General features: G+C 42.2%; 11 protein-coding genes and 1 long non-coding RNA gene across 28 annotated transcripts; 5 read left to right on the top strand and 7 right to left on the bottom strand.

Moving 5' to 3' along the window:
• Positions 1 to 6797: 6797 nt before the first annotated feature.
• Positions 6798 to 10275, bottom strand: LOC143412605 (uncharacterized). Its single transcript, XR_013093119.1, has 2 exons — positions 9961 to 10275; positions 6798 to 8524 (listed from the first exon to the last, which is right to left on the bottom strand). It is a non-coding gene; the product is annotated as an uncharacterized LOC143412605 (long non-coding RNA).
• Positions 10276 to 12527: 2252 nt separating this feature from the next.
• cmtr1 (cap methyltransferase 1) lies at positions 12528 to 27396 on the top strand. 2 transcript variants are annotated; one of them, XM_004541779.3, is made up of 24 exons: positions 12528 to 12609; positions 14741 to 14845; positions 17597 to 17763; positions 17945 to 18103; positions 18227 to 18319; positions 18411 to 18482; positions 18641 to 18735; positions 18941 to 19013; positions 19116 to 19314; positions 19419 to 19537; positions 19651 to 19747; positions 22418 to 22550; positions 22855 to 23034; positions 23122 to 23178; positions 23278 to 23335; positions 23446 to 23514; positions 23712 to 23843; positions 24047 to 24172; positions 24387 to 24478; positions 24646 to 24714; positions 24910 to 24957; positions 25094 to 25206; positions 25325 to 25433; positions 26305 to 27396. In XM_004541779.3, exons 2-24 carry the CDS (start codon positions 14746 to 14748, stop codon positions 26438 to 26440), a joined length of 2496 nt encoding a protein of 831 aa, XP_004541836.1. In that variant the 5' UTR covers positions 12528 to 12609; positions 14741 to 14745; the 3' UTR covers positions 26441 to 27396. The 2 variants fall into 2 exon arrangements, with proteins under 2 accessions (XP_004541836.1, XP_004541835.1); XM_004541778.3 differs by having other exon boundaries at positions 12590 to 13063.
• A 1560-nt stretch (positions 27397 to 28956) lies between these two features.
• On the top strand, positions 28957 to 33797 carry hebp2 (heme binding protein 2). The gene is made up of 5 exons (XM_004541780.3): positions 28957 to 29073; positions 29252 to 29388; positions 30783 to 30918; positions 31550 to 31730; positions 31885 to 33797. The coding sequence occupies exons 1-5, from the start codon at positions 28971 to 28973 to the stop codon at positions 32069 to 32071; spliced, it is 744 nt and encodes a 247-aa protein (XP_004541837.2). The 5' UTR covers positions 28957 to 28970; the 3' UTR covers positions 32072 to 33797.
• Positions 33798 to 35965: 2168 nt separating this feature from the next.
• On the bottom strand, positions 35966 to 144741 carry nhsl1b (NHS-like 1b). 9 transcript variants are annotated; one of them, XM_004541781.5, is made up of 9 exons: positions 144083 to 144740; positions 57211 to 57363; positions 53336 to 53463; positions 50862 to 51066; positions 48217 to 48348; positions 42137 to 45439; positions 40986 to 41118; positions 39278 to 39307; positions 35966 to 38448 (listed from the first exon to the last, which is right to left on the bottom strand). In XM_004541781.5, the coding sequence occupies exons 1-9, from the start codon at positions 144402 to 144404 to the stop codon at positions 37773 to 37775; spliced, it is 5082 nt and encodes a 1693-aa protein (XP_004541838.2). In that variant the 5' UTR covers positions 144405 to 144740; the 3' UTR covers positions 35966 to 37772. The 9 variants fall into 9 exon arrangements, with proteins under 9 accessions (XP_004541838.2, XP_076729975.1, XP_004541844.2 ...); XM_076873860.1 differs by lacking the exon at positions 144083 to 144740 and adding an exon at positions 100165 to 101013; XM_004541787.6 differs by lacking the exon at positions 144083 to 144740 and adding an exon at positions 91958 to 92223.
• Positions 144742 to 146351: 1610 nt separating this feature from the next.
• On the bottom strand, positions 146352 to 155804 carry acbd3 (acyl-Coenzyme A binding domain containing 3). Of its 2 annotated transcripts, none has more exons than XM_004541790.6 (8): positions 155441 to 155804; positions 153915 to 154056; positions 153551 to 153691; positions 153132 to 153290; positions 152712 to 152886; positions 151729 to 151972; positions 150870 to 151154; positions 146352 to 148823 (listed from the first exon to the last, which is right to left on the bottom strand). In XM_004541790.6, exons 1-8 carry the CDS (start codon positions 155706 to 155708, stop codon positions 148609 to 148611), a joined length of 1629 nt encoding a protein of 542 aa, XP_004541847.2. In that variant the 5' UTR covers positions 155709 to 155804; the 3' UTR covers positions 146352 to 148608. The 2 variants fall into 2 exon arrangements, with proteins under 2 accessions (XP_004541847.2, XP_004541846.2); XM_004541789.6 differs by having other exon boundaries at positions 150870 to 151157; positions 155441 to 155803.
• A 3337-nt stretch (positions 155805 to 159141) lies between these two features.
• mixl1 (Mix paired-like homeobox) lies at positions 159142 to 160857 on the top strand. The gene is made up of 4 exons (XM_004542351.2): positions 159142 to 159363; positions 159485 to 159705; positions 159878 to 160004; positions 160174 to 160857. Exons 1-4 carry the CDS (start codon positions 159267 to 159269, stop codon positions 160752 to 160754), a joined length of 1026 nt encoding a protein of 341 aa, XP_004542408.2. The 5' UTR covers positions 159142 to 159266; the 3' UTR covers positions 160755 to 160857.
• A 27-nt stretch (positions 160858 to 160884) lies between these two features.
• On the bottom strand, positions 160885 to 171134 carry lin9 (lin-9 DREAM MuvB core complex component). 2 transcript variants are annotated; one of them, XM_004541792.6, is made up of 15 exons: positions 170856 to 171134; positions 169684 to 169716; positions 169313 to 169404; positions 168214 to 168327; positions 167066 to 167196; positions 166282 to 166407; positions 166016 to 166173; positions 164684 to 164817; positions 164409 to 164537; positions 163937 to 164038; positions 163766 to 163846; positions 163543 to 163668; positions 163200 to 163385; positions 162839 to 162936; positions 160885 to 161865 (listed from the first exon to the last, which is right to left on the bottom strand). In XM_004541792.6, the coding sequence occupies exons 1-15, from the start codon at positions 170884 to 170886 to the stop codon at positions 161760 to 161762; spliced, it is 1647 nt and encodes a 548-aa protein (XP_004541849.2). In that variant the 5' UTR covers positions 170887 to 171134; the 3' UTR covers positions 160885 to 161759. The 2 variants fall into 2 exon arrangements, with proteins under 2 accessions (XP_004541849.2, XP_004541851.1); XM_004541794.5 differs by lacking the exon at positions 170856 to 171134 and adding an exon at positions 170101 to 170820.
• A 667-nt stretch (positions 171135 to 171801) lies between these two features.
• parp1 (poly (ADP-ribose) polymerase 1) lies at positions 171802 to 184541 on the bottom strand. Its single transcript, XM_004541791.5, has 23 exons — positions 184276 to 184541; positions 183018 to 183180; positions 182351 to 182466; positions 182023 to 182237; positions 180129 to 180219; positions 179915 to 180031; positions 179587 to 179763; positions 178959 to 179121; positions 178678 to 178818; positions 178346 to 178585; positions 178175 to 178240; positions 177955 to 178087; positions 177630 to 177825; positions 177415 to 177543; positions 176666 to 176749; positions 174669 to 174791; positions 174429 to 174557; positions 174187 to 174285; positions 173890 to 174042; positions 173622 to 173749; positions 173462 to 173523; positions 173077 to 173191; positions 171802 to 172509 (listed from the first exon to the last, which is right to left on the bottom strand). The coding sequence occupies exons 1-23, from the start codon at positions 184396 to 184398 to the stop codon at positions 172428 to 172430; spliced, it is 3045 nt and encodes a 1014-aa protein (XP_004541848.1). The 5' UTR covers positions 184399 to 184541; the 3' UTR covers positions 171802 to 172427.
• Positions 180605 to 182297, top strand: adorb1a (adenosine receptor B1a). The gene is made up of 2 exons (XM_076873858.1): positions 180605 to 180783; positions 180857 to 182297. Exons 1-2 carry the CDS (start codon positions 180764 to 180766, stop codon positions 181965 to 181967), a joined length of 1131 nt encoding a protein of 376 aa, XP_076729973.1. The 5' UTR covers positions 180605 to 180763; the 3' UTR covers positions 181968 to 182297.
• A 1257-nt stretch (positions 184542 to 185798) lies between the features above and the next one.
• si:dkey-206f10.1 (adenylate cyclase type 8) lies at positions 185799 to 217692 on the bottom strand. Of its 2 annotated transcripts, none has more exons than XM_014411999.3 (23): positions 217284 to 217692; positions 199690 to 199983; positions 199297 to 199418; positions 198476 to 198687; positions 196646 to 197374; positions 196149 to 196298; positions 195898 to 196028; positions 195607 to 195718; positions 195396 to 195523; positions 194786 to 194944; positions 194293 to 194527; positions 193969 to 194139; positions 193777 to 193877; positions 193211 to 193412; positions 192627 to 192719; positions 192291 to 192451; positions 191925 to 192006; positions 191606 to 191764; positions 190654 to 190800; positions 190346 to 190438; positions 190107 to 190221; positions 189803 to 190005; positions 185799 to 189343 (listed from the first exon to the last, which is right to left on the bottom strand). In XM_014411999.3, exons 4-23 carry the CDS (start codon positions 198629 to 198631, stop codon positions 189128 to 189130), a joined length of 3543 nt encoding a protein of 1180 aa, XP_014267485.2. In that variant the 5' UTR covers positions 198632 to 198687; positions 199297 to 199418; positions 199690 to 199983; positions 217284 to 217692; the 3' UTR covers positions 185799 to 189127. The 2 variants fall into 2 exon arrangements, with proteins under 2 accessions (XP_014267485.2, XP_014267484.2); XM_014411998.3 differs by lacking the exon at positions 199297 to 199418 and having other exon boundaries at positions 199690 to 199812; positions 199890 to 199983.
• LOC101474540 (protein EFR3 homolog B) lies at positions 204137 to 235728 on the top strand. 5 transcript variants are annotated; one of them, XM_004541801.6, is made up of 24 exons: positions 204137 to 204306; positions 204710 to 204851; positions 215657 to 215733; positions 218642 to 218769; positions 219429 to 219579; positions 222759 to 222880; positions 223240 to 223389; positions 226160 to 226294; positions 227320 to 227398; positions 227868 to 228003; positions 228093 to 228254; positions 229371 to 229482; positions 229562 to 229613; positions 229946 to 230118; positions 230230 to 230305; positions 230492 to 230653; positions 230936 to 231067; positions 231150 to 231217; positions 231319 to 231446; positions 232065 to 232156; positions 232249 to 232297; positions 232501 to 232607; positions 232747 to 232796; positions 232928 to 235728. In XM_004541801.6, the coding sequence occupies exons 2-24, from the start codon at positions 204845 to 204847 to the stop codon at positions 233031 to 233033; spliced, it is 2454 nt and encodes an 817-aa protein (XP_004541858.1). In that variant the 5' UTR covers positions 204137 to 204306; positions 204710 to 204844; the 3' UTR covers positions 233034 to 235728. The 5 variants fall into 5 exon arrangements, with proteins under 5 accessions (XP_004541858.1, XP_004541857.1, XP_004541856.1 ...); XM_004541800.6 differs by having other exon boundaries at positions 204578 to 204851; XM_004541799.6 differs by lacking the exons at positions 204137 to 204306; positions 204710 to 204851 and adding an exon at positions 205343 to 205772 and having other exon boundaries at positions 230233 to 230305.
• An 894-nt stretch (positions 235729 to 236622) lies between these two features.
• LOC101475601 (pro-opiomelanocortin) lies at positions 236623 to 241653 on the bottom strand. The gene is made up of 3 exons (XM_004541803.4): positions 241333 to 241653; positions 238530 to 238691; positions 236623 to 237844 (listed from the first exon to the last, which is right to left on the bottom strand). The coding sequence occupies exons 2-3, from the start codon at positions 238647 to 238649 to the stop codon at positions 237170 to 237172; spliced, it is 795 nt and encodes a 264-aa protein (XP_004541860.3). The 5' UTR covers positions 238650 to 238691; positions 241333 to 241653; the 3' UTR covers positions 236623 to 237169.
• Positions 241654 to 263081: the final 21428 nt, after the last annotated feature.

Here is a 263081-nt window from a genome sequence, read left to right as displayed (position 1 = left end):
AAGCTTTAAAAGTGAATTACATGCTCTCTTTCCAGCAGAGGATGACACATAGACAAAGTCAGCAACTATTAAGTGAGTGTAATGCAGAATTTTGCAGTTAAAGAGCTGAACTTTTCTCTCAGGAACTGGCAGAGAATAGAAACATGAAATGAACAACAATGTTGCCTCATAATGCTTAATCATTAAATAAGCAACACTTAAACTTTGTTGACTTAAATAAATATGCCAGTGTCATCTTTGCAACTTATTTCTGCTACCATCATGTGGTCAAAATTCAACATTCTGGGTTTACTTTAAACAAAGAAAAGGAAAATACTGATAATCTGAAGTTTCTTGATTTTTAATAGCATTTAAGTAACAAACCAAAACTGTTACTGTAGTCATTCATACTCATTGAGAGATCTTCACGATGGATCAGCCAGGAGGAGGGGAGGATGACCGCAGATGGATGTGGTGAAGGAGGACATACAGAGGGTTGATGGGACAGAAGAGGACACAAGGGATAGGGTGCAATGGATGATCCACTGCTGCAAAACCCTAAAAGGGAGCAGCTGAAAGAAGGAGAAAAATATTAAATAGCAAAAAAAAAGGCTGTGGATTATGCAATGTTAAAGGAAAAAAAACAACCCACAACGTATCAGAGAAGAAATGTGTGATAGTTTGAAAATTATTTGATAGGGGTGTGCCACAGGGATCAGTCCTTGGACCTCTCCTACTGGAATGTCAAGAATGCAATGTTCCTTTTTTTATGTATCACTGTGCACCAGGCTCCAAGACTGAGTTAGTTTCCCACAACAAATAGTGTGGAGTTATAATTGGTAAGTGTCAATTTTATGACTCACAGACGGCAACTGGTTTTAAAAAAAGTAAAGTTGGAGTCTGGGATTTCTGTTTTAAAACTTTGTAATTAAATCAAATACTTCCTTTAATTTGAGGCAGGTAGGAGATTTTTTGCTACCACTTTTGAATTAGTGCAGGGTTATGCTGCTACGCTATCTACTGAGCACTGAGATTCATCACAAATCTTAAAGCATTTAACGGTTACTGCCTATTTTACGCTTGAGTTATGCTAGTCCTTCTTTTAGACTCAGTCTATCAAGGGCTGAGTCTGCGACCCAGCGTTTTGAGTTTATTTTACATTTTACATTCTTATATTGGAAATACGTTAAGTTCTTGTGTGGTTATTACCAGCTTGGATTTAGTTGAGTTTTACTCTAGTTTATGTTTCACCTATGTCTCCTTTTTTCTGAGTCTTTTTCTGTTTGTCATGTGTTGTCTCCTCTTCTATGTAGGTTCCCCTTGTGTCTCTCTCCTCTGTGTCCCTCTCCCTCTTGTATCAAGCTTGCGTGTCCCAGTTCATGTCGCTCCATTTTTAATCTGTTTTATTTTGAAAGTTCTGGTGTTTCCATGTTCAGTGTGTTTAGTTTTACTTTTCCCTGTGACATCATGATCATTTGTGTCAGCTGTGTCCCCCAGGGGTTTCCACTTCCCTCAGTATCCTTCTGTGCATTTAGGTCTTCTGTCTTCCTCTGTCCTTTGTCGGGTTGTCTGTTGTCTTTGCGGCGAGTCATATCTGGTCACAGAGTTTTTTGGCTGTTTTTTTCTTACTACTGCTCAGGTTCATGTTCATGTTTTTGATTCTTCATGTTCATGTTTTGCATGTTCCTGTTCAGTTCCATGTTCCTGTCTCTCACGTCTTAGTTTTCATAGTTAGCTTAGCTGCTCCCAGCTTAGTTTCTAGTTTTTATTTGTCCCAGTACACCTTGTCTTGTTTTCTGTTTTTTAACATCAACCTGAAATAAACGGCTTGCTTTTTTAGTAAGGATTCAGTTCTGCCTCTCCCTTGTCTGCTTTTGGGTCCACACCATAAACACACCAGCGATCCCCGCCGTGACACAGTCACCTGTATATTCATTTCCACAAAGCAATTTTAGCAATTCTGCTCCAATCTTCCTTAATGTCCTACATACGTCAACAAAATAGTTTGGGTCTTAGAGTTATTCCCTCTGTCAACATCCGTAAATCTACTACTTTCAGATACTCCCTTAAAGAGAGAGACACCACAACATGTTTGCAAAGTTGCATCTGCTCCTGGGATCAAACCATAGGTCTTTTGCTTGTAAGGTGTGTAACCCACTACACTACGAAGCACTATTTGTGTCTACAACACATTCACATTTGCTGCTCCATTCACTTACAGACTGCTGCTTATCCTAAAGTTTTAAGTTACCTTAGCTTTGTGGTTGATATTTGGGAATCTTTTTACTTTTCACTCTTTATCTTGGTTTATTTATTTTGTTTATTTTGCTGTGTGTACATTACAAATCTTTGTAACCACTGCTGATTGCTTATAGCCTGTCTTGAGCAGTGTGTTGTTGCAAAGAGAACTTTTAAAATCATCTTTCAGATTTTCCCGGTCTGATAAATGTTGGAAAACAAGTTATTTTTAACACCTTATCGTCTTTACACTGTATTTATGCTCACTGTGGTTGCTCAGCAAACAGAAGGAGACGGGCTGAGATTAACTGTGACTCAGCAACTATCTGATGAGATCCACAGGTCACTGCAGCAGAACATGTTAGCCAAGAATAGAGATTAAAGCTTTAATTACTGTATGTCCACAGGCCAACTCACCAAGATGTTCCTAAGAGAATATCTGCTGAGCTGAGCTGTGCTTCTGTCACATAAAGAGTGACTTAAACTCAAATGTTTGCTCTCTGAACACTGCAGGACATTATGTATATGTTTGATTTAAACATTAGGTAAGAGTAAAACCACCAAACACTCATGAAAATCAGGCAATATGTGCCTAAAAGTATCAATGGGCGAGAAATTAAAGGAAACCCTGATGGGTGTGTTGCTGCCTGTATTTATGGGGCACTGAATGATCTCATGAAAATGAATATTATATGAATTTATGCCATGGCCTTAACAATCATCAGATCTCAGCCCAGCAGCCCTCTCCATCACCGTCATCAAAATACCAAATGAGGTTGTACATTCACGCATCAAGTAAAGTTTCAGAATTCAAACCTAGACCATTCTCACTCAAATGCAGCCATTCCTTCTGTATATTCCAATAAACATTAAAGTCATTATAGTTTTCCTCCTCTCTTTCCTTACAAAAGCCCTGCCTGTATGTTCAAGGACTGTCAATGAAGGGCATGTAAAACACTGAAAGGTGAAGACAGAAAACAAAAGGAAAGGTCAGAAACCATAACCGTGAGGGTAAGTCAGTGAAACAGCATGATTTAAAGCTGTTTAGCAGGTTTTGGGGGTTTTGGACACCATCAGGGCCAGAGCTTGGAAAATGCATGCTTTTTCAATCCTGCATTTGGGATTTTAAACGTAAATATAAATCATGTTTCCACTGGTCTCAGAGGCAATTGCACAAATTGTGCTGTATGTCTGAGGGCATTTCCCCTAAGATAGATGACTTGGCAGTAGCAATGTTGCTCAGCTGCACTGTTATATATGCCAGAGGATTTTCTACATAAGTGTTATCAAACACTTGTAACTCACTGCTTCAGCACAAAGAGAGGAGACATTTACGTGATCACACCTCGTTAATTTTGAAGTGTAGGCCTAACACCGGTTAGATGTGTCTTTGCATATACAGCTCGCCCTTAGTGTTTGGGAACAATCACGCACCCACAAAGCTGCTGTTTCCTCTTTAAGTCTATAAATAAGCCCAGGAAGGACAAAACATGACAAAAAAAAATACATTTCTACAGAATTAAAGATCATTGATTGAATTTCTTTTTCTTTTGACTAATGAATCTGGGAACACGTGACTGTATTTGCATAGAAAAGATAATGAGCTGCTGCATTTTAATAAGGTTCATATTTTATTGTTCTATTTATTCTTTTACTTAGTAAATGTGCAAACTTTCCTTTTAGTATTTTTCTAGCAATTTATTCCTTTTAATAGTTCCAGTCATTTACTGTTTAAGCAAACAAATGAAATGAATGAATGAATGAAAAAACTCTGAAAGCATTATATTTTGTTCTTTTTTTAATTTTAAATGCCAAAAATATAACTTAAAAAAATAAAGCTCTTTTGTTGTTAATGAGGTATTTAAAAGAAGAAAGAATGTGTGAGTACAACATACAAATTCATAGGGTTAAAAAAGGAAAAGTGCTTTCTCACATCAATCTGTTTATGCTTCTGTGTGTACATGGGAATCTAATAGAAATATGTCTTTATTTCCCTCTTTATGCTTCACAGATATATGAAACTATTTGCTGAAAAGTTACATTTCAGCCTATAAATCATCTATGAAAATCCAATCATAATTGAATGACATTCTAAAGTCAGAATAGAAACAGGAAAGTATGTAATAAAGAATATTTTGAAAAGCTACATTTTTGATTCTAGTTATCTTGGTGTATTTGAGGGGAAAAGACAGATTAGATATCTATGCGTAGCAAAAGTTAAAGCGTAGGAGTCTCTCCCTGCTGATGCTGCTGGTGCTGGTGTTTGGTTATGTCTTGTGAAACCCCTTGCATAACTGCTGACATTAGTGGGTCTCGTTTTGGCACCACAAATTTGCAAAACCACCTTTTTTTCTTTAATAATGTGTGGAACTGATTCAAGAAGAGGATATAAGCTATAAGAAAGGGACATACAGTACGAGAGGAATGCTTGCTTTTCTTGTGGCCTGCTGTTGGTCAGAGGCGCTTTAATTTTTTGTTGTCTACATTGACAGATTGTTTCTTGTTACAAAACCCACTGGAGGTGCCGCTGTACAATGCACATTATTAAGTCAGGCCATCTTGTTACAATTTCCCTCTTTTCATTAACATGTGCTTGTATTAGGTGATTATAAGGGAGAAATAACTCTGAAAATACCTACAAACACATACAGTCTCACCAACGGTATCAGGCTTATCAGGTTTTGTGGATATGCCCCTGATCCCCTCTCATCCATCGCTCTGGTAGAAAAGACATTCAGCTCTTTGTTGTTGGCTTTAAGGGACGTAACAAGAGCCTGCTGAGGTGACGGCTCTGAAACACAAAGGACCTCTGTGTGTGTGTGTATGTGTGAGTGTGTGTGAGTGTGTTTTTGTGAACTTGAATGAGGCAGACTAAGAAAATGTCTCTCTGTCCTGATTCCAGATGTTCTTCTCTTCTTCTTTTTTTGACTGCTCCCTTTAGGGGTCATCGCAGTGGTTCATCTGCTGCAGTCTCACCTCATCATGTATGTGACACCAACCCTCTGCTTGTCCTTCACGGCATTCATGCATCCTCTCTTTGGTCTTCTGTGGTCTTTTCCTCATTTCTGGCAGCTTCATCTTCAACATCCTTCGTCCATTATATCCACTATGCCTCCTGTGCACATGTCTAAACTGTCTCCACATTGCCTCTCTAATGTTTGCTCATTAGTAAGATTTCCTGATGTTCCACCCCGAGGAAACAGGTTTTTCTTAAAACCCAGAAGAATAGGCATGTTTAGCTGTGCCCACTGTGGCCACCACACTGGTGTGACTGTTACCAACAAGTGGTTAAACCCCATTTTAATCACTGCAAGTATCACAAGTTCCCAGTATATTTCCACTCATTTTCCCTGTAAGTAGCACAACTGCAACCATGACTGGCTCCTACCGACATAGAGCAGGGCTTGTTCCCAAAGCAGCTCACATGTACATCTATAAGTGGGTCAGCCTTCACTTGTTAGCAGTTCAATGGAAATGTGACTTTCTGAAGTGTTTGTCAATTTGGCTGATTTGAAACAGCATGAATCTCCAGCTGTTAGAGAACAATATGTTATTTCCCTGCAGAAAGTAACCAACCAAAAACCTTAAAAAGGCAGAAAGCAAAACAAATATCTGTTTAAATCACGAGATATGATTTAAGCACATGCTCTGGGGATTTTCTCTACTTTGTGAACTGAAGTGATTGACAAACCAGGTGGGACTGCAGTGGAAATTTATGAAATACCAGTATTCCTTCAAATATTTGCTTTGCTGATAATGTTCCCTCAGCTTGTGTAAATGATGGGTCATTTCCTTTCCTCCCATATTGTCCAGGTTGTGCACTTGTTGCGTCCTGAGAAAATGGCTAAAAACAAGTACGCTGACATCTAGTGAGCACATAAAGCATTACCTTCTTTTCATTTACATAGCAGAAAGTTGTTTTTCTTCAGATCAGGACTCTGAAATTTGCAGGATACACAAAAAAGACCTTGTGTTGAGTTCTACTGATTTATTAGCACACACGAATACACTGAACAGTACAAAATAATGCATTTTCAGAGGTGCTGAGTTGTGTATTTAGAATGCTTCAGGTAAACCTTAACGATCCATGACACCACAGCTCAGTTTTACTACTTATAAATTAAAAAATAAAAATAATAATAACACAGAAGCACTCTGGTGGCATGCAAATAATCTCCTCTGGCCTTTTGTAACATCAAAAGGACCTAGCTAAATAAATAAAGGATATGATGATGGGCTTAAACATACACAGTTCTAATTACAAACTCAGATAATCAGCAGTATTTGAGACATTTTATGCCATTAGTCCACAAACACTAACAAGAAAGCTAAACGAGTAAAGCTTCAGCAATAATAAAGCATAACAACAACATATTATTTAAAATCACCCTACGGAGATTTGAATCTTTGCCATGCAGTTAACAGACATAAAAAAGCACACTTCTTGAACTGCTATATCTATATCTGTATTTCAGAAGCCTCTCACCTTTACGTATAAGCTTATCTAAAAAAAGACAGAAGATCTTTGAGGGATTGCAGCATAACTGCACCTCCTCTGTGACCTGTTCACGCTAAACTGCTTTAGCCAGGTGATTATGACACAGTCATCTTCACAATTACAGTTTAACTGATCAGTTTTATTCCCTGTAGGCAATACATTCATATGCTGTCAAAGTGTTTTTTCCATTGAAATTTACTGTGCACAGAAGATACCCGCCCCCACTCCCAGAAAAGGAGTCTACCTATGTTAAGAGACCGTAGTGGTCATTCATCTACATTCACTTTGATTTACAGTGGGGTGCAAATGGGAGAGATCCGGGTGGATTCACATGGCTGTCCAGGTGGTACCCAGGGTGGCTGTCCTGGTTCCTATGCCTGACACCAACACAGCAGTGCTGTGTGTCAATCCAGCCAGACGTCCCCCAGTCCAGCTCACATCACAGGCTGGTAGCACACCACGTCATTGGCTACTAATCTCATTCAGCATGCAATATGTACACGATTATATACAAAATATGTACACACAACAAAAAAGTGCAAAACAGCATTGCTCGCATCTCAAAGGCTTCACATTTCTTATGTTTCTGTTAAAGCATTTTTCTTTGTGCTCTTCTGAGCAGCCGACTGTGAGCAGGCAGATTTTCTTCACTTCTCTGGCATTTTGATAGAGCGGAAAAAGATATCAGAAACCCACGCTGTCAACTCTCGACAAGAATTGAGAGTGAAAGCAGACTTCAGTTACCCTGATTTAAATATGCTTCTAATTTGATCTCTCTGTTACACAAGAAATCCAAGAAGCACAAACAGGCCAAGACATCACAACGCTGGCTTTCCTCCTCCAGAAAGAAGAGGGAGCTGGGATCTCTGTGTTACATCACAGAGTTTGCCAAAATCTCACAGATAAAGAAAGGAATGATTAAAAGATTGAGGATTTTGGAAGAGATTTCTTTAGGCTTGGCTAAGCTGTATTTAGTGTCTTTGAAGACCGCTGATGCATTTTGCTAAGTGCTTTAGCCTGTGAATCTGTTTCAAAGGCCAGCTCTGACTGAATACTCCCACAGTAAGGCACCAAACATGGGCTGGGACTGTGGCTCGAGTGCAGCATCAACAACGTTCAGCAGAAACATCAAAAGCTGCCTCTGTGTTACTGCATATAGGTTGAAAAAAAAAATGCACGGTACTTGAAGTAAGAGGGATTTTTTAAAATATGTTTTTCTGCTTTTTAACTGCACTATCTGAGCCTTAAGGCAACAATCTTGTCAACTCAAATACCACAACATTATAACAAATTAAATATTGAACTTTAACCACATGAAGGGAATAATTAGTAGGGATGCACATAAGAAAAAATACAGAACAGAAACATACAATGTGGTAACATCACTTCAATCGACAGTTTGAGTTTTTGGGAAATAGCCTTATTTATTATTTATCCCATCATTTTCACTTGTTTCTGCTTATTGTGAATTTTGAGCCAGGAAACAAAATTCATCAACATCCCTAAACCTCACAAAACTGGAAAGTGTATAAATCACTGTGAGGTTTAGAGGTGTTAGACCGTTTCTTAACTACAAAAACAAACTTGCTGGAGTCCACATTTAATAAGCGTATTTCCCAAAAGAAAAAAGAAAAGTCTGTGTGTTCTCCATCCATTTCATCTAAAGAGGTGATTTGAGGGCTTGTAGTGCAGCGTGAGCTGGCGTGAGCTGTAGCCGGACATGCCGATACCCACGAGACCCAGCAGGAAAGCCATGCGCGGCGTAGCAGGGCCCTCCCGGCTCTGCACCACAGTCTGGGCTGCCTGGGTCTGAAAGAGAGAGCAGGGGTCACCACCACCACTCAGCAGCTGCGACAACCTCCACCACCGGGCACCACCATCATCGCCAGGGATGATCCTCCTGGTGATCCTCCTGGCTCTGGCTGCGGTTGAATCAGTGAACAGGTGGCCCTGGTCGCACACCTGCTTCAGCCCAGCAATCGTCTTACCATAAGGGAACAGCCGTGCTAGAATCTCCACTTTTGTGAATATTAAGTATTTGTTCAAGTATTTGTATATACTACATATATATATATATTTAAATATAATGTTTTTCCTCTACACCCCCCCCCCCCCCAATTTTTTTGCACATGTCGAGGAGCGTGTCAGGCTACATTTCACTGTGTGTTATACTTGTATAACTATGCATGTGACAAATAAAGAACCTTGAACCTTGAACCTTGAAGCACCCCATACAGCTGATGCCGGTGTTTCAGTCCTCTGTGGGGGGTTTTGGAGGGGTCTCAAAATTTAGTGCCAATCCAACACATGCCCTAAAGTCAGACACAGATTCAGTTACTTTCTGAGCTCAACACTGGTGTGCCAGGCACTATCCAGTGAAAACTAGGAGTCTCCAAATGTATTTATTTTATTTTATAAATGGAGAGATTGAGCGTTATATTATGAACAGTTTTTTATTTAAATCTATTTTTAGATGTCTGAAAAATTGACTTACACAGAGCTAAAAACATGAATATTCTCCATATTTAGGAGATAAAGTTATAAATAGTTAGCAAAGGAGTACAGCCTTTTGTTATATTGCTCATAAAAATGAAGTTCTGTTTACACAAATCACAATCCTGTTTTACCGGAGTACGAGTTAAGCTCCTGAACATAAGCTGGGATGAACTGAGCCACAGTAATAATCATTTTTAAAACAGACACAAACCATACTGGAGGTTTCTAAAACCAATACAGTCCCATATACCCTCCAGGGTCGCATGCCATGCTTCTAGAGATCTAATTAGAGGGCATTAACCTGACCCCAGGAAGCGAAGGAATCTCTGACTCAAATCCATTTAAGACAGGCTGCTCTAATCCTCTATCCTCAATCCGACCATGACACACACTAAACCTGGCATTTTGAGCACAGCGATGACTTAGTGGAATCATTTTCAAAAAGGATTTGTGGTGGTGGCCAGTGTAATGCAATAACAGAAACCTAATTTTTACCTATGTTATGGAAAATTCTTTGCTCAAATGGCTGCAAAAAGAAATATTACTGAGGTGAAATTTGTCATGGTTTCGTTTAAAATCTACAGCCTTTTGTTTTTCTTTTACTGAAGCACAGTTAAATTTGTAGGGCCTCGGCTCCAGAGCTCAACAGTTGTTTGTTGTTGGAGACGCTGCCTCCACTGTTTGTGCCACTGCAGATGTCCCCTAATGTCTACCCAAAGAAGAAAATTACCTCAAAGCATCTTACGTACCTGGAGGTATCTAATATATCCAGGGGTCAGCCGAGGGATGCGGAAAAACATTGTTGTTGTTGTTGTTCTCGCTGATGCTTCACAGGTGAGACCACAAAACCCCTCTGCGAGTTTCCCTCAGGACGTTCAGCCAGGCAACTGTTTCACTGGTTATCCCTCTGCTTCTTAGTGTTATGTGACTCTTTGCCCTCGGTTCTCTTCCCCAGCCTGAGTGTGGAGGCAACAGCAACTCTCCCCCGTGTCCAAAAACACACACGCAAACACACCTCACCCACTCACTCAGACACACACCTGCACAGTGATGATCTCCCCTGAAGGAGTCCAGCCTCTGTAGGTAGTATATAAACCCTTGACCTGATTGCGTAAGCTGGTCACATGGTTTTGGACGGTGCTTGTGTCTTCATGCGGTTGTGCATTTGTGTCACTGATGGATTAGCAGAGCTATTGGAGGTGCAGTGAATTATTATCATACTTGTGAGCGGTGTTCCAAGTCCAGTGGCCACCGAAACGTTCAATCAACCGACGACAAAGCAGCATGGGATGTCTGCAGTCTAGATCTGCTACCCATTGAAAGCATTTTGTTTATCAATGGAAATCTGCTCTGTCAAGGATGCGGAAACATTTTGCACACAGAAACATCAGTTTCTGAATGAGAACATATTATTCAAAATATTTCTAAATAACAATATATTATATTTTTAAAAACATGTCTGTTTCCACCCTTTGGTAGAATACAGTACTTAACAAATTTATATACGACCAGCCATAAAAATAAGACAGCAAATCATTTTTAAGTCTCTCTAAAAGCCTCCTTAAACTATGTTTAAATTTTGTCAAAAAACAAACTGAATTCATGTTTTTATTCCCCAAAATTTGAGCTGGGACACTGGACACTTTCACAACTAAAACTAAAGTTTCTGTTTAGGTAAGTAACTATAAATAGGCATGTAAAGAATAATAATGTGCGCTACTGTTTTATTTTTCTTCACCCTTCCAAACTAACCATACTTGTTCAGTCTTTTTCTAACTGAACTTTAACATTTAACATGCAAACTGAGGCCTGTAGAGTTTGAGATGTAGCTCTTGGGGTTTTTGCAGGTTCTCTGAGCATTGCATGGTCTAACCTTGGGGTGAATTTGGTGGGACACGTGCCTGAATGGTCCAGACCAGCAAACATCTGCTTTTATAGAGGTGTTGACACTTGCTGATGATCAATTAATTAAGTGCATTTAATTAGCAATGCCTGGCTGCTACTTTCCAGCTGATGGGGTGAGGCAGAATCAATAGATTTGTGTTCTAGCAATAAACATGCCTTACTATGGAAAAAGCCATCTTCACTGCTCAGTAGGAGTCAGGCCTGCTATGTAATAATGGTGACAGTGTTATTGTCCTGCAGTTCAAAAATTGGAAAATAAAAACTGTAAGGAAGCAGGACTCTGGTTATGTGTTTGATGTCACGAAAGTGAGGATTTGACACTTGCTTCCAAGAAGGATTTCACAGACTCGGTGGTAGCATGTGACTGACAAGCTGCATCACAGAATGAAGAATGTGGAAACTTAATAACTCTCCACTATCCACAGTGCTTTGCTCGGTGCTCGGATTTTAAAAGTACACCAAAGGGAATATAAATTTAGCCTGTGGAAGAAAAATTATTTTCACTCCGTGTGCAGACTGTCTGGAGCCACAAAGGTTATGTTCACTTGTTCCTGAGTGCCTTTCTTTCTCACAGGAAAGTATACAAGATACTAATATTTGTCTTGAAGGGAGAACAGCTCAGGATGTCTTGAGTCACATGCCAGGAACAGATTAGCTCAATCTTATAGACATGCAAGTGTGATTAAAGGAACCTCTAATCACTTAATCACTCAAAAACAGTGCATTTTAAGTTTTCTGTAAATTTGCCTTCGCTATTATTAGGCACGGATAAATACAGATTCCTTGAATGCGACTTCAAGCTGCCTAAAGCCAGGATGTTGACCTTAGTATAAGCAGACACAAGCGAGTCATGTGATTCTGCAGCAGACTGAACCACTGTAAGAGAAATCCATATAAAGTCTATCAATAATCTGTTATTCAGGAAAATTGTGAGGCTAGTTTTAGGTGGGTACCTGAGAACCCGAGAAGTACATAAAGATTATTGGACATTATGGGCTTAGGAGTGGGTTGAACTGGGTAAACAAGTCCCTAGCAAGCGTGAGAGTGACTCCTGAGAAACAGTGATATATGGCCAATAAATGAGATCAGACGAGGAAGCGTCAAAATGTGTGTGTGCTTTTTTTTTATTTTTTAATTTAACAAACACAAATACAATATGCAAAAAACAGGCCTTTTTCAGTTACAAAAGAGCATATGTAAGTTCATTAAGAAAATAATTCAGGGCATTTTTTGTCCATCATATAGCACTAAGATCTAAAAAAAATAAATAATAGTAGCATTTTTTTTCTTTTTTTTTTTTTTTGCTAACATACTCAGATTATTTGTCAGAAAGTCTTTAAAATATGTTTAATTGTTAAGAGAAATAAAATTTCAAACAAAAAACAAACAGGAGAGGGCAGCAACACTCCAGTCTAGTCTGTCTGCCTCAGAAGAAGAAGAAGAAGAAGAAGAAGAAGACGACGTCTTTACGCATCATTATTGCGCGTCCTCAGGTAAAGAAGGACCCACGAAGGCTCCAAAAACAACGCGGGCTAATGTAAACTTCGAAACCGTATAGTCACTACAAATTCTCCATATAAATAAACTGTAACTGGGAAAGCCCGAAGCATATACGGATGTTACGTTCTGTCGATGCTGTGTTACAACAGAGGAGTGAAGTTTTCCCTCCGAGCTGGTAAAAACGAGCCGGCTAACGGAGCTAGCTACCGACCAAAGCTGCTGTGGCTGCGCAGTTTCGTTTCAGCTGAACTCACCGAAAACACCCAGTAGACCTGCCAAGTCTGTTCACGTTAGCTGACCAAATATACTTTTTAAATCGACATGGGTCAGTCTGCAAGACACCTGCAGCGAAAGCAGTAGATAACGGGTCATATTTGAAGTTTTTTTTCTCTCTCACCTTTGAAGATTTAACGTTTTATGTCCAGTCCTGGTAACGCAGGCTAACAGGTACTCCTCGGGTTTCCTGTAACGTTAACTCTGTTCTGTTTATGCTCATTTTCAATGTAACTAAATAATTTGACCTGCTTATTATATTCTTAATTGATGTTTAGCCGTGCCTTATAGCAGCTATCATAACAGGAAATACACAACACTAACTTTGCGCGTTTTTATTTTTGTTGTCTTCATATTGAGCATTCATATTTTATAAAACATTTAAGGGTTACAGCAAAAGTTTGTTTCTATCCTCAGCTTTTTTAAAAATTGTTTTGACAGCCTAAAGCGACATCTTAACCATAATACAAAAATTGTCGAGGATGAATATTTTTTAATTAAAGTGATAATGAAATCATCAACTTATTCTATATCAAAGTGATAAACTTGGATATAGATATAGATTCTTAATTTTTTAGTGAAATCACTGAGAATCACTAAGCCACTAGTCTTGAGCCGTCTCTCATTTCTTTATATTTTGCTAGAAAAATGGGATAAAACATCTGCGAACATAAATGGAAATACAGTTTAAAAGGCACAGCGATAGTTTGTAAAATTCAAGAAAATGAATAATTAATATGATCACCTTTACTCTCAACATTGCCTTGAACTCTCCATGGCAAGCTTTCTTGTAGTTTCTTTAAATAGCCTTCAGGAATAGTTCTCCAGGGCTTTTTTGAAGGACATCCAAGGCTCTTCTTTGGTTGTTGGCTGCCTTTTGTTCTGTTTTTTATCAAGATGATCCCACACTGCTTGAGCAATGTTGAGGTCTGGGCCTTTGGGAGTCCAATCCATGACTGATAGTGCTTTAGTGTGCGCTTTTACTGAATTAGCATTGCGTTTGGGATCATTGTCATGCTAAAAAATAAATGAAGCTGTTGCCAGTCAGATGTGTTTGAGATGGTATTGCGTGGTGGATCAGACTCTGGCAGGACATTAATTTTGATTAGATCTCCAACACCACTTGTTGAAATGCAGCCCAGAACATGAAAAGCCTCCATCATGTCTTACAGATGGCTGTAGACACTCACTGTTGTACCTCTCTCCTGACCGCACTTCATACTGTCAACAGTTTGAAACAAAAGTTTTCATCTTTAAGTATGGCTTCTTGACAGCCAACCTTCCACTGAGACCATTTCTGATGAGACTTAAGTGAACAGTAGATAAGATAAGATAACCTTTATTAGTCCCACATGTGGGAAATTTGTCAACTGAAGGACTTTATGCATCTCTCAGGGCATGTCATGTGCTGTAGATAGTTTTTTAGGTCTGCTATTTCTTTTTTTTTTTTTTGTCCTCCTTGTGTCCAGTTTCCACAATTAAAAATAAAGGAAAGAAAGTCTGGCTGTTCGTAAGCAAAATATGAAGAAATGGATGTGTCTTAAAACTTTTTGCAAAGTCCTGTATAAATATTAATTTTGTCCTGTAAGAGCTTGTTTGACCAAATGTTTGTTTTTTAATCCATTCATCAGTCACTAAATTACATCATTAGTAAAGAGTTCATAAAATATGAGTCCATCTCATACATGTTTGCATCATGTGCCTTTGCATTTTAGTTGATATGAACTTGTGCTTTAGTCATCGTAGTTGTAGCAGTTGCTTTATTCCCATCACATATCTTTGTTTTCTGTGTTATAATCTGTATGTTGTTATTCTTATTTTTTTACTGTTATCTTCTTGGCTCTTTTTCAGCCGTAATGAAGAGACGAGCCGATGTGTCTTTTGCATCACTTCATGGGACAAAGAGGCATCGTGATGACAGCAGTTCAGATGACGAGTCAAGACTATCCCGTCAAGGTAGATAATTAAAACAAACAAAGACAACAAAAGAAAATAGTCTTATATATAGGTACAAACCCGATCTTTTCTTACTATAGTTAAAACTGAAGCACCTACTAGAGATTTTTGGTTATACATGGGCCAACAGCACACTAGTATCTCAGTTTCTATTGTTAACTAAATCATTAAACCAGGCGAAGATCATTCCTGCCTTCAACTGCCCAACCAGTTTTATTTTATATGTGCTCTGAAATTCTAAACTAAGGATGCCTCTCAAAAAGCCCCTGCCACAGCAGCAGCAGCATACAGATGATTATGTGGAGGAAGGTGCCACTGCAGACTCTGGGGAAGCTGACTTTCAGTTTGAAGTTAGCTCCAGTATGTCTGCTGAGCCTAATCTGGCCTCTTTGGCCAAGGCGAATAAGACATTCATACAAATTCAAATGGAGAGAGATAAAAGACAGGAAAAGAAGGCCGCCAAGCAGGAGGAGAAACTGGGCGTACTGTCACGTCACCTTGAAGACGTCAGAGCCGGTCAGCCAACACGAGTTCCAGCCGGAGAACCTACGTTACAAAGGTTAGAAGAGTCGGACAACATTGAACATTACCTTTCCACCTTTGAAAGACTGGCAGAGGTCTATAACTGGCCACGGCAACAGTGGGCTGTCCGACTAATTCCACTGCTGACAGGGAAGGCGTTAACTGGTATTCTGGCCATGGACCCAGCATACACCAAAGACTATTACCTGCTGAAGACTGTTATCCTGAAAACGTATGAGATTAACAGAAATGCTTACCGCCAGAGGTTCCGATCTTACAAGACACCTGCTAAAGAATCCCCCCAAGAATTATATGCACGTCTGAAGCATTTGTTTTGCAAGTGGGTGGCTTATGACACCTGCACAAAAGAAGACATTATGGAGAAGATGGTCCTTGAGCAGTATCTTAAAGTGCTGTTCCCAAAGGTGAAGGCTTGGGTCAAAACACACAACCCAAAGACTGCTCAGGAGGCTGCTGACCTGGTTGATGCCTACTTGATTGGTCACAAGGGACCAAGGGTTAACTGCTATGCTGGCCTTCTCAGACCAACACGGGGTAAGTTTGGGGTAGGTGGTGGTTCAGCAAACTGTAGTAGACTATATTAAACCCTTCTGCTTGGTAAAAAACAAACACACAAAAAAGTGTGCTCTGTTTAAAATCCTGTAATATTTACTTCCCAAGATACACTCTCTGTCACTTTTAGTAAACATACTGATAAACGGGACATTGTATCCCAAATACGTTCCTAAAGAACTGTGGGATGTAGAAGACAGTACCTGTGTGTACATAGATGTACGTAGTTTGAATTTGCCCACTGTATAACTCTGCAAGAACATGAAGTACATACTTTACCATGACTTTCGAAAGTAGCAGCAATTCCTGAGTTGCCATATCCTGTTCTTATTCTGTTAAATCTAATACAAGAGAGTAGCACCACATTGTGTGGGAACATCACCAGGGCTAGAAGAACGTAATCAGAGGCTCCAGAAATGTTAGAAAAACCAGCGTTAGTTCAGCTAGACCCTGTATGCTCAAATTTGGCCACAGGTGGTCTTGCTCGGATCGTATTCAGTCTCAGTCCACTTCTGGAGAAGCTACACCAGTAACACACGCAAGCTAACAACGTGGATCTCAAGGGCAGCATATGAAGAAAGGCTGGAGAGGTGCAGAGGGCAGTTTGGAGGAAATGCTGGTTCTGTCCTCAGTAAAGGAGTTACCTTTTCTCAAGTGGAAAAAGTTGATCCCATCATGTCTAAAGTCAAGTGATACTTGGACCTGTGGGTTGGTATACAAAGTTCATTCCTAGATTCTCTACACTCTATAACTTGACAAAGAAGAACCAGGCCAGTAGGGTTCAGTGGATTGTGTGGAGTGGAGTGTGAAGAGCCCTTTCAGACCCCTACTGAAGAGTTACAGCAGATATTCATTGCTCAGGCTGATGCCTGTGACCTGGGCTCTGGAGAAGCCCTGCTGCAGGTTGAACCAGGAAGCATGCATGCAAGTATTTGAGGATGCAGAATGAACGCCTTGGCATAGAGTGGGAATTGGACTTAAGTGTGACTTGTTGGGAAAAAAGTTCATCCTCTAGAATGGCAACCAAGCACTATAATCACTGAAGAACATGAGAGATACCCCCTCCAAGATAACAAGGTGCTTCCTGGCTGTGCAACCCCTTTGACAATCTCTACAAGAGTGTAAAACAGAACTGCATAGCTGACTGCCTCTCCAGGATCCCGCAGGTGTTGTCTTCAGCAGGAGGAGGGGGAAATTGCAAGTCTAGAAAATTTAAATTTTCAACACACTAGCAACTCAATTATATTATTCTGTTTCAACAAGCCAGCAAAATCTCATAAAAATATCAACTACATGGGAAAAATGAGTGCATGATTTGTTCCTGTAAGAGGAGCTAATCATAAGTGTGCTTCCACCCCATTGAGCCTGTTCTCATTTACAAGTATATTAATGAAGATATGGTCAGCCATTGCAAAGAAGAATTTTGACCTAGTGAGAGTCCTTTCCAGGTGCAGTGGTATACCAGGAATGGACATGAGGCTGTAGCTTTTAAATGTATTTTATAGATGCGTAAGATGGTCTAAGATTGTTACATTTGATGGATAATTCGTGTGTGTGTGTGTGTGTGTATGTGTGTGTGTGTGTGTGTGTGTGTGTGTGTGTGTGTGTGTGCGTGCGTGCGTGCGTGTGCGTGTGTGTGCGCGTGTGTGTGTGTAGACTCTAGTCAAAATGACTCCCTTAGTGACCAGGAGGATCAAAGACCCGGGTTCTCGATGCCCTCCATATCATCATCATCATCATCCTTTGATACCCAGGACAATGACGCCCCCTCGCAGGCCTCCGCCAAGTTCGCTATGTACAACAGTGTGTCACAGAAGCTCATGGTAATGTATCAAAACCCTCTCTAAGCTGAGGTGTTTGACAGTTTCTATGTATTTTAAATTTTTTTTGGGGGGGGGGGGGGGGGGGGGGTTTCAACTTTTCAGAATATTTCCAAACAACAAAGAATTTGACCTTTGAGTTTTATTAACTTACTTGATTTTTTGCTATTTCTTACACTTTCAGGCCAAAATGGGCTTCAGAGAGGGCGAGGGTTTGGGTAAGTTTAATCAAGGACGCAAGGAGATCGTGGAGGCTTCTACTCAGCGAGGGAGAAGAGGTCTGGGTCTCACGCTGCAGGGTTTCCAGGGAGAACTTAATGTTGACTGGCGCGATGAACCCGAGGTAGGCAGTAGTCCTTTTTGGCATTTGTGTTTTTTAATCTTTAGGTTTGAAATAATATATGTGAATGATCAATTAACTGTCACCTGATCTCTGTTTTGTCTCTTTTCCTGTTTGTCTGCACAGCCCAGTGCTGTTGAGAAGGTTGATTGGTTCCCAGAATGCACCACAGAGATCCCAGACGCTGATGAGCTTAGAGACTGGATGATCCAGGGACCGGTAAAACCAGAAACTCAGATTCTCACTTACAGATATGCATGCATTGCTTTTGCAGTCTATTTATATAATTCCTGATTTTCACTCTGGACAGAGAAAACTTAAAATTGAGGATGAGACTGAGTTTTGCACAGAAGATCTTTTGCACACTCTTCTACGATGCAAAGTGAGTTACATCAAGTATTTGCTTCTGTTAAATTTATTCCCACAAGGTATTTAAATTGTGGCAAGTGTACACCGGGAAAAAAATGATGGAAGGGTCATAGATAACACAAGTTTACATATTTCTCAGCTGTGTAATCACTGCGCCTCTGTGATGTTTAGTCAATTTTTGATGACCTGGAGGGCGAGGAGATGAGGAGAGCGCGGACACGCTCCAACCCTTATGAGACTATTAGAGGCGGTATCTTTCTCAACAGGTCAGTCTTTCGGTAGTAAAACACAGGCAGGATGAGTAGCCAGTGTCAATAATATATAAGTAGTTTCCTTTTTTAATAGTAGTTTGCTGCTATGAGTATTAATTTAGGTTGCTTCTTACATTTTTTAAAATTTTGCACAGCATTCTATGGCCTGACAGTCGTTTAAAGACAATGATGAGCTGTATTATGTGCGTTGTGTATTTAGAGCAGCTATGAAAATGGCCAACTTGGACTACTGTTTCGACCATATGTTCACCAACCCAAAGGATTCCCAAGGGGTGAGTGGGTCAGCTGATTAATACTGAACTTTTTTAGTTGTATCACAGCACAAAGTTCCATATAAACAGATGGTGACATAAATCTTCTGTCTCATTATGCAGAGACCTCTGACGAAGGACCGCGAGGGCGAGCTTCTTTACTTTGGTGATGTGTGCGCAGGACCTGGAGGCTTTTCAGAATATGTGCTGTGGAGAAGACGCTGGCATGCCAAGGGCTTTGGCATGACGCTGAAAGGACCCTGCGACTTCAAGCTGGAAGATTTTTATGCAGCACCGAGCGAGCTGTTCGAGCCTTATTACGGTACGTTTACAAAACCCGCACGTCACACCCAGGGGACAAGAGACACGGCTTTGTGTTTCCAGTGATGAATGATTCAGTGAAATCGTCACCTCTCTGCATCCCAGGTGAGGGAGGCGTGGAGGGTGACGGTGACATCACTCGGCCTGAAAATGTGACTGCCTTCCGAAACTTTGTCATGGAGAGCACGGAGAGGAGAGGGCTTCATTTCCTCATGGCAGATGGGGTAAGACTAATATTTGTAGGATATGAGGATAAAATAAAGGTGGACAAACTTCACAAAGGTTATTATGGCTTAATGTTTGGATCAGTTTCAGTATGGTCTCTGTTTTTTCCCAGGGCTTCTCCGTGGAAGGCCAAGAGAACCTCCAGGAGATCCTGAGCAAACAGCTGCTGCTTTGTCAATTCCTCACTGCAATTTCCACACTCAGGACGGGTATGCATGTCTCTTTAAAAGCTTGTAAATTGACACACTCACTAGTGTTCTTAAACTTTCTCTTTAACCACCTGTCACAGTACAGTGCACATGTGCAGTATGTTTATAACCCACATTATAGCTGTGTCCCAAAACATAGGCTGCATCCTCCCGAGGCCGCATTTGTAGACCAGTTACGTCACAGCGACGCGAAGAAGGCTGTCTTCGCGTCCGGCCAACAAATGCGTCCTCCTTTTCCCCAGATTTGAAGGATGGGTCGGGTGTATCCTTCGTGGCCCACCATATCCCAGAATTCATAGCACAGCCCAGCCAATTCCAGTTTCCAACAATGGCTGCCGCTACTAAGTTTTAATCTTAATCTTATTCATCTTTATGGGTCACAAAATATACTTTTAAGATATTTTCAGGCGAGAAAGTAGCTGTGTAAACTTCAAATATCTGCTTGGTTTATCAAGACATCACATACAGTGGGGCAAAAAAGTATTTAGTCAGCCACCGATTGTGCAAGTTCCCCCACCTAAAATGATGACAGAGGTCAGTAATTTGCACCAGAGGTACACTTCAACTGTGAGAGACAGAATGTGAAAAAACAATCCATGAATCCACATGGTAGGATTTGTAAAGAATTTATTCGTAAATCAGGGTGGAAAATAAGTATTTGGTCAATAACAAAAATACAACTCAATACTTTGTAACATAACCTTTGTTGGCAATAACAGAGGTCAAACGTTTACTATAGGTCTTTACCAGGTTTGCACACACAGTAGCTGGTATTTTGGCCCATTCCTCCATGCAGATCTTCTCGAGAGCAGTGATGTTTTGGGGCTGTCGCCGAGCAACACGGACTTTCAACTCCCGCCACAGATTTTCTATGGGGTTGAGGTCTGGAGACTGGCTAGGCCACTCCAGGACTTTCAAATGCTTCTTACGGAGCCACTCCTTTGTTGCCCGGGCGGTGTGTTTTGGATCATTGTCATGTTGGAAGACCCAGCCTCGTTTCATCTTCAAAGTTCTCACTGATGGAAGGAGGTTTTGGCTCAAAATCTCACGATACATGGCCCCATTCATTCTGTCCTTAACACGGATCAGTCGTCCTGTCCCCTTGGCAGAAAAACAGCCCCATAGCATGATGTTTCCACCCCCATGCTTCACAGTAGGTATGGTGTTCTTGGGATGCAACTCAGTATTCTTCTTCCTCCAAACACGACGAGTTGAGTTTATACCAAAAAGTTCTACTTTGGTTTCATCTGACCACATGACATTCTCCCAATCCTCTGCTGTATCATCCATGTGCTCTCTGGCAAACTTCAGACGGGCCTGGACATGCACTGGCTTCAGCAGCGGAACACGTCTGGCACTGCGGGATTTGATTCCCTGCCGTTGTAGTGTGTTACTGATGGTGACCTTTGTTACTTTGGTCCCAGCTCTCTGCAGGTCATTCACCAGGTCCCCCCGTGTGGTTCTGGGATCTTTGCTCACCGTTCTCATGATCATTTTGACCCCACGGGATGAGATCTTGCGTGGAGCCCCAGATCGAGGGAGATTATCAGTGGTCTTGTATGTCTTCCATTTTCTGATGATTGCTCCCACAGTTGATTTTTTCACACCAAGCTGCTTGCCTATTGTAGATTCACTCTTCCCAGTCTGGTGCAGGTCTACAATACTTTTCCTGGTGTCCTTCGAAAGCTCTTTGGTCTTGGCCATGGCGGAGTTTGGAGTCTGACTGTTTGAGGCTGTGGACAGGTGTCTTTTAAACAGATGATGAGATCAAACAGGTGCCATTCATACAGGTAACGAGTGGGGGACAGAAAAGCTTCTTACAGAAGACGTTACAGGTCTGTGAGAGCCAGAGATTTTCCTTGTTTGAGGTGACCAAATACTTATTTTCCACCCTAATTTACGAATAAATTCTTTACAAATCCTACCATGTGGATTCATGGATTTTTTTTTCACATTCTGTCTCTCACAGTTGAAGTGTACCTCTGGTGCAAATTACTGACCTCTGTCATCATTTTAAGTGGAGGAACTTGCACAATCGGTGGCTGACTAAATACTTTTTTGCCCCACTGTATTTGCAAAAGTGCTGGAACGTTTTCGGAGACGTCTGTTACCCAAACCGCTCGATAGCAAGCCGGGGGGTTCAATGGTCACTCGAGTTTGCGAGAACAGCAGACTCCCGGCTTCATTGTTTTCAGGCCCCCGCGGTCTTTCGCTACTCAGGCTAAACATGATATATAAGTCGCTCGGATAACTTAAAAATGTTATTGTTGGGCTTTTTTCAGTGTTTTATTTGTTCCTGAGTAAATCGGTTTATCTGAGATCAAAGTTATTAGATTAGATTAGATTAAATAACTTTATTAATCCCTCAGGTGGGTTCCTCTGAATAAACGTCAGACAAAAAACTGATTAAACAGAAGTGTGAGATGGTCGAGAATTTACGCCAGCTGTTATATTTTAGATAGCAAGGAGCAGACGGCTGAGTTTATTAAACTCCACCGAAACAGCAGTGACGCAAATCTGAAGGCTAGACTGTCCCATTTCACAGCCTCGCACTTCTGGCCTTCTCAGTCTTCGAAGGACCCGGCTCATGTAGATCGCGAAGGACAGGTCCTCAGGAGGATGCAGCCCATGACTTTGGACACAGCTTAAGTCTCACTTTCTCTCCCCTAGGTGGGCATTTTGTCTGTAAGACTTTTGACCTCTTCACTCCCTTCAGCGTGGGTTTGGTGTACCTGCTCTACCTCTGCTTCGAGAGGATCTCACTCTTCAAACCTGTCACCAGCAGGCCTGCAAACTCTGAGAGGTGAGCCCACGTTATAATGTGTCTTTGTACATGTGAGAATACGATGAGAGTGTGTTTGTAAAATAGCTACATTTTCTGCCACCTACACGCTACACTTCAGAAGCTTTTGTGGCATCCCATTCACCAAGATGGGCTCATAGGGATAGCTCGCCAGGGTAAATTGTGCTGCAAGTCTAAACTGCTGCAGATTAAATCTCTCAGCTCACTGCAGGGAAAGTAGAATGATCTATAGATCCGATGTAGGATTTATGAGGGGGTTTATGTAAGTGAGGTTACAGATCTCTTCTCACATTGTCATCCACAGGTACATTGTGTGCCGTGGCCTGAAACCCGGCTCAGACGCAGTCAGGGAATACATGTTCAGAGTCAACCTGAAGCTGAACCAGCTGAGGAACACGGACAGAGACGTTACAGAGGTGGTTCCGCTGAATATCATCAAGGATGACACTGACTTCTACCAGTTTATGGTCAACTCCAATGAGAGGTAGAAACACTCAGAATCCACAAAGCCTTCAATCACTGCTCATGAAACACAGTGACTGACAAAGATGGTGTTTAATTGTCTCTTCAGCCTTTGTGCAGTCCAGATCAAGGCCTTGGCTAAGATCCACGCTTTTGTTGTAGACTCGTGAGTAAACACTGTTGAACATTTATCTTTGCTGCACTATAACCACGTGTTTGACATGGTGTTTTTGTCTGGAAACTGACTGGGTTACACTGTCTCTAGGAATCTCTCAGAGACAAGGCAAGCTGACATCAGGAAGGAGTGTTTGAAGCTCTGGGGAGTGAGTACAGAAGCCGATATACATACCAAACTGAAAGAGAATTTTGAAAGAATGACTTAAAAAAGACAAGTTTTTATGTGCACTTTATGTTTATTTATGTCAATTTTTAGGTCCCAGACAAGGCCAGAGTCGCTCCTACTTCGTCAGACCCAAAGTCAAAATTCTATGAGCTGATTAAGGTCAGTTAATAAATTTGGGTTTAAATCAAATCCTACTGGGTACTGTACAGCGCTGATAAATGAGCTCTGCCATACAGACCGTAGAAACGAATGAATAATTAAAAGACATGATTTTTTCATGTGAAACAGTGTTATAAATAGGCTCATTAAACTTCTGAATGTGTCTCACTTTCTGCTCTTTTTCTGCTTCATATCAGAGCTCAGACGTGGAGTCGTTCCAGTGTAAGCCGACTCCTCTCAACTCCACCACACTCGAAAAGTTGCGCCATGTCCTGGACTACAGGTGCATTGTGGGAGGTGGAGAGCAGATCTTTCTTCTAGCACTGGGGGTGAGTTGGATGAAAAAATGTGGTTTGTGTGACACGGAAAACAAAGCATAACAAGAAGCACTCCAAGACCTCAAACCTCCACCAAGGCAGTGTCATAAATTCTGTTGTGTTTGCTCTTTGTTTTGATTGAACACTGTAACTACCCCAGAGACTTTACCGTCTGCGCGACTTTGATCAAACCTGGTTTTCGATGACTTTTGCAGAAGTCTCAGATTTACACCTGGGATGGGAAAATGCCTGTGCGCTGGAAGAAAATGGAGAATTTCAAGCTGGAGCTGCCAAGAGATACACTTCTAAGTGTAGAGATTGTCCAAGAACTAAAGGGCGAGGTGAGAGAATGGACTAAAACTCTGTGACAGACTCAGGTTTTCTTATCACTTATTATTCTGATCCTCTTGGACTCAAATTTTCTGTTTAAACATTTTTTAAGGTATCGACCTTTTACAGCTAGCCTCAATCAGAATGCGTGACTTGCATTGCGGTTTATGTGCAGCTGAGTAGGATGCTTTCTGAGCTGTGTTACGCTCTCCCTTTGGTCCTCAGGGCAAAGCTCAGCGCAGAATCAGCGCAGTTCATGTAATGGATGTGCTAATACTGAATGGCACTGATGTAAGAGATCAGCACTTCAATCAGCGGTGAGACATTTTTATCCACTAGCTTAAAAATGGGTCTTTGTATGAGAAAAAAAGTAGAAAATCATTAAAAAGACTAGTAATGTATTCCCTGTATATTCAGTTTTATATTGTAATAGTTTCAGATAATCTTCGTTGTGTCTGCTAAATGATGTTTGTTATGTTTCCAGGATCCAGATGGCTGACAAGTTTGTGAAGGCGGTGGCTAAACCCAGCAGACCAGACATGAACCCCATCAGGTACTCCCATCTGCCTTCTTTTAATTTTATTTTCTTACTAACTAAATATTCGTTTATGCAATCTCACATGGTTTATAATACTTAAAAATACTGCTTCCAAGTACTGCTGTGGTAGTTGTGATCGAACGCTGAGCAGAAATCTTACTTGCAGTTTGGTAAATTACAAAGATTACAAAGCATCTTTTTTCCCCCCAGAGTGAAGGAGGTTTACAGGCTGGAAGAAATGGAGAAAATCTTTGTCAGGTATGGGAAGAGAACCCTTTGAGTAGCTGCCGTGTATATTTACTACTGCAGCTTCTTAGATTTGTCCTGTTTTTCAAGATCAAGGCTCCTTTTATGGCGCTTGTCAGAAAAACTTGTCATTTCCTTCCCCACCCAGACTAGAGATGAAAGTGACAAAGAGCTCAGGAGGTGTCCCACGTCTGTCCTACACAGGCAGAGATGACAGACACTTCCTTCCCACGGGCCTCTACATCATCAAGACTGTCAATGGTCTGTATGTTGTGATTTGTTTTAACTGCGAGCACAAACAATGCTGCGAGCAAAATGTCTTTATTTATTTATTAGTAAGTAAATAAATGCGGGATTTCTTTTCTCCTCCACCATTCAGAGCCGTGGACGATGGCGTGCAGCAAAAACTCCAAGATGAAGTTCTTTTATAATAAAACAACCAAGGAGTCGACCTATGCAATGCCACCGAACTCTGCTGCTCCTTTCCAGTATGTAGCGTCCTCTTAATTTCTCTCTTTATTCCAGAGATTCACATTTGAAAAAGTTCATATGCTTTTTAAAATAAAAATAATAAGTGAATGTAAATATTTTAAGATCTCATAAGTAGGGCTGTTCGATATAACGATATATATCAGATAACGATAAAAAAACGTCTATCGTTTCATTTTACGCTATCGTTTGTTTTGTGGTGTCGCAAAATAAACTGTTTATGGCAATATTTTTTTTATTGTTTTGATGGTCACTGTAGAATTTCTTAAAGTTCTCTCTTTCTCTTATATTTAGTAACCACATTTAGTAATAACCACACTACGGATGGACAAGCGACTGTTTTTATGCGTTGTCATTAGCAACAATGATCATGTGGCTCCGCCGTCCGCTTGTTTACTTTCCACATAAATCTTTCACAGTAAAGCTGAAATTCCTGTTGAGATTTTTCAAAATAAACTGAATCACGTGACAGATGAGCAGCCAAAAAGAGCCGTCAGGTGCTAAAAAATAAACCTTAGAACAGGCTTTTCCCCGAAGCACGCCGTGTAATAAATACTCACGAAGAAAATTGCGGCCGTTTCAACTTATGTAACACTCGACTCCAGGTACACGGCGCCCAGCTGAAAACACTTCACGCAAGTCGAGTTGCCCAAGATTCACAGAATTAGCTGAAAATGTAAACTTTTTGTGATATATATCGTTGTCGGGACGATAAATGTCTTCTATCGGGAAATTAGATTTTGGTCATATCGCACAGCCCTACTCATTAGCTCATGTTTTATTCACAATAGAACACAGGAAACGTGTTAAACAGCATTTAAGCTGTTTCACTATTTCATGGAAAATATTGACAAATTCTTTTCCTTGCAGCGTGTGCCACTCCGAGCGGCTCTTCTGGGCCTGGGTGGATGGCGTTATAGTTCATGATTCTCAAACCAGAGTGGACCCTGAGAAACTGTCCAAAGATGACGTGCTGGACTTCATACACCAGCATTACCAGCCCTGAAAGACTCCCAGTCACAGGGCTTTGTCAGCTGCAGACTGTACACAAAGTGCGCTGGATTGTGAAGCCTTGGCAAAGAGTACAATCCAGTTCACTAATCGTCATTTCATTTAACAATCAAAGGACGGTTATTAAAATGACTTTACAGCTGATTGTTTTTATGAATCCGTTGCTTACTGTCTTGTTAAATATCAATAAACTGCTTTATGACCCTTTGGAAGGTACCTCCATGTTATCTTGTTATCAGGTTGGAGTTGTTTGCTGCTGTTTTTAGCAGTGGCATGTCCTCGTAAAACTGACGTTTGACAGACCGGTCTATTTTTCAGTCTTTTCCACTTCCTTTGACTCGACCTTTGATTTTGAATTGTAATGAGTAGCATTGCCTTATAGGACAACATGGAGGTGTTTGCTGTGCCCTATAGATTCAGTTTCTCCAGTTCCTCCTCAATGCCACTCTTGTTTTTGTGCACACTGCATTAGCAGTGATAGATAGGGTCACAAGGTCAAACTGTGAATCCACATCTGTAATTATTCTTTCTTCTCACCATGACTGGTCTTCTAAAGAAAACACACGGGTCTGTTTGCCTCATCTTTACACTAACAGTGTCGCGGTGCTTTCCTTTGCAAAACTGTGTAGCATGTAAATCATCCTTTAAGTCGTTCTCACAGTCATTTCAACGTGCATTCAGAGATGGAGCAGCTCTCTCCTTTCCACGCTTCTCTGTCATCTAGACTGTGGGAGTGAAGTTTGGAAGGTGTCCCCTTTAGTTTTGAGGTTGTTTGTACCCCACCTGCTCTTTAAAATTGTGCCTCCATATCTTCTAGTTGTGTGTCTGGTTTTTGTTTTGTTTTTTTTAATGCTGCAAATGAGTTATTTTTCTGGTGTAAATTTAGCTTTCAATCTCTTTGATGTAAATATTAATAAGTAAATAAATGGGAGATGCTGTTCCCACAATATATGTTCAACTGCCTGGTGATATTGGGTGGAGACAGTAGTTGGAGTAAAGGCTGGATTAAGCTGTTAGAAGGCAACGGGTGTGCTCATATACCAACCAAATTACACAAGTGCACACAACATTTTGTAGCTTAGTTGTTTTGCTCACAGCTTTAGAAATGTGGTCAGACTGTGGGAATTTGTTATTGTAGATTCAGTAAAACCCAATTTGAGCCCAGTATAAGAGAAATAAAGCTTTGGGAATACTAATCTGTTCACTCTGGAAGCATGAACCATTATGAATCTATTTCACCTGCTGTGTAAGTACAGGCATTAACAAGTGCAGGTCAACCCTCAAGGAAAAGCAGTGGTTTTGCAGGTGGTTGCCACAGAACTTGCCTTCTCCTGTTTTTCAGCAGAGTCTCAAGAGCTGCACGGTGCTGGTCTGTGAGCACTGGCCCCACTAAAGGATGGCAGAAGCTCATGCTGGTCCTTGTTGAGTCTGTTTCTGATAGTTTGGTCAGTAACACACAGGTGAGTAGCCTGCTGGACGTCATTGTGCAGGCCTCCAGCAGTGCTCCTCCTGTTCCTCCTTGCACAATGGACCTGCTGGGTTGATGTTCAGCATATCAGGTCTATCCATAGATTCCTCCACTATGGTCCACTGGTATCTCTGGATGTGCCTTCATAATAATAAAAGATCTGATCCTCTGGGTCATTTATTCCACATTAACTTTCTGAATCCTTTCAGTTTCACTGGCAACTCATAAGATTGAGAGTCACTTCTATTAACAGCAAATTGTCCTCACAGTTCTGCTGCTTTTTACACATTACACAAGAGAAACATTGTCTTTTACTCTTTTACCTTCAACTCTGAACACAATAAAATCTTATTTCACTGGAATTTTCCAGGCACGTTATCATTTCATTATCTTACATCAAAATAATACATCCCAACCAATTAGAGTAGAAGGTTATTATAGATTACTAAAAGTAGATGTGAAAATTGTTGCTGTTAAACTGAAATTAAAATAAAATTGGATGTAAAACCTGTACTGAAATAAATGTATACAGGAAAACTTATGAGTTATGAAAGAAATAATCAAACAGATGCAAAGTTTCAGTAACTGGTTTAAAAATCTATATATTTCTAGTAGAAGAATTGTTGTAAATGACTTCATATATAATTGATTTGTCATGATAAAAAGTCTACATGATGTTAAGCAGAAATTGCAACAAATAAAACATAGTTCTATAAAAACTTTGTAAGTGGCTAGAAAGGACTGAGCTGATTACAATGTAGAGCACAGTATGTATAATAATAAGGACAAGGATACTTTCAAAACAGGTCATTTCTTTATTTTACATATAAACCATTTTATAAAGCCTGTTGACCACAGCCTGTATACTAATATAAGCAAAGACATTAGACATTAAATAACACACAAACACACACGGAAATCACTTTTTGGTACGAAAGGGTGTACACATTCATGCCAAACCGGTTTAAATTCAGGCTGAAGTTGAACTTTCCAAGAGAAGGCTTGTATTTACTCGGGGCGTGTCCTATTGTGACAAGCAATCGGTCCGCCAATCAAAATGCGCATTTATGTAACAGGAAGAGATGTTACGAAAACAAGCGCTCCTAACAGCACACACCTTGTTCGCCCAGACATCGGTTACCAAACACTCGAGTTGACTGGTAATTATGTCTTTTTCTATCTTTATATGTTATTATTTTACTGTAAAAAAAATAATTTTGCTGTGTTTTGATAAAAAGCTACACGTCCACCGAAATAAGAAAAAAAACCGATTGCATTTGTAGGAAGTTGTTGAATAACCTAAGATGCGCGGTTTTACATTATTGTTTAACTTTGCAGCGGCTGGAAAGCTGAGTTTGCTTCTGTCTTATCCTTGGAAAAGGAGGTTTGGATCATCAGTCATGCTGAAAGCTGTGGGACAAGTGTTGTTCTCAACTGGTCTGCAGAATCCGAAATTCACTGCAGAGGAGAAAAAGGTAAGTGCTCTGCAGTTTAGCTCATAAAACAGAATATTGGACCTTGTCCCCACTGTCACGGGACAACAGGGTGGTGTGCATCAAATGAGTGCTTGATGTTCAGTTGACAGCAGAAGAAACCACAGTAAACTTGGTTAAACTATTAACCCCTGTGTCGTGTGTGCACTGCGTTATGCATATTTCCACTTTTTGATTTTTTAGTTCTTGTGATGCTGAATTTATCCAGTAGATCATCCAGATGTTTGTGCTAAATATAAACAAGAATAAAGACCAATTCGAGAAAGTCTTGTCTGATATAAGATTTGTAACTGATTAACGGCCCTTTTTTTTGTTGCATTATTAATTTCATAACGAGCTAAATATTTTCAAGTGGTGAAATGTGTGAACTGCAGGCAGGTCAGTTCACACCCAGACTCTTCTGTAATGAAGCTGTGCTATTGTAATAGCACAGCTTCATAATAGCACGTATACAGCTGGCATCATCTGGATGCCAGCTGTATACGCTGGATAAGCTGTATGTGTTATTCTAAAACCTGTATATACAGCGGGGGTGGAACTACAGGAGGGGCAGACAAAAGAAATGTCTGACAACAGAAATTTTCCATTTTGCTTTAGTGCATTTTAAATGAACGTTGGCCCAGAGAAGAAGGTAGTGTTTCTGGATCATGTTTCATATATATATTCATGGATAGTGAACCGTGTTCATAGACAGTGATTTATGGAAGGGCTCCTGAGTCCATGCAGTGATTTCCATGACAGACTCGTGCCTGTTTTTAAAGCAATGCTGCCCGAGAGCACAAACCTCACAAGAATCCAGAATTGATTTTGGGGCCTTTTCTCGTGCGCATGGAGATTTCTCCAGATTCTGAGATTTTTTTGATATTATGTATTGTAGATGATGAGATATTTAAAGTCTTAGATGTCCTTTTTATTCTGTTTCATGTTACTGATGTGCTGACAGTTAACCTAATTAGTGCAAAATTTTCCTCTAGATGTTACTTTTTAACACCACCAACACCACCTTGAAACATGTTGCAGCCATCAAATTCAAAATGAGCCAATAATTTTCTTAAAAGTTTTATATTTTCTCAGTTTCAGCATTTGATATATTTTTTCTGTTCTATTGTAATGAAAATATGCTTTTATGAGTTTTGCAAATCATTGTGTTATGTTTGCTGTGTGAAATTTTCACACAGCAATTTTTTTCACACAACTCCAGTTTTCTAGATTTGTGGCTAAATGAGTCATATTTTTGTTGTAACACACATTTGAAGAAAAAATGGGATTGTCTTTTTCACAGTTTTGAGGTATTTTGTATACATAATCTTGGATATTTTTTAAAATTGCTCATTAATAATCAATTGTCATCCTCATTGTGCGCCTGTGTGTGGCAGGGACAGGACTATGAAATCCGCACCTACCAGCCCACTAAGTGGGTGAGCACCTCTGTGAGCGGGATGCAGCTGGAAGCAGCCTTGTCTACTGGCTTCCGTAGACTCTTCAACTACATCCAAGGCAACAATAAAAACAGTGAGTTTCATGTTACTGCTATCACCTTCACGCAAGGTAAGCTGAGCCTGTGTTGCTGAGGCTGTGCGAGTTTTATTTTGTGGCGCTGTGGCAAATCTGTTACAAAACCTACACTTCACAATGGCAGTATTTTAATGTTGCACAATAAATTTACAGAGAACTGGGGTTCCAAGGCATCAATGGATGGAAAAGTCGGAGAAAGTGCACTTTCGTTCCTGCTCAGCACTTTGCAACAGTTCCTCCTGTCTTACTTTTGCCTTGCTCAGCAGTTTGCAGCAATATTTATGAGAATATATATTGTTTGTGTTGCTGGCTCCTGAGGTCAGCAGCATAAGGAGATTGTGATCTGTAAACATGGCGTTTAATCCCATTCATCTGGCGCACATCGTGGTTACAGCCCAACCATCTGTACAGCTGTCACCATTCACCAAAGTTTCGATTCACCAGCTGGTGACTGATAGTTCGTTTAGGAAATTTAACATCTGTAAATCTTACACAAGCTGGTTATATTTCAGCCCTATTATCATCATCATCATCATGTTTGGCATGTGCGGCTACTCTTTCTTTTTTTTTTTTTTTTTTTTTTTTTTTCTTTTCAACAAAAGAACCTCCTTTCTTGCTGGTTCTATAGAGGCCAAAGTGGAGATGACGGCCCCCGTGACGTGCTACGTGAAACCCGGGGCCGGCCCTGCATGTGAATCTCAGTTCACCGTATCCTTCTACATCCCAGAGGAGCATCAGGCCACTCCACCCGAGCCCAACGAGCCCGAGGTGTTTATAGAGCACAGGAAGGAGTTGACGGTGTATGTCAGGTAGGGTACAAACAGAGCCGCCAGGTTAGACTTTGGATTGTTTATTTTGTGAAAGTCCAAAACAAATACAGTGATCAGCCATGAGTGGTTTAGTTTTTTTTTTCTTTAAAAAAAAAGAAGAAGAAAGAAATCAATCTTTTGTCTATTCCTCCAGGACATACGGTGGTTTCTCCAATGATAACATGAAGCGTGAAGAGCTGCTGAAGCTTATGGAAAGTCTGAAGAGGGATGGAGTCCAATACATCGAGAAACCGTACTACGTAGCCGGGTACGACAGCCCTTTCAAACTGACCAACCGCAGGAATGAGGTTTGGATCCTCAAGAACGAAGAGGAGCAGTAGAGCGTTCCTGGGTCACTCTATCCTATCAAAATGTTAGTGAAGGGAATTTAAATGTGATGATTTGATACATTTCTGTTTGACCAGAAACAAAAGTTAGATTTGTTACTTACACTAAAAGTTACTGATTACTCACTGAAAAACTTGATAAGGAGACTAATTACACGACAACTAGAGGTCCTGTCGGCCATGTGAAGCAATATAACCAGCAGGTGGAGCCAAGTAGTCAAGAAAATGTTTCTTATGTTAACAGAAAACCCCACAAGTACGTCTTAATTTAAAAAAAAATATATTTTTTTTTAATGAATATTTTCAAAATACACTAATTTTAGGCTTTTGATTGTGCATGTTGCTAACCTCCTTTTTCACAGCAGATGTTTGCGCCTGACAGGGCAGGGACAGCACCCATGTGACTGATAACATTCACAGTGTGAGCCGGGTCCAGGGGGGGCAGTGTAGGCTGGCTCACTGTGGGAGCACACTGTGTACCTTTCCTGTGTGCGACGGACACGAAGCTTCTTGCTTTTCATTTACACTCCCACACTAGCAGGTGAGAGCAGCCACGTGTCACTCAGGCGACGCTGCTTAGATTTGCCGTGTCATCAGATGTTTCCATCAACAAAGATCTGTTTAAGTCATGCTGACACCATAAATATATCTATTTTAGGATCACTGGCTGCACTCAGAATATGTGAGACTTTCAAAAGTAAACCAGAATATATATATATATATATAGTCTTTCCTGCAGGTCTTGTTGGAAGACTTAGTGAAAACAGTTAACCCATAATCATGAAACACAATTTCAAACAAACAGTTTCAGCTGCTTTTTCCTGCAACGTCAAGTCGAAGCCTTTGCTGTGAAAAATGTTCAAATAACATGGCAACTAACTGCTACTTGTTTACACTCGCATATTGATGTGACAGGACTGTGTGTAGGAAACAAAGAAAGCAAAGGAAATGTTCGTAGTTGGGTTTTTAAGTTAGTCCTAAAATAATACTAGTGCCTTTATGGACATTAAAACACAGATAAATCCAGTCATCGCTGTGTGTAAAAGTGCAGTCTGACGGCTATTAGATGCAACTATGAGGCTTTGTCAGTTAGAGTTACGTGAATCAGCAGTCAAAATGGGGGGAAAAATAGTTTTTTGCAGTTTAGTGAGGACTCGCAGTCCATAAAAAAAAAAAAAATAAATAAATCTACACAAAAATTATCAGTGCATCTAAAAGTGCAGAAGCCTCATATTTGTTTTCACTGAACTTTGGAGTATAATATTTGCACACGCCACGAGTTCAGCCTGTGAAAATGTGTCTCCTGGTACTTGGATTTGAGTCGCATTAAGAAAGGGATCGCATCAAATCCATTATGACCAGAGGGATCAAGTGCAAGGGATTAAGCATTAAACATATTTTGACTTTGTAGATCAGCTGCACAGTTTAGCAGAAGGTTTGTGTTGTCAGTCAGCTCTGGGAAGGTGACTCTGCCTGGCAAGCGGCCGAGCGTCGGTAAATCTCAGTTTATCTGCTCTCAGGCCTCACTTACTGCCACTGCGACCGCATATGCATCCATTGTGATGAATGGCTGGGCCCGTCGCAACACGTCTCATAAGCTGTCATTTTTGTCAATGAATATAAATGTGTGTTTAACCAGCTTTGTGCTCAATTGCTCAGACTGACCATTTTTGGTTTAATATTGACAGAGAGCTAATAAAAATGTGCCTTTTTTCTTTTATATCTTCATATAATCATTAAGTGTGTGTGTGTGTGTGTGTGTTTATTACTCATAGTAGTACTCGGATGAAGAATGATGGCACGAGCAATGCACTGATAAGAATATTGGGAAATTTGAAAGTTTACATAATGTAAATTGTCTTATCTAATCAATAACTCATGATTAAACCATTATTCGGATCATAAATGTGCGTTTAAGTATTTGTCATTTGTATTTCCTGCTGGGCTTTTTCAGTCACAGATTCCAGTTTCACGTGTTCAGTAACAGATAAAATCTGGATCGTCCTCGGCGCTCGTATCGATCGTTTGTCAGCCGCGGCTCACTTCGCCCTTCCTCACCTCACCTCACGTCTCCTCTCGCGCCCTCGTCGCTCTCAGCCCGATGTCTGCTGAGTCACTCATTTTATTTGTGGCAGAATTGTTCCCAATATCATGTTCACACACTCAGCAGAAATTATGTATTTTTTTTATCCTCTGTTCATGCATACACACACACGCATATTGATCTCGTTGGCCGTGCTCAGCAAAGCGAAACATGCTGTGGAGGGGATCGGTATAATGAGGCTCACTGTTTTAATCTAAACACCACAGTTTTGTATTTTAATTTTATCTCCTCCCCTCCAGCCTGGCGGAGACTAGAGCTGATGATGTGAAAGTACTTTCATTTTCTGGTGAGATTAACTGGAGAAATTTACTGTTCAGTATGGACGCAACAGAAACTGTGTGGATGTAGTATTCATATCTCATAATGCACATGTAAGAACTCTTTGTCTTTGAGATTAATATAACTCCTGCCATTCATTAACTATAGTACTTTGGCTCAGCTGACTGGTGAATGAATGCTAGAGTTTAACACAGTTCAGACAGAAACACCTAAACACCAGTATTGGAAAGGTTTGGGTGAAGGGAGTTTACATAGCTGCTGTAAGTGGGTCCCCAAAAACTGTTTTCTTCTGTGGTTTAAGCCCTTATGAGTTAAAGTGGATAAACTAAGTATTTAGCTTGATTAAAACACTTTCTTCTACTATTATGCTTTTTTTTAATAGCATTCTTGTTGGAATCTTTAAATACTTTCACATTGTAAAATTTTATGCCCTCCAAATCAGTCCATCCACCTTTCTTTCACTTATCCAGATTTGAGAAGGTGCTGGAGTCTATCCCAGCTGTCATATGACGAAAGGTGGGGGTACACACATAGGTCACACCTATGGTCAGTTTAGACTAACCAAATTACCCAACATGCACGTCTTTGGATTGTGATGAAGCCAGAGTAACCGGAGAGAACACGCTCCAACAACTCCACACAGAAAGGTCCCAACCTGGATTTGAATCCATGTGAAAATTATTAGCATGAAAACGGTGGTTAGCACTATTGCCTCACAGCAAGAAGGTCCTGGTTTGATTCCCCCATCTGACCGGAGTCTTTCTGTGTGGAATCAAGTGCAAAAAAGCTAGATGTTTAATAAGTGAAGCAGCACTCTGTTCTCCAGCCTAAACACATGTGGTTACTATTCCTGGCCTCCCTGCGATCAGCCCTGCTTTATTTGCCATGACTTATAAACACTCTCCATTGAGTGGTCTTGAATGTAAAAAGACGAGGGGAAGCGGTGAAGTGTCAATAGTGTGATTATAGCTGCGGGGAGTTCATATTGATTCCTGTCTCGCAGCCAGATGGACGCTGCGTCAGAGGGCAGGTGGCTGCTGAATCAGAGGTGACGGGGCTTCATTTAAAATACTAAGACACTGTCTGCGTTTCTGTTCCCCTGAGAAGACTGACGGGCCAGTGGCGCAATGGTATTTATAGGTGTCTCTCTGCAGGACGTTGATGCAGGAATATTGAGAAGTTGCAGCGTCCTGTCTGGATGGCTCAGCGCTAACTGGGAGTCACGCGAGAGGCTCTAACCTAGTGTGTCCTAATAGGATGTCCAGAAGGAATATAAGTGATGACCCCTGCAGAAGGAGCAGGGTGAATAATGGGAGTTTTCCAGATGACGGACAAGTGTGGGTGCCATGGCGACGGCGCTAATGAGGCTGTGATTTGGGGTGTTGAGCAGGCAGATGGCCGTGAATCTCTCACACGCACACACACACACACACACACACACACACACACACACACACACACACACACACACACACAGAGAGAGAGAGAAATGACACAGAGATGCGTTCTTTAAATATCACCTTGTTTTTATTACACAGACATACACGAGAGCGTTAGCAGCCTGCCTTCAGCTCCACTCCCACTACTTCTTCTGTCCTCTCTGTCTTTTCACAAGCACAGATGCTTTCAGGAGCGCTCAATCACAGCCTGGTGGGCTCTGGGAGACACATTATTTGGTCACAGGTGATTAACACACAGGCTGTTATGGCTGTTAGGAGGTTATGAAGTCTCACGACTGTCACCACGTTTATTCAGCCGTGAGCACCAGTGTGGCATGACTTCAGATTAAAGGCTGGTTAAAATTGATATAATCTTTTTGATGCGTCTTTAACAGAATAACGGCTCGCTGGGGTCAGCCAGCTAAATGTGGCTTTTTGATTTCTCTGGTTAACCCCTAACCTCTCTTTCCTGTGCCTCAACCACCCGTCAGCTGACTCTGACCAGTTAAACCATACCGACGCCCTCCTATGTGAAAATAAATAATCTACGAAAAAGGAAACCACTCCCTTTCAGCAAACAGAGGGTTCTAAAAAAAATGTACAAAGTCTTTGAAAATAGGTCAAGTGTGACTTAAAACTCAATTCTCTATTTATTTACATATAGAACCATATAAAACTGCAAAAGGATAAACAGAAAGGTCAACAGCATTATAGAAATTATTTAGAAATCTGCCCCCACAGGGTCTGGTGGATCTTCTCGGAGCGTATGCACGGGGGTGTCAGACTATCGGATTGCTGTCACGTCCAACTCCGTTTCATTTTTCAAGCTCTTTGGTAACCCACACGATCACTAAAAGATAATAAAATATTCTTTTACTCTAATGTTATCATTTCTTACTTAACTTCCAAACACGTGACATGACATGATGTAATTGGTTTATTAAAACATTTTTTTTTAATTCACCAAGAAAAAAAAACTGTGCACAGTGCAAATTCTACAAACTAACTTTTATGAGCCTTTTCAGAGAGTAATTTTGATGTTTTGGTTGAACCTTCGTATCCCCCAACAATTTTTCCACACTGTTCCCTGTCACTAGGTGGCAGCACTGAGCCCTCTGCACTTCCTATGGACCCCTGAACACACCAGCTCTGCAAACTAAAACCACCGATCAAAGAGTGGTAACCGTACGTGAAGTTGTACCGCGGAGCCACCTGCTGTACCACGTCCTCGCGCCCGTTCCACATATTGATTGGCTGTTTGAAGCCGACACTTGCAAGCCACGGTGCTCTCAAACACTTCCCACAGCCAGCAGAGGAAAAGCAGAAACTGAAAACAGGCGAGCCTCCCGCACACTTTTACATTCCACTCTCTCCTAGCTACGTAGCACCACAGCAGCAAAGTTAAGCGAACAGTCAGTGACTTCTCCATTCCTTCAATTCACTTAAGTTTGCCATCTTAACTTTTAGTCCTTTGGTGAAACTAAAAGGACTCCTGCGGGATGAAGTTAGAAAGAAAAAAAAAAAAAAAAAAAAAAAGGCAAACAAAACTAGGAACACCAGGTCTAAAAGAAACACTATTCTTTGAACAAAAAAAGGTGAATCACCAAACGAAGGAAAGAATGAGAATCATGGCAGTCTTAAAAAGCTGGAGCAGGTCCACTTCTCTGCTTCAGACTGCGCTCTGTCCGGTCCGTGATGGAGCTGCATCCAGGTCCCGCATCAGGACCAGACATGTCCACTCCCTCAGAGGGGCGGGGGTGGAGCTCAGGAAGGTGTCTCTAGAGGGCCTTGTGTTGGGCTCCTCTTCCAGCTCCCTGCCTGGTTACAACGAATAAGTTCAGCTCCCCAAAGCTAAGGGGCGGCTCCTGCTCTTTTAACTTCTGCTTTCTTCGGATAAAGTGCCATTGGAGTCTTTGAGCACAGGGACAGCCTGAGCTGCTGGCTGAGACAGACTTTCTGCCGTGTCTCCGTACTCGCTCTCAGCCAGTTCCCCGTCCCGCTCGCAGATTACTGTCATCGGGCTGCTGAGGATTCGGCTGCGGGCGTTGTACTTGCTGCTGGCAGCTGAGGGCGGCGTCCGAGAGCGCCCGTACTTAAATCCGCCCATTGAAAAGGGCGACGAAGTCGGCGAGGACAGGGTAAAGACATCATAACGGCCCCGCTCGTCAGCTGCCCTCTTACCCCGGCCCGGGGATCCGGCCGGGCTGTGGAGGGCCATCGGTGAGGAGGGAGAAGCAGTGGGGAAGTCCAGGGCCGATTCGGAGCGCGTTCGCTGGGAGCGTGGGTCAGTGGAACGAAGCATTTCGGCAGCAGACATCCTGAAACTGGTCTCAGAGCGGCTTCCCTTTTTCAGGAGAAGTGCCTTGAAGGTGTCGCTGCTGGTTGAGGACTTGCGGAGATTGCGCTGGATGGATCCCGACTGACGGGGCAACGACGACGTCATCCCTGGAGACAGGCTCGTCGGGGTGGTGGGTGGAGATTGCGAGTGGCTCCCAGGCCGGGTCTTGTCTTCCTCGGACTCCTTGCGACCCAGGACCTTGCGCTTTGACCTGTGGAAGAAAAGATGATTTTAAAATAGTCTTGAGGAATTCTGCTGAGTGAGCGAGCGGAAGCACGGCTGATCAAATTATTTTAGGGCAAATAAATGCTGACTCGACAGAGCAAAATACAGGACTAAGTTACTGGGGCAGTGTTGTCAGGGAGCAATGAGCTCAGATTTAACTATTCATCCACGGGATTTCACACATGTAAGCCCACTCTTTTTGATGTTTGTGCTGCAGCTTAAAAAAAAAGATTACATTTAAAACTCTGCTGCCCACGTTCCACAAATCTTTGTCCCAAATTTGCCATATGTCAGCACTGCCCCCAGCAAACAAACATGGCGGCGTATCTCGGAAACAAACCAGGGCTAAGGAGCAGAAGAAGAAGAGTTACACATTTCAGGTTAAAAGAAATTCGGTGAGGTTTTACAGCAGAAGCTGCAGAAGCTGCAACGCTGCATGAAAGCTCAGACGCGGCACAAAACAAACTGAGGAAAGCGCCCAGAGCTGTTTTAATCACATGAGGACGAGGCGGCCTCCTCTCAGCAGGAGGCGGTTGGTGGTTGTTGTGGTCGGTATCAGCATAGTCTGCTGCACCACTCATCCTTGAGTGTTGATAACTCCTGCACCAAAGCATGGCAATAAAAGCTGCAACTGGCAGAATTAGGAGGCGTTAGGGCTTGAGGCGAAAACAGCCTTATTAATCCGTGTCTGTGATACCGGGGGTGGCGGGTTGCACCGAGGGATTACTGCTGCTAATCCCAAGGCAGCATCAGCGTGGCGGTGGTGAAAACAAGGCTCGCTAATTAAAGGAAAGGGGCTACTTGCCACTACGCACCTCTCTAGAAACACTGCACCCATTCCCTCTCTGCACAGTGGAAGAAGAGAGGAGAAACATGATTAACGGAATTACAACTACACATTCTGTGATAAGGGAGACAAAATTCTTTAATCCTCAGATTAGATCGTTGGAGGGAAATCTTCCCTAAAGGGCAAATAACCTGTGGGGATGTACAGCGCTGTGTGAAGGTCAAAAAAGTGCGAGGGAGGACTGAAGGGATGGAAATGGTTTGTGTGAGAATCTAACGCTGCAAAATATGTCTGTGCCCTAAATTCAACCTCCATCTAGCGTCATCCGCTGTGAGCTCCCTTTCCACATTAGCCCATCAGCATTACATAAGACTTTTCTCACGCACAATCCCACGTGCGTGCACATCCAAACAGAGAGCGCAGGTGCCAATCCCAGTTATAGAGGTAAACAAGGAGGCAATATAAGCATGGCTGCAATGGATCGATTTCTTTCTGCTGGCTGGATTACATTCGGTTTGGAGGATTTCTCTCACAACGAACTTGTGTTTTCGGCCGCTGCTGTGAAGGAATTTCAACTCGAGGCTTTTATTACTCTGATTTCACAGACAGTGAGAGAGAAAGGACGGGGGAACGTGAAGGTGAACGAAAATAAAAACAAAAAGAACTGGGCAGGTGGTATTACAGGGGTGTTACAGTTAATACCCGGTGCTTCCACCCTTGAACAGTTCTCGATTGAATTTACAGTTTAGGGCACTTTTTGCAGATTGAATTTGTGCTAGTTCATTCTTTTGTTTGAGGGATCTTCTTTAGTTTTAACAGCACCGCTGGGAAACGGTCATCACTTCCCAAATCTGCAAAATTATTCTATATCTCCCACGCTGTGAGGGTGCGATAGATGGAGGAGGAGGAGAGTGGTAAACAAATGCTGCCTTGACTACAAACGCACACACGCTTACACAATATTCACGTTTAATTAGGCAGCGCAATAAATGATACATGCACACGTGACGTGGGGACCATAAATACAGCAAAATGAAATCCTGGGACGCTTAAGAGAACTCCCCAATGCTGCTGCTGCTGCACGTGACCGCGAAACCCAAACTGGCGGGCTGCATGAGAAATTTATGCCTGTGCCGCCTTCAGTCACAAGAGCACGTATGCAGTATATGTCAGAGACGGCGGAGCGGCGTGTAGACGGAGAAACGGAGAATGAGAAATGTCTCCAGTGGCCTCTAACCCAGATTAGGACCAAGGGGTGTCGAGTAGTAAATTATGGATGAAGCAACAGCCTTTTTTCCCCTTCTTTCTTTTTTCTTGCTAAAAATGAGCAATTGTAATCTAACTACACTCACAAACGCTTAGTATACAAATTAACCATTGCCTTCATGCTTCACAGCCCTTCACTGGCCAGAGATCGGCTTTCTGACAGATGTGTACTCTTCTGTATGGGATAATGCTGGATAAAGTTATGACTGAGAGGTGGAGGGCAGAGAGTGGGGGATGACTGAAAAACACAAATCAAGGGTGACACTGTGGTTTATGAGGATGTTGGAAAAGCAGGAATGACAGAGAGGGCAGGTGGAGAGGAAAGAAAAGTAGGAATAATAGGAAGCAGGACTAGATCGGGGAAATAAATTATGTATCCAGAGCCGAGGTGGGTGAGGAGAAAATAAGTTGCTGTGGTGCTCTAAAAATGAGCAGGGCGAAAAGGACATTAGACGAGTGCATCGTCGTACCTGTGAATGGCGGCGAAGAGGTCCTCTGTGGTTCGGGGTCGCGTGGGAGTCGGGGTTACCATGCTCTTCTCGGACGCCCCGTTTGCTGACGGGGCTGGAGACGACTCGGCCGTACTGGATTCAAAGACGTCACCTGAGGTCAGGGGGGATATACAATTTACATCCAACACAGTCAGGAGAGAGCAGACTTTTAGGGAGCACACACTCCTACATCCATCCTGTCGCATTAACCTGGCCGCCTATGAAATCTGAAGTCGTACGGAGGAGATGTCCAACTGTCTCCTTACATTTTCTTCCCTCTCTAGATATTCCTCTTCTTTCATTTCCTCTAGTTTAGCTTTTTCCCCCATCCTCCTCCTCCTCTTCCTCTTAACCTCCGCGCTCACGTCTGAGCTTCGACTGCCTGAGCCGCTGCAGGCAGTCTCACTTTACGCTCTCCCCATCCTCCCCTTCATCCCCTTACCAGATCCGTTCCCCTCCCCTCCGATACGACCGGGCCCCTCCCCCCTGTCCCTCCAACCACATAAAGCATCTCCTTTGGGATACTTACCCCCCTTCCCTTAACTCAGAGAGGGAGTGGGACAGAAGGACAGCTGAGTAGGAAAAACACGGGCTGAGCGATTAACACAAAAAGAGAGAGAGAGAGCAAGAGAAAAGGCAGAGGGGCAAAAATGAATATTTGGACAGAAGAGAAGGATGGATGGTGGAGAGGACTCGAGTAGACAGCGGAGGCTGAGGTGTGTGTACGTGTGCAGCAATGCGGGAGGGGGGACAAAAAAAAGAAGGGGGACAGCAGCCAAAAGAGATCTCCGCATACAAAATATAGAAGGAGGAGTAGAATAAAGAGTAAGCGGGATGATTGCACGAGGCTGCAGAGCTGCTGTCCCAGTGATAAGCCGTCGCTCCCGCTTCGTTTTCACACTTTTCAAACCTTTAAAAGCTTCTGCCTTCAAGTTTAGCTCGCTTGCTTAGGGGCAAAATAAATTTTACAGCAGCTCAAAGGAACCCATTGCACAACCCTCAGTCTGCTGGATCACTTCTAACCTCTTAGGATTTTGGCAAATAAGTACATTAAGGCTTTCTGCTTCCGTTTCTGCATTTCTGCGTTTGTTTTGTGGAAACATATTCAGTAAACTACGAGTCAGACTCACCTGCCTCGTCGTCCTTGGAGCTGATGGACCCTGTGGTGCTGCTCGTCCCATCACAGTCCTCTTCCTCTTCTTCATCAGCCTCTCCGTTGGTATAAAGCCCAGAGGCATTACTTGTCTCCTTGCTAACAGATGTAGTGATACAAGACTCGTATCGGGTTTCAGTGAATGCTCCTTTGCGCTCTGCTAAATGCTCTAAAGTGTCTTCTCTCTCCTCCTGATGCTCACCGTCCCCCTCTTTCACCTCTTCTTTTGTTTGTCTTCGCGGAGAATCTACTTGGTCTTCTGTTTGGGGGATGTTAGTCTCTTCCTGCTGAGATGGAAACAGTTTATTTATTGTTTGGGGGCTTACTGGTGGGACAAGGGAAAATTTGGGCTTCTTGGAGACTGCTGGGGGTGGGGCCTTCTGCTTGATGGGAGAGCTTTCGTGGCTCTGTGCGGGACTGGGCAATGCTAGTGCCTCCTCTTTTTCATTCCCATTCACAAGTGTGTAACTCTCATCATCAGCTTTTCCATTTACGATGGCAATGTCCGGTGAGTCCTCTGTGATGCTGTCATCCAGTGACAACTCTTCCAGGAGCTTTGACACAGGCGATGGTGAGGAATAATGGGAATCCGCTTCCAGAGAGCTGTTCAAAAGGGGTAAGACAGTGGGATGCTCCTGAGAGTAACAGCTATCCAGGCTCAGAGGCTTTAGCCCCTGAAGGAGGTCCATCCCTGTTTTCTCAGCTTTGTTGTCATCTGTGATCTCCTTCTCTGGTCGCTTGACTGAACGAAGCTGAACGCTCTGAAGTGCAAATGGTGTGATGAGGGGCTTAGGTGAGTTTGTGGGACTGTTAGAAGGAGCTTCTTTAGGAGCATCATTTAGTGCCTTCTTAAAAGATGGGGAGGAGGAAGCTGTAACAGTAGCCAGCAGAGGAGGAGGAGGAGGTGGGGGTGGTGGAGGAGGAGGGGGACTGAAGCTCCCATTGGGAGATGAACTCGGGTGAATCAGCATCTCGGGGGATGGAGGTGGAGGGAATTCCGGGGAGGTGGAGCAAGTAGAGTTCAGGCTTAGAGAACCTCCCTGGGGAGTGGTTGGCAATGGGGGAGCTGGTGGAGGAGTCAGGGAAGCTGTGCTAGAGCTTGGCGGTAGAGGGGGAGGGAAGGGTGGAGGTGGGCTGAGAGGGGTGTTGGGAGTTGAGGAGGAGGAGAAGAGGAGAGGTGGTGGTGGAGGAGGAGGACCGTTGCTCTTAAGTGAGTCTGAAGTGTTGGAGGAAAGGGAGGTAGAAGAGGAGGACATGGAAACTGATGAGAGGAGAGAGGACTTCCTCTCGGGGACTTTGGGTTTTGGCCGGCCGCCCGAGGGAGACATGGACCTGGCGAAGGCGGGCACTGGGGTTCCAGCTGTGGGAGTGTTGGACTGGCTGGAGTAGCCACTAGATGGCGAGGTGAGTCTATGCACCCGGTCTGGGGAGGAGGTGGAAGCTTTGGGCTTCGCCGACACCTCTCGCTCCTGACCTGGAGCTCCAGGGATCTGACTTTTGTGAATCCCTCCTCCATTCTGTAAGACTCCTGGGTGAACGCCGGCTGACATGTTATCTGCGGCATGGGCTGGGGGTGTCTGCTCCCCCTGGTCCGAGTTGTTACGAGGGTAGTCCATGTAGTAGCCCCAAGAGTCGGCGTAGTCAGAGCGCAGGCTGCTGGTGTCACTGTGGGCAGGTGTCACATGGCATAGAGAGTACACACTAGACACGCCGCCGCAGTTTGCGTTAGCTGCTAGTGATGCTGCGGAGCTGCCTGCACTGATGCTGCTGTGACTGCGCGGCCTGAGGACCCAAGGGTCATCATAATCGCTGCTTGGGCTGTGAGAGGTTGATGATGGCGACGCACCCTTTCCCTTCCCTCCTCTCAACCCCATCTGCAGGCTCTGCTGCAAGCTTGCAATTAGAGTTTCATTAAGTGTCGTACCCCTTTCCCCATTAGCACCGTTGATGGCGCTAACGCCTCCGGGGGGCATTTTTGCAGCTGGCTTGCGTCTGAGAGAATCCGTGCGAGCTGGTGGCAGGGGAGGCTTCTTGGATTTGCGTAGGGAGATGCTGCGTGACAGCGAGCGGTCACTGTACAGGCTTCCAGAGTCCTCCTGATTGGCCATCTCGCGGCACTCGTACATGCTGTGTCTGGTGGCCCGGCCAGCTGCCACCCCGTGCCCGCTACCGTGACTGCGCGAGCGCAGGCCTGAGTCCAGGTGCATAGAGGTGTAGTATCCATCATTGTCCTGGGAGTAAAGAGAGCTGGAATCAGTAGTGGTCCTAGAGGACTGATCCAGGCTGCCATAGAGCTGGTTGATTGGAGTGGAGCAACTGGAGGTCAGAGTGCGGTGTGGAGCCACCACGTTTTCTGGTGTGTCGTAGATCCAGTTCTCCTCCGGCAGACAAGATGGTGGAGTGGGGGCCAAGGTGCTGTGGCTGTGGGTGCTACTGTCAGAGTGACCTGACTCACTGGCAGGTGCTCTGACTTTCAGGCCACTATCCTGTGCTGTGTGAGTAGGAGTAGACGTGGCCAAGGCAGGGCAGGTGGAGCTGTGGGTGAAGGCTGCTGGACTAGAGATCAGCGGGTCAGCATTAGTTGGGGAAGCCAGACTGAGCGCTCGAGCTGCGGGGTAAGCTGAGACCGGGGACTGGGTGAGCTGGCTCGAGGTGTTAAGGGTAATAACCTCAGCAGAACTGGACATGGTGGCATTGGGGATGAACGAGGTGGAATAAGCAGCATGAGGGGAAACCACACATGCCGGACCCCCGCCCCACTCACTGGACAGTGTCCCCTTCAACTCCTGGGACTTGGGCCTGGGCAAAGTTCCTGTCCTCGGGGCGTTTCTCATGTGTACCACAGTATCGTCGACCTGAAGCTTTCCAATTTGCCTCTGCAGATGTTCCTCTGACTTGATGGGCGTGCTGCTATAGATGGGATCGGCACTGAGGGACACTCTTGCGCCCTGTCGGGGCAGACTGTGAAAACGCGACGGGTCTCCATTAAAATGCTGCGGCAGCATCAGTATTCCAGAGCTGTTGCTGCTGGAGATGGATATACTTCCTGTTGAAGAGGAAGCGGATATGCCAGCCATCTGAGCAGCGATTCCCTGTCCTCTCTGTGCTCGAATTCTTCTCATGGACGGGGGCACGATCTTTACTTCTTCTGTCTGACAGCTCGAGTCTCTGGTCACCGAACGTCGGAGAGTTGAGTTGACACTCCCAGTACGGCCAAGTGTGGAGTACTGTCCAGGGAGGAACATAGAATGTGGCCGGAGATCTCCGCCGTGTCCTTTTGCTGTTGTCAAAAAAAAAAGAAAAAGAAAAAAGAAACATATCAACATGTGATTCCTCTTCCTGCTACCCCACCTTTTACCCCCCCCTTGCTATAACTTCTTCAGCCACAAACCTTTCTGCTCTTCTGGCTGGAATGTCAGATAAACTGTGGTCACATGGAAGCTAATTAATTTGATTTGGCGTAACCTGATTTACGTTAATAACTTCTGGTCTTCTTCATTATGGAGAAAAGGATATGAGGAGAGACAGAGAGAAGGAATAGAGGCTCTGCTACTACGCTTCTCCTACGCTGGCTACATCAGATAGAAAAATGAAGTAGTCTCCTTGGGTGCCAGGATAGGCAGCTGGTTAAGCATTAGGCAGAGAAACCCCCCCCAAAAAAACACAAATAGGAACACAGACATACAAGAAGACACGTGTGCATGCCAAGCCAGCCCTGTCATGCACAAGGACAAACATAAAATGCACATAACAGAAAGATGCACACTGAACATACCAGCTAATAAACAAACAGTTTGAAGATTGAGTCGTAAAACGAGAGAGGATGTCTACTGTGTCTCCCATCTGTGGTGGCTTCTACTGTTGATGCTCGTCTTCCAAAACATACACACTCTTGCGTCCTTTCTTCTCTCTCTCTCTCTCTCCATTCGCTCTGAACCACACATACACTCTCCTCCTCCTTTGCTAAAAGCTGGACTGACAGCTCGGCTGTTGCTGCTGCGATAGATTAAGCTGCAGGTCTACTTTGCAGGCAGCTCTGGTGCAAGGAGAGGGGAGGGATGGAGCACTGGGACAATTATCCCGGCCCAGTAATCATGACATTCAGAGGGTGTTGTCAGCTGGGCACTAACCAGACTTTAAAGCTCTTTTCCTATCAGCCTGGGCGATGTTATCGCACAGAGCAATGACATTTCCCTTAAATGGTGCTGTCATCCCGAAGCTCAATGACGTGTAAATAAACATTAGCCATGCGGTGCTGTCAGCAGAACACTGTGTCAGATTAGTGAGCTTAGTACTCGCTTAACACTGGGCTCAGCTGAGTAACTCTGAGGGGACCTCAGCATCTTTACATTTCTAATGTAGGACAGGATGATAATGCTCAGAAAGAGCATGTGAAGGTGGCTTATCGACCTGAGATCAGGGCTTGTTGTCTCATAGATAGTTTATTAATAATCTTATGCTACCAGCATACACTATACAGATATACACAGAGATATACACACATCACAGACAAAAGGACTTCAGAAAGTTGATCCAAATGATCAACCAATCAGAAGCAAAGTCTGACGTTACCTTCTACCATATGACAGAACTGGCAAACTCTGCTGTTATGTTAGAAGTTTTTTAAGCAGTATAACAAAAAGACAAGAAAAACAACAGAACTACAAAAAATGATTTCATAACTTGTTCTTGGCTGCAGATCCTCGGGTGGAGGAGGAGAGTGAATGAGGACAAATGATAATGTAGACATCAGCTGTAGCAGCTGTACATCCTTTATCCAACACTGTGAGCTCACTTGAGTCAGTCTGACCCTCCTGGGCTCGCCAAGTTTCTAACTGTACACAGTTATGTGTGATAAAAGCATAAACCTATAGAGAACAAGTAGGGCTGCCACGATTTGTCGACTAGTCACGATTACGTCGACTATCAAAATCGTCGACGACTGATTTAATAGTCGACGTGTCGTTTGAAGCTTTGTAAGATCGCAAAAGACGCAGGAATAATAGCAGAATTTAAGAGTGTAATAACGGACTGAAACAGAAGATGGCAGCACAGCATGTACAAGGATGCCAGCTGCCGTTAAACCCCGAAGAAGAAGAAGCAACTGTGTCCCAGAATTCATAGCGCGGCCCAGCTTAGTTTCCAACAATGGCGGTAGCTAGTTAGTTTTAATATTACTCTTATTATTCTTTCTGGGTCACAAAATAAACGTTTAACATATTTTCAGGCGAGAATGTAGCTGTGTAAACCTCAAATATCGGCTCAGTTTATCAGGACACCACATATTTTCAAAAGCGCTCCGACGTTTTCGGAGACGTCTGTTACCCACTAGCTCGATAGCTAGCCGGGGGCTAGGTCACTAGCGCCGTGAGAACACCGGACTCCCGGCAAATTGTTTTCAAACCCACCGCCGTCTTTCGCGACTCAGGTTAAATATATATGAGTCACTTAGATAAATTAAAAATGTTGTTGTTTGGCTTTTTTTTTTTTTGTATTTTATTTGTTCCTGAGTAAATCGGTTTGGCTGAGATTAAAGTTATAGTTTTTACACAGCTGAATAAACGTCAAGCAGACAGCTGATTATCAGAAGTGTGAGATGCTGGAGAATATACTCCGGTGTCCTGTTATATTTTAGATAGCAAGGAGTTTATTAAACTTTACCGAAACAATCTGCAAATTTCATTAAAATTGAATAAACTATCATCTTGTCTTTATTTTTAGTTAGCACCTTAAAAGCTTAAAGCTGTAAGCTAATGATAGTTATATAAGAGCAGATGCTGCTGGTGCAATAAGCTGTAGTTTTACGTCCAGTGATGGTTGCTGCATTTTATTTTTGAAGGACTTTTTGTTTATTTTGGATGATGATGATGATGATCTGATTAGTCGACTAATCGCATAAATAATCGGTGACTAGTCGACTATCAAAATAATCGTTTGTGGCAGCCCTAAGAACAAGGTTGCTGGCAGTAAAGAAAGGAAGAAGAGATGCTTGTCTAGCGTGTTGGGACAGGTCTGTGGACAGCAGAGGGCAACATGTAGCTCCACAGTGATCCATACCTAGCTCCAGGTTGATGTTGTCAGGCAGCCCTGATATAGTCTTTCTGCGTTTGACCTTCTTGGGCCGGCGGGACACGGTGTCAGTGTTAATGAGGGAGCGCCGGATGCTCGCCTGTCGGTCAAACACTGCCCCTGGTAGCCGGGAGGGCGAGAGCAAGGCAGGCGGACAAACAGGCAAACAGCAGTCGGTTAGTCAGAAGGAACAAACTCAACAGACATGCGGAGGGTTTTTGTTTTTTCCAAGTTGGACATGCAACGTCAACAGGGCAGGAAATATTAAGGTCAGTTCAACCAAATTACAAATCAGCATTTTCTTTCCTTGCTTTTATTTTAAGTCTCAAACTGATTTGTGCTTCTAAAAACTTAAGATTTTAGTTTTTATTTATTTTTAAGGATGAATGCATTGCTTTTTTTTTTTTTTTTAAAAAAGGATGATATTACTCAAGAGTGTCTTTGAGGATTTCTGTTATATTTATATTAAGGTGCAAAATCACATACTGGAAACCCCTCGTGTGGAACCGGAGACTGTTCTAAACAAATAATAAATGAGAATATAGCAAAATATGACAGGAGACGTAGTCTGTACTTACACTTGTGACAACACCTATTCCCCTTATCAAGTTAATATGATAAGAGAGGCACCTGAATTTTAACTTTATTTATTTTCATATTTATTTATTAGAGACATTATGTTATATTTTGTATTAATATTATATCATTTAATTTGTACTTTAATTGGTTAGTTACTGTCTTGTAGCAAATGTGAACAAAATTTCCTCTGGGATTAACAAGTTATTTGATTCTGATTCTTCTGATTCAATTCCTGAGAAATGCTAAATATTAAATACCTAAAATCGTTCTTATGTCTGGATATCCAACATATCCAAACTACTAACTGGACTTGAAAAAAAGTCTGCATTTTTCTGAACTAAAGCTGGATTCAAATAGAAAGGTTTAACACTTTCTAGTTAAGTATGATTATGCTCAGTGGTGGGATAAGAGTGATCCACAAAAACATGTTGTGCAGCAAGCATGTGAATCTTCCTCTTCAACACGAGAAAGTTTAGCCTAATTGAGAAAATGCATTGTGTTATTTGGGTGAACTGAACTTTTTCACCAACCAGCCAAAGTGTCTTTTACAACCCACGGAGAGAAAATGGTTGTGATGCCAATCAAAAACAAAAGGAAGGGGTCTGACAAAGAAAACCTTGGCTGGCCTTTATGCAAACTTCCATTACGGGGTATAAACATACATTGATGTAAGATGTGTGAGATGAGAAGTACATGCTCTTACCACAAAGCTCAACATGCGAAAGGACAGATATGGGATGAAAGGTGCTTTCAAACTCACACACGTACTCATGCAAACATGAACTGCTTCTCAATAATCTCCTCGCTCTGAGTCCGGTTTCCCTGAAGGAAGAGTGATATGTCGCTATGAACTGCTGCTCTTTCTGCTATCTCACTAGCTGGTGACAGCCTGCAGGCGTCAGGGAAATAGAAACCGATATAAGGGCGGATAGCTGCGATCACAAATTCCTCCCAAAGTGGCAAAGCCCCTGATCTCTCGGTGGGTGTTTTACTCCTTTTTTCCCACTAATTTGAAGTGACAACACTGATTTGTGTGGCGAGGGACCACGTTAAATGCTAATTAGTGTCAAAAGGCTGTAGATTGCAGATATATTAACTGTAACAATAAAATATAGATGTTGATGCTGAACTGAGAGTTATATATAATATTCTGTAACTCTGTAACTTCTGTCGGTGCTGTGCTTTTTTGGAAATCGAATTTCCCAGAGGAACCCACCCGAGGGATTAATAAAGTTCTATCTTATCTTATCTTATCTTATCTTATCTTATCTTATCTGCGAGTCCATCCCACCGCTGGACTCCTTCCAAAAGAATCTCATGAACAAATCTTAAGATAAGTGTACCTATGAGTGGCGGAAAACCTTGAAAGATGTGGCGCGCTAACAGGGGAACTGAGTTGACACAAATTTGCTGTGTACGAGTGTTTATCTGTCAAACAGCCAGTGATCTGACACAAAGACGATGAAAAGCCTTGACCCTGGCATAAGCTGTCAAAGGACTTTCAGGCATAAACACACGCTCACGCATGCATAAAGGAAGGCAAAGGTCAGTCTGCAAGAGGCATGATGAGAGGAGTGAAGGTAACATAGAGGAGGAAGACATGGTTGAGTGCCACGTGCAAGTTTGACCCCATCTGTGGATGACTGGATACAGTTCTCTATTATTCTGCAATCACTCATTCACAGAAGGTTGATTAAAGGAAATATGTGACTTTTTTTTTCTTTTTTGTAAACAGAAACAGTGAAAACTAATTAAACTAATAAACTGAAATGCAAATTTCTCATGACATGTCAGCATGCTGACACTCTCTTTATCATCGGATACCTCAATCAAACTGCTAAAAAAGTCAGAAATTTCCCTTAATAGCAAAAGGCCTGTCAGTGAGATGGTAATGCAAAATAAGAGACACCAGGGACGAATGAGGCCGATTAAACTGTACAAAAATGGAGCTACGGATGGATCGGGACATTGGTTCTCAACCTGGCGATGAAGAATGGTTGCTACTTGCTAGCAGTTGAGAGACGGACTGAATGAAGTCATGAGGTGTGACATACCTGTGACATTGATGGCAACTATGTCTGTGGGTACGGCCTGAGCTGCCCGCCTCATCTTCTCCTCTGGGGTGGGGAGGAGGGCAGCCTTGTTCCATACCACCTGTCCGTCAGGGTCGGACCCCTCCCCTCCTTCGCCCATGCCCTGTGGCGTCTGAGACCTCATGGAGAGCTGAGATTTGTCATCCTCCAGCGATGAAGCGGTGGACTGATTGAGAGAAAGATAACATGTTAATGAGGGGTAAAGCTGAAGAAAGAAATACTAGAAAGAGAGGAAAGGAAAGAAACAAGGAAAGAGGTAACATGATGCGACACAATGAAAGGCAATACATAAAAATAGCATCAGATCGAAGCATAAAAGTTATTACTAAGAATAAATGTCTATATAACGGTATAAAAGGTGAGTGGAAATAAATATCATAGGATTTACTAGTCAGAACCATAAATGACAGATTGTGCCAATATGAGCTGAACAAACTTTAATATATTACACTGCTGTGACCTTTAGAAGCTTGCGGCCCCGTAAACATCCTATCCAATGGAAACGGTCAACCATGCACACACAATCACACAAATAAACACCCGCCACAGAGAACTGACAGAGCAGTCGGAGATTGGAGGATAAAAGCTACAGAGCAACAGTGGGGAGAGACACAGAGAGAGAATCACTCATGCAGTAAACTGTGCTGACACGTTAAGGGCCCTGGATTGTGAATTTACGGCAGAAAGCAACAGACAGCGGTGCTTTACCCCAGTGTCCAGGCTTGAAGTTGAGCAGTTAGTCCAGAGCATGGCAGCAATGTTGTTTAGGTTGATGTGAGTGCCATTTGTGTCACTTTTTCCAAATGATTCTAAATTGTAGTAATTATAGGTAGTTACAAAATCCAGATGATTGCCACCAATTACTACTGCATCACTCAAACTTTTCCTATCCCCTGACTGAGAGTGCATTCATACAAACAATGCACGGATGGATGGGTAAATATGGGGGGCAGCAAAAAGGGGAGGTGAAGAGAGGGGATGTATATTAAAAACATCTCAGCAATAGTTTGGTTCCAAGCATGGCTTATTACTTTGCATAGCTGTGGCTCAAGCGGGAGCCCTGTTTCTTCTTTAGAAGCTGCTGTCAGGCAAAGTTAGGCTCAGCGGTCTCAGTACAACAGGAAGTGATGGGGAAGAGAGCAGGAGGGGGACAAACAGCAGAACAGTGGAAGAAGGGGCAAGGAAGGCAGGGCAGAGGGGGATTGGCTTGAGCTGAAGAGATGGGGTGAGTGTGCAGAAAACAGGAGGACAAACAAGAGATGGGAGGCGACAGTTTAGAAAGACAACATGGAAGTCAGGGGTCAAAGCGAGGATGAAACCGAGGGGCTCCAAGGGACAACACAGTGAAAGACCCACTAACCCTTTTGAGTGCCCTTCACATCACACTGTGTGTGTGTTCGAAATAAAAACGAGAAGATGAGAAATATGCAGCTTTCTGACCATTTACGCTTCACTTCACACAAATTGTCTGTCAGATGAAAAGAGCAAGAAATAATAGTTTTTGTCTCGGATTCATTTTCTTGTCAATTTTTTTCTACCCGTCTTTATTTCTGCCTCAAATTTCTGTTTCTCTTCTTTAGTTTCTTTCTTGAAGTGTTTATAGACATCAGAAAAATCACAGGCCCCACAACTGTGGTCAACAAGTGTGCATTTCTTCTACAATGCTCTGCAAATGTTTAGAGGAACCCCTTGCTTAGTTATATTTTTTCTGGGAAAAATATCAAGATGATCCCACACTGTTCCAATAATACTGAGGTCTGGGCTCATGACATGACTTTCAGATTTTGTTCATCTGCTGTAAATTCTCTTTTTCTGCCACTTCTACTTCTCCAGTATCCTCACACCATGGTGAAATATGCCAAGTACTTTATCTCTGTGTTATCTTTCATATTTTTCATAGATTCAACAAACGACTTGGAAATAATTATGTATTTATGTATTAGCAAAGTTCTCTGTTATGTGAACACAGGCTTGGTGTCTTTTTAAATGCGTGAATGATTCACAGGTCAGAGTGACTGGGCTGGAATGAAAACAAGTAAAAAAGCAGCCAATTTCCTGAGAAAACCTTTGAAAAACCTTCAGAAACTATTGCTCAAGACCACTTCAAAAAAATTACAAGAAAGTCTGGCGCCTTAGGAAAAAAAAATAAAGAAATGATGGATGGCTCAAGACTTTTGCCCAGTACTGATCACGCTCACCTTATTTGAGAAATTAGACAGAAAAATGGAAAGACCGAAAGCTACACAATGTGACAAGACTGAAACTTGGTAGCACTTCTTTTTCCAGCCACTAGAGGGGAGCCTAACACCATTTAAATTATTGTGCACGTGTTCTGCACCTGTATGCAAATAGAATGCAGAGCCTGTTGTACCTGCTACATTTGAAAGCATACATTAAATTAGGTGGGTATACATGCATACTGTGATTATGTATACCTTCTTATCATTTTCATCATCCCCGTCATCCTGCAGGCTGCTGGTGGACTGAATGGGGTCAGAGAAGGTGGGACCCTGAGAGTAGTACTGGGAGCTCCGGAAACCATCTTTCCTCAACTTGTCACATTCTGAAGAACAAAGAAAGAGACAGAGAAACAGGTCTTAAACTTATTTGCTTTGGTGGCCTTTGATGAGAACTTTCTGATCCTGCTGAAAGGAGCAATTTTCACATAATGAAAGCGACATTTTATTTCGCACTATTTAAATACACTCAATACAAAGCTTTGCTTCACTCATTTCCATGAATATACTACCAAATAATCCAAACAGATGCTATTAAATATTCAAACTTTCATCCCATAACACAACGATAAGAAGAATGTGTGAAATATTTATGGGACATAAACATAGTGTTGTATTATCAAATGTGTACTGTAGAATAAACCATTTGCTGTCTGTGTGTGTGTGTGTTTTCGCTAAGTTCCCTGCTGGACTCTGCCAAGCGTGCCTCACACCTCTTCTTGTCACCACCTGCCGTGATGAGGTTGTGATGTATGTACGTCAAAGTGAGATAAGACGGCAAGTGTGTGCGTGTGTGTAACCAGAGGAGGGGGGTATCAGCTTCAGTCTGTCACACACAGATGGCAGAAGCGTCCCTCTCTCTCGCTCTCTCATCCTCCCCCTTTTCCTCTCAGGGGGGAATCTAGCACATCATCTCCCTCTTCCTCTCCCTCTGCAAATATCTACTAATGCATCCTTTGTTTGGTCTTTAGGAGGCAATTAAATTCACATACTTCTTAAACATCCTCAGAAAAAAGCCTCAAGAGTTGTTCATGCTTTTACTGATGAAGGATGAAATGATCAAACACACTATGAGGTTGCGACCTTATTTAAAATAACCACAAAATCCAACTTCTACGCTTCTCCCTAAAATTAACGGCACTTTAAAATAAGCGTGTTTCTTTTTTGACATCTCATCTTTCTCTGTGATGTAATCCTGATCGATTCAAATGTAAAAACCCTTCTATAAATGACTGATTTTTTTAATCTTTCATCTTGGATATTTATTCAGTGTGTTTCGCAGGATCAAACTCCCTTTTGGTGAATTAAACATGCGTGCGTGCTCACATCACTGTTAGCCCGCCACCTAAAACATGCTGCTCCTGATCCCTTTTACATCCTGTTTATTTCCACTGCTAATTACAGCCCATCTCCACACAGAGGCACACTGATGCATGTATAATGCTGTCAGTAAATGGATCCTGATGGGGCTTGCGTGCGTGGATACTGTAACAACAAGTTGATGCGGTGAAACGGTGGAAGATGGGACTCAGAAAGCAATGATAATGAGGACGATGACGGGAAGTGGAACTGCTCAGATGATTGGTGTTGCATGATTGGGGACGGTAAATGAAATAAATAAGCTCTGATGAGCTAAGTGTGGCTTGTTGCTAGGCAGAACTGATAGGGGTGGGATAAGTAAGTGATATGAAAAGAAAAGCAGAAACTAGATGAGTCTCTCAGATACTTTTAACAGTGAAGGAAATCGTCTATTAAAAATGTGTTTTTCATTAGGTCTTAGTGACCCTCACCTTTGACCTGCGGACTTTAATTTGTGCCAGGTAAAGGTGTTATATTGTTTTCATGTGAATGGGCTAGATGCAGGTACAGATGTACAAAGAAAAAACCTAAAGACTGCATTCGTCCCACTGGTTTCACCACTAATGTGTCCCAATCTGAAGCTGATATAAATTGAAATAGAGGATAAAAAACACAAAGGTGCAACTGTCAGGGCTACATGTAAAGCTGTGACAGCTGCAGGGAACTGATGACGTTGATTCTGGAGTAGGTACTGATGATGGTGCATGACTATGATATGACTGACTTTTTTGGATGCAGGGGGAAAGTATTTAAACATTATTTTTCTTTCATTTCATCGTAAACACTGGCAAACAAAATGGATCCTGCAGTTATCACTCAATACCGTGTTATGCAACTTTAAAAATGTATTTCAGCCTGCTGGCACATTTTCAATAATCCACTAAACACACGCTGAAGCCCATGTGAGAGTTTTAGAAGGACAAAGAGGGGACGCACATTTCTATCCGACTGGATATCGATTATTAGGCTTTGCAAAGAATAAATCAGCCTCGTGGCATTGTGTAGTATATATGATTACAATACCCAGGGACTGATCCTCGTTTCACCTCCACATAAAACTTCTAAACTGTTAGTGTTGTGAGCGTAACGTTTACTTTTGTGATTTATTTGCTATTGAGTTTTACACTACCTTACCTTCCTTACGAAAAAATAATATATAATTCCTTATGAAACCCCAACAACTTTTATAAAGTGAATGCCATATACACTACACCAGGAGTGTCAAATATAAGGTCAGGGGGCCTGAATCGGCCTGGCAAAGACTCCGTCTGGCCCACTGGATGGCTTTGGAAAATAATGTAAATAAATGTTGGACTTTTAGCTGTTTTACAGCTTGTCCTCATGATGAAGACGTCCCCCATGGCCATATGGACTGAAAGTTCCTATCGGCAAGTTTTTGTCACTATGGACTTTAGAAATGTTTCTGAATATGGGTTTACAGTAAAATATAAATAAATAGTTTCAGGTTAGAAACATGGCTGCACTAACATACGTTTCCTCTGTTGGCTTAGATGTACAGCGCGAAGATCAGCCCGTAAAGACTTATCAATATACATTTGCATTCCCCTAATTAGACGTCTATAATCTATATCACAGACTGATTGATTATTGCCCTGTGAGATAATGGCACAAGCCTCATTAAATAAAAAAAGATCACATATAAAGTACAGTACTAAAAGAAAAAAGAAAAAAAAAGTCAAAGCTCACTGAAAGTCGGGTAAGCTCCGCTCTCCAACAAGGATAAAATCTAAAACCGTAAACGTTCTCTGCTTGTAAAGCGCACTGAGGCTTAAACAGACACCACAGGTGCTCGCTCACTGGACACCTGTTGTCTTGTCGTTAGGACCCCCGGGGATACGTGGTGTTGTCAGGTTGATAGGTTGGTGACAGGATGAGAGGGAGGGGGGCTGAATTAATCCCACCTACCAGGTGGTGTTTTAAGAACAGCAACAGTTCAGGGGTTTGAAAATTGGAAAAGACAGAAGACAAAACAGGGTGTGTGCATTAGAACCGGTGATTAACCCACTAACAGTAAGCATCAGCTTTCAAACACTTTCCAGTTTATCTCTCTTTCTGCCTTTTATCTCTGTGTCTAATCAGCTGACACACAAGGCCGGCCCTGGTGAGCATGCAAACAAATGTAGTACAGTCATACACTCAGTCCTACACAGAAACTCGGAAATATGTGATTTTTTTCCCCTAAACTGTTATCTGTGAAATGGTTGAGGGGCAGCTTTCCCAGGAACAGGTGCTGGTATTCCCACTTCCTGTTCCTGGGAAAGTTGTGACCAGTTGAACAAGTTGTCACTCTGCTGTGAGTTTCTGTTTGTCAGCAAAGCCTGAGCCTCTTCCCCCACTGAGCGGGACAAACAAGTCTGCGATGTCAGTTGAACACAACTCACAAGTCGGGACATCTTTTTTTGAGTTACAGGCAAATGTACCAGTGTCACGAGCTTACTCCGATAAAAGTGACGCCACCTACCAACAGTCCCATGAGTGAGATTCAACAGTTTGTAACTGGTTTGGCTCACATTCAGCATTTTCCCTTCGCTATTTGTGTAAATATATGCCATGTACATTTCTTCTTACTAAGATATTTTATTTACATATCTAACATTTTGGCAATTTTATCTATCATCCCATCTAAAACTAATTCCTTCATATGTCGCTCCAGTGTGTGGTGTATAACGTGCTCTATTTTGATTTGTCTTTACCTCGCAGGGCAGTTTTGAGGTTGACTTTGGCCTGGCGGTGGAGGTCTTCTACGCAGGGCGGCCTGCTTCCCGGTAGGAAGACGTTCTCCTGCTGGTGCCACGGAGCTGTGTAGTGAACCGTCCACTTGCTCTCCTCATCCAGGTTAGACACCGCTGCAGAGGTAAACAAAGCAGATTAAGGATCGATATAGTTCCCTCTGCATGATATAACAAAAAACCTCTCCATGAAATCTGACATAAAAATGAAGGCCAGCGAAAATAATAATGAACTAAGAACCGAAACATGTGTGGCCCTGCAAGTCTTCCAAAGAGCAGCATTGTTGGCCAACTTTAAAAAAAAAGTAAATAAAGAATAAAGTAATAAAGAAGTGGTGGAAAAATGTCCCCAAGTACTGACTATTCAAAGTGTTTCATTGTATTTGCAGATGAAAAGGAAGGGGAAGGAGGCTTAAGTGTTTTGCATGAAGGTGGCAGACTTAACAGCCTTCAATCAACATGACACTTATCTGTGACATCACACACATACAGTAGGCCTCACGAGTCAAGAGGGGGAGGGAGAAGCTTACTGGGACAAGTTGGAGGGAATCGCTGATCAGTCGATACCAACTCAAAAAACTCGTAACTACTGGCAACTGATTCCATTAAACCGCTTACCTAACTGTAAAAATCCTTCCTCGAAAAAAATAAAATATGACAAAGACACCGATACCAAACAGGCCACATTGCTGGGCACTTTGGAAGCTTACTATTAACAAAGAGGCTTTGAGGCTACACAAAATACACCACTGTTTAGATTGAAAGGACATTAATTAACAAGGTCAGGGAGAGGCACTTTTCATTATCCAAAACCCTTCTCTCAGTCATATCTGCTGATAAAGCGATCACATCTTTTCTGTCCCACTAGGCCAGTCCCAGAAACAGAAGCTCGATGAGGCCATCACAAGTCACTGTGTGAATAAAAATGCTGTCGAAATGTAACAAACACACACTCTTCCTAATTCTTAAGCTTACCAAGTGAGCGTATCCAAGCCAAAGTGGGTGATCGCGGATGTAAAACTATCTCCATCGACGGAGACAAAATGTAAGCAAAGACCTCTGAGTTTGTCCCTTTCTTTGCAAACACAACATGTCCAGCTGCCTGAGAGAACGGCTAAGTTTGTGAGAACCAGGAGGAAGGGGACGGATCATGGCAACGCCTGGGAGTGTTTTGCTTTAGGGTTTCTTTCACAGGTGCAAATGAGCTGAAGTGTGTTGGGGGGGCAACACACTTCAGCAAATGGGCCCTTAATGACAGTGTGACACGCTGCAACTGCTTTTATATATACATAACTGCTAATACATGCCAATAATGACCACGTCAAAAGCACTGTTCTGTTAATCACCTAAAAAGTACAGAGTGGGTGTAAGTGGATTATTTCCACTGTTGAAATAAGCCAAGTGCATACAACTTCAGGTTGTGACCAATTCCACCTTAATATCTCTACTGAATGCTTCTGATGCTCTGGTTCACACAAAGGCTGTCATTTTAACTCAAGTGCAAAAGGCCCAACTAACAAATCTCTAAATCATGTTTTTTGCTTTTATTTAAGCAGGAAGTTCCACTTTGATTTTATTTTGAAAGTTACGATCAGGTTTAGGCTGAATTGACACTTGATATCAATGCCAGATGTAGTTCTTCTCAGCTGTTTTTCATCCACTATGCTGTCATCTGTTTACAAAATAAGTTGCACTTTCCATGACGGTCATCCTTCTGCCTTTGCTGAATAGGCTTCATGTGGGGTGGGAAAGTTTTAATGACGTAATCTTTGCAATTCATCTGAAAAGTAGTCCACCATACAGGATTGTCAGAATACCCGCCCGTGCATAAAAGTGTTTTATCTCAGTCAGATTGATCAATTTTAATGGAAGTTAATGAGAGGGGGGGGGAAAGGATGTGGTGTATACATGTGTTGGTAATCACTGCATATCTGCCTATCTGTAGTCATGCTGTTTTGCAGCGTGCTTGCACTGGTCAGACAGTCAAATGCATCACGAGGCAAAGCTGCTGACCACAAGACGGTCCCATGCTGCTCCAAGGCCCAGACGCACAAAAACGCGCAGATACCACATGCAGATACTTACACACCAGGGAGTGGCAGTGCAGATTGAAAAGTCAAGGTCACACCAACAGTTCAAAGTTATAACATGCCTTCGAGCAAGTCACTGACGCCCCAGGCTGCACGTGAACGGGAGCTGTTCTCACATCAGCTTGCTTTATCAAGCTTGCTTTTTTTTTTTTTTTCTAAATACAATTTGAAATTTCCTTGATCTCTCACACACACTAAGCACAGGTAGCCCCTCCCCCACCCTCCTTTTAGACCATGGGGTTTGAATAGACCTCAGTGAGGCTATAGGCAAACCAAGGCGATGGGGACTAAGGACACAAAGCATTTATTGTCCCTCTGCATCAGTCTCCACATCAGGCCTTTCAATACCACAATGACCCCAAGCTCCTCAACACACACACTCACACACGCACACACACACACACACAGTCTCATACATAGTGGACTGTGGCGCGAAAGTCTTTCAGAAGTCCCCTAATCCCTCTGTCCATCGACATCCCAGCCCTGCCTATGCTCTTTAACAAACACAGAAAGCAAAACGATGCAAATACTAAAAATGCAAAGGCTGCATAAAGCAATCCTTTTGAGATACATTAGCAGTCGCGAGCACGCACATACATGCACGCTGTGGAATTAACTGTGTGATCAATAACAGCAATAAAATTCCATTGGAGAGATCTATGTTAATCCTAAACTAAGTCCTTGATCACCTCCAAACACATGGATCGACTTTCAAACATGACTTTTAATTTGTAAACACTTTTATTTTTAATTTGTCAGAAAAAAGGAAACAGAGGTGACTGTTGATATCTAGAATAATAAATAATAAAATTAAAATTAAAAAAGGCAACTAGCATCTTTTGTTTGTGTGTCTACAGCAAACAAGTTTTTGTGGACAACATTTAATCCAAAGTTTACACTGATAACTGCAACCATCTGAGGAGGTCTACACTGATCTGCATATAAAAGCATTGGGATTGTCATGATGCGCAGTTAAGGTGCAAAGTGCAAGCATGTGCAAGACAGTAGCACAGGACTTGTTGACTACAGAAATGCTGAGCTAATGATTAAGCGCATCACTCCAGCTTTAACTCAGCACACACACACACAGGCTATAAATAAACCACAAATCGCAGTCTTCACAAGCAGCTTGCTTTGCATCAATCATGTCTTTGTTACAGCCTCATCTGCTTAATACCAAACCATTGATAAAATAATAGCTAATCGCCTTAAACAAAATCTAGTGTACACAAGAGGCACTTTAAAAAGTACTTCTCATGAGGTTGCTGTGGGTTTAACTTCCTGCAGGTGTCACTAGGGTTGCAGCAGGCTTTTCAAAGTACAATAATAAGAAACTACAACAGTTTCCAGGTAATACACAATTACTGCTAGTTCCACTGACCCTAAGTATCAACAAAACCTCATGTGATACAAGTCTGACAGACAATCGAGGTGGAAAAAAAAATGACAATGCACACGTGCAGGGGAGATTCTACCATCATCCACTAACGGCAACTCTCACTGTCACCTTTAAACAAGCTGTTGGGTCATTTGGTGCTACAGTTGTGAAGTCCTGGCCCAGCGGTTACCTGGTAACGGGGTGCAACAGAGGGTTTTGTTTGTGCTTAGCTGAGGCAGCAGGGAAGCAGTTTGACCACAGGACACCATTAGTTCCGATCAAATCAGAAAGATCATTACGGTTTTGACACAGAGAATCCTTAATGAAGCTGTTAAATCTAAATCCGCTTCAATAAATGGAACGCCGTGGGAATTTTCAGACACAAATGCATATCCTGTCAAAAATGATTAAAACAGTCAAAATCTCTAACCAACCACATGCAGTATTGATAGGGAGATTATTCAAATGCACATTAATGATCAGTATGGAACAAAAAATGTCTTACCCTTCCTTTTGAAGTACTTAATTACAGATTTTAACGAGGTCCCGATAAACACCATTTTTCTAGATCAGCGTATATGTCTCCCTCTTAGAAAAAAAATAATAATAATAATAAGTGCCTTTGTTGAGGCTTAAAAAACAACTAAAAAAATCCAAGGAATAACAGAGAAGACGGGATGAAGGCGTGCTGGTGCCCCTCCGCTCACATTCTCACGGCTTGGCTGCGAGTGTACGTGAGCGTCTACTAGGCTGACAATAAGTCTCTACCCCTATCTGTCTCTCTGAACACACACACACACACACACACAAATCGTCCGCCACTCCCCCCCTCAGGCAGTTCAGTCCTCGGAGACAAACACACACACACACAGCAGGAGGGGTGTAGGACCGGCCCCTCTGTTCCTCTGTGCTTTGGTTACCAAGGAGTTCTGGCTGCCTTTCCCTTTATTTTTCATTATCAGTCATTCTCCAGTGCTCTCTTTATTATCGCTCTACACTTTCATTCTACTTTGCTCAAAATATAGAAGTTTTTATTAGCGTGTACAGTCACTGTGTTGCTTTTTCGGTTTGTGCATCAATACTCATATCGTTCTTCGCGCAGCTCTTTTTTCACACTTTCCACGGGTGCGCAGCCTCTCAGTGAGGGACTCATCTGCAGAAGAATATTTATGCATGTAATTAAACTTCGAGTTACCCCACAGAACAACCTTGCACATCATCAGGAGGGGGAAAAAAACATGTTGAGCTTTTCACGAGGTACTCTCAGGTGGATGGTGCTTCAAGCAAAGTGCAATGCAAACAGAAAATATAATTGCCTACGGTAAATTACACTCATGCACTGACATTTAGCTCATCTGGTCTCATTTTGCATCTCTTTGTAAAACAATAATCCAAAAATGTGATCATCTACTAATAAGTCAATTTTGCCTTTCTTTAAATCAACATTTCCTCCTCTGATCATTCCCAACCTGCTGTGTATGGCAGTGAATCAGTGCTACATGAATACAGACTTCATACAATCCCCCCATTGTCCAATCTGCTCGCAATCTATCATGCACACACTCCAGCACCCAGCCATTCAAACACACACCCATGCACACACCCATATGGGAAGGACAGCCCCGCCTTTCACGACCGTATTTAATTTCAGCCCAAATGGCTGAAGAGCAGAGCGAGGGAGGGTGCGTGTAGGGGGCTCCAACAAGAGCTTGAATGGCACTGCAAATGATCCTTGAATTTATAGATAAAAAGGTTTTTCCCTCCTCGCTGTCGCATCCCTCTTTAATCCAAACCTCCATATTTGTTCATGCTTGTTAACATCCACTGTTGCTGCACTCCTCTGCATGCATGAAGCATATATGCACACAATTTCTTCTGAACTGAAAGCATGCAATAGGTCTCTAAATATCATATAACGAGTTTAACATGTGTTTGACCTGCTCATGAAAATCACCTTCTTTAAAGACATTATTATTGACCTACTTTAAAAACTGGAAAAATCCTGGCACAGTAAAGGTGTCAGGACAGGTGACCGTGTCATCTTAAAAGTTCTTCTCCATGTGTCAAACATACAGCTTGCCACGTGTACAGTATTAGGATAATTTATGCACAAGACTACACAGCATCTCTCATTAAAAAGCCTATTGTTGTCACTCACACAAACGCCCACATGCGCGCGCACAGTATAACGGATAGGTCACCATCTCTATATCCGCCGAAGGAGGTCTTCAAATCTAGGCCACCTCCAGGATTAGGGATATCAATTCAGCCATACGTCTGTCCACTCCTTCCCACTGAAGCCCCTGCAACACCCCAGCCCAAACAATATTAATCTTTCATCCATTCATACTCTAAGCAGCACATAAAGGAAGCACACAGAGTCGGTGGATAAAATGTGAGGCCAAAGTAAAAGTATATTTCAAATCAAAACCTAATTAGCTAATAAAGTAGCTTTGCAATTGCAATCCTCACATTATTTAACTGTTGGTATTTCTTGCTTTGAGAACCAGCCAAAACCCCAATTTACAAATGTGAGATTATTAACCTACTTATTCCAATTTATGCAAAAACTGACGACAACATCCAACAATTACTTGCACTGAATACAAAATCAAAACCCGTGTTTCATTAGTATTATTCCCGGCGGACAGACAACAATTACTTCCTCTTGTAATACAACCAGATGACTCATGTCAAAAGCTAATGATAGGAAGTAAAAGGATAAATTGGAAAGGGGAAGATGAGAGCTAGATGTTCTAATTAACACACACAGTGATGAATGTGGCAGGTTGAACAGAGAGATTGATGAGGGACTCCTGCTCTTCCTCTTGTCACCGCACTCCTGTTTTCTTTGTCCTGTTTTCACACCCCATTTGGAGCTCCCCGTCAACCTGGCAGAGGCAGCTGCACATTCCCTCTCACGATCATTATACTTTTTTTTTTTTATTCCAGACTTCTGAGCTTAGCCCCATTTCCCTCCAGATCCAATTCAATCATTTGATCAATCCCCAAAAGACAAACCCACCTTCACCTTCTTTTTTTAATATAAAAGATCAAATAACCCCAAAATCAAACAGCATCTACGTACACACAGCTTCATCTGAGAGTACCCAGCTTTTATTTTTCTAATTGGCCCTATGAAGACAGAGCTAAGCAAACCACCTAAAACCCCTCCACTCTGCTTGATCTGCTGATGTCACATTTCTCTCGCCCCCAGTTTCCCCAATTTTCTTTTCCCTTCTTTCCTCCTTTTTAATTTAGGCAACAGCGCTTTTACAGTGGCTAATATAATCAAGTCTGTATTGATTTTACACCACCCTCTTCCTCCCCTCTTTCATATCTTGTGCTACTGTGTTCGAGCTGTAGCCTTGAGCACCTTTTGCTTAATAATGAGAAGAACTGTAAGGTGGAAATAAACAGGAAATATGAATTTTTAACATACGAAAACAACACATTTAGCACATTTTGCATTGATGAAGTGCACAACGTATCGTTTTGACAGGCAGCAGGATTTCCCAGAGACGACCGAAGTGCTCATATCGCCTTAAACAATGAAGTGTAGCACTAAATCCCGACTCCTTCACTGGATCAGTGCCATCCTAACTAAACTCTCCTTATTTCTTTCCAGATTTGTGCTAAAGTTAGACAGGAAGTATTTTAAAATGTTAAATAAAATGTTACATTTTTGCTTATAATAATCTGAAAATGCACAATTTGCAAACCTGCTAGCAGCAGTGGAAAATTTAAATCACTCAAACAAGAAAATATACCAAAACCCCTAAAAGACGAATGCTCCTCTTTCACACCCATTTACTTTTTTGTGAATGAAAATCTATAATTTATATCATGTAGAGGAACACATTGCTTGCTCTCATCCTCCCCCATTACTTTTATCTTTACACCTCTCTGAATGAAAGCATAAAATCGGGGGTCAAAGGGAATCTGATTACTTTGGTCTTCCCAACACGGAAGAAGACATGAATAATCTTGCAGCAACAAAGACTTAGATTGAGCAAGTGGGAAGGCCGGGGGGGGGGGGGGGGGGGGGGTTTGATACCTGTTATCGCTGCACTGGAGATATTTGTGTACAAAGTGTGCCGCTTTAGCTGATTTATCACCCTCATAAATCTTTACTTCACGAGTTTCCTAAACAAGGAATACACTGAGTTGATGCTTAGCTGTAGATCTGCTTCTACAGCACTCGTAAAAAGGCAGTTAAATGATGTTAAACTTCAAACTTTCTCCTGAACAAACACCAGCTCTCAGCTCAAGCATCACACACATACAGACACCGAAAGTGACGGACAGACTAGGCTGTGTAAACAAGTTAGTAACAGTTTTTTCTTCCACTAATGATTCTGGCACGGGGTAAAGTTCGCATGCACGCTCACCCACACAAACACAGTTCAATAAATTCTCGCGTAGCAGTTTTATGACACTGGGGGTACACACGAAAACTCCCGCGGTCTTCCTCTCCTTCATGCTTTCCCTATACAGTCCTTTCCCCCAGCCATCCCTCTTCTAGTCTTCCCATCTGACCAACTCCTCTGACAGAAGGTTTTCCATCTCTCTCTTTAACATTTAAACTCTCTTCAGCCCACAACTGTTGTCAAAATAAGTAAAACGACTGAAGATCACCATCAAAATGTTCAAATCACTGCCACTCAGCCTGGCCCATCAGGAGAAAGTCAGTGCCTGCAAGGCTTTTCTTTCTGGAGGTTTTCAATTGGCCCATTAGCGGTCTTTGTTCAGGATGGCTGGGTATAAACCCACTTAAGAGGCATCCTGCAAATATTTGGGACAAATGTACTTGAAAGAATTGGAGTAGCTCAAAAAAATGTTAGTGCATTTGTTAAGTGGGGATTTAGACAGGTGCAATTAAAGCATGCAAATAGGAGAGCGTGCAGTTTGAATTTAAAGTTCACTGAGCGCATCTGGGATGACATTTTACTCTAAATCAAGGTTCTTGCAACATAAATTATGTGGGGGGTTTTCTCTTCGTTGTGAGCACAAGTTAGCAGTGTGTATCTGTGCGAGTGTTTGATTATTCTCCTGAATGAAAAGCAGAGGGGGCCTCCTTCTATAGGCTTCTCCTTCTTTGTGATTCATGACACCCTGCAAAACAACGCCCTGAGCTCGCACACATCATCCCAAAACACATGCAAAACCTTGTCCTTTGTGTCTAAGGGCGTTTTCTGTTTCACGTGTGCGTATGCCAGCGTTGATGTGGTGACACACGCATGTTTCTGTTTTATGTTCAAACATCATGAAGCTGTTCTCACACAGAGTCGTGTGGGAACGTGCATCAATCAGAAATATGCCTTTGTAATACTGATGGAGATGGCATAAAAGGCATGTAGACTTTGAGAAGAAAGAGAATGAGGTGGAAAGCAAAGTTGAATCTGCAAAAAGCTGAAGCGTGCTTTGATGTGGCAGAAGCGGAGCTATTTGATGGGAAACGATGCAAGGGGAGAGAGAAAAGGAAGCAGTTACAGGGGGAAAAAGAACAAAAAAATAAGAGCCGAGGGAAAAGCTACAGGTGGAATCCAGGAGAACAGATGAAGACCGGTAAGGAAAAGAAACAGACAAACATACACCAGAGCCCAGCAGTTTTTGGCAGTCAAGTCTAATTTTCTCTCCCTTGGCGTCTGACCCGGCGCTCTCTACTGACCCCCCCACTTTGAAATTCAAGCCAGGATAAAAGAGAAAGACAGAGAAAACAAATAGAGGATACACAAATATACCTCTGCTTGAGCTTGTGGACAGGCAAAGTGCATTTGTATCTAGTCTCTGAAACCTTTGACATAGCAGCAAAATGAGAAATCCAAAATGAAGGAAGTGTGCAGCCATTAAAAAAAATCTTATACCGGTACATTCCTTTAACAGGGAAACTTTTACACAAGCTTGGACACAAAAAAGCAGCTCACTCTTAAATAGAGTTAAAACATTGTTGTATTACACGCAGGCTGATTTGTACCCCTACGCCTTTGGGGTCTTTTGAGAAGGTGGCAGTTTTGTTGATTTGAGACTTTTATGTCCACCGTCAGAGCGAATTTGTAGCTAACCGTGTGTTTCCTCCCTGGCAACAGAGTTTTAAATCTAATGAAATCCCCCCCCCCATCTTAAGTTAGCGGGACAATAAACTAAAGCTAAAACAGGCCCGTGACATGATGGAAATCGTGCATGTTGATGTGTTTCCTGGTGGTTAGTTTGACTCAAGAAGGTCATTTTAGTCAAACATATATATATATTTATTTATTTATTTGGGTTATTTAAAGTCTTACTTGTTAGATGAATACATTAGGAAGTCGCAACATAGAAAACTGCAAATAAAAAACTCATCGCACCACTGTGAAGGCCTAAGCTTTGGACTTGGTGTTTAGAGCTCCGCAGCTGAGAAGTGGAAAGGAGTGATAATTGTAGAAATACCCAAACAAATAAAAAACGGATTGTCTCCAAAAACCTGTTGTGTGAACTAGGGCTGCCACAAACGATTATTTTGATAGTCGACTAGTCACCGATTATTTTTGTGATTAGTCGACTAATCAGATCATCATCCACTGGACGTAAAACTACAGCTTATATAACTATCACTAGCTTACAGCTTTAAGCTTTTAAGGTGCTAACTAAAAATAAAGACAAGATGATAGTTTATTCAATTTTAATGAAATTTGCAGATTGTTTCGGTAAAGTTTAATAAACTCCTTGCTATCTAAAATATAACAGGACACCGGGGTATATTCTCCAGCATCTCACACTTCTGATAATCAGCTGTCTGCTTGACGTTTATTCAGCTGTGTAAAAACTATAACTTTAATCTCAGCCAAACCGATTTACTCAGGAACAAATAAAATACAAAAAGCCAAACAACAACATTTTTAATTTATCTAAGTGACTCATATATATTTAACCTGAGTCGCGAAAGACGGCGGTGGGTTTGAAAACAATTTGCCGGGAGTCCGGTGTTCTCACGGCGCTAGTGACCTAGCCCCCGGCTAGCTATCGAGCTAGTGGGTAACAGACGTCTCCGAAAACGTCAGAGCGCTTTTGAAAATATGTGGTGGTGTCCTGATAAACTGAGCCGATATTTGAGGTTTACACAGCTACATTCTCGCCTGAAAATATGTTAAACGTTTATTTTGTGACCCAGAAAGAATAATAAGAGTAATATTAAAACTAACTAGCTACCGCCATTGTTGGAAACTAAGCTGGGCCGCGCTATGAATTCTGGGACACAGCTACTTCTTCTTCTTCGGGGTTTAACGGCAGCTGGAATCCTTGTACATGCAGTGCTGCCATCTTCTGTTTCAGTCCGTTATTACACTCTTAAATCGAATAGTTATGTCTATAACTTCTGTTCCCTGAAGGAGAGGAACGAGGTACAACACATAAGTATGGGATATCACACCCTCGCGTGTCCTGGCTGAAGAAACCTTTATTCACGCCTTTACGGCAGATGACGTGTGATGACACGCGCAAGGCCCCGCCCGCACATATAGCCGCTGCCATCACCGTCATCCCTCAGTTCGATAGCCGCTCTTCACCGAGCCAACTGCTCAGTGGGGCCACCCTGTGTTGTACCTCGTTCCTCTCCTTCAGGGAACAGAAGTTATAGACATAACTATTCGTTCCCTTTCAGTCGATTCACTCGGTACAACACATAAGTATGGGACCTATATACACGCCCCGCAGAGCAGCCACCGAACCGGAACGGGACCACCACATCCTCAGTGAGTGGTAGACCCAGCAGAAAGGACAGCATGAGCCACCGAAGGGGCTGTAACGTCCAACCGATAAAACCGCACAAAAGTGTGCGGCGATGCCCAATTAGCCGCTGCACAAATATCAGCCACAGGCACCCCTCTAAAAAGAGCCCATGAGGTCGCCATCCCCCTGGTGGAATGAGCTCCCACCCCGTGGGGCAACGCAAAACCTCCGGCGCTGTATGCCAGCGAGATAGCTTCTACAATCCAGTGGGACAGCCTCTGTCTGGACAGAGCTCTACCTCTATTCGGACTAGCGAAGCAGACAAACAACTGGTCACACAAACGCACATCCCGAGTGCGCTCAATGTAGGTGCGTAGCGCACGCACCGGACAAAGAGAATGCACCCTCCTCTGCTCCTCAGATTCAAAAGGAGGGGAGCAAAAGCTCAGCAACTCAAACTCCATCGAACTATAAGATGCAGGCATGACCTTGGGAAGATAGGCGGCATTCGGACGCAATACGACCTTGCGGCCATCAGGAGAAAACTGTGTGCAGGCAGGATGCACAGACAGCGCATGAAGGTCCCCCACTCGCTTCGCCGAGGCCAAAGCGAGAAGTAATGCGGTCTTATACGAAAGAAGTTTCATATCTACCGACTCAACGGGTTCAAACGGAGGGCCACAAAGGGCCTCCAGCACCAAAGACAAGTCCCAAGCAGGGACACTGGACTTAAGCACGGGCCTCAGCCGGCGAACCCCTTTCAGAAAACGCACGGCGAGGGGATGCGCACCTGGTGTCACCCCGTCAAAACCGATATGACAAGCAGATATAGCCGCTAAATAAACCTTGATCGTCGAAAACGAAAGGCCTTTATCCAACAGCTCCTGCAGGAATGTCAAAACATCCACAATAGAGCACTGAAATGGGAGAGTGTGGCGGCCCTGGCACCATCGCTCGAAGGCTCGCCATTTGTAAGCGTACAAGCCTCTAGTAGACGAGGCCCTGGCGCTCTGAATCGTCGCTACCACACTAGGTGGCAGACCCTTAGCAACCAAGTTTAACCTCTCAGCAGGTAAGCATGAAGGTGCCACAGATCCGGGCGCGGATGAAACACTTCCCCCCCCGCCTGAGAGAGGAGATCCCTGCGGAGAGGAAGCTGCCAAGGACTTGCTGCAAGCAGGCTGATTATTTCTGCATACCACGACTTCGCGGGCCACCAAGGGGCCACCAGGATCAGAGAGAGGGAATGCCGACGCACCCTCTCCAGAATTGGAGATATCATTTCCACTGGGGGAAATGCATACAGGAGCACGTCTGGCCATTGGTGCGCTAGCGCGTCCAAGCCCAAGGGTGCATCGTGGTCGATTATGGAGAAGTACAGGGGGCAGTGAGCATTCACCCTGGAAGCAAAAAGATCTATTTGCGCCTCGCCAAATAGATCCCAAATCTGAGCCACTATTGAAGGGTGTAACCTCCATTCTCTCACCAGAGGACCCCCCCTGGAGAGAAGGTCCGGCCCCAGGTTCAGGTGGCCCGGGACATGGGTGGCTCTTAGAGTCAGAAAATGAACACTGCACCATAACAGCAGAGAGCGAGACAGCTGCAACAGGGGAAGAGAGCGTGTTCCTCCCTGCCTGTTTATATAAGACACCACTGTTGAATTGTCTGTCCTGACTAAGACATGCTGGCCCTGCAGGACTGGACGGAAACGCTTTAGAGCTAAGAACACTGCTAACAGCTCTAAGTGGTTGATGTGCAGCTGGCGCTGAGCCGCGGACCAGATCCCTCTCACTGACGCACCCTCGCACAGCGCTCCCCACCCACTTAGGGAAGCATCTGTGGACACCACCTTGCGAAACAACACCCTCCCAATCCGAGAGCCCTGGTGCAGTAGCCCGGGCTCCCTCCAAGGACGGAGAGCTAGCATGCAAGACGCAGTTACCGGCAGCCTCCTCCGGAGGTGACGCGAAGCACACAAACGGTGAGAGAGAGTCCAGCGTTGAAACGCTCTCATTTTCAACAGCCCAAGCGGCACTACGGCGATCATAGATGCCATCATGCCCAACAAGCGCAATATCGTCTGGAAACGCAGTCTGCGTCCCAGCTGAAATTGAGCGAGGCAGCGATGAAACGCGGCCACTCTGTGCTCTGACAACCGTGCGCGGCTGGAAAGAGAGCATATTTCCAGACCGAGAAAAGCGATCTGTTGACCTGGGATTAGCGAGCTCTTCTGAAAGTTCACAGAGAACCCCAGTGTCTGAATGTGTGACAGAACCCGCGACAGCTGCGTCTCCGCCTGTTCTCTGGAGCAAGCCACGAGAGCCCAGTCGTCCAGGTAGGCCAAGATGCGGATGCCCCTCTTCCTGAGGGGCGCTAGCGCTGCCTCGGCACATTTCGTAAAGGTGCGGGGAGCGAGCGACAGCCCGAACGGCAGCACTAGGTATTCGTAGGCTACGCCCTCGAATGCAAACCTCAGAAACTGCCTGTGTTTCGGGTGTATAGCGACATGAAAATAAGCATCTGTTAGATCGATTGTCGCAAACCAATCTCCCGGGCCGACTGCACTCAGGAGCTGTCTGAGTGTTAGCATCTTGAACCTGTACGTTCGCAGGTACGTGTTCAAGACTCGCAGGTCGAGGATGGGACGAAGCCCTCCCCCTTTCTTCGGAATGACAAAATAACGGCTGTACCAACCTTTGTCCGTCTCCGAAGCGGGGACCACCCGTATTGCTCTCTTCTGTAATAGCGCCTGTATTTCCTCTCTGAGTACCAAGGCTGCCTCGGGGTTGACAATCGTGTTCACGACTCTTTGGAAACGAGGCGGCTTGACCCGGAACTGCAACCGGTAACCCATGGCAACGGTTTGCAGCACCCACGGAGAGGGGGCGCAAGCGCGCCACTGAGGGAAGTGAGCAGCCAGCCGGCTGGCCTGCAGCACTGACGGCGGGGCGCCGTCGCCCCCCAGTGTGTCTGCAGGGGACTGCATCCCCTGCCTGACCTGGCTCATTTCGCCTGCAGGTTGAGCATTTGAGATTGTTTGAGAGTAAACCACACTCTTTATTGATTGCAACATGGGAACATGTACATTTATACATTTTGTTGGGTGCACCTTTTCCGGGGCATAACAATGAAAAACAGCGGGAACACTCGATGTGGTCGCTTGAACATTCAACACATCTGAACCGTGTGCAGGGGTTATGTGCTTGGGAGACCGCGATAGGGAAGTGCAGCGCCTTCTGGGGCTGACAACCTGAACAGAACTTAAGCGGCACCTCTTGTGCGGCAACAGAGGGGTAAGAGCAGCGTCTCCCTGCTGCCGGATCCCTTCCCCACTCGCAATCACAGCTAGGAGGGCTGAGGCTTCTTCCTCCTGGGCGTCGGGTCCCGTCGGGGGCCCGGGGGAGGGCCTTTGCCCCAGGCCGACTGGCGTGGAGCTCGGGCCGGAGTACGTGCTCTCGCCGGCGGCCCTCCCACTCCAGCAGTGGGCGCCGGTCTCTTGCCAGCTGTCAGAGGAGCGGCGGGCCTGTGAGAGCTAGCAGTGGGCTTGGGCTGGGGCTGGCGTCTGGGGATGATGTCGCGCAGAGCTTCCGTCTGCTTCTTCCTCAGATCGAATCTAGCCTGAATGGCTTCAAGTGAATGTCCGAATAACCCAGCCGCAGACACTGGTGCGTCCAGATACACAGCTCTGTCTCTATCAGGGACGTCGGAGAGGGTCAGCCACAGGTGCCTCTGCGCCACCACTGTCGAAGCCATCCCTCTGCCCAGGGAGAGCGCTGCACAGCGAGACGCACGGAGGATGTAATCCGTGGTGACTCTAACCTCGTTAAGAAGAGGTGACAGCGGGCTGTCCTCCGGAACCAGCGATCCAAGCTCCGCCAGGCACATTGCTTGGTACGTCTGGAGCATGGTGACGGAGCTCATGGCTCGAGCGGTGCCGGCCTGAGCCCGATAAATCTTCTCCAGCTGCGAGGCCGAGAATCTGCAGTGCTTGGACGGCAGAGTTGCGGGGCCACCGACACCATGGTTATGGGACGGGGCCAGATAAGCAGCCAGAGACGGCTCCATAGGGGGTGGGTTAGCTAAACCAGCTCCCTCGGCGCCGTCCAATTCCATGTACTGTCCATAGCCGGGCACAGTGACGCGGGTAGACAGAGGTTTGTCCCATGACGCTGTTAGCTCGCAGAGAAAGTCTGGGAACATGGGGAGGCAGTTTTTGGCCGTTGCGGGCTCCGGTGGAAGGAAAAAACCCGCAAACCGCGACGGCTTCCGAGCTGGTGGAGGAGAGGGCCAGTCCACCTGCAGCTTCTCAGCGGCACGGCGAAACAGGGAGAAAAGAGAGGTGTCATCGTGGCCGACCGGCGCAGCAGCGGCGGCATATTGGGTCGACAATGAGCTCTCCTGCTCATCCTCCGACAAACCATGGATGTCCAGGCCGATGTCCAGCACGTCATCGTCTTCCTGGGGAGCGCTGGCGGGCTTCAACCCAGGCTGAAGCCCGTCAGCGCTCCTGCATGGTTCCGGTCCGTCATCGGCTAACCCGTCAACGTATTCCATGTGGTCAGCCCAGCTAATCGCGGGGACATCGACCTGAAAATTTTCGTCTTCGGACTCGGACGAAGCCGGGGCTCCAGACTCGGAAAGAAGAGGGTCATGCCGTGCGACAGCCGAGGGTCCCAGCACTCTTTCCACAAACGTCACCCGTCTTTCCAGGGTCGAGCGTCGGAGCTGGCGACAAAACGCACAAGCTTCGGGCTCCGTCAACGCTCTCCTAGCGTGGACGATCCCCAGGCAGACAGGGCAGGCATCGTGCTGGTCGCTGTCGTGCAAAGAGAAACCACATCCCTGAGGACAGGGGCGAACAGAAGATTTCTGCTTTGCTCGCTTCGGTTTGGAGTCCATTCCCAAAACGCAAAGCGAAACGCTGCACAAGAAAAACTTGAAAATAGCGCTCCGCGGGCAGCCTACGCACCAGCTGGGCGGTGGAGGCTAACACCAACAGGGGCAGTTAAGCTAGGTTCAAGTTGGCAGACAACGGAGCTAACTAGCAGTAGCTAGCTAGCCCAACTCAGCAGAGGTGTTCTCAGCGAGGTGAAGAGCGTAAGAACTGAGGGATGACGGTGATGGCAGCGGCTATATGTGCGGGCGGGGCCTTGCGCGTGTCATCACACGTCATCTGCCGTAAAGGCGTGAATAAAGGTTTCTTCAGCCAGGACACGCGAGGGCGTGATATCCCATACTTATGTGTTGTACCGAGTGAATCGACTGAAAGGGAACCTGCTATTATTCCTGCGTCTTTTGCGATCTTACAAAGCTTCAAACGACACGTCGACTATTAAATCAGTCGTCGACGATTTTGATAGTCGACGTAATCGTGACTAGTCGACAAATCGTGGCAGCCCTAGTGTGAACAGGACCAGGCTTTAACTACAGCCATGAAAAGGATAGACTCCTTTAACCAGGTAAAGGTCACCCAGATCCAGAAGATGACTATTGAACCTCTAAAAAAGCGCCTTTAGGTGACTTATGTTGTGATTTGGACCTACATATATAAAATTAAATTGAAGTGAACTAAATGAATTGCAGACATGTCCACAAAGATGTGGCTATATTTCTCACAACTATCTAGCTTTACATGTGATACGCTGTGATTGTTCGTGCTTTGGAGCTGGAATAAAAGTTGGTAGATGACCAGTAATAACCTTGACTTAAAGGACCAGTGCTTAGGATTTAGAGGGATCCATGAGCAGAGATTTAATATAGAATTGGACAGTTTATGTTAACACAAGGATCAGTTCTTTTCCGTGGAGCAAGCCATGGTGGACGGCAGATGTTCAGTAGGTTGATGCCACGAAATTATACATACTGTTCCTTCAAGAATTCAACTTAATGTGTGTTACTTCTCAGAATCGTGACCATGGGTGTGTATTACACGCCTGACATGCTATTGAAGAATAATTTCCCAGTGGAATTCCCTTTCTAGTCATTGGTAGTGTAACATAAAGACAGCCCACCGATTACATTAGGACCCATTACCATCCAGCCATGCTGTCGCCACTCATATTGACTCCCGGCCCTTTTCACTGCCCTCTGAGGATCTGCCATATCAATAACCGCAAAACCTAGGTGTGTCTTTGAGGAGCGTGGGTAAGGTTTTTGTCTGTTTGAGGTATTAGATGTCTGTCTAACTGCTTTTATTATAATGGTTTAAAGTATGCTGGATGGTATGTGTACCCACAGCAGGTCCACACCACTGAACTGAGACAGCTAACATTCTGGACATCACTCTTACTGCACTGAATCACTATATAACCTTCAACCGTTTGGTTTTCTTCTGTTTTTAATCAAGCATCTGCTCTTACAGATACAAGCCATAAGACAATACATGTGCCTGAATGCTATATGCACTCAAGCATGTCAGCATACACACATGCATGCATGTAAAGATGCCTGCACAGAAAGAAGAGAATATGTTGGCTGCTGCACTGGTTTCCTGACCTACATTTCAACACCAGAGCTGTCTGCTCGTCTCTCTTAATGGTCTGTGTGTGTGTCAGTGTGTGTTGTTCCACCTTCATAGCAGCACACAATCATTAATCCAATTTCATAATTAACTTGACGCAGAAAATGCCATAAATCTGGCATTAAATACAGATATAGTGCACTGTGGGGAGCAGCAGCTGTAGGGGTCCACTGTGTCCTATATATCTATATAAATCTGTGTGTGTGTATGTGGGAGTGTGTGCGGCTGTCTTTACAATAGCAGACTTTCTACTTCATGACTCACTCAATAAAAAGTCTGGAGTGAATGATGGCCAGGCTGGGATAACTGCTAACAATCAATAGGTCACAGCTGGAATATGACATCATTTGCATTAACAGTATGATTCATTAGCATCAGTATTTCACTGGTTTAAGATATTAAGCCAACACTCTTAAAATATATTCATCCAAAGACAACACAATAGCAAAAATACGGCTCAGAGCTTTGGTCACACATCTTTTTTTTGGCTGTTATCATGACCTCCACACTCAGCTCATGCTGCTGAGGCGAGGGTCTTGTCTGATTTAGGCGCAGAGGCACAGAGACAGACTGAGCTAATTTAGGTTAAGTGCCTCCAGTAGCTCAAGGGCACAAAACAACAAGCCACCTGGGGCTAGCTTGTTTTGCAGGGAGGAAAAAAAAAAAAAATCAAGAGTGTGCATGTGTTATATCAGCAAAAACACAGGGAGACCAGTGGGAAGTGGGCTAAAGCCATATCAGCCACAATGTTTGCATGTGTTCATCTGCAGCACCTCCACAACTGGAGCAGTAATTGACGCTGTGGTGTTTGACCCATTTCCCACATTGCACCTCTGGGTAAGTAGTGGGAATGGGGGGGGGGGTGCGACACAAAAGCATCCAATCAACTATTAGAAACACAGCCAATTGACTAACAAATTAAGGAAGTGAGCAAGACAATCATCCTCGAGGATTTAGCACAAGTGGGGGGTTAGTTATAAAGTCGGATGCAAGTTCTGGTGGCCGACATTGATTACTGTTAATAACAGATACATTTAAAACGCATGACTGCTTTTGGCTCTGCTCATCCGGCCTATAACATCGATCCAATTAACATCTGCCTTTGCAGGATTGTTCCAGGATGTTTTACAGACTCCAGATTGCTTTTAGTTGAGTAAAATCTGTCTACAGACTAAAGTTAGTTCCCTCAGAGAGAAAGTCAAATCAAGTGTATTTAAATTCTGGAGAATGAGATGATTTCAAATTTAGAAATAAAATTCTGTTTCCTACATGAGTGGAATTATAATGGCATGGATAAGCAGAATAAGGATGGACTGGATGGATGGTAGCGGTGTGACAGGTAGATATAGTATAGTATTGTGATATTTTGTGTGGTGATACTGCATCATTCCAGGGACACCAAATATCTATGTTTTAAATAAATAAAGAGAGAGCTCATTGCATGCACCTTCATCCTGAGGTAACTTTAACTTTTGCAAGTGGTTTCTGAAAAACCACTTGCAAATCTACTGGACACACTTAGCTTGACAAAGCTACCACCTGATTCAGAGCAAGCTAATGGCTCAGTCACACAAATAAAAATAGTACAAGAACATTTAGGCTGATTGCAATCACTCTTCAAACAAACAGTTCCTGTCTAATTCATAAATGCAGTGAGATTACCAACATGTTGCCATCAGTCTGAATGAGTCTTGAATGAACAGGCTGCATGCTGGTTGTAATTTGGTTACATATGTACATATATACTATGAATTTCTGTCTATGTAGACAGCAACATATGTGATTTTCAATAACTTACCACAGTTAACTGCTGTGCTATCAGAAAAAGATTGCACGTCATTGCCAGCATGACACCATTCAGTCCCAAACCGATCACAGACTGACTCTGTCTCATGGCAACATTTTGAAAGGTTTTAGTGATAGAGTTGACATGTTTGAAAATCTAATTTTGCAACAAAATTAAAAAATAAAGTGACATAATTTTATCTTATTTGACAAAACAGATATTGGGGACATGTTAGGGACATAATTGACTTTACCTGTAACCGTTTCTCTTCTTCACCTCTCAATCAGCATTAATTCCTCTGCCAGCACTTAAGTCAGGTTACACCATGCGCAATACCAGGACCCTGAAACTGAAGCAGCTGACTAGATCCCAGCCAACATTAATTGCATTTTTCGCACCTCTGTCCCACCTACTTGACATGTCCAAATGTCTTCTGTAAAACTCAGTATTGTGGTATGACATCAGCAACTGTCTGCAAGCTAATCATTAAAAGCGCACTACAAACACAAAATGTTCTTAGCTGACTAGAAGGTCTGAAGTCACACAACGCTTAGGCCAAAACCATAATTTTTGTGTTGTACATATGCATGTAATTTTTGTAACACAGTGGTGTAAGACTGCACTAACCCAGGGAGGGTTATACGTGCATTAGGATAAGCTCAGAGTTCACTGACTGACGTGTGTCAGTATCTATAAAACACTTGTACACACTGAGAAGCTGCGATTGGTGCTTTCATGTGACTTATCGATCATATATGGGCATGAATTATGTAGGAGTTTATATGTGAGCGCACATGCGTGCATTAAGCCTGTGTTCCTCCACTGATAATCCTATGCTGAGACCTAGTCTGGGAAAAAGCACAACCCCAAATCCATTTAACCCCTCCTTTCCTCCATCTCTCCCCGTCCCTCCCCCTTCTGTCCCATCTGAGCAATAATGGAAAGAGGGATGGGGCCTTTAATAGAAAGAGCAGACCTCTCTTGCAGGGAGTGCGCCCTCCTAATGGCCCACAAGGGAAACTAGTGTAGCTCCCTGATCAAATAATCCCAAAATTTAAAACCGCTATTATTCCAAATTAGATTCCTTGTGACACCTCATGTGTCTCTTTTTGTTGTAGATAAACACATGCACAGTGGCTAATAGGCAGATAATTGAATCCAAAGTCTTTCAGGCAATTGCAATAAAACCTTCAAATATTTTAATTTAGTCTCATAAATTAACAATTATATTGGGTATAAGTGACGCTGTGCAGATGAGCAACTAGGAAAACGAGGAAATCGCTGTAAATGCTGCCTGTTTTATCTTTAGTGCAGCTGTGTTATCATGCCACCTTGTGGTGAATGAAAGCAGCAACTGCACGCTTCTCTGGAAAAGTAACCACAATAGAGGAATTTAACTTCTGCTACAAACAAACAACATTAACGCCAAAAGCTCCCCTGTATTTTCACAAACAAGGAAAATAGCTGTAGCTTCCCGTTCCCTACATTCTTCTCTCTTTTTTGTCTCAACTCTAATCCTTCTATGCATGAGGCATGGAGGGGAAAAAACCCTGAAAAGGAGACGTTGCCATGGTGAGGACAACTCATTAACAAGACAGATTTAAAGAGGCTCTTAAAAATCACTTTCTCTCTTCCCTCTCCTTTTATAATCAGTCTCTTTGGGGGGACATGAGCTTTTCAGAGGCTCGGCTTTGCTCTCAGAGGCTTAATTGAACCTCCAGCTGACTGGGACACAAATAAGTTCTGGTGCTGTGGAGAAGGTAGGAAGAAGGAAGATTGGAGTTGGGGGTGAACAGCGGGGAAGCGAGGGGTCCGTGAGGCTGGTTAGACTATTGTCACCAGATTTCTCTTTTGTTTTGCTCACTGGTATCTTTCCATGAGGCTGAAATTTTCATTTAAATTGGTTTTTAAATGCAACAGCAAGCTGCAGGAAAATCTTACAGGTAACAACTAAAAGTCTACGTCCCGCTTTGTGGTAGCAATATTGAAGTAAATAGTAACCAAATACGCCCTTTTTTGTGTTTTACACAAGCTGCATTTTAAAAACAGAGTAGTCAGGAATGTAACTGCATGTACAGAAGGGGGAGCAGACTGGTCAGTAGGGCAAATGGGGCCAGAAACCTCAGAGAGCCAGACTCGAATCAGCATGAGGTGGAAAAAAAGCTCCTGCTAATAGCAGCTCTCATTAAAGAAATGAGCTGTGACCGAGGTCTGTACGGCCAAGCGGTGCTTAAACGCACTTATCCTGCACTACGGCTCAATTAGATTTTTCAATTACTAACAACAACCCCGCTGTAGAACTGCACGAGTAGAAAGACGAGGGCAAAAGCTGTTGCCGAAGCAAACGGCCCAGATTAAAGTCTTCAAATCGCATTTGTTTCTAAGACCTGCGGGCATTTTTAGAATGTTAAGAAAAACTTCTGCGTTCACTATCAAATTGAGTTTTAGCCGTTTTGTAAATAGATTCTTATTTATTTGCCAGTGAGCATGTGTTTCGTTTTACCGCACGCACAAGCCCGACTGAAATGAACTTAAACTTATCACCATGAATAATCAAAGGCCTGCCAATGACTTACATAGACTGCCTCACTAGATTTATTAAAACCTGGAGAGAAACATATACACAAACAGCTAAACACTCATTTGTCTGTAAGGAGGATGGATATGGAGAGTGTGTCAGTGTACGATTAAACTGCAGAAGCAAAAAGGAGGAAAGAAGAAGAAGAGAGAGACAGAAAGACAAAGCAAAGTGCTAAAGATCTGCATGTATCATCTCAACAAGGGCAGGTGCAGAAGATGACACAACCACCAGGAGGCTCCATACGTCAACAGGGAAACAAGACTTCTTGCCGTCTTGTCTTCTTCAGTGAACCCACTACAGTAAGTGTAGGTTCACAGAATAAGGGAAGGAAGAAAAGCAAGAAGAAAGTCCTGAAAGTAAATTAAATTCCCTGTAAATGATAGTAAGATTTAACATTTTCTATTAAAGCTAACCAAGCCCTCTGCTGTGTCACAGCTCCCACAGTTTCTCTGCTTTGACACATTTAGTCAATGAAAGGATAAATGTCCCCACAGACCCCAGTGATTATCCAGCCAATATGTCCTGATGTAATAATCAAGCCATTAAGTAAAACTCAGTTGTTACACATATGGGGCTCTGAGGCCCACTTCCACCTGATCCCTCCTTCTCCATGACTCAGTCCTCTCCTCTCTTTCTCTCTCTCTCTTCTCCTGCATCGCTTTCAAGTCCTGCCGCACTATTAATCTCAGCCCTGAGTGTGTGGAAGACCACAAAAGGCATGCTAGTTTACTACTGATCTCTAGTTTTGGTGATTTGCATGTGTGAGCTTTATTTGACAAATTATGATGTTCTGTAGCATAAAACCAACTCTCCCACACCTTGTTTTCGTCAAAAAAAACAAACAAAAATAAAATGCAATGAATGACTTAAAAACACATCCATTTTAATTCCTTCATTTAAATTTTATGTTTATTTAAGTAGAGATGCACAAACTGTAATTTTTCCTTTCCCACTTTTCCTTCTAAGAGCTTAAACCAGGGGTGCCCAATCCCGGTCCTCGAGAGCTACTATCCTGCAGCTTTTAGATGCATCCCTACTCCAACACAGCTGAATCAAATGGTTTGATCTCTTCAGCATGCCATCATGTTTGGCAAAGGCCTGATAACAAGCCATTCATTTGATTCAGGTGTGTGGGAACAAGGATGCATCTAAAAGCTGCAGGACGGTAGCTCTCGAGGACCGGGATTGGGCACCCCTGGCTTAAACTGACAGCAAATCAGAATTTCTTCAAAGCAAAATATTGTTTTCATAATAAAAAAAATTATTGAACTGCAATAAGTAAGCAGACTTTCTCTCACTTAAATGACTGAAAATGAGTTGCTATACACTCACCTTTACCTGACAGATTTTATAGTAAGCTTTCTCTTTTCACTTGTCTTGTTCCCTCTAATTGCTGATTCTTTGCTAATACCGAGGCTGCTGGTTGGTGGTTGACTCGGAGCCCTTTGTTAGCCTCTTTAAAATGCCCATCTTCAGCTGCTAATTAGTTTGGTTGCTATGAAAATGTTTGTAGTGGTCCTCCTAACAACAGGTTACTGTGTCTATGAATACGCACGTCACATATGCATGAAACGGACCGACGTGTAATTGGACACACGTGAGGCTAAGAGGCCAGTCACCGGTTTGGACTGAGCGCACTGGAAATCATCTGATTCTGGCCCCCGGCTGGTCAATGGTGCATCTTTATATTTAAGGTTTTTTTTAATGTATATGTCAACAAATACATTAATAAATATGGAACATAATAATAATTAATGGAACATAATAAAGTAAAACACAGCTGTGATAATAATAAATGTCTTCTTGTGAGAGTTACCAGGCTGCTGTAAACTATATTGCGCTCCGAGCCATTTTCTATGTTTCCTCAGCGGTCGTGTGGTGAATAAAAGAAAGATTTTGGAGGTTAATTTGAGCAGACACAACCACCATGCTCGAGCAAATAAAGAACAGTGCTAATCCAAATACACTTAATTGAGACAGTAACATCTGGAGACCACCGCCAGTGTCAAATAAGCGTCAAATACAAAAGGATGAGTAAAAAGAACTGGGCAGGGAGGAGTCTGTGGATAAAGACGCAGACAAACTTCCACACAACTGAATCACCTCTCAATATATGTCAGTGATTAGTTCATGAGCCCTCGGTCACACATGATGGAAGAGCACCTGTTTAACCAGTCATTGGAAAACCATTACCTATTAGGCCTTTAACAAGCTGAGAGGTCTCCATCTGTTAGATTCACTGCATTAACTTAAACCTACTTTATGCCATACTCGCATAAACATATCCAGGGATGTGAACAGGAAATATGTGTGCTGGGATGCTCTAGCATTTATTTTCTAAGTGGATAAATGGAAAAGAAAACATGCAGATACACAACCCTGTGCACAGACAGTAAACAGCATTAAAGGCTTCATTAATGAAAGAGAGGAAAGTGGAAGTGAAGAAGATTGAGATAGACAGGGTTGCAAAGAAAAATAGAGCCTTAACCCATTTTTACAGTTGAATGACCCAAAGCAACCCCTGACCCTCAATTCCCAAAAGTGTGTGTGTGTGTGTGTGTGTGTGTGTGTGTGTGTGTGTGTGTGTGTGTGTGTGTGCGCACGCGCACGTGTGTGTGTGTGTGTGTGCATAAGTGAGTGAGTGAGAAAAAAATCCCCCTCTTTTCTTTATCTCATTAGGCTGTGTGTGTCATGCTCTCTACTCCATTGTTCTGCTACCCCCTAACTGCTAGTGTGTGTGTGTGTGTGTGTGTGTGTGTGTGTGTGTGTGTGTGTGTGTGTGTGTGTGTGTGTGTGTGTGTGTGTGTTTTGAAATAGCCACAAAAATTTAAAAAAAAAATACCACTTGTGTTTTGTCACAAAATACAAAAAAATCCCAGAATCAAACAAGACCACATTGGGGCGTAAGAGTAAAGTAGTGATTCCTACTCAAGAGTACAAGAAATCCAGAAGGTGCTTTTAAACCATCTTCTTTTAATAAGATTTATTATAAATCCCAATTTGTTTGTTATTCAAGTATATTTAGTTCATTTCATTACCTACAAGCCTGGAAAAAACTACCAGTAGGATTAATACTGGATAGACTAAGTAGTGACCTAAAGGTATAAATAAAAAGTTTTAAGTGAGGTGCTAGAAGTACCTAACACTACAGGTTAACATTAGGGTGAGCAAAATAATGGTATTAAACAGGTGATAGTGACACATAATTAATGGATAGGTGAAATCTGATGAGCTTTCCTGTTCCCTTAATGATAAGTTTTTGACAACTCAGTGTATATCAATAAACATGTGGTTTGACAACCATGTGAACAGTTTACTGTTTTTTCCACGGGTAGCTGTATAGGCAGAGACAACCACCATCAGGAAGTTTGTTCTACAAGCTGGCCTGAAACATGACAGAAGCTGCTTATTTTAGGGAAAAAAGCTTAAAGGGTTACTCTTAGCAGGCTTTCAAGGGGTCAAGAGTTAAAGAAAGATTAATGGTTGAAGCAGGAAGATAATAGTAATGAGCATTTGAAACACTTAAACATGTAGATTTTTAGAAATTGCAAGCTGAGAGTCGTCTTCACACCCAGGAGTTTTTGAGGTTCAGTTAAAGTTTAGGAACTAATTAGGTGCATTCTGGGTAGTTTTAGAAAATTGGGGGAGAATAATGGCAAGAAGAGAAACACTCTTTTGCTTTTGTCTTTTGGTTCACTGAGCACAGAGAGCAGTGAAGGTGGGGGGTGGGCTGTTTCTCATCTCAACTCCTTGATGTTTTGATTCAGATGTGTCTCCAAACTCACGGGTTTCATCTTCGTCTAAAAGATGGGAAATGCGTGTGAACGTACCACATAAAGGAAGACGAGGATAAAGAGCTGAGGCTGAACCCAACCCTCCAGTTCCCACTGCCAAAAAGATATTTAACCTAACTGATTCTCAGCAGAGCTTCCCCTATAAACGCAGTCAATCCATTTCATTTGGCCTCATTCAGTTACTCTACAAGCATGGTTTCCCTCAGGTGCACTTCCCTCGGGAGCCATTGGCAGTGACTGGTCGATAGTTGAATCTGACTTCCCACCAAGGGATTATGGGGCATCCGGTTGAACACCTGCTCCACTTCTGAACTGATAAAAATTAAAAAATAAATAAAGGGAGGGTTGGAGGAGAAGCCTTATAAAACATATGCAGGGAAAAAATGCTGGAATCACCCTTTGATTGCCATATACACAAAAAACTTTATATTTATAAAAAGAACTGGAGAATCATGTGTTAACAAAGGAAACAATAAAAAAAATATCTCAGAACAACAACACAGAACACAGGGACAAAGACACAAACACACACACAAAAGGCATATTAGCCAAGTTCCAATTTGTGAGTAAGAGGGTTATCCGTTCAGCCGTGCATAAACACAGACGGGCAGGCTGATTCAACCTACAGAGCCCGGACAATACTGTACCGACGGCAGCAACATCTTGAGCTGTCACGGCGTGTTAGTCAAAGCAGGCGTGAGGAAGGGCCACAGTCCTGTGGAAGCATATTGTTATGCACACATATTGGAATAAATGGTTTAGTTTTAGCTGTGCATACATGGAGAAAAACTTTAAAAGAGTAATTGGAAGACCAGTGGATGGACAGAAAGACTCAAAATGGGCCAATAAAAACAATAAAAGTTATCAAAGTTGGATTCTCAGGAAGTCTCTGCCTTGCCTACTTCCCTAATGGCCTCTTCTGTTTTATATTCATAGATCCATTAGATGCCACTGAGCTGCAGTTTAGGAAATGTGGACACAGGTCAGTCTTTTTGTTATCTTTTAACACTCTTTCCTGCCGCCCTGATGGCTCCTTTATGTAGTTCTGAGGTGAAAGTGGGTCACCTTCATAACCCCGTCAGTTTCACTTCCATCACCCCCTCATACTGTCAGCTCTCTTACATTTCCCTGAAGGCCTAGCCCATCACCTCCAGCTGCTAGCTATTATGTCTTGTTCCCAGGGGTGGCCACCCAGAGGAGCATCTTCAGTTATGTCTGTCCCAAATGACAGTGAAGCATAGTCTAGATGCAACCATGCACATGGGACCAAATGATCCATGCAAATATATGTGTGAATGAGTAAGTACAGGCTCAAACTCATGCCCAAGGTTAGTAGGAAAGTCTTAAAGTATGCACACAAGCAACTAGAGATAACTCAAAGCATTTTACTTCCTGGAGAACCTGTCTCATACATGAAAGGTCAAAGGTCTTTTAGGTCACAAACACACAGAGATGCACATGCAAAACCAGATGGCACAGATCTCTCAGATACAGCAGAATGGAAATACCCTAACAAGACGCGACAAAGCCTGGCTTTGTGAAAAAAGCTTCTATTGCATCTGCTGTGATCCTGGCACTGTTACATACAGCGTATCATTATCTCCTAAAAACACTTCAGGTGACTTAAACTCTGAAGCAGGAGCCTGTTCTGCAGCCAAGTCAAACACCACAATCATTACAGTAGCAAAACAGCATTGTAGTGCCAACAGCAACTACTACCTGGACACTGTAATCACAGTGGATTTCAATTTAAGACTCATATCATCTTGGAAATACACCCAAATATCTTTTAGATAATTAAAAATATCTATTTAGTATTTGTTTAGAAACTACAAAATGAACAGCTTTCTAGTACAAACCAACAGTCATTTGTTGTTTTTGTTTTTTCTTTTCTCTAAAACAACAAAACAAAACAAAAAAACTGCAGACTCTCTTTAATCTGTACCTTTGCCATCAGAGGAGGGATGCTTTTTCCCTGGCGAGCCCTTAGCCACAGATCCAAGCAACGGTTTTGGTGTCCAGAGCGAGTCCTGTTTCTGGTGGACTTTTGACACAGAGAGCAGACGTTTGTGCAGGCAGCCCTCTGGCCTGGCGGGCCTGGGGCTGGGGACGGCCGAATGCTGGAGGCTGTTCCCCATCTTGCTGGTGGGCTGGAAGGAGCACAGAGTTCGTTTCTGGCCAGGGGAGTCCTCATAGCAGCCCCTGTGCAAGCAGTTGACCACCGGCTCCGAGGAGAGGCAGTGCACGTATGTGATCATCCCCTGCTAAGACCTAAAACCCCCCACCACCTGCCCTCCCCTGCTCTATCCAGGACCCAAACCCCCCCCCCCAACTACTCCTCCTTCGTCTTACACAACCCTCCTTCTCTGAAGCCTCCACTTGTAGTGTTGGGATGGACGGGTGAAGGGTGTATGTGTGTGGAGCCCCCACCTTCAATTCCAAACTCTCAATAGGCCCCCTCCTCTCTTTCTGGAAAGACAGGATGGACGTTTTTGCATCCCACAAGGGAGCCAGTGCTCCCTCTGTCTCCTCCTACTGTTTTTGTCTTTCCTCTCTTTCTCTCAGGGGATCCTATTGACTTACATTGATTTGCCTGACAAAGAAAGCTGCGCTCCGTGTTCGATTACAAGATTTATCTCCAAAACAAATATTTCACAGAAGCATTGCAGAATAAAACTATTGAAAAACATGACTGTTGGTTGGCTGTCTTGAAGAAATGCTGGCAACTTAAAAAAAAAAAAAACAATTCTGACCCTAAAATAAGACCACAATAACATTTCTAAATAATCCAAAGACGCAAAAACTAAGGTTTAGAAACTGAAAATGTCTGTGGTTAAATCGTGTTTTCTTCTACAATATATGTCCTTTGCAGAAACCCAGAAGTATCACCACAAATTGTGCAAAAAAATCTGCCAATTGTCAAGAAACTATTTGAGGTCCAAAGACTAGAAAAAAAATCAGTCCATCCAAAAGGGTATTCAGCCAAGCTTTCAGCATCGAAGAGCATCCTCCTTCTTTCTTCGATCTACAGGAGATAGAGCATCAGGACTGTCCAGTGGCATCCACACGGTATGTCCTCTGGACTCCTCCTCCTCCCTCCTCTTTCCTCGGCATTTCTGTTCTAATCTGTAAACCCAGATTATCAAGCCTCCAGGCCTCTGATTGTGACAGACACAAACCACAGATGGACACCAGGTTGCAGATAATAAAGTACATCACCTCAACTTCACAAATGTGTGGAAGTTCAGGAAGACCTGACGTGCTGGCGTGTCAGTAGGTTAAACTCGGATGACGCAAACTCAGACGTAAGACGCATGCATGTAGGCCACTTAAACTGCTGCCTCAGATTTAGCCCCACATGACTGCCGTTACTAAGCAGATATTCACCTGAAACCATCATGAAGCATGCACACACGAGGAAGGCGACAACTGGTAAATGCAAAAGGATTTAAACTCAAGAGGAAGCTACAGATGACCACAGGTTGGGGATTTTTAGATAGCGGTGAAAAACAGTTCACTGTAAAGACGGCAGCGACAAGATTAAAAGATAAAAAACAAAGAAACAGATCGCAGATTAATAAACACGGCGAGCCACTTGCCTGCCAGGTGAGGGTGTGTATAATCTTTAATCTGCTTGGCTGTGAGTGTGAGGTAGGTTAAAATTATTTGAGACATTCAGATTAATTAACAGGAAGATGGAGTGACACTGAACTGAAGAGTGGGTAATGAACAAGTGTAACAAAAGTGAATGAGAGCTCAAACACAATCTGGGCTAGTAAACTGAATAAAAATGGGGTTAAATGGAAAAGAGTAAGGCAAATAAAAAGGGAGAAATTCATTGATAGCACCAAAGGTAAATGCCTCCCTCTGGTGGTGGCTTACACCTGTGCTGCACAACACATCTAAGCTATAATCATCAAAACTATTAAACCTTTTTTTTTTCCAGAAAAAAAACAAAACAAACTCTGTGGTTGAAGCCTCTCCCTCTGCGAGAACCTGCTGAACATATTTGTGGTTTGAAGACTTGAATCTCAGAAATTGGATTAGACACCTTTTACTATTTTCACGTTTTTAATAGATAACCTGAAAAATAACGTGCAGACTGATTCATGAGAGTTCTGTCAGTGCACAAATCTTATGCAACTTTGGTGGAACTGTAGCTGTGATCCTGCCAAAGCCACAGCAGATAGCTAGAGGCTAGAACAGCCATTACTGATGGTTATCATTTCCAGCGCATGATGAGGCAGCCAACACGCAAGCTGATTACAAAAACCAAAACCACTGTGAACACACACACACACACACACACACACACACACACACACACACACACACACACACACAACATAATGAACAAACCACAGAATGCGTGCGCGCAGCCACAAAGCCGCTCGCATAAAACAGTTTGTAGACACACGTAGCCCAATGGGCAAGCCAAAAGATTCTGGCTGTGGCTGCACTTAAACTGCACTTAGCGCCGTTGTTGCCCTGAATCCATACATGCATGGAGACAGAGTGTGTCACCAGGCCCATTGAGAGAACAACATCAGGGGGTGTGAAGTCATGCAGGCCAACAACAGCAACACAGTGAATGGGACCGTCATCACAACAGGGGATGTTTCAGTTGTGACAAAGAATCATTACAACCCTTTTACAAACAGGTACAGCACATGTATGTGCGTGAGAAGAGATGTTTGCGAATATATGTGTGTAGTTGCGGTGAGTGTGTCACATTCCACTGATTATTAGCGTGTGTGTGTGTGTGTGTGTGTGTGTGTGTGTGTGTGTGTGTGTGTGTGTGTGTGTGTGTGTGCATGCGCACCTAGTTAGTGAATAATGTAAAAGTCACACTGGAAGGGTTTGTGTGTAATAATAGATAAATTACACAAGTGTGTATGTACACTAACTTTTGCACATAGATTCTATGTGTGTGTTTGTAGCCGGGGGGGGGGGGGTTGGACAAGAGGAAGGCTTTGGGAAGGGGACAATGGTAGCCATGGAGACGCAAAAGGTCTGAATGGAGTGAGAGGAGCACCTGCATGCTGAGTTAGTCTTCTGTCTGGGGAAGTCATCCACTTGCGGGTGAAGTTTGAAAAGACAATGACCGACTCCCTGCGGACAACAAAACACTTCCAGCATTGTCCCAAGAAGAAGAAAAAACAACTTCCCATTAACACTCGCTTGCTAAGAAAGTTTTTTTTGCATTACTATTGTCTCAAACTAGAAAAAAGACACAATAAGACCCCGTTACTGAGTCCTACATTTTTCCAAACCTCTAAACTTTGCCCCCAAAAAGCTATTGTTTTGAAAACTCTTTTCAGAAGACAGAAAGCTCACTGGGTTCCTGGCAGATCCCATTCACAGGCCACTGGAACTTAACGCTCTATTGTTTACTTATCAAGCCCAAGATCTCTTCTGCTACGACTTGTTTACAGAGGTCAACAACATCCCATTGTGAACTTCCTCTCAAACTCCCATGCTCATTTACATATTAAAATGATTGATTTACGACCAAGTCATGTATCGATCACTGACAAAACCTGCAATAAGCCATCTACCCACGAGGCCATTGATCTCCAAGCTACATCTGTTTTCTTTTTAACTAAAAAAATTCTAGCTAAAGTCTAGCAGGCAGCACGAGTGGTCTGACTACATTTTCTTAAAGTGTGACTCAACAAACAGCTAGACGTTGGTTTTAGATAACATTTAAAATCTGACTTTGCATTGTAGCTCTTGACACACGATCCTTTTCTATCTACTTAGATTAAAATGCAGATGGGAACAAGCAGAAATATCTTCATGGTTACAACATGTTGTCGTTTTTCACATTAGGTTAAGTGCTATGTCACCAAACTGGCTTTAAAAAAGGTAGGTCAGATATCCTAAAGTCTTTCACAAGCCATGTTTTACAAGCCAACTAACCCTCAAGGAATACAAACAAACTGTTGCCTACATGTTAACACCTCTCTCCTGTCCGCCTCTTTTTCCCCTTCACCTGCCACACTGAGTGTGAGAACATCCATCAACACTCCTAACCAGAAGGCCAGGGGACAGGTAGTGGGTCAGCCTCCGGTGAAGAGGTCACAATGTCTCAAGAAACACAGCACTGGTGGAGATGTTACTGGAGGACTGTCCTCTTACAAGTTCAAGCAAGTTCACAAGGTAGGCTGTTTAATGATTCTGGGAAATAAAGGTAGTGGACAAGAATCTGTTACTGAAAACACAAGTGCACATGATACCTTCATGTGTTTCAACATGAAAATAGTAACATACAACTACAGTGCAGGAGCTTAAATAGGTCATTACTCTATTTTTCTGCTAGAGATCATTGTTTGCTGACATGTTTGTAGTTTTTAATGGTGATAATCTACAGTAAAGTGCTTGAATGCCTTAGACATGTGGGGCATGTGGGAAACCTGGAACTCAGTTTACACAGATTCTACACCAAAAATTTTTTTTTTAAATTAAATGCCACCTTCCGCTCATCACCCATGCATGTGCCAACAGCTCAAAACCCAGACTGAAAAAAGACCACTTGCAAAATATACTTTATTTTTGAGGCTGAAAAAAATCCTCTGTGGAATTAAGAATAAAGTCATTGCAGTTTAAAAGCTGAATTTTCTGATGACTAACTTCAATGAAGTTTTGGTTAAAAGCTTGAAAGTATCTGAGTAACACTGCAGAGTCATACGGTCTATGATGACGGAATATTTGGTCGTTAAATAAGCATCAGAATATGTCACAACTGCTGCCCACTATAAAAGAAAAACATATGAAGCATCTGTAATGAGTGAACTGCACACAGGAGAGCAAAATAAACCCCAGAAAAGTCAGGATCAAAAAGTAGATATAGCCTGAGATGCCCACAACTAATGCTAGTGCTAATCAAGGCTTACATTCACCAACATGTAACTTTCTATATCCCCAACCCCCGGAAGGCTGCAGGAAACTTCCAATTTAAGTGAGAATGACATTTCCAGCTCAAACTAATCCCTGCTCATGCCACATCTACTGACTGGGGCTCAAGTGCATAAATAACTTATGCAACATACCAAAATGCACACCAAGTCACAGAGCCTAATTCTGGCCCTGCAAATGGCTTGCACTGCAACACTAAGGTTTACTGCAGGGGTGGTGGTGGTGATTCACCCTGGCCACACAGCACAGCTGGCTGTGGAAGAACATGGGCTGAAATATGTCACATCTGTCTCAGAGCTGGCAACCTCGACTGAGCGAGGGGGGGTTAATATCATAACATTAGTGGACATTCTGTAACTGGCAGCCAATGTAGAGTAATCTACTGGTCGGATCATGGTATTTAATGTAATACTGAGTATTTGGGTCAGTTTGTCATCACTTGTGAAGCTAGAAACCCAAACTGGGAATCGTGCTTGTAGCTGATTAAAGTGAAGCAGCATCTACATGTCAATAACCTGATCCTGGTGTGACAACTTTTAAACACTCAGCAATCTGAACATTAAATATTAATCCTCCTCTTGCTGTACGGTTAGTTACTGCTGACCACAGAAAAACATGAGAAAAACTGCCAATCTCGTGTATAAAAAATGGCTTCATCTAAAAAAGAAAAAAAAAAAACTGAATTCCTTCTCCGGCTCAACTCCCCCAACATCTGTTTCTCTCCATTTTCCAAGCCGGACTCGAATCTCACAGTGTAACTGACAACATAAATTACTGCATACAGCTGATGAACTGGGAGACTGCCACGTATAGTTGATGTGTTCACTTTATATTACCTCATTTCTGGAAGCCATTAATCTGCAGGCTACAGAAAGAGAACAAACAACCCTGGTTTAACAAGACGGATCATTTCCTCGTTTCTGAAATAACAGCTGATTGGATCATTTACCAAGAAAAAACTAAAGGTTTCTTCTTTTTTTTAAATATATATTTAACATCTTAACTTTCTTGCTTTTGACTGAGTATCGTTCGGCACTGCAACCTAAAACTAGGTCAAATGAGACAATAAAATGTTATTCTTCATAATAAAACAGCTCATGTGTTGTCAGCATTAGCTGCATGTGATCCCTGTAACCATGACAGGTGAAATCACCACCATGATGTTCTGGAATATGACTCAAGCAGCAGGACTAAAAGTTACGGAAGGACAGGAGCGGGCAGGGAAGCGGGTTTTCCCTCTTTATCAGCAGCATTGTGTTGTCTCCCAAACAGCATTATGTGTCTATTCTTTGTAGCATAGTTTCCATGAGTGTTTAATAACAGAAAACAATGTCAAATGCAGTAAAAGACGAGCGAGTTTCCCCTTTATCTCATTTCAGCTTGTCAGCGAAGTAATAGCCAACACATGGCCCCCAACTCTGCAGGACAGCAGACCAGCAACTGCTGCTCTGCCAGCTGTTACTGTGAACAACGTGCACACTGAATACACAGCGATACGTACGGGTGTAAGCAGCTCTACACATCGCTCATCGCCCCTGAAACCCACACCAAAGTTAGGAGAATGCAAACAGGATCACAGCCAGCAGCGTGCAGAGACACTCTGCTTAGTCGAGAATAATACGAGTAAAATGAAAGGGAGGGGAATCAAACCGCAGTCAGGAAATACAGTATGCTTGAATTCAAAGACCATTAATTAATCAGAGATGGAACGAAAGAACAAAGGAAGAGATGATTAACAGGAGTGTTTCCTTCACTGAAGGAAAAAAAAGACACAAGGAAGGATATTGTGCAGAGGAGGCTGCTGTGGGAGAGATTACTTTCCAAACAGGGGAGGGATGGAGTTTAACTTTTCTTTGTCTCACAAAAGTCCCGGGGAAAACTCCACACTCACACCGAGTCAGTGCCAGAGCTTTCATGCAATGAGCGGCTACACTCACCTTTCAGACAGAACATGATTCTTCACTTATTTCCCCCAAACAAAACTGCAGTTTCCTCCTTTTTTCTTGCGGTTCACCATTTCCTCATAACCATTCTGCTTGTCCTCCTTTTCTCGTCCTCTCTCCCGGTTTCTCCACACCGCTCGCTCAAGCCGATCAAACGCAGACACACTGATCCTGACACATACACTCCACTCTCCATCTCCCTCCCCTTCTTTCCCCTCTCACACATACATGCACACGCTCCGAGTGGCAGCAAGCCAACTTCTACACTGCAGGAAACTGCCTTGCGACCCCCCCTCACTTTGCTTCCCCTCCCTCTCTCCCTACATCCCTGGATATCTCTCTACCGCACTGACACCCCCCTACCCTCAACCCCACCCCATCTCCCCGCCCATCAGAGCGAGAAGCTCAGCCTCGATCTAAAACTCCACTGTCACCCACAAGCCCCCTGATTGGTCACCTTCACAGATACCCAAGTACACACATATATGTATACATATGTGGCATTTAGTCAAATACATGGTTTTAAAGAATACATTTGTTGCTTGGGAGGAGGCAAAAATAAAAACAATAATATATACACACACACACAAATATGCACAGTGTGAAGCTTTTACTGGATAATGATGGCAGAGAATCTGGGCAGTCAGCAGTTCAGAGTGAGACAGGGGGCCCCGGCTTGAGGCCGATCCATTGTGCGCTGATCAAATATAATCGCTTTAATCCCCACAATTCAACTGCTTGTTATCAGACGCAGTTACAAGCGTGGTGCATCACAAACTCTCCAGGCAGGCCGATCCCAATCGCCCTCAGCGTCGTGCCAGTCGCAGACAGAAATACAGGCTCACTTACAAGGTTTTGGAAATACACATGAAAATACATCTGGTTTATGGGTGTTAAACTGATGTTTTTTTACCACCTTGTTCAGATGTGCAGCGAGAATAGCTTATGGATCTGATTCTGGGCCATTCCTCTATGACTTAAAGTGCTTTGTAAAGCTCACATGAGGTACGCTTTTCACAAAAGGAAGATTAGTTTTAGGTTTGCTGAAATGATAGTAATCAAAGACTTTGACTGTGCTTTCAAATCTAAAAAAAAGAGGGGAAAATCATACTCTCTACAAACCCAGTAAATCAATATATGCAGCTAGACAACACAGTGCACATTGACAAGAGTAAAATAAAGAGTCAACATAAAGTTTGGCTTAGTCCAGACTGGATAGCAGAATGCAAAATGGCATTGATAACCAATGATGCGCTGTAATGGCTTTCTCTTCCTCTGCAAAAACACATTTGGTGTGGCAGCCTTTGATCTTAAGTGATCTGTGGTAAGTTATGTAAAACCCAGAACCCTTAGCATTCATTTATATTCCAAAGCCCACACATACAGTACATAACAATGCGTGATGGCTAAACCCTGTTTGCTATGAATCTGCCCAGGGCTACTGGTGACTACTGAACTTTATCAGAAGAGGAATATAGCCGTCCAAAACAGAATGGCGCTGTGTTAGCTGATCAAAGAGGCAAAACCCGTAATTCAGGAGGTGATCTACCAACCCTCATCTATAGTTAGGGTTATTGTTAGACTTGGAAAGAGTGATAGCTTGGAACACAGACGCTGGTACTTTATACTGTAAAAAACAGTTAGGTTGGTTCAGGCAACTAAAGACCCAGAACTCAATAAAGACATTATTTATCTGTCTGTTAAATGTAAGAGGATGGATGGATGGATGGATGGATGGATGGATGGATGGATGGATGGATGGATGGATGGATGGATGGATGGATGGATGGATGGATGGATGGAAACTTTAACTGTTAGCTTTTCATTTTACATCAAGAAAAAATACCCAAGTAGACAACCTAGAATTGGTGCACTGTAAGCTGATGCAGTTTTGAATAATATGACAGTGATATTGTATAGGTGTGTGCTCACTTCTGTTGTATACTGTATAAACAGATGTTTAGCAGACACAAAACAGACAAAGGCTTACTTCGTGTCTTTAAGATGTTATGGTTCCACTACATAATTACAGCAACGGTGATTAACCTTGCATATAATTAATGCTGATATTTATAACTATTCCCTACTTACTTGGCAGAGTGTACGCTCTGTGCAGATGTTCCAAAAGAGGATTAAATTGGCACAATCGTAATAAAACTATGACGTCCAAGCGTGATTGTTGCTTGCAGGCTATAACACATCTGTCTCAACCAGATGTGGCCAATTAGAGGCTGACTAGTGTGCAAATGTGTAAGTGTGACCTCGTGTGACGTGGAGCCTCAAGGAAAGCATGATTGACTGAAATGAGAAAGCCACAAAAACGCAGCCTTGGAAGAAAAATGCTTGAATAAACCCATCTAACCAAACAGTAAAATCTCACTTCATCAAACCTTCACCTTAATTGGCCAGAATGGCTTTAACTTTAACCTTCTCCTATAAAACCTTTGGCTTACAAGCAGCATTTTGAGGCCTGCGTAATCACCGCTCTCGCAAAGCTGAAACTGTCAAAGCAGAGATGTGGATTTCCTTCGCTTTTACACACAAACACAGTCTTGTTAAGATTAGTTTCCGAAGTCAGTGCGAGCCAATGGTCAGTATAGCAAAATTTTACAGCGTTCTTGTTTAAATGATCTACAAAAAAAGGAATAAACTTAATTTCAAATATTTACTCAGTCTTCTTTTCTCACGTTTATGAATTATATATTTACTATTGCAATTTTGAAAAATTCAGCCCATAACATGCTTCAATTGAATTGTTTCATTAAAGATTATCTTCTTCAAGTATATTTCTGCACATGGACTACATGGCAGCACACAGTGACAACCTCCTTCTGTGGGTGCAGGATGCAAACATACAGGGAGATTTCAGCTTCTACAATGCAGACCGCCTTCAGATTAAACACCGTTTTAGGACTTGAATCACGTCAAAGGGCCCGTATCAGAAACACAGACAGCATCTTATCTAAGTGTCCAGGACATCCTCTGTCACATCCACTGCTGTGCAAGTATGCCATGTTTTAACTGCGGCACACTTTGCATTAGAGATAAGACTAAATAGCAAAGGCAGATAAAAATTAAGCAACTAAGCTTGTTTGTATTTATATATTTAGACACGCGACGAGAAGGAATCTGAAAAAAATCTGACTCTGCCATTTAAAAAAAAGAAGAAGAAGAAGAAGTGATTAGTAGCAAAACACAAAGATAGAAAATGAATAAAAAAAGAACACATGTAAGGATAAACATGAACATATTGGCTCTAAAATGACGGAAAAAGATTATTTCTGTTCGTATTACGTCATTATAACTCACGCATTTGTCGTGAAGAGGTCTTTTTTTTTTTTTTTTTTTTTACCTCGCCACTGGGACAATATCAGTTCATCCTATCAAACTAAACCCCGAGACCTCTATCCCCTCACAAGCTGCTAAAACCATGTTCAGCAACGTAATCACTTGTTTTTCCTCTGCTTGCCCTTTTTTCACCAGTGAATCAGGCCTTTTGTGGATTAGAGGCCACAACACAGAGGTAATAGAATACATACAATATGATTCAAAAGGGTGGGTGAAAAAAAAAAATCAGAGATTAAGGGATTGGTGGGGGGGTGACTTAATTTGAGCTAAAGCTGAACTCTTGTGTGTACCGGGATTAGGAGCATTTCAGCACACAATAAGACTGATCTGGGGTCAGCTGGCAAAGAGATACAAAGGAGGATCAGAGAGGAAGAAAAAGTTCGGACTTACCTGTGGATCATCACCGACAGCAGCACATAGGAGAAAAGAGAAAAATGATTAGAAGCAGTTTAGAAGTGTATAACACTTGTTATAGATATGCTTTTTTTAATGAATGCTTCGCGTGTTTCTATGTACAGCACTGGTGTGTTTAGCCCTGGGCTGTGGGCCACATCACCAGATTTCTGTGTCTGTCTTTTAATGAGGCCTTCCTGGTTTATACATCTCCTCTCCCTACAGCAAATTATCATCTGCTAATCTGGATTTACACAACGACTACACGGTAATGATGAGTGTGTTTCTGTGTGTGCCTGTATAAAACCCTCCAAAAAAAAAAAAAAAGACCGTTATGCAAGAGTTTGGTCTGTGAAGCCTCTCAAAAATTTCACCAAGCATCCCACAAAGAGAAATGTGTCCTCAAATACCCTTTTCTTAAAGCCTGCCTTAATAAACACATCTTCAATAATGTGGAACCTAATTCTGGTTCTGCCACAGCTGTGGCGTGCCAAGGTATGGTTAATATTTAGGTCACTGTGCTCCTGCTCCAAATATGTGACACAGTGACACACTGTAGATACCAAAAACTACATCACACGTAAAACTCTGCTGAAGACTAATCCCCAAATCTCCAAACTTCCATGTTAACACGGTGCAGGCACACTTGCCAAAGGAAAACATCTGGATAAACAAGAAGACATTGAGTGCACCTTCATCTGGTGGCTTGATGATCTATAAATAACAACCAATAAGGAGTACAGTTAACAACTGAGACCTAGATTCCACTGTCTGATGGGGTCCCACCAGCTGCAGGTTGGTTCCTTATTCGAAATGTTGCCTTTTATGCTTTTCTATGACAGTAAATTAAATATCTAAATTTTGCGATGCTTCTCTGACATGGGTGCTTCCAAGTGCCCCTTATCAAAAAGGGAAAAAACCAACAAAAAAACCCAAAACAAATGGTGGTAAAACAGCTCACACACAGAATAGGAAAGCTCCTGGAAAACATTTAACTATCCCTTTATAAAGTTTAATTGGCATTGTGATATTTTGTGACGTTTTGGAGATCAGGGGTCAGACTGATTTTGCAGTTGCTCCAAATCCACAGTTTGTTTTTTGCAAGATGGTTTGTTGGAACTTAAAATGACACTGTCTGGTACGGAGCTAATAAATCAAACAATGACATTATATGGAAAAAAAAAAAACAGTTAGATAATAAATACAGCGGTCGTATGCAGCCTAGAATTGGGACACAGCATAAGCCGTTGGATCCTTACTGGATCCTTCAGCACACATCAGGTGCCAGCTACAGGAGGAAATTTATTGAATGAACTGATTGTTTTTGTTTTACTTTTATTCCCTTAGAATTCTTGGTAATGATATATTTATTTACATTTGTTTAAATTAATTTGATATACAAAAGAACTGGGACCCTATCACCTGTATTTCAATTCCTAAAACAGGAAGGAATAGCTGTTACAAAATATAGCTATATGTTACACTTGCTCAAAGTTTTTTTAAGAATCTTAATAAAGTTAATAAATGTCAAATTGAGCCACACCAGGAGCACTTTTGCCATTTTCTGCCTTGTTTTTGTTTTGTTTTTTTACTGAAACCTGCAGGTTTTTGATAACATGCTTTTTGGGCCACATTTCCTCTCATTTAGTGGGTGTGTTGGAGGTTTTAACCAATCAGCAGTGATCTGTATATAACCCATAACTATAAAGGCATTGCAGACAATGAATAGGCTGGGTGTCTGACGAGTCACCATTTCCGTCTGGGAAAAAAAAAAAAATATATATATATATATATCAAACCAATAAATAAAACAACTTTTGCAACGTTTTGTCGGGGCTGCAACTGGCCCAGGAAGCACTCACTCACTCACACACCCGTTACCTCAACAACCGAGGCAAACACCCAACCAGCCGAGCTGGAGGCTACATCAAAATTGTAGGTTTTGCATCCCCAGGCACTCATTTTCGGGCTATATTTACACAGAGGCACAGTGCGTGGCTGCCCATATGCCTTGTAATGGGTCTTGGCAGGCGTGTGGAAGCAAGATCCAGATGTTAAAAATACTTAAGGTTCAAACTGGAGACTTATTCCCGAGACATTTCCTCTGTGTGCAGTGTGCATCTGTACACTACGTATATGTGTGTGTGTGTGTGTGTGTGTGTGTTATATTGACCTGTCTATGACACTCTCTCTGGCCTGGAATTAGCTATAAAAAGATACAGTCTGTCTACAACAGAGAGAAAGAGAGAAAGACTGAAAGAAAGAGGCTGTAAAAAGAAACAGCAGGAGAAAGAGCATTAGCTTGTGAAAAACAAAAGTCTAATGCAATAAGTCTGATCGGTTCCTGTCTTGTTATTGTTTAAAATCACTTATTCACACTTGAATGCATCATCTCCATCTCCAAGCTTTGTAGTTGGAAAATATATCCCTTGGTAAATAAATTAGTCCCCCCTTTTTTTTCTGAATATTTAATGGGAAAATGATTTGTTTCTTTAAAATGTGAGTGAAAATTTTAGATTTAAGATTTTGTAATTATTCCAAGAAAGGACTGAAAGAGATCTGTGAAGAAATCATGACAGCAAAGAGCTTTCCTGTCGCCAGCGTGAGGGGCAACCACGGATGAGATAGGCAGACAGCAAATAAGGTAGGATGATCTTCTTACGTAAGACAGATCAAACAGTGGAATCACATGCGGTGTAGTACATTCAGATAAAGATTTGGCTTGAATACAAAGACATTTTCTGCCACTGAACCACATGCGGGCAATAAAAGGGCGCGTGCTTGGTTTGCAGATATAAAATCCATAAAGGTTTAGGCTGCACCACAGCGCTGCAACGCTTATCTCTAGAGTTAAAGGACACAAATAATATTATATGTAATCTCAAGTTCAAGATTATAACCAGAAAAAAAAAATCCTTCAGTTAAAACTAAAAACAAAACACTACATACCAATACAGTTACCATATAAACTTTGACCGGCTTCTGCTTTAACCTTTTAACTATGAGAAAAATGTCAGGCCCTTCAGCTATGTGCGTCTCTGAGCTGTTTTAGGAAGGGGCAGGTTCAGAGGTGGTAGAGTGAGAAGGAAGGAAGGGCTGAAACTTGCAAAAACTTGACAAGAGCAGCAACAAGCTCACTTTTCTGGAGCAACAAAATGTCATCATATACTGTCAGGTGACACTACTCCAGCCCTGACCACCAATAGGGACACAGATTCAAAATATGTTCTTAGCATCGACAGCAGACTGAGGCTACATGTGGCGCCTATGCTGCTAAATCATTGTTATTGCTCCATGTAAGTCTCCATGCTATTGTGACAATCTTACCCCAGGAAGCTTTGCACCGATTTGTTGGCCACATTAAGATAAAGAAAGTTCCGATTTGGAAGCAACCAGTCGTCATGTTGCTGAACTGCTTTAAAAATAAAACGCAGAGCCAGGCAGAGAGACAACACATGTAATTTGCCTATTGAAACTGATAACAACTTATGTTACCATTAGTGTAATAGCGAGTGAAACATGGGCAGATACTGATCCTGAATGTCTGAAACTTAGGCTACAATATCTGCTTTTTATTTGGTTTGTATTTTTGTCCCACCTGCCTCACCAAAATCTTTGTGTCCAAGCATGTATGCATGTATAACCTATCCCGCTCCAAGTGTATCTAAAGTATTGGCAATAATTTTAATGTTAATGTACAGTGTGAGTGAAACTACCAATGGTAGCAAGTGTGAGAGTTAATGCGACTACCACTGGGTGTCTTTTTCCATTCTCAGGTAAAGGTTAGGCTACAGTTACAACCACTCTCCCTAAAGTCTAACTGACACCTCTGACCGAGTATGCACAGATGCATGTACCCCGGCACACAACTAATGAACCAATCAATAAATAATGAGAAACTGGAAACTTAATACCCCTAAAATACTGCCAGGTTTAAATTTCATTCTTACCTCAGACAGAAAGATGTCCAATATTAAAATTCTAAACTAAAGAGCTAAAAGAAACTATTATTTAGTTTCTTGGTCTCACTGATGAGCTATCCAGGTCTAGACAAACACAAACACGCCCTCTCCCTGGCACCAAATCCTACACTCACATTGGTACCAGCCTGTGACATCACCGCGCTGATGTATCGTTGCTGACTTATCACACAGGGACAAAGTGCCCTTTGACCAGCCACAAGTCCTGCTGACCACAAACACACACATCCAACTTAGTCTCTAAGGGAACCAGGAAGTGTGAGGGTTGTGGAGATTGAGAATAGGGTGCCATAAGAAAGAGAATGAAACAGTACTCGTTTTGCTTGTGCGTGTAAACACCGTCTCTCTAACTGAGCTCGAGAACAAAGAACCATTCTAACAAGCTCAAAGAGACGTAGCCAACACATATGGTTAAGTAGGTGTGTGTCCAGTATAAAAATAAAATAATCACTGCTTTTCTTTTTGTTTCCCCACTCTCACCTATTTTGTGTTGAGGCCGGTACACCCAGTTATCGTCGTCCTCACGCTCGTCTCCGTCTGAGGTGTGAAGGTGACTGTGAGACTGAGAGTACGGGTGGCGGCTGTGAACCACGTTGAGCTCGTTTTGGCTCTGGAAGACGCGTCTGCTCTGGCGGGAGAGGTTGGACACGTTGAGCCAGCTGAGAGCCCGGGAAAGGCCCGCCGGTTTCTCCTTTCGGAATGATGCGGATCTCCTGTCTCCTCTCATTGTCCCTCAGAGAGGTCTTCTTTAAAACTGAGCAAAAAAATAAATAAATCCCCAGCCGTAAATCTTTAGGTCGGTGGGTTGTCCAGATATTCACACTTACTAAACTGTTTCAGACTCTTCAGATTCAACAATAAGCACTGAATTAGTTTCAGCAGGACATTCAGCCATATCCCGCTTTGCTTTCCATTTGCTTAGCGCACTTCCACATCATGACTCTGACCCACACAGCCTCCTCCTTCACTTCATCTCTCTGCCGCAAAAACTTAAATCATCTTCTCCTTTCTTGTCCTCCTTTGTGCCTTAAAACTCCAGGCGTGATTCCCAAACCCAAAGGGGTAATTAAGCAATCCAGCAATCAGGAAAATCACCGCCCTTCCGCGGCGCACACTTCTCTGTGCACAGTCCCCTTTTTCTGTTATGTTCCTCAGTGGTGCATGACAGGGTGGAGAGAGGTTTCCAAATTACCCTACGGTTCTTTTCAGTCTCAGCAAATCAGCGGTTGTTGTTCACGACCATGTGTGCCCCTGAGTGTTGTTATCTCCAGTTGTTAGCACGCGCCAGCTGAGTCGCACCATCTTAGAGCCAGGGCCTGACCAAGGGGTTAAGAGGTCCTGATGAAGTTACTTGCATGCTCACGTGCTGGCATAGGCACACTCACATGTGACACTCCCTTTGCTGGGTGTGCAGCAGAAATGAGCATGCCTGTCGAGTTTTTCCAGAGAATTTACAACCAACTTCTTGCGAATCCTCATTCGTTTTCCTCTCAGTCCTGTTTTGATCCCTTTTCCGCAAATATTACCGTCACTAGTGGTTGAGGAAAAGGCGTGCTAAGCAAAGGCTGTGATAAAAGGTCCCAGTGTTGACCAAGCTCTGGCTCTCCAATCAGCTGATCTACACCAGTGATAAAGCAAGAATTGGGAAGGCAAGCCCACACCTGCTTATCGCACCCAGGTGAGTTAAAAAGAAAGGGTATGCTGATGAGGATTGCCCAGACTCCACTCTTCGGGACTCCTGAAGTCCTGCAAGTGCGTGACTACTAGAGTTGACACAACTAGAGTTGTGCTGTGAGTATAGGGTTAAGGTTACACCCAACCCTTCACACATGAAGCTGAAATACGAGTCAGCCCGTCCCTTCTTCCTTATTCCCTGCCTCTCTTCTTTCTGTTTTCTGCGCTCCCTGATCGCTGCTCCGCCCCGCCATTCATTTACTGGCATGGCAACCACTCATCACACCCTCCTTATGTCCTTTCCTACCTCCTAAACACCTTTTTTCCACCCCACATACGCTTCTATTTACATTCCCTGTTATCAATATCCCACAGGTTCTTTCATTTTGAACACAAAACAGCTTTAACCCCAGCCTCAGCAGTACTAACCCTTAACTACTGTTGGGAAACATGCAGTGTGTGAGGAACACAAAGGCCCTCAGGGATAAAAACATGTATGTAGGGGGGGTGGAGCCTTCCCACCTGAGTGTAAAAGCATAGGGAGCACAATACCACTAAGGTGTGACAAAAAACTGAATGAGTGAGTACACAAACACACGTAGGCCTGGCTGAGAAACCTCATCAACCATTCTCACCTTCTTGTTTACCCCAGAAAAGGTGGTAAATTAGAGGATCGTCAGATCGTCAAGACAAAGATCTGGCACTGTAAGGTTTTTTTTTATGGATCCATTACGCTACTGAAAGACAATTCCAGATCTGTGACTGCGATGTGGTGCAAGCTTAGACTTAAACCCTTATTGCTCTCTCAGGTCCCCGACCTCATTTGAGGTTCCCCTTAGAGAGAAAATCTACTACGTCGGCACTTGTTTGTGCACAAAGCCCAAAGCTCATTTCCAAGCCTAGCTTGGAATATACAAATATAGGCAATCAAGTACACACTACAGATATATTTTTGAAGACCTTCGGTCACAGTGGTGAGACATAAAGCCATAAACCCTTTAATATTTAACCAGCATTACTCTACTGTGCAGCAGCGATCAATAAGACGTCAATAAAGTGGGACAACAAAGTAGGTTTTATTACAACAGAGGGAATGATGTAGGGGGATAAGGACATAACTAATAGTTAACCTGGTGCTTTGTGACCTTGACCTGTAAAACAGCAGCAAATTATAATCACTCAATCCTTGAGTTGAAGTAAAAGTTTCAGCCCGACGTGTAAAAAGATTTTTTCTTTCCTTCCCTAAGAAATCACAAGAAAAGAAACCAACGTGTGGTCACAGCAAGTGAACATTTCACCACCAAAATCTAAACTTTGGTGGCAAATTTGAAGGAATTTCTTTAAGGTTGTCAAGAGACATTACAGTCACAAGAACACGATTAACGGACAACTCAAACACAGAGCATCTGGCTGCATTCAGGATTAATTTATTTTCTTTTTTGAGGAAGTGAAGCTTAATAACATGACCCATAAATGGAGTCAAAATTTCATCACAGGTCACCGTTGTGATTCAAACCCCCCCCCTCATTTATATTTAATGAAGTGCACATGAAGGAGATAAAGCACTGACGATAATCAGTATATTAAACTGCAGATTATAGACAAGTGGACATTCAGCATCTTCAGCTTGGTGGCGTGTCACCAAAAGAAGAGCGTAAACATCTCTGACTGCGTAGAAGCAGAAGCACAGCTTTCACGTGTCTAATCCATTAAAACCTTGATAATGTACACAATTAAATTTGAATAGAGTGACATAGAGAAGATGTTTTTTCCAGCTATGATCAAGGTTATTATAGTTAACTAAAACTGGATGTGAAAACATATTTTGCTTAACTATAAATCAAATACAGACCATTTTCTTCCCTGTTGTTGGCATTAAATACAAAACACATTTTAAGCAGGCTTTAATCTTTCATCAGAGACATTAAAGGCTCCAAAAAGAGTGTCACGTTACCTCAGAATGTAAACACGATTATACCATCAGAGCCGTGTGTCAGTGATTAGCTTTGAAAACGATGCAGACTCTAAACACACTGGTGTTTAAACAGGAAACCATGGGTCACTAATGTCATGTTGGGACACTCCTATCAGACGTGACAAGAGAGGACAAGAGGAAAAGCAAACAAAAATCCAGACAGTGAAGAAGTACAGGGCAATTAAGGCTAAATTACTCTAAATCTTATCAGAGTATTGACTGGATTCACACATTCCTGCATCAAAAAGACAAGCGGTACAGTTAGAGCTGACCAGGTGGGAAAAGGAACAAAAAGAAAGAGACTGAATGGATATAACTATGTACTCTGATAAGATTTTAAATGTATAGATTTTAAATATAAACACACGCTGCCACTGCTTGTGTCCCACAGACATAAAGCTGGGACATGAGGGCCAACCTGTTTGTCAGGTAACCCAATCACACATTAGTGCCTGGGTATACCTGACATTGATACACACTCACCAAACAAAAGGTAAATACAGCAGATAAAGAAGCCGAGCTGGAAAAAAGTAGCATTTAGCGCATCCAGCAGTGCACAACTATCTTATAAAAGCCTCACTCAGTGTTTCTGCCAAGTTTCAAATCCCAGTATGTGCAGTTTCACAGTGTGTGCTTCTCAGCGGTAACACATTCACACAGGCAGTTAAACACAGGGGTTCAGCTCCACCACAGAGGAAGGCTTTTATTACACCAGAGCACCCCACATTTACTGGGACAGTTGGTGCCTTTGCGCATGTGTGTGTTTGTTTGTAAAAGACCACTTTTGGGCAACAAATTCTAAACTGTACGGTTTGACACCAGCTGATTAAAGTCGTATTTCTGGAAGGCATTTGTTTCCCCAATTTGGTTCGACTGCAGTCACATTCAGTGTTTAGGAAATCTGCTTTACATTATGGTACATCCACAGGACGGTAATGTAAGTAAAGGAAAGCATGCTTGACTTCTATGTGCATGCGTGTGTTATATACTGTATGTTCTATATAAAGTTCCTCCTGGAGGTGTTGGAATCTTGCACACACAAGTGTCAGATTTACACCTGATGAAACTCAATTACAGCAAGAATATATTTACACCTGCAACTTACAGGAAGATCCGCCCACTTTTCAAAAATTTCTACCTAAAGAGACGTCATTACTTATCTGTTGATTGTCTTCTTTGTAAACAGGTGTTATTACATCATTTTGGATTTACACAATAATACTGTTAAGAGTTATGGGAGGTTGAAAGGCTGGTGTGTGAGAAAGACATTAATCATAAACGTTGGCCACCCCGATACGACACCTACGCAACACCTACACAGATAAGTCATACTCAATGTTCGTGCTTTGCTCCTTCTGGCAAAAACTGCATATTAAGAAATCACGACTGATAAAGGCAACCACAAACAAACCGCAGGCACACAGGGAACACGGGACAGGGAGTAAAGTGATTAACTCATGTGATAATAGACTACTAGGGAAGGAAAATGTGAGTCACACAGTATAAAGTGTCCTCTCAGGTTAGCTGCTAAGCAACTTCAGACCTCCAGGGGGAGAGGTAGGCCAGGCCTGGACACCCAGCAGCAGCCCACCACTAGAGGGCTGCTGCTGGGCTTCCAGACCTGGCCCAGGCCTAGCAACAGCCCTCTAGTGGTGGTCTGCTGGACCTCTGGAGCATTGAAGTCCACTACCATGCTTTTTTTGTTGTTGTTTCATATAATCTGCATCACAATATTCATCAGTTTCCATGAAATATGGTGCAGTTTTTTGTTTTCTTTTTTAAGATTAAGTAGTTGATTCCTTCAGAATGAACTGGCTTAAATCATTTGGAAAATAATTTTTTTGATTTTTTTTGATGAAAAACGACAAACATCGTGTGTGCTTTCGGTGGGAATCCAGTTACTTTGTGCTAAATAACAGTAGGTTTCGCTCTGGAGAGGATGGAGGAAAAAGGATTTTTTGAGACATCATTTTTGGATCTTCTAGCAGATAAAAATAATCATCTATTATCTGAGAAAAGAGGAGATTAATCAGTCGTAAAGATGATCAGCTGTTGCACTCTCAATAGTATGTCTGTCTTTTTGAAAACATTTTATTTGACACCCTATTTGTCACACTTCACACTGCATCTGGACACTTTTACACAGGCATAACTTACTGCAGAACTTGTTTAAATCTATTAGAAACTGTGAAACTTATGATTTCCCACAAATTGGGGGGGGAAAGCCTGCTGCCTCACACATTTAATCACGTGAAACAAAGCTTGCTTTCTTTTCTGCAGCCTATATTGTGTGCAATTACCACTTCAGGCCACAGGAGGAGGCCATCAGACTGAAATTACTTTAACCCCTAAAACAAACGTTTAGCTGCAGGTCAGAGGAGCCTTGGCACTTCATCCAAAGGTTAAATCGTCCAGAAAATGTTGTATGTTTATGTGTCAGTTCATTTTTGTACGTGCCTAACAATTTACAATCAGATGACAGTCAGTAAACAACACTATCACAAGGCCTGGAGGGAATAAAGCATGTTTGTGTATTTATGGTTGCGCGTGCCTTTAAAGATAGCGATCTTTAATCAAGGATAACACAGCTATTTCAACAGTTTTTTCAAACATTATACAGTTTTTGGTCTCTATGGAATAAGTCTTTGATGACACACACACACAAAAAAGCCCTACATACACACACTCAAGTTTTTGTTGAGTTTTTCCAAGATTAAACTCTCTCAAACCTTTGGAGTCAACTTTTGTCACTTCCCCCTGGAAGAAGACAAATCCCACATCCCGCTGCCCACGTGCTCCATCATTCCACAGTCCAATTTTCCAGCTGAAAGTACTTGTATACTGTCATTGTTGTGTGTGTCTGTGTGTTATACTGTGCTCCTGAATTCTCTTACTTCTTGGTAAAAAAGTTGCAGGCTTAACTAGGAGCACCATTCTTCTGCGGCCCTCCCGTGTCGGCCCATCACCGTGTCTAAGACTCATGTGCGAGTGCAGATTATCCATAGAGATAAAGGCAAAAGCGCAAAGCAGGTAATGACCTCTGACCTCTCACCCCTGAACCCGAAGCAGCAGCTGCTGACTCAACACTCTTAAAAGTGTGCTTGTAAGTCTGCCTGTGCGCTCTAGCATATGCACACACGCACCGTGTGAGCAAATACACCATCACTGGGACAAAGAACAAGGAAGCTCAGACTGGGTGTGCATCCGAGCCACATCTGTGAAGCAGATAAATTCAGCATGAGAGGCTGCATCGAGTTCAACGATATGTCTACAGGCTCCCTGTGCTCATGCCGCAGATTTACGAGGTGAAAGGCTTTGTTTCTGTTCATCTTTCTGACCGAACAGTCTGAAGCGAACAAAGAAAGGCAAAAGAGCAAACAGGAAAGGAGAGGGGGCCGACGAGGTGATACTTTAGCATGAAAAGAATAAAAAGGAGTGGCACCAGAGCTTACAAGACAAATGAACTCCGGTAATCTGAGTAGGGCATTCACACACTCAAGCACAGACAGACACACACACACTGCGTCCAGTGGTTGAAAGGGAGAAAGGGTGCGGTCGACTGTGCATTCCTGATCAGTCATGCCTGAGCAGAGAAGTGAGTCCAGCAGACCTGGGGCCAGATGTGGTTTGCATATGCATTGTATTTTTCATGCAGAATATGGAATTTGCAAAACTGTGCACAGATGGTGAATTCCAAAGGAGAAGAACTGGTGTGTTAGTGATATCTGAACAACTCCAGCTGAAATCTGAATACCTTAAAGATATGTCTTTCTCTAGTACACTGTGACATCGAAAATCTGGCACGAAGCACGTTTCTAGTCCAAAAACTGTTCCCTGACGCACTCCTGAACCGCAGGGCAGCATGTTTGTCATTGCTACAGTAATTAAAATCAGCTTGGGTAAAGTTGAAATGTGGTTGAACCAGATTTGAAACGTAACAGGTAGGACTGTGCTCGTTGGAGAGAGCGTGTGTTTGGGCTCATGTTTTTTTCCCCTTAAACTCAAGTGGTGACAGCAATTTCACAACAGCTGTTTAAAAGGGAAGCACCCGTCACGACAGAACAATGTTCAGTTTATTACCACAAGCTGATACATGAATCTTAAATGAAACTTAAATACTGTAAGTATGCCAACATGTATATACGCATATAGGAAAGTAAGAGCGAAACATACAGGGGAGAAAACAATGCCATCATGAACCGTCAAAATAGCAGTTCCCGAAACGACTGCTTAAGGCGACCATATAGTTGCTCAACTGATCGTATAGGGGTTACCAAATGTGCCGTCACCACAACCCCATCGCTATTTAGGGGTCGCTATCTTCTCATGCGCCATGAGGAGAGTGTTGTTGCAATTTTTTGTTGTGCTAAAAATAAAAATGAATTGAAAATTGACTATCCTGTCATCTTTCTCTTTTCCTCCTGCCTGGCAGCTTCAAATCCATCCTACATTTAAAGCCCCTACTCTCATCTCTACTCTCCTACCTTTCCTTCTCCCTCACTGCCTCCTAACATGCCTTCCCCCTTTCCTGTTCCTTTTAAACAACAGTAGCACAGTTTCCACTGGCACCCCATTGATCAACAGCACTGTAGGCAATCATTAACCAAGACCAACCAATCCTGTATGGAAATATTACTCTTTTCTATCCGTATGTTTGATAGAAAAGAATAACAGCAGTGTCAGCAGTGCATCTCCCGCGACTTCACAAGACCTGCTGCACTTTTAAATATTCTCCAATTGCCTTAGGAGTTTGAAATTGACGACAGCTGGACTTCTTTCAGTTTGTGGAGACTTTTTGCCCCTCGTCCAAGAGGGTTCTTCGGTTCTTAAACCACTGGAAGTCCCAGGTAATGAACCCTTGGTGCAGATGGTCTTGAGGTTCGCTAATCCACTACTTGTCATCACATAAGCCAAGGTGTGAAAAAAAGGTGTGGGTCATTACTACAACTGAGACCACCAGGTAAAACCTCTATGAGACACAGGACCACCCCACTATCAGGTGAGATATTGAGGTCACCTGAGGCAAGGTCTGAGTAGGGGTTGAAATGACTGGGAAGGAATCTCAAGACTGTAGGTGGACTGTAGACTGTAGGTGGACTGTAGACTGTAGGTGGCCGGTAGCTGGCGTCGTAAGCAACAAACTCTGTTCAACACTCATCATTCATAACTAAGGTAGACAACCTCCTTTAGTCCTTACAAACCGTCTGTCTCCTTGGTCCAAAATGTGAGCAGATGTTCCCACAGTTCCAGATGTACTGCTGAGTCTTGTCCCGTTGAGGTGGCTTTCCTGTGTTGTGCTATGCACTTGAGGAGTCGCCGTTTGGTTTCTTCTGTGCACTGCACCTAATACACCATGTTGTTTAGTTTGTTTTGGGGTATTTTGTCTTTGGGATGAACCAGTTTTTGTCTAAGGGTGTTGCTACGTCTGAATCTCCTGTATATTTAATTTTAATTTCAAAGTTGATCTGTCTAGCTGGGCTATTAATTAAGGAAATATGAACCATATGAATGTCACTTTTAAAATAAATGCAGTTTCTTTATTAGACACTTTGTTTTAGTGCCAATCTCAGTGATTCCTTTTGTCATTTGTAGTGATCTTGAAATGGAAAAAAACTGGGTAGGGACAATGACGAAAATATTCTAATGTTCATCATATTTGAATATTAACTAGTGCAACAAATCATTTACTCTAGACTTCAGTAGTATTAAAGTACAACGATTTTGAGCTGTCCTCCCAAAAGAGGAATGTCAAAAATAAAAGGGTCAGAGCTGGATATTTAGTCAGAGGCAAAGTTCAGCTCATCTGCTGACAGCCAATCTGGCAACCCACCAGGATTCCAGTCTGGCAAGACGCCCATCAAACCCCACTGGGACCTGCTCACTACAGGTGACGCAGACCACTGCTGAAACTGCTGTCTTTGTGTGTGTGTGTGTGTGTGTGTGCGTGTGTGTGTGTGCGCGAGAGGGAGAAGGTGTGAGTTAAAAACAGCACAGCAGATAATTACGCCATGTGTTTACATATATAAAGCCTTTTTAACAAGCACAAAAGTGGAACACCGTGAGAGGAAAACTCTAATAAAAGCCAGGATGTGTGAAATAGCAGTAGCAGCAGACTCGCAGCTCAGCCATTCAAGCGCGTGTGTGGCCCTCACCCACAACAAGACGTGTACGTGTGTGAGTGTGTGTGTGTGTGTGTGTGTGTGTGTATACAGAAACGCATATGAGCTGCAGCTCTTCCAGAGACACTCAGCGGTGGCATTAACGCTGATTTAGAGGGGAGGGCGATGTGGAGGGATAAAAGAAGACATAAAAGTAGAAAAGAAAGACAGATGAGGGTTAGATGATAAAGAAAAGAGATGGAAAGATAAACAGACAGAGAGAGAGTATGAGATTTAGACAGAGGATGAAAGACAGAAAGACTGAGAGGCAGAATTATGCTGATTAAGCAGACGGTAGGCCGACCGTTATCATGACAATAGAGGCTGACTCTGGGTCTGGCTTTTTGCCCTCTACAGCTGTGAGCTGTCTGACACACACACACACACACACACACACACCCACACCCACAGAGGGAGGCAAAAATGTTCGTTATTCTGAGCTCATCCCTCTTATCCAGGCTCGTAGCAATACATCAACCCGACGCAAACCTCCTCTAAACGCTGGACTGGGACCAGCTTTAATTTAGCGACAACACACACGCACACATTTGCACAGATTCTAGTCTGCAACCTCTTTTCACGCTGGCTTTACTTTCCTTACTCCTGATCCAAGTACAGCTCCCTAAGCAAGCCATCCTGTTAGACATGGATTTAAGAGCAGAATCCAGATCAGCAGTTGCCGGCCAGAACTGCTTGCTGCTCTGCCTTCCAGCCGTTACACGCCGCCGTCTTAAGGCAATTTAGAGACAAGCCATGGAGGAAATGGGGAGGACACACACGCAGTCACACAATAGATCGATTCAAAAATAGAGCGTCCGAGTTGAATACACCCACACAGAGTAATATAAACAAAGAGAGAGTTCATTTTTGCTGTGCTATGATTAACCATCCAACACAGTACGGCTGTCAAAAACAAACACACCAATCAGAAAAAGAGTTTCGCAAAGATATTCCTCCCACGGGCTGTCACAAGTTTCAGAGCGGAGTCCCATCTGGCTACCCTCTACTTCTCCCTCCTTCCTTCCTTCTTCTCCATCTGTCTTTCTCTGGCTCTCCTCATCCTTTTTGTGTCATCTTCCTCTGTCTCAGGCTCATCTTCCCTCCTCAGCTTGCTTTTCTTTGTTTGTCCATCTCAAATCTCTCTGAAGCATTCCAGAAATCACTCAACATTTTTCCAGCACCCCCACCACCCCATTTCTCTAGACCTCTCTCCACCTTATCATACCTTCACTCTTTTCTTAAACACAGTGGCTCTTTGTGTTTCTCCACCAAGGGGGTTGGGTGGAACACAAACTCTCAGCCCACCTTGGACTCAAAGCCAAAGGCCACTGCTGGTCGCGGCCACCCACCCGTAGCACACCGCTGCAGCAGGGACTTTCCCTCTATGTGTGTGCGTCTGTGTGCAGCTGTGAGCATGTCTTACCGGTGAAAATATGCATCTGCATCCAGACGTCCATAAGTCTGGGTATGTGTTTGCCGGTGTCTTCTCTGTTTATTTGTTTGCATACGCTTGGCTAACACTTCACGCCGACTGTGATAGCGCACATGTACTTGTAAGTGCTGCCACAGGCTCTGAGAAGGTTGGGTTTCCAGAAAATAAGATAAATAAAAGAAGATTAAAAACTGGAATTACAGCCCCGTTCAGGACAGGTACTGTTTGTATTTTTCCACTGCATCTCAGGTTTCACCTGATCGTTCTCTTCCTGCAGGGCTCCAAAATATTTTCAAACCGGCTTATATTCCTGGGAAGAAAAACTCCAGTGCAGCTGGGCTCTGTGATATTTTTTATTTCTGTGTGTGTTTTGCTTTACAGTATCATTCATCTTACAACTTAAAGGATAGTCAACAAATGTAATGATTTTGAAAAAAGGCTAAAACAAAGCTAACCATGTCCAAAACTTAAAAAAAACTGCTGAAAATCACATTATGTTATTTTGACATATTTGGATCTTTCTGGTCAACTTGTGTGTTTGCTTTATTTTACTCAAAAGACAGAAAATTGTTGCAATTACCCATTAATAAACTATAAATGAAGTATATAGCAGGCATGTCCCATCATTTCGCACATGGACCTTTGATGGTCCGATTCTGGCCCTCGGGTCGTATGTTTACTACACAGTTAAGTTGAATAACCCATAAGAAAAAAAATCTGTCTTTAAAAAAATGGCAAAAAACAGAAAAAGAAAAAAATCAAAGCTAAGGAATCCCAACTGTAAGTATTTGATATGGGTCAAATTCCTAAAATACTGAATCTTAAGGTAAGAGTTGTGGCGCTCTGAAAGCCAGGGAAAAGTCTTCAGCATTAGTTTCTGGCTACAAGTGACACACTGCTGCAGCCAAAAACAACTTGGAGAGCAGAAGATGAACTGCTGGTTTTCTGTAGGAGGCAGAGCGAAGTGAATGTGTCCACTGGCAACACATACAAACACACAAATTCTTCAAAGCTGACAATAAAATTTTTTTTTAAAAAAGCAGGAAAAGAACTAGATTGGAATAAAGTACTGTTTATAGTTTTCTGGAAAGTGTGGGGAGACTCCAAAGGATCTTTTTTAACACGACAGAAGGAGTCAGACAGCTGATGTTTTTACAAACTCCTTACAGCATCCAGTAGCCTCCACAGCCTCAATAAAACAGAGCCGTAAAGTCAGCAGACCATAAGGTGGCCTTTCTTCAGCCGAGTTATCCACTGATGCTATACTCCATTATTGTGGCTGATCTCTCTACCTCCCACTTGTCTAGACAACAGTCACCCTCATTTGCTTTACACTTTTCTGACTAATGAAGTGTAGTGTTGGTCAAGACAAAAAAAAAAAGTCAGCTGCGATCCTGGCCAATCTCAGCTGATGTCAGTGCCAGCCCACATCAGCTGACAGCTCAGCTTATTGCCCTTTATACAGCTGTTTATTTAAGCTACAGAAACCAACCTAAAGTGGCGGGACATTCCCAAGCCGCTTTGAAACACTTGTCCATGCCTACTCATTTTCATGCTCTATATATGGTACTGCAATTGTGTCCTTTTGTGTAGAGGTTACCAAGAGGGTTTTTCAACCACAGACCGGTCGTTTGTGACGCTTTAGTGACACCGTTACAACATGCAGACGAGGGTCTGCATAGCTGTCTGTAGGCTGGGCGTAAAGACCATCGCAGTAGCACCTTTCACCCATTAATCAATGTCACGTCCACTCAACAGCCACTTCATTAGTCACACCTTGCTAATATGGCGTTGGACCCCCTTTTGGATTCAGAGCTACCTTAATTCTTTGTGGCACAGATTCAACAAAGTGCTGGAAACATTTCTCAATGAATGTCCTGAGTTATTGTCATGTGACTGACAGATTAGATCACAGATGTCAAACTCATTCTGCATCGCAGCCCACATATAGCCCACCAAGATTTTATGTTGAACAGACCGGTGAAACTCCCCTTTCTGTCAGTGTAAAGAAGTTATAAAAGATATCCTGGTGTAGTAAATTAAAGACATCTGTCAGCATGATTCTTTAGGCTTAAATTCTATGAAGTAAGGCAATGTATCATTTAATTATTTTGGTTTATTGTTAATGGAGATTAAGGAGGTCTTTGGGGAGGCCGTAGCCAAGCTGAATATGTTTGGATGGATTAGATAATTGTATTCTCAATTAATTAATTAAGTGGGTGGTGAGCATATGTCCTTACTGGTGCCTGTTCTGTTCTATGCTAGGGGCATGGTGCTCCTCTCCCTGCCTCCACCTTTCCTCAGACAAACAGAGAATCAGGTGCCATAACAGAGCCACACTCCCAAATATACACTCTCAAGTACCGCAGATGGGAATAACAATCATGCGTTGAATGTAGTAATCCTGACCGATCTTTAGCTTTTTCTAAGCACTAAGAGAGGGTTACATTTTATAAGATGAGCTGAGCTGCCTCAAAACTGACTGACACCCCCATCACCTCTGTGGACTCATTCCGCTTCCTGGGTACCACCATCACCCAGGACCTGAAGTGGGAGCCCACCATCACCTCCGTCATCAAGAAAGCCCAGCAGAGGATGTACTTCCTGAGGCAGCTGAAGAAATTCAACCTGCCAACACGGACGATGATGCAATTCTACACCGCAATCATCGAGTCCATCCTCACCTCCTCCATCACCGTGTGGTACGCTGGAGCCACTGTCAGGGACAAACAGAGACTGCAGCGTGTTGTGCGCTCTGCTGAGAAGGTGATTGGCTGCAGACTCCCATCTCTGCAGGACCTGTACACCTCCAGGACACTGCGGCGTGCAGCCCGGATCTCAGCTGACCCTTCCCACCCTGGACACAGTCTGTTTGACCTGCTCCCCTCAGGCAGGAGGCTCCGGTCCATTCGCACCAGAACCTCTCGCCACAAGAACAGTTTCTTCCCCTCTGCTGTTGGACACATGAACAATAACCACATGACTGTCCCCGCCACTCACACATGACCCTACGCTGTGTCACTGCATCATTTCATGTCTGGCACTGATCACCACCTGCACTCATGTATATATCCTTCTACGTAGCACTCTTAATTCTTATTCTCATGTATATATCTAATGTATATCTCATGCACATATCTTTCTTTCTACATAGCACTTTAATTCTTATTGTTTGCACTGAAGCACCGCAGCAAATTCCTAATGTTGTAAACCTCAACATCTGGCAATAAACCCATTCTGATTCTGATTCTGATTCTGATTCAAAACATCAGAAATCCAACATATTTAAAGACACTCTAAATGACCGAACTGTAAGGTGGCGTAAAAATCCATCCATCCGTAAGGAGGGAGTCATAATGTGGTCAAGCAAGGGGATAACCGCACATTTACTTTCAGTAACACCCAGCTTACCCTCTCACCCTGCACAGCTGGCTAAACATGCTGTTAAGCAGGTGTTGGATTGGTAATGCTTTTTCACAAAAATGGTCCGACACTGCGATCTGAAAGTTGTTGGGGGGGGGGGGGGTTCTAAAGCGATATGACCCTCGGAGGAACAGCTCAGGCAAGATTATAGTGGCAAAACTACAACAGCTTTGCAAAACTATATTAAAAAAATATCCCCCCCTCTTTATATGTATTAATCAGAATCCAGGAATATTTGAAAACAAAATCTATCCAATCTTATCAAAAGATTTAATTTAAAAAAGCCCCAAAAGCATGATATGCATCGTATAGATAAATCTTTCACAACGCTTTAAAGATTTAAATGTAAGTTTTCAGGGCTTTAAGATTCACTGATTGAAAAATTGTGATGTGAGACATACTAACAGCACAAAGATATTCTCTCCACTGCAGAGTCAAATATTTTATACTCCTGCAAGAGAAGATAGGAGGGTTGTAGAGAACAGATAGTTCATCTATTTTTTTGCCCAAAGGCTCAGATAATGAGTTGAGAATAGCAGAGTTAATAACCTTTAGAGACACACAAGCTCCAGTGTCGCCTACAGCTCTTCATAACACATGCACCTACATGTACACGTAACCTCATTTCAGGAGAAGCAAGCTCGGGAGACACCATACAGTCCAACGCATAAATGTTATCTACATCTGGACACAGTCAGATATCTTCAAAAGAATCTCTAACATAATGTACCTTTATAACAGGCAATAAACTTTAGCCATTTCCATGCATGTTTACCAAGTGATTAACCGAGCCAAAGGCAAAGAAAGGGAGCGATACTTTAAACTGAGCTAAAGCAAACTGTAATGGATCATTAGAAACTTGAAATGGCATGCAATTCATGTTCCATTGACTGAAAACTAATTTAGTCCTATCAAGATGTCAACACAGAGGTTTTTAAACAGCAGCCACTCTTTGTTCTAAAGGCCATCTTTTCCCACATTTAATGTTTCCACAATTTAAAGGTGCAATCAGTCGTTTGATGTTACTTAATGGAAAAAAAGAATATTTTACTACTAATGAATTATTAGAGTATTAAAAGTGATGCATTCTCATAAACTTAGTTTTACTGTATTAAAAATGCGTCAGGTCGTAAAAGGCGCCATGTTCCCGCCCCATTTCGAATAAAGTGGCCAACATGGACATTGGTGTGTCGCGTACCGTAATTGCAATTTATATATGTGGCTAGAGAACAGCCAAATTCCTTGGTTTGGCGATTGTACGAAGTATTTCACCAATTGTTTTTACAAGGGCGATTTATTTATTCGCTCAAGAGTAAGTTTGCTAATAATGTTGGTTGAAGCTAAGAGAAGCAGTCAACGAAAAAAATAATAGCTCTGTTTTAAAAGCATCCTCCCCAGAGTGCGCCCAAATGCAGCGATTCATTTCCTCAAACTCATAACAGAAAGAAAGAAAGAAAGGCAGTAGCCAATGTTCAGAAAAGAAAAAAAACATTTAAATAAAAAAAACACAATGGTGGGGAGGGAAACAAAGATAAAATGGCTTCTTTTTTCCACTATAACTGTGTTTGCAGGTCATTCCAGCGTTTATCTGTCTTACACACTCGGCCAAACAACAAATACAAAATTAAACAGAAAGCAAGTTAAAAATGAAAATGTCTCTTCTAGCGAACATAAAAAAAATATCTATCTATCTACATATATATCTATCTATTCTTTGGTGCAATTTGGTGCATCTCAAATAAATAAATAAATAAATGAATAATCCAAAAAGTAGCTATATTAATACTGAAGCAAACAAGAAAAGAAGGTAAAATATTCCCTCCAAACAAAACTTCTAAATTCTTAATGTGCAAATCAGTCTGTGCATGATTACATTGCTCTGCCCATCGAAAAGTCTGTGCCTGCACGAATATATCACCTATCATCGCGTATTGGACTGAGGGTTATCGGTTGGAAAATTTTTACATATCGCCCAACCTTACCACATAGTACATCAAAGGCGGAGAAGAAGAGAACAAATTTAAATTTAAATTTGTGCCTGCACTTGCATAAATATAAAGTAAGTAAATTCGAAAAGTACAACCGGATGTAATTTTGGCAAATAAGAGTTTGGAAAAAAGTAAAAAGTTTGTCTTCCTTTTTTTTTGTGTTTGTCCTACAGCAGCCACCGTAGCTAGGTTTACGAACAGACAGAATTGACTGTAATCTGCAATCTACTGACACCTAGTGATGAGAATTTCCACACTGTACCTTTAAAGACTTTAACGAGAGACAACAAGCTATATAACATAGTCCATGATCTCCAAATATCCTTTTTTTTCTGGATAATAGTCAATATTTTAATAGTTGCTTCAAAAGCCATGTTGATTATACCTGTAAAAAGTCAACTGACAAGACTACCTAAGTACACAACTTCAACAACCACGAACTGGGTGAAATCCCCTGTGGCACCTTTGTAACCTTCTGTGTCCCAGAAAGGGCAGTTCCAGTTCTTTACAAAAAACTTTTTCCCCCCCCATGTTAAAACAATACAAATGCTTTTAAATCATCAGCTCTAAGTGGCTGACAAGCCAGCTGTAGCTACAGGCTGTTGGCAGGACAGAAAGACGACCAGTGGGAAAAGAAGTGATACGGGTCAGCAGGGTGTGAGAGCAGGTCAGAGCACTACAGTGAGAGAAAACATTTCACGGCTGGGCAGAAGAAGTGGAGTTTGTGTGGACGGTTACCAAAAGCGCTGCTTGTGAGCGTGCACGACTATGGATTCATGCGTGTGTGTGAATTATGCAGAGGGGAAAACAGAACGGCGCCTGCGGGTTCTGCATGGTATAGCATTGACAAAACACTGAGGTTAATGATCTCAGAGGCATTATTTCACTTTCTGTTCCCACGTCAGGGAGGAGGAGACAGTTTGAGGGCTTTTCGACTGTTGTGTTTTACCCACTCTAAACACACAACACCATTATTTGAATCCGAGTGCATTCATAATGTACAGAGCTTCACACATTTCTGACGTTTATTTTAAGAAATCAGGCCTATATTCTGGTTCATCAGTGACTATGTGTGTGTCAGGGGAATTTCTAGTATTACAAAACATCATTAAAAAAATGGCAAAAAAAAAAAACCCCACTTACCTGTGGAGTTGCACGTTGAGTGGTAAAGTGGTTGGATAGATGTTGAGGGGCGATCGCAAAACATGTGGAGAGAAGAGAAACATGACATTAGATTCATTCGGCAGATGCTTTGGTCCGTACAAACGTACCATTAATGCACTCAAACTCAGACCTCGAGAAATGATGTGCCTCCATGTTCAATAAAAATTAAAGGCATGCTCAGTGATACATGCAGGTGCGAAAGGTCTTTTCACCATTCCTAATCAGAGTATGAAAGAGGAGATTTTTAGCCTTCAGAGGAGGATGATAGCAATTGTGTTGACCTCAACTGAGTGAGTCGTACAATGCAGCACTGTCAAACATGAAGTGAGATTAGACTTGACCAAGAAAAGAAAGAGAGCTGGTGTGTCTAAATAAGTGATGTCAAACATAAGGTCCCAGAGCCAGAATTGGCCTGGAAAAGACTCTAATCCGACAATCTGGATGAAACTGTGAATAGTTGCATAGATTTTGGACTTTAAACTGTATTTTCACAAGCTTTACAATTTTACCAATACGGGACTTCGCCATTGTAATTCATACTACACTAAATTAATAAATTAATTAATTAAGTCAAGAGGTAAACATTAACCTCTTGACTTAATATCAGCATTTCACCATCAGCTATAAAACAAATTTGCGGTTTTTCAGTAATTTTACACATTCTGACATAGATGTCGTTCATTTACTTCAGCAGCATTTCTTTATCACGGAGAAAAACCGAGACGTGCTGCTGAATTTGCACTTTTATTCTTATATTAAATGGAATTAAATGTGCAGTTAACCTTCTTCGGCCTTAGTAAGTAAGTTCGGCCCTATTCAGATCAAAGTGGGCTGTATGTTACCCATGATGCAAAATGAGCTCAAAATCATGGTGTTTGAGAAAACTGGCTCAGATTTACATTTGACTGTCAAAACAGCTGAATCATTGCATTCCCGATCTGGGCCCACTGAGACTGGGAAATTGCAGCAGTGACTCGCTCCTGTACATCCATGCAGGTTTTGAATATGTCTGCAATTCTTTTCACTTCCCATTTCCCACTGACAAAACCAAATCCCTCCTAGTGCTTTGAGCACATCCCAGTTAGTTGTAGAACCAGTAAGACAAAATAAAAATGGGAATTTATTCACCACAGTGGTACGCTACTAATAGGCTTCTGCTCCTATCTGGAGTTCTCTTAATTATTATGTGCAAGTCGCAAGCTGTGCAACGATAAACGCCTAATAACAAAAAAATCCCCCCACGAGAGTTTCATTCATGCTGCTCAGTTCTTCTGTGAACTGAGGACGACCCCGAAAGCTGTGTTACGACACGTTTGAGATGTGATTCAGAATGAATGAACATAGATAATGGAGCTGCAAAGACACAGCAAAATAAAGACGCAACAACAACTGACAGGCACTCAATTACCCCGTGATTAATGCCTGAGAGAAAGAGGAAATGTTTGTTTACTGGCACAGAGACCCAACATGGTTCCTCGAAGTCATATTAGACGTTATTCGTGACCGTTTGTTCCTTTCAATGTTTAAGCTTCCATGCTGTCCGTCTGACCTAACCTGCATTCATTTCAGATGCTTTTCCAGAAGCAACACAGAAAAATATTTAAAGGTTTGAAAAGTGAACAAGAAACACACAGTGTACTCGAGTCTGTGCGTGTCTTAGAAGGAACCTTATGTTCACAATCGCTCTATATGACTCAGTGCTCATCAAGGCCACTAAGGCTGATGTGAGGAGGTGGAAGAGACAGAGGAGGAGGGACGGCATGAAGGGGCAAGAGGGTGGGAGGTGCGGGAGCTGAAGCTATAACATAACAAAGATAGAGATTCAAAAGGAGGACATGACTTCAGATTTTTCTTCTTGAGCCACTCCTATGATTCCAGTTCTGTGTCAGAAAAAGCAAATACAAGACGGTTTCATTCAGCTAATGAGCAATGTCACGCCTTGGATCAGTGATTACTGGAGGGGTTGAAGGTAGTGTTGCATGGTAAGGGTGTACGTATACATGTGTGGTGGGAGGCTGGCAGAAGGAGTAAGAAACTGTCCTGCTGTGTGATACAGATCAATAAAATCTCTCCTGCTGCTAAGCAAAAAATGACCAGACAATCACTATCGCCCAGTGAAGCTGTCTCTGCAAATTACTTTATTTTTTCACATTTAATTAAATACAAATTATTATTTCTGAAAACATTTTATATGCTATATACTAAAGAAGAACTGGTCATTTTGGAGATTAATCTGAAATGCTGTTGAACTGAACTCTAATTAATAAATATTTGTTATTACTTACCTTAATGCTGGACCTATTGCAGGACTGCTTAGACTGCATTAGTGCTGGCCTGTTGTACCTAACTAGCTGGCAACTAAGCACAACACTGCCAAACATTAATATCGGCCAATAAAAATCTTCTTGATTGTCATCAGTCTATCAGTGGCTAACATTTATCTGTCATGTCATATTAGTTATGCATTGGCTAACGCTATCGCTGAGAAACCGGCATGGTTCGGTGAGCGGCTCAATATTTGTGTTGGTATAAAAGGAGCATTTTTTGCACCTTTAAGGTGATTCCCAAAGAGCTATTAGTCAAAAAAAACTTGCCATACCTACATGGTGTGCAGTGTGTCCTTAAAATTGCGGAAACTGGACAAGTGGCGCACAAAAGGATTAAGTTACAGGCCTAAAAACTATCATTTCATATTATCTGAATGTCATATACTTAAGAAAAAGGAACACACTGAACCTAATTTGACATTTTTGGCTTAACTGTCATCAATATTTACAGAGGAGGTCAGAAGAGAGGTACAGCAATAAGTGTTTACAGCCATCTTTAAAACACGGTGGAGGCTCTGTTGTAGTTTGGGGCTGAATTTCAGCCAGTGGTGTTGGAGATCTTACCAAAATCGATGCAATTATGAACACAGAAAAGTAACAATAAGTTATAGACTGGCTTCCTCAGACCCGGACCGCAACATTACTAAAGCAGAGAAAAAACACAAAAGGCAGAAACATCCAAAGAAGAGCGTTGAATGTCCATTCATGTGTGCACACCCTTCAATAAATCACCGCACCTATTTCTTTTTTTCCAAGCAAAACATAAAGAAATGAAGCGTGACTCAAGATTTTTGCATGTCAAAGGATATGTATACAATGTACAGGGTCTACTTTTTCTATTGTACACAGTACAATGAAGAAATTTAATTAAAACATCCGGAGTTCCCACATCATTAGGTACACAATCTGAGTAAATTTAATAAAAAATCAACTTTTATGGAATTATATTAAAAGGTGTTTGATATCAAATTGAACTATAGCCTTCAAAACATTTGCAGATACAGACAGTGTTAACATAGGCTTTAACAGGACTCAGTTTATTGCCGCAGTATCTAAATCATGACAATTATGTGAATTTTTAGCCACACAGAGCAAGTGTTTCATCATCAGTGCTCAAAGGTGTCATATGCTGATGAAAATCCTGATTAATAACACAGTAAAAAAGGGTAAATTAAAAAAATATATCAAATTATATGCAACACTATTACCGAGTAACGCCGCTATTGTTAAAGCTGCATCAAAGGCTGCAACCTCTGACCTCTAAAAAGAAGCAACCTGCTTAGCTGTCTCGCTCAATAATCTCTTACAATCATCCCCAGTTTAACTAATCATTCAAGTTCACAGCAGTAGTGACCGATAACATAACCTAAATACTGTGTAAATAGAAAGAAAATAGATCAAATTCACCTGCAATGACAAGTGCATCTGTATCTCCGTCTTTTTCCATTCACTCTTCTGTCCACTATTCAACTTAGTCTCAGAATCCAGCTTCTCTTGACCCATCCCAGAAAACCAACAGTCTGAACAAAGGAAGCTCTCAGCCTACACTGCACTGTTTGCTGATTACCACCAGCTTTGTATCTCTCCCCCACCTTTCTTTTTCCAATTCACACTCTTCACACCTTTATTTTCCTATTTTAGCTCCCAGTCTCTCCCTCGACTCCTTTAATTCTGCCTCTGACTTCACACCATCTTCTTGCAAATTTTTGAAGACAATTCCATTAAAAGTCTGCTGAGTTTTTAAACACAACCGCGGTTCTTGAATTTGTTCCTATGTGTGTACAAACAATTTGTCTCTACACATACACTCCAAAACTATCAAACACACAAACCTGCATAGGGGTTCCTCCTTTGCTTCCGGGCCCAAATCCTAATCCCTTTAACAGGCATGATGCTATCTAATAACTACACAGCTAACATGCTCCATCAAAAAGCATCAAAAAGTCCAATTTCACTTCTAACATCAATTCAAAGACTTGTATACACTCACATGCTCAAATCACATACTCCGGTGTCTGTACCGCCTCGCTGCACGCGTGGAGCGCACACACACGCGATGGCCAATCAAAAACCTGTCATGAAGAAAAAGGGGTGTGTGAGGGGAGTGATGTATTCAAAGGAGCTCCTAAGTGGTGACCCCCCCTGAACCCCAAGGTTGCTACGGTGATGCAGTTGTTATCTGCCAGAGGCTGCTGTTACCAGGGCAATGAGGCATGGTCCACACTCTCTTCTAGCGGGTCCTCGGGCCTCTTTGAGTATCAAGTTGGGGGTCAGTGGTACATACGCCGTGAAGAACACACACTTGTGAAATAGGTTCTTTGTGCGTTTAAGCTGCTGAGCAATCAAGCTTGAAGAATGGGCAGGTTGCATTTGATCTGAGCCACCAATGAGAAAGCGAGCTTGTACGGGACTCCAAGTTCCCAACTACCTGTCTCACCTTCCGAACTTTTATGTTTTAAATGAGGGGTGTCAAACATAAGGCCCGGGGTCCAAAATCAGCCCAGCGAAGAATTGAAAATGTGCTTTAGAAAATGTGAAGGAGTGCATAGAGTTTGAACTTTTAACTGTACACCCCTACTCCTATTCACAGTACACCAAAGTAATTAATTAACTTATAAACAATTAAATAACAGGAAGTTCCTTTTCTGTAATTTTACACATTTATCATGTTGTTTCATTGGTCCAGCGACAATGTAAAATAACTCTTACATCCCCCATCCTCAATGCTCGGTTCAGGTCTCCCCACCTCTACACTTCTTCACCTCTTCAGCAGCATCTTGACTTTTACCCTCTGCTCCCAAGTGTCCCATCATCCTGTCACCATTTTCCTTCTATGCCTCCTGGCCCGTTTCCTCATCCCCTCCACTGGTACACAAAGAGGTCCTCTAAACCTGATGCAATTACAGACACCACTTACAATTAAGAAGAGAAAAGGCCGGGACTCTACCAAACCAATTTTGATTATTGAGACAGACTTAAATGTGGTTACTTTTTGCACCTATTATGTTTTTCCTTTGTCTGTTCTATGCACAAAATTTTAGGTTGGTCTCCATATAAAATAAACTCAAAAAAAAAAAGAAAAAAAAGAGGTAATTATGTGTGTGAACAACTTTCCGCACCGGTGCTTACATTGTTTGCTTTAATCATAACCTGCAGAGCATGCGGAAACCTTTTTGGCTAACCCTTTCCGCAGACAAATTCATCACTGCTGCTCTACTTTTCCAATGCAGCAGGAAACAACGGCGAGAGACGTGTCACATCCTGTGGCTGGACTGGAAAACAATCGCAAAGAACATGCTAAGGCAGGCGACTGGATGAGACGGTTGTCCTAATAAGAGCATTTTTCCTCTGCGTTCTGAGTGTGCTGTCGAGGGTCTGGGGTTTAGGGAGAATGGTGACGGGGTCAGGAAATGGAACAGGATGTAGTTGACAGTGGCATCTCCCACAGGATGCTGAGAAATGTATGGCTATCAAATGGTTAGCTCATGGTTCATGGTCTGAAATGTGATCAGGGAAGAGATGGTTAACCTAAATGCCAAAGCAAGGTAGCAGGGAGAGTTGAATAAATCTGAGCAACGGAGTCACGTGCAGACTATCTGCATATTCACAGCATCCGTTGTCTGACTCCCTTCACTCCACACTTTTTCTATCTCTGTTCATCGCTGAATTTATCATTCTTCTTCCTCCCACACATCACTCTAACTTCTTCTGCCTGGCAGAGTGTACGTATCAACAATCTGGTACGTGCAAAAAGCCGGAGAGCTGTTGCCACAACTGTGAACAACTGAGCATTCGGAGAAACACAAAAGCATGTAAACATGCACGTTTCCATAAAGCAAGGATTTCTATTTCCAAGCGCCCTGCATTTCCTCTTCCTCCTCTTTTTCTTCTTCTTCCTGTCTCTAAAACATCCAGAATTTGGAAAAATGGCAGAAGACAAATATGACAACAAATACTGAGAAGGAAAAGACACAAAGGCAATAAACTCAGTGTGTGAAACAGTAACAACACAAACACCTCAGTACCTTCAGAAATTCTGAACAGACTCACTGATGTTAGGGATGCGTTTTAAATATAAAAGAGCACACAGGTACAAACGTGCAGATTCATATTGTGCTTCAGCGGCTTTGGTCTGAGCCGACACGCAGGACTGAAAACACTGCCACATGAGCCGCCGAGGGCTTTAACTCTTATCTTAACACTCAGAGTGTGTGTGTGTGTGTGTGTGTGTGTGTGTGTGTGTGTGTGTGTGTGTGTCAGTCACAAGTGTCCGTGAGACCAGACTTTTTCTCACACTCCTCATCATTTGATGCTTAATTCACACTTATTATCAGCATGGGAACAAATCGACAAGGGTTTCAATTATGGACACAACCACAATCAAACAGACACACACATGTATTTACCATAAATCAAGCTGCGCTGTCTTTCCACTGATTGAGCTTAAAAACATTTGGTCATGCTGTATCCCATCACTGCTACAGCTTAGCGAAATAAAAAGACAGGTGAAGGAATAAGCAGACAGAAGGAAAAAATATGAAGATGTTAAAGGAAGTACAGACTTCTTTAATACTGGGCACTAGCTTTGAGACAGCTGAGCTATCATGAGGCAGCAATGCGTGTGTCTGAGAGTGTGTGTGTCTGGACAGCATCAGTGGAGGGCTGCAGCAGAGGAAAGACAGCAACAGAAGGCCTATCACTACATGTCACCACCACACAGTAGCGGGGCACACCGACCGCAGTTCAGAGCTACAGTCTTGGAAACACAATAACCAGTAGCAGTGAGTGCATGTGAGACTGTGTCCATGAATGAAGTAAACATTATCCCCTAAAATCATCAATGCATCCTGTAAGGACACAAACTGGACTTTCCACCTTGGGTCTTATTCTCACAGATACCCAAATTAGGCCAGGCTAATTATGTACTCAGTACAAACATCATTGAGATCTGGGAAAGCTGATTTCTGGAAAATGAGCAGTCTCCTAAGTGCCCCACTAAAACACTACAGCCACTGAGGAGTCCTATAATTAGAGCCCAGGGGACTAATTTCTGTGTTTACGTTTAGTTGGATAGAGAAACCAGCTTTTAAAACTGTTTATGAAAACCAAAGTTTAGGCTGTGTGTGGCTTTACAAGCCACACACAAGCCACACACAGCCTGACCCAAAAGATCATGTTTGCAAGAGTCCATGTTTCGAAAAATCTCCATATTTAGGCTGAACCATAGCTAGAAATGTATCAACAGGCAGAGGACAGGGAGCATTTGAACCGCAGGGTGGGTGGTGCAGAGTGTTGTCGAACTGTCGTTGGTTACTGAATAGAACAAAGCCATCTTTAAAGTTACCAGCAACACCGGTGATTTTCTACCTCAAATCGTCTCCTATTATAAGATTAAGACCGGGGTTTAAACGTCAATGTATCATTGGCAACTTAATTGCAATAGCAGGATTTCCTGTAAATAAAAGTTTCTTTTAAGCTGATCACAGACATTTATAAAGAGAAAGACACCTCCATATCACCCGATTAGTTTCCGATGGATTTGTTTTTCCCTCTTTCCTTTTCTTTAAAAATATAACAAAATACCTGGAAAAATTACATTGTCAGCCTAAACTAAGCTGTGCTGGAGGTAAACAGCAATCTCTGTGTTGGATGCCATCACAAAGCAATCATTTCCACCGATGAGATCATAGCCATTAGCCTAACTAATGAAAAACATCACCATTACGGCTCAGTGATTACGAGTCAGCTCCATACAGTGTCTTCACAACGCTGACGCAAACTGCAGACAGTGCAAAAGCAGCGGATTGGGTGTGACTATGATACTAATAACTGTGTTTTAATAATGCTGACCATAAATTTACAAATGTTTGCTATCATTATCAGTCATATTGATAAGAAACTAAATTAATAAAGAGACAAGAAGAACAAATTAATTCCAGTTGTGCTGCAAGAGATATGGAGGTGCAAAAGACTCCACTCGTCTGTCTCTGTGTTGCCCAGAGACCAGTTATGAAATTCCCATCAAGGTGTTTCCAGTTTGGAAATCTAAAACACATACAAATGTCACCACTTTCCATGTACAGTGTCCCAATGACCCACAAAAGAAAGCCAGCCAGAGAAAAGTAGTGCATTAGTGTGTGTGGGTGCACGCATGTGTCCATGTGACTTATGGTGTTACTGCATTTCAAGCTGTCTACGCTGGTCGGTAGTAGATGTGAGCTCATACAATGGGCTTCTTTGTGGGATTGGGTGATGGGGGGAAGAGATTAAGTAATATGTGAGAGAGGCTGAGCTTGGCAGACTTTAGTAGCTCCACACAATTCAAAATTCAGTGGGTTAATCTGTCAGTGCAGAAGGATTATTCTTTGCAAAAACAGCTTTTTTAAGGGTATATTTGTCATGCTGTAGATGTAGTTATGGGATATTTATAAGTCAGATGATTAATTCCAGCATTACTCAATCTCTACGCGCATGCATCACATCAGTGTTTAGACGAAGTGTGCAAGAAAAAAAAAAAGAAAGACTTTCTCAGAGTATTGGGGTGCGACCTTTAATTGCCTAACCACACATGTGGCAAAACTTAGTCAACTACACCCAAAGCACTCCGCCCAAACTCTGGCAGCAACAGGAAAACTGTTGGGGTCGAGTCCAAACCGCGAACCGCTGTGTCACTGCAAGCCCCTGAAAAATATGAACCCCGACTTCTCAAAGTGTTTGGTTGAAACAAAGAGATGAAACAAGGAGGAGAGGAGAGGAGGAGGAGAACTGCTCAGACCTCGTGTGTCACCTCCCTGCTCCTGAAACCGCTTCCCTTCCCATCCACTCCCTGAGCCCGCAACCACATGAAAAGCCTACTGGGCTGGGTTCCCATCTGGTGAAGAGACAGGGGTGTGTGTGTTTAGACGGTTTAGCCAGTTAAGGGGGCTCCGTCCGACCTAATGCCCCCAGCCTTAAGAAGCCACTCAGACAGCTGTTTTCCTGAAGAGCCTCACTCTCTCTCCCCAACACACACATACATGAACAATGCACACTCATCCCTGACCAATTAGGACACCCAGTTATGCTATTAGGCCTGTTTACCATAAACTCCCTGCTAGTCCCTCCCTTTCACCTTTCCCACTTTCCCCCCTCTCCTTCTTGCTTCCATCAACAAAAATTGTTTAAAATCCGAAATTCCTACATAGTTTAATCCCACAAGTAAAACAATGTGAAAAAAGAAACAAGGCAGCTAAAATTGTGCTCATAAATCCAAAAAACAAGGGGCTCATAGCTGCGGTGTATAGTTATGAAGTGTAGCATGGCTGCAACGATAGCAGTTTTATAAATAGCGTGTAAATGTTTTCCAAGTTTCCAAATGTGTCCAAAAAAGTCAAATAAAATGCCTTCATTAGTTCCTTTTTGTGTGTCTGTGTTGTCATGTGTGTGTTAAAAGCCTCCAATTCCCCCATTTTTGCTCATTTTTTCCTTTTTTAATCCTCTTGCATTTCACCCTCCTCTCGCCTTTTCAACTCCTCTCTTTTACCCTCTCGTTTCCGCTCGCTCCCTGTCACAGCTCCCCCTCCGTCTATGGAGCCACTGAGTTGGAACTGTTGTCGAATGGTCAGCATGCTGGGAGAGATCGAGACTGGCCAAGAATGCCTGTGTTTGTGTGCAACTTCACTGGTCTTGCCAGGGGGAATTAGCCTCTTTTTCTTTCCCCTCGCTGTTGTGTATAGCCCTGTCTGACTTGTCAGCCTCAACGGCACGCAGATCAGTCCAGAAAAAAACACTTTAAGAAAAGATGCACAAAACAAGAGAAGAAGGAAGAGGGAGGATGATGAGAGGACAAGGAGGAGAAGGAGGAGATGTGCTAAATACCGTGAGCCTGACTGACTGGTTTGGAAAGTTCAGTCAAAGGGAATGAGCAGTGGACAAAGAAGAGGACATAACAGTGACATTACAATGCAATACAGTACACACTGAGCGTCTGCACACACCCCACGATTACAGTATGAGTACAAGCTTGTTTGCATCTGCACTCAGGTTTTGTCCAGGAGAGCGATCAGAAATAAATGTTTCTCCAACTTGAAAGACAAAGCGAGAAATGAAGACAGAAACACTGACAGGAGCAGATATTAAAGCGAAAGACAAGGCAGCAAACAGGGTGATAGAATGCCGAACAAAGACCAGATTCTTCATGAATGATTTAAAAAAGAAAAAAGAGAGAGAGAGAGAGATTGAGGGATTTCCCTGTTTTTTTTTCTTCTTCCAGCCCTAGGGGATCTGCAATTTCCATCGAGACCACTCATCACTGCCTCAGTCTTCCCACAACAAAGATCCTCATCTCTCATCTCCAAACATCCAGGGGGCTCAGGGACTCAGGGTCTGGTCCCTCAAGGGCAACAGTCCTTACCGGCCCCATTAACCTGCCTCGCTGCTCCAGCTTCATTCAGGACCTTTGGGCCTCTAGACCCAAGTTTTTCCAAGAGGTTGGGGGTGGGGTGGAGAAGAGGCCCTGACAGTAGGAGAGGCAGCCGATTGGGTGAAATCATCTCAATCCCAGCAGAGAGTAGAAGCACACTGTTGGGGTTGAGGGTACTTAACTGAAGAGAGGAGGGGGTTTTCTTTTATGTGGTGCCGCCCTTTTAGCTACTGTGGGCCCCACCGAGGCTAACGGATCAAACGAAGAAGGAATGTGTGGGTTTGTGTGTGCGTGTGTTAGAGTGCAATAGATGGAGAGATCTAAGGATCACAGGAGGCAAACAGGCAGACTGTGGGTGCTTTTCATTATGCAAACTTATTCTTCTTTGAGTGCTCTCTCCACCTGTGACCCGGAAATCTTTCCCACTCTGCCATCATTTGGGATTTTCCAGTTCCATAAATGCATCATGGAAACTACTTCTTTGTTACAAGCAAGTGATGCTGCTTAAAACCTAAGGAGTACTCATTTGCCCAACCCCTCACATTCTCACTAAGAACCGAGAAAGAGACGCAAGTGAGGAAAAAGAAATTAGACATTTGCACACAAATAAGCACAGAAAGTAATTAAAAAGGTGAAACATCCTCTCTCTCTTCTCGGTCTTGTTATATGCTGATGCATTTTCTCACAGGCAGTTAAAAAGTTAACTGTTTTAGCTATCAAAAACACAATACAACCTGCACTGGAACCATATGTGATCAAGTTAAAGAAAACAAGAGGAGGGGGTTAAAATGACACAAAAACACCGCGTCTGTGTACACTTACAGCACAACCTGAAACATGCACACACTGAACAAACAAAAGCGCTCTGAGGTAGGAACCAGATCCCTCTCGATCACCAATGAACTCAACACGAGTGAAACTGGGCTACGGTGACTTCAGCCCTTATGATACCACTGACAGGCGCACAATAACAGTTACCTGATACACCGGTACCACAAGTCTGCTTCATAACCTACAGCTGGGACCACGGTGCCTCCAGACTCTTTCAGTATGAAAACATTTGTTACTCTGCAGGATTCTGTACGAAAACACACCTGACAGGCAACTTACCAGATCTCTGTTGTAAAGAAACGGGATGCAGCACCACCAACTTTCATTTTATTGGTATTACTTTTTGTAGGAATTTTAAAGTTGCACCAAGCATTTTCCATTACTGGCTGACATGTTTTGAACATAAACTAGCTGGTAGTGTGGCCACTACCAGCTCCACCACCATCATCAAGTTTGCTGACGACACCGTCGTGGTGGGCCTGATCTCTGATAACAACGAGACGGCCTACCTGAAGGAGATTAGGAATCTGGAGAACTGGTGCCAGAGGAACAACCTCCTTCTAAACGTCAGTAAGACAAAGGAGCTGATAGTGGACTTCAGCACCAAGCAGGAGAGGAACTACCAGACCCCCGTCATCAACGAGTGCCCAGTGGAGAGAGTGGACAGCTTCAAATACCTCGGAGTTCACATCACGCAGGACCTGTCATGGTCCTGTCACATCAACACCGTGGTGAAAAAGGCCCGACAGCGTCTCTACCACCTCAGACGCTTGAGAGACTTCCAACTGCCCTCCAAGGTGCTCAGGAACTTTTACTCGTGCACCATAGAGAGCATCCTGGCGGGAAACATCTTAACCTGGTTCGGGAACAGCACCATGCAGGACAGACGAGCTCTACAGAGGGTTGTGCGGTCAGCTGAGCGCACCATCCGCTCCGAGCTCCCTGACCTGCACTCAATCTACAGCAGGCGGTGCTGGACCAAGGCCAGGAAGATCGTGAAGGACCTCAGCCATCCCAACAACAGACTGTTCTCTCTGTTGAGGTCAGGAAAGCGATTCCGCTCCCTGAAGACCAACACAGAGAGACTGAGGAGGAGCTTCTTCCCGCAGGCGATACGGTCTCTCAATCACACCACCACACAGTACTGACCCACACATATGGTTCTTACACACACACTGGACTTTCTGGACATTGTTTTTGCACAACACTGGTCACTATATTCTTCATTTCCGGTTAATACTTGTACAGCTGCTGTTATTGTGTATATATTTATTTATATTTAGATTTCTTCATACATTCTTATATAGTTCTATATTGTGTATTGTGTATTTTGTTGTACAGTTATTTTATTTTCAACTTTAATTTATATATTTATCTTTATCTTATTCTTCCCAGTTAAATTTACCCTTCATTCTAATTTGTGTTGTACAGTTATTTCATTTTTAACCTTAATTTATATTCTATTCCTTCCTAGTTAAATTTACCCTTTTTAATTTTTCATATTTATTTCCTATCTTATTCATAGCCTTTTCCTTTTTTTGTTTTCTTTAGGTCACGAGCAGTTGTCCAAGCATTTCACTACATATCGTACTGTGTATGACTGTGTACGTGACAAATAAAATTTGAATTTGAATTTGAATTTGAACTAATTTAAAATAAATTTATGGCAATTAAAAGAACCAATTACATACTTCCTGTCTTCAGGAACAGAAAAAGACAAAGAACTCAGATTTCTCAGATTATATTGATTATATAATTTGCTTTGTGCTAGTTGTCATCATACTCACCAACATCTGCAAATTTTGGATTTTTTTTTTAAATTGTAACTTTCCCTGATGAGTACATGATCTTCTGACTGTAATTAAAAGACTTCCCTTCATATATATCGAGTAAAAGCCAGACTTTAGAAAAGTGGAGAACCGGTCAATTACCCAATTTCCTTCGGGGCCAACCTTCAGGATCAATAAAGTTTTATTGAATTGAATTGAAAATGTGGGACATTATCTCAAGATGTAGGACAAGAGGGAAAGGAATAAAATCCAGTTCACTCCCACATAAAGAGGGACATCTGGTCACATTAAGTATAGAACAAAAAATTAGTTTTTCACTTTTGATGTTGAAATTCTAGTTTTTTATTAGTCTGTTATTTGGCAGAAATATTAGTCTGTTAATTGGCATATTTTATACCGTCTATGTTTTTACCATAATTAACTTACTATTTGCTATTGTAACAGTTCACATCTTTACAGTCGTTTTCCACAGACACTTCTCCTGCAGGCAGATCAGGGATACAGCTGAATTAACTAAAGTGAAGTGTGTGAGTGGTGTCCACTCTCTGGAAGCTGCGTCAGTATCTATTTGGCAACCTGTGTATAATAATAACTCCAAAAAAAAAAAAAAAAAAAACCTACCTGACACTAGGGAACACACCAAATCAAACAGCTATGACGGTGACAGCCTGTCTCACTGAAGCACACGCACAAACACACACACTCCTTTCACACACACAGAGACAGAAGGTCAAAAACACAGCTGAGTCAATATACCAGGACATTAGCTGGCAGCAGCCTTCAAAACACATATCAGTGCCTAAAAGGTTTGACCATTCAAGTCCAAGAGGCTTTCACTTCATTGCAAAGGCTGTTTGAGCAGGGCACTTTTGGATTAGGAGGCAAATTTGAGTCTAAGAATCTCATTAGAAAGCAAAAAAAAGCAGGTTTGCATTTATAATCTGCCCCCTTCTGAAGCCAGCGTAAACCTCAGAGTGTGGGACAGAGAAAAGCTTGAGCCAACAGCAACAGCACCTGAATGACAATGTGGTTGAAATACATGAGAGAAAGCCATTCACATGACCTCACAAGAACTTTAACATAACTACTATTGCATTAAAAACAAGCTCAAATATCAACATAATTAAAAGGATCCTTTAATTAATGTTATCCGTAATTTCATGTTTCTAACCGTCTTTCAACATTTATAAACCAACAGGTATTGTATGGACACACACACACACACACACACACACCCTTGTTTCCTGGTCTTTTCAGCTTCACATGGAGCCTCCGTTAATGGGCAGTAACTGAAATGGGTGTGCAGACTCCACCAGAGCTTAAGGAGATTAACCATTCTGTAGCCATATGAAATAATATTCCCCATAATCCCCGTCACCGACTCCAAAAAAATCCCTTCTCACTGTGTGGCAAGGGAGGGCCTCGATTAATGTCCTCTCTTGTTCTTTTGAACACACACAAACACACACACACCTGGACAAAACTATTGTTGTGTGTGTTTGAATGTGAATATGTACACTGTTCAACAGTTTTTTTGTAAAGTCAATCAATAAATTCGGTCCCTTGCTCTCTCAGTGGCTCTCTCTGTCAATAATTCAACAATCCTGAAACATTTAATCGGACCGTGGAAGCAAGCCGTGTCCTTTACTCTATCCACTTTCACTTAACAGATGTTCTGACTCGAGGACGTTCTGCTGCTGTGTGTGGCCAACCACGCTAAGACCAAATCTGTGCACTGGTTAATCACAATTAGAGCCTTGTTTTGTCTCCAAGCAACTTATCAACAAACTCGTGAAGGTGTGATCGAGTCAAACAGAACAGTATCAACAAAAACCAGAATAAATACACCATCTCATAATCATCAAGTATTAACATTAATAACGCTGAGTGTTCTGACATGCTGAGGTTTACTGAGGAACAGTGAATCCCTATGCCCAAGGACGATCACTGTGCATGTCTAGCACTAGTTTTATTTCCTCTTTGTGTGAGTTATGATCCACAAACCATGCACTGAAAAGCACAATTGAGAGCCCACATTACCACTTCAAGGCCAGTGCCTTATTGTTTACATGTGTTTATCCAAGTTATTATTCTTTTCTGAGTGTTGATAGACGTCAGCACATGTTGCAACCAGTCCCTGAACCTCATTTTCCCTCCTTAGGCAAGTTTCATGTTTAACAGACAAAATCACAACAATAAACAAATTTCTGTTGCTGTTTGTTGGGCCACAGTTATTCAGCCCGAGACACTGATCGGCAACCCCTGCAAACCATCAGCTGCAAGAAGAAGAAAAAAAGCCTGACAGGTTGGCAAGTGGTTGGTGGAGGTTGTTAGCAGTCATTATGAAGTTGTTTGTCAAAGACGAGGCTTAGAGATTCGTCACCGACTGCTTGGCAACCACAAGTTGTAAGGAAATTGGTTGCAAGGAGGTACACAGTGCTAAAAAGAAAACATCCATAGTACAGGGTGGGCCATTTATATGGATACATCTTAATAACATGGGAATGGTTGGTGATATTAAAGTCCTGTTTGTGGCACATTAGTATATGTGAGGGGGCAAACTCCTCAAGACGGGTGGTGACCATGGTAGCCATTTAGATGTCGGCCATCTTGGATACAATAGGAAGAGGGCCATGTGACACATCAAACTTATTGGTAATGTCACAAGAAAAACAATGGTGTGCATGTAGTAGCCTTGGTAAAACAGAGAATTTAGTGTAAATGTACTCAAATTTATATAGTGCTTCTCTATTTTTACTGACAAAGCACTTCACATAAAAAGTCACATTTTATCCATACACTCATACAACACTTTATTTTGTTCTGTTCAAACGTATACCTACTGCACATCCATAGCCAGTTTAGAACAATATTAGCCTAAAATGCATGGAAAGAGCTCTGGGAAAAAGTACCCAGAGGATGTACTCAAAGCAGAAAGCCCCCAGCCAGCCTTCTTGTTGTCACTTCTTGTTGTGAAGTGACAGTGTTAACCACTCCATCACCAGGCTGCGCTAATACTGATGAATGGAAGACTGGAAGAGCACAAATAAGTTTAAGTGAAGGCACACACACATATATGCACAATGAGGTCTCTGTGGATGAGGCAGACAGCTAAAGCTGCTACAGAGGAAGATTCAGTAGTCAATGGGGATTCCTTTATGGAGTATGTCATATTTCACAGTGACACACACTTTCTCAGACACACATGCAAACACCATGGAGCCTTCTGCAGCGAGACGGTGATTAATGATGAGCCGAGAAAGTGCTTCAGGCAAAAGAAGGAAAAACAAAGGCTTCATACCGATGCCCATTTGAGTAATTAATTGAAAAGAAATTACCGAAGTAAACAAAACAACTCAAAACTCTCACTATGCATCTTTACGCCTGTTGCACTCGCAGGAATTTTTCTTCTAACTGTTTGAGAGTTTGAGCTTGCAGTCTGAGAGGACTTCCAAACCAAATACTTAATTATCTGAGAGGGAATAGGAAACTTCACTGAAAAAAATTCAGTAGTCCTGCAGCTGCCAAAGTTGTGATGTTATCATATCGACAAAATCAGTCCAGACTTCCAGTGTAAACACCTGTCAAAGTTCTCAGTCCTACATTTGTGGCAATTTCCACTACAGTAGGCATCCCTGGGAAAACATTTTACTACGATGACACACACAAGGTGAAAAAACAAAAAAACACCATACAGAGAGAGAGAACAGTCTCATGTTAAGTCACATACATCTCAGTGACTAATCAGACAGAAAGATAAACAATTCTGGCGATTTTGTGGGTGGTGAAAATGAGCCAGTAAAATTGGTCAGGGTGAGCTTAGATATTTATGGTGATGAGTCAAGACAGTCATAACTGTTCAGTCTAACAGGACAAGGTGAAGATTTTTTATGATCTTTACCAACATTAAGCTGACATACTTTAGGTTTACTCAAAGGAATATGGGTAAACCTAAAGTATGCTGGTATCCACCAGGTAATGGCTGCACGTTACGTCTTGAATTTTGTTTACTTCAACTTCTCTTTAAGGTGGCGGCAAAGGCATCAGGAAAGTCAAGCGTTAAAGAGTTTAAAGCCAAAAAATAAGGAAAAAAAACAACAAGTCAAAGTGATCAGCAGATTCTACTAAACTCTGCAGTTCAGCAAGCCTCTTCGCTTTATTGTGCTCTGTTGTCAATATAGGTCTAATGGAAACAGTGACGAGTAAGGTGGCACAGGCCATTGTTTACCATACAATCACCAGACAAACATGCAATAACCAAAGCCGCATAATGTAATCACTAAAGGGAGCCATAAAGTAGGGAGTGGGGTATGTACAATGAACCTCCTGACCACTGCCAGGAAGGTGGCACATTATCTTACAGCTCTGACAAAAAGAAAAGAAAAATAAACATTAGAAAAAAAAACAATCAAGAGAAAAGTTCCTGATATAATACATAATTAAGACTTTTTTTATACAAATAATTAGAGATTGCAGGCATAATGAAACTGAAGGCCATTATATGGAATGATTCCCAAGGCAGACTAATGTAATGTATAATTTAATGTACTTATGTAGCGCCAAATCACAACAGCTGCTTCAAGGCACTTTATTTTGTATGGTAAAGCTCGTGCAACAGTACAGAGAAAATCCCAACGATCACACAACCTCCTGTGAGCAAGTATCAAGTAACCTCCGACTCAGAGAGGGCAAGCCATCTGCCGTGACAGGTTAGGGGTGAGAGTCAAGGGGGGATAGACACCGTGGAAGAGACCGAGATTAATAATAACTAATGATTAAATTCAAAGTGGTGCATAAACACAACCACCGGGCCACGGACCGGTACTGGTTCGTGAGCTGTTTGTTTCCGGGCCGCAAGAGTTGAGGCTCGGGTGAAATTAATGGTTTTCGGGGTTTTTACCGTTAACTCGGTTCCCCTGTGTCTTTTCCTGTGTTATAGTTGTGTCTTATTTTGAAAGAAATATTTAAGTGTTACCATATCAACCAGAGAGCGTTAAGGGGCAGAGAGGAGGATGTTACTCTCAGTGTTGTTGGTGCATTTCAGGAGGACGCTGCTAATAAAGTTACACAATTACACAGTGAATTCGCGTTTATTATTATATTTACAAAATACCACAGTTTTTGTCTTGGTCGTATCATTTTATTTTGTTATATTTATCCGTGACACCTTAAAGGCTGGTCCGTGAAAATATTGTCAGACATTAAACTGGTCTGTGGCGCAAAAAAGGTTGGGAACTGCTGACATAGTGGGTGAAAAGAGGTGCATGAAGATGAAACACTCAGTGCATCATGGGAAACCCCCAGTAGCCTAGGCCTATTTCAGCACAACTAAGAGAGAGTTCAGGGTTACCTGATCCAGTTTTTAAAAAAACTATGGCTCCTTCAGGATACATAGTGATTTTACCATTCTAACAATCTTCCCAGCAGCATCAGTAAACACAAGAACCCTGTCCGAGCTTGCATATGACAAATAAAACTGAGGGTGAAACTACAAAGCTTACCCAACAACTTCCCTCAGACCGTCATCACCTCAAACCAACATAGCTGACACTTGATGCACGTCTGGAACTTTTCCATCACACAGCTGGTGAAACCTAGCCTTATATTATTAAGACTATCAACTGATTTCGCTATTGCCGGTCTATGAATTACAAGCAACGGGTTCAACCAGAAGTGTCAGTTGCACAATGCACATGTCTGAATAAACAAATCCTGAGATGTTCATCAAGTATTAAACATTACATCAGCTAGTCTACAAAAAAAAAAAAAAAAAAACTCTTGATGACCCTCTTGTCCCGCAACTTGTTTATTCAGCTGAGGATATTCAAGTTGGCTAATGTCGCCAGTGTTTACGGGACTAAAAATGTGCCTGAAAAAAGCCAGCCGACAGCTGTTTCTGAAGACTTATCATTCAGTCCAAATATAGCAGGAGGTTCACACCAGCCTCTGCCGTTGCAAGGTTTAAAGTGCAAATATTTCAATTTACCCCAAAGTCATCTGTTGCATCTAATCTGAAGCCTTGGCTTCATGTGATCTATATTCTGCAGACAGTGTTATTTGCTGCCAAGTGGCCCATTACATTTTATTTCTTTTAATGATAGACACTACATACCACTAAGAGAGTTTGAGTGCACGACCTGCATGCTTCTGCCTGTGTGTTCCTGTGTGAGCTTTGGTTAAGTGGCACAAGTGACAGATGTGGCAGAAAATCCTTGTTTATTTTTCCTCAGGCAGCCATTCAGACATGTGTGTATGGTGCGTTTCCAGGCCTTGAGTGCAGTTTTAGTGCAGATCCAGGATAACAATAGCCTTTATATTCCTGCTAGATGAGCTCCCACCTGCTGCAGTATGTCATTATGTACTGGATGGAATGGATGTGCCTCCCTGTCGGCCCATCTTCTTCCTTCCGTCTGCCTCTTGTACACATCACTGATAAACCACAATCTAATACTTGATAAAAATCCATCCTTTATTTTGCTCCCAACAGATGTTTGTGTAGCTTTACGTGACACTTTTTTTTACTCTTTAACGTCATAAAATAAACATGAAATGCTGCACCAGGTTTGCCACCACTGTGCAGATGTTGTCCCTTTCGCAAAAAAAGAAAAAAGTCAAAGCAAGGTTGATACCCTCATAATATGCCCTGTTGTGGATCACTTTATACCAACTGCAAACATGTTTTTCTCTACAGGTTGCTTTACAGTATATAATGTCTAATAACACATGCAGGATACAGTAGATAGCAGTGCACGGTATTACATAAATGTACGAGTCAAGATAAAAGATTTAAAAAAAGATGAAATTTAAAGAAGCAACTTTTAGTAGGAAATTCACGCCTTCATCTTTGGATATCTTGTAGGTTTTTCTGAATTAAGAATAACTAATCTCACTCATGCACAGCAATAAACTATATTGCTTCTCTCTTACTCTCACTGTTCTGCTATATCTACAAAAGGCTTCCCTGGACGCCAGACAAAAACGTGTAGGACAACATTATTAGAGTTTATTTTACTCACTGTGAAAGCTCTAACCATATATATATGGACACATCATATACACACATTCTTCCGGGTATTCATAAATCTTGAAAACTCAAGCTACTGTAAACAATGATTATCTGAAGATCAGTAAGTCAGTAAGTCAGCTAGTCAGTCATGAGGCATGTAATAACAGCTGTTTAACCACTATATAATATAAAATTACAACAATAAATTTTAAATAAAGGCAAGAATGAGCATTAAACACATTTAAAAAGGAACACATGCTTTAAAGGGGAAAAAAGGATAGCTGGAGGAAAAACAAAAGATAAGAAGAGAGAAAAGATCGTGACAAAAACTGATTATAAAAAGAGAAAGTCGAGAGTGTGAGCGTGGTCCTTGTCTTTGTTGTGGTCAGCATGGCAGTATAAGGGTTGACATCAAAGAGTAGAGGACGGACAGAGATGAGAGAGGAAAGGTCTGGAAACCATATGAAACAACAGGAAAAGAGAGCGAGAGCAAGGGAGTGAGCGAGGAAGAGACTTTAAAACAGAGGAAGGGAAAGCTGAGGCAAAAAGGAGAGCCGCTGAAAATTTGCTGAAATGTCATTTTACACTCACACAGAAGCTGTGAAAATGTTTTGCAATATTTCATGTAAAAAAAAAAAGAAGGTATATTTGCATATATTTAGTTTCTGTGGTCTAGAGGCAAACACAGGATTTCACTTGAGATCTGCTGACGGTTCAGCTTTTGTTTGTCTCTCCGTAGGAAATACATTTGGGAACAAACATCAGGCTATTTGTGACACTTTTCCTCTAAAAACAATAGCTGTGTAAAAACCCGACCGTGACCTCGACTTGAATTTTCCAGCAGCGGTCCAAATGTAATGCATCTGTGTAAAGGCCTTTGAGTGTACAAATACACACATCAAAACAGATATATGAAAATAAAAATACCACAAAAACACACACAACCCTGAGGATGTCCCACTGCATCCTGTCAGGCAGAGGTCACGACAGTGGGGATTAAATCTTGCTCATCTCCCTGCATGCTGGTTAAACCCTGGATTACCCCACAGCACCCTCAATTGCCGACTTACTAACCTATAAGTCCATCATGTGGTGCTCTCTGATTGCGGAGATGTTCGCATGTTTGTGTGTCGACAGCAACAATGAAATCTCAACAGTAGGGAGACAGATTTATCTAATTAAGTTTACTGCCGTCAGCATAAGTCCCCAACCTTTTTTGCGCCAAAGACCGGTTTATGTCCGACAATATTTTCACGGACCGGCCTTTAAGGTGTCGCGGATAAATAAGAAAACCAGTACCAGTACAAAAAAAAAAAAGATTTATTCATAAGACATGGGAAAAGACCCAGGGAAACCGAGTTAACAATAAAAACGATTTAAAAAAATAACAACAAAAAGAAAAAACCCTGAAAACCATAAATTTCACACCCATGCCTCAGCTCTCACGGCCCAGTACCATATGACTCACAGACCAGTTAGGGTCTGTGGCCCAGGGGTTGGGGACCGCTGCTCTACTGGACTGAGATCTGGTGACTGTGGAGATCATTCAAGGACAGTGACATCATTGTCATGTTCACCAAACAAGTTACAAGTTATCCAATCAGCACACTGTGTCATAGAGAGATGGATGTGACCAGCAACAATACTCTGGTAGGATGTGGCATTGACACTGGAGTGGCACCCAGTGTGGTCTTCTGCTACTGTAGCCCATCTGCTTTGTGCGTTCAGAGATGCTCTTCTGCATAACTTCTTCAACAAGTGGTTATTTGACTTACTGTTGTCTTCCTATCAGCTTGAAGCAGTCTGGACGTTCTCCCGACATTAACAAGGCATTGCCACCCAGAAAATTGACAACCATTGAATATTTTCTCTTTTTTTGTGTTAACAAAAAGTTGAAAAGGTACATCTAGTGAATATTTGGGATCCAGCTTATCAGTTTGTTTAGTTAAGTTTATATTTAGAGACAGAAACGGAAACAAAAAACCTTTAAACAAAAAAAAAGAAAAAGAAAAAAGGTGCTATAAGCAGCATCTGCTATTAGCAAAACTGTAATCGCAAACATATCCACCAGTTCAAGGATATTTTTGGACTTTCACAAGTGGAGATACAAATCAACCAAGATTATAAGGGCTTTCATCTGTTGCCATTCCAACACCGATGTGATATTTTTATTACTTTATATAAGTAAGGTCTCTCATGACATGTGGTTTGCTCAGGAAATAACTAGATCTATTACAGCTGCAGTTGAGTGACACAAGTGAGGAGGAGAAGCGGCCAGGAAACGGAGCCATTAACCAACCAGATTACCACAAAATGCGAAAACCAGCTTAGGCCTATCATCTTCTACTGGTGTAAAATAAGTGATAAAATACACTACTGTATACTGTAAGAATGATCTTGTGGCTCGAATCGGGGGTTAAACACAGTCAGGGCAGCGCTCGCATATACACAAATCTAAATTTAGCTGTTTCCTTATTAACTCGACTGTCTCCCACCATCAACAGCAAATCTGTCTCTGACAGATTATGTTTTAAGAAACTGCAAGACAGCACTGAGTCGATGGGATGTATCTAAATCCAGGGATGTATTGGAGCCGTGAGAGAGCACTGCCTGTAGATTCAAACACACAATCTCATACACACAGTCCAAGTCAGACACAGTTCACTGGCAATATCCCTCCACTTCCACAGCCCCTTCCCACTCATTTTCTCTCACTTTTTCCCTTCATTTCTTCGACCCATCTCTTTTGTTCCTGATGGGAGAAGGTCGACCTCTAGAACCAGGCCAGGCTGCCGGCGTTGGAACGAGCGCCGTGGGAACCGACTTGTGGATTCTGGCTGCGTAATGACTGCTCTCTATCGATGAATGAAGGGGACCACAGTGGGCCAGAGTGAATAGTGACTAGGGAGAACTGAGGTAGGATAAACAGGGCTGTGCATGTGAGTGGGCATTTGTGTGGCAAACAGGAAAAGAGGGTTAGAAAAAAAGCCACAAACACCAATTAGTTTATCCAGGCACGACTAATTTGTTGTTCGTTGGCTTTTGACATGGATGCAACTTTGATGTCAGTCAAGCAGTTCCACTGTTATTATCTGAATAACTGATTGCAGTCCCACTCTGAGGATGAACTCCCCCTCCCAACACAAGAAGAACCACTTGAACATAGCAACACACCCTAAACATGATAGCATACATTGCTACTCATGAAAGAGCATCGGGCAAAGACTATGCCTATAAATATCTGAGGGATAGGAGGAGGAATGTCCAAGCACTTAACATGTATATCAGTGTGTGTATGGGAGACAAGATGGACTGTAGACATTAGCAGGTCAGCTGGAAACATGCTTTTTTTTTTTTTATTCTGTGTGTGTGTGTGTGTGTGTGTGTGTGTGCGCTAGTGGGCATCAAGTTAACTGACAAAAGAAGGCCCCAAGTTTCTCCTTTCTCCAATTAACCTTCACTAGTATGACCTACTTTTAACATTAAAATAGCATACTCCCAAATCTACCCAGAGTTATATTTGGCAGAAAAGAATACGTTTCTAATATGTAGCTAAATTCATACTTCAAGTAAAAGTCAAGCTTGTGACATCACAGCGATGGCTACTTGGTGTACAGAAGTGCACAGACCTCTGGGGGAAGCAGAGTCTGGCGTGGTTCTCAAGGTCGAACTTTTCTCATGAGGAACAAAAGATGGGTTGTAGAGATGAAGGGGGAGAAATGACAGGAAATAGGTAGTGGAGGGATACTGTCAATGAACGGTGTCTGACTTGAACTGTATTTATGAGTCTGTGTATCAGTATGAGCTCCAAAACAATCAAGTATTGATGAGAAAGCTAGAGAGATAGATGTTTGGATTAGTTAAGGCATAATAATACATCTTCATCTGGAACAAACAGCATGGTTAAGGGACTTGAAACTGTTTTTATTTCTACTATCCATGGCATTAGCCTTATTAATATTATTAATACAATTGCACTTAATACAAGTAATACACCAGGGTGGAGCAAACGAGATCCATGTGCCAAACTTAGCAGGAGTGGCTGTTGTTGGCAGCCAGCAGAAATCCAAGCTAACCAAACTAGACTTTGTTTAAACTCTTGACTCTGAGTGTCAGGTGTTCCCCGCTGAGGCATGAGAGGATGACCTGTGACCTTTGCTCTGGGGTCCGCTCCTTCAGAACACATGGATCAACAGTGGAATAAAGCAGACAAAATACACACAATGAGGAAATCCCATTTTCCTATCATGTCTCTGTTCAAACTGCCACTGATTACACTGAGTGTAGAGGTAGGAGTGCGCAAACACACACACTCTTACTTCGCCCTTCCTTCAATGTCAGTTTTTCAGTGCACAAGAGCCCCTCTTCATGCCCCTCACCAGTAACATGATCTGGCTCAGAGCTCTGAGGTTAGCGTAGGAACCCTGAGCCACAGGAGCAGAAGACAACAGGGTGACCAGCCGCAGATATTTACAAGCAGGCTGGTAAATTTATGTAATACAGTGCATTCCTCAGGGTTGGGTAGTCAGCACTACCCAACAAGCAACATACCATTATGTCTCATCAAGGATTTGAGGTAAACACCAACTCTAAACACTGTCATTTAACAGCCGCTCCTCACTTTGTAAACCAGTGAGAAACAGCTGTAAAATAGCACAACATGGCAAAGAATGCTTTGTTTCCTGGAGTCATGCGCATGACACAGTAACTTTTATTCAAATACCAAATTCAAAGTAACTCTGCCAGGTGTTCTGGCATATTCAGATCCAGGACTCTTTTCATGGATTAACGCTGGAGGGCACTTCAAAAAAAAAAAATACAGGTGTTTCCATGTGTGGAAAAAGCTGGTGTTGAGCTTCAGTGTCTGCGTTGTAATAAATCTAGACTCAGCGCTTCTGTAAACCTAACACACGGCTTTGAGGGCGTGTGGGAACTGCAGATCGCGACGTAACACACCGCATTCCAGCCTACTCTCTCACACCTCGTCTTCGGCTTCTGATGAATCAGGTCTTTAAATGAGACAAACCCTTTCAGAAAGAGCTCCCAGTCCCGCCTAAAACCGCATCAAAACTTCCAACAGTACAGAAAATGGGAGCAGTCGAGTCATGACTGGGACTGGTTGCTGTCATGTAGTGGGCACCCCTACACCCCTTCACCTCCGTCTGGGATCTGTCTGCCTGTTCGGCTTATCATTTCTCTGCAGTCACTTTTGAACCTGTGTGTGTTTGTGTGACAAAGGGTGAGTCATATTTAGACACAAGGCAGGATGGACAGACGCAGATCAAATGCAGGAGGAAGGACAGTAAAAAGGAAACAAAAGTGAGTGAGTCAGAGATGAAATCCTCCTCTTTCACTTGGGTTTAGAGGAATTTGCACCAATCTTCCCAGCACTACTTTGCAATACATTTCGGAAGCAAGTTAGATAAGAAAAAGAGGCAGGGACTCAATAGAAAACATGATCCCTTAACTGCTGGGTTTACACACATTACCACATAACAGAGTCTTAAATAGGTGTCGAGAGGCAGATATGCAGTCATTCAAAGGCTCTGCCTCAGGTATGCAGCTCAGCAGGCCTATCTCTCAGTCTTGCTTGCACAGTCACCAGAGCATGAGTCAGTCTCAGTTAATATTTAACCCTCCTAAAGGAGGGAGCTTTAATAAAAGCAGGCTAAACAAATCACAAAACTTTAAAAGTAAAGAAATTGATTTTCCATTTGTCTGTGTGTTTATCAGCTTTATGGACATTAAGGAGAGATGAGGAAGGTGAAGGGTCTCCTGGGATCTCAGTGCCCTTTGAGGACCTGGATACAGATGGCCAGTATGTTGAGAGGATATCCATCATTTCTGACACAATGCCCCTGTTAACATAAGTCCCAATCAGGCAAATAAAGCCATGTGGGCAGGAGTCAGTGGTCACTCCTCTTTGACTCTTTTAAAAAGACAAATCATGACAGTCACCTTGGACCTCTCCACACTACTGCGCATGTTATCATAACAGGAAAAGCCAGAAGGTAGACGCACCTCTCTCACACAGACATATTTAAACTCTCGAATCATACATAACATGCACATCATATCTACAAATATGAACTCACTGCATGCATTTTTGCATGTCTCTGGATCTCATTTAGTGCTCTATAGTGGCTTGTAAGCATTTCATAGAAAGCTAAAGTGATTGGAGCCGAAAGATCAGAGGGACAAAAACAAGTGGCCAACAGTGCAGACTCACGGATTTTCACTTTCTTGGGATCAAGCTTGTGGACTTCATCCTGCAGAATTTGCAGGCGCTCCTCGATCCTGCAGGATCTTCTAAACACCATCCCCGCCTCCATCTCGATGCCCAGGAAGATGTCGCTGGCATGTCGGGAAAGGTCGGAAAGTTGATGTATTACGTTAGTCAGCGTATGACAGCCAACCTCATCCAGCGATGAGAACAAAACGGGTTTTCGCAGTTTGCGTTTGCCGGCTTCTTCCCTGGGTTTCCAGCCATCCTTCTTCGCCGATAGCCTGCTCACACGGCGGGGCTCGATATTCCTCTGGTGAAAGGGCATATTTATTTCATACCAATAACTCCAGCGGGACCGAAAAGTGTTCACGCCGAGAAAAACAAAGCTTTAAAACAAACCCAACACGAACTCCCTCCCCGCGGTTGAGGAATAATCCTTGAATCCCGCCATATTCTGATTTTCAAAGCATGGGGACTTTGTGCTGCTGTACACTGCAGACGTTGCCTCCTAAAGTCTATTCAAATTCAACCAGACACAGTGCAGGCTGGAAAGAAAAAAAAATCACAAGGAAAAGTAGGGAAAAGTACAAATAAAAACCCGGAAAATACTACAACCACCTGTAGCGAGTGGAGCCGGAGCCAGAAAGAAACGCAGAGTTTACCTGCCTCCCTCCGGAGAGAGCGGCCTGTCACAAAACAAGGACCGGAGCTCTTCAGAAAACGGAACAAGGAAGGAAACGAGCAGGAAACCTGGAAGCTGTAGATCCTGGATCGTATTTTTTATTTATTTATTTATTATCTGAAATCAAAATTAAAATCTTTCTCAAATGGTTTGACTTAATAAGTCTTATACTTAGTTTTTTTTTATTATATATATATATATATTTATATAGAGTTAGTAAATCTCTCATCAACCCTAACCCTGACTTTACATAAGTACATTAACCCCCCCCCCCCCCACCCCCCAATAAATAAATAAATAACTGTCGAACACAAACATTCATTTTATTAATTTATTATTTTCGTTTTTCTGCAACTGAAAAAAAAAGCCATCCATAAATTCAAAATTTGAGTCAGCTTAAATGGTCTAGTACCTGTCACACTAATTTTGAATATGTCGAGATTGTCAGACACAAATGTAATTATATGTATTTTATAATTTCTAGAGTTTATTTCAATTTCTTACATTTTTAGCTATTTTGAGTTAGTAAGTCTCGGATCGTTTCTCAGTTTCTCATATTCATGAAAGTCATCAAGTCAAAAATCATAGCGTTAACAAAATGATATGTAGGTAGCGTAGTCTGGATACTTTGAGGTAGTCATGTTATTTTCTTGCTATTTCGCTAATGTTTCTCTTGTCTGTTGCACATTTATTTTTAAAGGGGAATTTGCCCACAGTTATTACAGAGCAAACAGACATAAGTTTTTTTCATACCATTTAAAATAACCTCATGGTAACACATTCTCTGAACACTTGTCTGTAATTTATGACCTCAGTGTGTGCACATGGCATGTTTGTCCAGCTCCTCTGTTCACCATCTGACATTCCCATATCTGCTCTTTAAATTCCTCACAGCTCTTTTCAAGGGCACACCATCCCCTCAACTCACTTTTAAAATTAACAGGCCACAAGTTCAGTGGATGAAGTCCTGTCTCTGCTCCGTAGCTATTAATGCGCCCCCTGGTGTCTTTTAGTGAATACTGCAACTCCCAGCATAGTTGCAAGCATTCCTGTCACTTTCACCGTTTTCTCATTACTCAATATGTTCTATGTGGCAATAGTTTAGTAGCACGTTGCTCAATATTTGCATGTGAAATGTTGGATTTATGCCCCCACCGCTCTGAATATTGAGACACCCCACATACACAGAAAACACAAAGTTAAGTGGATTGTTCTCTCAGGCATGAGCAATATCCGCATTTGTCCTTCCCTCAGCACAAATTGTGTTTGACAGGAAAGCAGCGTGAGGATGACACATTTACTACTGGTGGAAAAAGGAACAAGCCTGACAGTGGCGTGTTGTTCCAAGGCCATTTTTTGGTGTCCTCACATTTCCCGTATCCTCTGTTTGTTTAAAATACAAATCTTCTCGCCACTTAACTACTGGGAGGCAAGACCCATGAGCTTGTGTCGCTGCAAATCAAGCACATGGGTAATCAACTGTGAGTGAACCGGCACTGTCTTCTTATTAAATGAGTTACATCCACTTGTGCTTTTTCTGCTGACGCCTTGGTGCTATAGAAACCAGAGCAAGCAGCAATAAGCAGACAATTATAGAGATGAAGATACGTTTAATCAAGATTAAATATATGCCCAAAAAGATCTTGCAAATCATAAGAGATCCAAACATTAAAACCATACAAAAAAAATGAAATTTTATGTTAAGGGAGTCTCGTACTTTCTACAAGTTTTGGACTTTCATTCGGGGTAAAATGCACGTGTCATACTACAGTGCATTCATTCGCAAAAAACCCACAGCCTTCTTCCACATTTAAAAACCCATACATAAACATCATTTATAGAATTATTTACATACAAGGCTTAAACATCTCAAATCAAACCCTTTGATGAGCCACGAACAAAAAAAAAACAAAACACATCACATTTGAGGTTACGGGGACTTTCTTGACGTTTACGGCTTGTGTGAGCCGCAAGTAGTGACATTCTGTTGCACAAATCATTGAATGGATTTGGAGGCAGGAGTCATTAAATAATGATGCTCTGCAAACACTGGAGGGTTAACTGGCTTGCAAGATACTCCGCCTCTGTCTTTAAAGTTGCTTTGCATTTACACACACCCACACACACACACAAAAAAAAAAACTAAAGTGTGATAAAGTGAAATCAAATGTCCTCGATGCCCACTTGCCATATTCGACAATCACTTTGATTCAGAGAGCACAGTTCATACAGCAATTCTCACAACGCACTCAGATGTTGGGTACATATGTCATGCGTAGCTGAAGAACAGAATGAATCTAAATTACATTTTCAATAATAATAAAAAAAACATTTAAATGTTAGTAAGCAACCGTGTCACGCAGAACACAATTCTAATCAGCTCTTTTTTCCTTTTTATTTTTTTAATTCATAATGTTTGAGATGACAACTCAAAGAGGAAGAAAGGAAAAAAGTAGACAAAACAGAGTTTTGTGTTATGGATTTTCTACACAGATGTAACAGTGTGTTATGACCTAAAAAAAAAAAAAAAAAAAAAAAAAAAAGGATGGTTAGTTGAGTTTATTGTCACGTGCGTGTCAGAGCTCTGAACAGGAAAACAGGAATGATAAAACAAATCCCCCTGCTAACATTGACAACACAAGCTCTTTCTTTTTTGTGAGTCTTTAATTAACAAGTGGTGAACAACACATATGATAAGGGACTGTCAACAAGCAACTTTTTTCTTTTGTAAAAACTCAAACGGAAAAACATTTGTGGGAGAACGGAAATTACTCCTACACCGATTTGACTTTTACACTTCTTACACTGTGACGCTTCTGCAGCCGATAAGGCTCACAGCCATAAATTACCATGTGAATGATGTTTTGCACACCCTCCTTCAACACCCATGTTACTGAATGACTTCTTGCCGGTCCTTCATAAATGATGCAAGTTTAAAAAGACACACACTGCTGTTGTAACCTGACTCTCGAAATAAGTATAAGAAACAGAACGTTTGCGAGAAGAAGATGAAAAAGACCACTCGTTCCACTTCACAATCCTCTCAGATCTTCATACAGGTACGGTGGCTTTGTGACAACAAAAAGGATGAGCAGGTTTGAGAACCCGGGCTGTTTAAATGAGTGAGAACACAATTGGCAAAGACCAGACGATCTCTGAGTAAAAGGCATAGTGTTATGAAGCACATCTTTAATAATAAATTGATTTCTAACATTGTCCTCTGTGTACTTTTGGGATAAACAACCACCTTTTCCACTCAAAAGCAAACAAACAAACAAACAGAAAAAGAAAAGAAAGAAAGGGAAACATAGGCTCGTGGAGCCGCCAAGTTTCCATTTGTGGTTATGATAGCATCACTTGGAGCACAAGCAGCCACAACGCCACCGTGTTGGACAGTGCTGGGCCGGGCTTTGGTGACTTAAGTGGAGCCCAGGGGAGGAAACTGGTGAAATATATCATGAGAGCAAAGTCCTACAGCTTGGTGTGAATGCAGCAAGGACAGGTGGTGAATATACAACGGGTATACGCACTCCTCTTCCAAGGGCTCGATAACGGGATCTAGCATGGGTGCATCTTGGGTCACGCGTACACATACAGTAAATACATATTAGTCGAGTCTCCAGACTACGACTCCAGATGTGTCTCTTTGTCTCCCTCTGGTGGTTTAATCCAGAATTAATCTGGTAGTTTCCTCCTTCACACACACGCACACATACACACAAATACAGGCTGCCTTCACACAAATCTTCACCCTCCCCCCCCTCACAAACACACACACGCGTACATACATATATTTATATATACGAACATACACACTCCTTGGCTCCCCTTGTGTCTGTATTCAGGCTTATCTGGTGTAGTAGACTCTGTAGTAAACACTCTTGGAGCGCCAGAGTGAATAGGAGTTGTCGAACTTGAGCAGGTAGACTCCGCGACCTGGGTACTGGTGGCTGCCGGCGTACACCTCCTCATGACAGTCCCTCCGGTAAACCGGTACAATCTCATCCACCTGAGGCTTCCCTGCCTCCTTCTTGGCCTTCTCTTCCTCACTGGTTGGCTCGCCTGCAGGTAAAAAAACAAACAAAACATAAACAAAAACACAAAAACAAAACAAAAACAAAAAAAACCACCAATGCATTATTTGCGCAAACAAAAATACATTTTGTGCTGTATGATTTTTGCATTACATTCCAAGAAATGAGCCCAACAGTGGGTATTCCTTACAGGTTAGTGTGAGAGGTAAAGAAAACACTAGAACTTAAAGGTGACAAAGCATCCAAACATTTAATTGGACTGTGAGAACAGCACAATATCAATATTATTTAAAAAAGTGAATGTTGTTCAATAATTTGACTGCCAGTATTCAGTCATATGCTTTCCTTTATATGACAAAAGATAGGCAGGACTTTTGTTACAATGGCAAGAGTCAGTGGATAATTAATTATAAGTGTAGGATAAGAATAAAATATTAATGGAAAACTAGTTACTAATCTCTCAAACGGGCTTATAACTGAAGCCACAGAAATAAAGCACAAGACAACACTAATTAGAGCATTGACAGCCTTCATGCAGACTTTGTGTGTACATGTACAGAAGTGCATGAGCATCATGACAGACACTTTTTTTTTTTAATTTCTTAGCAAATATTTTATTTTCCCAGTAGTTTTGTAACAAATAACTTGGCACTAAGTGATATAATCGCATGTCTCTCGTTCTGTGGACCGACTCCACCGTTCTGTTGTGCAGAGGGCAGCAGTAGGCTACGTTCACACTGCAGGTCTTAATGCTCAATTCCGATTTTTTGATCAAATCCAATTTTTTTTGTCTGCTTGTTCACATTACAAATAAAATGTGACCGCAAACGCGCTCTAGTGTGAACCCTCAAAGCGGCCCGCATGAGCAAAAGAAGACGTCACACACAACGCCCTCTGTTTAGATCCAGACCAAACAGTATTATTTGACTGATGGCCCTTAATATAAAGACTTGTTTCGGGTCTTACGTTTCCCAATTTTGCTTTAAGTTATAAAGCTATTTTGTTATTTACATATGGCCTAATAATTATCCTTATTGCTGTTTTAGAGAGGAGCGGTGCTTCAAAGGATAGTTACAGATTTCTGTCAGAATCTGCAGATTATACAGTACGAATAAAATGTTCACGTTTTTCCAATGCTGTCTTCCCAACAGTTTCACTAACATCTACACGGGATGGCCACGAAGCATTCGCGATGTCTTATCGGGCACTTCTCCAGCGCTGATACTTGGCGTCTGTCTTGTGTCAGTGACGTAAAAGACGGATTTAATGCAACATGACCATTCAAACAGCAGTCGCTTTCTGAAACATCAGATATGTCTCGCATTCAGTACCACATATGAAAGTGACCCAGATCGGATTTGAAAATATTGGATTTGTGCCATTCACACTGTCATACCATGATCGGATATGGGTCAAAAAAGTCCAATTTGATGCGCTTTCGCATGCAGTGTGAACGTAGCCGTAGTGTCACACACAGTTAACCAGTTCTCAGCTTATTCTGATATGACAAGCATTTGAACTGACGGTAGTTCTCTTAAGCAAAAGGATGACCACCATCGCCAGCTACAGTCCAAGATACTGGAACTGGAGCACCATTAACGGTGGGACAAAGTGCTTTTTGGAGAGGGATGATCAACCTGACCAACAAGCCAATCAGCAGGGAAAATACAGGAGGGGAACAGTCAGGGCTAACTGGTTAGAGGCAACTAAACTTTCAAAATAAGAGTTTAAGTGTTGCCACTAGTAAAACTATATAAATATAATTCACTATTTAAATTCCCTATATATTATATATAAAAACCAAAAACAGCTGTACGGCTTATACCCAACAGTGAAAGGAAACAGTCACAGTAGTGGTTGACACAGCCGCCTAACCCTGGTTCGATCCTGGGGGGAGAACAAATCATTGTAGGGGTTGTATGGGGGCATCCAGCATGAATAATTAACCAAACCAATCATGGTATGATTAAGTGAGAAGCCTCAAGGCTGTAATGCATAACTGCTGTTTACATAATAATAAGGAATGTGTTTAAGTACAGCAAGTAAAAAAAAAAAAAAAAAAAACTACCCTCACCTTCATCATCTTCATCCTCTTCACTGGACTCTGACACGTGCACGCTGACTGAAGCAGAGGCTGCGTCCGTCCACTCGAAGAAGACCCCAAAGCCGATGTCGTAATAGTCTGTAGCAAACTCCCAGAACAGGTACGAGCCGTCTTCATGAGTGGGAACACGCACCGTCACCACCTCGCCGCGCCCCACCGTGATCACGCTGTCTGCGTCCTGACGGATTTTCTCCTTGAAGTCCTTGATCTGTGGCCGTGTCCACATGGAAGGAGCAGCTATGACTGGTGGGGATTCTGCTGCAATCAAAAGGAAAGAGAAGACATTATCTATTTTCTACCAGATTTCTTACAAAACAAACAGTGCATTCCCTAATAAGCGATTCCCTTCCAGCATATACAGACCGAATCCCAAACAAGCTCAACTTGGAGGAAACCTGTGTGTCTCAGAACGATCAGAGAAAACCAGAATCCATGTGCATAATAGCAAAGATTTGTTTTTGCAGGCACAGCTACCCCAGCTTTATTTATCATTCCACTGAACAGGAAGAAGGAAGTCATTTGGAAAGGGATATGTGTTTTGGATTCACACCAAGGACTTTTGCATATCTACTGTGATGTCTTTTACTCCTGTAAGCGGAATATGTGACTGGAGGAAACCTAAACCAACACATTATTGTGTGTCACTTGTTCCAGCTCTTCTGCCCTCCAGGTTACATCAACAAGGGCACAGGAGATAAGCATCAGGTTTCAAGCTTGGCAGACCGCTTCACTGCTCTGACAGAGAGCTTACCCTGTCTGACCCCTAGTCATTAGCCGCTCCAATATTTCATGCTTTTATTTTGAGATGGATATAGAGCAGCCCACCAACCTAATAAAGGTCCATTCTCTGAGACCTCTTCTGCCGGTTCAGGCTCTGGCTCCCGATCCATACTTTCTGAGTAAGAGTCTGACTGGCCTCCATTGATTGTTGGAGCTTCTTCTCCAGTCTGTGGTGAAGCAGCACACAATGGTCCGGCTGAGGATGCGGGGATGGGTTCACCTGTGTGGAAGCTGCTAGATTCTAGGGTGCCCTGCACCATTGAATCAGACTGCTGCTGCTTCTGTAAGGCCGCCTAGGATGAGAAAGAGAAACCAACAATCTAGTTTCACCAGGGCTGTGTTAGGGTTGGATAAGATTATTAACAATTAAATTTCCATCTTCTGGCAACATCCTATACATCTCGAAAACCGAAGGGTCTGTTTTTCAGCTTTGCTGCATACGAGTAGACCTAGGGCTAGACTTTTGAACAACTGATTTGCTCAGGGATTTTTCATCTTAGTCTTTGTTTGAGGTTTTTGTTTACCACACCTGGCTGTTAAAAATGGTATAAAATAAAGTAATTCAAGTCAAAAGGTTTAAAACATTTTTGGCTATTTTTCAATAACTCCTTTGCAATTTAACAGTTCACTTGAGCTGGAAGGACTCTAAAGGGAGGCCGATGTCTTACAGGAAGGTTTTATGCATCAGTCAGGATATTAAAGAGGACATGAATAAAGGTGTGTGCTGTCAAGACATATACCACCCAGTTTGGAAGGCTAATTATTAGCAAGGGATTTCTACACTAAATCTATCCTAGATAATACAGCTGCTAGGCTCTGACACACATTCCTTTCAGTCAGATAATGAAGAGTTAATTAAGGGACTAATCTCAGGGGTCAACTGATCAGATTGAATTTGGGGCCAAAGAAAGACCTGCAGGCAATCCTTCTAATCTATTCTAAGTACTCCCACATTAACTGCAAATCCTATATATTGAACAATAAAACTCAATCAGTGAAAAGTCTATGTTATGTTGAGATTCTGCATCCTACCTGTTGCTGGGCCAGCTGGACCTGGTAGAGCTGCTGCATGTACTGCTGATAGTGCTGCTCCTGCAGCTGACGGATGAGGCTCATCTGCTGCTCAGGGCTGTTTGGGTACTGCTGAGCAGCATACTGTTGGAACTGCACCGCTGTCTGCGCATTTAATGCTGCCATTATCTGTTGTCTGGTTACATTAAAATGAATGACAATGGAAATACAGGAAAACAACAGGAAGTCAGACAGATTTGTAGTGAGATTTTCATCTTTGGGCCAAGTGTCAGCACAGGACTAACCCTTGTTTTCGGTCTCACAAAATACGTGGAAATAAAAAGTGATTTAAAAAAAAAAAAAAGCATACAGATTTAAATACAAAAGGAGAGGAATGCTTATATATAAAATTAAAAAAGAAACAACAAACACCACACATACTTCTGCTGCTCAATCCGTAGCCTCTCCTCTTCTGCCTGCCTCCTTTCTTCTTCCTCTCTTCTAAGCCTTTCCTCCTCCTCAAGCCTCCGTCTCTCTTCCTCCAGCCTCTGTCGCTCCCTTTCTTCCTCTTCCCGCCTTAGACGCTCTTCTTCTTCTCTCCTGAAGAAAAGAATTGAATGATTTAAATAATGTAAATGGATAAAAATGCATAATTTACATGCAAACAAAAGCCCAAACTGTGAAATATACATGAATATCACGACATTCTAACAAGGTCAAATACTGTATAACCTATCCACCCAAACTAACCACAGCTTTCCAGCTTTTCTAGATAAATAGAGAGCAAATTGAGGTAGAAACTAAATTTAAGACACACTAGCAGATGAATGTCCCTTGGACAAAGAAGCTGATCCTCCCACCTTTTCCTCTCCTGCTCCTCCCTTTCGATCTTGTGTGATGTGACGTATGGGGCAAAGAGGTTACAGCATTTGTTAAGTAGCTTGACAAACTCCACCATGGCATCGTCCTTCTCCATGTTACCCAGTGAAGCCCACTCTTTCCTGCACACAGGTCAAGGTGTAGACAATAATAGGTGCATTATTTTTTTAAAATTTCATTCTGAACAGGATGATTTTCACCCATTGTCTGAATCCATTTCAAACTGTTAATGAGTAAAAATGCACGAGTGTGTATTTCCTGATACAAAGCAAAAATCACTGAGATGTCCACTACAATCCAAAGGTCACATGCATGAACACACACACACACACAAGCTGGTGTTACCTGCGGTCGTTGCCCAGGACATCAAAGAAGCCGACCTCTGGTGAAGCATCGGGATTGTAAGGACCGAGTAACACCTGTTTGTGCAGAGCCACCAATCGAAGCTTCTCCTCATAGGTCGGGTGGAAGGCCTTTCCATCTTTATCTGAAGGCAGCAAAGTGGAAGCAATGAGTTTGCAGGCAATCCTGTTAATGTCCACCTGCAGTGAATACTACAGTGCAGCTTGTGTGCACAACAAGGTAGTAAAAACTCCCACGTACAGGAGTGTTATGTTCTTGTGCCAAGACTATAAAGCGCAGATAATTACTCCTAACTGTGCTCTCCCACTCTAAACTTTTCAAGCTTCTTTGTGGTTAAAATCATTAAGAATGAAACACTGAGATGACATTAGTCATACCTAAAGCTTGATTTAAGGTGAGGCAAAAGGGAGATTTAGGCAGCTGAGTTGAGCAAGTTGAGCAAGTAGACCTAACCCTGTCTGACACACTGACAAGGATACAAAGCCCAGATTACTATCACACAGAGTGGCAGCCAGGCCCCGACCTGTTTGCACAGTCATCACAAGTGTTCTGCCATAATACAAACAGCACAAATGCCCAGTGTTCAATGCAGCTTACACTTGTGTACGATGACTGGAAAGTATGGACACAGTATTTTGCAGGATTTGTGGCTTTTTGTAAAGCAGACATATAGAACTAGCTAGAATGGTCAGACTGCAGAATATAGCCACACATATCACAATTTCTTTTCCAATTATTCAACTACTTAGGGTATTTCAATATGCTTTAAATCCACCCCAGCATGTCCAGAAGGCCTAAAAATGGCTCCCAGAGCACACATAAAAGTAGTACTACAAGTAGTAGCAACATAGGAGTGATATGAAAGGGCAGGTGTAAAAACAGTCAAGCCGTCACATAAACCCCCCCATAGACTGAAAACGTGGTTAACTGCTTTTAGGGGCGGCGAGCTAAAACTATGCAGCAGTTGTATCCTCAGAATAATAATTCCTCCAGCACAGCAGGAACTTGTCATTGAGTACTTTGGGAGGAAAAATCTTTGAGGGCAGCTGCCACCTGATGCAGTCCCGCTTCAGTCACAGCAGAGGGAGAGCGTGTTTAAAAGCTCCTGAACACATCCCAGAACAAGCTGTCATTCAATTGGAATGGAAATCTTCCTCGTTTGGTGGAGGAAGCATGCATAGAAATATGCAAACTGGTAATAAGTATAGTCACTCCTCTTTGGTGCAAAGACAAAAACCCAGAAAGGAGACAACAGTGGCAAATCAGCTGACACAAAGGGGCCACTCACAAGTGCCGTGGTTGTTTTACCCTTTAACGGCCAGCAGCGTTAGATACTAGTTAGCCGTGAAGCTAATGTAACACCGAGGCTGACAGCAGTAGCACCAGTCCCGGTGGTGACAGCTAGCAGCTAATGCTAGCAACCTGCTAGCCTGAACCAGCGAGCGCCACACTTTAAACTGTTCGAGCAGCTTTCTCACCGCTTGGGGATTGAAACAAACATGAAGTACCTTTAAAAAATTTAAGGGCCATTCCGTACAGCTCCAGCAGAGAAAAGCCCCATTTCCTCTCTATCGCACATTTGGCAGTCTCTCCATCTTCGCCTTCAGCGCCGCCCGGCTTATCTGTGCTGGGTTCCGTGGGTATGGACTCCGGTTCTTCGGCCTGGCTCTGCTCGCCCTCCGGGTCCGGAGTGAGGGTGAGGCCATCGATGGAAACTTCGAGCCGGCTAGAAGTAGCGCTGTCGAGGTCGCCGCTCTGAACCTCTGTCGCCATCATGTAGACTGTCAGCTGAAGCAGCCACGTACCTACTTCCGTTTCAATCTAGCGGAAGTTCCGGTTGTTTTCTCTCCCCTCACCGATGTAAATAATGACGAGGTCTTACCAACAGATAAAAAGACTTGCCCAAAAACAAACACCCCCCCCCCAGCATTTTATTAACCGTCATGTACACTAACGGACACATATAAAAATTAACATGTATTTTAAAATATGCAATGGATAAATTGTCTTTTTTTTAATCGATTTTCCATGTTTTCCATGTAACGATTTTATAAGCTTATGCTTCTTCCTGCTCCTTTTTGAACATGAAGGTTATTTGTAGTTGTGGTTGCTCGTTTTCCTTTTGTTTTGCTTTGTTTATTTGTCTCTTTTAATTCTATGTTGTTGTACTTTTTCAACATGTTCAAAATAAAGATACAATCTATCAATGTCAATAACCGGTATGATCATCCCTATTCTTCAACACATTTTGAACTCACTTTGTCAAGCTTTCTTGGAATGTCTTTAAAAAGTCTTTGGGAATAGTTCTCCAGGCTTCTTGAGGAACATTCAGATCTCTTCTTTGGATGTGAGGAGCTATCCGGGTATGCTTTTTACTGCACTGGCAGTGTGTTTGGGATCATCATGCTGAAAAAGCCATTGCCAATCGGATGCTTCCCAGTTTTGTTTTGTTTTTTAGTTTTCAAAACACACTGCACACCATGCTGGAATATGCCATATTTTCGGTTAATAGTTCTTTGGGAATAGTGCAATAATACTTGACTTAGGGGCCTTTTTATTATGTTGGAATGATTCACAGGTCAGTGTAAAGTGACTTAACAAACAAACAAAAAGAACTATCCCCCTGAAAATGATCAGTTACAAGGACTGGACAGAAAATTTATGAAAAAGCAGGCAATGTCCAAAGAAAAACTTTAAAAAACCTTCATAAAGCCTGGAGAACTATATATACTATGCTATACTAATGTCCCCGATGTTTTATTTGTAATTAGCTAATGATGGTTGCTGCATTTGCCCAGGTGAGGTACATTGACAGTAAGACTTGGCCTAAGCTTTGGATAATACTTATGCACATTTTGAATGAGCACATGCTCTCCAGCTCCTTAAATTATCCTTCAAATACACAAATATTGTACTGAAATACATTATAACAAGGGCCCATTAGACAGGTGACATTTTAACACATTGCTGAAAACCTGTGAGAATACTTTGCCTGTCTGTCTGCAGGGTAAATGTATAGTGGCCTGGCCCAGGTGTGAACTTGCTTTTGTTTGGGGGCTACAGGAGCAGCAGTATTAATCCCCCACAAGAATTTAGTCCAGTGTTTGCTTGTAGTCCAGCCTGATAACTACATCTTATCAGTATCAATCAAATTAGATCTGCTTTTTAATCTAATTACAGTGCCCAGTGTCTGTCATAGGCTGCCAAACTAAACAAACTATATAACATACCACAACAGCTAAGGTAAAGCTGCAAGGAATTTTCATGCAGTTGCTGTACTAGGTTAGCATTTTTAATCTACCATGGCTTGTCATCACAAATCAATGCAAAAAAAACAAACAAACAAACAAACAAAAAACCAATAACAATAAATAAATAAATTGTCCATGCTATGATCTCCAGGTCCATCAGAAGAATGTCACAAAACATCAAGAACTTGAGGACCCAGATTTTTAGCATAGCAATCTGGTTTGTGCACAAGGGGCAATACCCCATTAGGGCCCCCAGACAAAGCACCCTATGAACTGTGAATGCTTTAGCCAACAAGCAAATCCTATTTGAACAAAAGTAAGTGTCGAAGTACAGAGATCAAAAAGGTTAAGATTACCGTTACGCCGCGGAAACAAAAAAAGACACACATTAAATATGCACACACAAGTAAACATGGACTTAAAATGATCAAAGTACATTTAAAAAAGGGAGCAGAGCATGTGTTATGTCAGAGTCCCCTGGTGGTCCGTCATTGTTGCAGATGTTCATTAATAAAGGACCCTGCACCTCCATCAAGAGTACGGATTAACATATGAAGAATCACCTAAAATTTTGGCCTGTCAAGGAGTGTTGTAGGTACTCCCCAAGAGTAAACAATGCATGCTCTATTTTAAACGCTGACAAACACATTGCCAAATTTGCACTACACTCCCCAGATGACTTAACCCAGTAAGCTCTGTATCCTGTAAAATCTGTGAGAGGAAATATTGCAAGGAATCTGGAAATTGTTGCATTGTCAGATCATAGCATAGTGCAGAATTCAATCTGCAGGCAAAAAAGTGGAGCATGAGGCACAAAATTGTTTAGTCTGTCTTTGGGGAGGGAGGGCTTCCTGACCTCTTGACCCAATCCCCCCTCTGAATCAAACGGAGGTGACATATTCAATAAGACCTGCCCGCTCCCAAGTACTTTTTAACCGTGGTTTGTGTATTGAAATCCACTTTGTTGACACTGATAAGGCTCAGGAGGCATCATTTCCCACAAAGTAAGGCTTGTGTGAGGGGGCAAGTCATGGAAAATCTATGCTTTCTTTTACCTCCAAACATAGCTTATAACCTTCCTGACAGATGTGGACAATTCAATATTTTGTCAGTTATTAGGGTTTAAAAGGTTTTTAAAAAAAAAAAAAAAAAAACTTGAAAAAGCCCCACAGTCTGTGGTTACATCATCTGATAACATGCAAAGGCTTAATGACTTGAGAGTTCACAACATTCTAGAAGGACTCCTTAAGGTTGAGATCAGGGCTCTATACTTGGACTAAAGGTCTGTTGCAGAACTGGTTGTTCTTACTGTCACTGAAGCAAAACTAATGCCACATATAACAGCAAATTCACTTCAATGAGGTTTACTGCCAGGAAAATTCTTCAATAGTAGTTATAGATGGCAATAAATGTTTTGCCATCTAACAAAAGGGTTTTTATATGGTGTAAGAAGTCATCCTTTTAACAGTCGTTTCTGCAGTTTCAGATTTTATTGACAGCTTTGTTTTGTTTTTGTTGTTGTTGGTTTTTAGGCTTTGGGATACTCTGGGATGCTGGCATGATGCAGAATAACCTGTATAAAGAGCCAGTCTTGTTGGGTATACATAATTATTAAATCATGCCCTGTTTTGAGTTAGATTAATAATAATAAAAACCTAATGCTTGCGCTTATATCTGTTTTCTCACAGCGTCCTGGTATAGTCCTTTGAACTCCTCCACCTTTTTTGGGAAATTGCCGTTTCCGTCTTTCTCCCTTTGAAGGCTGAGGGTCCATTATTGCTTCATCCATGCCAAAGCGGATAAATGTTTTCTCTGCCGATGTGTATTGAGCGTGCAGATTCCATTAAAACTCCTTTAAACAGACCTGCGGCCGGACCATCGTTCCAGGTGTGATTGCTTCACACCTCTGCTGGCCCGCAGACGTCTGAAGTTGCTGCACGGCCGCTGCAGTGCCGGTCGGCCCCGATGGCAGACCCATTCACACATCTAGACAGCTTTACCTTTGATCACAGGAGGATTTAAATCCGGCGAGCGCACGGATCTCAAGCTCAGTCAGTCAGTCACCGGGGATAAAGCGGAAAGGATGTCTGCAGTTCAGGGGAATATGCGCGTCGGGGAGGCGAACCAGTTCCACATGTATCACGAAGGGCCTCTGCAGATGAACAACGCCGTGAATCCAGGTTGGTGGCTCTGGGATCATTAACCCCAACAAAAAGTTAATTTTCAAATACCGGCCTAACAGCTGCCTCAGAGCTCAACTTACGCAATGATAATTAAATTGCGCCTGCGTCTTCTTTTCAGAATGTGGACCTCCGGACGGTGGAAACTACTTCAACCCCGCAAATCCTGTTCCCAGGGCGGACAAATGCGTGGCAATGCTGACCCACAGGAGAAAGAGGACCAATTTCACCCAACAGCAAATCAAGGTGCTGGAGAAAGTTTACAACGACACTAAATATCCCGACATCTTCCTACGGGAGAGACTGGAAGCTCTGACTGGGCTGCCGGAGTCCAGAATTCAGGTGAAGTCCGGTTTAAACGCCACACTTTGTTGAATTGGTTGATTTATTTTGCATGGTCAAAGGGCAAACACAGTCACTTAAGATCACAGGAAACTCTCGCTACTCCACACTTGTGGTAAAATTGGATTTATGGAGTGGTAAGATGTGAATTAACGGATTTCCAAAATTGTAGGTGTGGTTTCAGAACAGAAGGGCCAAGTCTCGTCGCCAGGTTAGCTCATCAACGTCCACAAAGGTCAGCAGCACGCCAGCAGCTGGTCCCTTTATCCAACTCCAGAACAGGATGGCTCCGGAAAAAGGTAGCTATTAGCTTTACTCACTAGTTTTGTGCTCACATCCTCACTCTAACATCAGGTCAAGCCTGCTCAGTGTCACTCATTGTAGTTTTAACTTCAAGTTTGTGGCTTCTTTTTTCTACATTCTAAAACATGTTGCTTAGTTTTGTTTTTTTTCCCCTCTCCATTGCAGTTTGTGACAATCTTCACAGTGCTGAAGTACATCAGATGGGTGGTTTTGGACTAGAGGAAAGTTTCAGGTCTACAGTGCACCTACAAGGCATCGAGGACACCCACAGGAACACTCTTCCAAGCAAACCCAGCAGCTACGCCCAAGCATCTGCCTCCCGCATCTATGACAAGGAGGGCGCCAGAATGAATCCAGAACACATGCAGCGACACAAGCAGAGTGCTGGCACTTCGAGCTGCAGCGTCCCTCTCTATCCCAGGAGAGAGCACCAGACAAACATGGACGCCAACATGACCAACAGCCAAGCTCCAAAGGTTTTGGTGGAGTATGACAATTTCCCACCAAACAAAACCATTGGACCAGAGATGAAAGTTGTGATTCCTCCCATCCCAATGCAGAACCCCTTCAGCACACCATCATCATCTAAGGACAACAGATGCCAAATGCAGTATCCGCAGGCGAGGGCCAGCGGGGACAGGTTCGATCACTTTTCCCAGATCCCCGCCAGAAAGATGCAGGACTTCTCCGACTCGGATTCTGATTGGGAAAATGAAGCAATGGCAAACTTCAGTGGCTTTATGTGATGCATTACAAAAGCTACATGTATCATAAGAGGTGTGAGAGTGTATTTATTTTAAAACTATATATAAAAAAAAAAGACATTTGTTTTGTATGAATTTGTTTGTTTGTTAATAAATGAAACAAAGCCAAAACCTGCTTTTCAATATTATGTTTAATATAAAAAGAAACATTTATATACAACTGCCCGGGGGCACTCTCATATACAACTTTACAAAAACTGAAAAAAAGGAGAATCTCTAGGAAAGAACTGTTGATGGGGTTTAAAGGTCAGTGATGCAGACTTAGTGTGGGGGGTGTTGCAGCAACAGCCGATGTAAAATATGGAAACACTTAAGATCAAAACCCCAGAGTTCTCCTTTATAAAAAAATACTGAAAAAAAAAAAAACTCTTTTCAGTGCGCACAAAATTACAAAAGCCATTTCAGAATACACAGCAGAAAGGCTGACAATATTCCTAATAATCAGATATTGTACAATTATCTACAATAACTTTTTAATTATAAAACATTCCTTCGCGTTCCCCTGTACTTATCATTAAAGGAGCAACAGAACACACAACTTAGAGGGAAACATCAGAAATAGCAAAATATTGTTGCATAACCATACACACCTACTCAAAAATAAATAAATACGGGCAATAAAAACTGTTAAAACCTTATGTTTGGCACGTGAAACCAAATAAATAACAGTTTTAATATTTTGGAAATGTGGAGCGTGGCAAAAAGCTTTAAGACTCTTTCGGGTTTGTGTTCATTCAGTTGGGTGCACAAACATTTTGATACAACAAAAGCTTGTGGGTAAAATATTCAGCATTCTTCTCTCCATTCCGATCAAAACTTGAGGAAATCTGGGAAGAACTCAAATTGAAGATCCACAGCATCGACATGAGCCTTCTTTGTAGTCTTTTAACAGTCCAGGTAAAAGCACCATTTCACAAGACAAACATGGATATACCGCACTTCCGTGTGTGTACATGCACCTGTGCGTGGGCGGGACGATGCAGGTACTCAGACTGCATTGGTGTTGTTGGCAGCGAATGCATGCAAATTGCCCAGCTGACTAAGGCCACTCTGGATGTGTGCCACATGGATCTCAACGTTATTCTGGAAGCAACTGGAAATGCAGAAAAATAACCAAAGTTATGAAGAACAGTTAACAACGGAACAACCAGGTGGTCCTGCAACATCAGCAACTTTTGCTTGTTCAGCAAATGTATGAACCACTAAACAGATTGCAGATAATTGTAATTTGTTATTTCATCATATATCTTAGAAAGGAAAAAAATATTTTAGCATCCACCAATAAGCAAATGATACAACAAACAACACCATAACACATCAAAATTATTTTGGAAATTTCAGAATACATGTTGTATTAGTTAAAATAAAGTGTGTATAAAAAGAATAGCCTCGCTTTGAAATTGACAGGTCACTGCCTACATTATAAACAAACTTTGCAGCTAGCTAAAACAAACCAATTTTAGTAAATTAATTATTGTAAAAGAACTGCAGCCCTCCTCAGTTCTGCTCTCTTACTCTGACTTTTACTTTGTAATTGCTCTGAATAGTCTCCACAGTCTAGACTCTGTGATCAGTTCAGCTAGGGTTCCTATGCTGCTCGGCACAGCCAACAACCTGCCCGGTTCTCCACATGTCCTGCCATACACTCAACATCCCACCCTGTTCAGCTCTGCTGTAAATATTTTGATCTAACCAAATGCCCTAAATAGTTATCTGTCAATCACATGCAGCTAGCTCTGGCTCATTTTACATTATCATTCACATCAAAGTGTGTAAATGTTGTGTGTTGCTCAGCAACATGCAGCAGTTTGCATAGACTTCAGTGGGAATCAAAATGACTCCAGTAAAACTAATGAGAAAGTTATTTATTTTTATACCACATAGCTGCACTATCCTATTTTAGGAAAAGCCATGAAATATGAGATTATACTGTTTTAACAGTTACACTATTTTGGGAGTTTTGAGATTCACAGATAATAAAGGAGAAAAATATTCAGTTTTGTCTTAAAAACAGTCATTCTTGCTCTTTTGTTAGAAATGGATGGAAACACTATTTGGTCCTTTACCTGAGGTTGGAGGGATCAATCGATGCTTTGATGTCATTGAGAGAGTCTGTTAGAGATTTAAACTCAAATGAATTCAGATCCCCACCATCTGCCAAACACTGAGACAAGCCAGGAGAATGAATGATTAACAGGTAATCAAATCAGAAGTCATGGATGTATTATATTATATTTACTGATTAATTGATAAAACATATATTGTATTATATACTTGAAGTTCAACATTTCTTAACAAATTACTGCTGCGAAGCTCTAAATTTTTGCATTGAATTTCAAACAAATTGTTTTCTTGCACACAGAGTGTGACATCCTAACATCCTCTCCTATCATCCTGACACACTTGTGATAAAAATACATCTTCTACCTTGATCTGTAGGAGCAGAGCAGTGAGACGGGAGATGAGGTGTGTGAGGCTGGGATTTGCCACACTCTGCTGCCCATCCTTCATGGCGTTGATGCGCATTTGCACCATCTGCTGGGCCTCTTCTTCACTACGCCTCCGCAGCTCTGTGGGATGGTCTGCTGGAACCATGCCCTGATCAGGAGCGAGCTGGAAAGATGTACACTGATGTTTAACACAAGGCTCTCTTACTCATTTGTTTCCTTACTCGTTCCTGACTAACAAGAAAAAAAAAAAACATGCTAGAATTATCAGATACTGCAATAAAATATTTCAAGTTTAAGTGTAAGCGTGCCTTTTCACTTACTTCACAGCAGTACTGCTGAACTTCATGAAGAACCTTGTTCAGATCTTTATTTAGCTGCTCCAGCTCAAGCACGGTGGTAGCATATCGCTTCTGGAAGTCCAGATCAATAGGCATCGAGTATGACTTCTGAACACAAAACAAAAACATAGCTGAGGTAAGCTTGATGTGGATATTTCAGAAGCATTTAACATGTTTTAAAGTAACTTAACTATAATGACTTTACCAGCTTCTCAGCTTCTGTATTCATTTCTTTCAAGTGCTTGATGTGCTCTTTCTTGATCATGAGGATTTTGGACAGTCTTGTCTAATAATGGACAGAAAAACAAGACAAAGCATTAGAACTACATTGAAGGACGTCACCTTTTTAGTTTTCAATTTGACAGGAATTCCTTACCACTTGGACCAGGAAATTGACAGGAAATCCTCCCAGTGTATCTCCTTCAGCACCGGGCAGTTTGTTCCTCCATGGTGACTGGGTGATAAGAGGGTCATTGTCCTGTTGTTTAAAAAAAGGCCAGTTAGATCAACAATCTTCATTTGAAATCTGTTTTTAGATGGGCAAACAGATACACAGCTGTGAAAAAGGTGTCCGGCAAAGGTTTCACTGGCTTTTTTTTTTTTACAGAGGAATCAGCTTCTAAGGGGGAATTAAGTGATTGCGCCACTAGCCCACCTTGGAATTCTTCAGTCTACCCACTGATTAGCATTAATGTATAAAACGTATAGTGTATAGTAGGCCAAACAAAGCAGTTATTTGAAAACAACAAAAAAAAAAAAAAAGAAAAAAAAAAAGAAAAAACAAAACTCGAATATGGCCAAACGTGTCAGCAAATCAACAAATGGTAGTAAATGTAGTTTCAGAATACCATATGGACAGGAGTGGTAGCAGAGGGATAGGGCCCTCTAGGCGGAGTCATGAGGCTTTGCATATAGCGTGCTGACCGATGCTTCTGGGCAAAGGCTGAAATGGGCATGGTCTCATTAGGTTCATTGCTCTGGAAAAGAAAATTACAATAAGATGGTTAATAATATGACCTGTGAAATTCCTACGATACAGCTATTGGCATTTCTTCTTCTTCTCCTGTGTGGCAAAATCACACTGAGAGTGAAGCTTTTATGAGAGTTAAGTTAAAGTGTTTACCAGGACTTCATAATCAGGCACAGTGTGAGTTCCCAGGCCAGTGCGGTCAAAGGTGACACGATAGGTGGCGGCACTGGTGTCTACTGCATCAATCTGCCCTGTGAACAGCCCATCATGGAGTCCTCGGAGACGAGCTGTAGAACAAAGATAAATGCACTTGATTTAAACCTGAATAAATAAATAACAAATAAATTAATTATTCACATATGGAGTCTGATACAGCCTACACCACACCATTAAAAGGATCTGACTTTTTACGAGTACAGATTCATTTGGTGTCTGAAATAGCCAAGTAGACGCTTTGCTATTTGTCCATCCAAAGATGTTATTGGCTTGATTTCTTGGTCCTTTAATTGTCCATAGTTTTGATCAAATTCAACTCCAGTACCATATTTTAAAATGATTGATTTGTTCACTGTCTTGTGCTCTTATTGTTCAACTTTCTCTTTTTTTTTTTTTTTTTTTTGTGTCCCGTTTGGATCTTTAGCCATCAGAATTGTTGTTTTAAGGCCAAGAAAGATGCCAAGCGGATTTATTTTACCAAGTGGATCATCATGGCCTTGCCATATTGGTCCATTTGATTGACCTTTATTATAATTATGAATTTATTTTATTTTCAGTTGCTACAAACGGGACAGACATGACTGGGGGATAGGACAGGGAGAAAGAATGAAAGAAAGAGGGAGAGAAAGAAAACCAAAGGGGAGAAGAGACGGTGAGAAGGGGGGGGTCACCTGTATGGAGAAAAAAAAAAAACAGTATTTGTTAGGAAAGACTGCAGTCCTTCAACTTTGAAGGAATTTAGCAATTCCTTGTTTATGCTCGCCAATAAAGTCAACTGATAAAGCAACAGAGTGTAGACAATCCTTCAAATATGCGTTGCTATACTACAAAAGATCTGTACAATCACCACAATTTCAAGGTGGGCACCTCAAATTAGCATATGGACACACGTTTTGTTTCATAGAAAATAACGTTTCTATGAAACGTCATCTCATCACAGTCGAGCTAACCATTGATCTTTTGGATACAAAAATCATTCAACTTGACCTTTGAGGGATCCGTTTTCATTTGTGCCATAATTAGCATATTAATTCTTAAATCATGACCAAACCTGTGTTTTGTGAGGTAAATCACAGTAAAACTGCTCTAATTAGGTCATCCTTAAGTTCTCCCGAAAAATGGCTGATAGATCAGGGGACAGATAAAATAACTTCTCTATCTCTTAAGTTCAATTCCATGAATATATCTTTTGAAAGTGCAAAGCAGAAAAATGTAAAATGCAACACTGCAGCTCATTTGAAAATCTTGCGCTCACTTCAGTCATCTTACCGGTGACTTTGGTTCCTATGATGAGAGGCAGAGGGATTTCATCAGGAAGATCTTTGCAGTTTGACACGTCAGTTAGTTTTCTTTGCTGCAGCAGCCGCATTTTCTGCCGTTTCTGCCTCAATGCTGTTCGCTCTTCAGCAAAGAATGCAGATGAACACCTTGAAGGGACAAAAGAGCACAGCAATGTAATGCCAGTTCTTTTTATCCTGACACATCAAGTCCATAAGGAAACTGTTCCATACACTTATGTAAAAATCACAGCGTACCGTCGAGGTTTCCCCATCAACCTCCTTATTGTACCCCACTCAACTCTGGTTAGCTTTCTTGTTTTCAGGTTGGGGAAAGTCTCCTTAAGACACAGGCAGAACTCATTGTCACCCTCGAAAAGAGGCCTGGAAGAAAGAGAAGCAACAGTAACAGTTTTATAATTACCAATTTGCTTTTCAAATCAAATCAAATCAAATCACTTTTTATTGTCACATCACATGTGCAGGCACACTGGCACAGCACATGCGAGTGAAATTCTTGTGTGCGAGCCCCACAAGCAACAGAGATGTGCAAACACAACAACACAAACGAGCAAAATACAAGAATGGCCAACCTGAAACTAATAAATATATGTACAATATATAATAGTGTATGCATTTCTGGATGTGTATACTAAATATTTTCCTACGTGTGTGTGTGTGTGTGTGTGTGTGTGTGTGTGTGTGTGTGTGTGTGTGTGTATACACATTTTTACAAATTAAATAGTAAAAAAAAAATAAAAAATAAAAAAAAATAAAAATAATAATAATAATAATAATAATAATAAAATATATAAAATATACAGAGTTGAATATGTGCAAAACAAGTGGCATTTATATACAGTGTGGAGTGCATAATGTTCAAGTTCCAGTAGTGAAGCTGAGGTGTCTATGACGTGTTTTGACTAACATGATAAGCTGAATTAAGACCAGTTATGCGTGGGTAACTTATTTTTTATCTCATTTATTTATGTGTACTCATCAGGGAACAAAAATAAATAAATAAATAAAAATCAGACTTTACCTGTCAATATTGGAATAAAACCATTCATAGATGCACCATTTGTGAGCTTTGGGCAGTTTCAGCAGATTTCTTAATCTCAGCCCTATTTTCTGGGAAGCCTTCTTATCTGGTGTCACGATGTTAGAAAATTTCTGTGAGGAAAACCATTAAAACAACAGTCATTTCATAAACAACAATATGGTAGGCATTTTAAAGAACTCCTTTGGAAAGGGTTACATTAGACAAATCATATTCTGTTATGCTGTAGAGATATGATGAACTTATTCAATCTCAGGCACACCAACTTGGTCAGAAAGCATAACCTTTGAAACTCACATTACCCCGCAAGGAGCCTTTTTAAAAAATTCTAGTTTAGATTTTATATATTTGTGTGTGTATATGCGTATGTTTATTCATATACACATATGGATATCCAAAGTTAAACTCTATCTTATTCTTTTGGCTATTGATTGATTTTTATGTTAAATTTAAGTTATTAGCTATAATTTGGACTCACATTTTATCTTATTTTAATGTTGACATGATGTTCAACTCTTTGAAGACACTCGTACCAAAAACAGGTCAGGTATAAACAGATAGCTTTTGGACCAAAACAAACCTCAAACAAAGTTGAACTTTTATACTACGAAAACTTTCAAACACCCAAGTGTAATATATCTCGTCACAAGTAATCCAAGTGGATGAGCACTTTTCAAAGTCAAAAGTCAAAGTCAACTTTATTTGTCAATTCTGCCACATGTACAGGACATACAGAGAATAGAAATTTCGTTACTCTCAAACCCTAGATGAAACAGCAAATGAACATTTAAATATAAGAGAGTGAATAAAAAATGCAAATAAAATAATTAAAAAGTAAAAATTTAAATAAATACAATACAATTTAACAAGAAAGCTATGCAATATACAATATACAATATTCAGGTAAGGGTAAATGACATTGAGTGTAAACCAGGCAGAGTAGTGCAAATAGGCAAATAGTGCACTATTTTCACACACAATTTACTTTACTTTTAATCTTGGGCCTCGTAAACTGCACAGGTGACACAATTATCTTAAAGTTTAATATGAACAGTGCTAACTGGAGCATTACCAGGAAAATGTATTAACTGCAATATATACGTGATCGTAAGGAAGAATGCAATCATTACCTGTGGTGTGGTGGTGACTCTCTGGCTCCTCCGTGGAGATCTGGACGGAAGACGCTGCTGCGGTGGCTCATCTTCATCTCGAAACAAACGGCTCCGCTTCGAGCTCCGTGTAGGCTGCAAGAACAATGTAAATTCAAAATATTACCAACAATCTATAAATAACATTGTGGCATTCTCCATATTAGGCGTCTATTAGCAGTAGAAATTCTGGCATGTTGCGTTATAAATAGCCTGGCTAACACAAATGTTACTCTGGGAACTCTCATGTATAATACACAGGTTCTGAAATAATATCTAAGTAAATGTAAAGACCCCCATTCATGCAAAATGAGATGAAATGCATTTTCCTTCCAGTTCCACATCACATTACACTGGCATGAAACAACTTAATGGAGGTAAGAAAATCAACTCCTGAGATGTAAACAGAACTGCAAAAGACTTAACTATGCTGCTAAGATGAGCAAAGGGCAGTAACTATGCATACACTAACGATATATCCATACATTACCATTTTCGGCCATAGCTCTCTCACATAAGATGAAGTGACTTTCTTTCTTTTCATTTTAAGAAGAAATAATTGTGATTTTTTTTAAAAATATCAAACCCTGTATTACTGCATTGTAATAATTAACTTCTTGGTTGCTAAAAGGAAAGAAAAGATACACTGAACTGCTCCCTTATTTCCCAACGGGTCACCACAGTGGATAGTACTTGATCTGGTGCAGCTTTGACATGATTGGTATTCTTTCACTGAAAAATTCCAAAACCGTGGCAAAAAAGTAGCCGGAAATGCATCAGGAGGAATCAATGGTACTGAACAGGCCAATTACAATAGCTGCGGCTTACACTGACACCACATTTAGTTCCGTTTCAGTGGAGGTGTGCGTCATGTCATGCCTTAGGGTTTCATCATAGGGTTTTAGAGGGATTTCCTGTTATGACATAGTTATGGCACAAATTTCCCACTGAAGCATAATTATGGAGTAAGGTGACTATGTTAACCACTATACCATATTTTTCATATTAGTAATTAAAGCAACGTGTGTAACAGATTCTCTTTGTTTTCGAAGTTTTCATTGCTTTCATTGCATTAACTTACCGTGTCCATTGTGACAGAGGAATGCCGTGCCCTGGTGTTGTGAGCTCGAGGGAAGCTGTTTTTCTCATTCAGAGTGTTGGACAAACTGCCCTCTGTGAGAATACCAACATATTTATATACAAGAACACCAAAAACAGTTTTTAAATCAGTAATTATATCTTAACAACCCTATACCAACAGACAAAAATCACATGCAAACAATAACAGGACCATTATGCCATGTAAGCTTGCAATTAGAAACTATTACAGAGCTCTGACCAACGTGATCTGACACAGGTCTAATCGATATAGTGAGGAATTCGAGTCAACGTTTCAGAAGCACCCAGTATATTTGTAAACAGTAAAAAGCATAAATACAAGGGAATCCATACCTTTAAGACTGACGAGTGCCTCTGCTGAGGAACCTGAGGAAGAGAACAATTTAGGCTACATTACTGTAGAGCAGGGGTGCTCAATCCCAGTCCTCGAGAGCTACTGTCCTGCAGCTTTTAGATGCATCCTTGTTCCGACACAGCTGAATCAAATGAATGGCTTGTTATCAGGCCTTTTCCAAACTTGATGGCATGCTGAAGAGGTAATCAAACATTTGATTCAGCTGTGTTGGAGTAGGGATGCATCTAAAAGCTGCAGGACAGTAGCTCTCGAGGACTGGGATTGAGCACCCCTGCTGTAGAGCATTAAAAAGCATAAAAAAGCAACACCACATAGACGAAATCTAAAACGGTGCAACTTTGATAAATATTATTTGCCAGTGTTCTCCTTTTTAAGTTACGAAATGCTCATTTCACCTGTCGCAGAATCAGTAAGATGGTGCTTTAAACCCTGACAGCAGCCAGGCAGGTGAACAGGAATTAAAAATAAAGCTAGCGGACTCGGTTAGGCCTTTACCCCCAACTGGAGCTGTCAGACACGGGTGTAACATCAGCTGTGGGCAATTCGTATCTACACATGAGCCGGACAAGCTAAGCTATGAGCTGTAAAATAACGTTATTTACATTAGGTAAGTTCCCAGAGACCGTTTTAGGTGTAAACAGACAAATGAACTGGCAAGTTTCCCTTCACAAGATCAATAATGATACATAACGCATAACTATAACCAGGGTGAAGGAACGCTAAAAATGATGAAAGTGTCATGGAAAACTAAAATAAATCAATAAAATAGAAAATAAGTCCAGCAAAACAGATAGCTTGTTAGCAGCTAGTGGCGTAGCGGCAGCCTTTTTGTTCCTGCTATACGCGATCTAAGGTTAGCAGACGTTAGCTCGGGGCTAAGCTAACGGTATTTGTTCACCCAGTTGGGCTAGAGTAACTTGTTCAACTCCAACATTAGCCATGGTTAGCCTCTCGCGCTAACAAGCGTTAGCTGACTTAGACAGACCCGGTGTCTGTTTGCGTCTAAAATGAGCTTATGAAGTCCGCGCAGAACCTATAATAGCCATTACATGGTCAGCGATATCGGGTTTTGGCCAGTTATTTATTTTACCACCGCGGGACTGCTGCTTGTTTACAATGCAAAACTCCTTGAATTTGTGTTGTTACTCACTCTCGTCTAACAGCTGGTCCATCTCCGCCATCTTGAATTAGCCGCGCCGCTTTTTCAAAGACCTTGTCAAAATGCATTCTGGGTCGGGACTCTCTCTGGAGGGCGATTTGAGAAATAAAAATCCCGTAATTTGCTTAAATGGTAGCTTAATAACTGCTTCCAGTAGTTTGTTTATCTAAACAAATACATCCACTTTCTACACATCCAACTTTTACATGTTAAATGTGAAGTTAAATCCTTGGGAAATCGTTTCGTATCAAAAACTTGACTCGGAATGGGAGCATAGCAACCAGCCATTGTTTCATACGCCACATCAGTTATCGTTCATTTCTCCTTTACGTTTTAGTCTTTGTTTGGAAAGTGTTGTGTTTGAAATGAAATGTTCTCTCTTGGGTAAATGTATTTATTTTTACCTGCAGTTATACCAAGAAAGATTTTGTTTATACTATACGCAACATAAAACAGCATATGGGGTACCATTTATCTATTAATTAGTAAATAACCAAATATACGTGAGATTTTTTTCTTAGCTGTGAGGAAAAAGCAGATGAAAAACTAAAAAAATAAATAAATCATTTGTGCAAATATGAGTTTCTAATCTCACAGAAAGTGTAAGTTTCTTCTTCCAATTTTTTCACTTTAGTAAGCTCATAAATTGTTACCATTAAATACAGAAAATCCTGTTGCTGGTTTTTTTTTGCATATTAACTCTTTATTTAGTTACCCTACAGTGCCAATGGGAAATGAGGCAAGACAGTTTCTACTGCTTAAATCTCCTACCAAAATGAAGCCAAAGCCTGCTTTTTCAGAATCAGAATACTTTTATTGATCCCTAGAGGAAAGTATTTGACAATGATTTTTCATCAAGGTTATACCATTCCCAGGAATGCTCCTTAGCAAATGACCTTGATTTTTGCCTTCTCCAACAAACTGAAAGAAACCCTTCTTCATGTCTAATGTTTTATTTGGGTTTGAGAGAAGCAAGAAAAAGACATTTAAAAAAAACACTTAGTATGGCCTTTTTTTATCTTTTACAGGGCACCTTGCATAAACACTCATCACATTTTTTTTTCTTTTTAGTGAGGAAGACAGCTAGAGATGCGAACAAAACAAGTATATACATGTCAAAATGCTTACAGTATCTTAGTCTTCACTTTACTGTGGATTCACAGCAAATTATTGGTTTGTGTATGTTTGCAGACTGGCTCTTGAACACTCCTAAACTTGCAGGACTATACCTTATGAACTACAGGAAAATAAGATCTTTCTGCAGTGACAGATTACCAACACTTTCTGAAGTTGTCACCAGACCTCTCCAGGTACTGATGTACGCAATGTGAAGAAGCCAGTATTTAGGTACCTAATGTATTACTAAGGAAGCCTGCCACTTAATAAACCTGGTGAAAACACAATAAAGTGACAAGAGATTTCCAAGGATCCAACATGAAGGACGGTTTAGTATCACTCCTTTTTTAAACATCTTCGGTTGCAGAGAATGAAGCCCAAGCATTTTGGAGGCAACAGTGGTCTTTTTTTTCTTTCTTTATGAAGAAGCTTCGTGCGCAGCCCCTCTCACCACAGGGATGTCTGGTAGTTAAACTTGATCTTCAGAAGATACTTCAGATTTACCTGTGCTACATCATACACAATGTACCTGAGGGAGCACGGTTAAAGAAAACAGGTGGTACAGATACAAATTAAGCTGAAAACACAAATACCCTGACAATTTATTTTGTGGTGACTGCTGTTAGGACATAAACACAACCCTTCAACTGTCTCATCTTCATGTCTTCACTGCTATAAGCAGTGCAAATGAGTCGATTTATGCATGACAGCTGGGTGAGCTACACAATGAAAAGTGTAGTCCTGTATTAAAAGACAGAAAGCTATAAAACTGTTTCCATGGGTGAACTCACTGGTCTTTAATTTATTATACCTTACTTGTACTGCATGTTGAAAGTGACTTAACTTACCTTCCCTATTGTAAACCTCTCTTTGATCTTTGATGTGTAAATGCACCGAGTTGCTGCTATGTGACTGGATCATTAGATTTTGTATTAATGACAAATGAACAGATACACCTAATGAAATGGCCGGTGACTGTAAGATAGAAATGTAACAAATTTTACTCACCTTTTTAACTGCACAGGTTATGTACAGACAAGCAGGTAAAAAAAAAATCATTACACATATAACCAAACAAACTAATATTAGAGGATACTCGTTGTACAGCAGACTTGTGTCATCAATATTAGTGTGGACTCCTTTTCCCAGAGGCACTTGCACTCCATTTAAAGTGACAGTGGCATTTGGATCGGGAGCTGTTCTACCCAAACCTGTAATAAAAAAACCCCAAAAGTGAATATTATTAAATGCACGCACATACACGCAGTTTTAAAAACTGACAGAGACAAAGGTAAATATTTCCTGCTGGGATGAATTTCATCGCGTTGTTAAGAACTACGCTGAAAAGCGTGGATCTAAATTACAGTTAGGGACACAGACTAAACAGAAATACAAAGCTTTAAGCACAATGTTTGCCATGTGAACCAAACACTTAGAAAAATAATACCAATTAAAATGCTGCAACCCATTATGTCTCTCACCTTTGACACTGTGCTTGCCCTTAGGTAATTTTGTAATATGAGAAGCCTTCTTCAGTTCATGCCTGCATTAGTTAAAAAGGAGGTTGCATTTATTTACACAGTCAGGCCAACATTTCAAAGGATGAAATATATATTTTTTTGCATTCAGACCGTCACTTACATGTTTCCTAGAGCAACCTCGCCGAGCAGAATGAGGCCCACAGGATCTGACTGGGAGGTATGGCAGTAGTTCGCACTCTTGGACACCATGTCAGCAAAGTACACACCTTTGCCAAACATGTAACCAGTCTGGAGAAAATTAAGCAGGACTGTAATGTTATGCAGGACTAAACACTAGAAACTATGGGTAAAGTTGGGGTATTTATTAGAAGGAGAGGTTTTTAATTCTTCACATCTTATCATCAACCTGGTTTCAAAACAACACTCACCACTGGGGCTTCTGGAGGGGCGATGCGGAGACCCTGAGACAGAATACCGGCGTAGTTGGTGGTTCGAGAGCCGTGCCACAATAGCTGGCGATTGTGCAGCTCCTCGAATGGACGGTATCGCTGGTGCTCTCCCTCTCTGACAATTTTAAATATCTAAAATACAGAAACACAATCAGAAGACAAACTAAGATTCCAAATCTATTAAAGCCATTAAAATGAAGCGGTTGTCCTGCTTAAACCCATTTTTACCAAGTTAATCAATCAATAAATTCAAAAAAAGAAAAAAAAAAGACTTGCCTCTTGTACTTCCAGTGTGTACGTGTTGTGCGTAGCAGCGTGGGTGTTCTTAACGTATTGCACGATGATCTCAGCTTCACTTGTGGTCTTGTCAACAACCTGTAAAGCAACAGATGTGTCACATGCATTTTTTTGTTTTTACATTTCAAAACTTAAATCGATCATCAGGGCAAAAATGAAATCTTGCCCACCGTTGATGATTAAGAACAAAACTTTACTCTCTAAAGAGCTGTGCTCCTTACCTCAATCTTTGTCTTGAGTTTCTCATAGTTTATGTCGATGGGGTCTTTCTCATTGTCCTGGGCTCCTCCTCTCAGTAAGCTGTAAGCCACTTCAATATCCAACAGGTTGTCCAACATCTGAACTTTAGCCTAAAACAGTGATGCATTTACAGATCAACCTTTTTAAACTCTGCATTAGGCTTAGTGGTGACATGACAAAGAAAGGTCAAACTCTAGATTGGGCAGTTTATGAGTCCTTACTTGAATGTAGTCCAGGTTGTTGAGCAGTGGAGGCTTCTTCATGCCAAAGTCATGAGGTATTAGGGTATAAAAGCGATTGGAGAGATCCAGTATCTGCGCCTCAGACACACACTCTGACACAGCCTTTAACAAAAGTAAGTTAAAAATGTAAACGTTGCATGATCAGGAGCTGCACAGATCTCATCCAACCACTGGTACAGAAGGACTAGTTGTTATGTCCAAAATTCATTCCAAACGATAGTATTAAAATGGATTTCAAAGCATTACAGAGTTACCGTATTTTCACGACCATAAGGCGCACTTAAAAGTCTTAGATTTTCTTCAAAAAGTACGGCGCGCCCTATAGCGCAGTGCGCCCTGTGTGTTGTAAGGAGGACGTAGTAGAGAACACCATGAGAACGCTAAAGGGTGAAGTGTGGGCGCAACCCTGAAAATGGCAAAGAGACACGCTTATGAAGCACAGTTTAAACTGAAGGCCATCAGCTACGCGGAGGAACATGGAAATCGAGCAGCGGCGAGAGAATTTAAGATTAACGAATCGATGGTTCGCAAATGGAGGAAGCTAGAAAACAAGCTCCGGCAGGTCAAGAAAACGCAGCTGAGTTTCCGCGGACATAAGGCGAGGTGGCCCGAGTTGGAGGAAAGACTTGAGCGGTGGATCATCGAGCAAAGAACGAGCGGGAGAAGCATTTCGACGGTCACCATTCGGCTAAAAGCAGTTTCACTTTCACTTTTTGTGAAACTGTGCCATTTTTCCATCCGGACCAGGACTACGGTAGCGCAGCAACTTCCAGCGGATTATAAGGAAAAGCTGGCCATCTTCCACTCCTACTGCAGCAAACACATCGGCGACAAAAACATCCAGCCCAGCCACATCACAAACATGGACGAGGTCCCGCTCACTTTTGACATCCCGGTGAGTCACACTGTGGAGAAGCAGGGGACCAGCACGGTAGCGATAAGCACAACGGGGCACGAAAAGTCTTCTTTTACTGTTGTGCTTGGCTGCCATGCTAATGGACAGAAACTGCCGCCTATGGTGATTTTTAAGAGAAAGACTTTGCCTAAAGAGAAGTTTCCAGCAGGAATCATCATTAAGGCAAATGAAAAGGGCTGGATGGATGAGGAAATGATGAAAGAGTGGCTGAGGGAGGTGTATGTAAGGAGACCAGGTGGTTTTTTCCACGCATCACCATCGCTCTTAATCTGTGACTCTATGCGTGCCCATCTCACAGCCGATGTGAAAAAACTAGTGAAACAAATGAACTGTGAGCTTGCTGTCATTCCGGGAGGCCTGACAAAGGAACTCCAACCGCTGGACATCGGTGTGAACCGCCCGTTCAAAGTAAGGCTGCGAGCGGCCTGGGAGCGATGGATGACCGATGGAGACCACAGTTTCACTAAGAGTAGAAGGCAGCGCCGGGCGAGTTACGCCACAATTTGCGAATGGATTGTAGATGCTTGGGCTAACATGTCTGCTGGCACTGTTGTTCGAGCTTTCGCAAAAGCCGGCATCATTTCCGAGGAGCCGCACGGCACGGAAAGTGACTCTGACAGTGAAGAAAGTGAACCTGGCATGTTTGATGGAGATTTAGCGCAGCTGTTCAGTTCAGACACAGAGGATGAGGACTTCGATGGGTTTGATTGATGATAAAAATGTGAGTACCAAACTTCGTTTTGCTCCTGCTTTATTTTTAAATACGCACACTTGTATGCTTGTCTGTTGTTGATGATGACGATTACTGGTAATAAAAATGTGAGTAAGGTACCGAACTCAGGTTTGCTCCCGCTTTATTTTTAAAATACGCATACGGTACTTGTATGCGCCCTATGATCCAGTGCGCCTTATGTGTGTGTTAAATACAGTAATGGCACACATAACTGAGACTGCGCCTTTTAGTACAGTGCGTCTTATGGTCGTGAAAATACGGTATATAAAGAGGAATCCAACATAAATACCGATGCAACTCTCAGAGGAGCTGTTGACTGTCACTGACCTGCTGTACTTCAGTGAGGAGCGCATAGGCACTCTGGATTTGCCTCTTGCTCAGCTTACCGAGTGGCATCTTCTGGAGGTCAATCTGCAGACAGAAGAAGAATAAATCAGCCTGTCAAGTGCAAAAATACTGGTGGATGCCAGTGCTACCCCTCAGCATTCTAGTAGTTCCAGTATGGTATCATTTTCAAAATCCTCTGTTGCCTTGTTCTCAAGTTATGACATTCGCAACCTTGCGTTTCAAAGCCAGCTGCCCAACGCCCAGCAGGGTCAGCCTTTTACAGCTGAGGGGTAATAATAAGTAGTAATGCTCACAGAGCACTTTACATCATTATAAATTAACTTATTGTATTAGAAGAGTTATCTAATCTGCTGCTAAAATAAAAAGCACTTAAAATGTTCTTTGTGAATGAAGACGAGTATTTTCCTTAAATTGTTTAATCTCTTAAACATCAGTAAATTATTTTTATGTCTGTGACAACAGCCTAAAATGTCAAAAACTAAAGCACATTTACATTTATCCAGACGTCAATCTACAGCATCAGACACGATTTTTTGGGTTTTTTAATATACTTCTTAAAGTTGTACTTCTAAGTCAAAATATTACTGTATACTGCATATGTTTTATCCATCTGACTTGAATGAATGAACTTGCGAAAATGTGAAGTAAATACCACATCAGGCGAAATGGTAAAAATAACCCAAAGAACTGGAAGATCCTGATTTCAGTGTGTGGTAGGCAAGTCTTACCTCAAACTCGACCATGGCCTTCTTCATGCTTTCTACATCAAAGATCATCTTGATTAGCTCCTGGACAGGTTTGGCCAGCTTTGACTTGGTGCCAGCCGTGGCTGTCAGCCTCTTCACTGCCTCCTCATCCTGCACAGAAACACAAGGGGTCACTAAGAAATTAAAAATCCACAACATGTCAGACGAGATGTTGACTTATTACTGTGTATGTGTACCTGTCCGTAGTCAATCTCCAGCGGGTAGAACTTATTGGGATATTTGGTGAAGTTGGACGAGCCCCAGTCATTGCCCGTCTTCTCCTTGTACACACCCAGGAAATTATCCAGAGCAGAGTTCTTGTCATGGAATTTGTCCAACTTGTTTCCTCCGATAGTTGTACCCACTCTGCCCCATGACCTGAACACCCAGTACCTACACGCATGTCACAGAGGAAAGAGATACATGAGTTAGTGTCTGGATAGATAACATTTCCACGAATGGGGGGAAATGGTAAACAATAGGCAAAGCCTAACTGCAGCCAACACAAAGAGGTCCGATTACCGTTTCTGTACATCATCCTCAAGCAGCTGCAGTTTATAGTAAGAGTTAGTTCCTCTGACAATATCCACAAGACCGAGTGTAGCACTGTACATCTTCCCATTCTGCTCCAAGACATGGGCACTGTTCTCCAGACCTGGGAAAAAAAAAAAAATTAATTAAAATTGTGGGGGGAAAAAAAAAGAGAAATGAAGCATTTTCAGTCCATGGTACTAATGACTACCTGAGTCTGGATCCACAGCAGCTCCACCTTTGACTGTGAGTTTCATCTTCTTGGATTTGCTACCACCTGTAATGCCACAACTGTTTAATGTATGCACTAAATGTCACATTGTATACCGCCGCAATTGTTCTAATGCATTCATTCAGTATTTCCACATTAAGTGCCCTTTACCTTCCTCCTCTTTCACCCTCCCTGTGCTCTTAGTAGCCTGTGTTCCAGACTTGGAGGCCACAGATGGAGCCTGAGCTTCGACTTTAACCTCTGCCCCCCAGGGGGAGATGGCGTGCAGGGAGACCAGCTCCTGGAGGGCTTTGCCCGATGACTTGATGTCAGTGAGGAAATCCTCAGAGACCACACGCACGCCAGCGTCCCTTACTTCCTCCATCTTCTTACTCATCTTCTCCACCTCCTCTGTCAATACATGGCAAAGTTTGATGTTATATCATTCCTTTTATTACTGAGAGTACTTGTGATAATTCTCTCTTTAACAAATCGTTACTCACTCTTGGTGCTTATACACAATGAGGCCTTGTTGACTGTGCCGGTAATCTTTCCACCGAGCTCTTCCACAGCAGCTTTCAGATCATCCTTGTTCTTAGTCAGCTTGCCCACAGTCAGCAGCTTCATGCCAGTAAGAGGCTTGTCTAAGGGACAAAACACACAGAATAAAACATTTTGTTAATAACAAGAAAAATGTTAAGAATTTTTTCATTGCATTTTGTCCGTGGTACCAAGAGGAAGGAAGATTTTTAATGTTTTACACAGTCTTTTAAGTTTTTCTCACCTGAAGGTGCTCCCTGTGGCAGTGGCTCGGTCGGAGCGCTGGATGCACTCGGTAGTGGTTCTGATTTGGCCGCTGTCAGGGTTTTTGTGGGAGCCTCTTTAGGGTAAACCCTGTCCTGCCGCTTGAATTTGAATTTTTTCAGAAAAGAAACTTCGTGGAATTCCTAAAATGGAAAGAGAATATTTCAGAGACACAGAGCAAACAGGTAACTACAAATTAGTTTTATATAGCAGTTTAATTTTTCTTCCTCAGTCCTGCTCATTGGCTAAGGCCACCTCATTTATTTACTTTTCATTTTCCCATTGGTGACAGTACGTATTCTAGAAAGTTTCACACGCTCCACCAGGAAAGACTGTTGTTGGTGTCAAAAAACTAAGACAGTACCACCACAGAAAACTTAGGATGATTCAGTGACTACGGGAGGGGCTACTGCAAGAAATATAATACAGACTGACACATGCAGCCCACAGATTTTGTCCAGGGCAGCTATCCAGCCATAGTAATTGCTCCAGCTTGTGCTGTGCTAACAGGAATGTGGACTAGTTGTTAAAAGGTAACAAAGACAAACTTGTTCTGCAACTGTGGAAAAGACGTCTACATATAGTTAGAGTGAGATGAGGTGACCAACCTTGGGAATGACCCAGTCTTTGCGTAAGGGTGTTGTGGTTTTGAACACACACTTTGTCCAGGCAGAAATGTTTCCTGTGCAGTAATAGGCGTCACCCTTAAACACCAGCTGGCCCTGGCACTCCTTACAGGCCTCGAGAGCACCAAAAGCCATACCATCGGCCAGGCTGTCAACTACCTGCAAGTCCAAAAACATTCGTCATCAAACAGAAGAACAGCAGCACTCCTCAGAAAATTTTAGCTTTAACTGTATTCATGAGCAGTAAATATAGAATCATCTCCTTTCCAATATGCTACGTTAGACACAAAATACAACAAGCTTCTCTTACATTGGTCTCTCCAGAGGGAACTTCCTGGCCATTTGCAATCAGCAGCTCCTTCATATCATTGGCTGAACAATATTTTCGCAGCTTGTCCTTAATTCCCCAAATAAGCTGGCTTTGATTCTGCAGAGAAGTGCAGCCAAGACACACGCACAAACAAATTAATGCAACATCGGAAAAGATCAAAGTTTAACACGTGAGAAGTAACATTAAAAAGTACCTTTAACTGTTCTTCTAGCTTTTTCTTCTCGTCGTCTTCTTCTCTCTTCTGTTTTTTTGACGCTCCATCAACATCATCAGTTTTCCGCTTTCTGTGAGGACAAACATAACATTTCTTTAAAACTTTTTTTTTCAGTTAGTTCAACAAGGACAAAAGGAAGGTGAAAAAACATCCAAATTAGCTTCCTAACTGAGCCTCAGAGGATCACAGGATAGCAGTCAAGATGAGGAACAACAAGCCTGATTCTGACACCTTCAGTCATTAAGCAGATCCAATTGGGCCTAATCAGTTAATGGACACACACAAACGCAAGTTGGTACATGTCTGCACAGCCCCAGGTGTCAGTGTTGATATCGTGCATTCTGCTCTGACGAGGAAAATGCTTTTAGCATCCTGGGAGACCAGACATGCACACGTGTTTCAGTTAATGACCATCCAAGTCTCAGACAAACCTCACTCATCAGACAACAGCTGAATCTATGGGGAGGAGGAGGATGGGGGTGGGGCTGCACATAAATCAATGTGGTAATGCGTTTCAGCAGAAGTCTGTTTGCTTTTTTTCTGAGTGAAGACGGCCAGTGAAAGAATAATACTGAAGAAGCTTTTAGATTCTCTGCTAAAATCATCGTAAACAGATGCGAGCTGCTGCAGACGGGTGAGTAATTTTCCTTCTTTAATGCATTTTATTACCACTCCAAGTTTGTTTTGCACCTTATTTCTCTTTTTAGGACAAACATGGAGGCCACCACAGCATTGTTCCAACTCTACACTTTCCAAAAAACAACAAGCAACTCCTCCCATCTGTTGCCCCCTTTTCTAAAAGCTTTCCAGAACTTTTCATCTGCTTCCATTTCTAATGCCTCCTATTCAGCGTCGCCTCCACCTGAAGACTTGGTGATTTCCCCCAACGTGACGTACATGGCGGCTGAGCTCGTCATCGCCTTTTTCTCCACTACAGGAAATCTACTGGTCTGTGTCGCTGTGGGCCTCAACCGCAAATTGCGCACCGTCACCAACTACTTCCTGGTCTCGCTCGCAGTTGCTGACATTTGTGTGGGCGCAATCGCCATTCCCTGTGCCATCCTGACCGACATTGGCATGCCGCACCACAATCTCTACCTGTGTCTTCTCATGCTCAGCGTTTTAATCATGTTCACCCAGAGCTCCATCTTCAGCTTGCTGGCAGTGGCTGTGGAGCGCTACATCGCCATCTTCATGCCTTTCCGATACCAGGTCCTGATGACGCCTCGCAACGCTGTGCTGGTGATCCTCGCCACATGGATTCTGGCGTTTCTCATCGGACTTGTGCCTCTGATGGGCTGGCACAAGACGCCGCCTGACACGGGCTACTGTTTCTTCGTCCTTGTGGTGGACATGACCTACATGGTCTATTTCAATTTCTTTGCTTGCGTGCTCACTCCTCTGGTGATCATGTTCCTCATCTACGCCCAAATCTTTGTCACAGTTAAGCAGCAAGTGCGGCGCATCACATCTGAGCAAAGCGGCAGAGGTGACGGACAAATCAGGACCGCGGCCAGCATGCGGCGAGAGATGAAGACAGCTACTTCTCTCTTTCTGGTTCTTTTCCTCTTTACGGTCTGCTGGATCCCACTTCACATAATCAACTGCTTCCTGCTTCTGTGTCCACGCTGCTATGTACCTCTTGAGCTTCTGCTCACAGCCATCATCTTGTCACACGCAAACTCTGCTGTCAACCCTTTCCTTTATGCCTACACCATGACGGCTTTCAGGGACACATTTAAAGCTATTTTTATGTGCTGCAGGACAGTGGTGGACAGAGAGGCTTTAAATGAGACCAACAGCAGGGATCAACGCTAGAGCTGATCATAACTTTAATCCCAGGCTTCAAACCGAATAAATGATTTTGGCTCACCCCTCAGATTTGACAGCAGGGAGCCTCTTCTTGAGCTCTTCTTTGTCCTCTGCCCGCAGTGCATTGAATCCCTTCAGCTGAGCGGCGCTATACTCGGGCTTGAAAACCAGCTCCTCCCTGCGGCTCACGAAACACGCCGTGTGGTACCAGCGGTCAATAAGACCCAGCTGTGGCTTCTCGGGGTCCACAGTTTTCTTGGACACACGAATCTGATCCTGGAGGTTCAAATGGATCAAATATTTATGGGAAAATGACAAAGTTAACCCACCAGATGATTAAATAATTAAATTTAAACAACAGTTTTCAGACAATAAAAGCAGTCCCAAACCTTTTCTATTTTCTGCTCACAGCCTTTGCATGTGCTGCGGTTTGACTTGGCGTATTCCACAGCAAAGTCATTCAGCGTCTTCTCGCCTTTAGCGCCACCCTTCTGGTCACCTTTCCCTACAAGATCAAAAATTGAACATGTATATCTTTTTATAGCTGGTTCAGTTATCAGTAATAAAACATATCATGATGAGTCTACAGATGTATAGATATATGTATAGGTTAAATCTGAGTTATGTCAGACCAACTACAATTGAAATAGCTGTCTGTTTTCATTCAAATGACTGACAGACTCAGTGTTCAGCTCTAAATAAGCCTACCAAAGCTTCACCTATAGTCTAGTCATCAGGAAACCATTTAAAATATATAATACAGTCTTTGATTTTCTTTCCAAAGTCAACAACTGCTATAAATCCTTGTGACTGAGCAGGTAATTATGTTCTCCTCTCATGATAAGGGCATTTACACTAAAGAGTGAAATTACTTTATGATTTGTCTTTGCTGTTGCACTGATTGATTCTTTGATATAGCAATGTTTAACCGCTGCTTAGTAACACTGTTACTCCTCCGATTGCCTATTATAACTAAAAGAAGCTTAAGATAACATTAATTAAGTCGTCCAACCATTTCCACGAGGGGTCACAGCCTAATAAAACTGAAGTACTGACCTCCTGCGGCGCCACCGCTTTCTATGGCCTTTTTCACCTTCTGTTGGTCATCCCAGCGGAGATCAGAAAACCCAGCGATATCAGCGGTGGACTGAGCTGATGCTCGCTGCCAGAAGCAGGAAAAGTGGTGCCAGTGGGGGACCTTCCCATCAAACATGGGAGACTGGAGAACAAAAAACACAGATGTTTAACTTTACAGTGTAAAGCGTCTCTAATTGCTTCTTCCAGCTCGATGGTTATATGATGCCTCAGAAGGGTAATATTTTCCTGCCAGACTTATTTAATCATCTCTTTTCTTTACCAATGCAATGTTATGTGTAGGGCATTCAATCCATTTATTACATGACACAAAGATACTTTGGAACTACTCTTAAGTTAAATCCAGGTTGTGCAAAATTTTGACAAACAGCCCATGGCTTTGAGACATTTTTATGGACATCAGTATAAAAAAATAAGATGTAAACATGCCGTTTTCTAGCATGTATAGCTATGAAAATTGAATAAATATTGTATATTTAGGACATAACACATTTTTTAAGGTTTATATACAAAGATTCAAAAACATATTTTTCTTATTTTACTAAGGCATACTTTATACAATGTGTAAACTAAAGTGGCTCAAGAATAGAGCCCTGTGTGACCCCTACATTCATAAAAAAGGTGCATGAAGTGCACAAAAAGTACTTTACACTTTGAGGATTTGTATGAATTACACAGACTGAATGTGGCAGGTCTTTAGAGAGAAAAGTTGAGTGACCTGAGAATCCTGAGCTGTTCCCATCAACCATGAGTAAACAGGCAGCCACATAAGCAGCTCTCCGACTCTTTAAGTGATTACCTCTCTGTGGGGCAGCAGCAGTTACCACGCAGTGGTATTTCTGCTTCTGTGTGCTGTGATTTTTTTCCCCCTATTATTTGTCTTCTGGGGTAGACAAACTCTGAATATCTGCAGCCTTCAAGCATAAATTAAATTAGCTCATGAAATGCAAGATGCATAATAGCCAGACAGAGACAAAAAGGCTCCGCGGCTCTTTGTGATGGACAGGAGTGCACAGACAATGTCAGCCATTTAAATGCTAACGAGGGCCTGATTCGGCGCAACTGAAACCACACCATAAGCTGTATTTTCCTACTCTCCAGTCTGCTCCTACCCATCCACTACACCCGTACAACAGCCCGCATGCTTTACTCAGATAGCAGCACCCAGATAGCAAGCCAGTTAACGGAGCGGCTTTGCCTCCACACGTCGCCACCTTACCTGCACCATGATAGCCATCCTCAGCGAGTCTTTAGCTATGTTTTCTTTGCATTTTTTGCACGACGCGCGGCCACTTTTGGCGTATTCTACCCTGTACAGCTTGTCCTCTTGTGAGTCTGCCATAGTTGATTTTTTTTTTTTAAATAAAACAGAACTACACAAATTCACCACGAGCCGAACAACTTTCTTCGGGTGACGAGGAACCGCAACAATCAACGCACTGGCGGAGAGAAGCCCGCGTGCCTGCAGAGAGAAGAGTCACGTGGAGAGTTCTCACTCCGTCTCTGTTTCCCACCGCACCAGCGGCTCTCTCATCTGGGAAAACTACAGCTCTAAACTCGCAATCTCAATCCCATTCTTCCTGAGTGAGATATGAGCGAGTGAAGGTGACAGTATGCTGCACATGCATACATCTTAAAGTGTGATTTTTAAGATTTAGACATTGAAATTTGGAGTTTAGCCTCTGAAGTAGAGCCTGTGATGCATGGTGTGCTACATGTGCTGCAGATAATATCGGTAATAAAGAGGCTATATCATTTTTGTAATCACTGTGTATGCATACAAAATGTTTGCCCTGTGTCACATTAAGGCCTTCACTCCGGACCCGTGGTACCGGACCTGTGTGCTGTGGTACAATGATGTTTTCATTGTTTTCATACATGTTTTAAATCATTTATCCTGCAGTAATGTCCCTTTTGGCATTAATAAAGTACCTACCTACACTAAAGACCAGAACTGAATTAAGATCTAAAGGAAAATAATTCAAAACTTTATCAAAATGACACAAAATCCATTAACACATACCTTAAAAATTAAATGACTAAAATATGCAACTGAATTGTGTAAAACTAAAAAACAACAGCAACAACAAAAAACAACAACAACAAACCCTTTTCAGCTTTGCTTAGATTTGCATCTTGACTTAAGAAACACAGAAATTCTCTTCAGTACTATACAAAATCCAACAGATACATGAAAAACACTGTGACTATTAACATTATTATGATTAATGTATAGTATTATTATGTTTATTATATGATTATTATGATTATATTATTATTATATGATTATATTACTGTTATGCTTAAGGCTTTTATAAAGGCTTTTTATAGACCATATATTTATATTTGATTAATTTTAGAAAAAAATGTGAAAATAAATATATTTCTGTCCTATGACAACAGTGAAGCAGCATTCAGTGAGATAATGTTACAGAACCTTAATCGAAAAATTTAATGGAAAATAAAACCAGTATGTGATTGCAGTCTACAATGTTTGTCAGGAAACCTTTGTTTATGTCTAGGAAAGGAGTGTTAGATACTAGATGAGCTAACTTCTGTAGAGATTATGGTTTTTTTTTTTTCTGTGAACCTTCCGGGTGAACCATCTTTCAAAATAGAGCATCAGTGAGCCGGCTGCAGAATACCCGCGCTGGCTGCAGACAAAACTAATGGAGTCACGAGCAATCGTCGTGACTATCAAAGAAAGGAAGACACACCTCCAAGAAGAATACACCTTGAAAAAAGAGTTTAATAAGAGTCTCATGTCATTAACAATTAATAATACAGAGTTAAAAAATTAAAAGCACCCAGCTTTATGGCAACAATTGATTTTATTAATAGAAACTGGACTGGTTTGAATGTTTTTGTAAAAATTATATTAAAAAATGAAGTAAAAAGTTTTGCTGATACAGACGTACTATTCGCCGTGAACATTTCTATACTGTAACAACAATTAAACGTGTCTTTGGTATCTATTTAAAAACTGCACAAAGTCCCATAGAGGAGCTTAACATTAATATTTAAAGTTAAAAGACAAACAAAATAAAGACTGGCGTGAATTTGTGTCAGTTTGAATCAGACCTACAATGTAAAACATTCCTACATCAAGAGAAACCAAGCATCTTTGTTCGATTTTGATTTTAATAAATGATCAAGGTAAAAAAGAAAAAAAAAGTACACCATTTTACATATCTGGACATAATCACTCTGGTTCTTAGTTAGGACCGAAACTTCAGCTGAACAACAAAATAACATCAACATATGACATATTACACAGTGTCGTCCACAAAAACTAAGCCAAAGTGCAGAAGCAGAGTGTGAAAAACCAAGTGCACTCTTACTGTTTCCATAGGAATTAACAGAGGAAGTAGCAGACAGGTCCTGCTAATTAAATGCACTTAATTAATTGATTGTCAGTGAGTATGAGCACCTATAAAGAAGTAGAACTTTTGGCAGTTTGATGGTCTGCTGCATTCAGGTGTGTGTTAATGCCAAGGAGCAAAGCAAAGGCTGCCTATCAGTCCGGAAAAGTTTATAAAGAAACTTCCAAACAATTTGATGTCCATCATTCTATAGTGAAAAACCTTATTCTCACTATTATATTATATATCTCACTATTATAATATCTTTTGCTATAATGCACAGCATCATATCAGCACATGCACCTCGTACTAGCTCTCAAGCACGGTGGTGGAATTGTAATACTCTGGGCTTGTTTTGCAGCAACAGGAAGTTGCAGTCATTCCTCTGTATACCAAAGTATTCTAGAGTCACATGTGAATGGCCTGGTATGGTAAATGGCCTGTATTTATATAGCGCTTTTTACTAGTCCCTAAGGACCCCAAAGCGCTTTACATATCCAGTCATCCATCCACCCATTCACACACACATTCACACACTGGTGATGGCAAGCTACATTGTAGCCACAGCCACCCTGGGGCGCACTGACAGAGGCGAGGCTGCCGGACACTGGCGCCACCGGGCCCTCTGACCACCACCAGTAGGCAACGGGTGAAGTGTCTTGCCCAAGGACACAACGACCGAACCTTCCGATTACAAGGCGAACTCCCAACTCTTGAGCCACGATCGCCCCGCCACCTTTGTGACAGGGAAAAATTGTAATTGACTCATTGAACAGTAAAATGATCCCAAGCACAGAAGCAAATCTGCAACAGAATGGTTGAAAAAAGAAACGAATCAAGAAGTTGCAATGGCTCGGTCAAAGACCAGACCTTAACTGACTGAAATGCTGAAAGAGAGCTGTTCATAAATGATTGGCTGCAAACAATATTACAAAATTCCTCCACAGGGATGTGAGATACTGATAACGTTTATCAGGGCTTAAACATGGGACTCTCCACCATTTGATCTTAGAAATGAAGAAGCTTCACGGATGACAGGTGAAACTTAGAGGAGTCCACTCGCTTTTCTTTCCCAGCCCCTTGGATTACCATGACCTGGATGACTGAGGACCTTCACATAGATAAAGTTTTACAGAAAACATTTACATCAAGTTATTGTTGCTAAATGTGGTTCTACAAGTTACGGAGGTGGACTTAGTGTACTTTCACACACTGCTTCTACATGTGGTGTTCTACATCTGAGGTTGTATTTCAATGCATTTAAGATCTTGTAAGGATGAAATGATTTTTTTAGGTCCTAACACAAAGAACCTTAGTACTGACAGAGGTTTTGCTTTCTTTTTTACCATGACAGTAAGAGGAATACAGTGATATGTGAGGTGTTTTTGGCATTAAAACTGTTTCAGTGTTCCTCTTCTGAATCTCATAAATTCAGAACAACACTGACTCTGACAAGATAGAAAATAAGAAATAGTGGCTCAGTGGAAACTATGCAAATACAGTATTTACAAAAGTAAACCAAGCAGCAATCACTTTATAAATAAAGGGATTTTCTTTCTTTTTGGATTATGTTGCATGAGTGAAATATACTGACCAAAATCTCTTTAACACATGTGAAATTATTGGATATAAAGTAGAAATAATGCTTGACTTCACAACATAAATGTACTAATTAAGATAATACAAACAAACAAACAAACAACATTCTATATTGGCCATTTGTAGTCTATGAGAATTTGTACTAAGAGGTAGTGTTTTGCTTGGAGGTCTGGAGTCTTGCTGATGTGTTATCCCAGCAAACATAAAGACATGTTGGCTCTTTCTTTCTTTCTTTCTTTCTTTCTTTCTTTCTTTCTTTCTTTCTTTCTTTCTTTCTTTCTTTCTTTCTTTCTTTCTTTCTTTCTTTCTTTCTTTCTTTCTTTCTTTCTTTCTTTCTTTGGCTGTAGCTCAAGTGGTAGAGCAGGTCATCCACTGATTGGAAGGTTGGTGGTTCGATTCCTGGCTTCCCCTAGTCTACATGCCAAATATCCTTGGGCAAGATACTAACCCCAAAATTGCTCTCCGATGCATCCATCGGAGTATGAATGTGTGTGAGTGTTAGCTATAGCGCACTTAGAAAGATGTGCTTGTGCGAATGGGTGTGAATGGGTGAATGCACAAGTTGTGTAAAGCGCTTTGAGTGCTCAGATGAGTAGAAAAGCGCTATATAAGAACCAGTCCATTTACCATTTCTTTCTTTCTTTCTTTTTTTTACAAAAAACCTTAAAATCAGTGCTTATAGTGTATAGATATGGCAATAATAGTAATGAAAAAGCACTTTGCACTGCTTACAACATACTTGTGAAATGTAAGAGGCCAGAACTTTGATTAAATAGCACAGTTAACTCCTAACCAACTAAAGTTCAGACCACATACCACTCGGTGTGTCATGCAAAGATGAACGTTTGGGTCCAGAAGTCAAGAAATATGAGCATGGATGATTTCCTATAAATTCCTCTTAACTTGTCCATTTTGCTTGAGATGCCAAAAAAGATGGGGATGATGCAGTATTGGAAGAAATAAGAATAAAGGCTTAAACAGGTTTGGGCTCCTGCCACGGGTAGCTCAGTATTTTGTCTGTGAAGCTAATTCAGTTATGGCAAAGCATTAAAGGAATATGGCTGCAGTGTGTCCTGGCCTACGTGCAGCCATTTGACCCTGACAGTCTCCTCAGCGCTGCAGTCTGGAGGGAGTCCGATTGAACCTCCTGTTGCCCTCTCTCATCTTCTCCTTGTGTCTGGCCTGGACGAGACTGAACACCACCTCTGCCAGCGTCATGCGTCCTCCTGTCTGCCCTGCCAGGCGGCCATCTGTCCCATCGTTGGCCATCTTACTGCGCATGGTCCTGATGAAATAGGTGCGGACTTTCCCCTGGTGCTCACTTACCTACAATGAAAAACATAGATTAAAAAGTGAAGATGTGTATATTGTCACAGTTAGGCTAAACACAGAGGTTATTCTACAAAATTTGTATGATAATGAAGACTTTCTGAACATAAATTTGCTGCTGGCAAGATGTTTTTATGCTTGCTGGATAACTGAGATGGTTTATCGAACAGAAACCTCTAGAGCAAGGATCCAGCCATAGCAACACATTATGAATCACCTTAAACTCTGAGGTTTTTGTATAAAATGTTTCTCCCACCCTTAAAAAATGCAACATAATAAAATCAAAGGAGATCAAATAATTCCCCCCCTTCTGGAAGTCAGAATAAAGTTCCTAATTCCGAAGATGTCATTCATTGATTTAAGAACCTTACCTTATAGACCACAATGCTGTGGCGTTTTAAAAATAAACAACACTTGTTTAAGCTTAACTACTCTTCATAGTCAGTCTCCACTCACCCCTTTGACAAATATTTCTCCACGCAGCTCCAGGACGAAGCCCCAATCTGTCAGGATCCTTCGGGTGGCTTCGGGTACTTGGATGCGTCCGCTCACACCTGTGCTGTCCATGCGGCTGGCTAAGTTCACTGTGGAGCCCCAGATATCGTACTGCGGTTTGGTGGCACCGATCACCCCAGCGACCACGGGCCCGTGAGCAATGCCTGCATGAGTCCAAACCCAGACAATAATTTCAGATATTTGCTACAACACTAGAAATCGTGCGTGTGTGCTTTTGTGGGGCTGTGGCAGGGCAGCTTCTTACCCACACGCAGCTGAAAGCGTTGAGTAGAGTTCCTAATAATCTCTTTCAAGGTCTCCTGCATCGCCAATGCAAACAAAACCAGCTCGCTCAGGTGGTTCCATTCATCCATTGATTTCTGGAGGAGACAAAGATAAACATACAGTTTCATGCAAGGAGATAATATCATAACAAGTACCACAAATCAAAGCAAAGCTAATAAGACAAAAGGAAATAAGACCACATACAGAAAAATCTCCCACCTGTTTATCTGGAGCTAAACCTGATGCCGCCATGTAGCAGCTCCCAATTGTCTTAATCTTCTCCACATGGTGAAAATACGGCTCCTCAAACAGCTTGTTAGAAGATAAGATTAAATTACACATCAAGTTTAGCAGCTGACTTATGCAATTAGAGGCTATCCTATTTATCAAAGCAGGACTTGTGTCAACCCACAGCCTGGATTGAACTACACTGTCTCTGTTTTATTTTAACCGATAAATAATTGGACCAAAAGGGATAATCCATAAATAAACCACTGTCATATGATCATTTTGAGTCCAACACTCACCTCATCAAAGCCGGCAATTATCTCATTGAGTAGGCGGAGGCATTCTACTCCTTCATGCTTGAACTCTTTCTCCTCGAAGTACTCATCGAACCCAGCGATGGAGGCAAACATGACGCCCACTTCATCATAGGATTGGGAGTAAAGATCCTAAAAGAAGAGTCATGATGGGTGATTTCTTCAAAATCCTCTTTGTTTGAGTCAGGTAAGGTACTGTGCAAAAGTCTTGAGCCGCCCAACGTTATAAAACCACATCATTTGTTCCAATTTGTTTAGTTGAATTGATGAAAAATGCAAAGTATAACACAGTTTGACAGTCATAAAATAGTATTTTTGCACCAAGAGCGCATGCATGTGCATGATGTGTCTTAAAACTGGACAAGTGGACGACAAAAGAAGAAACAGGACCTGAGAGATGCACCTGGCCCTCAGTTGATCCATCTACTGTTCACTGAAGCCTGATCAAAAATTGTGTCAGTGGAAGGGTGGCTGTCAAGAAGCCATTAATAAGTAAGGGAAACAGGGAGGAAAGTAACTGAATATCCATGGCAACGAGTCTTATAAAGTGGTGAATCCAAATGTGAAATTATGTTAAAATCACCGTCGCTATGTACTGAGGAGGTAAAGCGATATAACATTGAGTGTCTACAGCCATGTGTAAAACATGGTGGAGGTTCTGTCATGGTTTGGGGCTGCATATCACCCAGTGGGGTTGGAGATCTTTTAAAAAATGATCGGATTATAAATAAAGGAAAGTGCCAGATTTTAAAAAGTACTACATAACGTTAATTTTAATTGTACAATTTCAATATAAGTTAAACCGTAGACAGAGGTTGCTATTCATTGGTCCAATCAGTATTTTCAAAGCACTGATGGTTACTCAGACTGATTCTGCTGTGGACCAGACTATGAGTCAAAAGAAGTGAGGCTAAAGGTTTTGGGGTGTTTCAGCTACCTCGTCATGCTTGCTCCGGTCCAAGAAATGTTGAGCTACATGAACTGGTAGGATGTTGTATAGCAAACACTCATTGTGTTCCCGCAACTCCCTCATGTCTGCCACCTCCTGCTGGGCCTGCAGACGCCACAAGAAGTCCAGTCTGGCAGTAGCCTCCCACTGGATAGAAAAGATACAGCGAGATAGAACATCATCTACCTGCAACACAGTCCTGTGTGACAGAAAACAGTTTTAGTTTCAATAACACAGACCAGAAAGTGTTGCTATAGTGACAGGATCATCTATAAGTTCAATCTGGGAAAATGAAGTGTATGAGCACCTGACGTCCATTATAGAAGACGGCAACAATAAACATGGCCATGAGAAGGAAGGAAATTCCATTTCTTCTGACATAGTGAGACCTGTAACAAAGTATATTAGGAAAATCGATACACTCTGTGGGCAAAAATATACCTACACATTACACTTAAAGGAGATGCTCAGCTTTGGAACACATGGCATGAAGCTCCCAGTGCACAGTTTTTGTGCTGATGTTAATGTAGGATGAGGTTGGCTCAATTAACTGGTGTGGCCCAAAACTTTTGATCATAAATTGTGTATAGAGGCGAATATTTAAATATAGCACTGTGTAGTAAAACTACAGCAGCTGTGCAGTTTGTATGCTGCTCGCTGCTCATACACTGACCTGTGCAGCGTATCGTGGCGCGTGAGTGAGACAAAGGCGAGGTGGCTGAGGTAGGAGTAGACAGCCACTGCTAGCAGCAGCGTTGCCAGCTTCAGCAGAGAGTTCAGACGCAGAAAAACCGCACACGTCACCATGGCAATCACCCCGCTCAACACAAAAATCTAAAGGGAACAAATTGGGAAAGATGAAACAAGCAGTAATAACCTCATTTTACTGAAACCCAATGTGATTTATTGTTAGTATTTTTAATACAAGACAGACATTTGGATAAATCAACAGGAAATCACATAAAATCTCTATAATAATTGTCCCAAATTTAAACTACTGTTTGCTTGCCTCAGGGTAAGAGCAGACAGTGAGTGGACGTGAGCCTGTGCCAGTCTTCTCAGTTATGTCAGCCTCTCCTGTGTTCATGAGGATGCACCACACCTGCAAACAGCACAAAATGTTCCAACCTGATTCTGCATCATAGAGCATAACAAATATAAACCGGTAGTCAAACTTTCTTAAAACTGGTGATTTAAAACCTTTAATGAGGTTTTGCTTAATTTTGTGCTTTTTTCTAATAAAAAGAAGGTTTACTAAATAATTTTATCACTGCAAAAGAACCCCTTTACCTTCTTATATCTAAATGGGCTTTTTACATCACACGAAAGACCCCTGTGCTTACTTCATTTTTTACCTTCTTGCACTCCTCTGTCCTGTTTGCATGCCAAGTGTGCTATAAATATCAGCAGGGAAGTGCAACTTTCCTCTTTTTGCATATGCATTTCAGAGAGGATTATGCAAATTAATGTGCATTTGGTTTACAAGGGTCAGTTACCAGGTGCAATACTGCAGACATACAAAGGAAAAAGTCGTGTTGAAGAACATGGCAGTTTATGTAAATTACTCTTCTCTTGTGTTATTCAGACTCTCACCATGTCAGTAGAGGCCAACCCAAAGTTGATGAAGATCGCTATGAGAGTAAACAGGTTACGGGCACTGTTGTTTTCATGAATCCAGCAACAGAAGTGCTGCAGTGATGAAGGAGTCCACTTGAACTCTTCGGCAAGGGCAACAAGTAGCAGCAGCACGTGGGCAAGCAGAAAGACTGAAAACTGGAGGACAGCAGGGAACAGTCTACGATTGGGGAGGGAAGAGGGGGTTAAGAAGAAGAAGAAAGTGAGTGAAGTCATGAATGTTAATAATATTAATACAGTGTAGAACAGAAAAAAACAAGTTCAGGTGTCCAGTGTGACTGCACGGGTCAGTGCATTCTTTTAAATACCAGCAGGTGGCACCAAAGTAAAGAAAAACAAAAACTTAAGCACAGTAGCAATAAAGTCTGGTCAAAACACTACAGGGAGCTCTTTTTATAATACTGGTTATACCGATGTGGAATTGATATTTATTTAAAATGCTATAAGCTGGATTTAGGTACAAAATGACTTAATGGAATCATAATAAGTGGAATTAACAGTTGTAACATATTGGAGTTTCCTACCTGGGGGCAGGGATGAGGGCCTGGGCAGCCATGAGAAACAGAAGCAGGATGAAGGAGCAGACCAGATTGGAGTTGAACATTTCATCTCTCATCTGGGAGAACTGGATGGGCCAAAAGCGAGAAAAATAAATGTCACTTTTAGCTGCGTCTTTAAAAAACAGTTTGCATCTCTATCTTTTCTTCACAGTCTACCTTGTCCTCGATGTTTGTGTCCTTGAAGACAAGGGTCAGTGGTGTGATGTGCTCTCTGTGCATACGCTCACTACTTCGAAGCTCGATGGCATGCTTGATGCGTTTGTTAATCTCTCTCGAGTTGGACTGCCAAAGGGTGGGCATTGAGCCATTTGTAAAAGCAGCTAGAATCTAAAAGAAAAGAATAGAAATGACTGATTAGGTGAGTACAGGTGAGTCTCAGATGTGCCGAGCTCTTCAGATTCTTCAATTCAAATTCGTCACCACCTGACCAAAGGCACCAAATTCAGCACCTTCCTTTCTGTTTGGTATTTGCGCACTTACGCTGTTCATGTCAACGACAGTCTTAAAAGGTATGTCCGGACTCCAGGTTTGAATTGGTTTTTGAACTTTGGGGGGCTTGATGTGGTTAACTTTGTCTCTGTCCTGCTGAGGGCAGATGAGGAAGGTGTCAATATTGTATTTTCGTAGGAAAGCATTCCTATCACGACCATGGCCCTCTTCTGTCTTGTAAGTGCCTTCTAGACAATCGAGAGTTGCCCTTGAGATGTGGATGCGTCTGTTTCAGGGAGAAAGAAAAATTCATGCAGAAAGAAATTAAAAAATATTGTGGATGATGTAAGACAAGAGGTCATCATTAATGCATCACCAGATGAAAATATATACCCCCTCCAAATGTACCTATTACGAAATTAAATAGCACGTTTTTTATTCTTTTCTTAAATATTATCTTACAGAAAGCCTGGAAACCTGTCAGGCACATCTTTGTCAGGTAACATACTTGACAGGAGTTTCTCTAATGGTTGCTGGTGCTCACCCAGGTATGCCCCCCGCTTCCAGCATGTTGGCGATGCCCACGTCCCAGGACCAGACATCAAAGTGCCATTTCTGCAGACCCAATACCCCACAGAGGACAGAGCCCGAGTGGATGCCGATCCTCATGTCCATGTCGAAGTTCAGCTGCTTCTGTACATACCTGGTGATTTTGTGAGGTAAAGTGATCGTGTCTTACAAACAAAAATAGGATCTTACACTCTCATATGGATACCTATAGACCCATAAGAAGGTGGACCCTTTTTCAAGGTTGACGCAGAAGCATTGTGTTACACAATGTATTGATACACACCTGAATGCTGCACACCAGCAAACTGCCCAGACCTCTGCTTTTACTTAGGTGCTCACAGTTGTTGATCATCAATTAATCAAGTGCACTTAATTAGCAGGATCTGGATGCTACTTACCTGCTTAATTCATGTGGAAGCAGCAAAGGAGTACTTAAAATTTTCACACAGTGCTTCTGCATTTCAGCTTTGTTTTGTGTTAATCTTTTGTTACTTAGCTGAGGTTATATTTACATAATTTTAAAACCACGTGATTTTGGTTTTTTTAATTAACTTGTGTTTGTGTCTTTAAATATGATGACTGACCGTATAGTGTTGATCATAGCCAGACCCATCTCAACACAATAACGGGCATGGGCACGCTGGGGCTCGGGAACCCCTGACACACAGTAGTAACAGTCTCCCAGTATCTTTATCCGCAAGCAGTGGTGTTCCTGTGATAAAAGAAGAAGAAGAAGGACATTAGAAGCTGGAAGATGTTTTACATCAACCAAAAAGGGCTCGCTCAGGCCCTCACCTCTGCCAGTCGGTCAAAACGTCCAAAGAGCTCATTGAGGGTTCGAACCAGATCCTGGGCTGACAGGTTCATAGACAACAAAGTGAAACCCTTGATGTCTGCAAAAAGGATGCTACAAGAAGGAGAGAAGGACTAAAAAGTCTGAAATGACATAGCAAACACTTACTATTGGCATTAGGTTGGCCTGCAACTTGATAATCAGAGTGAAACCCACTTGGCTTATAAATCTTACGAGTCAAGGTTACAAGGTTACAAATTTAACTACTAATATACTAACTCATGCATGTATACCTGACATCTTTGTACTGGTGGATATAGATCTTGTGAAACTCTTGAGGGTTTAGATCATCTTCCATAGCACTCATGTCAGCAATCATCTCCAAGGCAACAAAGCGAGGCAGGATCGACAAAACTAGGCGGTCCTGTGAAGAAGTGTAACAATGTGAGAGTCATGGAAGTGAGTTAATGCAACCAAAGCTTTCATCATAACACAGATAATTCTCTGGCTTTAAATTTCAGGACAGCTCCCATCTTCATTGTACCTGTCTTTGATTCTCTTGCTCTAATTTGAGGCGTCCTTCAATGCAACGACGGGTCTCCAGAAAAACCTGGCGCTGAGCGTGGTCTGTCAGGTAGTGGATGAACAAGCCAGCTGTGTTCATCCCCAGGTACAGCAGGCCTTTGGCAACCACCTGCATCGAAAGAGTGTGAATACTACATTAATTCATGGAAAAAAAGCTTTAAAAAAAGTTTGAAGGGGAAATTGGGGAAACAGTATTGGACTGAAGCTTGGGGGGAGGGTTTCTAATTCCTTATTATTTGTTGATTAATATGTCAATAGAGACCCATGAGCTTTCAACAAGTACAATGAAATAGTTTTTTTCTCAAATTTTGTAGATTTGTGCCTAACACTGCTGTAAAGTCTAAGAAATCAAACTTTCCATAAGCCTTAACAGTGTATCACTGATTTATCGGCATGATACACATTTAAAAAATGTAACAGTAGGAAAGGAAATTCAAAGGGGACTTTTTTTTTCACCTTTCTCAGAAGCAAAGCATCAGTGTAGCAGCATACTATCTCTACCAGAATGTGCAGCATTGAGGACAGGGTGCCCGCACATATGGCCCACAGCAGAGGTAATGGCAGCAGTGTGTATGTTGCGAACAAAGTGAACAAAAGGTACCACGATGGGTCTTTTTCTAGTCCGTACACCAGACCCCCCAGCACCTGTGTGGTCTGTGACAACCAGCTGGCGAGGCCGGCGTAGTGAAGCCACTGTGGGGACACGGAGTCTTTGTGGGTTAACACTATGACGCACAGAACTGTTGCTAACACCATGAACATGCCCGTCAGGCAGCCACGCAAAGTGTCTGTGGAAGCTTCCGGCGCCAATGCCAGGTACAGAACCAACATGTGCAGCTTGGCCACCACGTCTATCACATTGGTGATGGCCAGAGAATTACGTCTTTGGGTGGAAGAGTGCTGCTGGTAGAGTTTCTCCAGGTCGTGGGACTTGAAGGTGTGCAATAGCGTGGGTATGTAGACACCACAGACAGTTCGACCCCAGTGGACGAAGAAGTCAGCGTCGCTGGAGTAGTCGTTAAAAGCACCCCCGGTGCTGGTGGAATCGCGAACCAAGGGATGGACTCTGAACGTGGAAGAACGGCGCTTTGTTACCCCACGTGAGGCTTTGCTGCGGATTTGCCTGTTGATCTCCTCTATGTAGGTATCTGTCACAAAGATTTTGCGTGCTGGTTCAACACCCAACTGTCAAAGGATAAAAACAGGATCCTTCATTCAAAAAAGTTACAAGGCTATTATATCTTATTTGGCAAATCAGGGTAGACAAGATTCAGCATGCAAAAATAACAATTACACTTACATGGATAGTCTAAAAACAGCCACATTCACACACAAAGAGGATTAATTAGTCAGCAGCCACTTTTACTGGCCTTTAAAACCGAGGTCACTGGCATCAGGCCAATGCCAAGGTAAAGGCAGCGCTCACTTATTTAGCCAAGTCAACAAATCCTTTTGAAGCAGGAGGAACATTAATTCATCGTTGCATATCTTTCTAATACTCTTTTACTTTTACCCCTATTATGATGTAGAAATAATAATAAAACAGCAGTGCTGCTTCATGCCTTTGGGCCGCTGGTTACTAAAGTATCTGTCTGTGAAATTAAGAGGCACAGGGTTGAGACACTCCTTTCAAACCATGCACAGGTTAAAAAAAAAACAAGGCCTAAAAGGCAAAGCAAGGTTGAGTCTGAAAGCAAGGAAGCTGAATCATCCCCCACCTGGCAGCAGGACCCCGAGGTGCTTCACAAACAAAAAAGGCAAAAAATGCTAAAAACCTAAATCCAATCGTTTCTGAGTAGGTGTACAAAGCTGCTACACACCTGTCTCTTTTCACTTGTAACTTTCTTTATTTTGCTTTCGTCTCTTATTTGCCACATGGGGATAGAATGAGTCTGTGTGCTACCGGTTACCTTTATGGATGCTGAATGTTGAGACTTGCTTCTAGAAGGATCTTGTGAGGCTTGCTTTATTATCACATGTCTATTGTAAATGTGAATCATTTTTGAAATATAAATGCCAAAACCATTTCAACACACATTAGATATGCATAATGGTAAGAGCGCATTAGATTGTAATGGTAAGAGTAATAGCTTTATTTTGAAAAGAATCAAAAATTTCATGTGTGCTTGATAGCCATTAGTGAGGTACACTTTTGAATGCAGTATAAAAAGTGCGTCATAAGGCCAGAGCTCCACACAGACAGACACAGCCTCTTCCAGTACACAATACTAGTGTGCACAAAAAAAAAAATCAGAACACATTTACAACAATCTAAAACTCAATCACCTGGGTACTGAGATCCTGCTGCATAATGATGTGTTTTACTGCGTTCTGCCACAGCATCTTTTTCCGCCGCAGGCCAGGGGACATGGTGGGGGTTACACAAGGCAGCTCACGCAGCCCCATGGGGGAGACCTGCGTTGTGTTAGCGAAGGTCACCATGGTGGCGACCTCAGCTGACCTCAGCTGTTGGTATTGGATCAGGAGCAGGTAGGAGCCTGGAACGTGAAGGGAAAAGGGGAGTCAGTAAGGACCAGATTTGGTGTTATTGCTTAAAAAAACATTAGAGTTCATCAGTAAGTTTTATAATAATAATAATAATTACAACTTTATTTATATCACAGATTTGGAAGCTGTTTTGACAGACAAGTCAAAGTAGAATACTAAATTCAAAGAGATAACTGGACATTATGGCCAGTAATTAACATGTAAAGTAAACCCACTTTAATTCATTTCAACTTTCATCTTTCATCTACCTAATTTTGCCTAATATGAATTTATCTTACAGAAATATTTCATTATGAATGACCTGCAGTGTGAGTATTTGTTTGAATAAATGAGGAAAAGGGAATTTGATTGATAGACTTTTATAAAGAGGAACTTTGGGTGGCTTTCTGTACCAAAGCCACTGATGCATCTACTATCATAAAATGCTAAATATAAAGGATTTTTGCAGTTTGATGCATCTGAATACCCCGCTTGAAGGATTTAATAATCAAAGGTCTTTATGCACTATATAAATTGAGTAACAAATCTGTCTGAGTTCCTTATTCTTTTAGATAAAATTTGTTATGCTGCACACGTTCAACCATGCCAGAAAGGGCCACCTGGTCGGCTCCACGTTAATGCTCAGAGTTAAACTCCTCCAGGTCCTTCTGGCTCTGGATGCTGTTGTCCCACCCACTCACAGTCTACTGCCACCGGGCTGATTCTCACCAAGATCATGTATCTGCACAGAACAGACTGGATATGCTAAAACACATCATATTAGATGAGTAATTAGGTATAGTATTAAGTGTGCATCTTTATTTGTTTTTGAACATTACAAACATTACAGTTTCTCGGATGTAGAAGAATCCCTTTATCATTCCTCTTTCAGCAGTTTCAGCTGTCCCAAGCGGACAATAAGCTCCCCGTAACCTACAATGTGTCAAAGGACCCCCCCCCCCCCCCAAAAAAAAAAAAGAAGAAGCAAAAGGATTGTAAACCACACAACTGACCTGTAACGTTTCCCGTATAGTGCATCCACTGACAATACCTAGTTTCTGCCATTGTATACGTGCATCCAGCTCATCATAATCCATTTTTGTTGATTTCATCGGCTTTGATATTTAAGACACAACCTATAAAAGGAAAACTGAAACTTGAAGCAGCCCTCGTTGCAATGCCGTATCCAACACTGATGCGGACAGCGACATACAGGCCTGGCGAGACTCCTGGAGTCGTTCTTTCAGGACTGCAGGTCACCATCTGGACTGTTTTGAAATGATGTCAAGAACTGCCACAAAGCAGAGCTGCAGGAGTGAAGAGTGCAAAGAGGATTAATTAGTCAGCGGCCACTCTCACTGGCCTGTAAAACCGAGGTCACTGGCACCAGGATAACACCAAGGTAAAGGCAGTGTGCTCTCATTTGGTCAAGTCAACAAATCTTATTGAAGCAGGGGAAACATTAATGCATTGATACATAGCACTTTAATACACTCTTTGTTTTACTTCTGGTAATGTGCAAAAAAATAATAATAAAACAGCAGTGCTGCCTCATGCCTTTGGGCTTCTGGTTACTAAACTACCTGTCTGTGAAATTACAGACACGGGGGTGACAAATTCCTTTCATACAGTGCACAGGCAAAAGCAATGCCTAAAAGGCAAAGCGAGGTTGAATGTGAGAGCAAGGAAACTGAATCATCTCCCACCTGGCAGCAGGAGCCCAAGGTGCTTCAGCAAACAAAAGGCAACGAAGCTGCCTTTGCTAAACATTTTAAAATCCAAGTGTTTCTGAGTAGGTGTACAAAGTCACTCCACATCTGTCTAAATACAAATTTCAAGGCTCTTCTTTATTTTTAACATTTTATTTGTAAGGTCCAGATTTTCATAACAAAACACAAACATACAAATTTCATGTTATTATCTTATGAATTACCAAAGTTACCCATTTGAACTTAAAGAACAAGTTCTAGCTTTTAATACAAAATCATCAAATACTGTTTCCCACGATAACACAAATTCTGCTTGCTATGTGTGTGTCTGTGTGAAGAGAAGTCATTTCCACATTTAATGCCGAAGCTCAGTGTTGGAAATACAGAGCTCTCCAGTTACCGTTTGTCTTCTAACCCTGAATTACTGACAATGCTTCTATATAAATACAATATTTCTTACAAACACTCCATCTGGTAAGACTTCAGTCAGCAAATCTTCTGTTGTTTTTCTTTCTTATGAAGTAAATTGTTAAATTATATTCTGATGGATGAACACATTGCTCCAAGAGCAATACCAACATAATATTTTGCTTGGATTTCTTATATATTATCATACAGTATATGAGGTTGGTTATTGTTACACAATAGAAAGACTTGTTTTTTCACAATTCAATTCAGTTTTATTTATATAGCACCAATTCACAGCAACAGTTGCCTCAAGGTGCTTTATATTGTAAAACCTATAATATTAGAAAGAAAAAAGAAACAATTACACAACCACCTATGAAAAAGCATTTGGCAACAGAGGGAAGGAAAAACACCTTCAGCAGAGTCAGCATTATGCCAAAAAGTGATCAACTGTCATAAGCTAATTTCCGGTATTTCTGAAAAATTGCCTGTATTTAAACTGTTGTAAATACTTGTTAGCTTATAAGTTGTCAAACATATGTCAAATGTATCTCTTATGAATAATATCGAGACATTTTGAGTCAGAAAGAACATCCCTATCGCAAATTAGAAGCTGCAAACAGTTTTTGGCAAAGTCAGTTGTAAATATCCTTTATTTACTTGGCTAAAAAGACATTAAACATGTGTTTTTTAAGAGAGAGATGCCCAAGAGGGCAGAAGAAACTGCAACATATACAACACAAAAGGACCGGATTGATTATAATGTCGATACAATAATGCAGAGTCGTATGGATATGGATGTATTTATTGCTTTTAACAGGTTTCATGGTAACATCCACACAAACTGTACAGGGTAATACTGAGTGTGCAATAGGTTAAAGAAGCAAAGAAAAGCACGAGATCTGCGATGATTGAATCCGTTACTGGGCTGATGTCTCCAGCTGGCTTATGGTCATTATTGTTGTAAGCTGGTTAAAGTTTTTCAGACTTGCTTTGCTAATTGTTTCCAGGCAACATGCAAACCCCCTAAGACTGATGTAATGAGTCTCCATCTGTCCCACTGTGACGCTGTAGCTCAGACCTTTCTTGCTGATTACGGTACAACTAAAAATAGCTGCCAGGTCTAAGGCAATTAGTACTGCTTTAACTGCTTCCTTATCAACAAAGCTCTCTGACACTTGAAATAAGGCACCTTTAAGTATGTTTACTCCTCAAATGGCACAACAAACAACAAGGGGGAAGGAGTAAAGTAAAGATGAGTGCAGATCACCTTGTAATGACCCAGCTTTTGATATTCTGTATATACAAATGTCTGTGATTGTTAATCTACTTTACCTGACAGTCTGTGGTTTTCTTTTGTGACTCTGATTGAATTGAACTGTAAACTTGTTTACACCTAACTAGGAGTTAGTCCACTATGGGCAAAACCTCAGAATATAATTAGCATTACGACTAACATTTCTGGCTACACACTAATGAGATAACTAAAGCCATACCAGCAATAGAACAGACCTAACAGCCTGACTGTGCCAAGGATCGCGCATATGTTGTACACTGAGCTATTTCTGTCCGTTGAAGTGTAGCTCTGACACGTGTGTGAAGTTCTGGCAGTTGTACAAACCTCTTTAACGTAAGGAAGTGTACAGGTCAGCAGGGGTCAAAGCATTACAGAGAGTACTCTAAAGTAGCATTTCACTGACATTTTACAATTTTCATCAACCACAGAAATCTGTTGAGAACGTAGCCTGCTTCTCAGAGTACTGTTTGTCTCCAACTAAGACGCCTCATATCCAGAAACTGAGGCATCATCATCCCAAGCCCTTAACTCAAGTCCTTCTATGGTGGTGAAAAGTTCAAATGTTTTAGTATTTTATTAGATATTTTATTTCTCAGCAGGCTGAGACCTATCCTTCACCCAATAGGCCTGGCTGCATTAGACTAATGTGATAACTATGTTGCTCTACTCTTGCATCAAAATACACTAATTACTATCAGTTACAAGTACTTACTGAAACGGCAACTTCATGAACCCATTTCGTTTTGGCATCAGGATAAGTATACCTACTGCTCACTCACAAACAGCAGCTTGAAAACAAACAGATGTTTAGCAATACTTTGAGAAGGCGGCCCCTTTTCTCAATGGATCTCCCCACCCCCAAAGATTGAGGGCCCATATGGCATAGCGAACCCAATTCCTTATTACAAGTACCTGAATGTTTCACCTATAAGGTGAAAACAGTTGTCATCAGCAGGCAGCATAGGACCTCAGCACACACACTGCTTCAGGTAAGCCACCAGTAATTGCATCGATTTCCCATGCTGTTTACAGAGGCTTCCATGCTCAGACCTCAAGGCTCGCTTCAAAAGCTGTACAAGCACCTAATCAAACTGTTTGGACTCACAACCTGCACTATGGCCATATCTTGCCGAGCATTTGAATAATTAAATGTAATTAAATTCATTTAAATGTTATTCAAAACTAACACCACATAAAACACTGATGGCACAGTAGGGCTAAAAGATCCCGAGGAGTGAATGGCAGCACCAAGTTTTGACAAGGTGCCAGATAAAGTAATGTGTTAAATGTTCACTTCCTAATATTTTTCATGCAATGTTAATCTTAAAGTGAAAGAGTGATTATGGACGATAACAAGCTTTAAAATGTCTAAAAAAATGATCTTGACTCGGTGCTTCCACCAACTGGTAGAATGAAAGACTATTGGAAAGCAGGATGCCCCATCCGCAGCTGGAAAATGCATCAAACACATAGCATCCACATTTCATTTCTTTAAAAGATTTTTCTATATGTAAACGGAAAAAAGGTAAGATTAGGGAGCCTTTATCAGTCCCACTGTTTGTAAATTGACAGAAATTTACAAGGGAATTGCACAAGAAATAAGAAAGGTAGTGTATCATCCAGTGGAGTCCAGCACTGAATAGAAAACCGTTTGAGGAGTTGATTTAAACACTGTATGGCGTTTGAATTTGTATTCAGATGATTTGTATTGGCATCTTCTCTGGAAACAAAAAGCCAATATTTGTCATGTATAATGACTACCAGTGTCCTCTTGACTTTTATAATCTTACCAGCTGCTTTGCAACATCAGTAACATCCACTAGACTAAATTAAATTAGGTTATTAGATTAAGTAACTTTACGCCTAGTACTGTATTTTTTTTCTGTACTCCAATAAATCTGTATTATTTCTTATTATGTTTTCAGAATCTTACCCAATAAAGCTTTGTTTAAATTTATGTTTTTCCCTCTCAGTATTTATCCAGTGATTCAAAGACAGGGGCAGGTCCTGTGTGAATTGTACATGTTCTAACATGACTAAAGGCTCAATCGAGTGGTGGGCTGTCACCATATTTACGGCTAGCCAGGAGCAACTGCTCTGCTAGCCGTCTGGCTAAGTAAATGATGTCCCGGCGTAGCTAAACTTTAGTTAAGTTGTCCACCGTTACCTGTCCGCATGCCTCATACTTTTGGGATTTAACTGTTTTTTAATTCATGGTAAGCAAAAAATGTTTTCCGACATTAATAAATAACGGGGGGCTATAGATATAGTTAGCCACGTTAACGTTAGCATACTTCGCTAGGAGCTATGCCTACATTTGAATCGTAGGAGTTAGGCTTGTTACACCTAGTAGAGACAAGTTTGTGTCTAAACTTAAAAGAAATCAAGGAAATGTACTGGAGTGCTGTAGAAGAAAATGGTTGTTGAATGGGAATGCTAACGTGTTATTATTTAACCGGTAACTCTTGATTTCGCATTTCTGTCTAGATGCTGGAGGATAATTTCACCATATTCTTGTCACTGGCTAGGAAAACGATGAAGGAAAATGATCGGTTCGGATATACTCGGTGTTAGCAGTATATATTAGTGCTTCCGCTAATTTGGGCATTCCAACTTCAGCAGGCCGAAGACAATCCAGCAGCTTTCCTGATTTTCGAAGCAGTGGTGGAGACTCAGCTCAGGACTTAAGTACCACCCATCTGCCCTTCTCTTGGATCCTGGAAAAGCAACGCCTCCTTGTGACTGATATTCAGCATGTCAGGTGCGTTAACGGCAAGCTATTTTACACCTGCTCCATCACTGCCTAGAGTAATAAATCATGTCCTCCACATGAAGTTGAACCAAAAAAAGGAGCCCAAAATGCATACACCAATAAACATACACTCCACGATGAACCACTGCTATCAGATAGAAGGAAAGTTTTTGTTATAGAAGCTTCCCATTGTTGTTTCTCGGCTGGATGATCTATCTGGTCCTGCAGCCAAGTGTGTGAACTTGCACCAAAAATCCCCTGCAGACCTTTTGCCTGTGCTGGCATCCTTAGCTGACATCCATGGCTGCATTCCTTGAATCTCAAGCCCACTCACTGAATGGCTATCCCACAGTGCCCCTTTTGCCCTGCTTCTCTCCACCCTACTCTTTCTTTCTCCCTCTCTCGCCCAGCGAGCAGTCCTGGCTGGATAGTGGGGTCCATTGTGTCAGTGAGATGTTTATTAATGAGAGGGATGCACACGGAGCAGAGCTGCTATAGAAGGACTAATCACTAATCTCTTCGTTAATGCGGACAACCTGTGTATGCAGTGGCATACATTACAAGGAAGCTGTGTGACAAGGACATACAAGTTGGTGTTCAGTGGGGTGTCTTGGTGAAGTTTAGTTGTATTTTAAAGTTTTTGGAGAAGTTTTGTTTCTAGGTTTGAGTGTTTGTGTTGGGATGGAAGTTTAGCTTTTATGTGTAGGTGCAGAAACCAAGTTCTGTTAAACAAGAAACCAAGTTTTGTTTATATTATATACGTTTGGATTTAGGAAGAAAGGTTTTTGTATCTATGAAAGGAGTAGTGTTTGTCTGAGTGTGTGTGTGTGTGTCTGTTGCCTACCATGCCTTTGCCTCCGCCTGATGTCCCGGCCACTCAGAGGCTGGCACTGGACTGTCGTACCCTTCTGGACCATCGCGTTGGCAAGGGTAAGTGACAACATCACCTCCCCTGTGGTCTTTGGGACCCTGCTTAGTGTCACTGAATAGCTGGTTTTTACCATACTTCCCAAATTCACATTACTTAAAAATAAGTCATTGTGAAAATGGAAACTATTATTTGGGGTCTGCCTCTCTCAAAGTTGCTTGAGATTGTTCACAGTTAATAATACAAGGTGCTGCTAAACAGTGTTGCCCAGTTACCAAGGCAGATTTTATTTATTACTACAATCAATTTATTGCCAACCTCAATTAATTGTACAACTGCTGATTTCATTGGCAATCAATAATGCACTTTTGGGAATTGCAGAACTGAGCTTGATTGATGGATCTTTGCATTCTAAAACCCTGTGAGCTGCTACTATTTCACATAAGAGAGAAACACCTAACATGTTGTTATTTTAGATGTTTAGTTCATTATAAGATCGTCTTAGAAGACTGAAAACTGTGAACCAGAGAGACTGAGCACTTAATACATAATAAGTGTGCATTTGAGTTTTTATGAGTGCACTGCAGTATTGTGAGGTTTCTGATCAAACCGCTGCAAATTTGTGCATTAGAACAAATGTGATGATCGTATCTCTTTTTAATGGCTTTGTGGTAATAGTTATAAAAAGATAGGATTCATTTGAAAGTTCTGCTTTTGTGGCGCATTCATGTTGCTCTGGTGATGAGCTTTGCCATTCGTGAGATGGAAGCAAGCGCTGTTGCATAGAGCAGGGCGATATGACCAAAAATATTTATCACGACATACATTTGAAAATTTGCGATAACGATATAACTGACGATATAATTGACACTAGACAAATTACTTTACAACTCCACAACTTTATTAGTGCAAAAAAACCCCATCTATGTATTTTCACATAAACAAGCAGCTGTTTTTTATGTGCATTAAAGTTATATAAAAAATGTAACAGTGCAAATGCAAATTCCTTGCTGACAGTTTAATCAAAAGGCATTTCCAATGGAAATTGGCCGACATATCCTCAGCATAACCATGTATAATATCCACAAAACATTAAAAAGAGGTTATACACACACAATACGGTAATATTATGTTAAAGCACCGTACGCATCACTGCACGAGGCTCCTGCCTACGATAGCTGTAATGCTCCGACAATCCATCAAGCGGTGCAGGTTCGTAGCTTAGCAAAGTCATACTAAAACATTTGACAGATTTTCAAGCACCGTGTAACACATAAAATTGTTTTGAGGTCAGTAAACACAACCAGAATTCATACATAAGGCACACGGGATTATAAGGGGCACTGCTGATTTTCAGAAAAGGATTGATTTTAAGTGTGGCGTAGTTTCCAAAAAACACGGTAATAACGACGGCCCGCTAGCATGCTCTGCCAAAAATAGTGCTTTGGTGTGTATTTGACGGATGAAAGCTAAACCAGTTCCACACCACTGAAGTTGTAGCATTTTTACAAACCAATTCTGGTTCATCCGTTTCATTCAACGATCTGCTTTCGCCCTTCTCATTCTCTGTCGCCGCCGTGCTTTTTCCGCCATGTGCGTATGAAAACAAAGGCATTGCGCATGCGTGTTTTACCCATATTCAATATTTCATTTTCTCACCGTTGCCCAGCATGTATTACCATAAATGGTATGATATGGCCCAGCCCTACTGTTGAATTTATCTGCTGTTTTTTTTTTTTTTAGAAAATGAAACCTGGAAGAGAAAACGTAAACTGTCACTTCATTAAAAGGAATGGTTATTTGCTTTTGTTTATGCAAATATCAGTACACATGGTTATGTAATCGCACATTTCCTACTGTAAGGAAGTGTGGCAGAAGGTTGCATAAGTGCAGAAGGAAAAGCTGAATTTAAGTAAAGCAGAAAAGAGGGGAAGATTAATGATGAGAGGAGGGCAAGAGTGATGCTGGCAGGGGGTGGAGAGAGGGAGACGAGAGGGTTGTGTGGGAAGGAGGTATTCTCCCTTTTCATCTTTGTGGTGCACATTTCGCTCTTATTCTGTCAGTCCTTGCCTTTTTTTCCCTCTGTAATTGAAAGGTAGATTATAAGTGAGTTTGGTGTGCTTGTATGCACGCTTGCATGTCAAAATCTGCACTGCCCCCGTTAAGAAGGAGCACTGTTGCAGAAGAATGGGAAAATCCAAGGTCATCACGGCATGCTTTCCTCTGACGTTGCCTCTCAGCCCCTTTTTGTGCGCAAGTGTGTGAATGACTGTGTGTGTGCCTGCATGGCAAGGAGACTGTGCGTGTGTAACTCATAGCAGCGAGCCAGCCTCTGCACCAATCACGGTGCACATTCATATGCCTTTTAGCTCCAAGCACACGTGCAGGCATTTATCCCAGGCTGAGCGGTGCGTGTGTTTGTGTGCATTTTCAGTGCCTCTAGGCACAGCAGTGTGTCTGCATGAGGAACTGAAGCTGCATTAAGAAAACATAAACGGCCGTAGTGAGCGACTTCCACATCACGACTAATGTACGGTAAGGTTAACAATCCTTTTTCCATTGCATATTGGTCTGTGCATTCTGGGCTGTGTAAACATGTGAGTAATATCAGGCATCCGCCGTTTAGCCTGTTTTCCTACATTCTACAAAGATGTTTCCTTCTCGGCTTTCTTGCGATAAAAAGCAGTTCTGACTAGAGTGTAGCAGCTCCTGAAAGCGCCTTATGAGAACTTGGACACTTAAAAGGATACTCACTGTTACATTACAGTAATAGATTACTCAGGGACTCTGCTTTGAAGATGTTTATGTTTGGTAATAGACACTTATTTACTCCTAACTATCACTGATAATGTTTCTTTCTGTTATAGTTGGTGTTAACAGGGTGTGTTCTCTGTCAGTGTATTAAGTATTTGCTAACTCTGGTTAACTTTGGGTGTTTGCGTTATAACCTTGTGTTCATATATGTATGATTCTTCAGTATTTTAGATACTATGTGTTAAATTATGTTTCTTTAAAAACAGAAAAGCTCTGGTAAGTTCATTTTTAGATTTGATGAAATCCCCCAGATGGTTTTTGACATTTATTTTGGCTCTGATGTTACTGAGGCATGTTGATATATGGTTAATTGATTAGTGTTAATTAAAAATGTAGCCAGCTTTGCTTTGAATTGCAGACTGTTGATGGAGTAAGGTTTTGGTTTGGAGTGGATTTTTAACACAGGCGCTTCAAACTGAAGGCTGTACAGTGTGCTCAGCTTATAGTGTCTGTGCAGGTTTAAGGGATTCATAGTGTGTTGGACCAGGCTTGTGTTATATAGATTTGTTGGCAGCGGGGTCTGGCCATCAGTGTGTTGGTCGGATTACACCAGCCATGTTTGCTTCCACCCACACTGATCGAATGTGTGCTGTGAATCTGGCTCTTGGCTTAATTGGCTGAAAAACTGATGTATATGATGTTTTCCTTATGAAATTCCATATTTTCCAGTACCTCAAACATACCTAAGCGATATGGTGGGCAGGTATGGTGGAGTGTTATGGTTATATATAAGCAGGACATTTGAGTAGTTTTTATGTCATCCCCAAATATTTTTATTCCCTGTCACACTTCCCAAAAGGCTGTCACCCTCTTCTCTATGATATGTACTCTGCTCCTCTCCTCATCTGCTGTACAGTATTCCCAAACTCAGTGACAGCGTCTGTGCATACTGGTTAGCTGTTGAAATGGGCTTGCTCATTATTTGTTATTTGCTTACGCGCTCCTCGTTTCTCGTTTGCTCTCCGTATTGCCAGATTCTGCTGTGTGCTTGCATTTCTTTGTGTGAGTACAACGTTTGAAGATGTTTGCTGATGTAAAAATAGCAGGACTTTGTCTCTCTCCCCCCTCCCTCTTATGTAATGACACCCCTGAAGGGCAGCTTGCTTTGTAACCCTCATGAGAAGTGATGTGTTTCTTGGGGAAGTATGTATATTTACAGCAAGGTCACTGTATGCCTGTGTGTCAGCGTTGGCCTTCAAAACCACCGCTTTGCATGACCCTAGGTGAAGGTGAGGTCTGAATGTGCACCTGCAGTTCTGTTTCCCAAGTATACGCACACCTCCATACACACAGGCAGATATTAAGTGTGTTAAATATTGTTGTTGCTGGGTGTCAGGACTGTATTTATTCTCTCTTATCCGCCATGTGACTTCAGGCACAACAGAGCAGATTTGGGACAGCAGGTGCAGATGACACTGCAAGATGCGTAAAGCGTCATGCACCACCTTGTGCATTCACATGTATGTTTTTGTAGCATCCTTTGAGATAATTTCTGTTATTTATTTATTTTTTTATTTAGCACTAGTGTCTACAGCTGATATGTGGGAACCCACAGTGCAGTTATTAACACCTCATGGTGTTTGTGTAAGTGGGTGGAGGATTTTTTCTTTTTTTCTGTTTTTTTTTTTTTCAAAAATTGTTATTATCATGCAAAAACATGTCTTCTGTAGCTATGTATTTTTGCTTGCCTTTATTTTTCTTACTTCCACGTGCAGTTTTGTCCTCCCTTCTCTCCATTTCTCTCTCACCCTAAAGTGGAAATGTTAAGCTGATATCCTGGGGGAAATGGAGAGTGTAATCTGTTAATGTACCGGCCCATTGTTAGGAGGATAAAAATAGATTGTGATTGGCTGGCTTCTTCCTGTGGCGATTTGAAGGATGGTGACCCCCCACCCTTACATGTGTGTATATATCCACTCATAACTTCATGCTGGAAGATTGTGTAGCTTAACATCCAATTAGTAGCGATAGATGTTCACCTTGTCGTTGTATTAGTGTTAGAGCTACAAGTGATTTATTGTTCCTGTGTTTCAAGCTCGTCAGTGTGTTGCTCACAGTGTTTGCTGTGTAGGTTTTATTCCTTATTTGAGTCTGTGTGGAGGAGCTCGGTGTCCAGCCCATAAATGTGTTGTCACCTTGCAGCACAGCGTGGGTGGATGTCGTGAGACCCCCTGCTTTGTGCTTTTCACCACTGTCGACCAAATCATTGTGCACCCACTTTGTTTTGCCTTCTAAGTTTTTTTTCTCCCTAACTAACCCATCATTAGCAGAAGCACAAAACAGCCCTCATTCCTTATAACAGAAACTGAACACAACTTTGAAACATCACAGGAATTTCTGTGCCAGCAAATCAGCTGGAGAAATTTCCTCAGAGAAGCGGCATTGCAGTACACACATTACAATTAGAGTGCAAGCAGAATATGTAAATGTTTTAAATGGCGGTAGTTTAATTTTATGTTATAAAGACCTGTGGGTGTAATCGGCCTCTTTGAGCCACTTTCATCAAGTTTGTTGAGTTGTAGAAACAAATATGCTGTTTGGTGTCAGTCAGTTGATCTAACACTGAAGTAAAGAGAACTGGTTACAATTTTTTAAAAAGGAGGGAAAAGGCAGGATATATCCAAATGCTGCACCACAGGTGTGTGAAATAAAATGCCAATATATTACATAATTTAGTTTATTTAGAAATGACTTTCCCCAAAAAATTTTATGTGCAGCTGACAGAGAGGACAGGACAGATTTGTCCTGGACAGAGCAGATGCAATAAGTAGCACTAATCTGTGACTCATTCAGCACATCTCATTTCACCTCCCCCATCACACTCCCATCTCTGTATATGTCTTTCTCTCATTCTCCTGCCCATTCTCTGTCTGTCCTGTACCCTTTCTTCTGGAGACTAGGGACCCACTGTATTTTTTTATTAATTCAGTGTTGACTCCTACACTCATGCCCTGAGCCAATACAGCAAGGATGTGAACAGGAGGTGGATGGAGTTTAGGTGGGTGCAGGAAGGGAGGGAGAGTTGCAGAGGCCTCATTAGTGTTTGAAGTGATAGAGGAAAGAGAAGAAGTGCTACGAGTAGACTCACACTTCCCTGAGATGAGCACATGGATGACAACTCCTACCGAGTTCAACACAACTTAGAGAGCAGACATGAGTCTTGAAAAACGCGCTTTTAGTACTCAAAGTGATAACTTTATTAAAAGGTCTATTAGGGACATCTTATCTGTTCTTGCAGCTGCCTTGCCAGGCGTGGGTCACTGATAATGTAGCAGAAGGCTACTAAATGTTGATACACAGCCTTGTTGCTCGGTCTAAATGACGATCTCTATAGCAGCAGTGCTCAGAAGTCTAAATAGTCTCAACACTCATTTTCTTTCTTTCTTTCTTTCTTTCTTTTTTTTTTAATACTGGGAATTAAGATAAAATGTTAAATGTGTTTGTTTTCAAAAGTTGGTTGGCCAAAAATGCAAGATAAGACAAAGTGTGTGAAAATATTTTGTTTTTAATTTTTCTGTTGTTATACTATGTGACTTTGATATGTTTGTGCTTTGAGAAAAAAAAACCCCTCATGCATGCACATCTCTTGGGAATAAATCATTTTCCACCCAAAGCTTTGCTTTTGTCTTGAGAAGGGACTCAGCGTTAGGGATAGCATCAGTGACTCAGGTGCATTGGCTGATGTTTGTTTCCTTGATTTTTACAGTTTGATTGTGCCAATTAAGTTCTAGATTGGATAGTCCTGTTTCTTTGGGAGTACAGGTGTCTCACATTTCAGGCTTGAAAAGTGTCCATTTATAATTAACTTTGGTAATGCATGACCTCTTCTCACACATATTTGACTTCCAACAACGTCTTGTGATGGGAAGTTTTTCAAGCAGCAACACATGTCCCAATGAAGATGATTGCTTACACAATTAGGTATAATTTCCTGTCATGATTGTACTAACAAAGACACTAGGGATGAGGGAAAGAATTGATGCAACATGGTATTGCGATATCTTGTGTGGTTATATCGTGGGTGTTACACACTCATGGTTTGATATCAGTGTTTGATATTTACCAAGTAATATTTTAATACGTTATTATACAGATATGACTCGTTATGAACAAATATTGAAGAGTGCATAAAATCTTTACATTTCCCGTCTTTGTCTTAATAGATACGTTGCTAACACCAAGGCATGGTGATTATAATCACTTATATTTATTTAACAAGGGGAAATGTTGTCACGTCCAAATATATAGGCTTTTCTTATTTATTGGATTTCACAAAGTATTTTGCAAGTCATATTTGTCAGTTCTGGCATAGCGTGAGCAGTGTTGTTGATGGTGTTGTTTGTAGAACAGAAAATAGCTTTTTTTGGTAGTAGTTTATTTATTTATTTATTTATTTATTTATTTATTTATTTATTTATTTATTTGTTTGCCTGTCCCATTTGGTTCTTTAGCCATCAGAATTGTTGTCTGAAGACCAGCAAGGATACCCAATGGATTTACTTTGCCAAATGGATCATCGTGGCATTGCCGTATTGGTCCATTTGGTCGATCTTTGTTTTTATTATTTATTATATTTTATTTTCAGATGTTACAGACGGGACAGACATGAGTGAGGGATAGGAAAGGGAGAAAGAAAGAGGAAGGAAAGGAAAAACAGAAGGGGAGAGGGACAGTGAGAAAGGGGGGGAGAAAAAAAATAAAAATCTCCTGGATCACCTGTTGAGAGAAGAATAGAAAACAAGCAGAAAAAAAACAAAGCAACATACTAAACACAACACCATCGCATTAATCTAGCTAAGTGTAAACAGCAGTAAATACTAAATATTCAATGTTGTTGTGCAGCACGCAGGACAGATGTGCTTCGAGGTAGCAGCCAAGAAAGGTGTAATTTGGGTCTACGAGCAGTGAACACCCGTGTGCATACCTGTGTGGATCAGCGCGCTTGTATTCCAAAGGTTTCTCCATGTAATGATCTGCTAGGGAGTGTGTGGGGGGGCCACAGCCCCGTCCTCCGGGGTGTGAAGCGGGTATGGAGGAGATCAAAACTCCAGACATCCAGAGGCCCCCAGAACACAAGAGACCATGGAAGACCAACAGAGGGGCAGCCGCGCCACTGGTCCAGTAAGAGCTGAGGAGAGTCCCAGATGAGGGCTCACTCAGCAGCCGCGGAGCAGAAGCCAGGGGGAGTTGCAGTGACGCGCCCATGAGCTCCGCCGGCCCCCAGCTGTGCCTGAGTGACCGAGCCCCAGGCCGAGAGGCCGGGGGCACCCCACCTCCGAAGGGGCCCAAGCGAGCCCCAGGCTCCAGGCCCCGATAAGCGGCCGCCAAGGAGTGAGCCGGTGTGTACCTGGACGCCCACCCCCAGACACAAAGAACCACCAACGCACCGACACCTGAGGGAGTCCGCCACTGGCAGGGGAAGTGGTGGTGGGCGGAGATAGGCCTCCAAACCTTGGAGGGCCTGAGGTGTCCCCAGAGAGGTGGCGTCTGATACCCAACCTGACATATAGACACAGACATACAGGCACACACAGACACAAACATCCATTTCCCCCCCCCCCCAATGCTCTCATATGCACTCACTCCACACTCAACCAACGTGGATTTTGGTAGTAGTTTAAAAAAAATGTATTACCTTGGTGTTGAGTTGGGAGATGGTCTATAAATGGAATGGAAGCCATTATTGCAAAGGTGTAGCAAATAGACCGCTAATAATGTTGTCTGTGTGCTCAGAATGTTTTTTTTACTGCCATTTCATGAGACGTTGCTCAGTCTGTGTAACAGCAGCAACAATAATGATTAATAAACCACTTTTTAATTTAAGTTAAGAAAAGGGAAGAAGATGACGTTGGGAGAAAGGAAGGGCAGATGAAAATCTTTCTTAGTGCACTGATTTTCTTTTCTTTTAATAAACGTTAAATACCTCCTGTCTCTATTTGTGTCAGAGAACCATTCATTACTTGCCTGCAATGCTGACTGCATTATGACCTACTTTTTTTGTCTAGCTTTATGACTCTAAAACTCACACGGTGAGTTTAAAGGAAGTAAGATGGGGGGAAAAATGCACGTATGCTTCAAAGGTAAAAGCGTAATTTGGGAATTTTGGAGGGTGTCCCTTTTTCATTTTCACAGGGTCTCCCTTATGACTCATCACTGCTGAATTCCGTCAACCAATCATGTCAGCTCTCTGCCTCTCTGCCTGGCTTGCTTTCTCCTCAGTGCAAAGTCAGAAAAAAATCACTGTTCACAGTTCGTACTTTGTGCTGCATCATTCTCTTTAAGGCTGTCTTGACTGAGAGAAAGCGAGGTGTGTGTGTGTGTGTGTGCGTGTGTGTGCCTGTTTCAACTTAGTGGCATTGCTGTCACTGTAATTGTCTGGTGACCACATTCCTTATATGTTGGTGTCCTGAAGTGTCTTTCCACAGAATCGCCTTGATTTGACATGTGTTTTGTGACATAAAGTTTCGGTTTGATAAATCTTTTTAACGCTAAAAACAAAAGTTCGAGTGATTATGTCATACCCGTACCGCATGAAGTAGGCGTATTGTGTGTATAGGAATTTCTTTAAAAGCTGACATGAAGTCACCTTCTACTGTACACATTTTTTTTTTTTATTTGTCTCAGGCTATACGTATTTGTAAGTTCATGCGTTTATATTTATGTATGCTGCTAAATTAATGATATTACGGCCTGACTATTGTCAGTTGACAAATATGAACAAATCCATTTTGTCCATTTTCCTGGCTGCAGTTGTGTTTTGTTTTTTTTTTCTTGCCGACAGGTCAGTATGACTTCTGTTAAAGTTAATGTTTATTTTCTGTAACTTATTTTTCTCCAGCTTTCAACCATTACTTCTGTTGTGAGAGCAATAATGTGAAGTCATTAGTTGCTGAACTGGAATGACTTTTTTATTGCCCATTTGTTGCAGTGTTCATTGAATCGGTACCGAAATGTGGCTGATTTGAGACTACCTCATTACTTTGGCTGACAGAGTGCAGACTAATACTACTACCAGAAAAAGAAAAGAGGAAAAAGACCTGATTTATTGTATTTCTATCAGTCACGCTGCACAAGCCTAATTGAGCACTTCTCTCTTGTTTTTGTTTTTCCTCTCCATTTTCTCCTTCCTCAGGGGTTTGTGGCTGTTGCGGGGCACTCAGGCCTCGGTACAAGAGACTGGTAGACAACATCTTCCCAGAAGATCCAGAGGTGAGAAGTGACTCTTTCTGTTTTTTTATTAATACCTCATGTTGTCAAAGTCAAATACCATTCGTCTACATAGTGTAGAGTTACATATAGAAATCATTTGGTGCTTTCGTATCTGTGGATAAAAAATAACAGGGGTCATTGTACGTTAAGGATAAAAATTGAGCTTTGCCAGGTTTAGCTGGTAGGATCCATCTGTGGTCGCTTTGCTTGCAAATATAAATAGTTATGGCAATTTATATTTAGGAGGATTTATATTGAGCTACATAACTGCCTTCTTCAAAGCTCATCTTTCCTACCATTTTTCTGATTTACTGAGATCTGATGCAGATGACTCATAAAGGGAATTAATCTGGGCTGAGACGAAGAAGCTGATTTGCTCTTCATTACTGCCTCAATGCTGCTGCAGTAACCCACTTTACCTTTTAGATCTATGGTCTGCAGTACAGCGGCATAGTTATACTTAACTCTTTTTTCCCCCCCTGCTTTTTGTCTCTGTGCACCTGCTTATTGTGCTCCAAAATGAAACCTGCAGTGGCTGAGTCTGTAACTAATGGTGCTCCAGCAGATTAGGCATAATTAAGGAGTCTGATAATGTTGACTCGAAATTGTGTCACATCATGTGAGCATGTGAATGTGTGTATATATGCATTTATTGAAATACTTGATGGTAAAGAAGTTAAATATAGCAATGTATTCTTAGGTTTGTATGTATTTGTTTTCTTTTTTACTTGTCTTTGCTAAAAAATAAATTTGGAAAAGAATTGAGGTCCTATTTAATTTGTAAATGTGCAGTGGCTGGGTAGTGAAACTGGAAAATTCTGAAATGTAGCGACCAAAAAAAGCTACTAATTTCACTGGTGCTTTTTCTGTCTTCTCTTAAAAATTGTGTTGATGGTTTGGATGAGAAGCCATGTTTGTAGGTAAACTTAACAGTCAAACTGGTTATTGCTCATTAAACTAATTTCAAGAAGATGGTAGTTGGTAGCGCATTCTTCGTACGCAGGTATGACAGCAGATGTGCTCTCTTAGATTGAATTCAGATATATAAAAACAATGACTGCATCCTGTTTTTGTGCATGCTGTGACATTACCACTTAGGCACTTACATTAAAAGGGGCATTGTTATTGTTCATCCTGCTAAAATGTGTCCCTTGGTTAGAGACACATCCCCAGCTAACTGTGAGTGAGTTGTTTTGAACATATTGTGATGTGCTATTTTTTTGTGCGTGTAAATGGCAAATTATATTCATAACTTATAACAATAAAAGGAACAATTATGTACAGGATGCTTGGATTGTATAAGTAGTTCCACTGGTGCTCATGTCTTCATCACAAGATTTATCATTTTACAGAGAGTTACCCATTTTCATTTATACAGTGTCTATGAAAGTAACTTTTTTTTCTGTTAATGCGGGTACAATATTGAGAAAAACAAATTACACCTTCTTCCAGTTCTAAGGTTTTATGTATCAAGACAATAAAAATCATGTTGTCTTAAGTTGTGGAAATTTGCTAACACAAAGCAAAGAAAGAAAGACACCAGCAATTACCTTGGAGAAGTAATGAGAATGAAGCCATTTGCCAACAGTTGGAACTTCATCATTGTACAGGAAGAAAGATTATTCGCAAGTGGAAAGCTTTCAGGGTGGTTTCCAAACTTCTCAGCAGTGGATATCGTATCATCTCAAAGTCAGACTGTCAGACACCCCTCCTGCAACCCCCCACCCCCCCCCCGACATCTCAGACTCTAGCAAATTTAAATGTTAAAGTTCATGACAGTACAATTAGTAAAAGGTTGAACAAGTATGGCTTGTTTGGCAGGGTTACCAGGAAAACGCTTGGTAACCCTCTCTAAAAAGGACATGACAGAACAGCTTATGTTTGCGGAACTGAATCTGAACAAACCATGCGACTTCTGGGACATGACCTTTGGACAGATAAGACCAAAATCAAGCACAAACACCTCATACCAACTATCAAGTGCAGTGGTGGAGGGGTGAAGATTTTGGCTTGTTTTGCGGCCAAAGGACCTCTGCAGCAGTCATTGAGTCAACCATAAATTATAGTATAGCAACTAAGTATTCTAGAGTCGAATATGAGGCCATATGTCTGACAGCTAAAGCTTGAATAAAACTGGGTCGTTCATCAGGACAATACTCTCAAGCACAGCAGCAAATCTGCAGCAGAATGGAGGAAAAGGAAAAGAATCAAGGTGTTGCAGTAGCCCAGTATAAGTTCAAAGCTCAACCTGATTGAAATGTTTTGATGGGACCATAACAGATCTGCGCTTTTATAAAGACAAGTGGGCCAAAGGTTGTCAGAGACTAAAAACAGTTGTGACTTTTAAAAGCTACAGAAATATGAGGTGTACTCTTTCTTTTTTGTAACACACCGCTCATGTCTTGTCCGGATGTGTAAAACCTTCAAATTTTGTTTCATTCACTCCTTTCTTCTTTTTCTTTTTCTTTTCTTTGGTCTTGTCCGAATGTAAGTGAGATCTCAGAGGACTGTTGGTGTTTTTAGCTCTCTCTTCCCCCAGACCAAACTGAAGAGCAGTAAAGTAGGTCAAGGGGAAAAGTAGGAGTTAAAACCTGATGATCTAGTTATACTCATTGATTTGGGGTTTTTAGAAATGAATAGATTTATATTTGTCACTAAACACACACAGTTGCATTAGAGAAACATTTCTGGAACAACAATTTTATAAATTATTATCCCCATTGACATAAAAAAAGCTGTAAAAGTAAACCGAGCCAAAGCCTGTTAGTGAACATTAACCCATGTATGTAAATCCCATCGGACAATTTTTTTTTTTTTTTTTTTTTTTTTTTTAAATTCTGGGTTAACTGATCCTTTGGATTATTGCAAAGTGTCCCACTTTTGCCGTCTCCCTCTGTCACCCACCTAGGATGGTCTGGTCAAGGCCAACATGGAAAAGCTGACATTCTACGCCTTGTCAGCTCCAGAGAAGCTGGACCGTATCGGAGCCTACCTGTCTGAGAGGCTGTCAAGGGATGTGGCTCGGCATAGATACGGGTGAGCTTCAACTGTAGTCTCTTAAACATTTGGTGTTTGTGCGTCTTTTGTGTTTATTCTTTGCCACATATCAGTTTATTTAAATCTAGCACAACTGAAGCTGTAACATAAAAATTCTGGGAAGATTTTGAGGTGGCTTGGCTGTTGGTAATAGGAAAAGTGGTGCTTGTAATATCCTTTCATCAAAGAGATTTGTTCTGATCTCTGCATAAGATCTGAGCTTATCAAAGCGCTTAAGACTGTGCTGTAAAAATCCTTCTTTGTATTCTGCGTGCGTGTTCTTGACCCTGTTTCCTCATTACATTCGAAACTCACTGTCACTATCTTCGCAATATAACCAACAAGACATGGAGGAAAATGGGTCTGTTTTTAATAAAAAAGAACACGATTGGTTTGGGTTATGCGTTGTGATGTGTTTGTTCAGTCTGCACTTACTTTATATTCCAGTGAAGTTGTTTTTCTCTGAGCACCCTGCAATGATTCTCACAAATGCAAACAGCCTGTACAGATTATATTTACACTTGGCAGAGTCCAGCTGAATATGCTCAGTCTCCAGAGTTTGTCTGGGAAAGCTTATCTTATTTTGATTTCTTGCAGGCACAGACTACATTTATCTTCAGGGTTAAAGTGACTCTCTATTCTCTCTTTTGCCATTCCAGGTATGTGTGCATAGCCATGGAAGCCCTGGACCAGCTGCTGATGGCATGTCACTGCCAAAGCATCAACCTGTTTGTGGAGAGCTTTCTGAAGATGGTGCGCAAGCTTCTGGAGTCAGACAAACCCAGCCTGCAGATCCTAGGAACCAACTCAGTGAGTTTCCAGGATTTCACTATTGCATTATATCAGTTTGATGACTCCCATTGTTTATAATGAACCACCAAAAACAAACAAACAATCAAAAAAAGAAGACTGGTAGCTGCATTTCTCTGTCAATTTTGCTTTGTGGAAAAATAGGTTTGCATACTTGTCTTATATCTACAACAGAATTAAGTGCCTGTAGTATAAAATAGTAAAAGTATGGAAAACAAATCAAGGGGTGCAATGTTGCTGGATGTTAGTCCTTTCATTCAGATTATATTATTGGATTTTAAACATAGACACTTCTTTAGTTGATTTACAATTTAATAATCAAGAAAACTTGCCTAGCTATAATGTGTTCTATCTTTTTAGACACAAGTCAGCTGTTTTAGTGATATAAATTTACAGAAATGCTCTCACACCCAAGCTGTTGGATGTTAATGTGTCTTAGTTTCTAAGCTTTCCTGCTGCAGCAAATACTGCCCATTTGAGTGGATTTAGAGGTATTATCTGAAATTGACAGGGTGCATTTACTTTCCTGACGTGATGGTAAAAGGCGAGAGATGTTAACCTTGAGAGAATACTGTGTTGAGAAAGATCAGAGCTCAGGGACAGAGTGGTAGGCAGAGAGAAGTGATGAGTATCTTCTGATGTGGGAAGCAGCTATCAGCACTGTCTGCTGGGTCAGGAGAGGACACGTAAAGGAAATCAGATTAGCTTTAGACTATACGGCCGATGCTCTGCAGTCATCTGTGCAGGCTGATGAGACATGCTAGCTTGTCGCTGTCATTCTGTCTTGCACACTTTTATAAACCCAAAACACAAATACAAAGCCTGACACATTCAGCAAGTAGAAGAAATTTATATATACACACAAAATAAAATTATATAATGTGTGTGTGTGTATGTAGAGCACATGCCTATGGGACAAAATCAGGCCCTTCTTAAAATTTAATCTGGCTGCCAGGTTGTAGCTGTGACCTGCATAGCCTTGTGCACATGACAAACTAAACAGACCTCCTCCGCACCCGCAAGTTAAAAAGCTGCATATGATAGAATGCTTAATGAAATGGAAAATTGAATCTAAAGACAGTTTCAAGTGAGGCCAGAGACTGAGTAGCTTACCTCTTTACTGAGTTTAAAAAGGCCCGTGTATTAATTTACCGTGAGACAATTTCTGTTACCAAATAATATAATTTGCAATGTTATTTTATGTTTGAATTCACACACCAGCAAAGACATGAAGACACAGAACAGAACCTTCAAAAAGTCACTGAACTGAAAAGTGCTTTGAAACTCCTCCATGATATGTTTTGAGTGCAATCTCAAAGTGATGAGGCTTGAAAGGGAAGTCTAAACTGTATGGTGCAGGTAAACTGTGCAACAAAGATCTTTTCTTTGTTATTTTAATTAAACTTCCTATCCACCTGTCAAGCTGTGGTGTTCAGACCTGTGAACTAGGCTAGGTAAGACTTCCCAACATATGTGCAAAAACAAAATTAAAGTTTTATTGCATCAGGATGTATTTTGTTGTATTAAATGTGCTCAGTACTGCCAGTAGGTGTCAAATTCAGGCTTGTGAAACAGGTTGTTGTTAGTTGGCTGTATTGTACCGTTCTTATAGAGCCATAAAGCTACGTGCACACTCATCACACAAGGCTTTGTGACTAAAGGCTGGTCAATTGTGGACATTCCTGGTTCTGGTTGCCTAGGTAACTATAATTTATTTACTACGAGGTCATATGTCACTCATTGGTAGCTGCTTCAGTCACTCCTCTGGGAATAAAAATGTTTATCTCTGTGCCCCCTTCTTTTCTCACACACACGCACACACACACACACACACACGCTTTGCATCTCCAGAGGTTGTTTTACCTGTAGTTGCTTGAAGTCGCCAAATGCCCTTGGCTTCCTTTGACGCTCCCAGTGTGGACATTGCTTGAGATCTTCAGTTGTTCATTCAAGACTATATTTCAGTACATAAATGACGCTATACCTCTGCATGGTATACTAAGCATGAGGGCCCCGAGCATGTAAAAGTTCCTGCCCTAGTTCTGTGTGAATCACACAGAAGTGACACCATGTGTACAAACTGTAAACTACATTGAATTGACATAAATTACACAAATATTAAGACCAGCCAAAACCATGAGCAGCTGCCATACAGCTTCTGACTGTCTTTGTGTGCACAGTGTAGCTCATCAGAAGCAGGTCAGAGTCAGAGAGAAATGAATTAAAAGGAAGATTAAAGAGGTTATTACAACAGGACTCAAACTTGGCCAGATATTGTTGCACTCTGTTTCTCTGACTAAAACCTTCACTAAACCTTGTACTCCTGAGAAATCTCTAACACAGCCCTGAGCACCAGACCTATTGATTGTGTCAGCCTGCTTTTATTTCTTTGGAATCTGTGATTGAGATGATGGAGGTTTTCTCTGTTTTCTATTGCCTCTGGTTTTGGACACTATGCTAAAATTCTATAACTAACTGAAAGCAATAAGAAGAGTTTCAGCATAGTTGATACATTAATACCTGGAAGCTGCCCATCATTACTGCCAGTAACACTGGGCAGCTTCCAGGAATCAACTGTGGCAGTAAATTGCTGCAGCAGCTGAGCGGCTTCACAGGAACTGTTATCGGCTCGCTTCATTTAATTTGAAGCGAGGATACTTCAAGGATACTTCATTAAATTTCAAAAACCACTCCATGCACTCATTCTCTACACAGGAAATGATTCAGCAAGGACGTCATTAGATGCTAATTTTCTTTGTGAGCGCTACACTTCTGTGTTACTTTGCATGGCATAATTATGATTTTCTGTATTGACTTTTTATGGTGTAATTCTTGATTCACATAGTATCATGATCTGGCTTGATTCTAAAGAAATTCACTTCATAATCTATTAATTGGAGAGTCGTGTGAAGCTAAATGTCAGCCTGTTTACTTGGTGACATTTTCTTGCCCAGTGGGATAGCCTCCCTCTGCCCTGTGTTTTTCACTTTTAATCCTGTGTTAAGAGAGCTCTAGTTTGGCTTTAATTTAGCAGATATGCACCACTCAGATCTCAGGTTATTGGGCTTGGGCTTTTTAAGGAATGGGCATATTATTGTAAATCTTTTAGGCTGAAGTGTATCTGTATGCTATTAAAACTGGATGTCTTTTTCCCCTGTCTTACCTTCTTCTGTCGTTAGTTTGTAAAATTTGCCAACATAGAAGAAGATACGCCATCGTACCACCGCAGTTATGACTTTTTCGTGTCCCGCTTCAGTGAGATGTGCCATTCAGGCTATGAGGACCCAGACATCCGCACCAAGTACGTAACAGAGACGCTCGACTGCAGTAGAGATGGAGTTGTTAAATAAGTGCTATTCTGAGTCTACATGGGTAGTGTTTATTTTTAGTTTTTATTCCTTTTTTGGACATTTTCTTTTGTACACTTAAAAAAAAAGAAAAGAAATGTTAAGTCATTGCTTTCTATTGCTGAAAATAGACTGTAAAATCGTTTGACAAATCAAATATAGCTTTGACATGGAAAAAAAAGAAAAGAATAAAAAACAGCAATTCAAACAACAAAGCTAGGTGCAAATATAATTTCCTAAATATGGTTACCTATTTATAGGCCGAGTAACCAGTCAGATGGTTTCTGTGTGCGTGTGTGATTGTTGCTGTAAGGATCCGCATGGCAGGTATCAAGGGTCTTCAGGGTGTGGTGAGAAAGACAGTCAATGATGAACTGCAGGCCAATATCTGGGACCCTCAGCACATGGACAAGATTGTCCCCTCTCTGCTTTTCAACCTGCAGAGTGGAGAGCGTACCGAGAGGTGAGTGCAAACAATAAAATGCAAATGTGGATTACATATGCAGCAGAGTAGATGTGCTCCATTAGCTTTTCAGTGTAACGTATTATATTAAACATTAACCATTAACCTCCTAGTACCTGGCGTCCACACATGTGGACATCACATTTTGGGTTATTTAGACCAAAATACTCAATTTTGCTCTACAAGGGCCTGATATCCACTTACGACGACATTATACTGCTATTGTTCTATCAAAATTTTAAACGAATATGTGGCTCTCATTTTTCTTAGAAACAAAAATTAGGTAAAAAAAATATCTGGTAATTCTTTGGGTCCTGATGAATGTAAAAGCCCAAATATCAAAGAGAAATTAAAAATACATGCTGTGGTATAATAACTAAGATGAGGCTTTTCATAGTGCTTAACTGGACATGTGAACTTCAGTGTAAGCGTTTCATAAAAATCATCTGGTCCATACCACTTCTGAAAATTGAGTATATGCAACCTCAGATGAACAATAATATATGACATATTACAGTGTGCTATTGTTTATTTAATACATATTAAGCCAAAATGCAGAAGCATTGTGTGAAAAGCACCCTTATTGCTTCCATAACAGTTAAGAGGGTAAGTAGCAACTAGCTCCTGCTAATAAATTTGATTATTTGCTCATCAGTGAATTTGAGAACCTCTATAAAGGCAGTGGTTTTGGCAGTCTGCAGGACTGAAGCGTTTGGCCGAGAGGGGAAGTTTTTAGCAGTGATCTTAGGTAAGTAATTGCTGCCACCCATCAATAAGGCCATATCCAATCAATTTGAAGTCCATCCTTCCACAGTGAGAAAGATTATTCACAAGTGGAAAACATTGAGGACAGTGGCCAATCGTCCCAGCAGTGGACCTCCCACCAATTTATTCAGCCAAGCTCAGAAAATCTGCAAAAAAACCTAAAGCTTAAATGTTGAAGTTTATGACAGTGCAAGGGTTACCAGGAGAAAGTCTTTTCTGTCTAAGTTGCTCACAAAGGAGCTTAAACACACCATTTAACGTGTGGAGAGAAATTTGTTGAGTTAACAGCAGCTAGTGTTGACCTGCCTGCCTTGGATAACACAATCCAGATACACGATAGCCAACTCGTGTTGTTTGTCTCACATTAGGCCATATTTGTCCTGGCTGTCTAGCCAGCGATCACCCATGTCATTCATCATCACTGTCATCACCGACAGCTCTGTTTCCCCTTTTGGACATCTGGTAACCCACCCAGAGCAGCCAAGAACAAGGAAACCAAGACACGTGGTTCAGATTCCAAAGAGAAAAGGAGTGAATGTGAAAGGAGGAAAAAGCATGCACAGAAATATTGCAATGGGTGAAGAATTATAGCTCACAAACACAGAGGTAGAGGATGCCAGCAGCAGTCTGGAGTTTCTCTCTCTTGGTTGTATTACACATACTCAAATTCACTTTGACGTCAATGCCGAGATCTGAAAGTTAGGAAAGCAAAGAGGGAGGGCAGCAAAAAGAACATTGGGAGATCTGGTGAAGGATAGATAATGGAAATTAGAGTGATAGAAATGGGAGAGTTATTCAAAGACGGAGACAGACAGATTTATTGCAACAGGGAGTCACATTTCATTCTCAGCTTCTCTCTGCTCTGTGTGTTATCCCCCTGCTGTGCATCCTCATTTCCTCTCACACTGGGTCTAGCTTGTCATTACCCACAGCAATCAGTACAGAGCCTAATTACCTTACAGATGGTGGATTTTCAAATCACGTAAAGATCAGCTTTAGTCAACCTTCTGACAGCTGGGACTGGGAAAGTTTATTGATGCAGATGACAGAAGCTCTCTGGACTTTGTTTTGTGTTTAAACTTCAAGAACACATGAGGATTGTTTGTAATGTATGTAGTTGCCTAAAAAAAACAGAAGCTTGTTGTTCATCTGAGGTATTTTTCACATAGACTCATAAACAGCACATCTGAGATCAGGTAGCTATAGCTAAGTTCGCTTTTTCAAATACTGGTGATGCAAATTTGTCCTCACAGCAGATGTTTACTTGAGAGAGATTGCGCGGGATGAAACAACCTTTTTCTGCCACAATGCTTTGTAACCACTGAACAAATAAAGAAACTTTAAACAGCATGATTTTTTTTTTTCTGCAGCTGACAGAAAATATCACTGAAAAACCTCACTGACATCAGCTTGTGTGCTCTTGCTAGTTTAGTGTGTTTTACTTTATTTAATTTTTTTTAATTTTTGCGTATTTTAGTTTTGAATACAAAAGATGGGGCAGGAACTCACATTTGCTCCACGGAAACAGCAGGCAAGATGAAAGAGTTAGGCTTTGAATAAATAATGTCATCATTGGTGGACTACCCGAGGCTAGTCAAGACCAAGATGGAGCTATGGCGGATGTTTTTAACTATACATGAGAATGAAAAAGGGCTGGACACGAGAGCGAGAGACCACACGATTGACATGAAACGTTTGCGTGTACAAATTTGGACACAGTACGTAAATGCGTCAAACTGCAGACAAACTGCAGAGGGTAAAGTCAGCTCAGAAGCACAGCTGCAGAGATTCAGCCGTACAGACTGTGTTTGTGTAAGAAATAGAGCATTTGTTGAAATGTCATTATATTAAGTTAATTTCAGTGCCTTGCCTGTTCTCTGTTCTCTCTCTCTCTGTCTGCACCCTCCCAATTTGCCTTCCTCTGCCTCTCTCTGCTCGTCTCCTCCCTGCTCCCCCCCCCACTCCTCTCCTTTTCTGCTTCCTCACCCTCATCGCTCCCTGCCAGCCGCTCTCCCTCTCCGCTGCAGGCATCAGAGAAGGAGAAGGAAAGCCCGGTGGAGCTGACGGAGCGCTGCTTCAGGGAGCTGCTTGGACGAGCCGCCTATGGCAACATCAAGAATGCCGTCACGCCCGTGCTGATGTGAGACAACCAAACAGTCGTATTCATAAGAAATAGCCTCTGTTTGTGATGTGTTCCTGCATGCGGTCGTGTGGTTTGTTTGTTTTTTTGTGTTTTTTAAACATAGTGAGTAAACTTGAAGACAACGCTGCATGTCAGGCGCATCTTAATCTTTACACTAATGGGCACGTGGGGCTGTGACAAGGTCAATGCAAGGTTATGGAGTTGTTCTTGAATTGTGACTGCATGGTTTGCAGATGGGACATTTAAATTCTATATTACTGCATTTATTTTTGCAAGACGTGATCTTATTTAAGTTTTTCTTTTTTTTTCTACCAATACATTTCTGATTTTTTTTTTTTTTGTATTTGAATTTATCCATCTTGGTTGTTCCTCCTGAAATTAAGTATTTTATCTGTCTTAGCCTTTTCCTGTCCCCACATTTGCCCATGTGCGGGGGCTGTGCAGGGGTGTTTTGGAAGTTGTGGCTGACCTTTTAGTTGGCAGGTACATAAGTTAATAGATTGGATATAACAGTATGAATATTTCAGGCCCTTGCAAATAGAGGTAAATGTTGACTACATTATGGGTTTTAAAAATGCCCAGTTTTAGGTACTTTGTAGTGCCTCAATGCCTTTTTCTTCATTTCTGTTCCCATGTCCTACACACATTTTCCTTGCACACTTATATTTTACATTTATATTGTTAAGCAAATCCGTTTTAAATTATCTGTCAATTTTAGTCTCAGCAGTCGTGTGCTCAGCTTAATTGCACATTTTCCACGTTCTATCAATGTCAGATTGAGAGAATGTTTTTAAGTATTTAATTACTTACTGTAAAGCAAACCGTATGTCATAGTAAGTATTTATCTGTGCACTACTAACTCCTATTTTCAGTTTTACATTCATTCTTAAACCCAGACATGATGTATGCTGTCTGGACTAAATGCGGTCTTTATGCCTTACTGCTCTCCATCATCCCTACTGCTGTGTTATTACATCCTGTGTATCCAACCTGTTTCTCTTCCTCTGTTCATAACCCCACAGGCACTTAGATAACCACTCTCTATGGGAGGGAAAGACCTTTGCAGTGCGTTGCTTCAAGATCATAATGTACTCCATTCAGGTGAGTGATACACTGCCATGATATCCTTCACAGCCTTACCCTTGCCTCTTTTCTCTGTCTCACACTCTGCTGACTTCATTACTAGGTTGAAATGGAATATGGAAAACTTTTGTATGAATTTTTGACCACCATGTTTTTTTTTTTTATCTTTGCAAGTGGTTATTGCACATTTTAGTGGTGCAAAGAAGAAATGTGCTTCAATATTCATGAAGTTCTCACTGATTTCAATTTGGGCTTCAGCCTATTTGCTCACAGCTGTGGTTCATTTTGGGCCTGAATGAAAAATGCAAAAGGAGTAATGCACTTTATCACCAATATCCAGTTTTTAGTTTGCCATTTAATTAAGCGTATTACTTCAATACAACAGTTTTCTGTCACTTTCTCTCTCACTCTTTTTTTCTTTTCTGTATTTTTCTTTTTTTCAAGACAGGTCAATAATTTCCTCGGTTTTTTGTTGTTTTTCTTTCAGTCCCAGCACTCACACTTGGTAATCCAGCAACTTCTCGGTCACCTGGATGCGAACAGCAAGAATTCAGCCACGGTGCGAGCTGGGATAGTGGAAGTCTTGCTGGAAGCAGCTGCCATTGCAGCCAGTGGTTCTGTAGGTAAGTTGCAATCCTCCAAGGTCATGTAAAGTCATAAACACATAGAGATGTGAATGTTTTTTTTTTAACTATAAACTGTGTATTTGCAGGTCCCACAGTGCTAGAGGTGTTCAACACCCTGCTGCGGCAACTTCGTCTGAGTGTAGACTACGAGCTAACCGGCTCATATGACGGCAGCACCAACATCGGCACTAAGATCATCAAAGCTCATGAGGAGAGGCAGCTGCAGGAGGCTGTAATCAGGACCATTGGTGAGTCTGAGTGCTTTGTATTTGTTAGTGAGGGAGTGTTTAGTAGATGTATGTGCAAGTAGTAATTGTTATTACTAGGTATGTGTGTGACTATATGTGTGTGGATTGCTGCAGATGCTATTTGGCAACAGAATATTAGTTGGTTATATTATTATTCAACTAGTATGTTCCCATGCTCCAGCATGGTTTGGCCTGTTTTTGCTGTTAGTAAATGATAGGATGCTTTTATAGTGCGTTGTGTGTAGGTGCATTAAAGCAAAAAAACAAAAAAATCACAGCTCATTTTAGCCTGTGGTTGCATGGTTGCCAGGCAACCTTATAGCGTCATAATATATCACGCATAGTTTCTGGATATAAACTACATGTTACTGCTGTAAAATAAAAATGATGTAATACTTTTAAAAGTTGTTACAGGAGCATAAATGCTAAGAATTGGTAGGTGGTTGGTTGGTAGGTAGAAAATATCTGGTACACATAAGAACCTTCAGGGGCCTGAAATATATCTGTAAGCTGACCCTAGCACTGCTGACATTAGCAAACAATCAATCAACAATCAAAATACTTTAATAATCCCTAAGAAAAGTATGTAAAGATATCCACATGATTGAAAAGAAAGCTATTAAAACAGGCGAACACTCTTAAGTACAAAGTAAAGGACAAAGAAATAAGTAAGAAAAAAATTAAAGTAAAGAGAACAAACAGGAGCAACTGAAACAGGCTGCATGCTGGTTGATGCATGCTCACTGAGTTTCAAATAATCTGATATTGTGTGCATGGATTGTTCTGGTTGGCTACCCGTTTCAGTGACATGTAGAGTGCTTCTCAATTATTGGAGTGACTAACAGTTTCAAATGGTGTTTAAATTACCTACGTAATATTTGTGTAGGCAGTGTTTAATGTCGCCTATTTAATTAAACTCACTTTGATCTCTTCTGAGTGTTTTCCTATATCCAGGCTACTCCACTAGTCTTGTTCTTTTTCTCCTGTTTAAACAAATAGTAAATGAGTCCCTTGGAGGATTCCTAATTACTAATATAGATTTTTTTTCTTTTCTTTTTTCTTTTGTTGAACATTTTATTTCATTTGGTACAAACTGTCTGGTTCTGTCCCTTTCAGGTTCATTTGCCAACACTCTACCAACTTACCAGAGATCAGAGGTCATGCTCTTCATTATGGGAAAGATCCCTGTTCCTGGAATTCACCTTACTTTGCCCTCCTCGGACTCTGGGTAAGTTGACTCAAACAGTATTCACCTGTATGTTGGTAAACTTAAGGGCACAGTCTTTATTTGCTGTTTGTAATTCCAGGCCTGAGGGTACCAGGATGATTCAGGTTATGTTACTCAAGTCCTTGGTCCAGGTAAGTTATCATTTCTCAATGATTTAATTTTTAAGAAACTTGTGGATCTTCATGAATTTATAAAGACTGACACGAAATGCGTATTCCTATCAAACCGCATGATTGTAAAATCAGTGGCCTTGTTAGGCTTTATGGGCAAGTTCTTGATCTTTGCTAATGAAAGTCTCAGAAGTGTCACTTAAACTAAGATAGTTTGCGACACTGTCGCAGCATAAGAGTCTCTCAAGTTATTGCTAACTTGGGAAATTATAACCACACTGCAGTTACCTTGATGTTCCAGTGCATGTTCAGTTTTGTAAACTATGTGTGGGATTTGATCATCCCCCTCGTAGGTAACTGCAGGTTTCCAGACTACCAACATGCTGACAGCGCTGCCCAGCTCTTTCTTGGAGCCCCTGCTGTCCTTCTCTCTAACCGAGGATCCAGAAGTCCGTCTGTTGGTGCTGCAAATCCTCCTCAGTCTCATTGACAGGCATGAAAACAGGCCCAAGTTTGCCAATATGAGGTGTGTGATTGTTTTTGCAGGAAGATTGAAGGGCTGAAGTGTTTTTATACTTCCCTTATAAACCCATACTTCAGTTACAGTTTGTGTCTCTTTGGTCTTCTTTCTGTGTAGCAGCATCTCGGACATCTCTGTGCTGAAGCTCAAAGTTGACAAGTGCTCCAGGCAGGACAATTTATTCATGAAGAAGGTAATTTTTTAAATTTATTTAGTTGACAACCTGTTCCGCCTGCTGAACAACATCCCTGTGAATTATGTAAATTCACATAAACATTAAATATTTATTTTAAAATAATTTTGACAATAAATCTTTACACCAATGTATCTGCACTAGACATTTCGAGTTCCATTTACCCTGCGCTTCATCCATTCACAGCATGCCCAGCAGCTATATCGCCACATCTACCTGGGCTGCAAGGAGGAGAGCAGTGGCCGGGAGCACTACGAGACCCTCTTTGCCCTGTTAGGTCTTCTCAGTGTAGAGCTGGCCAATGAAGAGGTGGTGGTGGACCTGATTCGCCTCGCACTTGCCTTGCAGGTATAAATGTAGAGTTTTAAGTAGCCTGTTTATTCCCCGAGCTGCATTTATCTACTACATTTGAACTACAAGATGAAAAATATCCTAATCGCAGCTTAGAAAGCGTCAGTTTCACATGTATCATTTCACAAATGACACTGACCATCAGCTGTAACACTGGGACAGTGTCATAGCTGATGGTTTAAAATCAAAAACAAATAAAACGACCAAACATTACAAGATGAGAACAAATCCTTCTGAGGTAGGGTGTTTCACAGTGCGGTGTCTCTGTTTCCTTTCCAGGATCTGGCTCTGTCCACCGACGAGGCTCTGCCTGTTTATAACCGCTGTGCTGTTCATGCCCTTGTCGCCGCCTACCTCAACCTCATTTGCCAGCTCACCACCGTCCCAGCCTTCTGCCAGCACATTCACGAGGTGTGTGTCTGAGCCTCTTTGCGTGTCTGTGTTTTAATGCTACTGTAACTGTTTGTTTATCCCCTGACTCTCTGCCTTTCAGGTAATTGAGGTGAGACAGAAAGAGAGTCCTTACCTTTTGCCCGAGGCCGTCTTTGTTGACAGTCCAAAGTATGTACCAGCTGCAACCCACAAGTGTTTAATTTGATATTCAGATACACAGTAATAATTTTAAATTCCTGCTTTTGAATGCAGTTTATTTTTCTTCCTAGATTGCATTCTTCACTGGACAAAGTAGAAGGAAGTGTTTTGTTCCTCCAGTCAAAGATCACAGAGAGCCTTGGAGGAAGTGGTTATAATACAGAGAGACTCGCCACACCTTATGTCCCTCAGTATACTGGTAAGGAGTCTAAAACTAGTCGTTCGGATGCAAAGGTCTTAATTTCTCTGGGGGTTTTTTTGTTTATATTTCCTCTTTTTTTCATGTCACTGTGCCAGCAGCAGCTGAGATTGTGAGCATTTTGTTTTCAGGTTGATGATGAATTATCTTTCCATTTATTCATCCCTTCTATTCTTGAGAAAATTGCTTTAAAATTTGGTTGTCAAAGTTATCCGCTTGGAGTTGAAGATGGACCCAATACATTCTGGTGGTTCCTGAGGATCACTGTGACCTCACAAAAATAGGTTTTTAGCCATAACTCATGAATTCATATAACAATTATTAGAAACATTCACAAAGATGTCTTGTAGGAAAAGTGACATTTTTTATTCTAAAGGTCAGCCTTACTATAATATAATACTCTTCTATTATTTAAGAAAAGGGGAGATTGTTACCATATTTCATATTTGGTCAGATGGTCTGAGTTGGTGCCATCAATCCTTTGTACCCACCTTGAAGCTGTATTAACACTGTGCAGAGTATGGACAGCATGACTCAGGCGGTTTGCAGAGGCATATGAACATGTGGTGAAAAAAGTTATTGAAAAAACTCAATAAATTTTCTGCACTCTGCTTCCAGATGAGGACCGTCTGTCCAAGAGAAAGAGCATCGGTGAGACCATCTCACTTCAGGTGGAGGTTGAGTCCCGAAATAGCCCAGAGAAGGAAGAGGTGAAAAAAAAGACTTCACAACCTTGTACCCTGTACCCTCAAATGTACCCTGTACAAAGATATTTAACATAGATTCTTGTTCTGGTCTGCAGAGGACTCCAGCAGAGGAGATCACATTTGAAACCCTGAAAAATGCCATTGGTAAATCCACTCTCTTCATTTGCAAAGCCCTTTTTATTAGTTTACAATGATGGATTGATGTTCTAAATGTTGACGTAATTTACCAAAGCATGACAGCAGGGAACAAATACAAACTACTTTTGTATAAAGTGTCCGTGAACTTTGTCTTGATGTTTTCACTTTGAGGCACACGCTACATTATATTGCTTTTTGTCTCCCTCTAGTGGACAGTGTGGGTATGGAGGAGCAGGAGAGGGAGCGGAGGAGACAAGTAGTGGAGAAGTTCCAGAAGGCCCCCTTTGAGGAGATAGCTGCCCACTGTGGTGCCAGGGTATAGACCCCCTACCCTGTTGAAAAATAAAAAAAAAACTGCTTATGTGTGTGTGTGTGTGTGTGTGGGGTGTTTTTTAGTTTTTTTTTTTAAAGAAGGTCTTAAATGTATTGTTTTTGATGTCTTCTGTCCCTTATAGGCCACACAACTGCAGAGCAAACTAAATCAAATCTTTGAGATCACAATCAGGTAAGGGACAGAGCTTTGGGATGGGAGTAGTCAATAATAATATGGATGGCAGTCATTCTGACTAACAGGAGAATACCTGCATTTTTATGTTTTGGAACTAACAGCTTTATTTTCTTCCTCTTTCTGTTCAGACCCCCTCCCAGCCCATCTGGAACCATTTCATCAGGTTACGGCCAAAGCCAGAGTCGATCTGTACCCATTTACGAGATGAAGTTTCCTGACCTATGTGTTTACTAAACCACAAAGTCTTCAGCAACGTAAGCGTACAGTAGAGCCTTCAAGGACAGAGAAAAGATTTGAAAGGGCAACCGATCCTCACTGTAAAATCGTCTTGACCGTGGAATCAAACAGCCACAGTGCACGTGGGACAAACTCAGCTGTAACTAAAGAACACCTCTTAGCTGTCTGAGATTTTATTTTAGCCTCTGATTGCAACAAAAACAAGCTCACCAGTGTCTATATTGAGCAGGAAAACAAACGTATTTCACTCACTTCTACTGCATCAGTTACTCATCCCTAGAGACTGGTTAGGGACCCCTGGCAGCCAGCGGCCTATTGGGAATGATATGCAATCCCCGATCAGTTGGCGAGTGGTTGCTGGAAATTGATGGCACTTGCCTGGTGAAATTGGTTGCAAAGTTCACCTTCAAATAAAAGTTGTGCCTAATTGCTGAAGCCAACATGTCTCAAAAGGTGCAGCTTTTACTTTGAAGACAATTTCATAGCTGCTCAGTAAGTAGTTGGCGAGTGTTTGCAGATAAGCTGGTGTCTTCTGTGCAAACTAAAGACAACCTCCTGCATCTGCCACCAACTACTTGCTGGCAGTTTGCTGGCATATTCATGTCTCCAGGTGGTCTCAAGATGGTCTCCAGGTGGTCTCCAACCAGTCTCTAGGCCTGTGTGACTGGGGACTGGGATGTCTGTAGAAACTCCACTGGTTGGATTTTCAAATTAGAAATTGTCAAGAACTGTGAGGGGAAAACTTGACCGACTGGATGTTATTTATTGTCTTGAGAATGAGTTGAGTAGTCGCATGCCTGCGACTGGAAACTTTTTGATAGCACTATTATTCTTGTGCATTTTTTTAAACTTGTTTGTCCCTTCCAGGGTGCCATACTACCTTTGATCACAAAATTAGATTGCTAGACTGCTTATTAATATTATTATTATTTTTTATTTTTTTTAATTGTTTTGATGACCAGAAAGAGTGTTTGTGGAAACTGAAACATTTTAATTTACTTGATTGTATTTGTGTGTATGTCTGATTGTTGTATAGACATAAAGGTAATTATCCTCATCTCCCATGCCACTTAGCTGCTGAGCATCCATCTTTTAGGCTTTATTGTAGCTTGGTTTTGCCTTCTTAGTGTTACCCAGAAGTGCTTTTTCGCCTCTTTCTGTTTCTTTTACCTAAATATTAATCTATTTAGTTAAAACACATTGCACCAGTCATGACCACACTAAAGGATTTACAGCAATGTTTACCAGATCAAATGCTAAAAAAACATTTATTTTTCTCCCCTTTCCATATAAATGTGTACATACAGAGGAATATATAAATCTTTAAGCTGATGTACAGCATAAGGATGTTAATGTGCGTGTGTATATATACTGTATATTCTAATTTTAGACTGCCTCTGCACTGGTTGTGTTCATAGATAAAAGAGAAATCCACTTAGTATTCAGATAGACAATGTTAAAATCTCCAATAAGTAACCAGCAGCACGTGAAATCCTAACATCTGAGCAGCCCACAGGAGAAATTTGCATCATCTCAAGGCCAGTATGTCACAGCGATTAATAAAGGGTTACCGAGGCAATGCTGGAAAAAGATCATTTTCAGCTTTACTCAAACAGGTTTCATTACCATAACCCTGACCTGCATTGTTTCCATTTACATTCTCAGTCCTGCTGGAATGAGTTTGCACTATGATTTTTTTACTATACCGCAGCTTTTTCAGCTGCATGTCTCAGCAAGATTCAAAAACATCTAAAAGCCCAGTGTGTGCACAAACACACACAGGTATAACAACAAGTATGATGGCAATAATTTGTCAAGAGTCTGGCTAACACGGTCCAACTGTAGGTAGCAGATCATGTTTGTGCGTTTCTAAATTGTGCCTGCTGTTGTTGTGGTGCTGTGATGGTTCAGTTTTGTGACATTTTTAAGAGACCACCCCTCACTCTCTCTCCCTCTGTGCTGCTTCTGTGAGTGAACCGCACCCGTTCCAGCCGTTTTGCAACCATCTTGTTCAGAACAGAAGACGGTGTCTAGTTCATCCCTGTCATGAGCATTTCCACTGGCTCTTCTTTTGTTTTTTCTGTTTTTGAATGTCATGTCCTGTGTATATCCGTGTCAGCACATGCCAGTGTATGTGATCGTCTGTTCACGTTTACCCCTTTTTGATCAGTGCGCGAGTGAGCGTATTTATGTGTCTGTGCTAACGCTCGTACAGGTGTGTGCGTGTCTGTGTCATCATTACCGAAGACCAAGCTCTCCAGACGTAGTTTACAGTTCTGTCCAGTGACTCTTTCCACCACGTTAATGCAGAAAAAGCTACTTAAGAGCCGTGTGCAGCTGTCTAAACCTTCCAGTTACACCTTGTAAAATTGTGTTTTCAGCATCTTGAACTTGGCAGTGAAGACCTGTAAATCTATCAGTCCGCGTGTCGTCATTGCATCACGTAATGTAATATTAACTGACGGTAATCCAAACTTACTTTTTGTCATTACATGTCTGGTTAATAGCTCTGTTTTACAATTTAGTGCTGTAGGTCAAATCTGTTCTGTGAACTTTGCACTTTAAAAACTGGAATACCTAGTGAGAAAGGCAGCTTTTACATGGAGAAAATGCCTTATGCGTGTCATACCTGACTTTGCATGCTAGTGGATGTTACCGTGTTGTAGAATAAATTTATCTCTAACCATGAAAAGTCTGTCTTCGTTTTAATTTGCCTGCTAATGGAAACTCTCTGAGACGAAGAAGGGGATCATCGTTTGGTAAAAACCACGTCGACTCATTAAATCCGGCACCACTGTTCGGTAGTCGCAGTGTTCAAAGTAATGTTTAATTCAATTACCTCCTGTTGAGGTCATCTGAGTACGTGATCCATCTCCCAGCACATGAGTAGCACATTTTTCCTATAGTGTAGCATTTTCAAGGATCTGAACTCACAAGCTCAAATTCACGTCACACTATTATGTATTCTGAGCCTGGTGTCACAGTCGGCTATGAAATTAAACGATCTGAGAATTAAGAATTAATTAAGCAGCTGAAGCTCAGAGTAGTGCTGATTTTCTGTGGTTATGCTTCAGGTCCAGTGGGTGGCAGTCTAAGTCTGGCTGCATTTTCATTAAACTTATGCACAATCATTCATGGACTCTGTAAGTCCTAAAAAAATAAGAAATTATTTATCTCATTCTATTATAATGGTTTAATGAAAATGGTATGAAGGATTTCATGCATCCATACTGGTGACAGTGGAGCTGAATGAGTCTGGTAGAGAAGGTGCTCCACTGCTGTCCAGTAAAAGATACTCAAATCATTACCTCTGAATAAAGGATACTCCACCATACCCACAAGTTTAAAAGAAACTCAAACTCACCTTGTTGTTAAAAACGTTTAAATCCTTTTTCTTGTATTTTATCAGTCTTAATATTCAGAATTTTGTCCATTCCCCTTCCCCTAAATCCTCAGATTTGTCTAAAGACACAGTCCTGGGTAAAAGTATTGAGTCACCCCTCGTGTCTTCATAGTTTATTTGTTTGTTTGTTTGTTTGTTTGTTTGTTTTTAAGTGACCTTGAGCAACATTTCTCCAGGCGTTCAGATCTTATTTATTTATTATGTTTTCCTTGTTAGATTGGGTTCCAGTTAGTTCAATGCATTAAAAATGCCCTATAACGCAGTTTGACAGACATAACAACTCACACTTGATGAGAGCTCACAACTTGTCAGCTCTCATCAAGGTTTTGCTTAATAAATGACCTTAGGCAAAAGATTCCATGTATTATTTGCCACAAACAGGATCTTTAATATTATTTTTTATTTACATAAAGACATGACTTTTTAAAAACTGTCTCAATAATTTATTTCCTTACAGTCACCTTTGACCTCGCTGTGACGGTCACTGTTCAGCTTGATTCTTCATAAAGTTAAGATGAGTATGCTCTCAGAATGCTTTGGATTCGAGGCCAAGAAGTTGAAGGCAGTCAGTGGGTGCGTCGGTGAAAGACATTCAATAACATGCTAAAAGATAGCAACGAGTTTGTGTAATTTAAAATTAAGACATGTGGTTACTAACATGCAATGGCTATTTGACTCTCTGAGCTATCCGCCTCCCCTGCTGAATCTTCCATTTATCCCATTATTCTCTTCACATCTTTAAAATGTTCCTGAAGAACTTGGCCAGCTGCCCCTGAGGTTTCTCCTCCCACGGCTTCATAAAGCCGCCGTTACGTTTGGATGCAGGTGGGCTGCCCCATCTGAAGTGACTCATCTTATAGGTCCTATCTTTCCTCTCCTGCAAGCTCAAGGGGCTTTGTGATTTGGAGCTGTCCCTGGCCCTCAGCAATCCCTGATTTTCATTACTTCCTCCATCAATGTCCCCCTCCGCTTCATCTTCGCTACTGCTCAGCTGTCTGCGAGCCTGAAAGGGAAAACGGCCCTCAGAGGAGCTTCCTCCTTCCAGAGAAGAGGCAAAGACTTTAACAGGTCGGCGTTTACGGCCCGAGGGCTTCCCCCAGCGGAAGTGCTCCATTGAATAGGAGCGTCTCTCGTCACTGCGGGCCTTAAGCTTTGGCTCTCGCATCTTAAGTCCTGCTGGTTTGCCCCAGCGGAAGTGCTCCATTCTGTAGGAGCGCCGCTCGTCGCTGCGGGCTTTCAGATCTGACTCGGATATTTTGTCATGGGAAGCCAGTGTGGCTAGAATAACTCTGAGTAAGAGGTCATCACCATCACCAGCATCAGCATCACTGTCAACTTTCAGGGCCAATGCACTGAGCTCTGGGATTTCAGTCTGGATCACAGACATGCAGAGGTGAACACAGTCCTGTGTGGAAGAAATGGCAAAGATAATGTCATACAGAGCAGGAAGACTTGAAGTTCCCTGACAGCTGCTGGTGAAGTCATAAGACTTGGCATGATAGGAAAAAATCCCCAAAACCAACAACAAACAAACAAACAAACAAAAATCCCCTTTATTGCTTATGGGTGTTAAAAATTACAGATGGCTTTTCTAGGTTTTAAATTTAGTGTTGCATTGATAAAATAACTGCAGCTTGTTCTGTATCCAAACACACCCACTTAAGGCTATTATCACATGGACAACTCAAGAAACAAGAAACAAGAAATTACATTTAAGGACTGTGTTGACTCATCTTTTCAGCTTTCACATCAACTTATTTGTCAAAGAATGAAATTGTTCACTATCACCACAGATCTCCTGGCTTTGCCGGGGGAAAAGGAAGTAATGTTATATGCTCTGAGTTTTAAGTTTCCATTTTCTAAGTACTTCTAAGTACTCATCACCTTGACACTAACAAAAAAAAAGATTAGTGGAAGCGATAATTTTGATTAAAATGTAAGGTTTACTTACATTTAATTTGACCAGATTCCATTAAATATGTTTTACATTGCGCTTACGGATGAGATGAAAATGTGCAACATAGGGCTCCGATAAGTTTTCTTGGCCAGTGATGACGATCTAAAAGAAGTGGCAGGGCTGTTCGACCTACCAGTATCCTCGCCTTGTTGCTCAGGTCCTTGCAGATGGAGTTGTCCCAGCATACTGACTCAAACCCGGGGATGCACACAAATGCCATCACTGCCACCAACAACCAGCACTGGCACACCATCTTCAGCCCGGTGCACAGGACACCAACTCGACTGGGGTGGAGCTGCAGAAGTGAAGCCACAGTGGGGAAAGCTTTGAGTCTCAGCAGACAAAAATATTCATTAGTCATCTTGAAATGTTATTTTGTGAAGAAATACAGTAGGTGTCTCTTAATAATTGCGCTTGCGTAACACTTTCCGCCCGTCCTTATGTAACGTGATGTGTTTGAACACTACCTTCGAAATAGCCAGAGAGCCGAGCTTTTGTAGCTGGTGTGTCATGAACTTAAACACGTGAACTTAAACAACTATGTTCTCTTTTTGGTGTTTGTTTATCAGGAGCACATGTATTTTATTTTGAAGGTGTCAAACATGTGGCAGTATTTTTATTTTTATTTTTCAAAGGATGAACCTTCAGCACCGAGGACTGTGTCAAAACGATCAGCAGGACTGATGAGGTTCAAAACAGAGGAGGGACAGGGCAGGGTCTTCTGTTCCCTTGATGGGTTAATTTCATGTGAGATTTAGACTGAAAATATATGAAGATTTTTTTTTAAATGATGATTTAATTTACCTACACCTAAGGCCCTGTATGAAAAAGTAATTGCTCCTAATCTTACTAACTGGTGGAACACCCTTGGCAGCAAGCGAAGCATGAACTAGCAACGAGCCTTTCACGTCACTGTGGAGGAATTTTGGTCCACTCTTCTTTGCAGAATTGTTTTAAATCAGACACATTAGAGGGTTTGCCTGAACAGTCTTTTTAAAGTCATGCCAAAGCATCTTAGTCTGATTTAAGTCCAGGCGCCGACTAGGCCACCCCCAAACCCTTCCTTTATGTTTTTTTCAGAGGTGGACTTGCTTGTGTGTTAAACTCAAGTGTGGTTGGGCTTCAAGACATGAACTGATGGCCTGACATTCACCTTCAGGATTTTATGTTCGGGAAGCAGAATTCATGGTTCTATCAATTTTCCAGATCCCGAAGCAGCAAAAACCATCACGCTACCACCACCATGTTTGTCTGTTGATATGATTTTCTTTTTATTTAATGTTGTGTTAGTTTTACATTGCACATAACGGGACTCTAACCTTCCAAAAAAAAAAAAAAAGTCTTTTCAGTCCACAAAATATTTTCCCAGAATTCTTTGGGATCACAATGCATTTTTATATTAATGTGGGTTATATTTGTCCAATATTAAAAAAAATATGTGATGTTGTGAAAGTGTGACAAATATGCAAAAACAAAAAACTGAATGAAAACAAAATCAGGCAGGGGGGCAAATACTTTTTCACAGCACTGTTCTCTGTGTGCAGAGAGCAACCAGCTGGGATCCTGATGTCACTGTCTACCGCTGCAAGGCTGTGTTATTCTACCGCCAATAAATTTAAGCTTCCTTTTTTGAAAACGCAAGGAGCTATGAAGCAACTTTTGTCTTTCAGCAGCAGGACTGCAATGTTTTTTTTCAGTCTTGACTAATTGAAGACAGATGTAGCTACTTTGACATCACCCAATGGGTTGTGGAGTTCTGCTTTGAAGCTTTCAGATGAACATTTTTTCTGTCATCATCTTAGTTTTGAAATCGGACGCAATAAATAAAAGTGGATTTGACCAAACTGCATGCTAAGACATTAGGGAGCTGTTTGTCTTTCTTTCTTTCTCTCAGCCTGTTGCAGCGTACAGACTATAACTAGGTTGGGAGAATAGAGAGAACAGTATTGCTGCTTGTGTTCAGGGACAGCCAAAGGAACTGTTAATAATTCTGATAAAGGACTTCCTTTCAGACATAAATTTCTAGCAGGGATTTCAAAATAGACCCTAAAATACTTTCATTTTCTGAGCTCAGAGTTGTTTTCTTGCCTGGAAACCAAGCAGGAAAAAATGAATCTAATTGTCTCAATAAAACTTAACAGAAAAACACAACAATGACAACAATAAGTACATTTTGAAGTGTGCTACTTAATTGAATATGAACAATTTGGTTATTGAAGTCATGAGGATGAATATCCTCTCATGCTTCTTATTGCGTTTTCTCTTTTCTATACTCTCCTATTTCCAATCAGTCTCGAGGACAGCTTTCTTATTATAAAAAGGTAATATCTATAATATGAAACCGAAGTGCAGTATATAAACCCCATGTTCACTGCTTTTGGTTAAATCCGACACACTGCCAGTCATCTGATGCTTCACAGATGTTGAGAAAAATCCTGTCTCACTTGTCAAACTTTTCCCTGGGCGTGTTAACCGTTTAAAGATGTAAACAATCTTTTTTCTTTTCTTTGCCGGGGTATTGGATTTTTCTCACTTCCTCCTTCACTATTCTAAAGAGTGAGTCCTCGGTGAGCCATTGTCTTTGCGAGTCTGGCAGAGACTCGTCTTCCTACTGAATGACTCACAGCTGAGCTGTGCTCTCCACAGACAGACTCCGATAAAAGAGGCATGAGCGCTGCAATCAAAATAAATGCAAAATTGTACGTGTGAAATGATTTCTACTGTTTTGTAAGTTAGATCACCTTTTGTTTACATTAAAGGAAAGCTGAATTCATCATAACTGTGTATCCTTTGCTGCAAGCACATCATATAAAATAGTAGAAATTCCCAAATCCATGAATAAGGGAGTTTAGCAAATAAGTTAATTTGAGCTCATCCAACAAGTCACGCCAAACAAGCAAGTTTAAAAACACAAATCATATAAATATATTTGTTACCTTTTTCAGATGCTTTCTCTCCTCTTGCTTTTGTCACTCCTTTTGTCCACAGATCCTCCAGACTGGTGACTCTAAACTGTGGTCCCTCTCCTCCTCTCCTGCTTTCTCTCTGCTCTTTGAGAAATGCTCAGTAGGAGAGGGTCTGCTGTTGCTTCCTTAAGGGAGGAAAGCTATTTTTATAGACATGTGAAGTAAAGCGTCTCAAGGCCTCGGGGTGTGATTGAGGTAAAGGGTCTCCTGCTCCTTCTCTTGATGGGGAGGAGTCGTGCATTCGTGGAGTTTTGCGTATGGTATGTTTAAACGCTTCCCACACACTTTTTAATCAATAGCGAGGCTGGCTTCATCAGCCGGGTGATGAGGCTGTGGTTAACTGGTTAACTTCCCCCCCCTCTTTGTAATCCTCCTCTGATTGCGACACAGTCTTGAAACCCTATAAGTACCCTGCATTTCTTGAAAGCATGTTTACGTTATCGTATACTGATTAAAAAGAAACACAACTGCTGTTCATTAGCGGACCCATGTCCACGCTTTAAATCCCTCAAAGGTCAGCTCTAATCACTGACATCATTATCCTCTGAGCAACAGTGAAGGGTGCCAATCGATTTGACTGATTGGATCGTTTCTCTGTGGTTCTCGTTTTGACAAGGTGTGCATGTATCCCTGCGTGAAAACTTCATTATAAGGACCTGACTCACTGTTTGGACGTCATGAGTGGACCTCAAGTGCGGATGATACACACAAATAAAGAAATAAACACACGTGGTGCTTTTAAAACGGAAATATTGTGCAGCTGAAGCTTTAGTGCCAGTGCCAAACACATTCTGCCGCTCGTTTGCTGCAGGGTTAGGTGCACAAGGACAAGTCACACAGAACAGCACAAGTGGAGAACAAGCACCCATTGTAAGAGATATAGAACACTTTCCTTTCATAAACCGGCCTATCTCCAGCTATTTGTTATCATTTTATAGCTGAAAGGACACAGTGAGTGAAAAATGAGACAGAAGATGCTCATATGATTTTTAAAAAAGGTCTATTATATTGAATTACAGATGCATGTGGGTCAGGTTGCTGTGCTCAAAGTCAGAGATATGTGCCTGAATTGACCGTATTGAGGATACCTCCTCTAACTGCCATTATACAAAGCAAGAGTAGAAAAAAATGCACATATCGTGACCTAATTATGTCTTTGGCTATTCTTAATATAAGCATCCACAGTCTGCCCCCTTCAACTACTCATCAATAAGCAACAGTCTTTTCTGACTACCTGCAAACATGTGAACTATTACTTTATGATACAGTTAAAACAGAAAAATCAGCCCAAATGACCTTAAAATGATACGTTATTGTCTTATGTTGACTACCTAGTAAGTAAGTTTTGCCACCTTTTCATTGGAGGTTCATCAGATATACCTGTTCACCTTCTCATTGACACAAATATCTAATGAGCGATGCACATACAAAGATGTGTTGTGTTACGTGTCATGCATTCATGTCAGACACCACCAGTCTGAACTGATTCCGGGCAGGATGGATCCATGTGTTCATGTTGTTTACACCGATTTGTGACCAAAACTTTCAAATGTTGCAGCAGAAGCTGAGACTCATGACACCAGAAAACATTTTTCCTATTTTCTATTGTTCAGTTTTAGTGAGCACGTGTGAGTTGTAGCCTTAATTCCCGCTGTTAGCTAACAGGAGAGGAGAGGTATGGCCATTCTCCTCTTACCTCTGGCATCATTTTCACCCAAAGAACCACAGCTCGCTGGATATTTTCTCTTTTTTGGCCATTCTCTGTAAACCCTAGCAGCCTGCCCATCACCAAAAACCATGCCACATTCAAAGTCACTTAAATCCCCTTTTATGCAGATTCTTAGTTTGCTTAGTTTGAACTTCAGTAGCTCGTCTTGATCATCTCTGCATGCATAAATGCAAAGATTTGCTGCCATGTGACTGGTAGATTAGATATATGCATGAACAAACTGCTAATAACGTGGTTGGTAAACGTATATACCAACTAAACCCAAAATTGTGAGACTGCTTGTGAAGAAATTTTAGCATCTGTTTTGAATTTAATCTTTTTTTTTCACGGAGAATAGTTCATTCTCTCCCTGCCCCTCACTTTCTGAAAATCATCCAAAGAGCTTCGTGTCATGTCAGGAATTCCTGGCTTTCTCTGTTGTCACATGTTAAATAGGGCTGAAGTGACTGTGTAGAAAAGTCATTCAGAGTCAGCGCTTCTTGGTCTGCTTTGTTTTTCTCATATTGCCAGTAAAGCTTTGAAGCTTCTAATGATGCAGTTGATCCGGTGGAGTTTTCCAACTCTGGAGAAGCAAAACACCCCCAGACATGAATCTTCCCACCTCGGTGCTTCACTGTGGGTTTGATACACTGTGGTGTCATTATTTCTCCTGCTCATCTCCTTTACATACTATTTTCTGATACTCCCACTAATCTCCTAATGGATTGATCAGCAAATAGCTAAATTTTCCATCCTTTACTGTGAAATACGAGGACACACCGACACTGAAACTGCAGCCTTCTTGTGAAAGAACCTCTGCTGATTGCAGTCTTGCTTTCTTTATTTAGAAAATTTTGTAGCTTCAGTCTCTAGGACCACAGTGTATTGATCTTCCCTTTGGGTCCGCCTGGACGTGCTTTGACCACAGCTTATCCCGTTTTCACAAAGTGTTTTAGCGAGCCATGCACTGCCACACTTGGAAAATAGAAAATTTGATCAGTAACAAATAGAAAAACAAAGAAATTATTACAGTAATCATATTAAAGCTTTGGGTGAATTGTGAATTAAGCATAAAATTAAAAATGCTGATTATTTAACCACTTATACAAGAATCAATCTTTAAAATATCTTAGCCCCCTCAGATAAACCTTTAAATACTCTAATATTGCATTAATACGCCTAAATGTAAAATCAATATCTCTACTTTATATACAGCATTTTCACACAAAATATTACCTCTGTTTTTAGGTAATGATGCTTAGTTTCTATGAATATCACCAATACACACCAAAGGCTGAAAGGCTACTAGTTACTTAGATGAATGTGTTTCCTGGCAGCCCTTTAGTTACATCACAGATCCCGGTCATCACTGTCGGCAGGAAGAGAAAAAGATAAAACCTTCCAGATCACAACTCTCCTGAACCGCCTAAGGCTCGGATAATCATCAGTGATAAGGAAGTATAACTCTTTGGTTATATTTAGGGGTATGATGTTTGTAGCTTGAAGGCGAGACAGGAAGTGGCATTCTGAAGTGGGAGCTATTCTCTCCTCTCTCCGCAGTTTTAACCTGCTTAACCTCCATGTGGCCCTGCTCTGCAGGTGGTGTTTGTTCTGGACAGCGCCTGCTTGTGAATTTGAGTCATTACTGGATGCGAATGCTAAAACAAAAAGGACATGCTTGCTAAGCCTCCTCTTCAGTGGAGAAATAAAGGTTATAACAAACAGAGATGATGCATTCCTACAGCACTTAGGAGTGTAATTCAGCTCCCCGCTGATGTTGATTGCTTCCACTATTTAATAACACTGCAACCCCAAGGCAGGTCTGTGCAGGATGTGAATCACCACCAAATAATAACTCTGTCTAAACACCTACCATTTAAGTATTATCATCTCATTAATCCGTTTTAGGTTTTAGAAGTGTTACAGATGATGGTGGAGAAGAAACATGACTTGTTCCTTCATTAAACTGTACAGCTTCACAGTGAATGAGTGTTCATAACCAGCATATATGAGTGATGTCATGCACATTATTTAAAGTGTCCACACACTAATTCAGTATATGTGTAGTATTTCAGCTATTTTTAGGAATGTACTCTAGTCAGTCTCCCACTCATGATATAGCATCAGCAGCATCTGTCTCCTCCTGTGGCCCCTGCTTATTGCCGTTGGGTTTCTAATGGCTAGTGGGCATTAGTTACATGGATCTGATTTTTACCATTGAGTTGGTTTCTAAGCACCTGTCCTTTGCAATGTAGGATCATTTTATTGCAATGAGAATAGTTATTGCTTTAGTGGATTCCTAAATATAATTACAGTCATCGTGAGTACTATAAGGATATAGGTTTATTATTTTGACAGAAAACCTGACCCTGTTTGTAAGATACGGTACTGCATCTTAAACTACCCATCATTTCTTTGTATTTTTGCAAGGAAAATGGGAGGCTGGTGTGAAAGTTTAGGCTTCATTTTTGGATCAAGGCTTTCTGTTTAGACAAATTCTAGCCACTTCAGTAATGATGAGGTCCAGATTCTGAGGAGGCTACTCCACAATTTACTTCTTATTCTGTCTTCCACCTGCAGAGTTTCCTCTGTTATTTTAAGGACATGCTGCACACCATGTCATGGTCCGGTTGAGTGGCTGTGTGTTTCCTCCAGGCTCTGGTCTCTGCCCTTGAGTGGAGCCTCTTCAGCCTTTTCATTGCCTACACCTGCTACTAATCTCCGTGGTTGGGAGATTACAGGGACGTAATTTCCAGGGAGGTTAGGGGGGTTATGACCATCCCCAATAATCAGACCCAACCAATATAACCCCCCCAATAATATTAGGAATTATCTTGCATAATTAGGCTGTTGATTTTCTTTACTCATTTCAGGTATTAACAGCAAAATAGTTGCCTGTTTAATAATCTGGGAATTTACCCGGATTTATTTATTTAGACAGAGATCTTGACCCCCCCAATGTTCAGCACAAAGTTGCGCCGATGGCTGTATATAAGACCAGTGCTCTTCGCCAGATTGTCTGCTAACCTTCGTTAGTCCCGGTGGCTAACTAATGTCTAATCTAGTGTCTAGTCAAGTCTTGTATTAGGGCTGTTCGACATAACGATATATATCCAGTGTTGGGAAGGTTACTTTTAAAATGTATTCCATTACAGAATACAGAATACATGCCCCAAAATGTATTCTGTAACGTATTCCGTTATGTTACTCAATGACAGTAACGTATTCTGAATACTTTGGATTACTTAATATATTATCATGCTTTTTACAACTACGTGAATGTACTGTAACGATGGTTAAGTGTTATTGTACAGTGACATGTTGGTGATCTCTGCACACTGTTGTTGTTCCTTTAAGATTCATGTTTGGTTGTGGTGTACAGGAAGGGGTGGGTGGGACCTGGTTGTTCTGTGTGTGTGCCAGGCTGAAGAGAGGTGGAGTTCGAGAGCGCTTCCCCCTGAGTTAACAACCCGCTGGCTTGTGTGCCAAATAAACGGACAAACTGAGACCCCAACCGTCTGGTTCTTGTGAACGTTACATTGGTGTCAGAAGTGAAGAAAGAAAAAAGAACCCCAGAACGCCCGACACCCTGTTGCTGGCGACGCTTGCCGTTACGAGACGAGGATGTTGCCGGGCAAGATTAAGAAGGAGACGGAGGAGAGGGAGGAGAGGGAGGTTCGTCCGCGCTCGCCCGCCCATGGAGTGAGGGAAACGGCGCTGCGGCTGTCTGCCGAGGCTGGATTTTCTCCAGGTTTGACTAGGCTCGGGAACTGTTCGCACAGCGGCCGCGATTCCGGCGGGAAGGAGTCGACCTCGCTTGGCGCGCCGTCACGTGATGTAAACAAACATGGCGGCGCCCAGCAAGCTGCAGCGAATATAAAAACGCCTAAGTTCAGCGGCAAGACGCCATGGGAAGTGTTTATCGCACAGTTCGAGCTGTTAGCTGTCGCAGCTGGCTGGTCTGAGGAACATAAAGCTCTCCAACTGGCTTTGTGTCTGTGTGAGGATGCAGCTGCATGCCTGCTGCTGACCGAGGAGCAGAGGGGAGATTATAATGCTCTGGTCGGAGCACTTCAGAGGCGCTTCGGGCAGTATAACCAACCAGTGCTGCTGAGGTCGGAGTTCCACAACAGACGCAGATTGCCAGGCGAGCCCCTCCGCATTTTGGCCCATGAAATCGAGTGCCTTTGCCGGAGGGCGTATGACAGCATGCCACCATCAGTGCAGGCAGAGTTAGCTCGGGACCAGTTCCTGCAGGCCCTGAGCCCTAAAGAGCTCCGTATGCAAACTCAGCTTGCTCGGCCAGCCACACTCAGTGCAGCCCTGGAGCTAGCGTTGGAGAGGGAGATGCTTGCAGGATCCTCTGGGGGCGCTGATGACGCACACGTGGTGAGGGCTGTGTCAGCACCTGTGGAACAGATGGAGACGCCAGCGGGCTTGTGCAGTTTGGTGCAGGCGGCTTCGCTGCAGTCGCCTTCCCCTCGGGCTGGCCCACACCGCCGACCACAGAGCTGCTGGGGATGTGGACAACCCGGACACCTCATCAGGCAGTGCCCCAAGCTTGCAGCGGTTCAGGGAAACGCCCACGGGCCCGTGTAGGCGGGAGTACACGGGCCTGGGAGAACGACATCCCCACACCACCGCCACCTCCACCCGGTGCGGCCATCGCTGTGGGCTGGACCCAGGTTGGCGGCTTTTGCCATGTTCCAGTGACGATCGCGGGGGTGTCCTGTACGGCCCTGCTGGACACGGGGTCCAATGCAACGCTGGTCCGACCCGATATTGTCCCAACCGGAGCTGCTGTGCAACCGACTAATGTGCAACTTAAGACTGTGACCGGTGATCTGGCCCCAATGAGAGGGAGGGGAGTGTTCCAGTTCAAGGTGGGGGACCTCGGTGTGTCTTATGCTGCCTGGGTGGCTGACGTGCAGGACGCCTGCATACTTGGGCTGGATTTTTTACGAGCCATTGGCGGTGTACTGGACTTAGGCAAAGGCTTCCTCGTAACCCCTGATGGGAAGAAGGTTATTCCTCCCCCGGTCTGCACAGCATCTGCCGCGGCGTCCACCTCCACCGCAGAGACCGCTGCAGACCCGCCAGCAGAACAGCGAGCGGAGGAGGAGGAGGAGAGGCTCTTAGCAGTGAGGAGTATCTGGTCAAAGAACTGTGAGGGGCTGACTCCACAGCAGCAAGAGAGTCTATGGCAGGTACTAAAAGAGTTTAGTGACATTTTTGCCCTGAAAGAAAGTGATGTTGGCTTGACACACTTGGTAGAGCACGTCATTGAGACCGGGGATGCCCAGCCTATTAAAGTGCGCCCACGCCGCCTGCCCCTGGCTCATCAGGAGGCTGCGGACAGAGAGTTGTGTGAAATGATGAAGGCGGGCATCATAGAGCCATCTGATAGCCCGTGGGCCTCCGCGGTGGTGATGGTGCCTAAGAAAAAAAGTCCTAGGATGCGTTTCTGTGTGGACTACAGACCACTCAACAAAGTGACGAAGAAGGACTCTTACCCCCTTCCCAGGATTGATGAGTCTCTCGACTTAGTAGCCGGGTCCTCCTGGTTCTCCACCCTGGACCTGCGGAGTGGCTACTGGCAGGTGCCACTGTCCCCGGAATCCAGACCGAAGACAGCCTTCTGCACTAACAGGGGACTATGGCAGTTCAAAGTCCTGAGCTTTGGTCTTTGCAATGCTCCTGCGACCTTCGAGAGGCTTATGGACAGTGTGCTGGCTGGCGTCCCACGGCAACGGTGTCTGGTTTACCTGGATGACCTTCTAGTGCACGGGAGCTCCTTTGATGCTGCCCTGGATGCCCTGAGACAAGTGTTGGAGAGGGTGGCAGCTGCAGGCCTGAAGCTGCACCCCGACAAGTGCCACTTCATGAGGAGGGAGGTGGAGTTTCTGGGCCACAAGCTGGGTCGTGAGGGCATCAGCACGTTGGAGGAAAAAATTCACACCATTACCGAGTGGCCCACACCAGCAGACCAGAAACAGCTCAAAAGCTTCCTAGGACTGGCGTCTTATTACAGGAGGTTTGTGAAGGGCTTTTCCTCCATAGCCGCACCACTCTTCCACCTGCTGCAGAAGGACCGTGACTTCATCTGGACCCGGGACTGTCAGCAGGCGTTCGACACCCTCCGCAGATCGCTGACAGAGTCTCCAGTCCTTGCCCCCCCTGACCCCGCCCTGCCTTTTGTCCTGGACACTGACGCAAGTAATGTGGGGCTGGGAGCGGTGTTGTCGCAGGTTGGGCCGGAAGGGGAGAAGGTGGTGGCGTACTTCAGCCGGGTCCTGAACAGGAGTGAGTGGCGCTACTGTGTCACACGACGAGAGCTGTTGGCTGTGGTGGCGGGGGTGAGACACTTTAAGTACTACCTGTGCGGCACAGCATTTGTTATCAGAACTGATCATGCTGCCCTTCAGTGGCTGATGTCTTTCAGGGAGCCAGAGGGACAGGTGGCTCGCTGGCTGGAGGAGCTCCAAGCCTTCAATTTCACTGTGGAGCACAGAGCAGGGACGCACCATTCTAACGCAGACGCCCTCTCTCGTCGCCCATGTGCTGCAGCTGGCTGCCGTTACTGTGAGAAGCGAGAGGAAATAGAGCGGGAACTCACGACAATAGACGGAGCAGCACAGCTCGCCTGCAGGGCTCTTCTGATGGTGGATGCAGCGGAGTGGAGGGCACGGCAGGAACAAGACACGGACCTGCTGCCGGTCCTGCAGTGGCTGGAGAAGGGGGAGCAACCCCTTTGGGATGAGGTCACTGGGTTTTCCATCTGTACCAGGGGGCTATGGGCCAAGTTTGCAGCTCTCAGGCTGAAGGAGGGGGTGTTGGAGCGTGCCTGGAAGGATCCTGCCACGGGGGAGGAGTGGTGCCAAGGTCGCTGAGGTCAGCTGTGCTGGAAGCCTGCCATGGGAGCACTGGCTCCGGCCACTTTGGGGTCTCCAAGACTCTCCGCCGCCTCCGCCAGGGCTATTACTGGGGTCAACAGCGGAGGGACGTGGAGGACTTTTGCCGCAGCTGTGATGCATGTTCCTCACACAAAGGGCCACAGGACCAGTCCCGGGCTCAGCTTCAGCAGCAACCAGCAGGAGCCCCAATGGAGCGAGTAGCTGTGGACGTCATGGGCCCATTTCCTCGCACAGACAGAGGAAACCGCTATGTTCTTGTGGCCATGGACTATTTTACCAAGTGGCCGGAAGCATACGCCATCCCAGATCAGGAGGCTGAGACGGTCGCTGATGTATTAGTGGAGGGGATGTTCAGCCGCTTTGGAACAGCAGAGACCCTCCACAGTGACCAGGGGCGTAACTTTGAGTCCAAGGTATTTGCTGCCATGTGTGAACGCCTTGGGACTAAGAAAACCCGCACCACCCCACTTCACCCCCAAAGCGATGGGCTGGTGGAAAGGTTTAACAGGACGCTGGCCCAGCAGCTAGCCATCCTTACCTCAGAACACCAACGGGACTGGGATTACCATCTTCCCCTTACCCTCATGGCCTACAGGTCGGCAGTACAGGACTCCACCCAATGTATGCCTGCCCTGCTCATGTTAGGGAGAGAGCTGAGAACTCCTGCAGAGTTGGCTTTTGGGAAGCCCCCGGACGCGCCAGAGGCACCACCGGGCCGGGACTACGCAAGGAAGCTGCAGGACCGGCTGGATTCTGCACATTCCTACGCCCGAGAGCAGCTGGCGAAGGCAGGCCTGCGCCAAAAGAGGAATTACGACATCACCACTAAGGGGAGGCACTTCCATGCTGGGGAGCTGGTGTGGGTCTACAGCCCAAAGAGGAAGAAGGGACGGTGTCCTAAACTGGATAGCAGCTGGGTGGGGCCTTGCAGCGTCCTAGAGCGAGTAGGGGAGGTTGTTTACAGGGTGCAGTTGCCTCCTAGGGGGAGGATAGTAGCGCTGCACAGAGACCGGATGGCCCCCTACAGAGGGCAGTCCCTCCCCTCCTTTCCAGAGGGACGTGTACAGAGCGTCCGTGACCCTGCTCAGAGGGACCCCCGACCGGGGCTGCGTTCCCCTCCCTCGGACTCTCCACCCCAAAGCCCCGAAGCTCCGCGTCCACCTCAGGGGCTCAGGAGGTCAAGGAGGGAACGTAGGCTACCACCCCGCCTCAGAGACTGTGTCGTTCCCTCGGGGACGAGGAACTTATTGCTGGGGGGGCAGTGTAACGATGGTTAAGTGTTATTGTACAGTGACATGTTGGTGATCTCTGCACACTGTTGTTGTTCCTTTAAGATTCATGTTTGGTTGTGGTGTACAGGAAGGGGTGGGTGGGACCTGGTTGTTCTGTGTGTGTGCCAGGCTGAAGAGAGGTGGAGTTCGAGAGCGCTTCCCCCTGAGTTAACAACCCGCTGGCTTGTGTGCCAAATAAACGGACAAACTGAGACCCCAACCGCCTGGTTCTTGTGAACGTTACAGTACTATTGCTGTGTGATTTATTACTATTACTGAAGGTCCGCGACTCCGAACTGTAGTAAAGGGACCTCTGGCTAATACGGCAGGGTCCCTGTCGGCTTGTAGCCGAAAAATAGCTTTACTTTGTTGTGTGGGTCAACTTTTCTTGCGAGAGACAGAGAGAGGCGTTGAAAGACTGCTCCAACGGAACTTATTGTTTTCGGAGGAAAACACGAACACGGTGTACAGTCGAGTTTTAATAGCTTACTTACAACTGGGCTCGTCAGGCACTCTTCTTGGCTGAAGTGGTTATTATTATATTTACATGTTTCCAGCTCCCGTTTTTCCTCGATGACATCTCGTACCTTTCCACTCCCCCTTTTCTCCCTCCTCGCGCTCACACACCCATAACGTGTATGGCAGTCCATTCTCCCTGCAACACGGACTACACTGCTACATTCTTTAGAGCTATGCTTGTAGCATTCTGCCTGTTAGCTTAGCACAACAACAACAACGAAAAGGCGCTCTCTCACCCAGGAAACACACAGTCGCAGAGAGAGAGAGAGAGCGTCGCCCTGTAACCATGGCAACCGTAACGCTGCCGCCTGGAACGACAGAACGTAGCTGTCAAACAAAACCCAAACAGTCCTGACCCGTGACAAAATGAAACAGGAAAGTACCGCAGTGTAATCCATTTATTTCAACAAAGTAACTGTATTCTGAATACCACCTTTTTAAACGGTAACTGTAACGGAATACAGTTACTCATATTTTGTATTTTAAATACGTAACGGCGGTACATGTATTCCGTTACTCCCCAACACTGTATATATCAGATGACGATATAAAAACATCTATCGTTTCATTTTACGCTATCATTTGTTTCGTGGTGTCGCAAAATAAACTGTTTAAGGCAATATTTTTTATCGTTTTGATGGTCACTGTAGTGGCTATATTAATTTCTTAAAGTTCTCTCTTTCTCTTATATTTAATATAACCACACTACAGACGGACAAGCGCCTGTTCTCATGCGTTGTCCGCTTGTTTATTTTCCACATAAACCTTTCACAATAAAGCTCAAGATCCTGTTGAGACTTTTCAAAATAAACTGAATCACGTGAAAGAATATGCAGAGTATTTACGGATGAGAAGCAAAAAAAGAGCTGTCAGGTGCTAAAAAATAAACCTTAGACTCAAACGTTAGAACAGGCTTCGGTGCCCCGGAGGCGTCCTCGTCAACCGACCAACCGGTGCGATGAGCCTGGCCACGTGGCGCGTGACTGCCCAGCATCAGCCCCAAAGACCAGAACTACGTAGCCTCAGGGAAACGAGGAGGGAGCGGTGTAGCGAGGGGACCACCGCTCCAGCTTCCTGCCCCCCTCCAAGGACGATGCACGGTGGTGGGCCGAGTTGGGAACCTCAAGGGACTCTACCTGAGCTGCTGTGTTGAGGACCAGCCATGCCAGGCCCTGGTGGACACGGGGTCTACCATTTCCCTGATACGACCTGGCATGCTCCCTGGAACATCCGGGCCACTGGTGAAGGGTTGGTTGCCCATAGACACCCAGCTGATGACAGTGACGGGGGAGAAAACTGTTATGCGGGGGAAGAAACCGTTGGGAATCCAAGTGAAGGATCTGGAGCTGGTGCACGACTTCTGGCTCGCCGACATTCAAGACCGGTGCATCATTGGCCTGGATCTGCTGAGCCGCTGGGGGGCCTGCGTCGACATCGCGAAGCTGGCTATCACTCTTGGCGCAGAGACTTTTGCCCTCCAGCGCGGCCAAAAGCAGGGAGCGGAAGGGACCAGACAAGACAGGCGTCGGGCAGCTGCCGCTCAGCTGGATGGCAGCCCGAGGTTCTGTGTGGACTATCGCCGTCTCAATGCAGTCACCAAGAAGGACTCGTACCCGCTTCCGCGGATCGACGAGGCCCTAGATTACGTTACCGGCTCCTGCTGGTTCAGCTCCCTCGACCTACGCAGTGGTTACTGGCAGGTGGAGCTAGCCCCCGAAGCAAGGCCTAAGACTGCATTCACCATTGGACAGGGCCTGTGGTAGTTCAGGGTCATGCCATTTGGGCTCTGCAATGCGCCAGCGACGTTTGAGAGGCTGATGGAGAGGGTGCTCGTGGATATCCCTCGTAGCCGCTGTGTTGTGTACCTGGATGACCTGTTGGTGCACGGTGGCGACTTCGACAGTGTACTGTCTCACCTGAGCGAGGTCTTGAGTGCCATCCAACGAGTTGGGCTGCGGCTCAACCCCGCGAAATGCCAGCTGTTGGTGAGAGAGACCCCGTTCTTGGGCCATGTGATCAGCGCTCGAGGTGTCGCCACTGACCCCGCAAAAGTGGCTGCAGTCCGGGACTGGCGGACTCCCTCGAATGTCCAAGAACTGCGGAGCTTCCTGGGCCTAGCCTCCTACTACCATCGGTTCATCAAGGGGTTCACGACGATGGCCAGCCCCCTCCACCGCCTGACTGACAAGGGACAGCTGTTTGGCTGGGGGGATGCCTGTGCTGGGGCTTTTGCACAGCTGAAGGAGGCCCTCACCAGAGTCCCAGGCCTGGCCTACCCCCACGCCCGGCAACCTTTCATTGTGGACACTGATGCTAGCAATGTAGGAGTCGGGGCGGTCCTTTCCCAGCAGGACGAGGCTGGAGAATGGGTGGTGCGTACTTCAGTCGTGCCTTGGGGCGAGCCGAGAGGAACTACTGCGTGACCCGGCGGGAGCTGCTGGCCGTAGTGCTAGCGGTGCGGCACTTCCAGCCATATCTGCACGACTGCCGGTTCCATGCGTCTCTGACTTGGCTCCTGAACTTCAAACACCGAGAAGGGCAGGTGGCCCGCTGGCTGGAGGTCCTTCAGGGCTACGACTTCGAGATCCAGCATCGGGCAGGTCAACAGCATGGCAACGCTGATGCGCTCTCCAGACGGCCCTGCGTAGCCGTCGAGTGCCGCTACTGCCTGCGACAGGGGGAGCGGGCTCAGGAGGTGCTGGGGGTGGCTACTGCTCAGGCCACAGCTGGCGGAGGGGGGTGGCTCCCATTGACAACGCAGCAGCTGAAGCGGGAGCAGGAGGCCGACGCGACGTTGGTTCAGGTGGGGGCCTGGCTGAGGCGGCGCAACGCCCCGCCTGGACGGGGGTGTCGGGACAGGAGCCCGAGGTGAAGGCCTACTACTCCCAGCACAACAATCTTGAGACCCATGACGGCCTCCTGTACCGGAGATGGCGGGCTCCCGGTCAGGGCAGAGATCTCCTGCAGCTGTTGGTGCCTTGGTCGCTGCGGTCACAGGTGCTTGAGCTGGTCCACGACTCGGTGGGGGCAGGACACTATGGGAACGCCAAAACTCTCCGCCGCCTCAGGGGATGGTTCTACTGGCCTGGCTGTCGACGGGATGTGGAACTTCATGTGCACTGCTGTGACACCTGCACGGCACAGAAGGGCCCAACTCAACGCTCCACTGCCCCCCTTCAGCAGTACCTGGTGGGGGCCCCAATGGAAAGAGTGGGAGTGGACGTCCTAGGGCCTTTTCCCATCACAGAGTCAGGGAACCAGTATGTGTTGGTGGCTATGGACTATTTCACGAAGTGGCCAGAGGCCTATGCGGTGCCGGACCAGAGCGCAACGACGACGGCCGAGAAGCTGGTGGAGGAGATGTTCACCCGTTTTGGGGTCCCGGCTGAGTTCCACAGTGACCAGGGGCGTAACTTCGAATCAAAGGTCTTCGGGGAGATCTGCCGGCGGCTGGGGGTGGAGAAGACAAGAACCACACCGCTCCACCCTCAAAGCGATGGCTTGGTTGAGCGCTTCAACTGCACGCTGGCCACCCAGCTCGCCATTCTCACCAGCCGCCACCAGCGGGATTGGGACTGACATCTGCCCCTGGTCCTTTGGTCGTATCGGACTGCGGTTCAGGAGTCCAGCCAGTGCACACCTACCGCTCTGATGTTTGAACGGGAGCTCCGGACGCTGATGGTGGGCCAGAGATGGACTACTACAGGAGGCTGAGGGAGCGGCTGCAGGTGGTTCATGACTACACCCGCCAGGCCCTGGCCAGCGCCGGAGTACGACAGAGAAGAGCCTACGACACCAAGTGCCGAGGGGGGGTTTTCATGCCAGGCGACAAGGTTTGGGTATACTGCCCAGTCCACAAGAGAGGAGTGTCCCCCAAACTGTGCAGTCACTGGCAAGGGCCCGTCCTCTCGCTTCGCCTGCTTGCCTCCCTGCCTCCCTTCCTTCGTCAGTCCGGACTCACTGGGCCTCTGGAGTTCGTTTACCTTCACTAAATGGACACTCACCCTGATTTCAGCACCTCCCCCATCAGCGTAACTTTGTGCTGAACATTTGTGTGTGTGTGTGTGTGTGTGTGTGTGGGAGGGGGGGTATATCAAGATCTCTGTCTAAATAAATAAATCTGGGTAAATTCCCAGATGATTAAACATGCAACTATTTTGCTGGTAATACCTGAAATGAGTAAAGAAAATCAACAGCAGTGAAGTGAAGATGAGTGAAAAAGCAACCAACGAACCATTGGATATAAACAGAGAGTAGCAGGTTTACTATGTTCAGCAAAGACTTCCCAGCCCCACAGAACTTAGTGTGCTGGACATGTTGGAGTGACTCCCTTATGTTTGACTGACACTTGCATCAGCAATGCTCAGTACAGAGAGGCCTCAAAGGAAACAATAATAAGAACAGCACACAGGACCTGATTAGATGAACTCCACAAGGTGGGAATGCCATATTCCTGTCTGTATTATAGTTGCTGTCACATCCCAGGCTGATGTCCATGAGCTATAGATGTCTGGATTTGTATTAATGTGTTTAAATGTTTCGTTTTTTTGATACAAACAAGTATAAAAAGTACACCTTTTGCTTTTTTTTAGGAGTACATTTTCCATTATAGTACCTATAACAGTTATAATAGAATGATTCATTTCCGGTTATGAAGCCAGTCGGAGGAAGAGGATGTTATGAAGCAGAAACTAACCGTTCATGGAAAAGGTTGACGTTAACAAGTTTAACACAGCTGACAAAACACACTCAGCCCACGGTAACTTTGAGCTGTCACCTGTATCATAGGGGCTGTAGGGGCTTTTCTACACGGTGCAATATCTGCAATATTTGTTTTTTGTTTTTTGTCTCTTTCTTATATTTGACTGTGCAATAATCACTGTGCATTAAACTCACTCAAATGAGCAATCCTATTTATCCATATTGTATATTCTGTATCTATATATGTGTATATGTGTATATATGGTGCATTTATGCTTATATCCCTACTCTCATTCCCCTTAATGTATCTGTAACATGCAACTTCTTTCGGTGCTTTGCTACTGGAAACTGAATTTCCCGGAGGAACCCACCCGAGGGATTAATAAAGTTTCATCTAATCTAATCTAATCTAATCTAATCTAATCTAATCTAATGAGTGGATTGTCAAATGTTATGGCAAAATGAATTAACACAGGGAACATAAACTTCTGCACACAAGGACACTTTATTGCTTAAAGACTTTGTGGATCTTCTGTTTGGCTGGTTTTCTGAGTTAACAGTAATTCCTGTGCTACTGCGCTGTAAACTAATCCCACAGGAGTCCTGGCAATTAGGTAATAATGTTTCCTCGTGCCCTCTCTCCTGCATAACAGTAGGTCCATCCCTGGAGCTTTTCTCCAGTTATTTAAATCCTCATTGACTGTCTGCAAACCTCTAACCCAGATATTGATTGTTGGCCAGCATCACTTTGAATGTGTCAGCTGTTTGAATGCATTTTAAATCAAAGCCAACGTTTGCTCTTGCAGACTTCAACTGACATTTTCAAAAAAAAGGTTCACGGGGTCTCTGATGAGAAAGCTCTTCCACTGATGTTTTCCATCCTACAAAGAATCACTGATCTGCAGTGGGTCTGTGTTAAGTACAGGGATACAGAAATCCAATACAAAGGGTGCTTGAATGCCCGATTTATAAATTGAATTGGAGGGTAAGGGGATACAACACCTTACCCGTCTCCTTATAAGGTGTCATTTGAGTCATTATTGCATTCTTATATATTAACTAGAGATAAGTTTCTCATGTTTTTTTCATGTTGAGAAGGTATCTCTAAAAACCAGAGAATATATTTTGAATTTTGTGACAACGCTTAATGGTTAGGGATTCTAGTGGATCATCCTACAAAGTATTTATTTCCTTCAAAGTAGTCTTTAGTTTCTTTACAGCAGGACTCCTTATATATTCAATTCAGTTCAATTCAGCTGTATTTATATAGTGCTAAATCACAATGAGTTGCCTCAAGGCCCTTTATTGTAAGGTAAATACCCTACAATTATACAGAAAACAGCAAAAACCCCAGATGACCCTCTATGAGCAACTGCTTCAGTGACAGTGGGAAGGAAAAACTCCCTTTTAACAGGAAGAAACTTCAGGCAGAACCAGGGAGGGGCAGCCATCTGCTGCGACCAGCTGGGGGTCAAAAAACCAAACATAAAGGTTTTCATAGGACTGTGCACTCCTGTGAAATATGAAGTACATGCTTATTGCTTCCATAGGAGCCAAGTCGTGCTAATCAAATGCACTTGATTAACTGATCCTCAGCAAGTGTGAGCATCTCTATAAAAAAAATAACTTCGCTGGTCTGAAGCATTCAGGTCTACATTAACACAATGCCACTATCCAAGAGGGGTCATCCCAGCAAATGTACAACAAGGTCGGAGCATGCAATGCGCTGAGAAACTGGAAAAACAAACCAAGAGTTAGATGTTTAGACTCTTATTTAGTGTGTTAAATGTTAAAGCTCATGACAGTACAAATAGAAAAACACTGACTATGGTTATACTATGGTTTACTTTGAAGGATTGCCACAGAGAAAGCTTCTCTCTAAAAATAACATGGCAGGATGGTTTAGGTTTGAAGAGATGAATCTGAACCAATGACAAAACATCTGGAAAAATGTCTTTCAGACACATGAGATGTTTGGCCATAGTGCACAACACCACATTAGGTGAAAATCAAACACAGCTTATCAGTACAAACTGTGAAGCACGGTGGTGGAGGGGTGACCCACCACCTTGTGGAAACCTTGTGCACTAAAGTAAGGTTAAGACAATGAGCACAGCCGTGAATCTACACCAGAATGGCTGAAAAAGAAAAGAATCAAGGTGTTACAATGATCCAGCCTGAATGAAATACTGTGGTGGGACCTTAAAATAGCTGTGCATAAAGAAATGCTCGCAATCCTTAAAGGCAATATGGTTAAGAGGAGTAGCCAAATTCCTCCACAATGACGTGAGAGACTGATAAAACCAGCCAGAAAGAAATTACGTCAAGTTATTTTAAATTATTGCTTTTAAAGGTTGTGCAAGGGGCCTATGGGAGTCCTGAAACCTTCCTTTTTTATATAGGACTACATTATTTCTGATACCACATTAGGGATTTTCACACGGTGAGAGCAAAGCTTCTCACAGGTTCTCAGTCGGTGACATTAAAAACAAACCAACAAACAAAAAATCTATTTGACATTTTGTGTTTGATTTTGTTTAACGTGTCCTTTCTTTTGTCCTCACCGGTTCCCGTGTAGGAAGTAGAAAGCATGTGGTCACTCTAAGTTTGATTGTGGATGGTGAAAGAAAAACGAAACCCATGTCTACACAAAGGATGTGACCATATTTTTACACCTTGGAGTTATTTGGAGGGTGTGATTTATATAATAAGTGAATCATAAAAAATGTCATGCCACCTTTTTATTAGTCAGCTAGGCATCTTGTTCCTTTCCAAGCATCTCAGCTCAGCCATGGTGACTTATTTATTTCCCCACCAAGCAGCAGAGTAGGCTATTACATCAAATATTAAGGCTACCTATTCTAGAGCCGAATAGATTGACTGTGCCTGTAAACTTTTACAAACTAATTATAGACTTTAGGTGAAATATTTGCCACTTTTCTGACTGTCCAGAGCAATTCATGAAAGCCGAATGTCAGGCTGTGCAGCTGTGCGTCATGACCAGGCAGATGTCACTTCAAGGTATAAAAAAGATTAAGGAGGGATGTCCCATATGGAAAATGCAACTCGCTTTCATTCCTTCCTTGCGTCACGGGGGAAGGAAGCTGAGGTTAGAGAAAACAGACTCAAGTAAAGGAAAGTGAGAAGCCCTGTTTACATGCAGCAAAAGGTTAGAAAGGTCAGATTTTTCAAAAGCTACATTTTCTATAACTACTGTGGAGATGTTTTTAAAGTTATCCCCTTTCAAGGTGGGTCTTTTCTGGGTGGGAAACGCACATCTCTGAAAAAACAAGACAGAGCGATCGAACGTGCGTTTTCAAAAGTATTCATTTATGTGGCCATGGCCTCAGCAAGTAAATAAAATATACCTCTTGTCATGGATCAGGGCTTTAAAGGCCATAAGCTACAGGTTAAAGAAAGTTTAACAAAACGCCTACAAGGTTCTTTATCCCAGGATGAACTTTTTTCACACCATCAAATCCCATAGCATAAGCTTCAGAGAAAAACTGCTCTGGCTTTAAGCCAGGCATGAGCTTGCCTCAGGCAAAGCGATGGACCCTGGTTCATCACACAGCAGGCGAGCACAGCTCGAGAGTGGTGTAGACGTGTGCATTAGAATTTAGCTTATAAAGATATAAACATGCTGTCTGCGAGTCCCAGACCTTTAGAGAGTTTTATTTTTATTATAGCTTAGTTGACACATTTATTACTCAGATGATTATCATGATTTGACTCATAAATGACTGCTATGCTTTTCTGGCATTCGCTAATTCTTTGTCATGTCTCCAGCTGTTCAGCTAATTCTTTTCACATTTGTTTTTGTGAGGGGGCTTCTTTTTTTCTGCCGCGAATTCTTTGTTCTCAAACTGTGAGTAATATGTATTTTCATTTGAAGAATTTTATATCTCATACAAACAGCAGATGCATAAAGTTAGGATATTTGGATTGGGTTGATGAGTGGATGTTTATGTATACTCATCAAGGAAATACATTTCATGGTAAATGTGGGAATTGTTCTTTTTCCAGGGGTCAGTGGTTGTGCAGCATACATCTTTAATGACTTTTAAAAACAAGAATTAGGTGCACAAGTTTAAACTTGTTTTGGATTTTCCTGTAACTCACACTCGGTGAAAGTTAACACAAACTTGCGGCAGAGGTAGCACAGTATTGCCCCATCATCAGAAGGTTGGAAAGTCGGGAGTTCAAATCCATCGAACAGCTACCCTTGAGCAACACACTGCTCACCGGGCACTGGATTGGTAGCTGCCCACTGCTTCACTGAATGAATGCGTTAAATGCAGAGGACTAAGCCATTTCCTACGGTATTAATAAAGTATGCATTATTATTATTAAACTGTCCGCAGTGAAGCGAGTTTTACATTACCATGAAGGTGAAGGTGCCAATCAAAAAGAAGCTCCTACTCCAAAATCAACATCTTTATCCTTGACTGAAATATGCAGCTGCCAACATGAACCAGCCTAATGCCTTCTGAAGAAAGGTTTTATGATCAGATGTGACACAAATGGAGTTATTTGGCCGCAATCAATCCAGAAGCATGTTTGGAGGAGTAGAGGTGAGGCTTTCAAAACTCAGAACACTGTACCAAATGTCAAGCATACTGGTGGGTTCTCTCTGGGTACTCCGGTTTCCTCCCACAGTCCAAAGACATGCAGTTAGTGGGGTTGGTGGGGTTCGGTTAATTGGTGATTCTAAATTGCCGATAGGTGTGAATGTGAGTGCGAATGGTTGTCTGTCTCTATGTGTTGGCCCTGGCGACCTACCCAAGGTGTACCCTGCCTCTCTCCAGCTGGGATAGGCTTTGTTTGATGTGTGTAGCGGCAATTTTCTGACCTTTTGCCGCTTCTGCATGAAGTTTCTGACTCCTGCTTTTTAGGATGAACCTAGATCAAGATCAAACATGACGAATAACACAAATTAGAGATTAAATTAAACATGGCTCAACATATTCAAGTGAAATATTGGCCTGAGTTCTCCACGGCTCTAATAGAGTAAAAAAACACACTGATGTCCAGTCCATTTATGGGTTTCTCGATCCAACATGGCAAGGGTGCAGTCTTGAAAGGTCACATAAGATTGGGACCTGTCTGTGTTTTGGGGTCAGGTGTTCCTCATTTTCCTATACCTCACAGCTTCCAAGTCCTTCTGGAAAAAGAAATCAACATTGCGAACAAGCTTGTCTGCTGATGGGAGCATGAAGTGCTGAGAAATCCCCTGGTAGCTGCGTTGACTTTAGATTTGATCAAACGTGGCTTCCCAAATCATCACAGAGAGTGTGAACACACTGGACTTCTGCTTGTCTCTGCTTTTCCTTCAGACTCTAGGACCTTTAATTTCTTTTTTTTCCTTCTTTTTTAATTTAAAAAGAGGTTTTGGACCACACTGTCAAGTCAGCCATCTTCCTCGTGACTGTGGTTGCCGGTACAGAATTAGCCCAAGAGAGGCTGGATTACTGAAATTCTTTCTTTCTTTTTTATATGTATTTTGTTTTTTGCATTTATTTGATTGTACAGTGGAGAGAATACAGGTTAGCTGGAAAGAAAAACATGGGGACCAGGTGCAGGAAATTGCCTCAGAGTAAATTCAAACCCAGGCCTATGTGTTATCCTGGTTGCATATGGGCCACCTGCTTGATTCAGTGACCTAAACTAGTCCCCCGGGTATTACTGGGCTTTAAATGGATTGGCACCTTCATACCTCTCCGACCTTTTCCACCTTTATGTTCCATCCTGTGCTCTACAATCTCAGGATTCTGGCCTTCTAAAGGTTCCTAGAACCAGAAAAAAGACAGTTGGGGAGCGTGCTTTTTCTTTTCGTGCCCCATTCTTGTGGAACAACCTCCCTCAAGATATTAGGCAGGCATGCTCTGTGGAGGTTTTTAAAACTAAGTTGAAGACACATTTGTTCACCCTATCTTACATGTCTTAATTCTATGGCTTTTAGTTTAAATTTAAATTTTTATTGTTTTTAACTTCTATTGTGCTTTTACTTGTACTGCTTTTTATCGCTTTTATTCATTCATCTTTGTAGTTTCAAATAGCTGTACAGCACTTTGTTTGAAAGCGCTTTATAAATAAAGTTATTATTATTATTATTATTATTACTGAATTCTGATTTTCATGAGCTGTGAGCCATAATTTAAAAAAAGGCTACACATGTTTTAGTTTACATGTAATGAATATAGGAAATACACAATCTATATTTTCTATCTTTTCAAATTAAATTATGAACCAAAATATACTTTCACAATAAAACTTTGGTTTCAGACCTCATCTCTTCCATTAAGTTGCATTTTGAGTTTATTTGAAAGAAAAATAAACTGGTAGTAATCAGAATTACACATTTCTTGACTATTTTCCACATTGTACACGTGGTTCTGATTTTCTTTGATTCTGATCTCGTTCTCTGGCTCAACATTTTTCTGAACTTAAGACAGATTGAACCCAGCAAGGAATTTAATTTTCTGCATTTAACTAACACCTAGAACCACAGCAGTGGGAAGCCTGTGCAGTGAATTAACATGGCATGTTTTGATGGCAACCAGTGTTTCCAGAGTAAACTACAGATCACTTCCACCAAGCCGGGTT

The sequence above is a fragment of the Maylandia zebra genome, linkage group LG15 (assembly GCF_041146795.1).
Source record: "Maylandia zebra isolate NMK-2024a linkage group LG15, Mzebra_GT3a, whole genome shotgun sequence".
NCBI lineage: Eukaryota > Metazoa > Chordata > Actinopteri > Cichliformes > Cichlidae > Maylandia > Maylandia zebra.
Note: the sequence above shows the minus strand (reverse complement) of the source record. Positions and strands in the feature narration are given on the sequence as shown.

Excerpts from the sequence above, each read along its gene's own strand:
- cmtr1 (XM_004541779.3), top strand. The coding sequence starts at position 14,746 with ATGAAGAGACGAGCCGATGTGTCTTTTGCATCACTTCATGGGACAAAG. Across the intron at positions 23,179-23,277 it reads CACGCTTTTGTTGTAGACTC|GAATCTCTCAGAGACAAGGC; the intron begins GTGAGTAAACAC and ends CACTGTCTCTAG. Across the intron at positions 25,434-26,304 it reads AACTCTGCTGCTCCTTTCCA|CGTGTGCCACTCCGAGCGGC; the intron begins GTATGTAGCGTC and ends TTTTCCTTGCAG.
- hebp2 (XM_004541780.3), top strand. The coding sequence starts at position 28,971 with ATGCGCATTTATGTAACAGGAAGAGATGTTACGAAAACAAGCGCTCCT. Across the intron at positions 29,389-30,782 it reads TCACTGCAGAGGAGAAAAAG|GGACAGGACTATGAAATCCG; the intron begins GTAAGTGCTCTG and ends TGTGTGTGGCAG. Across the intron at positions 30,919-31,549 it reads CCAAGGCAACAATAAAAACA|AGGCCAAAGTGGAGATGACG; the intron begins GTGAGTTTCATG and ends CTGGTTCTATAG.
- nhsl1b (XM_004541781.5), bottom strand. The coding sequence starts at position 144,404 with ATGCCCTTTCACCAGAGGAATATCGAGCCCCGCCGTGTGAGCAGGCTA. Across the intron at positions 48,349-50,861 it reads AGTTGCCATCAATGTCACAG|GGGCAGTGTTTGACCGACAG; the intron begins GTATGTCACACC and ends CCCGGCTACCAG. Across the intron at positions 45,440-48,216 it reads CAACATCAACCTGGAGCTAG|CAAAAGGACACGGCGGAGAT; the intron begins GTATGGATCACT and ends TTTTGACAACAG.
- acbd3 (XM_004541789.6), bottom strand. The coding sequence starts at position 155,708 with ATGATGGCGACAGAGGTTCAGAGCGGCGACCTCGACAGCGCTACTTCT. Across the intron at positions 152,887-153,131 it reads CTACGGATTGAGCAGCAGAA|ACAACAGATAATGGCAGCAT; the intron begins GTATGTGTGGTG and ends TAATGTAACCAG. Across the intron at positions 151,973-152,711 it reads TCCAGCTGGCCCAGCAACAG|GCGGCCTTACAGAAGCAGCA; the intron begins GTAGGATGCAGA and ends TTCTCATCCTAG.
- mixl1 (XM_004542351.2), top strand. The coding sequence starts at position 159,267 with ATGTCTGCAGTTCAGGGGAATATGCGCGTCGGGGAGGCGAACCAGTTC. Across the intron at positions 159,706-159,877 it reads TGCCGGAGTCCAGAATTCAG|GTGTGGTTTCAGAACAGAAG; the intron begins GTGAAGTCCGGT and ends CCAAAATTGTAG. Across the intron at positions 160,005-160,173 it reads CAGGATGGCTCCGGAAAAAG|TTTGTGACAATCTTCACAGT; the intron begins GTAGCTATTAGC and ends TCTCCATTGCAG.
- lin9 (XM_004541792.6), bottom strand. The coding sequence starts at position 170,886 with ATGGCGGAGATGGACCAGCTGTTAGACGAGA. Across the intron at positions 169,717-170,855 it reads GGACCAGCTGTTAGACGAGA|GTTCCTCAGCAGAGGCACTC; the intron begins GTGAGTAACAAC and ends TCTCTTCCTCAG. Across the intron at positions 163,847-163,936 it reads TCAATTTCCTGGTCCAAGTG|ACAAGACTGTCCAAAATCCT; the intron begins GTAAGGAATTCC and ends GTCCATTATTAG.
- adorb1a (XM_076873858.1), top strand. The coding sequence starts at position 180,764 with ATGCGAGCTGCTGCAGACGG. Across the intron at positions 180,784-180,856 it reads ATGCGAGCTGCTGCAGACGG|GACAAACATGGAGGCCACCA; the intron begins GTGAGTAATTTT and ends TTCTCTTTTTAG.
- parp1 (XM_004541791.5), bottom strand. The coding sequence starts at position 184,398 with ATGGCAGACTCACAAGAGGACAAGCTGTACAGGGTAGAATACGCCAAA. Across the intron at positions 183,181-184,275 it reads GGATGGCTATCATGGTGCAG|TCTCCCATGTTTGATGGGAA; the intron begins GTAAGGTGGCGA and ends TTTGTTCTCCAG. Across the intron at positions 179,122-179,586 it reads AAGACTGGGTCATTCCCAAG|GAATTCCACGAAGTTTCTTT; the intron begins GTTGGTCACCTC and ends TTTCCATTTTAG.
- si:dkey-206f10.1 (XM_014411998.3), bottom strand. The coding sequence starts at position 199,741 with ATGGCAGAAACTAGGTATTGTCAGTGGATGCACTATACGGGAAACGTT. Across the intron at positions 192,452-192,626 it reads CTGTCTGCTCTTACCCTGAG|ATTTTTGTGTTGAGCGGGGT; the intron begins GCAAGCAAACAG and ends TGTTCCCTTTAG. Across the intron at positions 190,222-190,345 it reads GTTTAGCTCCAGATAAACAG|AAATCAATGGATGAATGGAA; the intron begins GTGGGAGATTTT and ends TGTCTCCTCCAG.
- LOC101474540 (XM_004541798.6), top strand. The coding sequence starts at position 205,688 with ATGCCTTTGCCTCCGCCTGATGTCCCGGCCACTCAGAGGCTGGCACTG. Across the intron at positions 218,770-219,428 it reads GTGGCTCGGCATAGATACGG|GTATGTGTGCATAGCCATGG; the intron begins GTGAGCTTCAAC and ends TTGCCATTCCAG. Across the intron at positions 232,608-232,746 it reads CTGCCCACTGTGGTGCCAGG|GCCACACAACTGCAGAGCAA; the intron begins GTATAGACCCCC and ends TGTCCCTTATAG.
- LOC101475601 (XM_004541803.4), bottom strand. The coding sequence starts at position 238,649 with ATGGTGTGCCAGTGCTGGTTGTTGGTGGCAGTGATGGCATTTGTGTGC. Across the intron at positions 237,845-238,529 it reads GCAACAAGGCGAGGATACTG|GACTGTGTTCACCTCTGCAT; the intron begins GTAGGTCGAACA and ends TCTTCCACACAG.